Source organism: Canis lupus, chromosome 12, assembly GCF_003254725.2.
Source record: "Canis lupus dingo isolate Sandy chromosome 12, ASM325472v2, whole genome shotgun sequence".
Classification (NCBI taxonomy): domain Eukaryota; kingdom Metazoa; phylum Chordata; class Mammalia; order Carnivora; family Canidae; genus Canis; species Canis lupus.
This window is the reverse complement of record NC_064254.1, coordinates 38,932,269-39,220,626: the sequence shown is the minus strand read 5'-3', so window position 1 is coordinate 39,220,626 and position 288,358 is coordinate 38,932,269. Positions and strand designations below refer to the sequence as shown.

Genomic DNA, 288,358 nt, shown 5'->3' with positions numbered 1-288,358 from the left:
CCCAGACCCCACATTAAATAGAATTCTCTTCCAGTTCATCTATCTCTCATGACCCAACCAAGATAAATCTAAAATTAGTTTAATTTGGGAAGGGATTCAGGATATTCCAAGTGGAAGTTTCTTGAATGCTCAGACATCTCTGAATGTGTACTTTAAGCCTATGTCTGAGTGTGGGTATGTTTTTAACCCCAACTTCTGAGAGACAGAATAGCCATTGCAAATTACTTATCATGATGTTCTTATCACATTTCTAGGTAAGGTGAATCACATGCTTTAATTTTTTTTTTTTTTTGTATTTTACAGTGTAGTCAAATGACTCCGACACTGTGACACTTGCCCATTTTTCCTGATTGTTCTATTTTTTTTAAAGATTTTATTATTTATTCATGAGAGAGAGAGAGAGAGAGAGAGAGGCAGAGGGAGAAGCAGGTAGCCCAACATGGGACTCCAGGATCACCCCTGGAGGGAGGGGAGCCCGACATGGGACTCCAGGATCACCCCTGGGCCGAAGGCAGGCGCCAAACTGCTGAGCCACCCAGGGATCCCTCCTGATTGTCCTATTGAAGAGATAGATTTATGAGTGAAACTGATCCAAAGTTAAATTTCTTGTAGCAGGGCCTGACTTGGGGTTGTAAAATGAAGTACCAAACACCATCTTGCTTAAAATGCTTTGGGGATGATTAATAATTGCATTTGAAATTGAAGTTTATTCTTCATTGTGATTTTGCCAAATACAGTGGAAAAGCATTTAACTAATGTTTTAACAGTTAACAGAAAACATAAGGGATCAGAGAAATTGATTTAAATTCAACATGTTCTCATTTTTATGCCAACTTCAAGTACATGTGTGAAAGTGAAAATTTTCTTCCCAAATTAAACTAATTTCAGATGAGAGATTTATCTTGTTTCAGTCTACCCCAATAATGGACCATCTGCTCCATGACCTTGACTTTCTGAAAGCCCAAGAGAGCACAGTGCCACCCACTAAGGGAGAAGATGGGGATAATTATTTCTCTCCTATTAAAGATATTACCCATCTGCAATAAATAGAAGCCATTTTTCCTTCCTGTTTCCTATAAGAAATTGATTCCTTAAAACCAATTGATCAGTCTTTGCAGAATAAATCCTTCTTCATGATTGCATATTTATTTAGTGTTAGGATGTGAGTAGGATCTAACACTTTTAATTTTTTTGATATAAAAAATTCTTTTTCTTTCTTTCTTTCTTCTTTCTTTCTTTCTTTCTTTCTTTCTTTCTTTCTTTCTTTCTTTCTTCTTTCTCTCTTTCTTTTTTTAAGATTTTATTTATCTATTCATTTTATTTATCTATTCTACACAGAGAGAGAGAGAGGCAGAGACATAGGCAGAGGGAGAAGCAGGCTCCATGCAGGGAGCCCGATGTGGGACTCAATCCCAGGTCTCCAGGAGCAGGCCCTGGGCTGAGGGCAGCACCAAACTGCTGAGCCACCCGGGCTGCCCAGGCTTTTTCTTTCTGTGTTGCTATTTGGAAAGAGGATGCTTTCTCATCTGAGTGTCTTTTAAACTGGAGTTGAAAATCCTAAAACCCATTATCTGCTCATTATTTACCATCCCTTCCTTTCTTCCTCACTTTCTTCTGTAAGTACCTTTTGAACACCTTGTATACACCAAGCATTGCTAGATACTGACAATTTAAAAAAAATGAATAAATCAAGGTCTACCTTTAAGCAGTTTACAGTAAAAAACAAACAAACAACTTAATATAAAATAAATGCCACCATCCGCAGTAATCTCCTTTCAACTCATTTTGCTGTTTCCACTCCTGACCCCTATTTCTATTCTGTACAGAATGGCCAGATTAATCTTGCAGGATTATCCTGTGTCATTCTTGTGTCTAAACCTTTCTGTGGCCTCTTATTGCTTAAAATAAATTCCTAAGTCCTTAACTTAGTAAGGTTATAACCTGGAAGACCCTTACATGGATTTGGCTCAATTCTCTTCACTACTCTCCCCACTATCACATTGTCCAGGACACATTGACCTACTTGCTCTTAGAGCTCCCAAACATGTTCTTGCCTCAGGGCCTTTGCGAGTGTTTCTGCCTGAAGTAATTTTCCACTAGATTTTTTTATGACATACTCCCTTCAAGTCTGCTCAAATGCCATTTCCTTAGAGTCCTTTCTGACTACTCCATCCTTCTATAGTAATGAGGAAGTCAGGGAAAGAGTCTGTGATATTGTACCATTTTATTTTTCATAGCATTTATCACTACTTGACAATGTACTTATTTCTTTATGGTACAATCTACTTTCCAGATTTTAAATTTCAGGCAAGAAGGGATTTTTCTCTCTGTTTTCTTACATTTGCATTCCCAGCTTCTAACAATGGGCTCAGTACAGAAGAAGTACTCAACTAATACTAGTTAAATGATTTTGCAAATTATGAAAGCACAGATGGGCAAGTGGAGCGAGCAACAAGCTGAGGAATTCAGAGAATAATTCACTGAGGTAACATGTGACTAGGGTATAAAAGATGAGCAGGGATTTGATAAGGAAGGGAAGAAAAGAAATTTCATGAAAAGTAGGTTCCCAATAATGTGATAAATTAAATTAAATTAACTCAGGGCTTGGTGTGGTTGGGGGAAATTAAATTCAGTGTACCTAGAAGGTATAGGTAAGGTAGTCATTGATGTTAGAAGACTGAATTAGAGCAGTGGAATTTCTTTGAGGCTAAGCATTGGAAAACAACAACAACAACAAGAGTGATTTGAATGCCAGATAATGCCTCACTTTTCTGTGCTCTCTCCTAAACTTCTTATTGGTGACAAGTGTTCCATAAAGAATTTGCATGCTGTTTTAATGAGTTTGGTGATTAAGTAGTTTTAAGGAATGAGATCTTTTGTCATTCTATTAAAATTATTCATGAGCAGACTGGTGTGCTCTCTACTTGCACAGGCTTGCAATTCAGTCCTCTCCATCCTTTTGTCTCAACTAGCTCCAAGTACAGTGCCCGACACATGGTTAGGAACTCAGGAAAAGAAGACTAGATCAAAGAGTTTTAAATTATTTATTTCAAATATAAATATTAAAAAAATAAATCAGGAGTACTATTTAGAGCACTTTTATGAAAAGAATCTTTATCCATCTGAATTTTGAATTGCTGTATTTAAAATGGGGCTATATCTGGCTGATCTGAATGCGCATTTGTCATATTTGCAATGGTTCCTTGTCACTGTCATCCTTCAGTGGCCAGGAGAAGTGCTATCTCCTCCAAAATATAGTAACATTTTGTTTTCAGTCCTTGGAGCTCTAAATGTCATCAGCACCATGACTTTGGTGCAACTTACCTTTCCTTCTCCTAACAACTTAGATTTACAGGTGTATGTTGAAGATAAAGGATTAATTTAACATCTGTTCTGTCACCCACCTGTATTTTGGAGTTCTTTAAGAATAGCAATAGTTACTCACACCTTAATATATTTCAAGCATCTAGCACAATATCTTTCACTTATTCAATTATTATTATTTATTTCTGAAGCCTATATAAGTCAGGCACTGTTTAGCATGCTTTATATGGGACATAAGACAAGGAGCAAAAAAACAGTATCTTTTACCTCTAGTGTTGTATATTCTAGTGGGAGTAGATAGGAAATAAATAAAATAAAATAAAATAAAATAAAATAAAATAAAATAAATGAGATATGTGGTTGTAAGAAGTTGATAAATGTTAAGAATAATAAAGCAGAGAAGAAAGTTGGTGGTGTTTGCTAAGGGGAAGTTTGCAAATTAACATAAGGTGTCCTAAGCAGCCCTCATATAAAAGGCAGCATTTGTGAAAAGACCTCAAGAATGTGAAGCTGTGTGCTTGTGTCTAACCATTTTCAACTTCCTGGGTACAAATGGATATTTAAGAAAAGATTGCTCAAATATAGAAAGGAACAGTGGAGAAGACCTGAGGCGAGGGCATACCCAGAATTCTCTAAAATAGTAAGGAGGACAGAGTGGCTATAGCAGAGGAAGTAAGGAGGACAGTGAAAAAGAATAGGGTCAGACAAAGCATGAGTATCAAGAGAGTAGAGTACCTTGTAGGTGATGTAAGGATATTGTCTTTTATCCTAGTATATATGGGACACTGGAGAATTCTGAGCAGAGGAGTGATATGACTTGATTTATAGGATCACTTTGGTTTCTTTGTTGAGAATAAAGTATATGTGGGTCAGGTAGGATATATTTTATGAAGTGTTCATGAGAAGTTGACCAAACCAGGAGATCTTCACTGAAGATTGGTGAAATGAGTGTGAGAGCCTTTGTTATTGGTTTCTAAGTTCAAAAGTCTAAATTTAAGAGGTTTCTGGAACACTGAGTTGCCTACTTCTTTCAAATCACCAGAGCCTTGAACCTATCCTTAGAGCTGAGTTCTAATGCAAGTTTTACCTCATATGGATAAGACATTTTTACTTTAACTTTTTTTTTCCATTTGAGTGAGGGTAAGGCACAGTAGATCAGCAAATCAAAATGTACCAATTGTAAAATATCTCTTTTAATCAAAACAGATAGTTGTGAGAGTGCCTAGGGAGCTCAGTCAGTTAAGTGTCTGACTTTGACTCAGGTCATGATCTTAGGGTCCTGGGATTGAGCCCCAAGTCTGGCTCCCGGTTTGTGGGAAGTCTGATTGTCCCTCTTCCTCTCCTTCTGCCTCCCCCCATCCCCCGGCTTCTGCTCTCTCTGTTGTCCTCTCAAATAAATAAATAAATAAAATCTTGAAAAACAAAACAAAACAAAAAAACGAAAACCCAGATGGTTGTGCTATGAAAAAAAAAATGATTTTAGGAAAATATCAAATTGTGAAAGAGGAAAAGCCTGGAGATAACATACTGCCAAGATTGAGCTTCATTTAAAACTGTGAAACTGTCAGAAGGGTTTTACCCTCTTTTTTCATCTCCTTCCTCTGCTAGTTAGCCCCCTGGCTGCTGAGGGCTCACACTTCAGGATATTTACTTCTTCCTCATTCATAAATAGACCCACATGTTACAGCCCATTCTTCTCTACACCTCTGTTCTGCTAGACCCCTAAGAGTTGAGATGATTTTCTTATGAGACACGGCTAAGGGAAGATAACTCTCTTACCTCTTTCAAATAATATCATTCCTTTTTCTAGTTAAAATGACTGGTATAAATTTGAGGAGGTTGGGCACAGTTTGATTTCGAAAACTTGTTGGCACCTTTCAAACCACTCAGAATGGAAATGCTCACTCAGACCAAAATGAATGACCATTAGTATCTCTGGGAATATTGTACAACCTGGGATAGTGTTTTTAAACATAGGATTTATTATTATTCAAGTTGGTGAGGCCAACACACTAAAGAAAAATAGCACTTGAAAAAATCATTAAATTGACAGAACCCAAGAGGAAAGGGCACTTAATTATCCCGCCATGGAGGGCTGCGTAGGAGAAGCACCAGGGTCAGGTAGGAGGCAGAGGGACTAGGGGAAAACATGGGTAATAATCTTTATTGTGATTTCCATAATAAGAAATGGGTGAGACAGAGTAAGTAGATTTAGGATTGGCTAGTTTGAATAATTTCCGCAGGCCTTAGGGTATAGAGTATCTAGCTTTGGGATGATTGGGGCAGGTGGATAGTGACCTGGAGTGAGAAAGCCTTGTGAAAGACACATAAAGGAGGCTGTGGGGGATATGCGTTAGTTGGTTTGCATATGAAAAGATGTGTTCTCAGGCAAGTAGTTTATGATCTTTAAGAATTGGCTAGCCATGGGAGGAACAGTCTCTCCAGGGTCAGCAAGGCCCCAGAAATCAAAGAATCAGAGATATATGGTTAATATAGATATCGAGACTTATGTCCTGTCTCTAGAAGAGTTCACATCGCTGGATAGTGACACATATCCCAACAGAAGAAGCACAAAATGAATCTTCCCTGAGTGTGAACTACAATAAGCAAAGCAGATACACTGGAGAGATTTTAAATTTCTTTCAATAGATGAGAGATTTTAAGAGGTTTCAGATTATAACTATGATACTATGGAATCTGCCAGGCTGTAAACCTCTTTACTTGGAATAAAATACTTGAAAAGATCTTTGACCTGGGTGTGATGCTAGACAAATTGTATTGTCCACAATAAAGGATCCAAGTGATGTCCAACTCATATATTTGCCCCTAAAAGTTATGTCTTCTAAAATTCTCTTCATATAGAAAAATAAATCATTGCAGATCATTATTTAATTACAACAAAGTGTTATTTTAAAACATGTCAGAACACCATACTGCAATTACTTTTTAAGTCCTCTTCCTTCTGTCTGCCACAATACATGTTATTGCTTTATTTCTCTGAACAATATCCAGGTAGCTTCAAGAGAAAATCCATTAATGCCCTTAAACTTGCATTTTATAGCAGTTTTCTCAGTTCTTCAACAACATATGGGAGAACACATTATGACAACTCCAATGCACCTTTCAAAGAAACACCGTGATGGAAGGTAAGGGATCTGTGGAGAATTTGGATTCACTTTAAAAAATCACCTGTGGAAAAAAAAATCATCTGTGGACCTGCCAAATTGCTACTATCTTTCCCAAGCATGGTAGTCATTAAGAAACCCGAATGGCTCATGATTTATTGGTTGGAGACCAAATATCCTGGAAAACTCATAAATTACACTTTGAACAGGCTTTTAAATATCCTCTCCTACACTGCATCAATGGATTATGCTTCAGACACATATGTACCCAACTTAATCTATATGAAAATTTATCTATTCTACTTTCTGTCTCATTACTTAGATTTTTAATAAAAAGATTAGTAGCTGGAATTTATTTAAATGATGGAGTTTTTATTAATGAGATATTATCAGTCATTAAATACTAAAAGTGATTTTCAAATAGATGTTATTTCAAATCTAGGCTTTAATATTTGAATGATTTGCTGAAATACTTTCTGAATGTAAGGGTTAGAACATTCACATGGATTAAACTGCAAATATTTTTATTACAAAATAGGCTTCCTTCTAGTTTGAGGGGAAAAAAAAAAAAACCAAGTATCAGAATTTCTGGTTTTCTTCTCTATCTCCCCAGATATAAAGGACATTTAATAGTTTTTGAAATACCTGCAGACAAAAAAATGTCAGCATTTTGTGCCAGCATGAGGTATGAAAAATAAACAGACTAATCCCTGGTTTCCAAACAATTAAGAAGATTGAAACCAAAATGATTCTCAACGTAAGCAGTAAACTGAATATAAGTAGAACAAATGCAAAAAATAAAGAACAGATGGGCAGATAATGTGATGTAAACAACAAACAACAGGACATTTTAAAAAAATCTTCCAAGTTAAAAAAGCTAAAAAAAAGAAAGAAAAAGAAAAGAAACTGGAAGTATGGTAAGGCCTGCGAAAGCATCTTCTAGAAGTCACTCATTCATTTACTCAACTTTGAACCCTCATTCAAAAAATGACCTCATTCAAAAAAATACCAATGACCTACCTGTACTGTGTTAGGCATTGAAGAAACAATGACAAACAAGCCAAGGTTTTCTTTATTGTGGAACTCTTTCCTTATTGTGGAACTTTATTGTGGAAAACAAACCCTGAATGAATTATAACAACAGGAGGTCAAGAGTGAATATTAAGTATGGACTTCTTCAGAGGAGTATAACTGGAGGATCAAAGAATAAAGGCATGTTTCCTAAGACAATAGTGTTCAGCAAAGATTTAATAAATGCATGGGCATTAGCAAGGAGAGTGGGTGGACGTAGCAAGATAATGGTCACAGTAGTTTTGGATGTAATGAAGTAGTTGGGGGGAAAAGTCTTCAGATAGAGGAAATAATAGGAACATAAGCTATGAGGTGGGAAAGAGGATGACACATCTTAAGAACTGAATGCCAGTCAGTAATTCTGGAGAAGAGAGTGAAACCATGATGAGCAAAAGTCTAGACCATCCAGAACCTTAAAGATCCCAGTCAGAAATCTCAACGTTATACTAAAAGACATAAGAAGTCATTGATGGGTTTTAGTGAGGAAATTTTAAATATTGAACAATATATTGAAAAATAAACAAAAGAATATGTTAGCTATAGTGTGAAGGCTTGGTTGTAAAGCAGTGATAAATATCCACAAATTGATCTGAGCCTATTTCATTAAATCATAGAAGAGATGATGGTTTTTTGGACTGGGCTTTTGGAAGTGGGGTCCAAGACTATAGAAATAGAGGAAATCATAATACTTGGAAATTGATAGCATATAAGTAATAGAAAATGGGAAGAATCAGGAAAGATTTTTACATTTTTAGATTGAGCAAACACATGGTTGTTGGATTTATTGAGGCAGTACATGCTGGAGGAAGAATAATTGATAGAGAAGTTCATGAGTTCAGTTTTGGACGTGTTGAATTAAGAGCTTTTGTGACAGCCCCATGCCATGACTTCCAATCTGTTAGGAATGTATAATATAAAAAGTATAATTGAAGAGAGGTTTGAGCTTCTTATCAGTCGGCATGGGCATATTACAGCAAAATTTCAGCAAATTAGAACGTTTTATTTTTGCTTTTGCTACATGTCCATTGCAGGTTGAGAAGGGAACTTTCTCAGATTATTCCCTCAGATACCCAAGCTGATCAAAGCCTTATTTTGTTATGATATCATATGGTATTATAGATACCATATCTATTGGGGTCTTTTGTGTTCACTGTGGCAGGGCAAGAGAGTATGTAGAAACATATCAGCTCAAAAAGATTCTGTCTTGAAGTGACACTTGTCACTTCCATTTACACTTCATCAGCCAGGATAAGTTATTTGACCTCTGCTGAATTCTAGAGGGAGGTAAGTGTAGTTTCAAATTGTTATCAAAGAAGAGAAAGAGATCCAGAAATACTCTGAGTGAAGTCTTGACTACCACTGGCTTAATGCTATCATTTTAGGTGATTTTAACATATGGCCCATCTAGTAGATAATTGTCAATTAATGTGGTTCAATACATTCTCCATATTTTGGTAATTCTTCATATTATTAACCTTTCTTTCCAAGGCAGAGAACAGAATAATTATATTCCAGACTTTCTTGCAGTTTTGGATGCAGGCATGTGACTTCAGTTTCTCCAGTTATTTGAACCCATTTGAAATGCACATTAGAAAGCTATCTTTGTGAAAAGTTGGCCATGAAAGGAGGAATACACACTCTGGCACATGTAGTGACAGAGACCTTGGTTCTTTCTCATGGCTGGAGGAAGGAAGGGAGTGGTATATCAGGCATCTAATTCTAAGGGCAGTCAGTTTGAAGTGGCATGGCCATGATACCTCTTTCAGAGAAGGTGTCATTGTTCCTGTATCTTCAGAATCTTGTCCTCTGGCCCTTCTCTAATTTATATGAGCTCTGTAATATCCCGTTAAACATTAATTTTCTGCTTAAGTTAGAATATTTTCTAATGTTTGCAATTAAGACTCCTGACCAATATGGTATTTGGTGACAGGAAACAATAAGCCATCAAGGAAATAAAAATTTGTGAATGGATTGTTTATGCTGATTGGGTTTGAAGGCACTGAAGATATAGTTAGTTCAGAACCGGGAACTATGGTAGTTAATGGCACAACACGTGAATGAGTTACTTAAATTATCCTGTAAAATAAAATGGCTATTAAAGACAAGATTTTGAAAAAAACAGATAGCTGTTGATATAGAAAGAGTAGGAAAGACAGGATTACAAGGAAGAAAAGGAAGGCTGGTCCTTCTAGTTATATTGCAGAGCTTAGCAAAAGGAAATGATAAGATCCAAGTTTTAAGTTCTTTGCTCTAGGCAGAGTAGGAGAATTGGAGACTTTCTGTGTCTGTGTCAGAAATTTTTGTTGCAAAAGCAGGACTGACATACCCAAGAATAAAATATCCTATCTGATACTCTGGGTTGCTGAATTTCAGATTAGGTTGAATTTATGTCTTTGTCAGATTTCTTAGTAACAGCATGTTGAATGGAAAAGAATAGAACACCAGAATTTAAAAGGAGGCATTTTGGAGAACCCTGAAACATCCTAACATCCTGGAGTGTCTTTGCAGCAAAACAAAATCTCTGTCCCAATTCAGGCCTTGCCTCAGGACCCCTTTGATAAGTACCTTGCAAGGGGAGCCAATTTTTCCTATGCCCCTTCCTGTTGCTCCTTATTGCCTATAATCAACAGCTAGGGTCAGTCAGAAATTGTAATTGGTTTCTTGGTTTCTTGACTGAAACATACATAAGGTTGGCTTATGCTGAAGGAGGTAAAGATGTTATTCCTTGAGTTAATAAAGTAGAATAAATCCAAAAAATTATGAAAAAAATTTTAGTGAATTTATCATAGGTTATTCTAACTCCTAAATTGATTTTCTGATATAACCCACAAGACTGCAAAAAGCTATTGATTGAAATATTTGGGAAGGAGAGACTCAGTGTTATTTAAAAGCACAATGATTGTTCTTGGTAGACCTTTGAGACATTGCATTTAAAATGCAATTTTATGATTCCAATGGAGTTTATATGATCATTGGATAAGAGGATTAAACAACGTAATATGTGTAAAACACTTAGAAAAGTACCTTGAATATATTAAGCTGTCAATAATTCTTGACTGTTGCTACTCTTCTCTGAGAGACTTGCACCATTTATGAGGCCAACTGTATATTAAAGGGAAAGAGAAATACCTAAACATTTCATTAAGTATTGGATCCTAATTCCAGTTTGACAGTACTGTCTGAACCTAAACCATTTCTGTAATTTACTAACAATGCTGGGGTTATTGGATGCCAAGTGATTGATAGTTATCTTAGATCAGCTCTAGCTGCTATAAGAATATATCATACATATGGGCAGCCCGGGTGGCTCAAGCGGTTTAGCGCCGCCTTCAGCCCAGGGCATGATCCTGGAGACCCGGGATCGAGTCGTATGTCTAGCTCCCTGCATGGAGCCTTCTCCCCCTGCCTGTGTCTCTGCCTCTCTCTCTCTCTGTCTCTGTGTGTGTGTGTGTGTGTGTGTGTCTCATGAATAAATAAAAAAATCTTTAAAAAAAATAAAAAGTTATAAAAAAAGAATATATCATACATAGAATGGATAGCTTAAAGAAGAGATTTACTTCTCATAATTCTGGAGGCCAAGATGTCTAAGATCATCAAGGTGCCAGCAGATTCAGCCCAGCCTCATGACCTCATCTAGATCTAATTATCTCCCAAAGATCCCATCTCCAAACACCACGACATTGGGTGGGGCATGGGGTTAGCTCCTCAACATATGAATTTGGGGAAGGATACATTCAGTCCGTAACAATGGAGGTTCATTGTGAGTGTACTCAAAGTACACCCAGGGAGTTTATACACACATCCTGTTGATATTTCCTTAGTTCCTACTGAGAGTTGAAATGATTAAAATCAGTAACTAGAATGATTCATGGATTGGAGTCATAACCCATGAACCAATTCTATTATGGATGGCTAAGTGGATGTTCCTGGGCCTTTTCTTTGCCTTTAAAATTAAAAATGAAGAAAAATTAAAAATGAAAGTTGTCTTCATACCTTCCTTGGAATAATAGGGATTCATATTCCCACCAAAGGGATGATTATACCTTTCCCTTCCTTATTCAGTTAGCTTGTATCACCTACACAGTAAGAAATAGGCCTTGGAAAGTAACACTAGATTTTCCTTCATTTAAGTAGGTGTTACCTCTAATTTCAACTACTGTCTAGATTCAGTTTTATTTTAAGAGGAAATCTAAACAGTTTTGGAATAGCATGTGGAATGCAGCTATTGACAGGTTTCTTCTATTCTAATAACCAGACAAAAACAAAAGTGATTTGCTTTCCTCTAGTATAAACAATAGTAGACCCTTACTAACTTACCTCAAAACTATATTATGTCTATGATTCTATGCCATGTTTATTCTAGAAGGGCCTTGATCTCACAATGTCAGAGAGCATCATCCAGTTTTACTATGTTAATAACATCATGAGGAAAGAAATTGGAGAGCAAGTACATTAGATTTCTTTGGTAAGACATGTATGCATGCTGAAGTTTGGGTAATAAAACCCATGAAAATACAAGAGTCTGCCACCTTATGGAGTTTCTGAATATTCTATGGTATAGTACATGGTAAAATATACTATTCAAAATGAAAGGCTAGTTGCTATGTTTTGCCCCATAAATTTCTAAGAGCTACAATGGGTTTCTTTGGATATTGGAGAAAGTTAGCACTACTTTTGGGTTGATTACTCTGATTATTTGCAATGTGACTCAAAATGATGATATTTTTAAGGGAGACTGAGCAAAAAAAAAGCTTTTCAACTGGACCAGAACCCATGAAAGCAACCCTCCTAGTGGGCCTTATGACAGTTGATGCAGTTGTGCCCAAAGTATCTGTGGCAGGAGATGGTATAAAGCTTGTGTCAAGCCTTACTAGGAGAATCATAGTACAGGTATCTAAGGTTTTGGATCAAATATGTGACCACTTTGCAAGTAACTGTTCTCCTTTTGATTGATAGTTTCTGTTTTTCTAGTAGAAGCAAGATCATTATAGGCACTGGACACCTGACAGTAGAGCAACAAATTACCTGATCTTACATTCATTAACTTGGTTTAGTTAATTAACTAATTAACTTGGTATTAGTTTAAACTATATAACTGGTTATACCCAGCAATAATCCATCAATTAGGAATCATGTAAATAGGTTTGACCTCAAGCAGATCCTGAAGCACAAATAAGTTGCATGAGCAGATATTTTCATTAAAGATAAAGCTGGACAGTGGTTTAAGTGGCAAGAAGAGTTTTTAATTAGGAATATGCTATTGCAATAGGGGAAAAGGTGGTACAAGGTAAATCAAGCTCAACTTCATTTTTTACAAAGGTGACTGGGCATTTTAAAGGAAGAATGACAGCTCTGATTCTCCCTATTTGATAGCCACATCTTCTGGTACAGTGCCAGCTACACCCCTGAGACACAATGGTGAAGGTCAGACTAAACAGATTTGCCCATATTGAGTGTATGATCACCAGGGCTGCTTTTAATTCTAGCAAAGTAAATATTGTCACCACCAATGACACCTTCACTGACCTCAACTACATAGTCCACATGTTCCAGTATGATTCCATGCATACCAAATTCCATGGCACAGTCAAGGTTGAGAATGGGAAACTTGTCATCAATGGAAATGTCATCTCCATCTTCCAGGAGCAAGATCCCACCAATATGGGGTGATGCTGGTGCTGAGTATGTTGTGGAGTCCACTGGGATCTTCACTACCATGGAGAAGGCTGGGGCTCACTTGAGAGATGGGGCCAAGAGGGTCGTTGTCTCTGCCCCTTCTGCTGATGCCCTCATGTTTGTGATGGATATGAACCATGAGAGGATAGCAACTCCCTCAAGATTGTCAGCAATGCTTTTTGCACCATCAACTATTTGGCCCATTTGGCCAAGGTCATCCATGACAACTTTGATATCATGGAGGGACTCATGACCATAGTCTGTGCCATCACTGTCACCCAGAAAACCATGGACGGCCCCTCTGGGAAGCTGTGATATAATGGCCAAAGGGCTTCTTAGAACATAATCTCTGATTTTAGTGGTATTGCCAAGGCTGCAGGCAAGGTCATCTCTGAGTGGAATAGGAAGCTCACTGGCCATGGCCTTCTGTATCCCCAAGCCCAATGTGTCAGTTGTAAATCTGACTTGCCACCTAAAGAAAGCTGCCAAATATGATGACATCAAGAAGGTGGTGAAGCAGGCATCAAAGGGCCTCCTCAAGGGCATCTTGGGCTATACTGAGGACTTTAACAGTGACACTCTTCCACTTTTGATGCTTATGCTAGCATTGCTCTCAAAAACCACTCTGTGAAACTCATTTCCTGATGTGACAATGAATTTGGCTACAGCAACTAGGTGGTAGGCTTTATGGTCTCCAAGGAGCAAGAACCCCCTGGACCACCAGTTCCTGTGAGAGCAAGAGGAAGAGAGAGGCCTTCAGCTGCTGAGGAGTCCTTGCCCCAAGTCATCCCCCAAAACACAGAATCTCTGTGAATAGTGACCTCTATCAGTTTCCATCCCAGATCCCCTGAACAATGGGAGGAGCTTGGGGAGCCCTACTTTGTCGTGTACCATCAGTAAAATAGACTATACCCAGCCAAGGAAGGAAGGAAGGAAGGAAGGAAGGAAGGAAGGAAGGAAGAAGAAAGAGAGAGAGAGAGAGAGAAAAGAAAAGAAAAAAAAGAAAAGAAAAGAAAAGAAAAGAAAAGAAAAGAAAAGAAAAGAAAAGAAGAAAAGAAAGAGTAAGGTGGGAGAAGGAAGGGGGCTTGAGCAGAACCAGAGAAGTGAAAAATTATAAAATGTTGGCCAATGTAAATACAATTAGGCCAGCTGTCTGTTAGTCGTCAATTGTTGAAATTAGGATTTTTTTCCTATCAGAGTCTAGGAGTATCCCTCCTGATGATACTATTTCAAAGGAATGATTTTTAGACCCTCGAGAAGACAATCCTGAGTTGTAGGAGACATGTGGACAGAGGAAGAATTCATGATGGTAAGCCTTTGTTAGCAAATGCTCTAAGAAAGGAAGGTCAGAGGCCTACCTGATGATGTACTGACTAGAAAGAAAATGGAAAAAATTCTTTTGGCAGCCTTGAGGTTTATTGCAAGCAGCTACTTTAACGGGGTTAGGGTCATCCTAAGGATACTGCCTTGAGCTGTTATAAATTATGCTAGAAATTATGCTAGTGCTTGTTCAAGTCTTTTAATGTGGGACGTGTATCTGTGTGTGTATGTGTGTGTAATGGGTGGACAAAATAATTTGTGCTGAGAGTCTGTAATCTTTGTTGCCAAAGTTGAGACCTCAGCAAGAAGAGGGCTCAGAGGACCTGACTAGAGTTTGGTCAAGGAGAGACTCTTTGTCAATTCATATTCCCAGTGTCCTACTGTTTTACTTCTGCCACTCCTCTGTCAACTCACATGTGTGGCTCTTGAGGGGGTCCTATAATAAATGGACCGAGAAGGAGATAATTTGAGTGTAACTTAAGTTTACTCAGCATGATATGCTAACAGTAATCAGAACTGGACTGCTGTTACATTAAACCCATGCAGGGTGGCCATAAATGTTGCTAGAAAAGGAAAATCCTCTCAAAATATAGAAGTTGAAGGGACATCTTCTGATTTCTGTTTAGTCTACAGAGAGAGAGAGATGACTGAAGGTTAGTTAGCTTTATACTGATTCATGAGAGATAGTTTGATCAGGTGGTCTGCATTCAGATGAAACAAACTTAAAGATTTGGGATTAGATTTATGGACTCATTCAAAATGGGCTGAGAGATTGACAATATTTGCATCCCAAGTGAATACTCCGTCAAAGATTCTCACTGTGGAACAAGCTCTCAATAATCAGTTGAACAAAATGACCTGATATGTGGTTGTAGGTCTGATTCCTTCCCAGCCACTGCAATATTTGCCCAGTACACTCAGTAACAAAGTGACCATGGTGACAAGGACAGCAGATTTACATAGATTTCCCACAACAAGGCTTTCTTGGACATATGACTGCTGATTACCCAATTTACCCACAGCAGGAAACAATCCTAAACCTTCCATATGGTTCTACTCCAGGAAAGGTATCTTTCTTGGCAGTAAATTAATTACATGGGGGTTACTTACATTATGGACTAGAAATAGTTTGTCCTTAGTAGGATAAATGCCTCATTTGGATTTACATTTGCCTTCATGTTCATCTTACTTCCTACAGCAACACCATTCACAGACTTTATGGGATTTCATATTCACTGTTAAGATATTTCATACATTTTTGCCTTTTTGAGAACTCTTTTTTTTTCAGTAAAAGAAATTAATCAGTTGGCCAACTGTCATGAAATGCACTGATCTACCATGAATACTATGATTGATGAAATATTATCTTTCTTCTTGAGAAGGTGATGATATATTTGTTTATAGGTAGTTGCAATAAGATAGGTGGGAGCAAATGTTATCTGAAAGATTATGTTGGGAAGAAAGATATATATTAATGTCAGATAGATAAGAGCAACTGAAGTGGGCTTTTGCCATTTCTGATCATCTAATATCTTAGAATACTCACCCTATTTTCTATGATCTGCATTCTATAAATCCTATCTTCTTCAGCTAGGAATCAGAAAATTCAACATTTGTTAACTCTTTATACTTCTGAGTGAGGATAGCCATACAATTCTTTTTTTTTAGATTTTATTTATTTCTTCATGAGAGACACAGACAGAGGGGCAGAGACATAGGCAGAGAGATAAGCAGGTTCATTGCAGGGAACTCGATATGGGACTCAATCCCAGATCCCGGGATCACACCCTGAGCCGAAGGCAGATGCTCAACCACTGAGCCACCCAGGCATCCCAATAGCCACATAACTTAAGTTTCTCTAATCAGACACAACTTTAAGACACTTGGATATATACATGAGAAATGTGAGGAACTTGTGTGTAGTAGGGGAAGCATAGTTGTAAAAGCCTCCCATTCTCCAGAATTAACCACAGTATTTTCACTAACACATCTCTCTAGTATAGGTACTGTTTTCAAGATTAGCTTTACAACCTGTCTAATCTTCCTTAAGATTTTTTGAGCATCCTAGTATGGATAAATTTCTTTTCTACGTAAGCTAGTTTGTATATAGCTGTTTGCAACTAGGTACTCTGACCTATACAGCAAAATTGTGGTCAGTGAAACCATGGGAAATGAATATTTCTCATAGAAAGTGTAGCATGAAAAAAAGACCTGAGAACTGACTCATGAGAAACTTCACATGGCACAACATGGCCATAAGAAAATGGCATAAGAAAAACAAGAGATCAGGATTAAGAGGTATCAGAAATGTAAGGAAACAATACAGAGAATATGGATCATTGCATCCAAAGTATGTATCTCAAGAGGAGAATGGTCATCCTGTTGAATGCTCCTGAAAGAGCAGTGGGTGAATAATAATGATCTTTTACTATGTTTTTTACTTGATTACTTCATCTCATTATTATAAGAACCCTATCAGAGAGGCATTGCCATGAATTGAAAAAATGAGGATGGTAGGGAAATAATGGAGGCACTATAGACAAACTATTTAATTTTGATGAGAAGTGGAATATTGGCTGGAGGAAGATGTGGGGCTCAGTGAGGCTTTTTGTTTGTGTATGGAAAATTGGGAAAGCATAAAGATAAAGGACATGATATATGGGTCAAGTTTCTTGTGGACATAGAATGTGGTGCAAAATTTAGGTAACCTCATCACCTTTGAGAGGAGGAGACAAATGCATGTTTTTTATTATAAAGTTAGTAAAAAGAATATGGTTGTATGTGATAGGTTTGTGTTTGGTAGCAGGAATTTAAAGGAATTCCTGTATTTTCTAATTTCTATGTAAGGTACAGGACAAGGCGATCTGCTGAGAATGAGAGGAAATGAGGAGACCTCAGAGATCAGAGGAAAGAAGAGGTGTTTTGGAAGAGTTCTTGCAGAGGTGAGAATAAAGTAATGAGAAAAACAGAAGAGACTCAGTGTTATGGTATGCTGAAATTGATAACAATGAATATATAATGGCACAATTAGGTCTTCCTTTGTTATTTTCTCCAGGAATGCTCAACAAGTGGTTGTAGGATGCAGAAGATGGCTCAATGCTCTCATCCTGAGTTAGAAACCAGGAGATATAAGATATCTGCCACTGTCTTTGTCAGTGGGACATACATATGCACATGCTATGATAAAACTCAGTACTGGTCATGAGAAGGCAAGAGCAGGAAGTGACCAGCCCTAACAGGGGACTGTTTCTTAGGGAAGGGGCCTTTCTGTTGAATGCTTGGAAGACTTTGGAATTAGGATATATGTGAGGTGGAGGAGTACTCAGGACAAAGGCAAAGCTGTGTAAAAATATCAATAATCTACTCCAGCATTCTGAATAATGTAGGAAAATGGTTCATAAATATTTCTTGCAAAATAATTATTAAAGTAGGGTTGCAAATTCACTTCACATTGTTTAGTAATCTTGTATTGCCATCTTGTCATTGATACTATAACTAAATAGGGAGTCTAGGCCAATTTATTCAAGACATTACAGTCTAGAATCAAGCAATAACTAGTATCTTGATATGATTAACAAATAAGGTTTTACTGTGTTCACAGAGCCCCAGGCCATCAAGGTTACAAATCAAACAAATAAAAAAAACTATATTTCTCTGCATATGCAGGGATTTTACTTCCTAGTGTTAGGTTAGTGCTGAGCATATCAGTATTGTACTTTTATATGATGATTCCTATTACCAAAAGCCATTATGATAAAGGGTATCAGTTATGTTGTCTGGAAAATGGTCATACTTTAAAGTGATAAAGGTAACAGAGGGAAAGTAAAATAATTTTCAATGGATATTAAGTTATATTTGCAAACACTTAGAGAAGTTGTGAGATCATATCTGAAATATTTTCATCTATGTAGTTTCTAATGTATCCTGCATTTTCACACTTATGTTTTCTTCTTTTATGAACAGTGAGACTAGATCACATTTATTGTTAGTATTTAGAGAATACTTTTAAGTGTTTTATCAGAAAGTTAATGGCCTTTAAATGTAAATGACACAGAGTTTCTTTTACTTTATACTTTTTAAATTTTTTGTTCTATTTATTTAAACAAAGACAGTTCACCCATTTTTCCCCTGCCACCTCTGGCAGCCACTAGTCACTAATCAGTTCTCTGTAACTATGAGTATATATACAGATATCTATCTATCTCTCTAGATTGCATACATGAGATATTGCATGGTATTTGTCTTTGTCTGACATATTTCACTTAGCATAATGCCTTCAGGATCTATCCTTGTTTTCACATGTGACTGAATATTCCTCTGTGTGACTGTGTGTGTGTGTGCGTCTGTGTATGATGGGAACTTACATTGTTTCCATATCTTGGCCATTATAGATAATGCTGCATTGAATATGGGGGTTGGATTTTGAAATAGTGTTCTTGTTTTCTTTGGATAAATATCCAGAAGTAGAATTGCTGGGTAATAGGATAACTTTTTTTTTTTTTTAGAAATTTATTCCTTACTGTTTTTAATAGTGGCCGCTTCAATTAACATTCCCATCAACAGTGCTCTAGGGTTCCTTTTTCCTTTTTATCCCCACATCCTTGCCAAAAGTTATTTCTAGTCTTTTTGATAATAGCCTTTCTAAAAGATACGAAGCAATATCTTACTGTGCATTCTTTTTAAGTTTTTATTTAAATTCCAATTAGTTAACATACAGTGTAATATTAGTTTCAGGTGTACAATATAATGATTCAACACTTGCATAAACAATACCTGGTGCTCATGACAACAAGTGCACCCCTTAGTCCCCATCACCTATTTTCCCCATCTCCCACCACCTCCCATCTGTTAGCCTCCAGTTTGTTTTCTATAGTTAAGAGTCTGTTTCTTGGTTTACATCTCTCTCTCTTTTTCATTTTGTACTTTTTAATGTTTCTTAAATTCCACATATGAGTGAAATCATATGGTATTTGTCTTTCCCTGACTGACTTATTTCTCTTAGCATTATACTCCCTAGCTCTATCCATGTCTTTACAAATGGCAAGATTTCATTCTTGTTTATGGCTGACTAATATTCCATTGTATATATGGAATATATACATATATACGTATGCATACTACATCTTCTTGATCCATCATCAGTCGATGGACACTGGGGCTGTTTCCATAATGTGGCTATTATGGAATAAATAAAGCTGCTATAAACTATTAACATTGGGGAGCATATATCCTGTTGAATTTGTATTTTTGTATTCTTTAGGTAAATACCTCAGAGTGCAATGGCTGGATCATAAGGTAGTTCTATTTTTAACTTTTTGAGGAACCTCCATACTGTTTTCCACAGTGGCTGCACCAGTTTGCATTCCCACCAACAGTGCAAGTGGCTCTCCTTTTCCCACCTCCTTGCCAAAATCTGTTGTTTCCTATGTTGTTAATTTTAGCCATTCTGACTAATGTGAGGTGATATCTCATTGTAGTTTTCATTTGTATTTCCCTGATAATGTGTGATGTTGAGCATCTTTTCTTGTGGCTAGTGGCCATCTGGATGTCTTCTTTGGCAAAATGTCTAATCATGACTTCTGCCCATTTTTTAACTATATTATTTGTCTTTTGAGTGTTGAGTTTTATAAGTTCTTTATATATCTTGGATACTAACCCTTTACTGGATATGTCATTTACAAATATCTTCTCCCATTCTGTAGATTGTCTTTTAGTTTTGTTGATTGTTTCCTTTGGGTACAGAGCTTTTTATTTTCATGAAGTCCCAATAGTTTATTTTTGCTTTGGTTTCCCTTATCTTGGGAGACATACCTAGAAATAAATTGCTACATTTGATATCAAAGAGGTTGCTACCTGTATTCTTTGCTAGGATTTTGAGGATTTTCTGTATCACCTCTTTAATCCACTTTGAATTTATTTTTGTATATGGCCTAAGAAAGTGGTCCAGTTTCATTCTTTTGCATGTTGCTGTCAAGTTTTCCCAGCACCATTTGTTTTTTTCCTCATTGGATATTCTTTCCTGCTTTGTTGAAGATTAATTTGTTGAATTAAGTAAAGTTGCAAGATACAAAATAAATGCACAGAAGTCTGTTGCATTTCTATACACCAATAATGAAGCAGCAGAAAGAGAAATTAATGAATCAGTCCCATTTACAATTGCACCCAAAATAATAAGATACCTGAAAATGAACCTAATCATAGAGGTAAAAGACCTATACTCTGGACTAGAGTCTTTTCCTCATTGGATATTCTTTCCTGCTTTGTTGAAGATTAATTGACCATACAGTTGTGTGCCCATTTCTGGGTTTTCTATTCTGTTCTATTGATCTATGTGTCTGTTTTTGAGCCAGTACCATTGGGTTTCAATAACTACAGCTTTGTAATATAATTTGAAGCTAAGAATTGTGATGCTTCCAGCTTTGCTTTTCTTTCTCAAGGTTATTTTGGCTGTTCAGGGTTTTTTGTGGTTCTATACAAATATAGAATTGTTTTGTTCAAACTCTGTGAAAAATGCTGATAGTATTTTGATAGGATTTGCATTAAGTATGTAGATTGCTTTGGATACTAGACAATTTAACAATATTTGCTCTTCCAGCCCATGAATATGGAATATCTTTCCATCTCTTTGTGTCATCCTCAATTTCTTTAACTAGCATTTTATTTATTTATTTTTTTAATAAAATAATTTTTTATAAGTGTTCAATTTACCAACATACAGAATAACACCCAGTGCTCATCCTGTCTAGTGTCCCCCTCAGTGCCCGTCACCCACTCACCCCCAACCCCCACCCTCCTTCCCTTCCACCACCCCTAGTTCGTTTCCCAGAGTTAGGAGTCTTTATGTTCTGTCTCCCTTTCTGATATTTCCCACACATTTCTTCTCCGTTCCCTTATATTCCCTTTCACTATTATTTATATTCCCCAAATGAATGAGAACATACACTGTTTGTCCTTCTCCGAATGACTTACTTCACTCAGCATAATACCCTCCAGTTCCATCCACGTTGAAGCAAATGGTGGGTATTTGTCGTTTCTAATGGCTGAGTAATATTCCATTGTATACATAAACCACATCTTCTTTATCCATTCATCTTTCGATGGACACCAAGGCTCCTTCCACAGTTTGGCTATTGTGGACATTGCTGCTAGAAACATCGGGGTGCAGGTGTCCCAGCATTTCATTGCATCTGAATCTTTGGGGTAAATCCCCAACAGTGCAATTGCTGGGTCGTAGGGCAGGTATATTTTTAACTGTTTGAGGAACCTCCACACAGTTTTCCAGAGTGGCTGCACCAGTTCACATTCCCACCAACAGTGTAAGAGGGTTCCCTTTTCTCCGCATCCTCTCCAACATTTGTTGTTTCCTGCCTTGTTAATTTTCCCCATTCTCACTGGTGTGAGGTGGTATCTCATTGTGGTTTTGATTTGTATTTCCCTGATGGCAAGTGATGCAGAGCATTTTCTCATGTGCATGTTGGCCATGTCTATGTCTTCCTCTGTGAGATTTCTCTTTATGTCTTTTCCCCATTTCATGATTGGATTGTTTGTTTCTTTGCTGTTGAGTTTAATAAGTTCTTTATAGATCTTGGAAACTAGCCCTTTATCTGATACGTCATTTGCAAATATCTTCTCCCATTCTGTAGGTTGTCTTTGAGTTTTGTTGACTGTATCATTTGCTGTGCAAAAGCTTCTTATCTTGTTGAAGTCCCAATAGTTCATTTTTGCTTTTGTTTCTTTTGCCTTCATGGATGTATCTTGCAAGAAGTTACTGTGGCCGAGTTCAAAAAGGGTGTTGCCTGTGTTCTCCTCTATGATTTTGATGGAATCTTGTCTCACATTTAGATCTTTCATCCATTTTGAGTTTATCTTTGTGTATGGTGAAAGAGAGAGGTCTAGTTTAATTCTTCTGCATGTGGATGTCCAATTTTCCCAGCACCATTTATTGAAGAGACTGTCTTTCTTCCAATAGATAGTCTTTCCTCCTTTATCGAATATTAGTTGACCATAAAGATCAGGGTCCACTTCTGGGTTCTCTATTCTGTTCCATTGATCTATGTGTCTGTTTTTGTGCCAGTGCCACACTGTCTTGATGACCACAGCTTTGTAGTACAACCTGAAATCTGGCATTGTGATGCCCCCAGCTATGGTTTTCTTTTTGAAAATTCCCCTGCCTATTTGGGGTCTTTTCTGATTTCACACAAATTTTAAAATAATTTGTTCTAACTCTCTGAAGACAGTCCATGGTATTTTGATAGGGATTGCATTAAACGTGTAAATTGCATTAAACATTGACATTTTCACAATATTAATTCTTCCAATCCATGAGCATGGAATATTTTTCCATGTCTTTGTGTCTTCCTCAATTTCTTTCAGAAGCGTTCTATAGTTTTTAGGGTATAGATCCTTTACCTCTTTGGTTAGGTTTATTCCTAGGTATCTTATGCTTTTGGGTGCAATTGTAAATGGGATTGACTCCTTAATTTCTCTTTCTTCAGTCTCATTGTTAGTGTACAGAAATGTCATTGATTTCTGGGCACTGATTTTGTATCCTGCCACACTGCCGAATTGCTGTATGAGTTCTAGCAATCTTGGGGTGGAGTCTTTTGGGTTTTCTATGTAGAGTATCATGTCATCAGTGAAGAGGGAGAGTTTGACTTCTTCTCTGCCAATTTGAATGCCTTTAATGTCTTTTTGTTGTCTGATTGCTGAGGCTAGGACTTCCAGTACTATGTTGAATAGCAGTGGTGAGAGTGGACATCCCTGTCTTGTTCCTGATCTTAGGGGAAAGGCTCCCAGTGCTTCCCCATTGAGAATGAGATTTGCTGTGGGCTTTTCGTAGATGGCTTTTAGGATGCTGAGGAATGTTCCCTCTATCCCTACACTCTGAAGAGTTTTGATCAGGAATGGATGCTGTATTTTGTCAAATGCTTTCTCTGCATCTAATGAGAGGATCATATGGTTCTTGGTTTTTCTCTTGCTGATATGATGGATCACATTTATTGTTTTACAAGTGTTGAACCAGCCTTGTGTCCCGGGGAAAATTCCTACTTGGTCATGGTGAATAATTTTCTTAATGTACTGTTGGATCCTATTGGCCAGTATCTTGTTGAGAATTTTTGCATCCATGTTCATCAGGGATATTGGTCTATAATTCTCCTTTTTGGTGGGGTCTTTGTCTGGTTTTGGAATTAAGGTGATGCTGGCCTCATAGAACGAATTTGGAAGTACTCCATCTCTTTGTATCTTTCCAAACAGCTTTAGTAGAATAGGTATGATTTCTTCTTTAAAGGTTTGATAGAATTCTCCTGGGAAGCCATCTGGCCCTGGACTCTTGTGTCTTGGGAGGTTTTTGATGACTGCTTCAATTTCCTCCCTGGTTATTGGCCTGTTCAGGTTTTCTATTTCTTCCTGTTCCAGTTTTGGTAGTTTGTGGCTTTCCAGGAATGCGTCCAATTCTTCTAGATTGCCTAATTTATTGACGTATAGTTGTTCATAATATGTTTTTAAAATCGTTTGTATTTCCTTGGTGTTGGTAGTGATCTCTCCTTTCTGATTCATGATTTTATTAATTTGAGTCTTCTCTCTCTTCTTTTTAATAAGGCTGGCTAATGGTTTATCTATCTTATTAATTCTTTCAAAGAACCAACTCCTGGTTCTGTTGATCTGTTCCACAGTTCTTCTGGTCTCGATTTAATTGAGTTCTGCTCGAATTTTAATTAACTCTCTTCTTCTGCTGGGTGTAGGGTCCATCTGCTGTTTTTTCTCTAGCATCTTTATGTGTAAGGTTAGCTTTTGTATTTGAGTTCTTTCCAGTTTTTGAATGGATGCTTGTATTGTGATGTATTTCCCCCTTAGGACTGCTTTTGCTGCATCCCAAAGATTTTGAACGGTTGTATCTTCATTCTCATTAGTTTCCATGAATGTTTTTAATTCTTCCTTAATTTCCTGGTTGACCCTTTCATCTTTTAGCAGGATGGTCCTTAATCTCCACGTGTTTGAGGTCCTTCCAAACTTCTTGTTGTGATTTAGTTCTAATTTCAAGGCATTATGGTCTGAGAATATGCAGGGGACGGTCCCAATCTTTTGGTATTGGTTCAGACCCGATTTGTGACCCAGTATGTGGTCTATTCTGGAGAAAGTTCCATGTGCACTTGAGAAGAATGTGTATTCAGTTGAGTTTGGATGTAAAGTTCTGTAGATATCTGTGAAATCTATCTGGTCCAGTGTATCATTTAAAGCTCTCGTTTCTTTGGAGATGTTGTGCTTAGAAGACCTGTCGAGGGTAGAAAGTGCTAGATTGAAGTCACCAAGTATAAGTGTATTATTATCTAAGTATTTCTTCACTTTGGTGTTAATTGGTTTAAATATTTGGCAGCTCCCACATTCGGGGCATATATATTGAGGATTGTTAAGTCCTCTTGTTGGATAGATCCTTTAAATATGATATAGTGTCCTCTTCATCTCTCACTACAGGCTTCGGGGTAAATTTTAGTTTATCTGATATAAGGATGGCTACCCCTATTCAGTCCTTGTTTTTGTGGATTGTTGCACTGAACTTCTTCTTAAAGGGGAATTTTAAGAGTCCCCCTTAAAATTTCTTGCAGAGCTGGTTTGGAGGTCACATATTCTTTCAGTTCATGCCTGTCTTGGAAGCTCTTTATGTCTCCTTCCATTTTGAATGAGAGCCTTGCTGGATAAAGTATTCTTGGTTGCATGTTCTTCTCATTTAGGACCCTGAATATATCCTGCCAGCCCTTTCTGGCCTGCCAGGTGTCTGTGGAGAGGTCTGCTGTTACCCTAATACTCCTCCCCATAAAAGTCAGGGATTTCTTGTCTCTTGCTGCTTTAAGGATCTTCTCTTTATATTTGGAATTTGCATGCTTCACTATTAAATGTCGAGCTGTTGAACGGTTTTTATTGATTTTAGGGGGGGGGAATGTCTCTATTTCCTGGATCTGAATGCCTGTTTCCTTTCCCAGATTAGGAAAGTTTTCAGCTAGGATTTGTTCAAATACATATTCTGGCCCTCTGTCCCTTTCGGCGCCCTCGGGAACCCCAATTAAACGTAGGTTTTTCTACCTCAGGCTGCCGTTTATTTCCCTTAATCTGTCTTCATGGTCTTTTAATTGTCTGTCTCTTTTTCCTCAGTTTCCCTCTTTGCCATCAACTTGTCTTCTATGTCACTCACCCGTTCTTCCACCTCGTTAACCCTTGTCGTTAGGACTTCTAGTTTGGATTGCATCTCATTCAATTGATTTTTAATTTCTGCCTGATTGGATCTAAATTCTGCAGTCATGAAGTCTCTTGAGTCCTTTATGCTTTTTTCTAGAGCCACCAGTAGCTGTATAATAGTGCTTTAATTGGCTTTCTGACATTGAATTGTAATCCAGATTTTGTAACTCTGTGGGAGAGAGGACTGTTTCTGATTCTTTCTTTTGAGGTGAAGTTTTCCTTCTAGTCATTTTGCTCAGTGCAGAGTGGCCAAAAACAAGTTGTATTGGGAAAAGGAGAAAGAGAAAGAGAGAGAGAAGGAAAGAAAAGAGAAAAAGAAAAAAGAAAAAGGAAGGAAAAAAGAGAAGAAAAAGAGAAAGAGAAAGAAAGGTGAAAAAAAGGGGCGTGGGGGAAGCAATCAGAAATCAAAAAGAAAAAAAAAAAACACGGGGGAGTATCTTCTGATTCTGTATACTTTAAGTCCCTTGACTTCCCCTGGAACTTGTCCGTCCAGCTGGTCTTCTGGGGAGGGGCCTGTTCTGCTGATTTTCAGGTGTTAGCACTTGGGGGAGCTGCTCTGCTCCCTGCCCGGTGCAGGGCTCAGTGGGTTGTTTACCACGTGAGGCCCCAGGAGGCACCACCATAGTGGCGGCGGCCAGCTCTGGAGCCCTGGAGTCAGCCCCCGCAGGAACTTGGAGCTCTCCGACTGCAGGGCCTGGAGGCTCTGGGGTGGGCCGCTGATCTGCTCAGCTCGGGGCAGGAGCGTCCTTGCTGTCCTGGGCGCTCCCGGCCTCTGCCTGTCCCAGGGTAGGCCGGATCCTGGGCTGTGTCCCAGAACCCTGTGCTCCCGGTCTACGCTGTTGGATTCTACGCTGTTGGATTCGGCTCCCGGCCGCGCAGCCCCCTCAGCGGAGCCACCCCCCGAGCCCCTCCGAGCTGCTCCCGCCCCGCAGCCCCCTCCACAGAGCTGCCACCTGAGCCCCTCCGAGCTGCTCTGGGTCCCGCCGTGCGCGCTGCAGCCCTTAGGGAGCTCGGCGCACTCTCCCAGGGCGCAGGTGTCTGATGGTGTCCCAGGGAGCCCAGGGGCATCCCCGCCCTCCTGGGGTCCTGCTCCAACTCCCTGCGAGCCCCTTTCCGGCCGGGAAGGTTGGTGCAGCTCCTGCTTCTCCGGGACGTGGCTCTCCTGTCCTGGGGACACTCGCCCCGGCCTCAGCCCGGCTCCTCGCGGGGCCCCTCCCCCTTGGAGGCCTTTTGTTTCTTTATTTCTTTTTTCCCGTCTTCCTACCTTGATAGAAGTGCGAACTCTTCTTACTGTAGTGTTCCAGCTGGTCTCTCTTTAAATCTCAGGCCGAATTTGTAGATTTTCAGGATGATTTGAAGGTTATCTAGGTAATTTGGTGGGGACAGGTGATTTGGGGACCCTACTCTTCTGCCTTCTTGCCCCTCCTCTCAAGAGACTCGTTTTAGATCTAAGGACACCTCCAGCCTGAAAATGAAAGGTTGGAGAACCATTTACCATTCAAATACTCCTCAAAAGAAAGCAGGGGTAGTAATCCTCATATCAGATAAATGAAAGTTTATTCCAAAGACTGTAGTAAGAGATGAAGAGGGATCTATCCAAGAAAAGGACTTAGGAATCATGAATATTTATGCCCCTATGTGGGAGCTGCCAAGTATATCAATCAATTAATAACCAAAGTAAGACATACTTAGATCATAATATATTAATACTGGGAGATTTTAACATGGTGCTCTCTGCAAATGACAGATATTCTAAGCACAACATCTCCAAAGAAGCAAGAGCTTTAAATGATACACTGGACCAGATGGATTTCACAGTTATTTACAGAACTTTACCTCCAAATGCAACTGAATACACATTCTTCTCAAGTGCACATGGAACTTTCTCCAGAATAGACCACATACTGGGTCACAAATTAGGTCTTAAGAGATACCAAAAGATTGGGATTGTTTCTGCATATTTTCAGGCCATAATGGTTTGAAACTTAAACTCAATCACAAAAAGAAATTTGGAAGAAGAAACTCAAACACGTGGAGGTTAAAGAGCATCCTGCTAAAAGATGAATGGGTAAACCAGGAAATTAGAGAAAAATTAAAAAGATTCATGGAAACTATGAAAATGAAGATACAACTGTTCAAAATATTTGGGATACACCAAAAGCATTCCTTAGAGGGAAATGAATCTCAATACAAGCATCCCTCAAAAAACTGGAAAGAACTCAAATACACAAGCTAACCTTGCACCTAAAGGAACTGGAGAAAGAACAGCTAATAAAACCTACACCAAGCAGAAGAAGAGACTTAAGAAAGATTCAAGCGGAACTCAATGAAATAGAGACCAGAGAACTGTAGAACAGATCAACAAAACCAGGAGTTGGTTCTTTGAAAGAATTAATAAGATAGGTAAACCATTAGCTAGCCTTATTAAAAACAAAAAAGACTCGAATAATAAAATCATGAATGAAAAAGGAGAGATCACCACCAATACCAAGGAGATACAAAACATTTTAAAAACTTATTATGAGCAGCTATCGGCCAATAAATTAGACAATCTAGAGGAAATGGACGCATTTCTGGAAAACCACAAACTACCAAAACTGGATACAAAGAAATAGAAAACCTGAACAGGCCAATAACCAGGGAGGAAATGGAAGCAGTCATCAAGAACCTCCCAGGACACAAAAGTCCAGGGCCAGATGGCTTCCCAGGGGAATTCTATCAAACGTTTAAAGAAGAAACCATATCTATTCTACTAAAGCTGTTCTGAAAGATAGAAAGAGATGGAATACTTCCAAACTAGTTCTATGAGGCCAGCATCACCTTAATTCCAAAACCAGACAAAGACCCCACCAAAAAGGAGAATTATAGACCAATATCCTTGATGAACACAGATGCAAAAATTCTCAACAAGATGCTAGCCAATAGGATCCAACAGTACATTAAGAAGATTATTCACCGACCAGGTGGGATGCAGGGATAGAGGTTGGTTCAACACTTGTAAAGCAACGAACAGTCATCAACAAGAGAAAAAACAAGAACCATATGATCTTCTTAATAGATGCAGAGAAAGCATTGGACAAAATACAGCATCAATTCTTGATCAAAACTCTTCAGAGTGTAGGGATAAAGGGAACATTCTTCAGCATCTTAAAAGCCATCTACGAAAAGCCCACAGCAAATATCATTCTCAATGGGGAAACACTGGGAGCCTTTCCCCTAAGATCAGGAACAGGACAAGGATGTCCACTCTCACCACTGCTATTTAACATAGTAATAGAAGTCCTAGCCTCAGCAATCAGGCAACAAAAGAAATAAAAGGCATTCAAATTGGCAAAGAAGAAGTCAAACTTTCCCTCTTGGCAGATGATATGATACTACACATAGAAAACCCAAAAGATTCCACCCTGAGATTGCTAGAACTCATACAGCATTTCGGCAGTGTTGAGAATACAAAAATCAATGCCCAGAAGTTAGTTACATTTCTATATACTAACAATGAGACTGAAGAAAGAGAAATTAAGGAGTGACTCCAATTTACAATTGCACCCAAATGCATAAGATACCTAGGAATAAACCTAACCAAAGAGGCAAAGGATCTATACCCTACAAACTACAGAACACTTCTGAAAGAAATTGAGGAAAACACAAAGAGATGGAAAAATATTCCATGCTCATGGATTGGAAGAATTAGTATTGTGAAAATGTCAATGCTACGCAGGGCAATTTACATGTTCAATGTAATTCCTATCAAAATACCATGGTTTTCTTCAGAGAGTTGGAACAAATCATCTTAAGATTTGTGTGGAATCAGAAAAAAAAACCAAATAGCCAGGGGAATATTGAAAAAGAAAACCAGAGCCGGGGGCATCACATTGCCACATTTCAGTTTGTACTACAAAGCTGTGGTCATCAAGACAGTGTGGTACTGGCACAAAAACAGGCACATAGATCAGTGGAACAGAATAGACAACCCAGAAATGGGCCCTCAAATCTATGGTTAATTAATATTCAACAAAGCAGGAAAGACTATTCACTGGAAAAAGGACAGTCTCTTCAATAAATGGTGCTGGAAAAATTGGAAATCCACATGCAGATGAATGAAACTAGACCATTCTCTTTCACCATACACAAAATAAACTCCAAATGGATGAAAGGTCTAAATGTGAGACAAGAATCTATCAAAATCCTAGAGGAGAACACAGGCAACACCCTCTTTGAACTTGGCCACAGTGAATTGATGCAAGATACATCCACAAAGGCAAGGGAAACAAAAGCAAAAATGAATTATTGGGACTTCATCAAGATAAGAAGCTTCTTCATAGCAAAAGAAACAGTCAATAAAACTAAAAGACAACCTACAGCATGGGGGAAGTTATTTGCAAATGACCTATCAGTTAAAGGGCTAGTATCCAAGATCTATAAAGAACTCTTGAAACTCAACAACAAAGAAACAAACAATCCAATCATGAAATGGACCAATTTCATGAACAGAAATTTCACCAAGGAAAACATAGACATGGCCAACAAGCACATGAGGAAATGCTCCACATCACTTGCCATCAGGGAAATACAAATCAAAACCACAATGAGATACTACCTCACACCAGTGAGAATGGGGAAAATTAACAAGACAGGAAACAACAAATGTTAGAGAGGATGCAGAGAAAGGGGAACCCTCTTGCACTGTTGGTGGGAATGTGAACTGGTGCAGCCACTCTGGAAAACTGTGTGGAGGTTCCTCAAAGAGTTAAAAATAGAACTGCCCTATGAGCAGCAGTTGCACTGCTGGGGATTTACCCCAAAGATACAGATGCAGTGAAACGCTGGGACACCTGCACCCCAATGTTTCTAGCAGCAATGTCCACACTATCCAAATGGTGGAAGGAGCCTCAGTGTCCATCAAAAGATGAATGGATAAAGAAGCTGTGGTCCATATATATAATGGAATATTACTCAGCCATTAGAAATGACAAATACCCACCATTTGCTTCGACGTGGATGGAACTGGAGGGTATTATCCTGAGTGAAGTAAGTCAATTGGAGAAAGACAAACATTATATGGTTTCATTCATATGGGGAACATAAAAAATAGTGAAAGGGATTAAAGGGGAAGGAGAGAAAATGAGTGGGAAATATCAGAGAGGGTGACAGAACATGAGAGACTCCTAACTCTGGGAAACAAACAGGGGTAGTGGAAGGGGAGGTGGGCAGGGGGATGAGGTGACTGGGTGATGGGCACTGAGCGGGGCACTTGACAGGCTGAGCACTGGGTGTTATGCTATATGTTGGCAAATCGAACTCCAATAAAAACACATACAAAAAAAAAAAAACCAAGAACCATATGTCTTCACTGGTAAATTCTATGAAACATTCAAAGAATAACAAATACTAGTGCATGTCAAACTCTTCCCCAAAAAAATAAAAGAAAGAAGAAAAAGCCAACTAGAAGAGGAGGGAACTCTTCGAAGCTCTTTTTACAAAGCCAATACTGCCCTGATACCCAAACCAAATATGCCACAAAGAAAGAAAATTATAGCTCAGTATCTCTGATGAACATAAATGCAAAAATCCTGAAAATATTATCAAATCAAATTCAACAGAACATTAAAAACATAAATTATGTTCAAGTGGGATTTACTTCAGGGACATGAATAATTGATTTCTAGTTTTTATACCATTGCTGGAAAGATGCTTGATGTAATTTCAGTCCTTTCAAATTTATTAAGACATGCGTTGTGGCCTAACATATGATCTATTGGGGGTATTCTATGTGTACTTAAGAAAAGTGTGTATTGTTTTTAGATGGAATGTTGTATAAATACTGTTAAGTCAATTTGATTTAAGGTGTTGTTTAAGGCCATTGTTTCCTAATTAGTTTTCTGTCTAGATGATCTATCCATTGATATTAATGTGTATTAAAGTCCTTTATTATTTTGTTGCTGTCATTTTCCCTCTTTAGGTGTATTAATATTTACTTTACATATTTATGTGATCCCATGTTGGGTACATAAACATTTACAATTGGTATATCTTTTCGTTGGGTTGACACTTTTATCATTATGTAATGCCCTTTTTCTTTTAGTACAGTATTTTGAAGTCTGTTTTTAACTTATGTAAGTATAATGTAGATACTACAGATTCTTTTGTTTGTTTCCATTTGCATGGAATATCTTTTTCCAATCCCTCACTTTCAGTCTGCATGTGTAGTAACACTTAAAGTGAGCATCTTATAGGCCTTCTATAGATAAGTCTTGCATTTTTATCCATTCAGCCACTCTGTCTTTTATGAAGAGTATGAATTTTGAAGTAAGGCAGTTAAGATACTAAATTGTAGCTCTACCACTGTTTAGTTTATGGCTCTAGTCTCCTTGAGCTTCCGTTTTATCTTCTGAAAATTCAATGAAATATCTATGTCATTGAATTTCTGTGAAGATAAAATGAAAATATTTGTAGGATACCTAGTATAGTATTGTAGCAAGCACTTAATATGTGCTAGTTTTTCTTCTTCTTTAAAGGCAGACGGTTCAAAGAGCAAATACAATTGGCTATCTTTGTGAGTAATATGTTGGGATATCAAATTATACCCATATCATCACCTGTTATAAAATAAATCTCCAAAAATTTGGAAGTATCACATTTTAGTTTCCCTATTTCCAAAAATTGATTTATAGTACATTTAAATATCCTTTAAAATCCTCTTCCTGATGTTATGGAAGAAGGAGGGTATAATTTAGTAGAAAACTATGAGTATTTCTACAACTTTGAAGTAAAGTGGCAAGGACAAATGAATGGAGAATCTTTTACATTGTGAATCTATAACAAATATGGCCACAGATAATCTCTAAAGTAGCTTTTGATGCCACAATTTCATGGGCTATGAGAGAGAGAGCAAGGGAGGGAGAATATATGTATGTTACAGAGCCCTCATTAATTTTGCAATAAAGCCAGATCATACCAGGCAGAAGCCATTTTCACTGATTACTTTGATATGATAATGGCTGTTTCAATTAATCTGTTGACTCAATTTAAGTAGAGAGTATTTGTCACCCAGAATTGTCATCTTTATATTCTAATGATATCATTTATTCACTCATTGAATGATGAATTAGTGATATCCAAACTATTTCACAATCAGAGATACATCCTTGAAAAAGAGATAGGTGCTATTATAATTGTGAGTTCCATCCCTCTATTTCAAAATATCAGGCTCTATAGAACTTTAAAGTTTTAATTGAAGTATAATTAGCATACAATATTATATTAGTTTCAGTTGGACAATATCATGATTCAATAATTCTATACATTACTCAGTGCTCATCACATTAAGTGCACTCTTAATCTCATCTATTTTACCCATCCCCTCACCCAACCTCCTCTGGCAATCACCAGCTTGTTCTCTGTACTTAAATTTTTTTTGTTTTTCTCTTTTTTCTTTCTTTCTTTGTTTCTGAAATTCTACCTATGAGTAAAATCATATGGTATTTGTCTTTCTCTGTCTGATTTAAATCACTTTACATTATACCCTTCTAGGCCAATCCATGTTGCTGCAAAGGGCAAAATCTCATTCTTTTTTATAGCTGGATAATATACCATCATGTGTGTGTTTGTATGTGTGTGTATACACACACCACTTGTTTATTCACCTGTGGATGGACACTGGGTTGCTTCCCTATCTTGGGTATTATAAATAATGCTGCAATAAACGTAGGAGTGAATATATCCTTTCAAATTAGTTTTTGTTTGCTTTGGGTAAATACCTAGTAGTAGAATTACTGCATCATATGGTAACTCTACTTTTAATTTTTTTAGGAACCTTCATACTGTTTTCCACAGTGGCTGTAATAGCTTGTATTCCACTAACAGTGCATGAGGGTTCCTTTCTCTCCACATCCTCACCAAAACTTGTTTTATCCTGTCTTTTTGATGGCAGCTGTTCAGACAGGTCTTTGTTAGCAGAAAGTGTGTCAAATTGCAACCAATATCTGTATACTAATTTTTTATCCTGTGACTTTACTGAATCTATTTATCGGTTATTGTAGTTTTGGTGGAAACTTTAGGGTATTCTATATATAGTATCCTATCATCTGCAAATAATGAAAGTTTTATTTCTTCCTTACCAATCTGAATACCTTTTATTCCTTTTACTTGTCTGATTGCTGTGGCTAGGACTTCCAGTATAATGCTGAATAAAAGCAATGAGAATAGACATCCTTGACTTGTTCCTGATCTTAGAGAGAATCTCAGTTTTTCATCATTGAGAATAATGTTAGCTGTGGGTTTTTCATACATGGCCTTTATTATGTTAAGGTATGTTCCCTCTAAGCTACTTTTTTGAGGGTTTTTATTATGAATGTATGTTGTGCTTTGTCAGGTACCTTTTTCTGCATCTATTGAGGTAATCATATAGTTTTCACGCTTTCACTTGTTAATGTGATATATCACATTGATTGATTTACAAATATTGAACAACTTGTGCATCCCTGCACTCCCACTTGATCATAGTGAATGATTTTTGAAAATGTATTGTTATACTCATTTTGTTAATATTTTTGTTAGAATTGTTGCACCTTTGTTCATCAGAGATTAAACCGTAGTTTGTTGTTGTTCTAGTGTTCTTATCTGTTTTTTGTATCATGTTATGGCCTCATAACATGATTTTGAAGCTTTTCTTCCTCTTCTATTTCTTGAGATAATTTGAGAAGATAGGTATTATCTCTTAAGTGTTTGATAGAATTTATCAGTAAGCCACCTGGTCCTGGACATTTGTTAGTTTTTTTTTTTTATTATTACTGATTTATTTCATTGCTGGTAATTAGTCTGTTCAATTTTTCTATTTCCTCCTGACTCATTTTTGGAAGATTGCATGTTTCTAGAAGTTTATTTCTTCTGGCTTGTCCAATTTGTTAGCATATCAGTTTTCATAGTATTCTCTTATAATCCTTTGTGGTATGTGATGTTAGTTGTTATTTCTTTTCTTTCATTTCTAATTTTATATATTTGACTCCTCACACTTTTTCAAAAATTTTATTTAATCACTTTTTTTTCTTGATGAGTCTTCCTAAAGGTTTGTCAGTTTTTGTCAATCTTTTCAAAGAACCAGCTTCTGGTCTCAGTGATCTAATTCTTCTGTTTTTTAGTCTTTAAATCATTTATCTCTACTCTGATTTATATTTTTTTCTTTCCTTTTATTAATAAGCTTGGGGCTTTTTTCTAGCCCCTTTAAGTGTAAAGTTAAGCTATTTGTTTGATTTTTCTTATTTATTGAGGTAGGCAGTATTGCTATAGTCTTCCCTCTTAGAACAGCTTTTGGTGCATCCTCAAAATTTTGTACTGTTGTGTTTTCATTTCCATTATCCTCCATGTATATTTTTATTTCCTTTTTGATATTTTGGTTGTCCCATTCATTGTTTAATAGCATTTTATTTAGCCTCAATGTATTTGTGATCTTTCCAGATTTTTCTTGTGACTGATTTCTAGTTTCATACTTTTGTGACTGAAAAAGATGCATGATGTGAATTCAACCTTTTTAATTTACTAAGACTTGTTTTGTGGCCTAATCTGGGATCTGTTCTGGAGAATGTTTCATATATACTTGAAAAGAATATGTAATTTGCTATTTTGGATGAAATGTTCTGAATATATTTGTTAGATCCATATGTTTTGAAGTGTCATTCAAAGCCACTGTTTTCTTGATGATTTTCTGTCTGGATGATCTACCCATTAATGTAAGTGGAGTATTAAAGTCCCTTACTATTATTGAATTACTTCAAATTTCTTCCTTTATATCATTAATATTTGCTTTGTGTATTTAGGTGCTCTCATGTTGGGTATATATATATATATATATATATATATATATATATTATATAATTGTTATAACCTATTATTGGAGTATTCCCTTTATCATTATGTAGTGCCATGTCCTTCTTTGTCTCTTGTTACAGTCTTTGTTTTTAAGGTAACTTATCTGTTAATAAGTATTGCTATCCCAGGTTTTTTTTTTACTTTCATTTGCATGTAAATATTTTCAATCCCTTCACTTTCAATCTCCAGGTGTCTTTAGATCTGAAGTATGTCTTTTAGTCTTCTTTTTTTTTTTAAGATTTTATTTATTTATTAATGACAGACACAGAGAGAGAGAGAGAGAGAGGTAGAGACACAGGCAGAGGGAGAAGCAGGCTCCATGCAGGGAGCCTGACCTGGGACTCGAACCTGGGTCTCCAGGATCACACCCTGGGCTGAAGATGGCACTAAACCACTGAGCCACCCAGGCTGCCCCTGTCTTTCGTCTTTATGTGTACTAACATCTAGAGTGAGTTTCTTGTAGGTAGATGGATCCTGTGGTGGTTTTTTGCTTGTCTGTTTGTTTAAAGATTTATTTATTCATGAGAGACACAGAGAGGGGCAGAGACATAGGCAGAGGGAGGAGAAGCAGGTTCCATGCAGGAACCCAATGCGGGACTCAATCCTGGAACTCTGGAATCACATCCTGAGCTGAAGGCAGACGCTCAACTGCTGAGCCACCCAGGTGTCCCAGTATCCTGTGTTTTTATCCATTCAGCCAGTCTGTGTCTTTTGACTGGAGAATTTATCCCATGTACATTTAAATTAATTAAGAGGCATGTATGTGCTTCTTAGAATTTTATTAATTGTTTTCTGGCTGTTTTGCAGTTCTTTCCATTCCTTTCTTTTTCTCTTTCTTTCTTCTTTGTGGTTTAATGACCTTCTTTAATGCTTGGCTTATTTTCCTTTCTCTTTCTCCTTTTTGTATTTATGTGTTTGTACTCTGTGGTTAACATAGTTTATATCTAACAACTTTTACCTATAATAATCTATTTTAAGTTAATGACAACTTAAGTTTGATCCCATTGTAAAGCTCAACATTATTACCCCTTTTTTTATGCTTTTGATATCACATTTTATATCTTGTTATCCTGTGTATCCCTTAACTGTTATAATGATATAATTTTACTACTTTTGCATTTTAATGCTCAGACAAGCTTTATAAGTTTTTAATCCACTGCTTTTACTAAATATTTACCTTTTTGCTGGGAAATTTGGACATCCACATGCAGAAGAATGAAACTAGACCACTCTCTTGCACCATACACAAAGATAAACTCAAAATGGATGAAAGATCTAAATGTGAGACAATATTCCATCAAAATCATAGAGGAGAACACAGGCAACACCCTTTTTGAACTTGGCCACAGTAACTTCTTGCAAGATACATCCACTAAGGCAAAAGAAACAAAAGCAAAAATGAACTATTGGGACTTCATCAAGATAAGAAGCTTTTGCACAGCAAAGGATACAGTCAACAAAACTAAAAGACAACCTACAGAATGGGAGAAGATATTTGCAAATGACCTATCAGATAAAGGGCTAGTATCCAAGATCTATAAAGAACTTCTTAAACTCAACAGCAAAGAAACAAACAATCCAATCATGAAATGGGCAAAAGACATGAACAGAAATCTCACAAAGGAAGACATAGACATGGCCAACATGCACATGAGAAAATGCTCTGCATCACTTGCCATCAGGGAAATACAAATCAAAACTACATTGAGATACCACCTCACACCAGTGAGAATGGGGAAAATTAACAAGGCAGGAAACCACAAATGTTGGAGAGGATGCGAAGAAAAGGGAACCCTCTTACACTGTTGGTGGGAATGTGAACTGGTGCAGCCACTTTGGAAAACTGTGTGGAGGTTCCTCAAAGAGTTAAAAATGGACCTGCCCTATGACCCAGCAATTGCACTGTTGGGGATTTACCCCAAAGATTCAGATGCAATGAAACGCTGGGACACCTGCACCCCGATGTTGATAGCAGCAATGTCCACAGTAGCCAAACTGTGGAAGGAGCCTCGGTGTCCATCGAAAGATGAATGGATAAAGAAGATGTGGTTTATGTATACAATGGAATATTACTCAGCCATTAGAAACAACAAATATCCACTATTTGCTTTGACGTGGATGGAACTGGAGGGTATCATGCTGAGTCAATCGGAGAAGTCAATCAGAGAAGGACAAACATTATATGTTCTCATTCATTTGGGGAATATAAAAAATAATGAAAGGGAATAGAGGGGAAAGGAGAAAAAATAAGTGGGAAATATCAGAAAGGGAGACAGAACATGAAAGACTCCTAACTCTGGGAAACGAACTAGGGGTGGTGGAAGGGGAGGTGGGGGGGGTGGGAGTGACTGGGTGGCAGGCACTGAGGGAGGCACTTGACGGGATGAGCACTGGGTGTTATTTTGTATGTTGACAAATTGAACACCAATAAAAATAAATTTATTAAAAAAATAAAGGACATTGCCTGAATAATCAAAAATAAATAAATAATAAATAAATATTTACCTTTTCAGTGAGCTATATTTTTTCATACATGTTATTGTTTCTAATTAGAAACCTTTTTTTCTGCTTAAAGATGTCCTTTTAACATTTCTTGTAAGGCCAGTTTAATGTTGATCAACTCTTCGTTTTTACTTCTGTCAAAAACTCTATTTCTCCTTCACTTCTGAATGACAACCTTGCCAAGTAGATTATTCCTGGGTGCAAGTTGTTTTCTTTCAGTATTTTGAATATATTGATCTACTCCCTTTTGACCTGCAATTTTTCCACTGAAAAATCTGCTTATAGTCTTTAGGGGGTTTCCTTATATGTTTTTTTCTTGTTGCTTTTGAGATGCTCTCCTTGTCTTTCACTTCTAACATTTCAATCATAGCATATCTTGGTGTTCCTCTTATTTGAAACTGTCTGGACTTCCTGGATCTTAATGTTTGTTTCCTTCCCCAAGTTTAGGAAGTTTTCAGCATTTAGCCATTATTTCTACAAATTTCTGCCCTTTTCTTTCTCCTCTCCCACTGGGACCCCTATTATGAAAATGTTAGTCTGTATGATGTTGTTTAGTAAGTACCTTGACCTATTTACTTTTTTTCATTCATTGTAAATTTTTGCTGCTCTGATTAGATGAGTTGCACTGCCCTGTCTTAAAGTTGACTGATCCTTCTGCTGTATCTATTCTATTAAACCCCTGTATAGTATTTTTCAGTTCAGTACTGTACTCTTCAGCTTTGTAACTTTGATTTGATACTTTTTTTTTTACTTTTATTTAAGTTCTTACTGTTTTTTTTAAAGTTCTTTCTTCTTTTTTTTAAAGATTTTATTTATTTATTCATGAGAGATACAGAGAGAGAGAGAGAGAGGCAGAGACACAGGCAGAGGGAGATGCAGGCTCCATGCAGGGAGCCCGCCGTGAGACTTGATCCTGGGTCTCCAGGATCACGCCCTGGACTGAAGGCAGCGCTAAAACGCTGAGCCACCCAGGTTGCCCCAAGTTCTTACTGTTTTTGTCTATTTTTCTCCCCAGTTTGTTGAGCACCTTCATTACCATTCCTTTTTATCAGGTATATTATTTACTCTGTTTTACTGAGGTTTTTATTCTAAGGTTTTATCTTGTTCTTTCATTTGTAACATATTCCTGTTTGTTTATTTTCCTTGACTCTCTGTGTTGGTTTCTATACAATAGATGAAACAACCTCCTTTTCTGGTCTTGAAGAAGTGGCTTCATATAGGAGATGAACCTTTTCATTCACCTCTGCCTCGGTTCTTTGTGGCGTCTCAAACCTGTGTGCTTGTTCAAGTAGCGCGTTAGTTTTTGATAGCTCCTATAGTTTAGGATGTGCCAGTACCTGTCAATGTCCTAACGGTAGAATTTCAGCACTTAGAGTCAGGCTGACTACTCTGGCTAAACCTTTATACCCCTCCTTTTAAATATATGCAAATATATACATTCCTGTGGACCATAACTCTAAGGCCTGCTCTTAACCAGATTCAGGTGATTTTAAGGTTGTCTCCTGGGTGGCAGTCAAAAAAATTGGACTCCAGGTGAGTGTATGAGATCTTTTCTGTGTGATACTGGCAAGCTGGAGCAAGGCGGAGGGAAAGCACCAAGATAAGTGTCCACAGCCTATGTTCCGGGGAGTAGCTCTGTATGTCACTAAAGGTGTACCAAATCTGAAGCCTGCTTTTCAGTCCAAAGCTCTAGAAAAAGCAAAGAGGTCTTTATAGAAAGACTGAGGAGTTTCTCAGCAAACTTTCTATTTATGTCATATTAACTTAAGGATGTATTTATTTATCCCCAATTAGTTCCCACTTGAGATTCTGATGCAACTTAATTTTACCTTCTTGCATGCCTACATAAATCCCTTCCTAACTAACTTAGGTTAATAAGTTAGAATAACTCTGACTACTTCATAGGTCAGCTAGTAGCCCTGAATTGTGGTCAAAGTATCTGAGCTGCTTATTACCTAATATGAATAATTAAATGAGACTTAATCAGCTTAATATAAAGCAGGCTTTACCTAACATACTTTATACAAAATTTGAAATTATTCCTTAACTTCCTTCTTTATCTGGTTAAATACACATGATAGTATACAATTAGATTTATTTATTGGTCTTTTCAATTTGCATAAGGTAAAGAATTAAGTGCACTGTCTTATACCAAAAACCAACTATATATATAATTTGTATCTTAGTTCTATTGTTGCTTTTGTATGTGGTTTCTGTTCTGCAGATGCACAGAATTAAATCAATCATGATTCTGGGGTTATGATACACTGTCCTTATTGGCCCTTTCATAGCTTGCCTGACTTCCTTTCTCCCTAACTCCTCCCCTTCCTTCCTCTCTTTATTTCATTAGTTGTCTTTTTTTATACTAGAATAACCATTTACAAATCTAAAACCAAAGAAGTCTTTGACAATAGTCTGTATGTAACTATTTGGTTTATTTTGCTTAATGCCTTTCTCTTAAGCATTGTTCTGAATCCTATTTAAGTATTTAAATTTTTTAAATAAATTAAATTTTTAAAAAAATTTTAAATTTTTTAAATTTAAATTTTTATATAGTTTATTGTATATATGCATTCATAAAAGTACTGTATTTTTATTTTAATTATTTTTAATTCTACAAAAAGGGTTTCATGTTATATGTAATCATGAGCCTTGAGTGATGAATCTGTTGACTTTACTTTCATGCACATTAGTGCATATTAATGTATTTCTCTTGTTTTAACTGCTGGATAATATTCCACTGAGTGAAGACAACACTACTTACCCACTTTTTAATATAGGAACATTCGAGGTTTTGCTATTTATTACAAACAGTGTAACTGAACATTCTTGAATTAATAAATGTTCCTTCTTGCCCAAATATAGTGGTTTCTTTTGGGTATATACTTAGAAATACAATTAGCACATCATGGGATACTTGTAAGATATTTGTTTATATTTATTTTGAATATTGTCAGGTTTTAGTTTTTATATTTTAAAGCTACTAAAATAAAAGAAATAGAAAGATGATTTATTCTTCAATGGTGTTTTATTTTTTTATTTTTTTTATTTTTTTTCAATGGTGTTTTAAAATAATATGATCTATATATGGATTGAAAGAGTTCAGATGTAGATGAATGTAGCAAAATTACTTATAAATGGGCCTTCTTGTACTTTGTGAATCTCATTGTCATGATATTTTTGGGTTGTTTTTTTTGTAGTCTCTAAGAAGTAGATCATCTTAATTCTAAATCAAGTGTTACACTGGCACAGTAATAACTCAACATTTGGCAGGTGTATGATGCTGTAAGGGGATAAACAAAAATCAGTTATATCTAGAAGTATTTAAAATGTTTACTCCATCATAAAGAACAATTTTCAGCAAAGACCTCTGTACTCATAACTGTACTGCTTCTTTCCTTATTAACATTTATTTTAGCATTTTAGATTTTCAATAGTTTATAAAATGTTATATATTAAATGCTTTTATATTATTTCTACCCATTTAATCACTTTCGTAATTACTAGGATGCCAGTAATTTTATGTTCAAAATGAAATTGTTGAAATTCAAATTATGTTGAATCTTCTGGCAACAGGGATCAAATCCAGTTTTCGTTATGTAATTGCCTATTCAGAAGTGTATCCTGCTTGTAAACACTGCCTCGACAATATATGCTTTTTGACATTCTAATGGATTTTCCACATTACCTCTAAGTAGCAGCTTGACTTGATGATAGTCCTTCAGACTATTAATAAATTCTGCCATCATTATGCCATAATTGATCACATTAACTGCTATGTTTTCCTTGCCCCATTTTGAGGAGAAAATATAGATAAAATATTTTTGTGTATAATCTTTTTGAATGCACATTAATATTTGCTATGAATTTTCCTTTACACTGTCAGCAGAATTGTCCATGAGCAAAAAAAGGGTTTACATGCTTTTTGAATGATTAAAGAGCTGAAGCAGCCAACAGTGAAGAGTGATTGTAGAAAGTGAAGCAAAAGCAGACTAAGCCCTACTTCACACTCTTGATTTTCATATACTGATGCTCTTGCCCATTTTGGTTAACCCCCTTCTTCATTTTCTTGAGCTGGTAAGGGCCCTAATGTACTTTCAAATGTAAAGAATAATGTAGCAATTAGTATTGTCTGAAAAAGTAAGTATTGGCTTACTGGTTCTTTTTTCTTACCACCAAAATTACCTCACATGAATTAATAAGTGATATGCCACTATTTTTGTTCATTCATTTATTCAGTAGTCAATCAAAATTATATAAGCCAAATATGTAAGTCCTATATCCTTTTTTCACTATGTCTGTGCAATATATATAACTTTCTTTAAAACATTCTTTTCTCTAAACAGTACTGTCTTTTGGAAAAAGAAATACATGATACTTTGTCACTGATAGTTGTACAATTCTTGTTGCAGAAATGTTCTTTAGTAACCTAGCTAAAAACTGTAATAACTGATGGTTGTCAAGGGTGGAAAATTTCAAAGTTTCTTTTGACAGTCTATACAATAGAAAGTAGTTGGGACACAAAATTTCACTTATAAGGTTAACAGAAAGTGGGATATATTTTGTACAAAAATTATGTTATACATGGAGATAAGATTTTTCATCAGGGAAAAAAAGTCATATTAATTCAAGGTGAATACAATGTACCACGTACTGTTATTGGAGTCATACCTACTTGCAATTGGTAACATTCTTTTTTCCCTAAGGAAACTTTCTAAATTTCAGTTCATTTTCTACTTAGGCAACAACATTTCAAAATAAGATAGCTACATGGGAGAGTACACCTAACCATATAATTAGACTGCACTTCTGTATTAGGCCATTGACTCTGAAATAAAGGAAAGGAGAGTTTCCTGGACTGAAGTGGTAATCGGTGCTTCAGACTTTTAGTCACTCATCTACATGAGTTACATCATTCACAATTTGGGACACTGATTGCCATTGCAGAATATTCTCCAAGGCTTCTAATGTTCATATGTGAGAGAGAATGAGGAAATCAATAGTTATTCATAAACAATACAGCAATGTAGTCAATAATTATTGATCACTTACTACTTGCCAGAAATATAGTATTTAACTGTGTTACACATCAGGTTCTATATTTTTTAAATTTTATTTTAAAAAAATATTTATTTATTAATTTATGAGAGACACACAGAGACAAGCAGAGACGAAGGTAGAGGGAGAAGCAGGCTCCAGGCAGGAAGCCTAATGTAGGATTTGATTCCGGATCCCAGGATCACACCCTGAGCCAAAGGCAGACGCTCAACTGCTGAGCCACCCAGGCATCCCAGGGTCTATATTTTGAAAGACTCTCCCAAAGTGTTCAAAGTGTAGTGTACCAAAGCAGTTCTAACTCAGCCAGTCAACTAAGTCAACTATGTGTGGCTTGGTCTTACTGTGTAATTTTTCTAATATCTGCTTTGTCATCTATAAAATGAGGGCAATAACTAGATAGTATCAAGATTCTTTTAAGTAAAAATTTCAAGAACATTTTTACATACACAAACTACAAAGTATGAATGATGGCTCAATGAAGTGAATGGTGCATTTCTGTAATAAGCTCTTTTATGCTCATAGATTGTAAGTTTCATAGGTAAATGAAGTCTGTTTGCAGAAGGAGAATGGACTGCCAGTGAAGTCATCAGCATTTGGAATCACAAGGTCAATGGGACATGCAGAACTAGAGTTCAGACCAGGCAAGTTAGATTGGAAGATGATGGGTGCATGGTAGCTTATGTTTCAAGGAGTAGTGGTCTTTAGTACGAAGTAACTTACCACAGTTATAGTTACAGGAACTGTTATGATTGATGTAGATATCAGCCAATAGCTGGAATGTCATTAGATGCTAGAGGAACTATAAGAGAAAAATACTGGAAGAATGGTCCAGCCATGTTATGGAGGACACCCATAGGAACAAACAGGGGTAACAGGACCACAGTTCAATGGGCATATTAATTAGGGATAGCAGTTCTAAGCTACAGAAATCATTTCTGGTTAACATAAACAGAAAAACAAAGAAAATCTGCTAGCTTAAAGATTCAACTGAAAAGCTAAAGGATCAGGTTTAGAGAGAGGCAGAAAGCAGGCAGTTTGGGGAGCCTAGCAGCAAAGATTGCTCAACAATCTCATTATTTATTGCTGCCATAATGAATAAGCTACAGCTGATTTCAGTGATTCTGCACAGGATTCAGACTTCAGAGAGGGAATTTCCAAATGGCTTAACTGGTGTCATGCAAATACCTTTTAGCTAGGAAAAAGGCATCTTGATTTTTTAGTATTAAAGACTGTGCACAATGGGGCAAGGACATAGGACACAAAAAGAAATTAAGATGTTATTTCCAGAAGGAGAACTATTATCCACTGTCCTGGTCCATTCAGGATGAGAATCCTCAATCAATGGGGAACCAGAATAACAACCAAGAGCCAGGGCGCAAAGTCTGGCATGAACAATGTACAAATAATTTGTTTGCCTCAGATATAGTCATATGAAATTCATTCCTGAGCTCTCTGGTTGGTAGGAAAGAGGTTTCTTAAATATACCACTATGTCTTACTGAATCAAGACCCCTGAAAGACTGATTTCTCTATGGCAGGTCATCAAATTAAATTATCTAATAAAGCATGTTGCACAGTTTCTAGAATGCAGAAATTATGGCTAATATTTATTGATTATCATAACCATCATAGTCACCCTTAAATTTAAGTTGAACGGGGAAAGACTTAGGCAGGAATTAATTTTCTGCATGACTCAGCTATGAATTCACTTATAATTAATGTAAAAGACTTGGAATAGAAGGAACTAGTAATGAATAAGTGTTATTTAACACTATCTCTATTCCTACCGCTATGGCTTTTGACAAGTCACTTAAACTCTCTAGGCCTATTTCCTCATCTGTAATAGGAGACTAATAGGAATGATAGTGCTACCTATTTTGTAGGTTGCTATGAAGATTAAATGAGAAAATAACCCAAAAACTCTGAGAAAATAATATAAAGAAGATACTTATATGGTGTTTATTATATAACACTATACTTTTTTACTTCAGAGTTCACAAAGTGCTTTTCACATTACTTCATTTCATTCACACAAATAATCATGTGATGAGGTTTTTTCCTTTTTAAAATTAGCAATGAAGTGGGGCACCTGGGTGGCTCAGTCAGTTGAACATCCAAATCTTGATTTAGGATCAGGTCAGGGTCTCAGGGTCATGAGATGGAACCCCATCTCCAGCTCCATGCTGGGTGGGGAGCCTGCTTAAGAGTCTCTTTAAAAAAAAAAAGATTCTCTTTCTCCCTCTCCTTCTGCCCCTCTCCTGCCTTCCATGTGCTCATGGATGTGTTCTCTCTCAAAAAGAAAAAAAAATAACAAGCGATGGAGGTTTTATTTGTATAACAAGGATAGAGTGATATCCTCATCTTTTAACTCTTAAGTATTGAACCTTGTAAGGTGTGTAAAGAAGTTTATCACCAAAAGATCTCCATGACAACAGGAAAGAGACAAAACTCCCAGTGCTTGGCAATAGCATTTAGTAATAATGCATAGTTACATTTAACAATTTTATTCTAATCATCTATGCATACATTCTGAAGGAACACATTTCAGAGAAGAAATACAAAGGAACTCTTTGTTCCTGACACTTTAAAACTGAAAAACAAATGCTCTATATTATAATGAGAAGATGAGAGTATGAAATTAGTTGTCCTAAGTCACAATATGGCTTGGCCACAATGGCCCTCTGTTCTCTGTTCTTCCATTACCCCCACAACCTACACCCTGCCTTTTTATCTGTGCCTTCTACAACTTGTTCTCTTCTGGGCTTCGCTGTTGTTTCAATATGGTAAAAACAGAAAGCCTCTCTAATGAAATTGGGATGTAGTGTTGATTGACAAGGCTGAGTGCAAGGAAAATCCTCACATCTCTTTTCCCCAGAACGAAGGAAAATGAGTAAATAAGAGCTGCCTAAAGTTCTTTTGAGGACATATCCCTGAGATGTTTTTATTTCATTATTTATTTATAGGTTTTTTCCCCCTGTGATGTAAAGAGTTATAAAGACATTTTCTTTCTACATCATAAGATGCTTCAGAAATGTCAAATATTGTCAGCAGGATTATACTGATCAATTCTAATCAGGAGATAGAGATATTTTTCTTTATACTCACAACAAAAAAGTATGATTTTGGAGCGTAAAGAGAAATCATGCTTCATGTGTATTATTTATTTCCATGTCTAAGACTTAGGAATTAATTCTAATCCATACATGGTTGTCTGATCTTGATCCTTGCACTTGGGAAGATTTAACTTCCATTGCCTTAGAAAGTGTTACACTGACTTGCAAAACAATCAGATACTAAAGCAGAATTTATATCTGTTGCATTTAAGTAAATGCCAATTTGGAAATCTCTAGGTCTTACTGCATTTTTTATTCTACCAAACTTAACAATATTTTCCATCATCCAATTTTAGTTAATAGAGTGTAAATTTCCCACTACTATAATTATCATAAGTACATGAAGCCTATGTCTAAGAACTCTTTAAAAAGGATGCAAACTGGAGTTTAACTATCAGGGTAACTATTCTCTGCACTCTGCAAAAGTTTCTACGTTTGCGCAGTTAGGGCACAGCAGCTGTGGGTACCTGAGTGCTGAGAGTGCAGACTATTGATTCAGGTGCTTGTTGCCTATTTTAATCATGGCTCTGATTTCTTTTTTTTTCCCAGTCCTGTGACCATGAGCAAATTACTTACATGTTCTGTGCTTACTTCCCCATCTAACTGGGGATAATAATATACTTAACCTCAAAGGTCATTAGAAGGATTATAAGCAAAATAATAACTTAAAGAACCTGATGGCATGCCTAGCACATGCCAATTTTAGTATGCTGGTTTTAATTACCAGCCTTAATAAAGTGATGGCACAAAGGCACATGGATTAAATGTATTATGTGGAAGAGGTTCTGTGTAAAAGAAAAGTACCGGGTGGCTCAGCAGTTTGGCGTATGCTTCTGGCCCAGGGCGTGATCCTGGAGTCCCGGGATCAGAGTCCCACCTCCGGCTCCCTGCATGGAGTCTGCTTCTCCCTCTGCCTGTGTCTCTGCCTCTCTCTGTGTCTCTCGTGAATAAATAAATAAAATATTTTTTAAAAAAGAAAAGTACCTCATGAACCAAGACCATACTGGCTTCAGAAATTATTAAGTTTACACATGGGAATTATATCAGTATTCATTTGGAGTTAGAGACATCCTCACATTTCTATAGAGTTATTTCCAGCTCAGTTTTTTTGTTTTGTTTCATAATTGGAGTAAATGTGCTCTTTCTTAGATGTTATCAAGTTGCAAGATAAGGTGCTTGATCAGCTGTGGTGAACTCTACTTCTTGCTCCTGGGCCACTGTGGAAGTGAAGGAGCCACCCATTTTAAAGACCTGAGGTTACTCTTCTCAGAACACCCTCACTGGAGCCCTCCAAGAGAGGATGGTCATGGGGCAGTTCTGGGGCCTGCTGATGCAAGTTAGGGCAAAAGGCACCAACGATGTAGCCAATGTTTGTGGTGGGATCCCTTAAAGATCACAAGGTAAAATATAAGAAAGGAGACTCCTCTGTCCCCCCCAAATTTTAGAATTAGTTGCAAAAGATTGGATCTCTTTTTACCAAATGAATGTTGAATTTCAGTGTGTATGTGAGAGGGAAATAACAAATACATGCTTCTCCCTGCTGGTTGAGTGTCTGGCATTTCTAATGCTCCTGAAATCCTTAATCATTCATGAAAATGTCTTAGTAGTTATGTCGTTAAAGTTAAAGCTGTGATAGCTCTATTCCTTCCGTATGTCAGGGGTGCTGTCCTTAAGCAACTTGGAGCTCACAGTAATGTAGTAAGGATGCCACATGGTGGAAGTAAATTAAACACAAGAGTTGAGAATAAGCAATCATTAATTAATTATTTATTTATTATCACACCATATTCCAGAAGCATTTAAAGAAGGTGGGATTTCATCTCTAGGTCTGAGAAATAGAATAATATATTTATAACTAAGCTATATTTACCTCATCTATAAAAACAGAACTCTGGGAAGAAGTTGAACATTCTGGTATTATTTGGGGGTATCTACTTAAGAGTAAAGTAACATCATGTCTGCATCTCTCTGCATGTTCATCATTCTATACCAGGACTAATGCAGAAAGTATAAATAAACTCATAAAGTTGATTGTAATAATTTAAAGAAAAATACCATCAAGTTTTTTGCTGAATAGGAGGGCTTAACACATATGAAATTATTCAGAAAGTAGAAATTAAATCATCCCAAATTACTTAACTGCAATTTTTTTTAGTTTTCTCTCAATGTGCCTTAAAATTTCAAAGTATTAGACTTTGAGAAATTCAGTTATTCCTGTTTCATTTAAAATGAGTAACAAATTTGGGGTGCCTGAGTGGCAGTTTTTTTTTTTTTTTTCTGAGTGGTAGTTCTTAAAAGAGCAGCTAGGGGATCCCTGGGTGGCGCAGCGGTTTGGCGCCTGCCTTTGGCCCAGGGCGCGATCCTGGAGACCCGGGATCGAATCCCACGTCGGGCTCCCGGTGCATGGAGCCTGCTTCTCCCTCTGCCTGTGTCTCTGCCTCTCTCTCTCTCTCTCTGTGACTATCATAAATAAAAAAAAAAAAAAAAAAAAAAAATTAAAAAAAAAAAAAAAAGAGCAGCTAGTTTATTGACCAGATGAATTTAGTGCTGTCCAATTCTATAAGTAATTTTTAAAATTGAATTGGCTTTCAATAACAAAAATTCTTTTTATTTTTTTTTTAAATTAGGTAAATGTTATCATTCTATCTCCTTCAGCAAATACAAGCTATTGATGTTGTTGGGTCATTATAGTGACCACTAAAACAAAATTCTGCTTTATAAATTTGATAAAAGCTAAAATTTATTATATTTATTTTATATGTGCTAATAACTGGTTTGTACACAAAGTTGGTGTTTAATATTTGATGAATAAACAAAACATAGTTATTATAAGCCAGAGCCATCAGTATTTTTTAAAAATCCTCAAATTCACATAAATATTTGGATATGTAAATGCCTTTTTTCCTTGCCTCTCTCAGATAACTGCTTTTATCTATAGGATGCCAACAAGTATAATGGAAAAGTAAAAGTTTGTAAAAGATTGCAATAGATAACACCAATATCTTTTTATAGATCCAAGGATAAAAAACTCAGATTTGTTTTCTCCCCCACTGGGTTGAGCACTGCAGCCTGATAGTTCACCTACCCCATCTTTATTTTTTTTTTTTTTTTTACTTTTTAAAACCAGAACGTTTATTTTGACTAATCGTTGAAATCCTTAAGATGAACTGGATGCTGCAACAGCTGCCCTCTTGGGCTTAGGTGTCGTTCCTTCACGGAATCCATGCCTGAATCTGCGGTATACAATTTTTAGGTGCCTCATTCGACCGGTCCCAGTGGTATTCCGTCTTTTAGCCTTGGCACTCCAGTTATACTTTCTCTTCCGCTTGGCAGGGTAGCCACACTTGCCGCAGGTGGACTTCTGAAGGTGGTAGGCCTTAGAGCCACAGCGGCGGCACAACGTGTGCGTCTTATTGCGACGCTTTCCGAACGATGACGTCCCCTTCGTCATCTTGTTTCCGCGGCAGACCCCAAAGAGCCCTACCCCATCTTTAAAGAGAGCTTTGTACTTTTTAGAACATAATTGATCAAAGAGGATCTGTAACTTACCTGAAGAGTCTTTACTATAATAAAATGCTACAATGTAGAAAAGAACAAGTCTGCTCTTGCTCGAGTTGGTGGTAGATAGGACAGCCGCTCTGCAGGGGCTAAGAAGCCAGCTTGCTCATAACTGCGATGATAAAAGATTTGTAGTTAAGGGCATATAAAGCTTCAATGACAACTGCCAAGAGATGGTATTTGTGAAATTTTTATAATTACCAGTATAATGAACAGGAAGTGTAGCAGATTAATTAGGTGTGGACTGGAAGATAAAATTCCTGGGGGTGAAATCTAGGTCTTCCAGGTCCTGGTGGTATGACCTTTGCACATTCCTTTGCCAGAATTCCTCTTCTCTAAAATGCACATAATAATGCTACCTATCACATAGGGCTGTTGGGCGAATTAAAAAGAGTAAATATACATAAACACTTACTGCACTGCCTGGCGCCTATTATAGCTATACTACATGAGTGTTATAGGTTTATTATATGAATGTCAGCACTTAGTATCATTTTTATCATTTCTTCCATTTTTAGGATTACCTTGTGGTCCTCTTTATTTTTAATTCTAGAGTTAGACATTAATCAAATCTTAATTGCTACAACATTCTTCAATCATTTTAATTCTAGTTTAAATCATTCATTCTCTATGGTACATCACTTGTTTGAAATTGATACAAACGTTTCATTTTATCTTCTTTTTCACTAGCAGATTGAGACTTCAATACTAAATGTGCTGCACAGTTAACAGTTAGAGAATGAAACACAGGAGAATTAAGGGTTAGGTGTCATATAATAGATTAAAAGTTAAGGGCAGCCCTAGTGGCTCCATGGTTTAGCGCCGCCTTCAGCCCAGAGCATGATCCTGGGGATCTGGGATCAAGTCCTGCGTCAGGCTCCCTGCCTGGAGCCTGCTTTTCCCTCTGCCTGTGTCTGTGCCTCTCTCTCTCTCTGTGTCTCTCATGAATAAATAAATAAAATCTTAAAAAAAAGTTAAGTGTTTAAAAAAATAGTATCAGATGGAAATAATATATATCTCCATTTTGTATGTGAACAATGATCCCAACATCTTGTCTGTCCCTCTAAAATAAATACATTTTCTAAGCTAATTTTCAGACCATGAAGCTGTGAAGATTATTAGAATTAAGAAATCTGTTCTAGTTACAAAAGACTTCTTAGGATCATTATGTTGGCTGGCTGCAGTGGGTCAAGGGCCACTGCTGTTGCTTATATATTTACCAACTTTGTCTAATCATTAAGAGTGAGGATGGGGAGATGTCATTTTGTGTGGTGTCATCAACTATACAAATCCCAAGAATCAAATACTATAAAAATTTCTCTGAACTCAGGATCTGGAATACCCTTCTCGTGTTTGACTAGTATGTATGCTACAGTAAATTATTTGCCCCAACTCTCCCTTCTCTCCTGTATCCATGGCCTTTGCCATTTAACTTTGCAAGTTCTCCCATTCTGGGAGGGTGCTTCCTTGCCTCTTTTCTCTGAGCTTGACCACTTGATGTACTTTGGCTAATACATGTGGACAATCACAGTGTAACATTTCTCAATCTGCCATTGCCACAGAAACTCCCCTGAGTAGCTGCTTCCCTCTCAACCTGGGCCCCTGAATGAGCACTAGTGGAAGAGATGAAAGCCCAATATATAATAAAGAGCCTACCCCTGTGGGATCTGCAACCTGAGCAGAGCTTTCCAGCAGAACTCAGGTCAGATGCCTCAATCCCCAAGTGACTGACCCATAGACACTTGAGACATATTTATTGCTGTGTGCCACTAGGATTTTACAGTCATTTGTTTCATCACAATAGGTGACTTACACATTAAGTTTTATTTTTAAAAAGGCTTTCTTTTCTAGAAAGCTAGAAATAGTTCCAAAAAAACCTGTGGCAGGTGATGATATGATTTTATATACATTTGTTTTTTTAAAATGGCATTTAGGAATGGTAATTAACTTATGAAACAATATCACACATAATTTACAAAGTAAATTATATTTGTTGTGCCCTAAATTGCACTATAGGAAAATACATAATGTGTACTCATTAAGCTAGTTTGTTATGAATTTGATAATTGAAATAAAGTCAATGAAACTGTGTAATTGGAATATTTAACTAATATTTTTAATAAGTATAAATATACTTTTGATGAGTATATTTCTGGGCAGATGCTAGATTTGTAAAAATATCCTTAATGATTTAATTATAAATGACTTAACTACATTTTAACAATAACAGAAGTATTACACATGATAAACAGAATGAAAACAAACACTTGAAAACCAAACATTTTAAACGATGAATTAGTACTTTCAAAGAACTTGACAAATATGATTTTATGAAATTAAGGGCTATTAGGTTTATAAATGTTAAAGAGTCATCCTCTAAGAAGATAGACAATGATCTTCTGTAAATGAAACTCCATTTATAACCACTTAAAGACTGTGTTGATGAACAACAAAACTTTTAAGATCTCTTCCATTGCCTTTTAGTATCTATTATGTATAAATCTTTTAAAATGTAAATATTGTTTATGAGATAGACAATTAATGGTCCATTATAGAGAATAGAACTAGACTATATTGAGTAACTATGGTAAAAAACAGTTACATGGAAATAAGGACATTCTCAACTGAAACTGGCTGATTTTAGTATAGAAATATGACTCATAATCTTTTATATACAATTTAAAACTACTGAATTAATGATTATATTAAGAAATCCATTTAAAACACTCATTTTTTAAAAAAGATTTTTTAATTTATTCATGAGAGACAGAGAGAGGCAGAGATATAGACAGAGGGAGAAGCAGGCTCCCTGCAGGGAGCCTGATGAGGGACTTAATCCCAAGGACTCTGGGATCACGCCCTGAGCCAAATGCAGATGCTCAACCACTGAGTCACCCAGGTGTCCCTAAACACTCATTTAAAAAATTTTGAAAATCTTTTAAGCAGAAGATCTTCATACTTCAGTATGCTTCTGACATTTAGTAAATTGCTAAGGAAGTGATTTACTTTCAACCGTTTCTAACGAGTTCAAGAGAATGCCCAGTCTCCATAAATAAAGAGTAAATAAAGGAAATGCATCAGAGAGTTGGGAAATATTTTCATCATGCTTTTGAAGAAATTTCTTGATTTCTTGGTCATCATGCACTACACTTGAAGTGTTGCCTTCTTTGGTTTCCTTTTGAAGAAGCTGCTCCAGAACCCAGAAGAGGGAGAAAATATTTTCATAGCGTGTCACATAACTGGCTTGCACCTGCAAATAAACAACAAACTTCTTTAAAAAAACATATTAGTTGTAGTTCAGCTCAGAAATAGCCAAATAAAGATTTTTGGACAAAATTAAATTACTGTTGATAAAATTAACACTGTCCATCTTCCTATTCCTTTGGGATGGAGGGAGAACAAAGGAGAACATTTCCTTTCTTTCAAAAACTTTGCCATCTTAGTGAATGACTTTTTTCTCTCAATGGTTTAGAGATCAAAATCCTTTCTCTGTTTCATTGCTATAATTCATTACTCAGATGAATCTGAGAATACCTGACGGTGTCTTGTGTGTTGAATTCAGGGTTGTGGCAAAGACTTCCAGTGGATGACATGCCTGCCAATAACATAAGGATCTTTGAGGTAGGGTTTTAAGAGTATGTTTCAATGTATATTACTCGGTTATGATCTCTAAGAGACCAGACATGATCTCATTCTAAGACTACACAAATCAATAAGGAATAGGATTAGATTGTGTGGAATCACATACTTGGTCTTGAGAAAAAATGTAGATGTGTCTTAAGAAGTTACTGTTTGGCCCTAGAAGGTTGAAAATCAATTGAATCAAAGTAAGGCCTGGACAGCCCGGGTGGTGCAGTGGTTTAGCACCGCCTTCAGCCCAGGCCGTGATCCTGGAGACCTAGGATCAAGTCCCACATCAGGTTCCCTGCATGGAGCCTGCTTCTCCCTCTGCCTGTGTCTCTGCCTCTCTCTCTCTCTCTCTCTCTCTCTGTGTGTTCTCTATGAATAAATAAATAAATAAAATCTTAAAAAAAAGAAGGCCTAAAAAGTGGAAATGGAAAGCATAACATGAGGGAATACAGGAATTAAATATGTAAACTGGCTTTATCATTTGCTTATTAAGACATGTATTGGAAACATTCCCCAAATCTATCCACTCTAATAGTACATAAATAAAAAGAAACATTCTTACAGAGCTCAGAGGAATGTGTTCCATAACAAGGAGATTCTATAAACAGTTAAATATATACTTTCTTTTTACTGAAGTATAGTTGACCTAACATGTTAGCTTCAGTTATAACATAATGATTTGATATTTATATATATTGCAAAATGATCACCACAGTACGACTAGTTCACATCTATCACTATACATAGTTACCAAATCCTTTTTCTTGTGATGAGGACTTTCAAGATCCACTCTCCTGGCTCCTTTCAAATATGCAATACAATGCTATTAACTATAGTTACCATACCTACATTATATACCCATGATGTTTTTTTTAAGATTTTATTTATTTATTCATGAGACACACACACACACACACACACAGAGGCAGAGACACAGGCAGAGGGAGAAGCAGGCTCCATGCAGGGAGCCCGACATGGGACTTGATCCCAGGATTCCAGTATCACATCCTGGGCTGAAGGCAGGCGCCAAACCGCTGAGCCACCCAGGGATCCCCATATATCCCCATGACTTAAATTCATTTTATAACTGGAAATTTGTACCTTTCCATTCTCTTCACCCATTTTATCCACCCCCTAGCCCTCACCTCAGGCAACTAAAAATCCATTCTGTAGATCTATGAGCTTGGTTTTGTTTTTTTTAAACATCCCACATATAACTGCATTATATGGCATTTATTTATTTTTTTCTGTCTGGCTTATATCATTTACCATATTGCCCTCCAGGTCCATACATGTCACCAATGGCAAGATTTCATTCTTTCATTATGGCTGAATAATAATCCATTGTAATGTGTGTGTATGTGCACAATACATATATATATTTATATATATTTAAATACACACACACACACCATATCTTCTATATCCATTCATCCATCAGTGAACATTTAGGTTCTTTCCTTATCTTGGCTATTGTAAATAATGCTGCAATGAACATGGGCATACATATAAACTTTTGAATTAGTGTTTTCTTTGTCTTTGGATAAATACCCTGAACTGGAATTGCTGGATCACACGGTAATTCTATTTTTAATTTTTTGATGAATCTCCACAATATTTTCCATATTTTCCCCAATTTACATTCCCACTGATAGTGGGAACACAAGGGTTTCCTCTTCTCTACATTCTCGCCAACACTTATTATTTCTCTCTTTTATAATAGCATTTTGAAAGGTGTGAGGAGATATCTCATTGTGGTTTTGATTTGCATTTCCCTGATGATTAGTTATGTTGAGCATCTTTCCATGTACCTGTTAGCCATACACATGTCTTGCTTGGAAAAATGTCTATTCAGATCCTCTGTCCATTTTGTAATTGGATTGTTTTTGCTATTAACTTGTGTAAGTCCTTTATATATTTTGGATATTAAGCCCTTATTTGGTATTTGATTTGCAAATATTTTCTCCCATTCAGTAGGCTGCCTTTTATTTTGTTCATGGTTTCCTTTGTTGTGCAGAAGCGTTTTAGTTTGATGTAATGCCAATTGTTTCTTTTTACTTTTACTTTTTCTTTTTTTTTTTCCTTTGCTTTAGGTGTCAAATCCAAAAACTAATTTCCAAGACCAATGTCAAGGAGCTTACCACCTATGTTTTCTTCTAGGAGTTTTATGGTTTCAGATCTTAAATTCAAGTCTTTTTAAATTTTAATTCAAGTTCATTTTTAGTTATTTTTGTATGATTTTAAGTAGTGTTTCAGTTTCCTTCTTTTGTATGTGGCTGTCCAGTTTTCCCAACACCATTTATTGAAGAGGCTACTTTCCCCATTGTACTTTCTTGGCTCTTTTGTAATAAATTAATTGACCATATATATGTGGGTTTATTTCTGAGCTATTATGCTCCACTGATCTATGTACATGTTTTTATGCCTATTCCATACTGGAATAGGCATACTGGCATACTGTTTTGATTACTACAGCTTTGTAATATAGTTTGAAATCAGGAAGCATGATGACTCCAGCTTTGTTCTTCTTTCTCAAGATTGCTATGGCTATTCAGGTTCTTTTCTGTTTTCATACATATTTTAGGATTGCTTTTTCTATTTGACACTTTCTTTTAAAGTGCTTGTAATAAGAACTACATCCTAACTGCCTGTATGTCCACTTAAGAATGTGGACTCCACATTCTTAAGTGAATATACCTAATATCTATGTGCTGATTCTCTTGATCTAGAATGGCCTTGCTCATCAATCTCTAATTACTAGGATGCTGATTGGCCTTCAGTGCCTATCACAGATGCCACATATCCACTGAGCCCTTCCCGAGCCCCTCAATTTTATAGATTTGAACTATTTGTCTTACATTCTGGTTGGTTATATTTAGTTGGTTATATTTATTTCATCACCCGTTTAGATTCTAAACATGCTTAAGAGAAGCAAGTATATGTGTTCCCATCACTATAGTTTCTATGATTCCTAAAACAATGTCTTTCTTGCCAATAGTAGATCTCAATATACATTTGTTGTTTTGAATTGAACAGTGATTAAGGTAATGTAAAATGAACCACTATAGATACATACTGGTTACTATCTGAAGGAGAATCACAGTGACATTTTTCATTATTAAAGTACTTTTCAAATACTTTCCTTTTCCAAACTAAAAAAAAAAAACCCACTAAAACACTAAAAAAATGTGTTTAACCCGGTCATGTCAGCAATACTTAAATACTTGTCAACCTGCTCACTAATGACCATAGATGGTCCAAATCCTGTGTGAGTTAACAGATAATTCTTCCTTGGAACTATTGTTATATCTGCTTAACCTATTTAGACATTAACATTATTATTAGGTGGCAGTAAAATACAAACTCTATTCTAAAAAGGCACATTTATTTCATTCACTTTGAAGCTTTAAATACAACAGGGTACTGTCTGTATAATGATAATCTAGGCAGGAGTGTTGCAATGGTTTTAGGTTTCTATTAATAATATTAGCTATAAAAAATAATAATAATAATATTAGCTATATATTCCAGCATTTATCCTACTGGGCTCTTAAAATACATTAGCATTTTGTGAACTGAATGGCTATTCTTTTTTGAAATGATTTAGATTAACTTTTAGTTAACACTGGTATTCAAGTATAACATAATTTTATGAACAATACAAAGTTGTCAAATTGTGCTTATCACAGAATAAGGGAATTTCTCCTTTCTGATAAATGCCATTGCATTCCAAGCAATTTCAGGGCAAGAGTGTGAAGCAGGCAGAGTGTGTCCTGGTATCTTTCCATTGGCTTTGAGATTCTTACTTTGGGTATGTTTAGCTCTACTTCCAGGTGGGCTGGGAGCCCCCCTGTAGTGCCCTATCTCTATGCTGTTTTGAACTTCGCTTTTACTCTTACCAGAATTTATCTGTCTTGGGATCTGCCACTATCCTAAATGACTATACTAAATCATTTGATACATTCTTTTACTCTAAGATCTTACCAGTTATAGAATAGTAATTTGAAACTAACTCTCTCTCTTTAGGGACAGTATGCACTTAACCAACATGTGCCTTAGCACCCTTTCCTTTCAACATGCTAAAATGGCATGTCTGTGGGGGAGCTCTTTCCCGTAGTTCCCAGACTTCATCACACTGGCAGCTGCCTGCTCTGATTAATCATATGGTCAGGCACTTTCTGAATTAGTGCATAAACTGAATAAAAACAAAAATAAATGTTAGTAAGGTAATAGTCTACTGTATGCTGGTGTTATTTTTATACTCAGCATCAAACTTGATTGAATCACATCAGTATTGGAAAATACCCAACACAGGTGGAACATGCTTACCAGGAAAATAATCAAATGTTTTGCCTGAACATCCTGCCAGGAAGACTGAATGACCCCTAAATCTGAGCAAGATGGCTGTATATATCTGAAAAAAAAATGCTATCACCTTATCTTTCAGTCCAGGCCTTTAAGAATTGAAGGAACCTTGAGATGAAGCTGCTAGAGTCCCATGACTACTTATTATTACCTAATCCCATTTTATATAATAGGGGACCTTCAAAAGAGAAAATGCTTTCTGGGTAGAAGAATCGCCAGATATTTTTGTAGAGTATTTTCAGAATCAAAACATTTATTTTTCTATTCTTAAAGCTGGGCTTCAGAAAGGTAAAATCTCCAAATATTTTTTTTTTCAGTGGTGAAAAATATTAATTTTCTTTACATGCTGCTAAATTTCACTTTAAAACTTATATTCTGAAATTAGGCTATTGACTCATAATGCCAATTTCCTAATTATTGTTTTAGTTGGGATTCAGTCAAGGTTAACTGGACATTTTTGTAGAGACTTATTATCCTTGAAGCAGCCACTGCTACTTGCTTATTCCAAATCTAATTCTTCCTCCCTTTTCATCAAAAGAAACCCAGTTTTGCTCAGGGTGGCAATAGATCAACTAAAAATATCTATTTCAGTCTCTTTTGAGGCTAATTCTGTTCAAAGAGATGGAAATAAAAGTAACCACGTGGGGCTTCGGGGGAAGCTCTTTAATAGTAGGCAAAGGCTGGTAGATGGCAGCTTTGCCTTCCCTCTTCACCATTGTTTCTGCTTGGAAAAACCAATGCATTGCTTGGAGGCAGAGTAGCCATCTTGTGAGCTTGTGAGGTTTGTGAGGGCCACCCATGGGTCAGTAAGAAGGGCCAGATTCTGGAGGTATAAGGCAGCTCAATATACCTATGCAGCATGGTTGTACCTTCCTGCACTATGCCCAGATCCCCTTCTTCCATTTTGGTCTTTTAAAATTGGAACCCTGAGACTTTAGCTAGGCAGGAAGGGGGCTCTAAGGGTTTCTTTGCTTTGAGAGAGTGCTGCCTTCTGCTGTCTCTACCATAGGAGGGACAGAGATGCATAAAGTGCAATAACAAAGTCACATTTCTTGACAGTAGATAATGTAAGAAGTGTACTGTACATTTGAGATGTAGCTCGCAGTTTAGATGTTCATATTTAATACCAAAAAATGTGATAGTTCATTAAATTCTACAGTTTGATAATTTATGTGTGCTAGCCAAAGGCATACAAAGGTGAAGTCTGACACTTTCAGAAATATGCATGCTGTTATGGAAGGGGTGAAAACACAACACAATGTTTTTCTTATTGCTACAAGAGCAAGAGGAGAAGGAAAAAATTGGATCATTACAGGGCAGAAAATCAAGTCAAAGAGTATAGGCGAATAACCCAAATGTTAAATTAAATGTTCACTGAATATAAATATACCATTGGCTTAGTATCCTCCATGCCAGAATTTATTGGACAGAAGCAATAAGTAAGATACAACTTAAATTAGTAGTCTCTAAAAGAATGAATTAAACATAATACTTTACAGGAAAAAGGTCAGTTGTCATCATGATAATTAAGTGGGAAACTTATCCCTGAGTTTTAATAACTTAGCCTTTTTAATCTACTAGAAAGCAAAGAAGGCAGTAGATTTCAGTGAAGGAGATGAGGAGGATGAAGTTAACCCTCTATCACCAGTTTACTAAGCAGCTTGCAGCCTCCCAAGCACAGGAGAAAGCCCTGAAAGAACTACCAAATAAGCAGGGGCTTAGCTTGGGACCCATCACAATCTTGAGCATGACCATGCTACCAACAGCGCTTGAGAACAGAGTAGGAAAACCATATGCACATCATAAATAATGCGTATTTATTTATTTATTTATTTAATTTCTAAAAGGCTTTATTTATTTGAGAGAGCAAAACAAGAGCAAAGGGGGAGGGACAGATGGAGAGGGAAGGGGAGAAGCAGACTCTCCACTGAATGCCAAGCTCCATGTGATCCCAGGACGCCGAGATCCTGACCTGAGCCAAAGTCAGATACTTAACTGACTGAATCACCCAGGTGCCCATGCATGTATATTTAAAATCAGTGCACTTATGATTGCAATAGAAGCATACGTCTTTTTAAAACTATGTCTCTGCAAAAATGGTGTTATATCCTTTTCTGTCCCCCATAACCTGGATGCCAAACCATACCAAAGGTTTATAAAACAAAAGGCTGATCAGAGCAGAGTATAGATAATTAGGAAAGATTTCTTAAGATGAATTGTGAGCCAGGGCTCAAAAGGAGTAAGGGGTACAGACTGGTGAATCATCGTTTGATCAGACTGACAGGTAAAGAAGAATAAAAAAGGATCCAATGGGTATTAATCCATTTTGCCTTATATAGACAATGGTATGATTATCTGCCTAAGAAATTAAATCCTAGAGACTGGTTCTAAAGGCTTATGTTTAATTTGGGGGGTTGCTTAGATGAAAAGTTCTAAACTACTGAAACTACTAACATTTGTAATTTTGATATTTTGCCATGTTTCATATGGGAAATAATTCAAGGATGCAAGCTACTCATGAAAGAAATATACATAACAAAAGTTTAAATGTTTTTTATGAGCCTTGTCTAAAAATAATGACTTTCTCATTAGCCAATTTTACCTATTTTTCACAAATGTTTCTTAAGGCTGAAATTATATAATAAAGTAACAAAATGAATAGACTGAAAAAGAAAATGGCCTATAGTGGGCAAGGAGTTTGGACAAGGATCACGGAAAGGGAAAGGGTGATTTGTATTTGTTTGACAAAAATATCTAGGCTGAGACTACAGATGAGAAAGGTGTGGGGGATCCCTGGGTGGCTCGGCAGTTTAGCCCCTGCCTTTAGCCCAGGGCGTGATCCTGGAGTCCCGGGATCGAGTCCCACCATCAGGGTCCCTGCATGGAGCCTGCTTCTCCCTCTGCCTGTGTCTTTGCCTCTCTCTCTCTCTCTCTCTCTTTCTCTCTCTCTCTCTGTCTTTCAGGAATTAATAAATAAAATCTTAAAAAAAAAAAGGACAGGTGTGGCAGAGGCCCCTGTTGGTTGAAATCTTTGAGAAAATAGAATCTTATTAAGCAAGGTTGTTTTTCCTGTTTGTTTATTTGTTTGTTTTGTAAAGGAAGGCCATCAACTGAACACACATTCATTGTTTATTAAACCCCAGCTGTGCCATTTACTAGCTATGTGAGCTGAGCAAGTTATTTAACCTCACTAAACCTACCTTTCCTTATTTAAATTTGGAAATAACATAGGTTAACTCCTCCCTGGGGTTGCTGAGAGAAAAAAGACTAAATTACATGTTCAAAACCCAGCACAGGACACAGACATATTTACATATTAAAACATGCACATTTTCAAATAAACATTATATATTATCTGTTATTATCACAATCATTGTTATATTTCTTAAAGAATTATTTATTTATTAGAGAGAGAGAGAGAGAGAGAATGAGCAGGAGGGTTAGAGGGGGAAGGAATCTCAAGCAGAGCCTGACATGGAGCTCGATTTCAGGACCCTGAGATCATGACCTGCGCTGAAACCAAGAATCGGTTGTGTAACTGACTATGCCACCCAGGTACCTCATTATCGTTATATTTTTACCCAATGTGAAAAAGATAGTCTCTATCTAAAAGGTACCCTGCACCTGGAGGAAGGCTACTGCTATACTCAAGTATTATACTGTGGTCAATTTTTGAAAGCATTTCAAGCTTGCTGGAAATTGTTCACCTAGAGTTGTGTGAAGAACCTAAAGATGTGTCTTCATCTACTTTCCTGTACCAAGGAAGTCCTTAAGAGACAACAATAGCAGAGCATTCTTTTTTTGTATAGAAAGGTGATGCTGAGAAACTAAAATGTGAGATAATTATTTTAGAGCCTTTCTGAAATTAGAAGGCTATGCAGATAGTGTCCATATACATTAAATGCAGTCTTAAGTGATACGTACAACTGTAAAATGGTCCATCAGCTCAGTCCTTGCCTCTAATTCCCTAACAAGACATGATATCTATACAACCAGCTTGATTGTCTTTTGTTGTTGTTGTTGATGTTATATCCTCTAATTATCTGACTAGTGTGAAATAGATCAACTTGTTCAAGTCTATCCTAGAGGCAAGTTGGTAAAAATGAGTTTGATTCCTAATAGTTTGTCCTTCTGGTAACAAACCTGATAATGTCATAGACTAAATCCCAAGTACGTACAAATTTTATATCTGTACTTTTCTCCATGGAAATATCCTGTGCTTTGACTCCTATTTATCATTTTCTTGGTCATCAGAATAAGCAGACTGGTGGATATGGTAAGATAAATTCCACACAGACTCTAATTCTCAGATTTCTTCACATAAAGAATAGGGACTTCCTAATACGTGGACATGGCATTTTTCTGTTCTTTTTTTAAAACTTTATTTATTTATTAATGAGAGATATGAAGAGAGAGGCAGAGACACAGGCAGAGGGAGAGCAGAGAGAGAGGCAGAGAGAGAGAAGCAGGTTCCATGAAGGGAACCCGACGTGGGACTCGATCCCAGGATTCCAGGATTGCCCTGGGCCTAACCACTGAGCCACCCAGGCTGCCCCAGCATTTTTCTGTTCTAACAGATTTCCTGAGCCAACTGTAAACAGCTTTACACTGAAACTTCACTGCTTTCTCAGGATCTGTACCCTTCATTATGGAGTTGTCAATCCCACTCATAGGACAATTTTCACCATTTTATACCAAAATATGAAACTTCATCTAAGGCTGGAAATCCATTTCCAGTACATTTGAGAAGCAAACAGATCATTTACTAGTTTGGACTTCCATCACAGTAGTTCTTGACAAAGCAGTACAAACCAGATAATTTGGTTATCATATAAGAGTCTATTAAGTGAAAGGACAGTTGAGAGACTGGAATAAAAGCAGCTAAATTCCTTTAGCACTAATTCAGCTAGGAGTACTTAGCACTTTAAAATTTTGATTCTGCATGCTTTGCACTCCTCACTCTCTCCTATTGCATTTATTTGGTACTCTCATGTGCCGTACCCTGTGGTAAGTTCTGGCAATGCAGAGCTGAATAGGACAAGATCCCTACCTATATAAGAATTCCTAGTATACTCCTCAGAAGACAAAGAAGTACATAAATAATGGCAATGCAGAGTGCATGCTACCTGTAAGGGTGATAAAACAATTCTAAAGAGAACTGAGTCTAGGGTGTGAGAAGATGCTAAATTTCAGGAAATTAGTTTAGTCATGAGTGGGGCTATTTCAGGCTCACTTAGTCCTAGGGGAATGGTGGGATAGTTTTGGAGAGAAGACTTGAAAGTTTTTATCAGCATTGGTAAAACACCTGTTTGGCTACTATCACAGGGGCCTCTGTCTCTGGCTGGTGAAATGCACTGAAGCAAAGGAGAGGCAGAGAGCATAGAGAGGTGTGGGGAAAGATGTCACCAAGCTCTACAATATCCCACACCTCAGGATTCTCTAAGGCAGTGGAACCAGACTAAATGGACTCATGTGTTTGGTTCCTTGAGGTCTGTGCCACTTAAATGTTTAATACTCATTTTCCTGAAGGAAGACACAGATCATGACACACAAAAGTAGTATTCTTGAGAGAAAATGTACTATTTCACCAAGTTAAACTATTTCCATCATGTCATTAAGACAGAGCTTGAGAAAAGAAATCAAAAGTGGTGAAATATCTGATACATATTAAAAACAGATCCAGATGGCCATTACTGATGGAAAACAAATGTCCAAATAGCCAATGGGAGTAAAATCGACATGAAGCATTCTTATTCAGGACTCTAAATAAAGATTATCCAAGACAGCATCAAAAGCTGCCCAATGAGGCAGAAGGCAGGAGCCAGATTTGTTGGAGTAGCATCAATGACTGCCCAGCTAGGCAAAAGCCAGAGGCTAAAATAATTTCCTAGAGGCTATGTATCTAACCTTTGATAAAGTTGACAAATTAAGTGAGAAATGTGTGTTTGTGTTAAGGTTTATGTATTTAAGAGCACTGGATCCAAAGCCCAAAATCAAAGATGACATAGTGACTAGATCCTTTGTAATAATTTTGTTTGGAAACTGAAAACCAAATCAGAATGGTCTCAGATAATCTACCAAGTATCCCCCAAAGGCCAACTAAATAGGGTTGGAATCACAGAAATTAAAAGTCAATATGCTTGTCCCTTTTGTCTTCCTATTTTCAATATGTATCACCAGTAATTCAATAATGAAACCACTTTATCAGAGCTTGATAAACTGCACAACAAATGGAAAAGTTTGGAAACACAATGGACTAAAACTCTGTGTTCTTAAAAACATTTTACGTTCTTAAAAACATTTTACGTTGTTGTTGTTGTAGAGACCAGGCAGAGAGCAAGGTACTTGATACATTCTTGTTCTTTTAAAAATGAACCAACCACTATCTCTCCTTTTTAAAAAATAAGTCTATTTGAGATATAATTGACCTATAGTATGATGGACCCATTTTAAGTGTTTAGTTTTATGAATTTGATAAATTATTTGTAAGAACAAGGAAATGTCATAATACAATAATATCTGGTTAAAGAAAGAGCAATCATACTATAACCATGTGATATTGTTTAAAAATATTTTAAATGTTACCTTTTCTCTAGGTAATTTTTTTATTAAAATATATATACATTTAATTGTTTTCACTACTATCTGAAATACTTCTTCAAACTGAACTTTAATTTTCTTATCTGAGAGTACTCTAGAGAAATTTTTGAAAAGACAAGATCTGTAGGTAATGCCAAAAGGTTAGGAGAAGCAAGTAGACTTCAAACTATGAGATAACTTTTCTGGTTTTAACTATTTTCATTATCTTAACGCTGAGATGCTGCTAGGGAAATGAATCTGTCACAAAAATGCTAAGTAACTCCCAGAAAAAGCGTTCTTATGTTAGGAGCTGGTAAAAGTCACTACCTGACAAAAAAAAAATGGGAAAAAAAAGGGGGGAGGGAATATAGAACCAGAGAGAACTGAGGCTTCCATTAGCTCTCTCATTCAAATAACATTTCCTTCCTAGCTACTGCCAACCATGAGGTTGAGATGGAAATTACACAAAATTACAGAAGTATGGCTTCATATCCTTAGGCATCACAATTTAAGGTGAGGTTAAAAATGCAAACAATCACAATATATTGTGATATATATCGTAATAGTCATGTCTACAGTGTTATAGTGGCATTGCTAAATGGATAACAGTAAAAAAAAGCATGATGAATGCACTCAGCAAATAATCTCAATGGAAAATTCTAAATGTTACTGTTTTGGAAAATTAAACTAGCAATGGCTTACAGGGAAATGAAATACATGATAGGAAATTCATATAGTAACTTAAATGCAGCAAAAACAAAACAAGTAGGAGAACAATTTAGTATCCGTATAAAACACCGATGTCAAATATATTTTTCAGATACCTATAAAAAATAAAATCAAGTATTCTGGGGAGATACTTACATTTAAAAGACATATCAATTAGTTTAATTAACCAACAGTATATAGACCTGGATATATACTTTATAAGCAGTTATTTTCAGAAAAAAAAATGTGCCCAATAAGTTGACTATCATTGGTTAATTTCAAAGATGTTTAAAATAAACATTAACTACATTTTAAAAGTAATGATATTTGTTTCTTAATTTGAGTCTGAAATTCCAAAAAAATTTTACCTTTTTAAGAAACTATGATGCTAACTTTAGAAGAGTGACATATTCCTTATTAAATTCAATCCTAAATAAAAACTCTGGATCTGATATAACAACGATATTAAAGTTTTATATAAGATGATATATTTACTAATACAACAAAAACCCTCCAAATATTTAAGGAAAGTGGCTTCAGTAAGAAAAAAATGAATGTTCAGTTGAAAAGCTTTTTAGTATTCTAATTCATAATGTTATATATATAAAGGAATACAGTAGTCCTTGTAAAATAACTTTTTGGGAATAAAGTCTCACTTATCTGGATGTCTAATTTCCAAACATCAAACATCTTAGAATTTGTAGTCTCTGAGCCAGTGAAAGAGCTACCAGGAAACTATTCCTGGTAGACTGCATGCTACTCTACAGGGAGGGTCACTGGGTCCTCACTTATTTCCTCAGCTCACACTATGAGCTAATTCTTAAGATAACAAGGGCAGAGCAGGAAATGCTACCAGAGGAAATTAAAAAGAGCAAGAATTGATAGCAAAGGAGAAGTTAGAAAAAACTAAAATTCAGACATGATCATTTCTGGATCTTTTAGAATGGGAAAAGAGTTCAATATGCTTGAGTTGAATGTGTTGCCAAGTATGTAACAGCCAGCACAATTCAAAAACAGATGATGAATCTGGAAAATGCATAAGTGATGCTTGATTTGCTCTATTTAGTAAGTAGTCAAAACATACCACAGAGTTCCATTAAAATGTTAAAATAAAATTTAAGAAGTATCTTATTTGTGTGGTAAATTTTCTCATGCAGAAAACTTAATTTTTCTACTGATGTTAGATGATGTGACATACTATCAAATAACATTACCTACTTGAGCCTAACGAATATGTTTCTGGGGATTATCCATAGAAAATTACTACAAAACAGTTACTCTTAGCAGGTATACTAGAAAGTTTACTAGTATTATCTTTTCAAAGATATAGTTTTTAGAAAACTCATTTAGAGAAAAAGAGAACCCAAACTATTTTAGGAAAATGTGTGTGTGTGTGTGTGTGTGTATACACATGTACACATGAATAAATGTATTTATGTGCGTATATAAGCACATATAATTAATATGGACATAATTATCTATTTCATTTATTTATTTATTTATTTTTTAAAGATTTATTTATTTATTTATTCATGAGAATACACAGAGAGGAGAGAGAGAGAGAGGCAGAGTCACAGGCAGAGGGAGAAGCAGGCTCCATGCAGAGAGCCTGACGTGGGACTTGATCCCAGGTCTCCAGGATCACACCCTGGGCTGAAGGTGGCGCTAAACTGCTGAGCCACCCGGGCTGCCCATAATTATTTATTTTAATGATCCATGAGAGTGTATATTTTGGCAATAATAACATTTTATATATGTAGTTTTGAAACAATTATGGGAAAACCTATATAGGCTCTCAAAAAAAAAAGAACTTTGGCTTAAAGGTATATTATTTTTCATAAAAGTGTAGTAAAACTATTTAGTAAGCATGCATTCTATAGTGAAGAATTTGGTCTTTGTACCTCAATCCTGGGAGACAACCTCTAAATCCTTTGAATTTCCTTAGTGACAGGACTGTCTTTGTCATTCATAGTCAGTCCATCGCTCCCACCTGAGATTATGCTAACAAGAAGAGTAAGGACAGGAGCTATCATCTCAGACACCAACCATGTATTTAGAGAATTGGGGCATTGAGCCAGGCTGACCTCTAGGGAGGGGAGAGGACAGAGACAGTTCTGTCATGTGTCCAGCAATTCAATCATTTCTACAGAAAGACTCTTTGGTAAAAACTCTTGAAAGTGATACCAGGTGGATCTTCCTTGTTGGTAACCAAATTGATAAATGAAAAGGGTGCTGTATTCACATTCCATGAAAAAAGCACAACCTGGAGGCCCATGGTCTTGGGGTTGGCATCTGAAGTAGGGCAGTCTTGATGGGGACTATACCTTCAGCTCTTGGGGGTTTGTACTAATTCATGTAATTAGCACCAGAAAATTAAACTGGATTGTAATATACACATATGTCTTGAAATTAAGGCAAATTATGTGAAGGTATGCAGATAATCTAAGGAAGTCACAAAAATATAGTCTTTTAAAAAATTATTTATTTATTTATTTATTCATGAGAGACACACACACACAGAGGCAGAGACACAGGCAGAGGGAGAAGCAGGCTCCATGCAGGGAGCATGATGTGGGACTCTATCCCGGGACTCCAGGATCACATCCTGGGCCGAAGGCAGGTGCTCAACCACTGAGCCAGCCAGGGATCCCCAGAAGTCACAAAAATATAAACTTCATAAGATTTTCCCCTCATAGGGGATCCCTGAGTGGCTCAGCGGTTGAGCGCCTGCCTTCTGCCCAAGGCATGATCCTGAAGTCCCAGGATAGAGTCCCATACTGGGCTCCCTGCATGGAGCTTGCTTCTCCCTCTGCCTATGTCTCTGCCTCTCTCTCTCTCTCTCTCTCTCTTTTCTCTCATGAATAAATAAATAAAATCTTAAAAAGAAAATATTTTCCCCTCATATTTCATAAGTTTATAAATTGAGGTATAATTGACATATAATATTGTATTTGTTTCAAATGTGCAACATAATGATCCAATTTATATATATATATGTGAAAAATCACAGTAAGTCTAGTTAACATCCATCATCACAGAGTTACAAAATTTTTTTTTGTGATGACAGCTTCTACGATTTGCTCTATTAGCAACTTTCAAATATGCAATATAGTATTATTAACTACAGACAACATGCTGTACATTACATTCCTATGACTTATTTATAACTGGAAGTTTGTACCTTTAGACCCCTTCTCCCATTTTACCAACTCACTACCTCATGCCTTTGTCAAGCACTAATTTGCTCTCTGTATCTATGAGCTTATTTTTTGTTTTGTTTTTTAAATTCTGTATATAAGTGAGATCATATGGTATTTGTCTTTGTCTGAAATACTTACCATAATGCCCTCAAGATCTACCCATGTTATTGCAAATGGTAAGATTTATTTTATTGTCCAAATAGTATTTCACTTGGTATATTTATATATATATATATATATATATATATATATATAATATATATATATATAAATCTCACATCTTTTTTTATCCATTTATCCATTGTTTTTGTTTCCATATCTTAGTTACTGTAAATAATTCTGCAATGAACATGAAGCTGCTTATATCTTTTCAAATTAATGTTTTCATTTCATTTTCTCTATACCTAGAAGTGGAATTGCTGGGTCATATGGTAGTTCTATAGGTTACATTTACTTCAGTAGTGCACTATGATTCCCTTTTCTCCACATTCTTGCTAACACTTGTTATTTTTGTCTTTTTGGGAATGGGCATTCTGAAGGTTGTAAAGAGATACCTCACTGAGATTTTATTTTGCACTTCCCTGATGATTAGTGATGTTGAGCATCTTTTCATGTACCTGTAGGCCATCTGTCTATTTTCTTGGGAAAACATCTATTCAGATATTCTGCTATTTTTAATTGGACTATTTGGAGTGGTTTGCTATGGAGTTGTATGGGTTTTTATATATTTTTGTACATTAACCCCTTATCAGGTATATGTTTTCCAGATATTTTATCCCATTCACTAGGTAGCCTTTTCATTTTGTTGATGGCTTCCTTTACTGTGCAGAGACGTTTTAGTATCATGCAGTCCCACTTATTTATTTTTGCTTTTGTTACTTCTGTCTTAGGTGTCAGATTCAAAAAATTATTTCTAAGACCTCTGTCAGGGAGCTTACTGAATATTTTTTCTTCTAGGAGTTCTATAGTTCATATCTGATGTTCAAGTTTTTTATCCATATTTTTTTGTGTATGGTGTAAATATAGTAGCCCAGTTTCATTCTTCTGCAAGTATCTGGCCCAGTTTTCCCAAAGTGCTTCAAGAGACAGTCCTCTTGATTCCTTTGTCATAAATTATATAGCAAATAAATCCATCCACATTCATGGATTTATCTCGGGGCTGCTTATTCTGTTCCATTCATTTGGTGTGTTTTTATGCCAATACCATACTGTTTTAATTACTATAACTTTGTAATATGGTTTGAAGTGTCATACAGGGAGTGTAACACTTCCAGCTTTGTTCTTTTTTTTTTTTTAAGATTTATTTATTTGAGAGACAGCGAGCATGTGTGCATGTAGTGGGAGGGACAGATGGAAAGGGAAAGAGAATCTCAAATAGACTCCACTCTGAGTGCAGAGTCCAATGCATGGCTCGATCTCACAAACCTGAGATCACAACCTGAGTCAAAACCAAGAGTCAGATGCTTAATCAACTGTGCTACCCAGGCACCACTGTTCTTATTTCTAAAGATTGCTTTGGTTATTTGGGATTTTTTTGTTCCATACAAAATTTAGATTTGTTCTAGTTCTGTGAAAAATGGCATTGGAATTTTGATAGGGATTTCACTGAATCTGTAGATTGCTTGAAAATAGTAATTCCACAAAAAAAAAAAAGAAAAAAAGAAGATAGTAATTCTTCTAATTTGTGATAGAATATCTTTCTTTTTATTTGTGCCATCTTCAATTTCTTTCATCAGTGTCTTACAGTTTTCAATGTACAGGTCTTTCACTTCATTTAAATTTATCCTAGGTTAGTATATTCTTTTTGATGCAATGTAAAGGGGATTTTTTCTTAATTTCTGTAATAATAGTTCATATTCGTGTATAGAAATGCAATAGATTTTTTTACATTAATTTTGCATCTTACAACTTTACTGAATTCATTTATTATTCTAACAGTTTTTTTTGGTGGAGTCTTTAAGGTTTTCTATATATAGTATGTGACATGTAAATAGAACAGTTTTACTTCTTTTCTTTCCAATCTAAATATCTTTTCTTTTTTCTTGTCTAATTGCTCTGGCTAGGACTTCTAGTACTATGTTGAATAAAAATGGTAAGAATGGGCATCACTGTCTTACTCTGATCTTACAGGAAAAGTTTTCAGCTTTTCACTGATGAGTACAATGTTAGCTGTGGCTTTGTCATATATGCCCCTTTTTATGTTGAAGTGTGTTTTCTATATATCCACCATACTGAGAAGTTTTTTTTTTTTATAAATGGTGAATTTTGTCATTTATTGAACTGATCTTATGGTTTTTACCTTTCATTGTGTTAATATGGTATATCATATTAATTTATAGATGTTGAATCCTCTTTGCATGCCTAGAATAAATCCCACTTGATCACAGTGTACAATTGGGCTAATATATTGAATTCAGTTCACTAATATTTTGTTGAGAATTTTTGCATTTAATTTCCTCAGGGCAATAGGCCTGTAGTTTGTGGTGCAGTATCCTTGCCTGGTTTTGGAATAATGGTAATGGGAGCCTTATGAGTCTGGAAGGGCAACAACATGAGTGGAGCTAGGGAGTATAATGCTAAGCAAAATAAGTCAGAGAAAGACAAATACCATATGGTTTCACTCATGTGTGGACTTTAAGAAACAAAACAAATGGGCAAAGGCGGGAAAAAAGAAAGAGAAACAAACCAAGAAACAGACTCTTAACTATAGAGAACAAACTGATGGTTACCACAAGGAGGTGGGAGGGAGGATGGGTAAAACAGAGGATGGGGATTAAAGAGTACACTTATCATTATGAGCACTGTATAATTTATAGAATTGTTGAATCACTATATTATTAAAAAAAGAAAAGTAAGAAAAGAAAAAGAAAAAATGAGTCTGAAAGAGTTCTCTCCTCTTCTATTTCTTGGAAGAGTTTGAGAACTGGTATTCAATTATTACTTGAAAATTTTGTAGAATTCACCAGTGAAACTGTCGAGTCCTGAACTTTTGTTTGTTGGGAGGTTTTGATTACTGACTCAATACTCTTACCAGCAACTGGTCTTTTCAGATTTTTCTATTTCTTCGTGATTCAGTCTTAGAGGATTGTATGTTTTTAAATATTTATTCATTTCTTCTAGATTGTCCAATTTGTTCCTGTATAACTGTTCACAGTTCTTATTATCCTCTATGTCTGTAGTAGCAGGTGTGCAGCTTCTCTTTCGTTTCCAATATTATTTATTTGAACCCTCTCTCTTTTTTCTTGGTGAGTCTAGATAAAGATTTGTCAACTTGTTTATCTTTTCAAAGAGCCAGCTCTTAGTTTCACTGATGTTTTCTATTGTTTATTTTGTCTGCATTTCATTTATTTTCCCCTTGATCTTTATTATTTCCTTCATTTTACTAACTTTGGGCTTCATTTGTTCTTCTTTTTCTAGTTCTTCTAGTTATAGAGTGTTAATTTGAGATTTTTCTTGTTTTATGAGGTAGACCTCTATTGCTATGAACTTCCCTCTGAAAACTGCTTTTGCCACATTTCATGAATTTGGAATTGTATTTCAATTTTCATTTATCTTACGGTATTTTTAGATTTCTTTGATTTCTTCATTGACCCATTTGTTGTTCAGCAGCATGATTAATCTCCACATATTTGTGCTTTTTCCTGTTTTCTTCTCATAATTGATGTCTAGTTTCATACCACTGTAGTCAGAAAAGATGCTTGCAATGATTTCAATCTTCTTAAACTTATCGAGACTTGTTTTGTGGCCGAATATGTGCCCTATTCCAAATAATATTGCATGTGTACACAAGAAAAACGTGTATTCCACTTATTTTGGATGGGATATTCTATATACATCTTTAAGTCCACCTGGTCTAATGTGTTCTTTAAAGCCAAGGTTTCCTTATTGATTTTCTTCTGGATGACTTATCTATGAAGGTAAATGGAACGTTAATATTTCTTCTTATTTTAGTTGCATCACTGTCAATTCTTTTAGGTCTATTTATATCTGCTTTATGTTAAGATATTCCCGATTTGAGTGCATAAATTTTTACAAATATTATGATCTCTTCTTGGATTGTACCCTTTATATAATATTCTTCTTTGTTTTTTGTTATAATCTTTGCTTTCAAGTCTATTTTGTCTGATATAAGTGTAGCTATATCAGCTTTCTTTTAGTTTCCATTTATATGAAATATCTTTTTCCATCCTTTACTTTCAGTCTGTATGTGTCCTTAGAACTGAAGTGAGTCTCTTATAAGCAATTATATAAATGAATCATGCTTTTTAATCTATTCACCCACTTTGATTGAAGAATTTAGTCCATTTACATTCAAAGTGATTATTGAATTATTGATAAGTATGTACTTACTGCCATTTTGTAAAATTTTTTTTGTCTGTTTTGTAGTTACTCTCTGTCTTGTTCTTGTTCTCTTGCTCTCTTCCCTGTGGTTGGATGACTTTCTTTAGTATTATGTTTATATTTTTCTCATTATCCTTAGTGTATCTACTATTTTGCTTTGTGTTTACCGTAAGGTTCATATATGACAGCCTATATATACATATGTCTATTTTTAGTTGGTAGCAACTTAAAATTGAATACATTTAAAAAGTTATGGTTTTACTATCCCCTTTCATTTTTAATGTCATATTTTGTATCTTCTTATTTTGTGTATTGCCTGGCCAATAATTATAGTCACTTTTACTATTTGTTTTTTAACCTTTGTAATAGCTTTATATGGGTTTAATCCACCATCTTTACTTTATATTCACCTTTATCAGCGAGATTTTTACTTTCATGTTTTTTTGTTATTAGTAACTTTTTCTTTTCAGCTTAACAAAGTCTTTTTAACTTTTTTTTTTTTTTTGTAAGACTGGTTTAGTGGTGATAAGCTCTTAGCTTTTGTTTGTCTGGAAATCTCTTTATTTCTCCTTCAATTCTGACTGATAACTTTGCCAGGTATATTTTTGGTTGGAAGATTTTTCCTTTCACACTTTGATATATCATGCCACTCCCTTCTGGTCTGCAATACTTCTGCTGAAAACTCAGCAATAATCTTATGGGGTTTCCCTTGTACATACAAGTTGTTTTTTCTTGATGCTTTTAAGATTCTCCTTTTATCTTTAATTTTCGACATTTAATTATAATGTGTCTTGGTGTGGATCTCATTAGGTTCATCTTATTTGGAACTCTATATGCTCCTGGATATGGTATCTGTTTCATTCCTCAGGTTAGGAAGTTTTCAGCCATTATTTCTTCAAATAAGTTTTCTGCCCCTTTCCCTTTCTTTTCTCCTTTTGGACCACTAAAATATTAAGTGTTATTCCACTTAATGTATTCATTTTTTTAAATTCTTTTTTCCCTCTTACTGCTCTGCTTGGGTGAGTTCCAGGTCACTGGAAACTTCTGTTTCAGTCTGCCATTGACTCATTTTAGTCAATTTTTCAGTTCAGTTATTTATTCTTTAGGTCTGTGACTTCTGTTTGGTACTTTCTTATATTTTCTATCTCTTTGTTGAAGTTATCACTCTTCCCCCATGTTCAGTGAGCGTCTTTATGACAATTACTTGGAACTCTTCATCAGATCAATTGCTTATCCACTTTACTAAGATCTTTTTCTGAATTTTTGTTTTGTGCTTTTGTTGGAACATGTTCCTGTTTTCTCATTTTACTTGACTCCCTGTATTTTTTATGTGTTAGGTATAATAGCTACCTCTCCTAGTCTTGAAGAGGTGGTCTTGTATGGAAATAAACCTTGCTATTGAACCTTGCCCTACCTCTTGGTTGTTTCTCAAACCTATGTGACTGAGTAGCCTGATTTATTCTTGATAGCTCTCAGTTATTTAGGGTGTGCCAACACCTGTCCTTGTTCCCAAAGGTGGGATCTCATTTACCACCTAGTTTCAGGCTGACTGGAAGCCAGATCCTCAAGCAGCAGCTTTTAAAGTACGGAAATATAGGGCACTTGGGTGGCTCAGTCAGTTAAGTGTCTGCCTTCAGCTCAGGTCACGATCCCAGGATCCTAGGTTTGAGCCCTACATTGGGCTCTCTGCTCAGCCAGGAGCCTGCTTCTCCCTCTCCCTCTCCCTCTCCCTCTGCCGACTGCTCCCCCTGCTTGTTTTCTCTCTCTGTCAAATAAACAAAATTTTTTTTTAAATATGCAAATGTACAAAGTCCTGTGGAATAGCAATCATAAACCCTTTGTACTCCAGATCATGAGATCTGGAGGCATCACCTGGATGACAGTTGCAAGAATCAGGGCTTCAGTTGAGTGTATATGCTCCTTTCTGGAAGACTGTGGTAGCATATAAGCTTGCTGGAGGACTTGGGCAGTGAACTGTGGCAGGGACAATGGAAGGTACAATAATGGTGTCTCTCTGCCTATATTCCCTCAGAGTACCTCTGTAGCCTCCAAATATGTGGCAAAGCTAAAGCCCATCTCTCAGGTTGAAGCCTTTTTCAAAGACAAATGGGCCTTTTTCAAAGACAGACTGGAGATGTTTCTATTGCTGTCTGTGCACCATCTTGGGTATGATATCTTGACCAGAATGGGCTTTCCAATTGTTAATTCCATGGGGGCCAGGAACACAAGCCCCTCTGGCCACAAGAGCCAGGTCATTGAGGGGAATCTCATGTATGGACTGTGCTTTCCCACCACCTTTAGCAATGCTGCAGAACAATGTTGAGGGCAGGGCATGTCTGCAGCTTTTGTGATGCAGGGGAAGAACACTGGGGTGTAGCACACTTGGTGTTTTAAAAGGCTAGGGAAGAGTTCTGGGATTGGGAACCCATAGCTTTAGTGATCCCAAGAAAAAGGACTGGGGGCTACCATGTTTGTAGCTTTTGCAATGTAGGGAAAGGATGTTGGGGCAGGACCACACCCTTGGCTTTAGCAAAGCTGTGTCCAGGCATACCTGCCAGCACTAGCATGGTAGAAGGAAAGCGCAAAAATGGTGCTCACCAGCACCTATTTACCCAAAGTCAGTCCCACCTGGTCCATGCCCCCTGGAAGATGCTTTACTATCAGCAAATGAATCTCACATATATTCCAGTCACTGCTCAAATTGCTGCCTTTGTGCTGGGTCTCAGGAAATTGAGTCTAGGCATGAGCCCTGAGACTATCTGAGATCCTCATGGCCCCCGGAGTCTCCTGGATATAAACTCTGTTTATTTATTTCCAAAGGCAGACATTTTTTGATCCTCCTCTTTATGGTCACAGGTCTCAAGGGTTGTGGCATTCAATGTGGGGCACAAACTGGTCACTCTTCAGGAGTGAGCTCTGACCCCCTGAGATCCCTTCCTATTGTGGTCTGAATGTCTAAAGTGGGATTTTTGGTGAGACTGTGCCTCTGCCTCTCCCACTCATCTCAGTGTGGTCCTTTAATCCCTTGTGGAAAGAGATGTTCAGCTAGTTTTCAGTTCTTTTTCTGTGGGAATTATTTCATATGTAGCTGTAGTTCTGGTTTGTCATTGGGAGCTGGTGAGTTCAGGTTCTTCCTGGGCCACCATCTTGGACTACCTCCACAATGCAGTTTTCAGAAAAGTTGTCCCATGGATTATCTTTTCCAACGAGTCTTTTTGTTCTTACTTAAAATCATTTAGTGTGTGTGTGTGTGTGTGTGTGTGTGTGTGCCAAGAATGCAAGATTTTTGAGAGAAAGAAAGAATCATTCTCACAACTTCTAGTGCCTTTTCCAGTGCTCTATACTCAAGAGAGTTTTCCAAAAAAAGATGGTTGACTATTTGGTTCCTAGAGCACAGCATTTTTTACCCTCTCTAAAATAAAACCATTAGGAAAACAGATTTAATCAATGCTTCTTTCAGTCACAGCACCCAATATTTTAAAAACACTCATTTTTCAAATAGCCAGAGTTGACATTTCTGGTTAATTAATATTTAAGATAGTTATTCAAGTCTGAACTATGAGCCATTATTTGGTATGGATGTGAACTAAAAAGGCTGGCAAATCTAAGTGGGTGAGGAAATCTTCCCTTGTCAGTCACCATCAACTGGATAACATGGAAAATGGTAGACCCTTTCTTTCTTCTAAATACTGGCATTTCAACTATCAATATTTGGCCATGGAAATCTGAGCAAAGCCATGTATTAAGGGGCTGTTATCAATACAACTTGGAAGGATCATAAGAGACTTAGAAGGAGATATATATTGCTGACCCTTGAACAATGCTGGGGTTAGGGATGCTGATCCCCTGCACACTCTAAAATCCAAGTATAACTTTGACTCCCTCCAAATTTAACTACTAATAGTCTACTATTTATGGGAAGCCTTACTGATAACATAAATGTCTGATTAACACATATTTTATGTGTTTTATGCATTATACACTGTGTTCTTTCAATAAAGTAAGCTAAAGAAAAGAAAATGTTAAGATCACAAGGAAGAGAAAATACATTTACAGTACTGTATTTATTGAAAACGTCATATAAGTGGACCCACCCAGTTCAAACCTGTGTTGTCCAAGGGTCAACTGTATATTATATATATATAATATATATATATACACACACACACACACACACACACACACACACAAGCTCTTGTTTGTAGCTAGTAACATTAAAAATTAGGTGTGATTATATTTTATGCTAACATTTGAAATTTTCATACTGCATTCCCCTTTTTCTTTCCTTCTTTCCCTCCCTCTCCTCCCTTTATTTCACATTTTTTCTATTTCTCTTTTTAATTGGAGAAGCATTCCCTGAGACATTTTGTCACTTGAGTTGTTATAGTATTTTCTTACATTTTTCTAAGTCATGATAATTGACATTTTAATAGGTTTAATTGATCAATAAACAGATTGTCTTGCAGCAACACTGTGGATTTCCTATTATATTAGACATTATATCAAAGAAGTGACATTTAAGAAAAGGTAGAAGAGACTAATTTTTTTAAAAAAGATTTTATTTATTTACTCATGAGAGACATAGAGAGGCAGAGACATAGGCAGAGGGAGAAGCAGGCTCCATGCAGGGAGTCTGATGTGGGACTCAATCCCAGGACTCCGGGATCACGCCCTGAGCCAAAGGCAGACGCTCAACCGCTGAGCCCCCCCGGAGTCCCAGGACACTGATATTTATTGAATACCAATTGTAGTTCGGACACTATGCTCGGTACTTGACATAGGAATTTTTAGTTAAACAGTAATGGATTAGATGGCAATACTATCACTATTTTATAAAGAAACCATCAAGCTAATCTGGATCATGATGAAGCTGTGATTTCCTCCAGGTCTCTATGGCTCTGAAGCCTGTGTTCTGTTATCATAAATTCCAGTATCTAGGTGGTATAAGAAAAGTTAGTTATGTATTAATTTATATCATCACATTCCAGAAAAAGGATGTGAAATAGGTAAATCAGCTAATCTCTTTGGATTACAGTTTGTCAAAAATGAGGATCTCAATTCAATTATCCCTGTAATATCAAATTTATCATTTGATAAATTCCATATGGCCTAGAGCTCCCCCAAATGCAGATTGTTATATGCATCTCTCTTGCTGTATCATGTGCATTTTACCACAAAATATGTATTTTAATGCATTCTCAATTATCTACACATTCTTAAAGTGTTAAATTCTGTTGCCATAAGACATTGATTTAATATAAAACAATATGAAGCAGTATTGATTCAGTGATTAAAGAAAATTCCTGCTCAAGATTCAGAATTTCTGATCTTTTGAAGCACTACAAATCACTGACTGGCTAAAACTACTCTTCGTCCAATTGACAGACATTTTCAAAGTTTGTTCTACAATTTCAGAGAATTACAATATGCCATGGAGGGTTCTACATCTTTTATAGTCATGTCAAGTATGGCAGAAAACTAAAGCCACTGTTTAACTACTTTGATCACAACTCCTTCACACTTAATCACGAAGTCATTTATTCATGCAGTCATTCATTCATTTAACATTTCCTAGGTGCTTCCTGTATGTTACCTAAAGCACAGACCCTCTATCTAGCAGTGAACCAAATAGAAATAGAACATGCCTTGTTGGAGTTTACAGTCTAGTAAGTAGTCTAGTAAATAAGAAAGAAAATAAACAACTAAACACACACATATGTATACATAGAGCAGTGAATACTATAAAATAATAAATGCAATAAAATCAGGAGATGGGAGTTACCCATGGCTTTGTCATCAGGGGAATAGAGAACCTATGGAGGAGCCACCTTTGAGAAGGGAAGTGGGCAAAGCACTCTGGGCAGAGAGGATAACAAATTGGACTGGATGACTGGGTCCATGTGTACACATGAATAATTTGAACCCCCATCCGTTAGGTATGGCCCTTCAGCCTTTAAAGTAGGCAAACTGAAAATAAGCAAGATATCTACCTTCCGGCCTTCTTCAGGGCTCACAAAGCAATTTTGCTTTCCTACATAAACATTTCTATGATAGTAACTGTTTCTAGTGTGTTGGGGTATCTGTATTTAAATCTACCAAATTACATAAATTCAAAATGAACATATTCTAGAGGGTGATTATAATTTCTCAAGTACCTTTTTTTTAAAAAGGACTTATGGCTCTTTCTTTCTTTCTGTTATTTTTTAAAATAGGACAAAAGAACACCAAAGGTCAAAAGCTTCCAGTCCTAGTACTGACTTTGTCACTTGCTGTATGATCCTGAACAAATCCTTGCTCTCCCTTGAGTTCTGTCTCTGTGTTTGTAAGAAGAAAAACTGGTTGAGGGGCATGTAAATCCTGTAAACCATCTCCACCTATGAAATTGTGATTATCAAGAAACAAGGTAGGGCTCTATTTGAATGTTAAGGAATCAGGACTCATGGTAATAAGCATATAATATATAAATACACATAGGAGATGTGTTACGATTACTATAGAAGTTCTCTTTAAACATAATTCATAAATTTTTGCCAAAAAATGCTAATTAACCTCAAACCAAACCCATAGTTCAAAACTTAATCTAAAACAACTGTATTGTAGTCTTTATTTTAAAAGGAATAGTTCAATAATTATTATTAGAATGCAATATGATAAGCACATATTCATTACAAATTCAAGATACAAGCTTCCTTTAGAAACTATACTTCTTTGCTGTAAAAAAAACTTTTAAAATGTACCTACTTGATGAAAAATGGCTTCACTCTGTGTAATTACAGTTTTACTAGCTCTGTAACGTTCATGTTTGTACACAGTTTGAATGACATGTAATTACCTATTTTCTCCTAATACTCTTCTTAAGCCTCTCTGTTATGTGCCTAAAAAAGTTATTCCAGAACTAAAGAAAGTAAAAGCTACATCCATTTAACTTTATAGTTTGGAATATTGCTCTATGAAATAAAGTGACATTTAGCAGTATTGTGTAACTATTCAAAACTTAATTGATGGTTCTTTTGTTCATTCTCCTTGGCATTCAAAATGTGGATTTTAAATCACTAAAATGTTTATATTTGAAGGGGACCAGTTTAAAGCAGTACCACATTTATACCAGCCTGGCCTCCAGGGACTTGAAAAGACAGAATGTCCAAGAGTGGTGGAGGATTGGTGGGAAGTCTATTCACCTCTATATCTCCCAATTCAACAGATACTTCCTATGTACCCACTTGCACTCTTCTAATCAGTCATTCATGCATTTATCAAATATTTATTCCAAGCACTCTGCAGCCTCAAGACCTCTGTGTTTGCAGCCTCTTTTTCCTGATATCTTCTTCATCAACTATTCAGTCCATTTCCTTACTTCATCCAGGCTAGTATTCAAATGTCACTTCTGACCACCCTACCTAATGACATGGCTCCATAATGTTCCATCTCCTCATTGCAACTTATTTTTCTTCATAGCACTTATTATTTGACAGTATTTATAGGTATCTTTTTTTCTGGCTCCCTCCAATGGAATGTAAAGTCTAGAAAGTACTTTGTTTTTGCTCATTGCAATATTTCCACCACGTAAACCAGTCTCTGACATAGGGTTGCCATTCAGTATGTAAATGGTGGATGAATGTGTAACTTTTCTGAGGACCTCCTCTGCATAAGGTACTGGGTTAGGCCAAGAGGCAGATGCATCCAACAGCAAGACACGTTCCAAGAATAAGGAAGCAGATCTCAAAGAGCAGGGGCTACATGAAGCACAGGTGCTATTCTTCCAATTGCCAATCCTTTTTTTTCCCACTGCAGTGGCCATGCTGTGCTTCATTTGAGCACTGCTGGTTGGACTCTTAAGGATGATTACAGGATCAGGTGCACACAGCTACTCCATAGCAGACTAGATTACTTATCCAGTCTTAGATTCTTTCTCTAGATCGCTTTGCTCAAAAGCTTTGTCTGCTTTTGACTTTATGATAGAGAACAACAACTCCACAGGTGTGCTCTTATCTTCCTTTCTCATCATCCGCGGCATGTACAGAAGTTAGAAGCATGAGGTTACAATCAGACAGACCTGGGTTTTAATTCCTATCTGATACTTACAACTGCATTAGTCCTCAGCTTTAATATCCATAAAATGGGGAGGATGATAGGATAAATGAGATAATGCTTCAGAATCACTTAGTCTAATGCCTGATACAGAGTGAAAACTCATTAAATATTCATGGAAAAAGCCTTACAACTTACATGCACTTCCTAGAAGTTAGGGATTTCTCCCATTTCTGCCTATATGTGTCCATCAGCAAACCACAACTAGAAAGAGAAGCTTCACTTATAAAACACAGTTGCTAACATATCATAGGTTCAGTCTTCCTTAAAGTAAACATTTGGGCAGCCCGGTGGCTCAGCATGTTTAGTGCCACCTTCAGCCCAGGGTGTGATCCTGGAGACCAGGGATCGAGTCCCACGTGGGGCTCCCTTCAAGGAGCCTGCTTCTCCCTATGCCTGTGTCTCTGACGCTCTCTCTCTCTCTGTGTCTCTCATAAGTAAATAAATAAAATTTTTAACAAAAAAAAAGCTAAGAAAAAAATAAGTAAATATTTTTGGGATGCCAATATGGCAAAAAAAATCACATACATAGCTCATTAATTCTTCCAAACTTCATTTCTAGGTAAATAGAAATGAGGAATATCCTCTTCTAACTAGCATGATGAAGAGGGGTGTGGAAGGCTTGGAGAGTCCCAACTGGTAGATGATGATGCAAGCTATAGGACAGGGTACTGAGGATTCAAACAAAAGAGAGCTATATATAATGTGAATATTATAACATTTTATGGCTTTTTAAAATAATTATAAAATAACCTTATAAAAATATAGTTTTTATTCAACTGTCTATCAAATACTTATAAAAGCTGATCCTACATATTATGTATAACTTGATATATTAAGTAAACATGTAGGCCCTATGATCTCACCAGAATTCAATAAACATAGTAATTAATAATAAAAATATAAATAACCAAAATATAATAGTTAAGATTAAAATACTACAAATACAGCTTTATGCATTTTACTTATATTTGTTAATTTAATGCTGCCAACCACCCCTTGAAGTACTAATTATTATTGTCTGTATATTAAAGATGAAGAGTACAAATGAAAGCCCAGTTAGAGGTGATTCTAGCATTGAAAATCAGGAAGTCGTATGTCAAAACTTTAAGCTTAACCACTATCCTATACTGTGTCTCCTAAACTCTTGAAAATGGAATTTTCTTTCTTTGAAAGGAACTTTAAGTTAAAATACAAGTCTTTTTTTTTTTTTAAAGATTTTTATTTATTCATTCATGAGAGTCAGAGAGAGAGAGAGAGAGAGAGAGAAGCAGAGGGAGAAGCAGGCTCCATAGTAGGGAGCCCGATGTGGGAATCTCGATCACGGGTCTCCAGAATCAAGCCCTGGGCTGAAGGCAGCACTAAACTGCTGAGCCACCCGGGCTGCCCAATACAAGTCTTTAAAAAAAAAAAAAAAATGTAATTCAGGCAAGAAGAAAAATGAAGTCAAAAGTAAAAATCAATGAATTAAAGAATTAAAAACGATTTAACATACTTTTTTTGAAGTGTGCACAATAATAACTGTGTAATTTTAAAATACTGATAATTATTTTAATAAATACTCTAGTTAAAATCAAAACAACGCAAGAGCTAACTTAGGTAAAATTTACTGTGTGTTAGCTGCTGGACTAAATAGTTTGTATGTATATCACCAATTAATCCTCACAATAAACTTTTATGATAAGAAATCTAATAATTTTCACAGATGAAAAAAACAAATCTTAGAGAATATAATTAACTTGCTTATGTTTACTCATTTACTAATAAGTGCCTCCATTAGGTTTTGAATTCCTGTCTGCCTGACTCTAGAACCCAAATTTGTATGATTATATATGCAGATGCTCAGAGAAAACAAATAACTAAAACTAAGAAGGAAAAGCACATGTAACAAAATAAATGAAGAGTATTAAAATTTCAAGAGAACATTAAGAAAATTTTTGTGGCACAAAAGTTAAAATTTCTATTAAATGACTGATTTTTACAGGAAGACGTAATTGACACAAATTGACATAACAAGTAGTTAAAAAACCCAACAGCCATGAAAAAAGTAAGAGCTGCTGTTGAAGAACAAAATGAAAAAAAAAAAAAAAAAGAATTTAAGAAAGGCCTGAAAGAACCAGGCCTAGACAGTTTTATAGGCAAATTTTATTGAGCTTATTTAAGAGGCAGATAATTCTGTTACCATGTAAACATTTGCAACCAATCAAAAGGGCACTATGGAGCAAGACAGACAAATGGAGATAGAATTATGAAAGAGCAAGGCCATTCCTACAGATAAAGTGACAATTACTATATATAAAGATGACTTCACATACGTTCTGGAGGGGTAATGGAATTGAGAAGAATTCTATATCAGATGCTGCTTCCAGGACAGCCCTCTCTCTAAGCTGGTGATACTGTCATTGGAGTAAAAATGTGAAAGACAAGGAGCAGTGGACATGATGAGATATAAAGAAACAGCATTCAAAGCACAGGGAATAACAAGGAAAAATGCTGAGGTAGGAATGCATACAACATGAACAAGAAATAGAAGAACAGGAAAAGAAAATCCTCAGTGAAGAATAAAGAACATGTACAAGAAAAGAGAAGGAACAGAAAAAATATTTATAGTGAAAAGAGAGACAATATGAGAGCATTCTGGAGAGGCAATTTCAGTAATCCATGTGACGCAGGGTGGCATGTGCTATGGTGGTGGTAACAGAGGAGATAGTAAGATGTGAAAAGTTTTGAACTATTTTGGAGATACTGATATTCAATATAGATGTATATAATATGTACACTGTATATGTGTGTCTATGTACATCCATTTTAACAGGGTCACGGAGGCATCATTAAATGCAAAATAAAAATTCTCATTCTATAAGTGGTTTGATATAATGCTATGAAATATAATAAAGGCATTGTTAGAAACTGCCTGGGATGAGAGATAGTTTATTATAATGAAAAGATGATTCTTTATTAAGTAAAATAATTTTATAGCATTAAAATCCATCTTGATGATCCCCATTAGCACTCAGATCTAAGTGTGAACAGAAGGGTTTTGTTTGTTTAAGTAGGCTCCAAACCCAGCATAGAGCTCCATGCAGGGCTTAAACTCACAACCCTAAGATCAAGACCTACGCTGAGATTCAGGGCTTTAATGACAGAGTCACCCAGGCACCCCTTCAGAAGGTTTTTAAATAAGGAAGACTGACAAAAATGCTTGCTGAATCTTTCTAAACAACATTATGGCTCTATTTTTCACTGGAATCATAAGTCAGCTAAATAACAGATTTAGGTACACAGAGCAGCTGCTATCAACTATCATCTTCCAACTCTATTCAAATTTCATTTCACAGACTTTTCATAATCACTTTTAGGGAAGCATATATTATAATAGAACAGTGGAGTGAATAGGGTCAGAAAATCTAGAAACACGTAATTTCTGCTGCTAACTAATAAGGGATGTAGTCTCAGTTTATTTGTCTGCCAAGTGAAAATCACATTGCCTGTTCTACACATGGTTGTATTATTGTGAGAATCCAATTAGTTAAGTGATGTAAAAGGAATTTTGGAAATTTTAAGATGGTTATTCTGTATTAAGTTATTCTTCTTGGAAGTATATGAGTTTAATAATGCACTGATATTAAATGGAATAATAGTTGGTAGAGTCAATTCGTGTTTATAGGATCAGCACTGGCTTCTGAGCAAGTGCACGTATGAGATGTAATGATCAGCCTGGATCACAAGTAAACTAATACCAAAGATGGGCCCAAAGGCTTCATCTCTAAAATGTGGGTATGGGATCTCTAAGTCTTGTATTTGAAATTGATCTTGAAATGGATCAGCTGAAATCAAGAGACTGCTTTCTCCATGATTCATTCTTTTGTGTGGGTAGCCTCAATAAAAATTCTTCCTTCACCAAAGTCTATTAAAATTCTACTTATTTCCCATTAGAGTTAAGAATTCAGAATACTAGGTTACGAGGGATTACCAAAAACTTAAAATTCATCCTGCTTATACTGAATCCAAGGCTTTCCCTTCCAGTAGGCAGAAGAAAGAGATGCTGTTAGAAATTCAAAAATAACTTGCCTTGGAAATACAGAGAAAGGAATTAAAAAGAAAGAAACATGCTATAGACCAAATTTTACCAGCTAGTCAAAGATGTTACTTGTTTCTTAGATCTAAATTAGACTTTTAAAAAGATTCTTATATTGAGTAAACATTTCTTCCTAAGTGCAGTCCCTTAAAGCCTTTCTTAATTTCTTTGGAAAGGTAATTGGTATTTTCAAACACTATGGTCAGTCAATAAATGTTCATGGGAATCTGATCTAGTAGGATCATTAAGTATTATAATTCAATGAATAAGAAAACATTTCCAATTACTATATGCATATATAAATTTATTGCTTTAAAATAGGTTTATAGGATGCCTGGGTAGCTCAGTCAGTTAAGCATCTGACTCCTGATTTTAGCTTAGGTCATGATCTCAGGGTGGTGCGATTGAGCCCCATGGAAGGCTCCATGCAGGACATAAAGTCTGTTTAGGGTTCTTTCTCTCTCTCCCCTTCTTCCCTTCCCCACCTCCCTGCGTATGCATGCACAAGTGTGAGTACACTCTCAAAAATAAAATAATAAAAATAAATTAAAAATAAAATATATAGGTTTAAACTCCTATACCAAATAAGTTAAATTGACTATTAATACATGATCATTTTTGGCCTTATAGTTATTCCTCTAACAATATTACTAAAATGCTGACTAATTTTAAATGTTCTGAAGAATTGAATATGCCTCCGATCATTAGTAAGTATATTCATCTGTGGGGAAGTTTTGTGTATTATCTAGCACCAGGTACATTTATCAGGTGACCTATTTATTTATTTTTATTATCTTTTGATGGTAAAGAAAAGAAGTTAGGTCTGATTCTTTTGTTAAAAAACAACATATCAATGGAAACCAAAGTCATATTATTTCTCATCCAGTGACAGTTCTTTCCAGTTGATATGATAAAGATTCCTAAACAAAGTGCTTTCTGTTAGATAACTGAAGTAACTTTATAATTTTAGGTAAGATCATTCATGCAGTATATATATTACAACTAAAAATATGCTTGAATTGAAGGTGATTCCTCTTATAATTTTAGTCACTATTTACACACATAAAATTATGGCAAAATTTTCATGACATTAAACTAAAGAATCACTGTAATCCTAGTGAAAATCTTGAGAAAACTTTAATAATTTCACCAGGTTGGTTGTAAACTGCACCAGGAAGAGAAAATTAAACTTATTAATACATGGATAGAACATGATTCACGTAACTGCAGAGTCCTAGAAATCTTTATGATGCCCATCAGATGTATGACAAATCAGCAGGACTGAAAAAGACAGCACAGCACTTAGAATTCGGTTTGAGACACTCGTTATTTTCTCTGTAATGTAAAAGCAACAATAGTAATCTACTAATCTATTATACAAAATAATTTTTAGATATTCTAAAAACATCAAGACTAGTAGTTTCTTTGAATTCTTTATACTGTGAATAAGTAATACATCTATTAATTTACTGAATTTTCATTATTTGCCATATATTTTCCTCTTTAATGACCTTTATTTGCATCATACTGTAGAGTTTCCAATGTTCTTTTTCATACCTGATTTTAATATCCATATGTGATAGGTACATTAATATCATCATCCTTATAAATAGCCTCAAAGTTTGGTTTGCCCAAATCTATCTGACTGTGAGTGACAGTGCCAGGCTTTAACCATGCTCATGTACTCTACATTCTGTAGCCATGAAGGAGTCAACACTAGGGGATTATTACCTTGATTCACAGCTGGAAGTCAAAGGGCATTCCTCAATGTGACATGCTTATGGGCTCATGACCCTAAATGGATTCTCAGTAGTCTGTTTCCCTTACTCATTTCTCCATTTATCAAGAAGGTAACAATGCTAATTTCACATAACCTGTCTTTCCTAATAAATTTTGGTAACTTTTCATGTGTACAATGGCATATATAGATGAGATTTTTTTTTGGAACATAGCACGGGTACGCAACAAAGTATGAAGAGGGCCAGGAAGGCACCTGAGTTGAATTTGAAGGATGAGGAGAAGTCAACAAAGGCAATCAAGGCTGAAGTTAAGTAAGGCCCTCGAGGTGTGTGTGTGGCGGGGGTTAAGGATCAACCAAAGCTCACATTTAAGAAAGAGAATACTGTTTTTCAGTGCACACTGTGAGACACAAGGCTGGAAAGGCAGATGGGGCCAGTGCATAGACTTTTATTTATCATGAAAGGAAGTTTGCATTTTACCCCATAACTAATGAGGTGCCAGGGAATGGAAATAATTGGAAGAGAAACATTTTTTATAAAGTCCTGTGGGAGGTGGGTGAAGAACTGATTGATATCTAGGGTAAAATCATTAGAAGAATGAAAACCTACTGAAAGAAGAAGACAGCAAATTCTACTCATAAGAATGCACAGTACATATTTTGAATTTTAATTCTTTGTTAAAGAACTTTGTTAAAATTTTAGTTAAGCCAACTGTCTCAATTACCATTACCTGTTCTACTGAGATGAATAAACCAACCCAGTTGTGTTTCCTTAATAATACAATTTATTTTCATAGTGGAAATGGGGAGACTCTTTTGGAACTACCTTTTCATTAATAGAAGGGTTTTCCTCCATTTAATCTTTACTCTGTAAATCCAATCACTGTCACAAAGCATAAAAAACTTTTAAAATTTATCTGCTTTGTTCCTCTTCCAAGAATAGAGTATACCAGGTAAGGAACTAGAATTTGGAGTCAGATAGATCTGAGCCTTACTAACGATGTGACTTGGAGTCATTTATCTATCCCCACTGAACCTCAGCTCCTGAGCTATGATAAATAATATATCTCTTTCAGAGAGTTTTGTAATGTTTAAATGCAGTAATTTTCTTAAGTATCTAATGCAGGTCCCACACATAGGAAGGGTTCAAAAAACAATAGATGCTATTATTATTTTCTTAATATTATTTTTATTATTATTGAGGTAGCACAGGTTGATACTTAAAATCATGAGGCATTGAAACCACTAAGGTTTGAATTCCAGCTTGGATACTAGTTCCTAATCTCAGAAGTTATTTATCATCTCACCTATAAAATGGCAAAAAGTGATACCTACACCAGAGGGTTGTTTTGAGGATTAAATGGTACAACATAAGTTAAGTGTGTAGCTTAGGGCTGGCACACAGCAGGCAGTCAGGGCATATTTATACTACCATGGCCATCAATGCTACCACTTTCCCCTGTTATGATTAGTACCCTCCTCTGTGCTTGGTCATGAGTATAACAAGCCAGACAAAAATGTCAGTCTAAATAAACCTCTTCACATAAGCTACTGGAAAATGGCTATTACTAGTGCAAACATATTTTGGACAAAATTATTTCCTTTCTTTCCTCATTATCTTTGTTTCCAACAATTTTTTTCATCTTTAAAGAAAAAACACTTTTTTCTCATTGAAAAAGACACACAGCATGATCCATGAAAGAAAGAATTAATACTCTAGACTGCATTAAAATTAAAAACTTCTGCAGAAGACAATGTCAAGAAAAGAAGAAGATAAGCTACAGACTGGGAGAAAATATTTGCAAACGACACATCTGATAAAGGACTGCTATTGAAAATATAGAAAGAGCTCTTCAAAACGTATGTCCACACAAAAACCTGTATATTGATATTTATAGAAGTTTTATTCATAATTGTCCACACTTGAAAGCAACCAAGATTTTCGTCAGAAGGTCAATGCATAAATACACAATGGAACATCCAAACCATGGAATATTATTCAGTGCTAAAAAGAAATGAGCTATCAAGTCATGAAAAGACATGGAAGAAACTTAAATGCATATAACTAAGTGAAAGAAGCCAATCTGCAAAGGCTGTATATTGTATGATTCCAACTCTATGACATTCTAGAAGAGGTACAACTATAGAGTGTAAAAAAGATCAATGGTTGCCAGAGTTAGGGGAAAGGAGAAGGATGAAGTGAAGCACAGAAGATTTTTAGGGCATGAAACTATACTGTATGATACTACAATGGTGGATAAATATTATTATACATTTGTTGTCTAAACCAACAGAATGTACTATAACAAGAGTGAATCCTAATGTAAACTATGGACTCGGGGTGCTAATGGTGTGTTAGTGCAGTTTATCAACTGTAATAAATTTACTACAGTGGTGAGGGAATGTTGATAATGGGGTAGGCTACATGTAAGTGGAAACAAGGGGGTTTGTGAGAAATCTCTCTGTACCTTCCTCTCAATCTTGCAGGGAACCTACAACTGCCCTAAAACATAGAGTCTATTTTAAAAAAGACTTAGTATAATGGAAAATTTAGAGAATTTAGACTAACAACGTGTAAAAAAATCATCCATAGTCCACCACTCTACAACTACTGCTGATACTAACTTTGCATTGCACATTAGTCATTTTTATATTAATATCTGTTTATTTGATTTTAAAAGAAGAATATTTCCAGACCAAAGTCTTATACTAAGTACACTGGCCAACTTTTTAACCTGAAAAATTGAAGCAAAGAGTTTTTGAGTGATACCATCTCTTGTTTAGATTTAAAGGGTAAATTTAATATTATGTTTTTAATAGAGCAAATTCTCAAATAAAAACCTTAACCAGAATCCAAATGATTTACAACCTTCTATTAACTTATTCTTCCCACCCCCGATATTGTGCTTTGGGGAAAAAATGTGAAAATAAGAATTGGAAGAAAGTAGGCTTTAGTTTTTAGAAAGGAGTTTGTGATCACACAGAATCACTCAATGCAGTCTTTTTAATTCAGCTGAAGTTCAGTGAGAACTGACATTCACAAGTACTGCATTCTCAAAGACTGTCCAGAAAATACTTAATTATGTTATTAGTTAAATAGAAAATCCAACTAACAAAAAAACAGGATAGCCCTTTATTTGGATATTCCAACAAAATTTTGCCTAGTCTTTGAAGAATGGAAGTCATCAAAAGCAAATCTTCTTATAGTTTTTCAGATTATACTCATTATTTCATACTGTCATCTTCTAAAAGAACTTTATTGTCCTGATACAGAAAATACACATGACACATGCAAGGTCATGTTTTGGACTTAACTCTTCTGAAAGACACTGAACATTAGTATTTTTCCAGAGAATAAGAATTCCCCTGACCTTGATCTGCCATAGAGTTTCAGTATAGTTTTCAAAGCCTCCTGATACTCACTGTTTCATACGCTTTTCATAGCCTTCTAAGGTCTGTAGTGTAGATATTTGCTATCTTTGACTTAAAATGAAGAATCTGAGATTCAGAGATATCAGATGGCTTTTTTTCCCAAGGCCACAAAACTTTGACATTGCAGAGCTAGCACAGTACTTTAATTTTTGCTATTGGTAAAATGAGTAACCTTGGGCTAGTCACAGAACCTCCTTGGAGTTGTCATTCACAAGTAAAAATGCAGGGATGAGTCAAGATGGTCTTTCCCTTCCTTTTCAGCTCTATGATTTAGGAGCTATATACCCTCTAGAGCACAATGCTCTAGGTCCCTAATACTTAAGTATTAGGGAACCTTGCTTTTGTTAGCATTAACCTTTCTTATTGGCTTTACCTATCTCTATTCTCCATGAGCAGTTCTCAAAGTGTGCTTCACAAACTGCTGGGGGCCCATATACCTCTTGAGAGGGGGCATGAGGTTAAAACTGTAAGAATAAAATTTTAAAATTATTTGTCTTTCACTATTTGTGAAAAAGACAAATAATTTTTACTGATTGTATGAAAGCAATAATGGATCAATCATGGGCATGTTAGCACCAAATCAAGGCAGTGGTACCAAACTATACAAATAGGTATTGTTTTATCACCTAGTGTGAATGTAAAACAAAAGTGTACAAATTAAAAAAAAAAAAATCCAAAATAACAAAATGCCAGTTTCAAGAATGTCTTAGATAGGACAGTGAAAAATATTAATTTTATTAAAAAGCAATTCTTGAATGAACAATTTTTTATGTTTGTGATAAAACTGTTAGTACGTATAAAGCACTCTGCTGCATGCTTAAGTATGATGGTTTTCACAAGAAACATGACTTGGGTGACTAAACTGTGAGCCAAATTAATTTCTTTTTATATGGAATGCCATTTCATTTTTTAATTTTTTTTAAAGATTTTTATTTATTTATTCATAGAGACACACAGAGAGGCAGAGACACAGGCAGAGGGAGAAGCAGGCTCCATGCAGGGAGCCTGACGTGGGACTCTATCCCGGGCCTCCAGGATCACACCCCAGGCTGCAGGTGGCGCTAAACCGCTGCGCCACAGGGGCTGCCCTGGACCGCCATTTCTACTTGGAAAAACAGCTAACAGAAAACTATGAAGTGAAACAGTCATTTCAAAGAAAACAAATTATACTATTTGTTACCAATGATAAATTGAAGCTTTCAAGTAAAAATCGGAAGTTTGAAAAACTTGTATCCATCACAAAGGGCTGGAAGCTTTCCTAATATTTAAAGACTTTTCTGATGAGATCAGTGGTAATATTAAGAGTTGTGATTCTTTTTAGATATTGTGCAATAGAATGTGTCAACATTTAGAATATTTACATCACTCAATGAACCATTATTTTCCAAGTGACTAATGGATGGATAAAAGGTCCATTCAAAGTACAAGCTAAACCAATGGGTTTTAAGATAACAGAATATGAAAAGTTCATTGTTATGATTTCAAATAAGTTGACACCCAGAATAATTTCGCATCTGCTTTGCTCATGTTCTTCTCTATTTCTACAATTCTCTCCCATTTTTTGTCTCTATATTATTTTCATTCTTTAAAGTCCATCAAATCTTAGATATAAGATATATACTAAGAAATATGTATTCATTTGTGTTATAAGCCAAATCTTTCAAATCTTAAGAACAACAAGTATTTGTTGCCTACTTCTTACAAGGTATTGAGAATTCAAAGGTGCATGGAATATTTCTCTCTGGAGGACACAAATGCCACTTGCACACTCTCTACTTGGAGAGGCTCCATGACAGCCCAATCCCTTGTGTTCTCTTACTTCACACTGCAGGCAGCATTAACTTGATGTCTATATCAGTTCTATACTATCAGTATATGTACTTCATTGCTCAGGAAGACTTTAAAGGCCTTTGAACACCTGCTAGATAGGTTCTAGCATAATGAAGAATCATTTGCTTCCCTGTCTGTAGTTCAAACATGAATATTTAAAAATTCTATTTTAAAAAAGTTTTTTTTAATAATTTTTTTGGTATTTATTTATATCCCATCTTGATTCAAAATGGAATCAAAACCTACACAATTGTTAGGACAATATATATGCTTTACATCTAATACTTCTTATAAGTGAATTATTTGACTTCTGAATAAGGATGGCTTGCTCCTCTAGATCTTTTCTAGATCAACATAAAAAAAATGACAGCAACTTGGATACTTCAGAAGCATCTTTTAGATGCACTCATGATGCCTGTTAGAAATACAAATAGCAATGAACTTTTTGATTCCTTGACCACAGTCAGTGGGTGTTTTTCTGTTTCGTGAGTCACAGACATCTGATGTAGATCATTGCATGTAGGATGCACTAAAAACATACTTTCTGATTCAGGTTAAATTCTAAGACACATATATTGTAAGCCAAATCTAAACTGGTCTCTACCTGGAGCTATTCATACTCATTTATTTTCAAAAAAGGAAAGCACTGTGCCAGCTTTTTCTGAATAAAAATATATCTTAAAAGCTTTCTTTCTGTTTTATAGCATGAATATTTTAAGTAATAAGGTTGTCCTTAGGATGATTATAGCACCATCTGAAGAAAGATGTAATAATAAAGATTTAATTTATGCATTTCTATTTTCAAAGCCTTTTTTTTTTAAACACTTGCTATATCCCATGAATCTCTGAGGTTTTCTGATATAGAAGGCAGCCAAGGTTCAGCTTCCTAACAGAAGGCTATTGCCATAAAGCCACCAACCTGAGAAGGCATTTTTATTTCTATAGAAAAGAAACAAAACAGTATAAGACTCATGTCAAGGGAGAGAACTTGATTAAACCTCTGAAGATGGAACTTCATTACATATTTGAATACCTAATCTAGTCCACTTACGAATAGAACTTAGATGTTCAATTCTTTTTTAAAAAATATCCTAGGCCAGAGCAGCCTGGGTGGCTCAGCGGTTTTACGCCTGCCTTTGGCCCAGGGCGTAATCCTGGAGACCCGGGATCGAGTCCCGTGTTGGGCTCCCTGCATGGAGCCTGCTCACTCTGTCTGCGTCTCTGCCTTTCTCTCTCTCTCTCTCTCTGTGTCTCTCATGAATAAATAAATAAAATCTTTAAAAAAATATCCTAGGCTGTTTTGCAAATAAGCAAGTTAAGAAATATTTGAATTGGATTGTATGTTTAGGCCATTAAAGGATTAACCAACTCTTATTTAATACTACTACTACTACTACTACTACTAATAATAATAATAATAATAAAAGCTCAGAGTTTTACAAGCTATCAGTATTTCCTCCTTTCCCAAATCCCTGCTTTCAACTTCTGTAGGTGCTTTTCAGTATACAAGTCTTGTAAAGGGTAAATAAAATAGAATATATAATACAGTTATCTCCTTAGCTGCTTAATCATTTTGTGTATGTTTAAGATGAAAATGGAAATAAAATTGCTATTACTTTTTACTAAATTCTATCACTGCTTTCACATTTGAACATTAGATGTGCTCATCGGCGAAGGATTTAAAATCAATCTGCCACATAGGATGAATGTTTATGGAAATACAGCCTCAAATGTTAATGTAATATTGTGTAAAAGAGCAATTCCACAAAAAACATCAGATTCTTAGGAATAAACACACACTGAGAGTCAAAGAGGTTTTCATGTACCACTGCAGAGAGTCACATGAAATTATCACTTTGGCATGCCGAGCACCACCGGATCCCTAGTCTATTCTGTGTTATGCACTATGGATCTGTAATCACCAAGACTGTAAAGGACATGCCTTTCTTCGTAAATGTCTTTGGAGGCCTCATTTTTCCTTATTTGCATTCTTTGAACATCTGAGCACTTTCAGGAAAATATTTATAAAAGCCTATAAACTATGGATTATAGTTAAAATTATAACCTCCAAGGAAAGCATCAGCAAAAACATCAAATATGATTCTTCCCCAGAGTGAACAGGAATGCAGTTCTCATTCTGCCAATCCATCCTTCTGACATAGCCAGGCCTCGTGCTGTGCCATCAGTACCCTCAGCTGACTTGAAATGTTCTTCAATCCCATCCTCACTTCAGGGCCTTAAATCCTTTCTCTCCATGAGCCTATCAGGGGAGTGTCCAGCCACCGTATTTTTTTTTTCTTAAATCTTTTTGGACTTGCTTTCTATATTAAAATATTAACATTATCTCTCCATATAAATATATTAAATAAGATGCAGACCTGTTCCTTCAACAATTATTTTATTTATGTGCTCATTCAAAATGCTTATTCATGGCCTACTTTGGTATGGATGCTGAAACAGGCATTTCTCTTCACAATTAAACTGTGAGTGTCCTACATGCCTTACCACCCGGGGCTTTCAGTACCAAGACCTGCCTCATGGTAACAGCTCAATAAATATGAGATTAATAATAATGACAAGAATATAGTTTTGAAAGAAGCTATGGTTCATATTCAAAATAATGTGCTTAATAAATGAGAGCAGAAATACTCTAATTAGTATCGCAAATCATGATTACAGGTGAGACTAACTTCGGACACTTTGGCCTCACAGAAACCTGGCTCTGCACTTAACTGTGGCAATTCCAGAGTTTCCTTGTGAGAGGAGCTTAGAAGGTGGCAATCTAGTTGGGAAGGGCACTGGACAATACGGCAGAAGATCTGAGTGTGCTGTATTACAACCAACCAAGCTCAGCTTCCCAGAAATTATTGCAGAATTTGAACCCATTGCCCACAGCAGGTATAAATCTTTCTACCAATGTTTCTTTTCCACCTCCCGTACAAAGAATTTTCATTCTTTCACTATTTGTTAATATAATATATGCCCAGAACTCTTGTAGGTAGTGATCATGTCTCTCAGGCCCATTCCTTCTGTTTTACATGCTGCTGTCATCTTGATTCCTATACCTGTTGATTGAACCATCTAGGGCCCCCTGACAAACAATGTCTTGGCCTAGTCACCTTACAGTGAACTTGACACCTACTATATAACCAACAAATGGAAGTGCCTCAATTCTAAAACCTTAAGTTCTAAACTTCTACAGGCAAAATATAGCTGTCCTTTTCTGTATTCTTTTATTCACTCGACTTGTTTGACACCTGTAGGCCATCCAGAACACCTCTATCACTATACCTTTAAAAAGCTTTCATTTTCCCCATGTTATTGCAATACAATTGACATGTATCTTACATGTATCTACAGATACTATCTGTATCATGTTTAGCATAATGATTTGATATATGTACATATCATGAAATGATTACCACAATAAGTTTAGTTAACATCTATTACCTCACAGATACAAAGTTCTTTTTCTTTTCTTTTTTTTTTTTAATTTTTATTTATTTATGATAGTCACAGAGAGAGAAAGAGAGAGAGGCAGAGACATAGGCAGAGGGAGAAGCAGGCTCCATGCACCGGAAGCCCGATGTGGGATTCGATCCCGGGTCTCCAGGATCGCGCCCTGGGCCAAAGGCAGGCGCCAAACCGCTGCGCCACCCAGGGATCCCAGTTCTTTTTCTTATAATAACTTTTAGCATTTACTCTCTCAGCAACTTTCAAATATACAGTATTGTTAACTACAGTCATGTTGCTATAAATTATATCCCCAGAATTTATCTTATTTATAACTGGAAGTTTGTACCTTTAGACTGCTTCCCCCATTCGCCCACTCCGATCTCTGGCAAGCTGTTCAGTTTTCTCAGATTTAACATATAATAGGACTTATTTCATATAGAACAATGCCTCAAGGTCCAATCATGTTGTTGGAAATAGCAAGATTCAATCCTTTTTATGGCTGAATAATATTCCACTGTGTGTGTTGGTGTGAATGTATGTGTGTGTATGTATGTATATATCATGTTTTCTTTATTTATCCACTGATTGACACTTAGGTTGTTTCCGTGTCTTGGCTGTTATGAATAATGTTGCAATAAACATGAGAGTATAGATATTTCTTCAAGATCCTGATATCATTTCCTTTGGACATATACACAGAAGCAGAATTGCTGAATCATATGGTGGTTTATTTATTTATTATTTTTGAGGAACCTCCATACTGTTTTCCATAGTAGTTATACTAATTTATATTCTTACTAACAGTGCACAAGAATTCTTTTTTCTCTACATCTTTTATCAACACATGTTATCTCTAGTCTTTTTTATGGTAAGTCATTCTAACAGGTGATCTCTCCTTGTGGTGTGGATCATTTCCCTGATGATTAGTGATGTTGAGTACTTTTTCATGTACCCACTACATATCTATAGATTTTTTTGGAAAAATGTCTATTCAGTTTCTCTGCCCATTTTTTAATTTGATTGTTTGGATTTTTGATGTTAAGTTATATGAGTTCCCTATATATTTTGGATACGAACCCGTAATTAGATATGATTTGCAAATATTTTCCCACATTCTATAGGTCACCATTTCATTTTGTTGATGGTTTCCTCTGCTGGGCAGAAGCTTTCTAATTTAATGTAGTCCCACTTATTTGTTTTTGCTTTTGTTGTCAAATTGTTGCTTTCCATTCCTCTAGTAAGTACTTTTTAATGTACTAAATATGTGCCATGCATAGCCTACCTTCTCAGAAAAATACTGATAGCCACACATTAGTCTTCTTCCTGAAATAATTCTTTTGAGGCAAAGGATTTCTGCATAAAGTGGACATGGTGAGGAGATCCAAATTCCAATGTTCTTTTCTTTCCTTTTTCCTTTTCAATTCTGAGTGAACTACAGTTACAAAACAAGTGATGTGAGTTTCAGGGTCAGTGACAATTGCTGATTGCAGGCTGCTTCCTTTCTACTTAAAGTGAAAAATTCTCATTCAGTCAACACATTTCTTTTCATTAAGTGAGTTATAGAAATAAAACTATGGATAAGACATTTGCACCAACCTCAGTCCAAAGCGAAAGACGTGAAAACAATACAGCACCATAATTATTTCCAATAAAACGTGTGAATCTCTACCAAAGTTAGGAGGAAGGAGATAGGTGCTCCTGCTGTGATGATTAGGTTACAGAAGGAATTAGGTTTTAATTGTGTCAGAAAATTGTTCAGAACAAATATAATTTTACTTGCCACAGGGAGCAAAAGAAAAACAATCAGGAAAAGATATTTTATTGAAATACATTTGGAATTTTCTCATGACACTACTGTGACTCTGATGATTTCTTTTAGTTCCAATAGACCTCATCATGACAGCCATTAAAACTGCAGCAACACATTCTCATGCTTATTGAAAAAAAGTAAAAATTAATCATACTTAATTGACATTTTGTTGTTACTACAGCCAAATGCAGAGGAAATAATTGGCTTTATTTTCTGCTCAAAACTTCTCTTGAATTAATTATAATCTAAGGCACAGAACTGTGACAGGAACTGTGCACCTGGTTTTTCCACCACTGTTTGATCCTGTATATAATGATTCTATGCACCATTTCAGAACTCAGAGAATACCACCAATTTTTTTAAATTTAAGCACATTTTTCTTTTTTTAGTAACTCACCAAAATAAATAAATAAGGAAGGAAATGTTCCCTAACTCCTTTCAACTTCTGGTAAGAGCACAGAAACCTTAAAGGTGATAGGAATTCTTGTTAAAAATGGTTTCTCTAAGAGTCCTCCAGTTTTCACTAAAGAAACTCTATGCCAGAGGCTGACTGAGTTGGACAGAGAAGCCTAGTTCATAGCCTTCCAAAAATTTTCCTGTACTTGCCAGACAACAGGCTGGGGATACTGGATACTGGATAGACAGCAAGGTGGAACAAAAGCTTTGGAAATTGTCAATGTTTAGCACTCTGGTCTTATTGGATCTCAGAAGCTCACCAAATCTCTATGGCCAAGGACACAGGATTCCATGTCAGGGTAAGAGAAAAGAACTGAACGGGTGCCACAGTCTCTCCAGCAGAAGAGTGGAATGGGAGGTTTTCTGTTACCTGAATGCACAGCGACCAGGGACAGGGGCAACCACCATGGGCATTTCTCAGACCCAATAATACTTTTCTCATCAGAAGATAAAGGCAGAGGAAAAAGGCAATTAAACAAACAAAAACACAGATAACATGAGAAATGATATGAGAAAAATGCGTTTATTCCCTTAGTACGAGGAAGAAAAGGCTGAAAATGACTTACTTAGAAACCAGAATAAACAGAGGGAAGCTGGCTCACCATTATGAAAAGGTGAAAGCCAATAAAAGATAAAAAGATACACATATTGAATTATAAAAAAAAGTGGAATGTGAAATGGGGAAAAATCATAAGCTAACTAAAATTCTAAAGGAAAGATGAGAGTTTGGAACTGAGGCATCCACATAAGGCTGAAGCCCTCAAAAGTCTCTGTGAATAGGTAAACTGCAAGAAAAACCCCACACAAAGAGCAGAAGTGTGAATTCCCACCTGCTTCACCTGGTTCCCAGTGGATAGGAAAAAAGGGCAAGGACTTTCGAAACATTTTGAGTCATAAACCTACCCTTACAGAGGTTGGAGATGCAGCTCATACCTATTTTAAATTGTGAGATGTTTGGTCTTATGTCTTGTATGCTAAGTAGTCATAGGTAATAAAACCATTTGTATGTAATGCTTTTTCTAAGAAGCTAGGGATAGGGCTTGGAGACCTTGGACTCCCTTTCATTTTCAATATTCATAAAATATAAATTGGAATAAATTAATATCATATATATGATATATATCATATATATATACAAAAATATACATATATATATACACACACACACACACACATATATATATATATATATACATACACACAAAACCATTGCCTTTAATGCCTTTCCTCAAATGTGGCAAGGATTAGGGGATGCATTCAGGCATGGTTACTCATACAAATATAATAATAAATAATATACTCTGGTATATTCACTACATAATTTAAATTTTGGAATAAAAAAATTTGCCAAATTACTGATTTGTGTATTTATTTAGTGTTTTATATTCACCCCATCATCCTTTAACATAAAGATTTCAATTTGCAATACAAACTTTTGAATTAATAAGCAGAAATTTAGAGAACTGAGAAAGTTTAATCAATTCACAGAGAAATGACTACTCTAGATCTTCAAGATAAAGAAAATTAACCCCATTGCATTCACTCATTGCTAGAAGGCTTCTGGTATGTTTTTAAGGCTTTGGAAGATGTTTCACCGTGACCTTTCAATGTAGCAGGGAGCCTTTGTTTGCACGTGTAAAATTAATCAGGAATTCCAAATCTACATTTTAGGCTATGCTTTGTGATCACAAACTTTACTCTTAAGGAGTTATTAGTATCATGATTCAAAAAGCTATGGATAATGATTGCGTCAGGAGAAAGACAGCTTCATGAGCCATTCAAGCAAGCATTAGTAATGTCGCTATGCTTTGTGTGGGCAACTGCTCTATGTAACCCTGGAGACATTCCTCAAACTAAAATGGTAAGATGGCCAGAATAGTGGGTTGATCATGATGCAATATGTTTAAAGAGTACCCATGAACCATATGTTGGGTTGGCTGCTACCCTAAGTTTTTGATTCAACTGCCTGGGATAAATATACATACCTACCACCAAATAGCAACACCATTTGATTTTAGAATTAGGCTCAGAGCAGTGAATTTTCCAAAGCTGCTAAACTAGTTAATATCAGAGCTAGAATAGAACCCAAGGTTTCCAACTGCCACTCCATTCTCTTTCCACCCATGTTGCCAATTCTTTTATATCTCTGTCTTCACCCACGATCAAATCATGAATAAATTAATAATTACTTTAAAATGTCAGCTTGTCATTTTTAAGAAATCAAAATAATTCATTTTCATATTTTGAGTTGCACTGTCATAGCCCCTTCAGATATGGCTTCTGAAATTAGGGCACAGAGGCCATTATAATATCCACAAGTATACAGTAATGTATGACCTTGAATGATAAATCATCCTTGTCTTTATCTTTGATTGATTATGCTCTCTAGCATGAACTAGATAGAAATTTGAATGGTTAGTCTGAAAAACTTGTTCTTTAATAGGCTTTAAAAGGAAATGTCTCCCTACATCTTTACAGCTTTCTCTTTGGTTGTTTTTTTTTAACAGGCCTGTAGCTTTGAATTGAAACAGAAAGAAGGGTAATTAAAATTATCAAACATTTAATGAGAATATTATGGTAATAGAGAAGATTGTGCAAAATAAGGCATCTTTAATTGATCGAAGGAAATTTTACTTTTAGACAAAAACAAAACTTCCAGTGTTAACTTTTCAGCAAAATCATTTAAGTGAAAATCGTACTCCACAGAAATACTGTGATGGTGTCTCACTTTCTTTTTTTAAAAGTTTTTGCTTAAATTCCAGATACTTAACCTACAGAGCAATATTAGTTTCAGGTGTAGAAATTAGTGATTCCATACTTCCATACAATATCAGTGTTCATCACAAGGGCCCTCCTTAATCCGCATCTCCTATTTCATCCATCTCCCCACCAACCTCCCCTCTTTTCACCATCAGTTTGTTCTGTCTACAGTTGGTCTGCCTCTCTCTATCTCTTTCTTCCCCCTTTGCTCATTTGTTTTGTTTCTTAAATTCCACGTACAAGTGAAATCATATGGTATATGTCTTTCTCTGACTGACTTATTTTGATTAGCATAATACTCTCTCTGTCCACATTGTTGCAAGTGGCAAGATTTCATTCTTTTTTTCTGGGCTGAGTAATATTCCATTATATATATGTATATATCACATCTTCTTTATCTTTACATCACTTGGGCTCTTTCCATAATTTGACTGTTGTCAGTAATGCTGCTATAAACATCAGGGTGCATGTATTCCTTTCCATTGGTATTCTTTTATTCTTTGGGTAAATACCTAGTAATGCAATTGCTGGATTACTTTAAATAGACACCATTTACATGCCATTCAACCTTAAAGCATTTATCTGAAGTAAGCACATTGTCCAAAACATCAAAAATTTTTTCTAAAAGGCAATATTTTAAATAAACATCCTACCACCCCCACAAACTTGTGATAGCCAATTCTGTGAAAATCAGCCTCAAAACAGGAAAAAAAAAAAAAGTGATGCCTAATGTTATAGAAGATAATCAGAATTTATATCCCCACTGCATCATTTCCTTCTCTTTTTTATTACTTGTTGCCAGAAAGGTTTTGGTTTCTTTCAGGGTTTTAACCATTCCTGCCACTTACGCGCAGTTAAATGACCATGAACACTACTGATGAGACTAGAGAGAAAACAAAAGCAAAACTGAGCATCTCAAGGATTCCTGCTGTAGTCTCCAACTCATAAAGGCTCTGTTCCCAGTCTGCCTGCCAGAAAGCTATGTTTCTGTCCAAGCTCTTGATACTCTCAAGAACTGTTTACTTTTTTGAGTGAGGCTACACTTGGATCATATCTGGGAGATAAAAGAGGAAAAAAAAGGAAACAGATTGCATTTTTTTTTCTTCCTTAACAATTATCCTCTTTAACAATTCACATACTATTGTTTTTTACATTTTAGAGTCCTCAGGTAGGTAGTTGTTTTTAAGTTTTAATCAGGAGGAAATAGACTGTAATGACATATCCCATCTTATCCAGTCACATTTTGGAAGGTAGCTATGCTCACACTATACCACCAATGAAAAGTAAGTCACACACACACACAAAAAGTCACATTTTAGATTTTGAACTTTAAGAATTTAAAGTATTATTCGTTATGCAAAAGCAAAATCATAAAGCAAGAAAAATGTGTTTTCTGGCCTCCTGTGACAAATCTTTCAGGCCTCTTCAGTCCTCAGTGCCATAGTCAACACAAGGAAATTCAAACATTACCACCAGACTAATTTGGCACCTCTTCAAAGTATTTCTTAAATATTTGTCCAATGTTTATGTTCAGGAGAAAGAGTAAAACAACAATCTTTGTAGTTACCCGTGCCTGTCTTCCACAGAAAATGGTTTAGAGACCATCAGTTGTCAAACATAATACCTGAAAAACTGCTCTTGAAGATGGTTCTGATATCATGCATTTTATAAAGGCATATTAATGTCAGAGGAGTTTTGTATTTTAAGCTTTATATCTTGTTGAATAGTAATAATAACAGCAGGTAACAGCACTGGACACACAGTGTTATATGCTAAATGCAAAGATGGATTATTAATGAAATCCACAAAAATGTATGTGATAGATACTATTGCAGTCAATATTTTAAGAAAAAATATTCAGGCCTAAAAGTATTATTATTTTATTTTATTTGATTCTTAAATATTTATTTCTAAAAGATAAGGATCTTCTAAAAACATTACCACAATATTATCACATCTAAAAAAATTTAACAATTCCCTAATATAATTATATACAGTGTTCAACTTTCCCCAAATATTTTCTAATTTATTATATTTTTTTAGTTTGTTCAAATCAGTATATAATTAAGATTTATATATAGCAGGTATTGGCATCCATTTTGTACAGAGCCAGATAGTAAATATTTGATATTTTATTGGCCATATGGTCTTTGCTGCAACTACTCAACTCTGCTGTTTTGGTGCAAAAGCAGCCATAGACTAGGCATAAATGAATAAGAATGGCTGTGTTCCAATAAAACTTTACTTACAAAAGCAGGCAGCAGGCCCTATTTGGCCCACAGACCACAGTTCATCAATCTCTGATATACAGCAATAGGTTACTCTCTTAAAATATAGGCTCTTTCTTCCTCTTTTTCTCCCCATCTCACTGTCCACTTTCTCATTATAACGCAGTCTATCTATTGAAGATGATGAGTTATTTTTCCTACATAGTCTGGATTTTATCAACTGCATCTTCAGGGTTAATTTAACATATTCCTCTCTTCTGTATTGCCTTTAAGTTTATAATTCATTCTAGAGCCTTCAGGTTTGATTTGGTGACAAAAGAGACTACCTTAGAGATCACATGCCATTTTAGCCAGGCATCTGATTCCAAAGCTCATGCTCCTAGCCACAATGATTTAGCTTACCCTTGGTGACCTCTTTTAAAAAGCTCTAGCCTGTGTGTGGCAAATGTTCTAGTTAACTTTCAAATTTGTTGCCAGTTGAGCTCACAGATAGAAGTTTTTCTTCATAAACAGCAGCTTCAAAAAGTCATTCAGCATGTATAAATATTTAGGCCAACAGTGTATTTTGGAGAATTTTTTTAAAAAGATTTTATTCATGACACACAGAGAGAGAGAGAGGCAGAGAAAAGGCAGAGGGAGAAGCAGGCTCCATGCCAGGAGCCCGAGGCGGGACTTGATCCCGGATCAAGCCCTGGGCTGAAGGTGGCGCTAAACTGCTAAGCCACCTAGGCTGCCCATATTTTGGAGAATTTTAGGCCTTGCTCCATCCTTACCTAGTATTTAAATATTTGCATCAAAAACACTGGTAAAGGAGAAACAGCACTAATCTAAAATAGAGTTCATTATCAGGAATTTCTTGTAAGTTTTTGTTAAACAATCCAAAATGAAAAGGAAAATCCTGTGCTGAGAACCCCTAATCTCTATATTGTCCACTTAAACACAGTTTGATGCAAATTCTTCTCCCTAATGGACTGACTACTTACAGAGCCAGGCTTCCTAGATCTTAGATATGATCAAAATATGCAAAATTTCAGAAAATAATATGGTTCAACCGAAATAGGTCAGCTGTTTGTTGCTCAGAGCTATGATTACTTTTCTCTTTATCTTATTAAACAATGCTTATTTTGTTGCTACATTTTGCCCTGATAAAGAAAATGAGTTTACTTTGGAGAAAGTATGTACAAACTCATTACAGATTCAGAATTTTTAATTTGCATGTTCCATTTTTATAAATGAATTGCTTAGCTTTTATTTTATTTAACAAGTTAGTTAAACAGACATCTGAATAGTAAAAATGCTCCCTGATGTAGGCAGCAAAGTTTTTGAGTTTTCTTCTGCTAATATACTTTCCTTCCAATTAAAAAAAAATATTTTCCTGTAGAAATTTCTACTTTGTAAACATTAGGTTTCTGAAGTATTTAATATGTATAGAATACTTTAAATTCAGATTTCACCCCATCTTTATCAATATTCCAAAAGCATATTAATTTTTAATAGCTTGGCTACTATACCCAACAACATGCTGATTAGAATTATGAACTGTATCTAAGGAGAAAAACATTTCAGTAAAAAAGCCATTAAAAACTGAGGTTTCGGGATCCCTGGGTGGCGCAGCGGATTGGTGCCTGCCTTTGGCCCCAGGGCACGATCCTGGAGACCCGGGATCGAATCCCACATCAGGCTCCCGGTGCATGGAGCCTGCTTCTCCCTCTGCCTATGTCTCTGCTTCTCTCTCTCTCTCTCTCTCTCTCTCTGTGACTATCATAAATAAATAAAAAATTAAAAAAAATAAACAAACAAAAAAAAACTGAGGTTTCATTTTCAATCAATACAGTTCTGATACCCAGGGAGACTTTTATTTTAGAATCTGTGTGTGTGTGTGTGTGTGTGTGTGTGTGTGTATATACATTTTAAGATTTTATTCATGAGAGACACACAGAGAAAGGCAGAGACATAGGTAGAGAGAAAAGCAGCCTCCTTGCAGGGAGCCCAATGTGGGACTTGATCCAGGACCCCGGGATCACAAACAGCTGAAGGCAGTCAACCACTGAGCCACCCAGGTGCTGCCCCTGTTTTATATTTTTAATTCTGAAACATTTTCAACATAAAAGTATTTCACAAGTACAAAAAGCATAGCTCTTGAGTCCACTATATATTTTCAATTCTTGTTAATAGTTTCTCATATTTGTCTTTTGGGTGTTGAGTTTGGTAAGTTCTTTATAGACTCTGGATATTAATCTTTTACCTGATATGTCATTTGCAAATATCTTCTCCCATTCCATAGGCTGCCTTTTAGTTTTGTTGTTTCCTTGCTGTACAGAAGTTATTTATCTTGATGAAGTCCCAATAGTTCATTATTGCTTTTGTTTCCCTGGCCTCTAGAGACATGTCTAGTAGGAAGTTGGTATAACCGATGTCAAAGAGATTACTGCCTGTGTTCTCCTCTAGGATTTTTGTGGTTTCAGGTCTCACATTTAGGTCTTTCATCCATTTTGAACTTATTTTGTGTATGGTGTAAAAAAAGTGGTTCAGTTTCACTCTTTTGCATGTTGCGGTCCAGTTTTCCCACTCCTGCTTATTGAAGAGATTTTTTTTTCCCATTGAGTATTTTTTTCCTGCTTTGTTAAAGATCAATTGACCATATACTTGTGGGTTCATTTTTGAGTTTTCTACTCTGTTCCACTAAGCTATGTGTATATTTTTGTGGAAAGAGTCTAAATATCCATTGACTGATGAATGAAGATAATGTGGTGTGAATATATATACAATGAAATATTACCCATAAAAAGAATGAAATATCGCCATTTGCAATGACATGAATGGGGCTAGAGAGTATTATGCTAATAAAAATAAGTCAGTCAGAGAAAGACAAATACCATGATTTGACTCATATGTGGAATTTAAGAAAGAAAACAAATGAACATGGGGAAGAGAGAAGAAAACCAAGAAACAGACTCTTAACAAACTGATGATTATCAGAGGGGAGATGGGTGGGAGGATGGGTTAAATAGGTGATGGGGATAAGGAGCACACTTATTATGATGAGCACCAAGTGTTGTATGTAAGTGCTGAGTAACTAAACTCTACACCTGAAACTAGTATACTGTACACTATGAAACACTGAAACACTGTATACTATGAAACACTGAAACACTGTACACTATATTAACTAACTGGAATTTAAATAAAACTAAAAATGGGGGGCACCCAGGTAGCTCAGTTTGTCAAGTGCCCCACTCTTGATTTTGGCTTAGGTCATGATCTCAGGGTCATGAGACTGAGCCCTGAACTGGGCTCCATGCTCAGCAGGGAGTCTGCTTAAGATTCTCTCATTCTTTTCCCTCTGCCCCAAATCCCTGCACTCTGTCTCTCAATTTCTCTCCAAATAAATAGATCTTTTTAAAATTTTTAAAAAGAAAGAAAATAAAGAGGTATAAATGCTTAGTTTATACTTTATATGAATGTTAAAGAATCCTAACTCCAATCTAGCTCCAATCTGGGCCCTATTAACCGACTGCTAACCTTGATATAAGGATAAGCAGGAAGGTGGCAAAGAGAGCATTTTGTAAAGCTGAAATCAATCAAAAGACAGTTTCTATGAAGTGCCAAGTAAAATCAGATGGGCACAGAGAGAATGCCAAAACAAGACAGAGAGTAGACGATGTAGAGGTCCAGTGGAGGGGGGGGGGGGGGGGGGCGGGGGTCAGTGTTAGCCCTGGCAAAACATTTGCTGACATTTGTGAACAAACTCATGATTGAACTGCCAAACTGAATTCTATGAATCAGAGAGATATATTTATTCAACACAAGCATTACAAATAATTTTGAACAGATAGACAATCAGAGGGCACAGATGAAGTAGAAAGGGATATAGAATATCCTGTGTGGTTCACAGGGTCCTTGTTTGAGACATGTTTTTCTGTCTTTGAATGATAGATAAAGTCCTCCAGTGAGATTTTACAAGGTTTTTCACACAGTAGGAGTTTTAAGTTGGTAAACATTTCCATTTCATAATCCAGAGAATTTTATAGGTAATATGATGATCTTCAAGAAGCCATGTCTCCTAGATTCAGTCTTTTTAGTATAAGTAATTCTTTAGCTAGAAATTTTCTACTAAGGAGATTAAATAGAATAAAATATCCCCCTAACAGCAAATGCCAGGAGGCCTACTAGAGGAGACAAATCTAGTCATCAGCCTTCTTTTCTTTCCCCTTTGGCATATTCCCAGTAAGTACCAGCAGCTTTATTTTCCTCCTCCTAACTCACTGTCAAGTTCCTGAGGCCTCAGTATGCTAAGAGAATTGTTTATGAAGTTGAGTCAGCTAAGAAAGAAAATTTCATTATGAAGGTGTATTTCAGCTGATGACATGGTAAACAGGTTTATGATATTCCCCCAATAAATCTGTATAATTTATAATAAATTAAAGATGAATACTAGGATTATATAATAAGAAAAATTTTAAGAAATAATAAGAAAAGGAGATAATAAGAAAAGGAGATAAACAATCCAATAGAAAATTGGGCTAATAACATGAAAGTCAGTTTAATATAAGAGGAAACATGAAAGGAAAATTGACATGAATGATGTTCAACTTCAGCAATAACAGGGAAATGAAAATTTTAAAAGCAATAGGATGCTTCACACTGAATATATTGACACAAACTAAAAAACAATTAACAGCATCAGGTGTTAGTGATTAGGTGGAGAAATGAAATTTGTCACTGAGTAAAGCTAAAGATGTGTATTTTCTAAGATATAGCAGGCTACTGGACAAAGGAGTTCTGTGCTCATTTTAACATTTTTGTAATAACTAAAAATTGGAAATAACAGCACCCATTTGTAAAAGATGGCTGGATAGTCTAGATCAAAAATGAATATAGCTATTAAAATGAATAAATTAGGTCTTCATGTATTAACAGTGATATATTTTGAAAACTGTAATGTCAAATTATTCAAGTTATTTTTTTTTGTAATGTCAAGTTATAAGGAAGAACAAAGTATTGAAGGAACAGAGTTACCTAAATATACAGGTTTTGAAAATTATATACAAAAAATTTTGCACACAAAGCCCACACAAGATCGTCTTTTCGTATATCCATACTCTTAGTCTTTTAAAAATACAGAATCTGAAGTAAATGTGAGAAACTTTTGTTTTTTTAATTCAAGTTAGTTAACATACAGTGCAGCACTGGTTTCAGGAGCAGAATGCAGTGATTCATCACCCACATACAACACCCAGTGTTCATCTCAACAAGTGTTCCCTTTAATACCTATTTAACACCTATTTATCCCATCTCCCACCAACCTCCCCTCCAGGCAACCCTCAGTTTGTTCTCTATAAGAGTCTGTTTTGCCTCCCTCTCTCTTTTTATCTTTTTTTTCCTTCCCTTCCCCTATCTTCATCTGTTTTGTTTCTTAAATTGCACATATGAGTGAAATCATATGATATTTGCTTTTCTCTGGCTGACTTATTTCGCTTAGCATAACACATTCTAGTTCCATCCACATTGTTGCAAATGGCAATATTTCATTCTTTTTGATCACTGAATATTCCATGTGTGTATGTGTATACATACCACATCTTTGTCACCCATTCATCAGTCCATGGACATATGGACTTTTTCCATAATTTGCCTATGTTTATTGTGCTGCTATAAACACTGGGGTGCATGTGCCCCATTGAGTCAGCATTTTTGTGTCCTTTGCATAAATACCTACTTGTGCAATTGTTGGGTCATAGGGTAGTTCTATTTTTAACTTTTTGAGGAACTTCCATACTGTTCTCCAGAGTGGCTGTGCCAGTTTGCATTCCCTCCAACAGTGCAAACAGGTTCCCTTTTTTCCCCATCCATGTCAACATCTGTTGTTTCCTGAGTTGTTAATTTTAGCCATTCTCATAGGTGTGACATGGTATCTCATTGTGGTTTTGATTTGTATTTCCCTGATGATGATGATGACGTTGAACAACTTTTCTTGTGTCTGTTAGGCATCTGGATGTCTTCTTTAGAAAAGTGTTTATTCATGTCTTTTATCCATTTCTTAACTGGATTGTCTTTTGGTTCACCACATTAATAAAAGAAAGGATAGGAATCATATGATCCTCTCAATAGATGCAGATAAAGCATATGACAAAATGCAGCATCCTTTCTTGATAAAAACCCTTAAGAAAGTAGGGATAGAAGGAATGTACCTCAACATAATGGGGCCACATACAAAAGACTCACAGGTAATATCATCCTCAGTGGGGAAAAACTGACAACTTTTCTCCTAAGGTTAGGACCATGACAGGGATGTCCACTCTCACCACTGCCATTCAACATAGCACTGGAAGTCCTAATCTCACCAATCAGACAACAAAAATAAATAAATAAAAGGCATCCAAATTGGCAAGGACATGCACCCCAGTGTTTTGAAAATTACTGAACTCAGAAAGTCTGACTCCAGAGTCTGGAAGATCAACTGTGCCATATTTTCTGTTACTACCCGACCATTTGAGTTCTTTGCATTTCACTGACATTGTTTTATATCAACTTGTCCTCTGCAACTCATATGCACATTGTCCCACTTATTTTTTACTTAAGTAAAATTAGAGTAGATAATATATTTGTATTAATTTTAATATCTTCTTCTATAATCTGTGAACCAGATTTTTGAGAATGTTGATTTGCATCCTTATCTTGCCATCCTTTTCTATAGCTATGCTTACTTAAATACAGTTCTCTTTGGTCTTAAAAAATTGTTATATGATGCTAAGGACAACACTTTCATAAAATCTTGACAAGTATATATTTTGTGTATACCTATTTGGAGTCTTTATCAACTGATTAAAATTAAGAGTTTTTATTTGGAGTGACATATTTTTCTTATCATGATGACTGTATATTTACCATCTTGTGACATAATCACCTTGGTTTTCTATTTATTTTGAAAAAGACTTTGAAAAAGTAGCTTCTGTAAGATTCCATAAACTGCTGACTTATTTTCTAAGGGCATGCATTGTTTGGCTGTTCAAAACTGAGAACAAAATCAAAATATTGATTTTAATTTCTCAATCATTATGCCATTGGGACCTTGTGTTGTAAAGCTTTGTGAGTAATTCCTTTGAGTGGTTTTCCTCCTCTTCAACCAGCTATCATCTAGGAAAAGCCAGTCAGTAAACTAAAATAGTTACAAAGCATCCATGGGGTGAATATCTCTATCAAAAGCAACAGACATGGTTCTAGTAAGTTTTCTGTTTATAAGAATTTTGTTAATAAGTTTACAGATTTCTCTAGATAACTAGATGGTATGTGATTTTTATAGAATCAGCCTACTGATCAGGAATTACTAAAATTTTATACTACTGAAAGCTAGTTTATCAATATATTTTATTTTTAACTTTAACAAAAGTAGAGTGTCCTGTTTATGTGGAAAGGTGACATGGAAAAAGGCATGACTACTGTTGATAATGCTGTTATAAACACCAGGGTGCATGTATTCCTTTGAATTAGCATTCTTATATTCTTTGGGCAAATACCTAGTAGTGCAATTGCTGGGTCATACAGTTGTTCTATTTTTGACTTTTGGAGGAACCTCCATACTGTTCTCCAGAGTGGCTGCACCAGTTTGCATTCCCTTCAACAATGCAGACAGAGGGGTTTCCCTTTCTCTGTGTCCTCACCAACACCTGTTTTTTGTGTTGTGAATTTAGATATTCTGACAGGTGTTAGGTGATATCTCATTGTAGTTTTGATTTGTATTTCCCTGATGATGAGTGATGCTGAGCAACTTTTCATGTGACTGGTGGCTACCTGATGTACAGCTTCTTTGGAAAAATGTCTATTCATGTCTTCTGTCCATTTCTTAACTGGAGTACTTGTTTTTTGGGTGTTGAGTTTTATAAGTTCTTTATGTATTTTGGATACTAACCCTTTATCTGCTATGTCATTTGCAAATATGTAATACCGTAGGTTGCCTTTTAGTTGTTAAAGCATGTTAACACACTATTACCTGCCAAAAAATAGTTATTGTTGTGTTCTTCTTATTCTCAAGCAATTTTACAGTCAAAATACCTATGTTTGAATTACAGATTTAAAATATGTTCTTTCTGAAATCTTAGTCAAGTTGCTTAAACACTCTAAAGTTTGATTTATCTATATACTAGGTAAAAAGTACAACTACTTCATGGAGACTTGTAAAGATTAAATGAGAATGTAAATAAAATTTCTTGTCTGTACTTAGTTGCTTTCCACACAAATAATCTGACTTCATCAAAGTCATTTCCCACACTCCTTCCTGTTTTTAAATTCTATGACCTTACCTTGCTTTTTTAGAATGCTGGGCACACCTTTTATTTATTTTTTAAAAAGATTTATTTCTTTTAGAGAGAAAGAGCAGTCAAGCACGCATAAGTTGGGGGAAGGGCAGAGGGAAAGAGCCTTCAAACCAACTCCCCACTGAGCACAGAGCTCCATTCAGGACTCAGTCTCACAACCCATGAGATCATGATCTGAACTAAAACCAAGAGTTGGATGCTTAACCGACTGAGCCACCCACACGCACGCATCCCTGGCCACACATTTTAGAAATTCCACCCAATGCCTCTATAGTCGGTTATCTTCTGCTTTTCTTTTTCTTTTTTTTTTTTTTTTCTTCTGCTTTTCATATAGATGCTTCAAGTTGTTTCTTTTCCATCAAGTCCTCTTAGGGAATTGCAAACTACCTTGATCACTTCCTTGATGGCAGAGCCTACAAACACCGTCAAGTATTTTAGCACCTCACTATTTCTCAAATGGATTTTTAGCTCCTTAAATTCAGTAACAATTACTTAAAAATATCTCACGGGGTACTAAAGAGAGTTCACCATTTGTAGTCCCTTGAAAAATTACTGCCAAAAAAAAAAAAAAAGGGATCCCTGGGTGGCACAGCGGTTTAGTGCCTGCCTTTGGCCCAGGGCATGATCCTGGAGACCCAGGATCGAATCCCACATCGGGCTCCCGGTGCATGGAGGCTGCTTCTCCCTCTGCTTATGTCTCTGCCTCTCTCTCTCTCTCTCTGTGTGTGACTATCATAAATAAATAAAAATTAAAAAAAAGAAAAATTGCTGCCTAGATGATTTATCATGTCATTTACTGAATTCAATTAGATTATACAATATTTTTGGAATATATTGTTAAATGTAGGGAACTTAGAGGTAGGTGATTGGTTAAACACTATTTAAAATTAGTTACATAATATCTTTTCTAATTAAGTTTTTCTTCTTTACCAAAACATTTTTTCTGTCTCTGATTTCTTTTAACTGTGCTTAATTCTATCACAGAGATGGTAATGCCATTACAACAGTTGACAAAGTGAACACATAATATACCAGGGTCAACATTAAAATATGAGAATGACGTCTATTCCTTAAACACGATATCAGCATTGATATGAGAGGCCTAGAGCATGAGTTTTCAACCTTAGCTGCACAAGGAATACCTGAAGAGCTTTAAGAATCCCAGTATTTTGCATCTTAAACCCAGAGATCTCCATTTAACTGAACTAGCATATGGCTTCACAATGGGATATTTAGAAGTTAACTAGATGATTCTCATGAGCAATTAAAAATAAAAACCACTGGTGAGAGGCTTTTTTTCTACTTAGCATCTTCTCCCATTCACTTTTTTCTCACTGTTTTGCTTTAGGAACATGCTGCCCAATTAGATTTCAGGCCATTCATCTAACCATTCCTTGTCATCAGTGGCACCTCTGGCATACGTATCCATGTAAGGATGATAAGATGGTATTTTTCTGAAAATATCTTTATAATTTTAGTAGACAGTAATAGTATTCACATACTCTAGGGAAAAAAAGGTAATAACTAAAATATCAACCTGGCAAGAAGCACAGAGAGGAGAAAAAGAAAGAAAAGTCTATAGCTGCATTAACCATAAATAAGAGTTACAGTTTCAGGCTACATGTACCTGATTGATGGTAGCCAGAACATCAGTGAAGCTGTTTACTTCTGATAAAAGCAGAGATATTATAGATTTTCTCAACAAGCTGCAACTTCCCAGGGTTACCAGACTCTGAGACACAAAATGCTGCACCTGAAACTAAAGATACAAATGAATAGATTTCTACTATCAAGTCAAGTCAAAATATATTTAGTGGTCAATTTCTAAGACTTTATTACTAAATCTATAGTGTCAGGAGTACAAAAGGTGTCAGCATAATTCTGGATCATTCTTAAGCAAATTATGAAATAGATAAATTATAACTTATATAAGTTATAAAATTTTCTATAGCAGTTAATATTTTGAAATATATCACTAAGTGCTGAAATGGAAGTTTTAGTTGAAGTATCAAAATAAATAATTATATTTAGAAGATAGACCATATAGAGAATGAATTAAGAAGATAAGACCCTTAAGCCCTTACCCACTAGATATAAGTATAGGTATAGATATATATAAAAGGTGAAAGAATGGAGTTTGAGGATATCTTTTGGGATAGATATTGGCACACTATGAATTCCACCTCCAGACTGGAGACAGGTGGGAAGGACTTCTTTGTTCTCCAGTAAGTCAAAGGAGAGGCACTTTAGATAGAGGAGAAAACAATGCAGAACTCTAAATTTTCACCTAGAGAGGCAGCAAAAAGTACTCACCACTAAATAAATGTAAAAGGACAATGGAGACAATAAACTATATCCCATATAATTATTAGGAGAAAGGCCATTTGATTATTATTTTTTTTAAATATTTTATTTATTTATTGAGACAGAGAGAGAGAGGGGCAGAGACACAGGCACAGGGAGAAGCAGGCATCATACAGAGAGCCTGACGTGGGACTTGATCCAGGGTCTCCAGGATCACGCCCCGGGCTGCAAGTGGCGCTAAACTGCTGCACCACCGGGGCTGCCCAAGGCCATTTGATTATTAATCACATTAAGGTGTGTATAACTCATAGCTGGAACTTCATTAAATATATCCCTTAAAATATCTTAGAGATAGGCTTCAAAAGTATCTTGAAACAAAGAAACAGCACCTATCTTGCCATTGTTCTATATGAGATTAAAATAAAATTGAGGAGACACTGCTTTTGTATATAAAATTTAAATGACATTGCTAAATAATGCCACATGAAAAAAGGAAATGCCACCTGTGTCCTTTAAGATAAACATTTAGTGTAGATATTTCTCAAATTGATACTTCACTAATATAATGTAAAAGTTAATCAATGACAACAAAACAGTGAACAGATTATAAAGTTCAAAAGAAATTTCTCTTATAAATCTGGATGTGCATAACTAGTTCTTAATAATAGTTTTCTAAGTCAATTTGTCAACTTAATCCTAAATAACCTCATCAATCTATTACCATAAGAAATCACAGTTATTTTCATTGTTGCTTTTTAATAACATAACTGGCTAAGACTCATACCCTCTGTAATTCTCCAGTGCCACTTTTTTGCAGATTTTTTACATTTTTCTTTGAACCTGAAAAAAGAATACCCTTATTTAAGCTCTAAAAAAAAAAAAAAAAAAAAAAAAAAAACTCTGTTGAGTAGTTCTCTGATGCTCTAGTTGTTTACGTACCTCGTTTCTTAATATTTAAGTCTTTGGGAGATAAAGTCAAGAAAAAAATGCACAGTAAAATAAAAGGTACTTTAGAGAGTGAGAATAAAATTATGAGGGTAGTCGCGGGGTTAGTTTGTGGAGTCTGGAATCTAACACTGCCTGAGTCAAATCTTAGCTCCACTGCTTATTAACTTATACTAGCAAGCTATTTAACTTTGTATGTCTGAGCTGCCACATTCTGCAAAATAGTGATTGTGATGGCACCCACTTCAGTTGTTATACATGTTAGATAGTAAAAATGGCTAGCATAGTACCAGGCACCTAGTAAGTATTCAATAAGTGTTACATGTTAATACAATGTGCATTGGTAATAGAAAGCACTGACGGTTACAGGAGTTTAATTTGTTGAACCCTGGAAAGTTAAATACTAGAAATAAAATCTGTTTTCCTAGGGTTAATATAATCCTATTAGAGAACACTGCTCAAAAGAAAAGTTCATCATGAAGACCGTTTCCATAATCTAGATAGGAATTGTTATGGTCTCCCCAGTATGACTGAAGTTCATAATAGAACAAAGACTAAGTATATAACTGTTAAGGCAACTTAAAATTATATGAACATTTTTATAAAAATGGCTTCTGTTCTTCCTTACATTTTAATTGACACTTGCCCTTTTGTAAAAACAGTGGAACTTTTGAAAGAGGGTAGCATGGAAGCTAGGGCTTACAATGTTATAGGAGAGGCTACTGTGGTAGAAACATGGAAGGTCTCACTCAACACACGTGCCATCTTTTTTTGTTCTAGCTCATATTCCTATGATTGCAGGGACTGGAAGCTAAAAATAATTTTCCCCAGATTCCTGTGCAGTTTGAATTTTGTATATTATTTGAGTTCTGCCAATCAGAAGTACTCATTTGAGACCTTGATTTAGAAGTGCATTATTGAAGAAGAGAAGCAGTACACATGGTATGCATTCTGTTGATGCAGACTGTGGCAGAGATAACATGGTTCTGGCTTATCTTGCAGCTGGTTTAGAGGCTCCCTGCTTTTGCAAGTTCTTAATCCTGATAGAAGCAGTAGCATGCTACCTTGATGGCCTAGTGGTTTAGGGAGTCATTCCTATAAACTCAGCCTCCTCAAATACCTGTAAACTCAGCCAAACCAAATGTGCTTTGATCTACATTTACATACTCCCCCGGAGGATTCACAGAGTCCAGTGCTGATGTTCCAGTCTTGAAATATGCAGAGACGGAAATTCCTACCACATGCCCAATACATATGCCTATTTGACCTGTGTAGAAGATAGAAAGATCTTGGAGGATGGCAGTGAATAAGCACAAACTTCATCAAGGGTGTTTCTAATTCATAGTGATATTCTAGTTGTAGTTCCTTTCCTGGCATAATCAACACTGCTTCTGATATTTGTTAGGTCTTAATCTGGGATTTTTTTTTTTTTTTTTTTACTATCTCAATAAGGATAAAATGAAGCAGTGTGCATTCACTTAGGAGTATCAGTATACTTTTCTGTCCTATTTAAGGCCATGTCAATTTGCTGGCTCTGTGTCATTATTTAGTTCATAGGATTCTGATCAATCAAAATGTTCCACAGGACACTATGGTAGTATACTGTATATATATATCATATTGATATGGCAATTGTTTTAAAGGCACTGGTAAAATACATATATTAAGAGAAAGTAAACCCCAGGATTCAAGTACCTGATACACTTGGGACATTTCTGGGTCTGATATATGTTGGAATACCACTTCCAAAGTGAAACACAAGTTGCTGTAATGTATATTTTCTATCAGTAATTAAAATATATAATAAGTGATGAGCATTTGTGGATATGTGAGGCAACATATATTCATTTGGGTTTACCACTTGGATGCACATATTGAGTAAATCATGTCTATAAACTCTGAGAAGAGCCCACAGTAGTATAAAGAGCTCTAGCTTGTCTAAGCTGAAGAGAAGCTCTGCCACTTGGACCTTATGACTGATAATATCCAATGTTCTTGGAGCTGATCAGTAACTACATGAAACCTGCAGTTGACCCTAATGAGAAAATCACAGAGGGGAACCCTTGCTTTGGGGAGAAAGTCAAATCTTTTTTGACAAGTAAATATAACATAATATATATATATTTACATATATATAAATATATTCATTAAAAATCTATTTGTATATATAACTTTCTTGACAAGTAAATAGTTATATCATAGTAAATATAGTATATATTAATATATAAGTATATTCATTGCATCTATTTGTATATACAACTACATAAATATATTTACATATATTTATTATATATATTATATATTTATAAAATATATTTACTATATATTTATATATAACAGTTATAACTATGCTATAAATATATATGTATGACATATATTAAACATATAAATATATAGTTATAAAGAGATATAATACAGTTATGCATATTTTATATATATAATATAGTTATACATGTTTATATATATATATAAAATTTGGCACTACTGGAGATTAAATGACTGCCTCATCATGTGACATCAAATGATTATATGCCCAAAGCTGCTCATTTGAACAGTGTCAGGTATACACAGCAATACTCCATCATCAAGTAGATGTACTGTATATAAAATTGTGATCAAGCAGGAAATAAAACCAGAAACTGCTCACTGCTTGAGCAGTTAGCTTCAACTAGAATACTACTCTTTATAAGGTTGACTTGAGCAGTTAGCTCCAACTAGAATACTACTCTTTATAAGGTTGAATTATAGGAAATTTATGTTCTATACCAATGACCAATATATGATGTGCTTTCCCTGATAGCCAGAATATATGAATTCAGGAACCAAGGTATAAAAGAGCCTGGGAACTCAATATTATATCTAATGATTCATTGGTAAAGTATTCTTCATACCCTGTGACACTGGATTATGTTTTAGAGGTCTAAATAAAAAAGTAAAAATGGTTCCTACAAAAGGACCCAACAATTGTTTCATGAACCAGAGGTTGAGATTTCCACCTGGCTATATGGAGTTCTTTTACAACTCTGCCAATGGCAAAAAAAAAAGGGGGCTCCTGTGTAGGCTGGAGCAACTGGTCTCTAGTTGAGGAAAACAGAATTTAAAACACAATGGCAGCAGAGAAGATTTTATACGGAAGCCTGGGGTTGCCTGGTATTACTGAGCAACTAGTATAAATAAATAGCATACTACAGACAACTCAGGAAACAAGACTATCAAAAGGCCAAATCCTTCAGGGGTGATGAAACCCTGGGTAAATCCAACTAATTGAGGTTCTGGCTAAGGACAAAGGGAGAATGTAATTGGCAACGGAGGAAGACAGTCAATACAAATTGTGAACTTATAACCACTTATATCTGAAGGCCACTAAAGGTTATTTTTTTCTTCATGTGTGTGTGTGTGTGTGTGTGTGTGTGTGTGAGCATGTGTGTATGGGTAGGATATTTTGGCAGTGGCTTACTTTACAATTTAGTTCATGAACTGCAACATATCAAACTAGAATTGTGATGGAACTAGCAAAGGCATGGTTATCACATCATCACATAAAGTCATATCATATTACATGAAATGATTGAGACTTTGACTCCTTCCTTTTGAGAAGAGATCTATAGAATTTTGTTTTTATAGAGCTTTGGTACATTATGTCTTCAAAGTACATTGTTTTTGCTATTGATATTTTGGGGAGGTTTGAATAAGGGAAAAAGGGAATACACAATGTTGAATAATAAAAGAGTAGTCTATAGCAGACATATTGGAGTAACCATTTGAGTATTCTTCAAGCAAGCTTCTTATGCTAAAGCAGCTAAAACTATTTCAAAAAGTCTCTTTCAGAGAGGGTTCTGGATATAATTTAAATTTTCCTAATCAGTCAATCTTATATAAGACATAAAATTATTTGGAGTCAAAGGCAGTGATACAGTTTGTAGGAGATGCAGCAGGATTCTGGAACAACTATAGTGGAAGAGTCTTCCTGATTCAGGAAATGCCTGATGATGATATGATGATGAAATGCTATAATTCTGGGGACTGACAGCTTTGGAAATTTCTATTTCCTTGCTGCCTCAATTATGGCAGAAGCAGCAGCAACCATGATTCTGTGGTATGGTTTACAAAAAGAGATTTTAAGATAGATACTAGAACTGTGCTTAATGCTAATAGTGACTGAAAAGATAAAATTACCAGTAGAGAAAAACCACTGAAAAGAACCAGAGAGTCAAGAGTTTGTGAAATAAAAAATTCAAGGCAAATGAGCTTAAGAGCAGAATGAAGATGAATACTTGAATATATAGTTTAACAGAATTTATGCAATCCAAGGAATGAACAGAATCTTGGAAACATGTGACAATATAAAAAAGGTCTATCATAAGCATAATAGGAATCCAGAAGAAATGGGACAGAATAGGCAGAAAATATTGAAGAAATGAAATATTTAAAAACTTCCAGAATTCAGTGAAAGACATAAATGTTGGGGATCCCTGCGTGGCTCAGCGGTTTGGCGACTGCCTTCAGCCCAGGGTGTAATCCTGGGGACCCGGGATCAAGTCCCACACCAGGCTCCCTGCATGGAGCCTACTCCTCCTCTGCCCGTGTCTCTGCCTTTCTTTCTGTCTCTCTCTTCCCCCATGTCTCTCATAAATAAATAAAATCTTAAAAAAAGACATAAATGTACACAATGCAAAATCTCAATGAACTCCACACAATAAGTATGAAAAAAAAAATGCCTAGGCATATCAGAGCCAAATTCCTGAAAATCTAAGATAAAGAGACAAACTTAATAGTATCTAGAGAAAAATTATACCTTCTATTTAGGAAACATAATTCAAATAACTGTGGAATTCTCATAAGAAATTATGATAGGTAGAAGAGACTGGATTGATACCTTTACAGTGCTGAAAGGAAAAGAAATGTCACCCAGCGTTCTACAACTAGTAAAAATCCTTCAAGAAAGAACCTAAAATATTTTCAGATAAAAGTAAAATTAAGAAAATGTAACCAGTCAAACCATAGTATTAAGAAATACTGAAATTAATTTTTTCATGCTTAGTCTAAGTGATACTAGTGGGAAATTTGAATATTCAGGAAGAAATGAAGGTTATCAAAAATAGTAACTGAGTAAATATAAAGGATTATTTTCTCCTTAATTTCTTTAAAGCACATATGACAGCTTAAAGTTAAAAATATATATAATATGTCTTGTATATGGATATGATACATATGACAATGAGAGTATAAGAAATAGAGGCATAATCCAGTTATCAATTTATTACCTCTCAGCTACCAGTTCACCTGTCAAAATATGATCTTCCATAATACACAGCATTCTTTAAAGCATCTCTCCTCTATATGAGCAACATATTAGGTTTCTCAGTGGAGGATGCTGAAGGGGCATTATAAGTAAAAGAGGTTTTCCTCTGTTTTTTGGATGTTGCACAATGGGTGAATGGTATGGGCATGAAGACATCTGTCAGAGTTCAGCCCTCTGCTGCCCATCCAGAACTTTAGGTCTCTTGGAGACCTTGTAAACTTAGCCTGGCCTGGCATACCCTCCCATGATCCTCTCTATATAGAAACTGGCAATCTGAAGTCTTCCTGCCCACTCCTACAGGTATCAGGGTGGCTCACCTGCAGCCCAAAGTGTTCCCACCAAGATGCCACCTCCCTTATGGCTTTCCTGTGACCTGGAGGGTCAATCTCTTTGCAGCCCCCACTGCACTGGACACTGTGCACTCTGGACATTCACTCCACTGATTGTTGATTACCTGAACCCCAGTACATAAAAATACAACGTATTGACATTTGTGGTGTAGCTAAAGAAGTTCTTAGAAGCAAATTTATAGCTTTTAAATACTTATGAAGGACAAAAAGAAAAGTCTAAAATCAAAAGTAATTGATCATTCACCATGTCTTGTCTTAATTTATCTGGAAAGCAGAGGTTAAGTTTCCTTTGGGATTCTTAGAGATTGCATGCTTGGGGGATCAACCAGCAAGGACTTTTGCAACTTGATCATGTTTAAATAATACCTTTTTTGATTTTATATATGAATATATAAATAAATCTAAATCTTTCTCTTGCTCACACATGCTCTATCTATAGAAAGATATACATATTATATAGTTAATAGAATTGCATAGTCAACACAATACTACTATGTAATTCTGGAACCCCAAGAAGAAATTCCATTAGCAACATCTCTCTATTCTCCATTCCCTCAGTTCCTCATTCACTGGAAGCCACTACATTCTGTCTCTATGGATTTGCCTATATGGACACTTCATATAATGGAATGATATTACACTGTATGTGGTATTTGTGTCTGACTTCTTTCATTTGGAATAATTATTTCTTCAAAGTTCATATATTTTTGTAACATATATCAATGCTCCATTCCTTCTAAATGCTAAATAATAGTCCATTGTATGGATATATCACTTTTGTTTATCCACTCAACAAGTGATGGAGATTTGAGTTGTTTCCATGTATTAGCTAATAGGAATAATACTTCCACGTACAAGTTTTTGGGTAGATATAGATTTCTAATTCTCTTGGATACACATTTTTGGAGTAGCATTACCTAATAACATAACTCTGAATTTAACTTCTTGAGGAACTGACAGTTTTCTAAAGTGACTGTACCATTTGATATCCCTAATGATTGCAATTTTTCCGTATTTTCATTCTGCATGAACACTTGCTCACCCTACCTACCTTCCTACCTACCCTCCCTCCCTCCCTCCCTCCCTCCCTCCCTCCCTCCCTCCTTCCTTCCTTCCTTCCTTCCTTCCTTCCTTCCTTCCTTCCTTCCTTCCTTCCTTCCTTCCTTTTCAGCCATCCTACTGGGTGTGGATTTTCACTGTGGTTTTGATTTGTACTTCCCTAATTACTTGTAATTTTGAGTATCCTTTCATGAGTTTATTGGCTATTTGGATATCTTCTTTACAGAAATATCCATTCAAATTCTTTAGCTATTTTTAGTAGGTTTACTTCTTTATTGTTGAGTTGTAAAAGTTTTTTTTTTTACGTAGTCTAGATATAGGCCCCATATCAGATATATAATTTGCAGGTATCTTCTCCCATTCTGTGGAATGTCTTTTCTCTTGATGGTATCATTAATAGCACAAAAGTCTGTCTACTTTTTTTTTCTTTTGACACTTGGGTTTTGGTGGCATATCTAAGAAACAGATGCCTAACTCCAGATCACAAATATTTACTCATCTGTTTCCTTCTCAGAGTCTATAGTTTTATCTCTTTAGGTCTATGATCCATTTTGAGTTAATTTTGGTAGATGGGCCATTTGCATGTGGATGTCCAGTTGTTCAGCATCATTTGTTGAGAAAAGGAATTTATTCCATTAAATTGCCTTGGCAACCTTGTTGAAATCAACAACTTACTATAAATGTGAGGATTTACTGATAGAGTCTTAGTTCTACTGCATTAATATATATGACTCTCCTTAGACTAGAACCACAATGTCTTGATTGCCATAGATTGCAGGGAGTTTTGAAATTAGGACATGTGAATCTTTTTTCTCAATTTTTTCTCTTTTTTAAAGATTGTTTTGGTTATCTGGGTCCCTTTCATTTCCATGTGATTTTTAGCATGAACTTGTTGATTTCTGGAAAAAGAAAAAAAGTGGCTGGGATTTTGATAGGGATTATGTTGAATCTCTAGATCAATTTGAGAAATATTTTCATCTTAATAATATTAAATCTTAGACTCCATAAACATGGAATATTTTTTTCTAATTATTTTCAACAATGTTTTGTAGTTTTCTGCAAAGATATACTACTTCAGATAATTATTCCAAAGATTTTGTTATTTTGCATGCTATTATAAATAGAATTATCTTAATTTTAAGATCAATCACTTTTTAACATTCCTGAGTACATACATAGTCTCTTAAACATGTGCAAAACCCTAGACTGGAAACAATGGAATTAACTATACTTTCCTCCTACAATGAATAAGATAAAACAATAAACCTAAGTTACAGATGAGAAGTAAAAACATAACATGGCATCCCCTTCAATTCCATTTTGCTTAAAAAAAATTTACCATTAGCCACTAAACACTGGAAATGAAATTTGTAACAGAATTATCATTATCAAAATAGTATTGTTGTACAGCATTTTCATGAATATTTGGAATACACCAATTCTGTAATCATCCATATGTTCTCCAAGAATTCTATCTCAATACTTATCAGGAGGCTTCCAAAACTTGATGCACCTTGCCTATCTATCTCTCTGCTGCTGGTATTAATACTACTACTACTACTACTACTACTAGTACTATTCTTACAACTATTACTACTACTATCCCTATCTCTGATAAGTGGGATAATGTAGTTATTAAGAGCTGAGACTCTGAAATCAGACTGCCTGTTCAAGCCTGCCTCTGCAATGTACTACCTATGGGACCACAGGTAAGTTACTATATTTCTCTGTAGCTTAGTTTTCTCACCTGTAAAAGGAGGATAAAAATAGCTACACAGGCTTGTTTTGAAAGATAAATGAGTGAATGCATGGAAATACTTCTCAAAGGCAACAAATAGAAAAAAATTTCATTTCCTTATTATTGGCAACTGTGTGACATTTGAGTGGAAGTCAAAAGTAAATAATAAAAATGTGACATTTTATGTGGTCAAAAGGATGTGGGGGGCTCTAGAAACCATATGCTTTCTCATTTAATCAAAATGGTTTCTATTGTTGAGTCACTGACATTTGGTTAAAGATGTACATGCATCACTAATATTAGATAAATCAAATCGTATTTAACAAAAGAATAGAAGAAAAGAGGTTGAGTGCTCACAAGTTCACAAATGAATTCTATGAAATAAATGTTAAGAAAACAACTTCAGGTCAAAGGTATATAATCATCACTGAACAAGTGACAAATATTGGTATGTGGAAGGACTGCCTATGGATATGCATTAGAAGACTGAGCCATTAGAAGACTGAGCCATTCCTTCTATTTCCATTTTATCTATTCATATAACTACTAATGAATGAAACTAAGTAAAATCAACTAAAAACTAATGGAATAATCAGAATTGTGCTGGTTTCTTCTGCCTAAAAATTTAGACAAAAGAGTTGAGATACTCCATCTAGTATCCCAACAACACTGATCATGACATTTCCATTTTTAAAATTGAAGCAAGTGACACTCAGAAATGTTAAGTTCACATTGTGAGAGCCAGAGTCTAGCATTAGATTTAAATCTTTTTTTTTTTTTTAACTTTTTATTGTCTCTGCTGCCAGTGAAGTAAAACCTACATGAAAGTGTGACACTGGAGTAGCAGAAAACAATATCAATATAAATATACTATAATGTTTAAGCTTTTATTTTGCATTGTGTACAGTGCTCAGTGTTTACATACTATATGAATTAATCCTTAAAAATCACCCTATGAGGAGGTATAATCTCAATTTAAATAACAGGGACCTAAATAACTTGTTCAAAGTTAGATCAAATACACATAAGAATTAGAATCCACTTGTGCTGTTAACTATTGCATTCCCAAAGCCATCATATCCCAATCTCTCATGAAGGCATAAAAATTTGGACAGCCCCCCGGAACATTTATGGAAAATTTGCAACCACTTTCCAGATTCTGAAAACAATGTTTATCAATTACCACAGTGAATTAAGGAAACACAATTGCTAGACTGTGCACCATCAATTTCTGTTAACAGACCAGCACTGGACGCGAGCTGAACAGTGGGGAAAAGAGACTCAGATATACAAGGACAGATGGTATCAGCCCTAAATCTGGGTAGACGATGCACTAAGTGTTCCCTACTTTCTAAAGTATCTAACATTATATTTCACCTGGCATGAATAAAGGGCCCTGCCACTCCCCTAGCTCTTCTGGATCAGAGCAGGAGCTCTCCAGGATCAGAGAGCTGTTCTGTGCTATAGAACAGAGCCTGCTATACAAAGATCTTAAAACTTCAGTGCATTAAGAGTAAAGGTTAACAACCCAGACTCCATTGGAAGTAAATCATAAAAAAAAACTTTCAAAAGCTCTCATTTATATGAAAAAGTATAGATATAAAAGTAAATACATTACATAGTTTAGAGTAAAAGTTACTGCTGCAATTAATTATATGAAATGATTTTTAAAAATAACTAGGTGTATTAAGATTCTCATGAAGTAGCAAATTATTCATGAAAAGCCATGCTTCTAAATAAGACATGACAAAATTAAAGCTATCATAGTCTAAAGTAAATAGTTATACATTCATTCATTTCTTTATAGCAAATACTGACTGAGTGTAGTCCATGTGCCAGTGACTGAGCTGGTCCCCATTGTCATTCAGATTCAATGAAGAATAAAATAAGATTACTTTAGCTTTAGTAGTTACTTCTGCTTATGATTGGCAAGATACTTTAAAAAGCTATCAAAATGCAATCCAGCTTGATCCTGGTGTGAAAGTATACTTTCCAAAAGTTAAAAATGCGATTCTCATGCTAATTTAGAGTGAATACAAGTCAAAAGTGTATTTACATCATTAATGACAGTAAAGAACATTTGGGAACTGAGTGGATTTAAAGAAAAAATATGAGAATAATACTGTTATGTTAGATAAAAATCTGGTTAATATACTACAGGATAAACCCTAAAACAACCTCTACTTGTGTGTGTGTGCATGTGTGTGTACAAAATTTCTGTGTACAGAAATCATTTACATCTATGCCAGCAGGAATTATGGGTTAATATGGAAATTCACAAAATCAGGGATATGACAAAATACATCTTCAGACATCTAAAAAATCCTTGGGTTAGCCTGTTAGATAATGCCCTAAATTGTCAAGATAAGCAACCAACATTTTGCCTTATTTATAGGATCTTGCTAATGTCTCTTAACATTAGGTAAGGTAAATATATTAATTACTGAATTCTTCAGAGAGAAAAGGGGATTCTCAGAGGCCAAAAGAAAAAGGGGAAATAAAAATAAGATAAAATCAGACAATTAACTTTCAGAAATGGATATGCAGAAGTTGTCTTGTTGGTAAATAATATTAGCTGCACAGGACTCTCAACTAATGCCTGGATCCTTCCAAAGTGGGAAACAGTCTAATATTCCTTAGGTTAAACTTAGAGAGCTAAAGTACTAATGAAAGATGGGCTGATAAACATCTATGTCCCAGCAAAAGAAACTTCCAGATTAGTAATAAGGATACCAATAGTAGGACTAGTAATAGTCGCCTCTAAGAATGTGCAAAGCCAGGTAGGTCTCTGCTGAGTCTGCAGTTCAAACTTACACTACTGAGTACTCCAGGACCCTAAGCTGAGAAAGTAAGCTAACTTTCTCTTTGCAACTGGAAGATGCAAATACAAAACCACTTTTTTTCAGCTTTATTGAAATATAATTGGCATATGATATTAAGATGTACAATGATGATTAGAGAACTTATATGTTGTAAAATGATTACACAACAGTGTTAACACAGCCATCGTTTCACATAATTTCTTTTTAAGATGTACCCTCTTAGTATCTTTTAAGTATATACATAATACAGTATGATTAACTGTAACTGCCGAGCTGTATATTAGATCCCCAGAATTTATTTATCTTATAACTGGAAGTGTGTACCCTTTGACTAGTATCTTCCCATTTCCTATGCCCCGCAGAGTTGGTAAAACACCATTCTACTGTGAGTTCAGCTTTTTTAGACTCCACATAGAAGTAATATCAACAGTATTTGTCTTTCTCTGACTTATTTTTTACATGATGCTCTCAAAGGTACATTTGTGTTTGGTAAATGTCAGGATTTCCTTCTTTCTTAAGTTTGAATAAAATTCCACAGTATGTATATATATACCGTATCATCTTTATCCATTGACCTACAGATAGACACTTAAATTGTTTCAATATCTTGGCTATTGTAAATATGCTGCAATGAACATGGGAGTGCAGCTATCTCTACAAGAGCCTGACTTCCTTTGGATATATATACCTAGAAGTGGAACTGCTGAATCTTATGATACTTCTAACTTTATTAATTTTCTGAGGAACCTCCATTCCATTTCCCATTGTAGCTGCACCAATTTACATTCCCAGTGCACAAGAGTTTCTTTTTCTCCACATCTTCACCAACATTTGTTATATCTTGTTTTTTTGATGACAGCTGTCTTGACAGATGTGAAGTGGCATCTCAATGTGGTTTTGATTTGCATTTCCCTGAGAATGGGTGTATTTTTAATGGACTTGTTGGCCATTTGTATATCTTCTCTGGAAAATGTTTATTCAGTTCCCTTGCCCATTTTTAAAATTGGACTATATTTTTGATAGAGCTGTTAGAGTTATTTATCTTCTCCCATTCTGTAGGCTGCCTTTTCTTTTGCTGATAGTTTCTTTTGTGTGCAGCGTTTTTGTACAATGAAGCCCCATTTGTTGAATTTTGCTTTTATTGCTTGTGCTTTGGTTTTTGTTTGTATGCTTTGCAGGTGCTCAGTCCCAGTTCCATCTCTACCTGTCTTTTTTTTAATCAAACTATAGTTGATATACAATATTATGTTAGTTTCAATTATTATATTAGTTATATGATTATATAACTATATATATATTTATATTCACTCTATAGAACATAGTAATTTCATATTTATGTACATTGTGAAATTATCACAAGTCTAGTTACCATTTATCACCAGTTTTTACAGTATTATTGGCTATAATCCCTATGCTGTACATTATATCCCTGTAACTTATTTATTTTATAAATTAAGATTGTACCTCCTAATCACTTTCACCAATTTCCTCCAGCCTCCAGCCCTTATCCCTTCTGATAACCATCAGTTTGTTCTCAGTATCCATGAATCTTTATATTGCTTCATTTGTTCATTTGATTTGCTTTTTAGATTCCATATTTAAGTGAAAGCATGTAATATTTGTATTTCTCTGTCTGATTTATTTCACGTAGCATAGTGCCCTCTACATCTATCCATGTAGCTGCAAAATGGCAAGATTTCATTCTTTAACAGCCAACCAATATTCCATTCTACACAAAGGTTGTTCTGTATCTTGACTGTTGTAAGTAATGCTGTGATGAACAGAGTGAATATATTTTTTCCAATTAGTGTTTTCATCTTTTTCAGATGCATATTCACAAATGGTACTGCTGAACAATACAGTAGTTTTATTTTTAATTTTTTAGGAACCTCCTCCATTCCATTTTCCATAGTTTCTGCACCAACTTAACACTCCCATCAACAGTGCCTAAAATTTGCCTTTTCTCCACATGCATGCCAACATTTTTTTTTTGTCTTTTTGATGATTGCCATTCTGAGAGGTGTAGTAATATCTACTGTGGTTTTGATTTGAATCTCCTGAATGATTAGGGATTTGATCATTTTTTCCATGTGCCTGTTGACCATCTGTATTTTTTTTTTTTTTTGGAAAAATGTCTAAGTCCTCTACCAATGTCATAGCACATTTTTAAAAATATTCAGTTGTAGGAGTTCTTTGTATATTCTGCATGTCACCTCCTTACTGAATGTATCATTTGCAAATATCTTCTCCTATTCATTCAGTTACCTTTTTATATTGTTGATGGTTTCCTTTGATGCGAAAAAGCTTTTTAGTCTGATGTAGTCACATTTAAAAAATTTTGCTTTTGTTGTCCTTGACTGAAGAGACAGATCTAAAACAGTATTGTTAAGATTAATGTTGAAAAACTTTCTGCCTGTATTTTTTGGGGGTTTTACAGTTTTAGGTCTTATATTTAAGTCCTTAAGATAACTTGAGTTTATTTTTGTGGTATAAGAAAGGATCCAGTTCCTTCTTTTGCATGTAGCTGTCAAGTTTTCCCAGCACCATTAACTGAAGAGACTACCTATTCTCCAATATATATTCTTGCCTCCTTCATCATAGATGGACTATATAAGCATGGGCATATTTTTGGGCTCTCTATTCCACTCCATTGATCTATGTGTTGGTTTTTATACCAGGATACTATTATTGAATATTATGTCTCTGTGGTACAATATGAAATCTGGGAGTGTGATACCTCTAGCTTTGTTCTTTCTCTAGGATTTTCTATGAATAGTACCATGTCTTCAACAAAGACTGACAGTTTTAGTTCTTCCTTTCCAATTTCAATGTTTTATATATATTTTTCTTGCCTAATTTGCTATGACTACAAATGCCAATGCTATGTTGAATACAAGTAGAGAGAATGGACACCCTTGTCTTGCTCCTATCTTAGAAAAAAATAAAAAGTCTTCCATTTTTCACCATGAAGTATGATCTTAGCTGTAGAATTGTCATATATACCCTTTATTATGATGAGGTATGTTCTGCTATAAAAACTTTGTTGAGAGTTTTTATCATAACTGGAATGTTAAATGTTGTTATTTTTTTCTGCACCTATTGAAATGATCTTATGATTGTAAACTTTGGTTTTGTTAATGTGCTGTATCACTTTGAATGATATGTAGATGTTAAGCTATCCTTGCATCCCTGAAATAAATTTCATAATATCATGTAGTGTGATCCTTTCAATATATTGTTAAATGCAGTTTGCTAATATTTTGTTGAGTTTTACATCTATGTTCATCAGGAATATTAGCCTATCCTGCACTTTACTGAACTTGTTTACCAGTTCTAGCAGTTTTTTGGTGGAGTAGCTAATATTTTCTATACGGAGTATCATATTATCTGCAAATAGTGAAAGTCTGACTTCTTCCTGGCTGATCTGGATGCCTTTTTCTTTATGTTGTCTGATTGCTGTGGCGAGGACTTCTAGTACCATGTTAACAGTGGTGAACATAGACATCTCTGTCTTGTTCCTAACCATAGAGGAAAAGCTCTCAGTTTTTCTTGATTGAGGATGGTAATACCTGTGAGTTTTTCATATTATAGCCTTTATGATGTTGAGGTATGTTTTCTCTAAACCTACTTTGTTGAAGGGTTTTATCATGAATGGATATTATACTTTGTCAAATGCTTTTTTTTTTACATCTATTGAAATGATCATACCTTTTTTATCCTTTCTTTTATTAATGTGGTATATCATATTGATTGACTTGTGAATATTGAACTACCCTTGTATCTCAGGAATAAATCCCAATGACTTTGTAAATATTGTTGGATTCGGTTTGCTAGTGTTTTATCAATATTGTTTGCATCCATGTTCATCAGGGATATTGGCTGTAGTTCTCTTTCTTAGTGGAGTCTTTATCTGGTTTTGGTATCACGGTAATGCTGGCCTCACAGAGTGAATTTTTACATTTTCCTTCCTTTTCTATTTTTTGGACTAGTTTGAGAATAGGTATTAAGTCTTTTTTTTTTTTAAAGATTTTATTTGTTTATTTATGAGATATATATATATATATATATATATATATATATATATATATAGAGAGAGAGAGAGAGAGAGAGAGAGAGAGAGAGGCAGAGACATAGGCAGAGGGAGAAGCAGACTCCATGCAGGGAGCCCAATGTGGGACTCAATCCCAGGATCATGCTGAGCCAAAGGCAGACATTCAATCGCTGAGCCACCCAGGCATCCCAATTATTAAGTCTTCTTTAAATGTCTGGTAGAATTTTCCTGTGAAGCCATCTGGCCCTGGATTTTGTTTGTTGGGAATTTTTTGATTACTGATTCAATTTCTTTGCTAGTTGTCAGTCTGTTCAAGTTTTCTATTTCTTCTTGTTTCTGTTTTCGTAGTTCATATGTTTGTAGGAATTTAACCATTTCTTCAAGGTTGTCCAATTTGTTAGCATATTTGTTGTTGTTAGTTCTTCATAATAGTCTCCTATAATTTGTTAGCATATTTGTTGTTGTTAGTTCTTCATAATATTCTCTTATCATTGTATTTCTAATGGTGTTCATTGTTATTTCTCCTCCCTTTTGTAATTTTACTTCTTTGGGTCTTCTCTCTTTTCTTGAAGAGAAAAGGTCTGGTTAGAGGTTTATCAATTTTATTAAAATTTTCAAAGAATCAGCTCCTGGCTTCATTGATCTATTCTGTTGTTGTTGTTGTTGTTTAATTTCTATATCACTTATTTCTGTCCTAATCTTTATTATTTCCTTCCTTTTTCTGGCTTTAGACTTCGTTCTTTTTCTGGCTCCTTTAGGTGTCAGGTGAGTTTATTTGAGATTTTTCTTGCTTCTTGAGGTAGGCCTGTATTGCTAAATACTTCCCTATTAGGACCACATTTGCTGCATCCCAGAGGGTCTGTTATTATTTGCTTTAAATATTTATGTGCTCCCTATGTTTGGTACATGAACATTTACTAGTATTCTCTTGTTGCATTGACTTTATCATATATTGCCCTTCTTTATCTTTGGTTGTAGTCTATTTTGAAGTCCATTTTGTGTGATACAAGTACTGCTACCCCAGCTTTCTTTTGGTTTCCATTTGCATTGAATATTTGTTTATGTATCTTCACTTTCAGTCTGTATCTTTAGATGTGAAGCAAGTCTCTTGTAGGCAGCATATAGAAAACATATTTTTTTTATCCATTCAGTCACCCTATGTCTTTTAATTGGAGAATTTAAGTTAATCCATTTATATTCAAAGTAATTACTAATAAGATTGTAATTATCCCCCTTTATTCATTATATTCTGGTTGTTTTATAGTTTTCTGTTCTTTCTTTTGCTCTCTTCCATTGTGGTTTTGTGCCTTTCCTTAGTGGTATATTTGGATTCCCTTTTGCTTTATTTTTTGTGTATCTATTATAGGTTTATGGTTGTGATTACCAAGAGTTTCATGTATAACAGCCTATGTGTGTATGTGTGTGTGTGTGTGTGTGTGTGTATCAGTGTATTTTAAGTTCATGGTTCCTTATTTTTACACACATTAAAAGCACCTTTTAGCACTTTAAATATATATACAATGCCATTCCTTCAGGCCTGTACTTTCTGCTGAGAAATCAGCTAATAGCCTTACAGAGGTTCCCTTGCATATAGCTAGTTGTTTCTCTCTTGTTCTTTGTAAGATTTTCTCTTTAACTTTTAACATATAAATATAATGTGTCTTGATATTCTCTTTGAAACTCCCTGTACTTCCTGGACCTGTATATGTTGCCTTCCCCAGGTAAGGGCAATTTTTAGCTACTACTTATTTCTTGAAATAAATTTTCTGCCCGTTTTCTCTTTCTTTTTCTCCTTCTGGACACATGCAATGCAAATGTTCACATACCCGATGCTATCCCAGAGATTATGGAAGAGCCAAGGCTGTGGAGTGGCTGAGGGTGGGGGTCTATTTCTGAGAAAAATGCCATTCCAGTTTTATATGGATTGCACTGAATCTGCAGGTAGCTTTTAACAATTCTTCCAATCCACCCAAATAGCCAGAACAAGCTTCAGGAAGCACAAAGCTGGAGATAGCTATAATCCCAGATTTCAAGCTATATTGCAAAGATATAGTAATCAAAAAAGTATAGCAGCAGCACAAAAACAGACACATAAGCAAGTTGAAAACCCAGAAATAAAGTCATGCATATCCAGTCAATTTACAACAACAAATACACAATGGGGGAAAAGACAGTCTCTTCGATAAATGGCACTGGGAAAACTGGACAGCTAGCTATATGCAACAAAATGAAACTGGACCACTTTCTTATATAATACACAAAAATACACTCAAAATGTATTGAAGATCTACAAGTGAGACACAAAACCACAGAAGTCCTCAACAAAAACATATGCAATAATCTCTGGAACATTGGCCTTTGCAATGTGTTTCTAAATATGTCTCCTTAGTCAAGGGAACCAAAAACAAAAACTATTGGAACTATACCAAAATAAAAAGCCTTTGCACAGCAAAGGAAACAATCAACAATACAAAAATGTAACCTCCTGAATGGGAAAAGATATTTGCAAATGATATATGTGATAAGGGGTTAATAACCCAAATATTATAGGACTTATATAATCCAACACACACACACACACACACACACAACCACAAATAATCTGATTAAAAATGGGCAGAGGACCTGATTAGACATTTTCCAAAGAAGACACACAGATGCCAACAGACACATGGAAAGATGTGAAACATCACTAATAAGCAGTGAAATGCAGTCAAAACCACAGTAAGACATCACCTTACACCTGTCAGAATAGCTAATATCAGTGAACATTTAAGTTGATTCCATATCTTGGCTGTTATAAATAATTCTGCAATAAACATATTTCTATATACCATGAAATATTATTCAGGTATAAAAAAGAATGAGATCTTTCCATTTGCCATAACATGGATGGACCTAGACTATATTATCCTAAGTGAAATAAGTCATACAGAGAAAAATACCACATGATTCCACTTACATGTGTAAACTCAAAAAACAAAATAACAAATAGAAATAGACCAATAAATATAACGAACAAACTGATGGTTGCAGGGGAGCAGGGAAGGACAGATTGAGTAGAATAAAAAAAATCTTCCTATCAATGAATATGGGATATTTTCCCATTTATTTTTTTCTTCAATCTTTTTCATCAAGGTTTTGTACTTTTCAATGTGCAGACCTTTCAGTTCCTTGGTTAAATTTTTCCTAATTATTTTATTGTTTTTTTTTTTTTAAAGAATTTATTTATTTGAGAAAAAAGAGTGTGAAAGAGATAGCATGAGCAGGGGGGGCGGGGTGTGGTGGGGGAAGCAGACTCCCTGCTGAGCTGGGAGCCCAACTCAGGACTTTATCCCAGAAACATGAAATCATGACCTGAGCCAAAGGCAGACACCTGACTTGAGTCACCTAAGTGTCCTGATTGTTTTTGATGCTATTGTGAATGGGATTGTTTTATTTCTTTTTGAAGACATTTTGTTGTTAGTGTATAGGAATGCATCTGATTTCTGTATATTGATAATGTAGTACTAACTGTTTTGGATTTTCTAAATATAAGATCATTTCATATCCAAAGAGTTAATATTTACTTCTTCTTTTCCCATTTGGATGCCTTTTATTTCTGTTTATCTACTTGCTCTGCCTAGGACTTCTAGGACTTTTGAATAGCAAAGATGAGAGTTAGCACCCTTATCTTATTCCTGATTTTAGAAAACCTTTCAAACTTTTACCATTAAGTGTGGGCCTGTCATACATGGCTTTTATTATATTTGAGTTATGTTCCCTCTATATCCAATTTGTGAAAGTTTTTAAGATGAAATGATATCAAATGTTTTTTCTGCATCTGTTGAGATGATCATATTGTATTTTACATTCTATGAATGTGCTGTATCACATTTACTGATTTGTGTCTGTTGAGCCATTCTAGCATCCTAGGAATAAATCCCACTTGATCATGGTGTATGATCCTTTTAACGTGCTATTGAATTCAATTTGGTAATATATGTTGAGAATTTTGCACATTTAATTATCAGTGATATTGATTTGTAGTTTTCTTTTATTGTAGCATCTTTGGCATCAGGGTGTGGTAGCCTTGTATAATGAGTTTGAAAATGTTCCTTTTTCTTTGACGTACTCCAAAACATATTGGCATTAATTTTTTTTTTTATTTTACTCAGTTAACATTCAGTATAATATTGGTTTCTGGAGTAGATTCAGAATTCAGTGATTCATCACTTATATACAACAACACTCAGTGCTCATCACAAGTGCCCTCTTTAATACACATCCCCCATCTGGCCCATTTCCCACCCACCTCCCTCCACCAACCCTCAGTTAGTTCTCTATCCTTAAGAGCTCTTATGGTTTCTTTCCCAATTCTTCCATAAATATTTGGTAAAATTCACCAGGAAAGCCCTGGCAAAACCATCCAATTTTTCAGAATATCCACAGATAAAATTCAGAGAAACATGGGGTAATATTAAACTTGTAAATAAGCCATCATCTGTTAAACAGCATAATAAATTATTATAATAATTATAATTAAAATAAATAATAATACAAATCTTTTTAAAAACCAAAGAGTGTAATAAAGAACAAGCTTGGATCTCCAGATACATCAGGTATTACTTAGGCTCATCAAATAGCTATGAATGAAATGACGAGGGAATTTGAAAAGATGAAAGCAACTAGAACTAAGAAATAAAAAATTTAAAGTTAAAAATTCAGTGAATGAGAGAATATCAGATTTGTGACAGGTAGTGGGAAAAGTCATAAGCTGGAGATGGATATAAAGAAATTCTAATGTAGGAAAGAAAAAAGAGGTTAAGAGATTTAGACAATAGAATGAGAAGGTATAATATGTGTTTATACAGAGTTTTTTTAGAGAGACACATCTGGAGAAGAAACAATATAGAAAAATATAAAGGAAGAAAGTATTCTGGGCTTAAGGAACAATAAGAACTTCTCTTTCACAGATAAGAGAAGCATATGTATACTAACAGGAAAGAAAAATTAGACTGACAACATAATTCCTCAATAGCAACAATAAAAGTTACAGTCTTTGGTATATTATCTTTGAAATATTTAGAGAAAATATGCATTAATCTATAATTGTATACCTAGCAGAACTGCTCTTCAAGAACAAAAGAAAATAAGCCATTTTTGTAATGAATAAAACATGAGCTAATTCAATGCTTCTAAAGCCATACTGAAGAGGCTTCTAAAGGTTAAAACAAGAGGAAAATGGTCCCAGGAATCTTTTATTATTTGGTATTGTGAAAAGGCCTGTTTCCTTTGCTAATGTCTGTTTTGAGGTTTTTTTAGACATACTTTTATATTTCATTTTAATCTACATCAAAAGATATATTCCAAAACTGACGTTTGTTGCATGTGTTAGTAAAACTAGAATGTGCAGTGAGAGGGAAAAAAAATAGGAAAAAAATAAGGTTTCAGTCTCCAAAAGTGCATAATAAAAAGCTAACTCAAAAGTAATCAGAGGGACCCCTCGGTGGTGCAGTCAGTTAAGCATCCAATTCTTGGTGCCAGCTCAGGTCATGATCTTAGGGTTGTGAGACAAAGTCCAGCATCAGGCTCAGCACTTAGCACAGAGTCTTCTTAAGACTCTCTCCCCCTCTGCTCCTCCCATTCATGCTCTCCCTAATATATATATATATATATTATAAATGTAATCAGTGCATGAAATAAATAAATGAAGGAAAGAAAGAAAAGCAGATTCACATAAAAGTTATATACTGTGACAATCATAAGTTCTTTTTTTTAAAGATTTTATTTATTTATGCATGAGAGACACAGAGAGAGGCAGAGACACAGGCATTGGGAGAAGCAGGCTCCCTGTGAGGAGCCCGATGCAGTACTCAATCCCAGAACCCTGGGATTACGACCTGAACCAAAGGCAGACACTCAACCACTGAGCCACCCAGGTGCCCCCGAAAATCAGAAGTTCTTGAAGAAGAAAATATAACAAATGAAGCAGAATAAATCCTCAAAGCTCAAAGTAATCTTCCTAGAACCAAAAAAGATCGGATATAGAAAACAGATTCTTCAGGTTTTAAACAAAACTGATACACTGAAACCAACACACACACAAAAAACATATCTAGGAAATACTAATCCCAAGTTTTATTTTTTATTTTTATTTTTTTAAAGATTTTATTTATTTATTCATGATAGTCACACAGAGAGAGAGAGACAGAGAGGCAGAGACACATGCAGAGGGAGAAGCAGGCTCCATGCAGGGAACCCGACGTGGGATTCGATCCGGGTCTCCAGGATCGTGCCCTGGGCCAAAGGCAGGCGCCAAACCGCTGCGCCACCCAGGGATCCCTAATCCCAAGTTTTAAAAAGAAGACTCTTATTATTCCCTAAGGCACTAACTGATAGACCTCTTTCAGGAAAATTATGAACCAAATTTTAGTTCTACATGATCACTTATAAGCATTTCCCACATCATAGGTTACTGTACTCACTGGGGGAAGAAAAGGGCAAAGTGAAGAAAACTTTGGATAGAAAGAATCTGGAGTGTTCACTGGTTAATCATAATATTCACATCAAGCTGAATTAAGTAGATTAAGGGATTAAGTTTTTTTTAAACCCCAGAAATAATAACAGAAAATAATACTAATATCCATTAGGGTTCTGGGCAGGTCATAATTTTTCTAAGTTTTGAGAATTAAAATGAATATGACAACGAATATGAAAAGTTTAAGCTATAGTGCCAAAACATTAAAAAAAAAAAAAAGTGTGGATAAAACCTACTAATCTGACAAAAAGAAAACCCCACCAACAATGGTGCTAATAAAAAAAAAAAAATTTTAAACCAGTTAAAACATTACTGAACACCTAGATTAACAGCAAAAAAAAACATTAATGGGCATTTCACAGACAAGTAAACATAAATAGTAAATACATGAAAAAAATCTTCTATACCCCAAAATAAGGAAATAAACAATTTTAAAAAGATTGCATAATTTCAAAAAGATTGTATTATATTTATTCAATTGGAACACAATATTTAAATAATATGAGAGAATAAAAATACTGTATATTTACATTGAAATTTTATTTTATTTTTAAAGATTTTATTTATTTATTCATGAGAGACACACAGAGAGAGGCAGAGACATAGGTAGAGGGAGAAGCAGGCTCCATGCAGGGAGGCCAAAGTAGGACTCAATCCTGGGACTCCAGGATCACGCCCTGAGCCAAAGGCAGATGCTCAACCGCTGAGCCACCCCGGCATCCTTGAAATTTTATTTTTTAAACTGCTAAATATCCAACAATGTGGGAATAGGTAAAATTAGGTTGCATCCACTAAATATCACAAACACAATTATGTAATAACATAAAACACTGACATTATAATATACAGTAGAAAGTATAAAAAAATAAAGGTATAAAAAATATCAAGTGATGGTTTCACAAATAAGTAGAAAAATATATGTATATTTACTAAGAGCAGGGAGGAAATTTTAAGTTTCTGGAGAAGAAGGATTGTGAAAATTAATTCAATTTTAGAGTTGTATTGATGTTGGTATTTGTTTAAAGAAAACATGAATTAAGAAACCAATTATGGGATCCCTGGGTGGCGCAGCGGTTTGGCGCCTGCCTTTGGCCCAGGGTGCGATCCTGGAGACCCGGGATCGAATCCCACGTCGGGCTCCCGGTGCATGGAGCCTGCTTCTCCCTCTGCCTGTGTCTCTGCCTCATTCTCTCTCTCTCTCTGTGACTATCACAAATAAATAAAAATTAAAAAAAAAAGAAACCAATTATACTGATATAAATTTAACTCATATATTATTATACTTTAATGAGACACATCACTTTTTTACCTTGTGAAAAGATTTGCAAAGTAAAGCTCCTATGTTAAAAGATCCTCTACTGCTTTTCAGATATGATCTAAAAGAAAATTAGTGACTCTGGAAAAGTTTACTGTATATCTAATTTTAAGCATTAATATCAAATAAAAAGGCAGTAAACATAAAAGTACCAAAATATAATGAATATCCTGAAACAGAGGCTATGGAGCAATATAAATTGTCCAGACGTAAGAGTGTAGATGGCAATATTTTTTTTAAAAAGGCCCCAATAACACTTTGAAAAGTCTTGATCTGTTAGCATCAATGACTCTGTTGACAGATACTAAGGAGTAGGTTCTTACACTCTGTAAGAAAGGTTAAGATATCTGCAATCCATGTGCAATGCAGTTCAAGTCAGTATCAGTACAGTAAGGACAGTGAGCCAAACAGACCTGCTTGAGAAAGAAAGAGAAGCACTACAGAATGATGCACTAAAAGACATGGTAAGCCACGGCACATAGGATCTCTCTCTCACCTGATACCTGGGCACTAAGAGCTAGTCTGTCTGCATCATGCTGGACTATAAAAAAAGAGAGAGAAAGAACGAAATAATTTTTGAAGAAGAATCAAAAAAAATTAAGAGTAATAGGAGGAAGATTAGAGAAATAAGATTTTATGGTATATAAAGGCTAATAATTGCTTTCTCTATGTGGCAAACTTCCTTCAGATTTATGGGGGATGAAAGGAGCACAGGCAAAGTCCAGAGACAATGTGACTTGCCATCAGTGACAAGCAGAACTTTGGTCAACAAAGGTATAAACAGAAAGACAACTCTGATGAAGATTCGGTATCAGGCAGCTCAGGCCACCCAGAATGTAAAAAGTGAAATCCAAGGATCCTAAACTCAAGGATGGTCCTTGCCACTCATGGAACTTTCCTATTTCTATCCTCACAGAGAGTTTCATCTTTCAAAAGGGTACAGCAGAGAAAGACAGGTTCTGTCAAGTTTCTTTCTGGGGACTTCTCTGAACCTAATCTGGAGTTTGTTTTGTTTTTTTTTTTCCAGTACTTCACTTATACCAAGGATAACATATGTACACCTAAGGACAGAATTAAGCTATAGGTAAACTGTTGGTAAGCAAGAATATTTAAGAAAGTAGGAAAAAAACAAAACATACACACAGACCCAGTGTCTTTCAGTAGTGAATACAAGATGAATCACAGCTTCACTGAATCTGAGTGAATCTTACAGATAAAACATTGAGCAAAGCAAAGCAAGACACTAAAGAATAAAAGTTCAAAAACAGACAAAGCTAAACTATGATCTTGAGAAACACATACATAAGTGATAGAACTATTTCAAAAAAAGGAAGTTATTAGCATAAAAGTCAGAAAAGCATTTAGAGAGAGGGTTGCACTGGTGTTCATTTTTTAAATATTTGTTTAAAATATTTAATATATTGACAATAGATGAAAATATACTTAATAATATATTAGCAATATATGTATGAATGTGTGTGTAACAAAGCACTTTTCTCTGTACAAGTTATATTTTGCAATAAAGAGGTTTAATAATTAATAATGCAGTCATCCTACTTTTGTAAACACATAAGGAAATGACAGATATTGAGCTCAGGAAGTTATGGGTCTTTATAAAAAGAGTAATCAATAAGAAATTTGGTAGAAGATTCAGGCCTTCACCACATTCAGCAATGGGTTTTCTGGCGAGGTGATACTGAGTACTGTTCTAATGAGGAGAATAAAAGCAGGAATCCTGTCTATGAGCAGAATCCTAAGAAGCTACATGGAAAAATAAACATGTATAAACATGTTCAAATATAATTTGAAGCTCAGGGACATGTTCTTTTGGTTTCTCAAACACATTTTCCTCATGGTGTGAGTGTTACTTCACCTAGATACTCCATTGTCCCCTTCCCATCCTACAGAGAAAGGCAGCAACTGAGGACTTGTTTACAGCTGGGTTGGGGCCCAGCTGTTTCTAAGAGCCCACCTATCTTTTCATCAGGACTCTCTGTATATAGTCCCTTGTACTTTCACAGCTGGGAAAACACAAGAAAAACAAATGATGGTGATTATAGAAACAGGAAGTAATGGTGGCTTCTCTAAAGTATCAATAAAGTATCTTTTATGCATTGAAGATGCAGCCAAGTCAGAGTCTGGGGTCAGGGTCTTCCGCAGTGTGTACAGGTACCCAGCAGAGAATGCCTGAGAGGCCATGTCGGGAGAGTGGCTTGGAAATGCCTCAGGATGATTTCCTCTGACTCCCAGGGCTTGATTTGATTTTGTTTCTCATCCTCTGGGTCTTCGTTTTTCTTTGGTCTATGGGCTGATTTCAATGGAGCTGAGGCAGATTTATTGTCCACCAGAGGCCAAAACTAATTTCCAAATGTGCCCTCACTATATACAGCACTGGCTCAGAGCCCTTGAGGGCATCTCCTTAATACCTTTTATGTCACTTCTGTTGAATACTTGAAGTATGGAGCTAATATTTTATGACCAAGACATTTTTATTAACAAAAAAGGGTTACTGATTCTTTTTTTATTGACATTTTAGACTAGGAAGTTCTCTTTTTCTTATTTATAAAAGTTTGCTTTGTTTTGCCCTTGATATCTACTTATTCTAGAGTAACAACTGATCACTTATTCCTTTTCATTCTTAAAATCTCTAATATCAATCTTGCTGTCTTCATCTAGGTAGTGTCAATTTTATTTTCTCCTCCTGACTAGTATGTAGCAATGTATGTTGTTTTTCTCCCTTGGAGTGGCATTTAACTGAAAGTACAATGTAACTTCCTAAACAATGAAAGTAGCTATATTAAACTGAAACACTACCCTGCCTACATGTTTTAATTCTCTACCTGGCTTTTTATTCAATATCTTATAAGTAGATATTTTAAATTATTATTAATAGTATTAAACAATTAAACTGTCACTGGCAATTTTTGAGCTTAACATTTTTAATTTCGAAACTGATTCATACTTAATCCAATCCAGTTTGATTCTGTTATAAAAAATACTAAGTTAAAGCTTCAGATCCAATAAGAGCCAAAGATGGATTATTAATGTAAGTACTCTAACTTGACTTCAAGTACACATTTGAACAGTTTAATTCTTAAATGATGTTCTGAGTTGCAAACGGACTGTAATTGTGAACACCACTGTTTGGAATATTCTGTTGTTTAATGTTCAATTCCAACTTGTCCTGATGAAATTCTCGCCATCACCTGAATGCCACCATCATCATATTTATCTTTTAAAGACTACATTTGCTTACCCCTTCAGGCTATAAGTCAGCCTAATTCTTTTTCATACAAAATCAAGGACACTACAAGGCTAGAGACTACAGAGAGTAAAAAATAAATATTAACTTTGTTCTTTAGGCACCATTATACTTCTGGGCATTATTATATGAATATAATGGTTATTATGTCTTTAGAATATTCATTAGAACTTAAACTCCTTTGAAATAGATAAATGAAGAATTCTGTGGCAGAAACTGCTTACCTGATCACCAAATCACTTCTCTTTTCCTCCAAACAGAGTTAGACAACATTTGCCAACTTCCTTTGCAGTGGGGATGTTATGCTCACCACTTCCAGCCCATTAAACACGCCACAATATCACCTCTCCGCTTCCCTCTGGCTGCATGGAGAGAATCTGGCAGAGAACTCCAAGAACTGAGGGGATGTGAAGCCACAACAACAAAGAAGGTCAGGTTCCTAAAGAACCATCCGTAAAGTTGCTCAAAAACACCTGCCTAGAATCTAGACCCAAAGAAAAATCTTACGTCACACTAAACTATGGAGATTTGGGGATTATCACACCCAATCAACCTATTCTTATAGGAATCATATCACATTTTTTCTACTTTGTTATGAAGAACTCTAACCAAATTCCTATGGGGTTTTTTAAGTATTTTTTTTTAAGATTTTTATTTATTTATTCATGGGACACACACAGAGAGAGAGAGAGAGAGAGAGAGAGAGAGAGAGAGGAGAGGCAGAGACACAGGCAGAGGGAGAAGCAGCCTCCATGCAGGGAGCCTGATGTGGGACTCGATCCCAGGTCTCCAGGATCACACCCTGGGCTGAAGGTGGCGCTAAACTGCCGAGCCACCCGGGCTGCCCTAAAGTATTTTAAGTTACTGAAGATTGCTTTAAAATTTTAATTACATGACTATGAATTGATGGACCTGCACAATAACAGGTTTTTTGCAGCCTTCCACTCGAACTACAGATATAACACAAACAAAGACTGAGAATCCTGCAAGTACTCAAATATCTAATTGCTGACAAGAATCTGCCCCACCTGGAAGGTTGAGGTACCCTAAGTGACCTTATCTTTTAAAACTGATGAATGTTTTCACTGGTACTAGCCTTTGCCATTATAGGAGTAACTGATCAAAGGTAACCAAAAACAGACACTAATCCATCAAATGCTTTTAGACTGATATACATCTGCTAGAACAATGTATAATATTTGTATGCAACTACATTGCTCAAAATTAAATGTTCAGCAAAACTATACCGGGGTTTTGGGTATCAAATCTGTCTTTTAAGAATGAATATAAAGGGACATAGTAACATATTCTACTATCCTAAATAAGAGTTAAACCAAGGGAATAAGAGAATAAGGTTGACAATAGAAAAAATAAAAAAGGTTCTGCCAATGACTGCTGTTGAATTCTCTTCATTCTTTCTCACATATCCATAGTTGAAAAGGTTATAAGGGTGAGCCTCTCCCTATTCTTAAGGAATTAACCCATTTTAAACATTATACTATAATCCACTCCACCAATTTGCCTTAACAACCATTGTGCATAATTGTGGTGGTTTAAAAAGATGGCCCCAAATTTTCTGAAATTCTTCCCATTGAGAGGCCAACTCCTATGTTCCTTCCTCTTGAAACCGGGTAGGCTGCATCTAGCCAATCAGTTGAAGTAGTATTGCTATGTGAATCCTAAGGATAGATTATAAAATGCCATATAGCTTCTGCTTTGGTCACTGGATATTCACTCTTGAAAACTTTGGCTACCATGTAACCAATTCAGCTGCCATTAGGTCACAATACCTGGGAAAGTCTAAACTAGACCACATGCAGAATTCATATAGAAAGACTCAAGACAACATGAAAAGAGAGACCACAAGTTTACATGAAGAGCTAGTAACCATCTGTTCCATCTCCACACCATGTCTGATTGCAATTTTATGGAAGACTCCTCTAAGACCTTCCCAAATTATTTACCCACAGAAACTCTGCGAGATAATAAAATGATGATTATTATTTTAAGCCAGAAAGTTATGGGGTGATTTGCTAAACAGAAATCATAACAGAAATAATAATATCTAAGCATTGAAGAGAAAATCTGTACTGAATGCCAGATACCAGTCACTAGGAAATCTCTTTAAATTTGAAGCTGTCTTTTAAAACACATCAGTTTTTGGTATCTCAATCTAATATATTTTAAACAAAATGAGCTAGTTTTAAACATAATCACTAATGATAACTAAACAGAGCTTATTTTCACCATGAAAAAGCTAAAGACAACAAAAGCATGGGGTTTTGGTTCAAGACACAGGAAGATCCTGAAAGTCCCTCTTCCAATGGACACAGTGAATCCACATCTATCTAAGGAACAACTTCCTCTAAAAATAACTAAAAAATAGGCAGAGTGACCTCTTCACCTCAAGCAAAAAAGAGGGAAATCATATTGAAGCAGCAGGAATGATGGAGACACAATCTTACCATAAACCCCCACACCCTGTGCTGTGAACCAAAATCAGAAGAGAACTCAAAACGTGAAGCTTCTCCCAGAAGAACAAAGGGTTCCTACCTTACATTGGATACCTCAACTTTTAAGTCTGTCACCTGAGAAACAAGTCCCTAAAACATCCAGCTTTGAGGACCAGTGGGGCTCCTGCTCACAAGACCCACAAGGCTATGGGGAGCTAAGACATGTTTTGTAGAGAGCCTAGAGACTCACCTGCCCCAGAGCTCAGTGCAGAAGCAACCCTTTGAAAAGTGCTCAGATTTTATGTAAAAGAGACTCATTTTCTAATTTTGAAGCACGGCTATAGGAACAGAAGTTTGTTGAGATATTCTCTGTGGACGGAGGCTAGTGGATACCATCTGCCTGCTCTCTCTCTGCCTTGCTAACAAGGCCAGTGAATGTCTTTCCCTTCCCTTTCCTTTTCTCCCCCATTTTTTTAGTCAGTGTAATTTTTGCAAACCCTGTCTGCCACACATCAGAGCACCAGTATCTCCCAGGGGGGAGCTGCTATACACATGTTGCTTGGGTATTTACACACGATGAACTGGTCTTTGTGCTGCCACCCAAACTTGCCCCTTTACCGCCTCTGGCTCTGGAGATTGAGGAGCCTATGTGTCTGGGTACACAGGACTGTAACAATTGGAAATTCAATTCTTAGCAGACTGCTACTCACTGGGCACTACAGATAACAGACTGAAATACACCCCTAACCCTTTCCAGAAAGAGGTCTATTTGCTTGTTCAGGACCTTTGGACTGAGAGCAGGCTTCTAGTTTGGTGTACTTGTAGGGGCCTACAGACTTGCTCTCAGAGAATGGAGGCCAATGAACATAATTTTTATGCTCTCTCTCGGCCTCACTCCAGCTTGCTAGTATCTTCCTTGCTAGAAAGGATCTTATACCCCTTTCTAGTGCCCTGATTTTAGTAGCTGTTATCCAGGGAAACCTCTGAGTCATCTGGCTCTGGTGGATTGTAGGGCTTATGCTCATAGGTCCCACAGGACGGAAACCAACAGAGAAAGAGTTTGTAAGTGATTACCACATCTTGAGCACAGCAAGAGGCAACAGAGTCAGGAGCTCAATCTTTTTGTGAATGAGGCCTATTAGGTTAAATTCACAGTTGCAGCCAGAGGAGCAGGCTTCTAATTAAACATACATCTAAGGGATGACTGACTGTAAACCTTTCCTGAGACATTAGAAGGCAGGCACTGTTTTCACACTATCCCTCTGCTGTGTGTCACCAGAGTAACAGCATCCTTCAGAGGGGAGCTCTTACACATGTCTAGAACCCAGTTTTTATGTCTGCTGCCAAGGGATAACCCTTGACTGCCTTGCTTTGGTGGCCAGGGGCACTGGCATTCCTGGGTCTCATAGGACTAGAAGAGAAAGGACTACGATCACAAAGACAGTTCTTAGCGGGCTACCAGCCCTAGGATACTGATAACAAACAAACACCATCAGTCTTTCTGTGAAAGAGACCTACTTGCTAGTCCTGAAGCTTTGGCCTTAGGGGAAGACTTCAGGTTTGGCCAACATCGAGGGGCCATGGTCACGTTCTCAGAAATGTAGGGCCAAGGAATGCCATCTTTGGACTCTTGTTGTGCTTTGTTACAGCTCAGCAGTACCTCTCAGAAAAAAAGCATATATGCTCATGTGGAGCCCAGATTTTTGTGACTGCCATCCAAGGGACATGTTCAGATAATATGGCTCTGGGGACCAGTGGGCTTTATGCTTTAGTTCCCACAGGACTACATATATTTTCATTGTTTAAAAACTTCTACCTGAGGGTCTGGGTTTCACTCAATGAAACCTGAATCAAGGTGCTAACTGAGATCCTTCCTTGGGACACCAGTCTTGGCATACTTAAAACTACTGGGAGCTATTAAAAATAATATAGTCTTCTTGGATAATCACAGTGTTTGAGAGTCAACCAAAAGCTAGGACAGAGTTGAACAATAAGGTTCATCTCCTACACGAGGCCAACCCTTCAAGAGTGGAAGAGGTGGGGGGGTCCCTGGGTGGTTCAGCGGTTTGGCACCTGCCTTTGGCCCAAGGCACGATCCTGGAGTCCCAGGATCAAGTCCTGCGTCAGGTTCCTGGCATGGACCCTGCTTCTCCCTCTGCCTGTGTCTCTGCCTCTCTCTCTCTCTTTCTCTGTGTCTATCATGAATAAATAAATAATAAATAAATAAATAATATTTAAAAAAAAAAAAGACTGGAAGAGGTGGTTATTTCATCTAATTCAAAGAAACCAACTCAGAAGAGTTAAGCAAAATAAAGAAAAAGGAGAGTATTTTTCAAACAAAAGAACAAGATAAAACCTCAGGAAAAAACCTTAATGAAACAGAAATAAGGAATCAATCTGATAAAGAGTTAAAAGGAATGGCCATAAAGATGCTCACTGAACTTAGGAGAGGAATGGGTGAACAGAGTGAGAATTTCAACAAAAAGACAGAAAACATAAGAAGGTTCCGAATGGAAGTCATAGAGCTGAGGAGTAAAATAACTGTACTGAAATAAACACTAGATGCTTCGACAGAGGACAAGATAAGGAAGAAATAAGGATTCATGAACTTGAAGACAGGGCAGAGGAACTTGTCCAATTAGAGCAGAAAACAGAATTTTAAAGGGGGGAAGAGTTAAGATAGCCTAAGCAACTTATAAAACAACATTAAAAGGAATAACATTTGCATAAAGTCCCAGAGGTAGGAATGAGAAGGGGGCAGAAAACTTACTTGAAGAAATAATGGCTGCAGAAATAATGTCTACAAATTCCTCTAATCTAGGGAAAGAAACAAACATCCAGACCCAGGAATTCCAGAGAGTTCTAAAAAAGATGAACACAAAGAGACCCACACCAGATATATTATCATTAAAATGTCAACAGTTAAACTCAAGGAGAGAGTCTTAAAAGCAGTCTTTTAAAGCAGAAACTTTGCAGGCCAGATGAAAGTGGCACAGTATATTCAAAGGACTGAAAGAAAAAAAAATTTAAACCAAGCATACTCTACCCAGCAGTTATAATTCAGAATTGAAGGAGAGACAGAGTATTCCAGACAGATAAAAGCTAATGGAGTTCATCACAACTGCACCAACCTTACAACAAATGTTAAAAGAATTTATTCTAAACTGAGGCTCTAATTAATAAGAAAATATACAAAAGTAATAATATCACTGGAAAAGGTAAATAGGAAAGGTAGTAGATCAATCACTTCTAAAGCTATTGTGAAGGTTGAAAGATAAAAGTAGTAAACATAACTATACTTCTATCAATTAAGGAATGCACAAGATGTAATATATAGCATCAAAAAATAAATAAAACATGGTGGGGGAGGGGAGAAATAATGTTGAACTTTACAATGGGACCAAACTTAAGTTGTCAACGTAAAACAGACTATTATAAATATAAATTTTGATATGGAAGTCTTGGGATAACCACAAAGCAAAAACATACAAAAGGACACAAAAGGTAATGAAAAATGAATCTAAACCAGCAATATAAAAAGTCATCAAACTACAAAGAAGAAAGAAAGAGAAGAAAGGGACAGAGTAACTACAAAACAGCCAGAAAATAATTAACGAAATAGCAGTAAGCATATAGTTATCAATAATTACTTTAAATGTAAATAGACTAAATTCTCCATGAAAAGGCACACAGTAGCTGAATGAAAAATCACATAAGACCCATAATATGGTGCCTAGAAGAGACTCACTTCAGACGTTAGGACACACACAGACTCAAAGTAATGGGATGGAAAAAGATATTCTATGCAAGTGGAAATCAAAAGAAAGCTGGGGTTGCTACACTTATATCAGATGAAATAGTCTTAAAAGACATAAAAGATAAGAGCATTACATAAATGATAAAGTGGTCAATCCAAAAGAAGACACAATATTTGTAAATATTTATGCATCCAACATAAGAGTATCTAAATATATATACAGCAAATATTAACAGTCCTAAAGGAAGAAAGAGCAATACAATAGTAGAAGAACTTAATATACCACTTATATCAATGGATAGATAATCCAGACAGAAAATTGGCTTAAATGACAGTTATCAGATGGACTTAAGAGATACATATAGAACATTCCATCCAAAAGCAACAAAAGAAACCAACTTCTCAATTGCATATGGAACATTCTCCAGAACAGATCATATGTTAGGTCACAAAACAAGTCTTAACAAATTTAAGATTGAAATAATATCAAGCATCTTTTTCTTTTTACTATAATGGTATAAAATTAGAAATAAATTATAGAAGATAACTGGAAAATTCACAAGTATTTGGAAATCAAACAGCATGCTACTGAACAACCAATGGTCAACAAAGAAATCAAAGTGAAATAAAAATACCATGAGACAAATGAAAATGAAAATACAACATACTAAACTTCTGAGAAATGGCAAAAGCAATTTTAAGAAGGAATTTAATAGCAATAAATGACTACCTCAAGAAACAAAAGAAATTTCAAACAACCTAACTTTACACATCAACAAACAAACAAAAGAACAAAGCCAAAGCTAGTAGAAAATAATAAAGATCAGAACTGAAATAAAGAAAATAGAGACTAAAAAGATCAATGAAAATAAGGTAGTTCTTTGAAAAGATAAACAAAATTAATAAGCCTTTAACTAGACTCACTAAGAAAAAAGAGGACTCAAATAAAAAATGAAGTGGAGACATTACAACTGACACCACAGAAATGCAATATGAGACTACTATGAACAATCATATGTCAACAAATTGGACAGTCTAAAAGAAGTAAATTCCTATTAACATAACCATTCCTAGACTGAATCATGAAGAAACAGAATATCTGATCATATGATTACTAGTATGGAGGTTGAATTAATAACTAAAAACCTTCCAATAAACAAAAGTCCAGGACCAGACAGCTTCACTGGTGAATTTTAACATTTACAGAATTAATATAAACCCTTCTAAAATTCTTCCAAAATACAGAATGGGAGGGAACACTTCCAAACTCCTTTTTGGAGGCCAGCATCACTCTACTATGAAAACCAGACAGGCAGCCTGAGTGGCTCGGCGGTTTAGCGCCACCTTCAGCCCAGGGCATGATCCTGGAGACCCAGGGTCGAGTCCCCATCGGGCTTCCTGCATGGAGCCTGCTTCTCCCTCTGCCTTTGTCTCTGCCTCTCTCTCTCTCTCTCTGTCTCTCAGGAATAAATAAATAGAATCTTAAAAAAAAAAGACATCACAAGAAAGGAAAATCAAAGTAATGGGATGGAAAAAGATATTTATTCCTGAGAGACAGAGAATAAATAAATAGAATCTTAAAAAAAAAAAAAAAAGAAAGAAAGACAGACAAGAACATCACAAGAAAGGAAAATCACAGGTCAATATCCCTGAATACAGATGTAAAAATTCTCAACAAAATACTAGTTTTTATATGGAACCACAAAAGACCTCAAATGACTAAAGCAATCTTGAGAAAGAGAAACAAAACTGGAGACATTACACTTTTTTATTTCAAGCTATGATATAAAACTATAGTAATCAAAAGAATATGATATTGACAAATAAATCAACAAAGTAGGATAAAGAGCTCAGAAATAAATCCATGTATATATAGTTCAACTAATTTATGACAACGGAGCCAAGAATATACAATGGGGAAAGGATAGTCTCTTCTATAAATGGTGTTTGGAAAACTGGGCAGCACTTGGAAAAGAATGAAACTGGACCATTTATACCATATATAAAAATTAACTCAAAATGGATTAAAAACATGAATATAAGACCAAAGCTATTAAACTCCTACAAGAAAACATAGATGGTAAGCTCCTTGATATCAGTCTTGGTGAGGATTTTTTGGATTTGACACCAAAATCAAAGGCAATAAAAGCAGACACCAACATGTGGGACTACATCAAACTACAAAAGCTGCATAGCAAAGGGAACCATCAACAAAATAAAAGAAAACCTATTTAATAGGAGAAAATATTTGCAAGTCCTATATTGCTTAAAGGGTTAATATTTAAAATCTATAAAGACTCCCAACACCTTCACAGCAATAAAACAAACAATCTGATTAGTAGGCGGAGACTCTGAATAGACATTTTTCCAAAGACAGACAGAAGGCCAACAGGTACTTGAAAAAAAATGTTAAACATCACTAATGATTAGGGAAATGCAAATCAAAATTACTATCAAGTATCACCTCACACTTGTTAAAATGGTTATGATTTAAAAAGACAAGAAATAACAAATGTTAACATAGATCTGGAGAAAAGGGAACCCTTTTATACTGTCAGTGTAAATATAAATTGGTGCAGTCACTAGGGGAAACACTATGGAGATTTTTCAAAAATTTAAAAATAGAACTGCCATATGGTCCAGCAATTCCTCTTCTGGATATTTATCTGAAGAAACAGAAACACTCACTCGAAAAGATATATGTACCCCCATGTTCATTGCAGCATTATTTACAATAGCAAAGATACGGAGAAAACCCAAGTGTCCATCAATGCATGAGCAGAGAAAGAAAATGCGTTATATATATGTACAATAGAATATTATTCTGCCATAAAAAGGAAACCTTGCCATTTGCAACAACATGGATGGACCTTGAAGAATTATGCTAGGTGAAATAAATCAGACAAAGAAAGACAAATTTTGCATGATCTCATAAATGGAACCTTAAATAACAAAAACAAGCTCATTGAGAATAGATTGATGGTTTTTAGAGATGGGGGTGGGGAATGGGCAAAATGAGTAAAGGGAGTCTATAGGTAAAAATTTCCAGCTAAATAAGTCATGGGTATGTAATATACAACATGGCCACTATAGTTAATAAGACAACATGTATCCATGTATCACATATTACATATTGGAAAGATTAAATTTTAAAAGACCCAATCATAAGGACAAAAACATTGTTTTTTTGTTTTTTAAAAGATTTTATTTATTTATTCATAAGAGACACACAGAGAGAGAGAGAGAGAGGGCGGCAGAGACACAGGTAGAGGGAGAAGCAAGTTCCATGCAGAGAGCCCGATGTGGGACTCAATTCCGGGTCTCCAGGATCATGCCCTGGGCCCAAGGTGGCGTTGAGCCACCAGGCTGCCCCAGAACAAAACATTTTGGAATGGTGTCTGATGACAGATATTAACTAGACTTATTACAGGTATCGCTTCACAATATATACAATATTGAATTCAGTTGTACAACTGAAACTAATGTAATGTTGTATATCAATTATGCCTCAATTGAAATAAATCATCTTCCAAAAATGATAAAAAATGCTCAATGACTTATTTTTTCTTGACTCTATATGCAGGAGTTATATAGAGATCAAGATGATGATGTTTTATGTATATTAAATTATTAAATTATATAACAGTTACTCAAATTGACTACTATAACATTAAAATAAATGTTCAAAATTTATTTTAAAAATAAAGCTTTTATTTAAAAAGTTTTAAATAAGGACTAAATCTTAGTCTCTTAACTTACACTGATTTACTTGATTGAACAGATCAACAATTGAAGACCACCAGTGTTTACAAACCACAGTTGAAAGTACTCTCCTTTTTTAAGGGATGGACCTAGAATATTGGCGCTTATTTGCCTAAATTTGTTTATCTTGTTAACTTCTGGTTAATCACGATAATTAGCAATATAACCCTCAGAATGAAGAGCATTCCACTATGCAGCCCGTTTGGAGGGAGTCAAAGGATAGTGGATATAAAGTGAGAGGAGGAAAATGAGAGGGAAAGTTTGTTAAAGAGTAGAAAAAGTAAAAAAAAAAAAAAGAGTAGAAAAAGTAACACCATTGGAGACAATTAGGCCAAAACAGGGGGCATAGGGGTTTAAGAGGAGGAAGAAGTGAACTCCTCTTTTGTACAATCCTCACAATATACATATAAATATCTTATACATGTTATCTATCTATCATCTAACAGCATGATTACACTTTGAGGAATCAGAAATAAACCCAGCTGCCATTCAGACATAACAGTGTTTCCAACAGAACAAAAACAATTTTCTAACAGGATGTAGCCAGGTCATAGCATAGTTGTAAAATGACTTACAGTTCCTACTTTTGCATAATTTCTGCTTTCTGAACTATGAATCTTGGGCCCTGCTCTGTTTCTCCCTAAACAAAGAATTGTTCCTCCCCAAAGATTCCTGAGGTTCTCATTTGCTGAACTGTGCTGGGCTGTTTGATAGTATTTCAAATCTGGAGCTGGTTTTCACTTCCTAATTTTTCTATAGAGTCATATAGCCAAACCCAAACCCTATATAAAAATTTCTCCCCCCCTCAAAAAAAAAATTTTCTCCCAACTCCCCTTTCTTGCAATATACCCAATGGTTCCTCTTGGGTAAACTACAGCAAGCAGAGTACCCCTAACTTTGGTTGTAGGTGTAATCTGGCGGTCTTTGGCTAATGGGTTTCTATAATTTAAAGTGAAAATCTCATGGAAAATTCTCATATTGAAATATCTCAAAGATAGGAGATTCTCTAGTCTCACTTTTGAGTCCATTCAATAAATGTTATTAAAATTTATCACTCTGATGCACACTTAAATAAAATACACAAGTAAATCCAATGGTGTTTTAAAAACAAACACATAAAGAGGAACAGGCCTCTGCTGGAACTATGAATACAAAAGTTTAACGCCAACTGTGGTTAAAAAGGACAGCAAAAAGAGAAAATCATTCCTAGAACTCAGAATTAACCACTATGAGGTCTAGTTCAAAGGAAGAGGTTCCGGGGGCAGGGAACAAAGAAGGTTACTCTGATAATCAAGGCTCTTTCATATTCTGATGATGTGACTATGGAAAGAATCAGGATTCAAGGGCCCTGTAAGGTTTCAGAGTGGGTGGCCCCATAAGAATGTCCAAAAGAAGGTACTGGGCCTGCATCTGGAAAGAGCAGAAAATAAAAAAAAGGAAGGGTAGGGGGAAGAGTATAATTCTTTTGTTTGTCTTGGGGGTAGGTTTGTATATACATCTGAATTTAAGCAGGCAAATGCAAGGGAACTTATCTCTAGATTGATGTGGAAAACTAAAACCAAGAGTTAACAATTCCTGGCACAATTTCCTGCCCCTATGTTAAACAACCGGTATAAAGATTTCCTTTCTGTCCCTATAATAAAAAAATACCAAGTCCAGGCATTTGAAAACTGCTCATTCCAGAGAATAATTGGTTCTGGGAGATAAGATTGTGATCAATCAAAATAATTTGCCTGAGAAGACTTGTTTTGGGATCCTCACCTATCTATACCCATCAATCTAAAACTACTACATCACAAATTCTTTCCAGTCCCAATCAGTTCCGCATTTGGCCAAGACCCACCTGAAAATGATGACTCAGACTCTAAAGTTTTGTAAATAACAAATAACCTCCTTTAATTTTCTCATTTGGAAATACTACATGACTCTGCAAGAGGATGTTCAGAAAATTTGGCTTTATCAACAGTTTTATTCTGATAATCTTTTAGGAGATTGAGAATTAACAGCCATGTGACTTAATCTGCTCTCCTAATGAGTAGGCACCACTGCATGGAAAGATCCAGAGACTAGGCAACACAAAGTCTCTCTTTTGCAGTGCTCTGAGGATACTGACCAGAGATCTGCCCCGTCTAAGGCATCCTCATGTTTACACCTTGCTTCCAAACTCACCCACCACCTACCTCCAAGGAGTCAAAATTTGTGTCATCAGTAGATGCCTAACCTCAAGAACAGGTCATTTCTGCCTTTTCTGACTACAGGAGAAATCAAGGATAACAGCTTGACACAATTCCCGACAGAATAATCTATGCAGACAGTTTAGTGTATCTGTTTATTTTCTCCTTCACAAATTCTACCTGCTTAATCTTTTTCTTACCAAAATGAATACATTAATAATCACTGAGCAGTATGAACTGTATACTCAAATATTTAGTATTTTGCATAAACTTGTAATAATTAAGGAATATGGAATATGTTTGTGAATTCCCCAATGAATAATTATTGATATGAGTTCACAACCCCAAAGAATACTGATATGAATTTATAACAATTTTTGTATATTTCAGTATTGAGCTTTTCAAGAATTATTCATGAATATTATTAACCTCAAATTAAAAAGCAACTAGTCAGAAAATAAATGAAAGAGAACCTATAACCAGTATGTTTTAGCTGTAATAGAAAAAGATTGTTCGGGGATCCCTGGGTGGCGCAGCGGTTAGCGCCTGCCTTTGGCCCAGGGCGCAATCCTGGAGACCCGGGATCGAATCCCACATCAGGCTCCCGGTGCATGGAGCCTGCTTCTCCCTCTGCCTGTGTCTCTGCCTCTCTCTCTCTCTGTGACTATCATAAAAAAAAAAAAAAAAAAGATTGTTCATTACCATTATGTAAGTACCTTCTTTTCAAGAAGATGCATTTCTCAGGATCCTAAAATACATGACTTAATATACTGTAAGAGTTTATTAATTGCCAGAAAGAAAGATCTTGAAATCAAGTACACATGTCAAATAGCTACTGTGAATGTCCAAAATTAGCAAAAAAAAAAAAAAAAAAAAAATTATATATATATATATATAGCTAACTGTTGTATATTTTTACATGTATACAAGTACCTTCCTATTATCTATCAAAATGTTAAAATGTATTAAGATTTACTTCTAAGGTGACCTATTTCAAATGCTCTTTTATGAACTATTTCAAAATTACCTCATCACCCACAGAAGCTGTAAACCTTATCATAAAGAGTTTTATGAACATATGATAACATTAAAACATACTTTTTCGAGTTTATCAAGCTAGACAGCATTCTAAATATTCTCTCTAGACTAACTCTGAATTTTCAAAACCACCTTATAAAATAGACACATTTATTTTATTTTTAAAAATATTTTATTTATTTATTCCTGAGAGACACTCAGAGAGAGGCAGAAACATAGGCAGAGGAAGAAGCAGGCTCCCTGCAGGGAGCCCCATGAGGAATGGATCCCAGACCAGGATCACGCCCTGAGACAAAGGCAGATGCTCAACTGCTAAGCCACCCAGGCATCCCAATAGACACACTTATTCATCCTCTTTTACAAGATTAGGGAACTGCAGTTCAGAAGGGTGAAGTGACTTTCCCAAGGTCACACAGCAAATAAATGGGAAAGCTAGGACTCAAATCCAGACCATTTCACAATCTGATACAAATTTGTATTTTTAACTATATGCCAAACTACCAAATACACATGCATGCTTAAACAAATTTGTTTTCCAACACTGGAATACATCTGTAAACAATGGAATGATGTCTCTGATATCTATTTACACAGTTTTAATCAATTGTTAAAATAAAATTAGAGTACAACAGCGCTTTAATTAAATATTCTTGAATATCCAATCATGCAATCAATTTCAATATAAGCAGTTCTGATTTTAAGCAGATTTTTTTCCTTTCTCTTTCTATTCCCAGCAAGTGATCTAATCAAGAAGATATATTCAAATGCATTAATCTAGAGACAGATCATGGATTCATACAATATAAAAAGAAACCATTTATATATCCAAAATAAAAAATACAAATAAGGACAGATACTGCTGTTTATATAACAGTAAAAAATTTCACTTGTGCACACATCCTTCTATATTTTGTGATCTATTTATGTGTTAAACTTTGATTAAGAATTCAGGGTGTCTATGACATGTATTTTCCCTTTAATAATAGTAAGATTCTGTTTATAGGACTGAATACTAAAAAAGTCCCCAAAGCCTCAGTTTTAATTATGTTTTACATTATTAAAATAATAGTCTGGGGGCTTAATATAAGGTTTACATGAATACTGCTGTTACAACAAATGTTTGTGAAATGTATTGAATAACTTACCTTTACCTTTTATTCTCTGACACCAGGCAGATATTTTCTTTACCACTTGTCCAAGCTCATGAATACTTTTACTTCCATGATCAAACTCTTAAAAAGATTTTTTCTCTGGACAGCAGCTGGCCTACAGATCAGTATCTAACCATGGTGAACTGGGATAAATTGCTCCTATTCCCTTTTTTCCAGAACATTTACCACTCTGAGGCCTAAGCAGGCTTTTAGAGTCCCCAACAGGTGGCCAAGAGGAAGATTTGAAGATCCACTCAAGTGTTAACCACAGATTTTTGCTGCTTGTCACTACAAAATGCTACACCATCTGCCAGGTACACCTCCACACTCATTAAAGCCATCTTGTCATGTCTCTTCTCTACCTAGAAGATTGGGTGGACATTAACAAAATTCCATATCTGATAGTGGGTAACATATACAACATACACCAAACCTGCTCAGCATGTACTGACTTAGCTCACTTTATTACATTCATTTATTCATGCCCATCAATATAGATCTTATATTTAGCAGATCAGGTCTTATAGTGTTGTCAATTGCACACTGCTATCAGGAGATTATTTCTTTTTATTAGCACAAACTACAAAGGCAGCTGAAACTCACTGTGTCATACAACTAGATCTGCCAGACTTAGCAAATTAAAATACAGGAAATACAGACTATCTGAATTTCAGAAAAAAACAAGGAATAAGTTTTTAGTATAAGCATGTCTGAGATATTTCATCTGGCAACTCTATGTTGCATAATGCAACATTATGATTATTTGAATTTGATCAGATATTTAAGGCCTCCCTACTATCAACCAATTAGTAGGTCAGTTTGATTTGATGGAAAGACAAGGGCAAAATATATCAAAAGGTGTGGTTCTTAGCCTTATTTTACTCTCAGTTTATCCCCTAGCCTCTCTGAACTCCAGGATTTTTTCTTATAAAATGAATATCCTTCAATTGCCAGCTCCTTCAGACATTTCCTCAGCTGTAGAGAGCCACCTCACTCAAAGTCATACCCCTCCTTAGGGTGACTCACATTCTCATGGGAATATAATGAGCTGCCCATTTGGTCCAACTCAGGACAGCTCTTAAGGACCATTCTAGCTCCAGAGCTCCCTGAGGCGGGAGTGGGGGGAGGGGGTGTCGGCCACCATTACTATTGGGCTTATAATGCAGATCCATTTCTCCTGCTAATTCTACTTCCAACCCTCTCTTCCACAGATATTGATCCCAGAGGTCTTCTAGATAAACATCCTGCATATTACACTTTTTGTAATAAGAAACTACTTCCTAAGGAATTCAACCTGTGACATCCTCACAACAGTATTTAACAGAGATGAAACTCCTTCCTTAAAACAATCTCCTTTCAAAGTTTTCATCCTTTGCCAGTCCTCTGTTTTCTTATTACAAACATTAAGATGCTAGCCTGACCCAGAGCCAGTTCTGATCTTTTTATATACTCTCTTAGTTGATCTCAGGCATGTCAGTATTTCTGGAAGCTAAAGATTCCCACACTGATTGCTGATCCATACTACTCTCTCAACTTCACACTTGGATAGCCAACAGTTCATTTGAATGGCATTCCCATTTGGTGCCATCCTCTGAAAGCCAGAACACCCTTGCAGCCCTTCAATCAATTCTTCACATTCTGGCCACTAATCTTTTAAAAATATAAACTGAACCACATTATTCTTCTCTTTCAGTGGCTTTCCACTATATTTTTAGACAAAAATTCATATATTTCCCATGATTTAAAAGTCCACTGGATACTTTTTCATATTACTGAATGATCACTTTTTGTATTTAATCAGTTACCCCAATTGGGATCCTTTTGAGAGTTAAACCAAGTGCTATTAACAATTACTCCAGGACAACAGGCAATCATCAGAACTAAGCAGACAATTGGAGACATATATGTTCATACTGTGTATAGGAAGACTTACACGGAACGCCTGGGTGGCTCAATGGTTGAGTGTCTACTTTCGGCTCAGGGCATGATCTTGGAGTCCCGGGATCAAGTCCCGCATCGGGCTTCCTGTACAGAGCCTGCTTCTCCCTCTGCCTATGTCTCTGCCTCTCTCTCTCTGTGTCTCTCATGAATGAATAAATAAAATCTTAAAAAAAAAAAGAAGACTTATACGTAGTCTAATGTTCACAGCCTTAGTATTGACAGGTACCAAATGATGTAATAGTCAAAAAGTTAGCACCTACATTCTGTTAAATCCATAAAGGTAGCTCATGGAACCATGGTTTTTGACTGACTTGGTGCTTCATAACCTTTGGTGCTCATCAGCATGTCAGAACCACAAAATCAGAATGTCTGGGGATAAGCCCAGGAATGTATAATTTGGAAAACCTTCCCAGGGTGAGAATCATTGTGCTACTCTATGACAAGAACTGCTGCAGCCACTTTTTAAGATAAATGGGCAAACAAACAAAAAACAAAACAAAAAAAATGGGCAAACAACTAACATTGACTATGTACTCTTACCTGCAGCAAAAGTATCAAAAGGCTTATTACCATTATGGATTACCCTAAGATTAATGCTTAATTTTGATTTAGAATACTCCAGCCACACCAGTATTTTCTTAGGAGTGAGGATACAAAAAAAAAAAAAAAAATGATTGGCAAATGTTGCTTATTGCTGAGATTTGGAAGTCACTACATGGTTCTTCTCCCTATTTTGCATACATTTTAAAATTTTGACAAACAAAAGCTTAAAAAATAAGAGCCATTGGTAAAACAAATAAGCAACTGGTTTACTAAAATTTTGATCAAGACAAGTATAGCTAATTCTATTTTTCAAATAATTTTAGTGTAGACTCTCTTTCCTATCTTTCTTGCCACTCTCCTTATTTCAGAATTTTATTGTTTTCCACCTGAAATATGAATTTAATTCTGATACTGTAATATGTCCTAATGAATATATTCCTTTATTCACTCATTCATTCTTCAAAATATCTTTATGAAGTACACCTACTTGCAAAGAACTCGGATAATAAGAAACCAGTATCTTCTCTGTGCTGCCAAGCCAGTTACGTAAATCATAAATCTGATCAGATCATTCCCCAGGGAGAACAAGGCAAAATTATCATCTGTAACAGAAGTGGGCAAACTTTTTCTGTAAAGAGTCAGATAATACATATTTTAGGCTTTGTAGCCCATAAGGTCTCTGTTGCAACTATCCAATTCTGCCACTGTAGTGCAAAAGCAGCCATAGATAATACATAAACACATGTGTATAGATGTATTCCAATAGAATGGTATTTACAAAAACAGGTGACAGGCTGGATATTACCCATTAGCACAATTCTCCAGCCACTGAATTATATTAACAATCAAATTCCTTAAAACAGCAATCCAGGGTTCTCAATCACAAAATTCCTTTAAAATAGTAATCCAAAGCACTTAATGTGACCCTAAACCACTATTATATTGGTATTTCCTACTAAAATCCCATGCTCTTGAAGCTCTTCCATACTTTTTTTTTTTTTTTTTGCATTGTCACAGACTTGGTAAACCTTTGGTTGAGGACATATTAATACTCCAATACCCAGAACAAATATAACTCTGTAGGTGAAGCCTTCTCTATATGCTATGCTTACCCTGAATTTTAGCAGTGTTAACACCACCCCATAGATATATGTATAAAATAGTATGAAGATAATTATCACGTATTACAGATTCTCTAAGTTCTATATCCCTATCATTACTGACCCTGCTGACCTATAATCAAATGGTCTATTGAGGGGATTTCTGGATGCTACAAAACACCGAAAAGCATAGTTACCATGAATACTGTCATTTCAGCCTCTCAGAGTAAATATTATACTTCTAGGGAAAAAAACAACTAAATAGTACTAATAAAATAAAAACTTATATCTTAAAGTCCAAAGCAATAAATAGTCAGAAACAGGACTTCATAGAAATTAACAGCACGAGTTATATGCATGTTATGTACATGCCTTGTTCTAAAGTTATTCCTTAGTCTTTCTTTTTCCTCAAGACCCCAGTGAGGTTTTTGACCATATTTTCTACTCACACACAGCAAGTTGACATAGGCCAGATAAAAGGGATAGTTAGAGGTCAAGCTATTCATCCTTCTTCTCTTAGGAAGAAGCATTCTTAACATACCAAGAAAAAAGGAGAAATGATTCTATTTTTAGGGACCTCAAGAGAAAGAGATTTTACAACCTCCCCTGGTAATCTATTCTAATGCCTAACAAATTTTGCTGTCAGAAAATAATTTTTATAAGTCCCTTATGCTATAGAATAAAATGATTTTTTCTTGTCCTGTTCTCAGGAGAGATGGAAAACAGCATATATTATCTATGTAAGAGACCTGAATATGTTTAAAAACTTCATGAAACCTATCTGCTTTCATTCTTTTAGAATTTTCATTTTCTGAAGCAGTAATCCTGGTTTCAAACCTGCAAGGTATTTAATTCCAAATATTTATTTTTCTGCTCTAATCTACCAGTGCTAAATAACTGCTTATACAGACTTACTTTCCCTTTGTTTTGTAAAAATAAGAAGTATTCATCAGAATGTAAAGTTCTAATTATTAAATAGAATTTAAAAATTAGAATTAAAAATTCAACTATCTTTTATTTAGCCTTTGAACAGTAATGTTCCTCCAACAAAGTTTTTTAACTCAATCATACATAGAAGATTCTTCAAATACCCATTTTTATATAATAATACCTACTTGAAAATAAATAAACATAGTGTTATCTAAAGTAGGAGGTTTGAAATCTCATAAAATTGTAATGATTCACCTTGCATAAGAAGAACATATACCAGGGAATGTTGATAGTCTGCAGAATACCATTTCATTCATATTCAAAGCACTACAGATCAATTTAATCAGAAGGTTGAGGAGATGGCATGGATAGAAGGAATTATTATTTGAGTCTAGGTCTTCTCATTCTTTACTTATTCTTTACCTTTCCAACTTAAGAAAATTTCTCTTTAATAGAACAATCTTATCTTTCTCATCCAGGATCAAAATATCTTCTCTTGTTTTGTTGTACTTCATTGTATATTTAAAAAAAAAAAAAAGTTACAAATAACACACTGTCAGGATGCCTGGGTGGCTCAGTGGTTGAGCATCTGCCTTTGGCTCGGGGCGTGATCCCAGAGTCTCAGGATCAAGTCCCACATCGGGCTCCCTGCATAGAGCTTGCTTCTCCCTCTGCCTGTGTCTCTGCTTCTCTGTGTCTCTCATGAATAAATAAAATCTTAAAAAAAAAAAAAAAACACACACTGCCAAATAGGATTTCAAATTGTTTTACAGTTAAAGTGTCATATGCCTAATAGAGATGCTGAAAGTACAGATAAAACCTTTGCTGACCAAAATGACCCATAAAATATATCTGATTGGCATATCGTGCTAAAATTAAGACATCTAAAGCATGCATGTGAATAAAATTCTATTAAATAAATTAACAGATGACTCATCTCAGAAGATTAGAAAACTATCATGTACAGAGCAATGATTATCAAAGCTGTATATACTTGAGAATCACCTGGGAAGCTTTTAAAATTATACAGTACCTCAATCTCATCACCTATATATTTTGAGCTGTCTGGGGGTGGGTCCTGGACATCAGTATGTTCAGAAGTTGACCAAAAAAAAAAAAATTGACCAAATAATTCTAACACACAGCAAGTGATGTGAACCACTAATGGGGCTAGATAACAGAGAGAGAATTATATTAGAAATGCAAAAAAGGGAGGTTAGGTTCAAGATGGTGGCATAGCAAGATCCAGAACCACCTCCTCCCATGGATGCAATAAATCTACAACTACATATGGAATGAGTCCCTCTGAAAAGGACCTGAAAATTGAATAAACAAAGCCTCCACAACAAGAACAGCATGGAGACAGAAAAAGAGGCAAAAATACAGATACTCCAAGGGAAAAAAAGATCCCAGCTGCAGTGAGTCACACTTGGGAAGAATATCAATGGCATGAAACTATTCCTTGAGGAGCAAGGGATTCAAGCTCAGTTCAAAACACCTCAAACCTCACATCCTACACAGGTAAGACTAACCCTCAAAACAGCTAAGTTTGAAAATCAATGGAGATTACATTCAGGAAAATTGTAAAACTGTACAGATTGGAAAATCACTCTTAAAGGCTCATGCACAGATTCCCTCAATGCAAAAACCAACACACACACAAACACACACACACATACACACATACACACAAAAGCTCACAGACCATAGGTAAAGGAGACCCATTTACTAACCTTAAGGCATCTGTTAGAGAGGCAGGAAACAGCAGAAATCATCTCCAGGGATGGAGACACTAGGAGGAGCCATTTTCATGATCTTAGTCTACTTTACAAATACTGGGCTGATAGGGAGATTTAAAAATTCTCCTCTAACCTGCTAGCACCAGCAGGGAAGCTCCAAAGGGAGCCCCACCCACCAAATCATCAGAGCAGATGGATCCCAGCTGGGGTAGGGACCAGCCCTGGTTCCTAATATGCCCCAATAGTTGTGGCTACACACAGGAGCCAGGCCAGGGCCTAGGCCCACTCATTACCCAGCCCCACTTGCCAACACACTATAGTAGTGGTCTTGCCACAACAGGGAGGCACACATAATCCACATAAGGGATATTTCTTGAGCACCAGACTCTGATGACCAGGGAAATTCACTTCTGGACACCTCAGGACATCAACAGAAGGTCATTCCTTTAAGGCTGAGAGAAGTAGCTGACTTAACTAATGCATAAAACAAACATGAAGAGTTAAGCAAAGTGAGTAGATAGAGAAATATGCTCCAAATGACAGAATAAGGCAAAACCACTGAAAAATAAATAAACAAACCAAAGGTAAGGAATTCAGAGTAATAGTCATAAAGATGCTCACTGAACTCAGGAAAAGAATGGATGAACACAGTGACAGCTTTAACAAAGAGATAACAAATATAAGACAGTACCAAACAGAAGTCATAAATGAACTGAAAAATAAACTAGAGGGGTTCAACAGCAGACTGGATGAAGTAGAAGACTGGATCATCAAGCTGGATGATGAAGCAATGGAACTCAGAGCAGCAAAATGAATATAGAATTAAGAAAAGTGAAGATACCTTAAAAAACCTTTGAGACAACATCAAGTGGAACAACATTCACATGATAGAGGCCTCACAAAAAGAAGAGAGAAAGAGGGGCACCTGGGTGGCTCAGTTGGTTAGGCATCTGACTTTGGATCAGGTCATGATCTCAGGGTCCTGGGATTGAATCCCGTGTGGGGCTCCTTGCGCAGTGGAGAGCCTGCTTCTCCCTCTGCCCCTCCCCCCATTTGTGCATGCTCTCTCTCTCTTTCAAATAAATAAATAAAAAATATTTTTTAAAAAAGAGAGAGGGAGGCCTGGGTGGCTCAGTGGTTGAGCATCTGCCTTCAGCTCAGGGTGTGATCCCGGGGTCCTGGGATTGAGTCCCGCATTGGGCTCATGGAGCCTGCTTCTCCTCCCTCTGCCTGTGTCTCCACCTCTCTCTCTGTGTTTCTCATGAATAAATAAATAAAATCTTAAAAAAAAAAAAGGAGAAAGAAAGGATAAGAACAATTATTTAAAGAAATAGTAAATGAAAACTTCCCATTACCTGGGGAAGGAATCAGACATTCAGGTCCAAGAAGACCAATAAGTTCCAAATAAGATGAACTCAAAGAAATCCACACCAAGAGACATTCTAATTAAAATGGTAGAAGTTAAGGATAAAGAGAGAACTCTGAAGGTAGCAAGGAGAATAAGGAATTATTATGAACAAGGGAAACCCTTGACTTATCAGCAGAAACTTTGCTGGCCAGAAGCGAGTAGCAGGATATATTCCAAGTGCTTAAAGGAAAAAACAAAACAAAACAAAACAAAACAAAAAACTTACTACCTACACTATACTACCTAACAAGGTTATCATTTGGAATTGAAGGAGAGATAAAGAATTTTCCAGATAAGCAAAAGCTAAAGGAGCTCATCACCCTAAATAGGCCCTAGAAGAAATGTTAAAGGGACTTCTTTAAGCCAAAAAGAAATGGCACTAATAAAATATATGAAAGTAAAAATTAATAAAAGCCACTATTTGCAGATAACATGATACTATATATAGAAAATCCTTAATAATCCACCAAAAAACTGTTAGAAGTAATAAAGTGTCAGGATACAAAATCAATACAAAGATCTGTTACATTCCTATACAATAACTATCAGAAAAAGAAAGTAGGAAAACAATCCCATTTATAATGACATTGAAAAAATCAAATACTTAGGAATAAATTTAACTAAGGAGGTGAAAGACTTGTATACTGAAAACCATAAGACACTGATTAAAGAAACTGAAGAAACAAATAAATATAAAGATAGTCTGTACTCATGGATTGGAAGAATTATTTTGTTAAAGTGTCTAAGCTACCCAAAGCAATCTACAGATTCAATAAAATCCCTATCAAAATGCCACTGGCATACTTCACAGAACTAGAACAAATAATTCAAAAATTTTAAGAATTACTTAAAACCACAAATGATCCTGATCCTGAAAAGCCAAAGCAATTTTGAGAAACAACAGAGCTGGAGGTTTTCATGCTCCCTATTTTCTAACTCCATTACAAAGCTATAGTAGTCAAAACAGTATGGTACTGGTACAAAAACAGACACACTGATCAGTGTAACAGAACTGAGAGCTCAGAAATAACGCCAACCATATGAACAATTAATCTATGGCAAAGAAGTCAAGAACATACAATGGAGACAGTGTCTTCAATAAATGGTGTTGAGAAAACTGGACAGTCATATATACACAAAAGAATGAAATTAGACCACTGTCTTACAGTATGTACAAAAATTAACTCAAAATGCATTAAGGACTTGACTGTAAGATCTGAAACCATAAAACCCTCTGAAAAAATATAGGTGGTAAGCTCCCTAATATCAGTGTTAGTAACATTTTTGTAGTTCTGACTCCAGAAGCAAGGAAAACAAAAGCAAAAATAAACAAATGGGATTATATCAAGCTAAAATGCTTCCAAACAGCAATGAAACCAATATCAAAATGAAAAGGCAACCTACTGAATGGGAGAAGATATTTACAAACCAAACAACTGATAAGAGCTTAATATTTAACATATATAAAGAACTATTACAACAAAATAATAACAAAAATCAATTAAAAAATGGGCAGTGGATCTGACTAGAAAGTTCTTCGAAGAAGACATATATACTGACAATAGGGACATGAAAAGATATTTATTAGGGAAATGAAAATCAAAACCACAATGAGATATCACCTAACACCGGTTGGAATGGCTTTTATCAAAAAGACAAGAAAAAGCATGGGGATAGATGTGGAGAAAAGGGAACAACTATACATTCTTGGGAATATAAACTGGTGGAAAACAGTCTGGAAATTCCTAAAAAAATTAACAACAATACCCCATATTACCTAATTATTCCACTTTTGGATATTTACCTGAAGGATACAAAAACGCAAATTTGAAAGAATATATGCACCCTCCATGTTCATTACATTAATTATAAAACAGTATATGGATGCTGAATTACAAAGGTATAACCTGAAACTTATTTAATAAAAAAGATCTTGCTTTCTAGAAAAAAATGTAGAAAAAAATGAAAGAACAGAGACAAAGAAAAAAAAGGAAGAGGAAATGGTTTGGCAGGAAAGGAATAAATGAATGGCTAGGGCAAATGTGCTGAAAAAATAGGGAGGCCCATGGGAAATAGTCATCAATGGTGAGTTTCTCTGCCTCACTTAGGAACCACTTATTTTAATTTTCTACCTTTCTATTCACTCCATTCTAGTCTCAAAAATCTGGATTCCATCATTTTTTTTCCCCACAACTTAACATTTTTTTCAATCCCTGGATTGTATGAACTCTGAAGCTGTAGTGTTTGCCATCAGTGGACTCAGGGTCTTTTTCAACTCTAAATCCCTAGGAGAGCATATTTATCTCTGCCTGAATTAAGCACCCTTCTCTGATAAACTTATTAGTTGTAACCAAGAAGAAAGCAGATTCAAATACAGCCACCTAAATCCACCCTCGGGCATGATCTGTGGATAGGGGAACATTTTAAGTGATGTTAAAAAGATTAACTGGAATCTGAGGATTATTTCCAATTCTGAATATATTGGTTTAGCCAGAGTGAGTTTGTCTACTTTACCAAATTTTGCTATTTGTGTCTGACTCTAAAACTCATAGAGTACACACTATGTATAAGTACTTGGACTGTGCAAGCTCAAAAGGCAAAATTCCATTTTGGTCCATCCGTAGTTAAGCTATACCAAGTGTCAACTGCCTCTAGCTTAATTATTTTGCTTGTATTTCTTCTGCTTATGTTCTGTTAATACAATTCCTCCTAACTCAAGTCCAATAGGGCTAGCATGAAGTCAGAATGGCTGTAATTTTGGTATACTAGTTGCACTAATGCTCATGTAGTCCCCGTGACAGCTCAAGTACAGAACATTTCCATCACTGCAGAAAGTTACATCAAAAAGTGCTGGAATGCTGTTCTATTGACCAGATAGTAGTATTCCAGGTTTTCCACCAAATGCTTAGGTATCCACACTTATTTCCTTCATTTTTAGTTTCGGTTACCATACCAGAACATAGTAAAATACAAAATTAGTGAAATGCCTGGTCCAGATATGACTAACTCCTGGTATTTTAAGAGGATATCCTGAGAGCTATGCCCAAACAATTGTCCAGTCCATAAGCAGTATTCCTGATAGAATATGTAACTAACCTGATGATCTCATATTATCGCTTAAACAGCTAGGAAATAAGCACTCATGTTATTTAGCAGTATTTTTAATACTCCTATTCTTTTCAGAGTAGCATAGGCACTGCTATATTTCTGCAACTAGAACCTAAATGGCCATTTGTCCTTTCAAGTTTGCACTAAAAATCAGAATTTCTTTTTACATTTGTCAAATAAGTAATATATGACAGAGGCTGATGTCTTATTTTCAGGTTGAATTGTAGCTAAATGCACAGCCATAATCCCTGGAAAATATGGCATGAAATTTTTACCACCTCCATATTTCTTATATCCAAAACAGAAATAGTAAATTCCAAGCAATTTTCAGCAATTTGTTTTCAGTATTAATATGCCAATTTGATTTCATTAAAAAGTAAATAGAATTACCCTGAATAAAAGTCAGTGTTAAAATCTAAACATCCCTAGGGAATAATCTTAAATTATGGAAAAAGACAACTCTTAAGCTATACACTTAAAAGTAGTAAAAAGAAACAAAGCTGGGAGATAAGTGAATTTGATTATTCTGTTAAAGAAATTTCTTCCAAAATACTTAAGAAATGTTTTGAACCAGATTTTTTTCAATCTGACTCATCTCTTATTTTAAATTTAGAACAGATTTTTAACTAAGATAAAAATAAAAACAAAATAATCTATTAAAAAATAAACATTTGTAAAAACCTGATCCAAAATGAAAATTAAAAGGCATGCATATGATGAAATAACCAGAGTCAATTTTTAAAAAGTGATCTAAAAAAAAAAAAATGTGATCTAAAGTTGGGGAAGAGGACTGGAGTAAATCAGTAAGACTAGGCTCCACTGATTTGAACTTTTAAATAATGACTATCAAAGACTATTTATAAAATTCATCACTGTCTAGTATCAAAATGATCATTTATAACTCCAAATTTCTACTCCAAATAATTCTGTTAAAGATATGAAGCATTCAATCCACACACCCCTACCAACAGTGCCACTGGTCAGACACTACAGTTTTGCCTTTTTCTAAAAATTTCATGTATGTGAAATCATACAGTACATAGTCCTTTTTGTCTGGTTATCTTCCACTTAGCATAATGTCTTTAAAACTCAGCTATGAAAAAAAATTAAAAAAATAAAACTCAGCTATGTTATAATATATAGAGGTAGCTTGTACTTTTTTATTGTTTAATAGTATTTCATTGTCTGGACATACCATATTTCGTCTATTCACACACAGGCAGCAAATGTTCATTTGGGCTGTTTCTAATTTGAGGCTATAATAAAGGAAGCTGTTATAAAAATTCTTCACAAGCAAATACTTTTAGGGACTAGTGTATACCTTATATTCATGAATGTTTCATGTATTCTTTTTTTTTAAGGTTTTATTTAATCATGAGAGACATAGAATGAGAGAGGGAGAGAGAGAGGCAGAGAGAGAGGTAGAGGCAGAGGGAGAAGCAGGCTCCTAACAGGGAGCCCGATGTGGGACTCGATCCTGGAACTGTGGGATGATGACCTGAGCCAAAGGCAGACACTCAACCGCTGAGCCACGTAGGCATTCCTGTTTCATGTATTCTTAAAAAAGAATGTGCATCCTGCTGTTGGCTGAAGTTTTCTGACACTTTTACACTTTTATCAATATGAAATGCCCCTCTTTCTAGTATTATTATTAAAACCTATTTTGTCTAATATTAATGTACACACTTTAGCTCTTTTATGCTTATTATTAATAGTGTGTATCTTTTTTTAATCTGTTACTTTCAACACATTTTTGTCTTTGCATGTAAAGTGCCGCACTTCTAGATAGCATATGATTGTATCTTACATTTTTGTTCAATCTAACCATCTCTGTATTTTATTAGAATGTTTAGTCCTCCACATGTAATGCATTTCAACTATTAACTAATATTTAATTATTTTACTGATTAGATAAATAATATGCAACATATAAAAATAACTATTAACCTGATTATATGTATGTTGGGATTAAGGCTTGCCATCTTGCCTTTTTGGTTGTATTTGTCTCACTTTTTGGTCTAGTATTCCTCTTTCATGGCCTCATTCATGTCAAATGCGTATTTTTTTATCTGTGATTTGTTTGGTGATATTTATTTGAGTAAGTTCATAGCATTGTTGTGGGCATTACAATATGCATCTTTAATTTCTCATAATTTGCAAGTTAGTGCTGACTTATTTCCAGTAAAATACTGTAAGCTTACTCCAGTTTAGCATATTTACCTTTCTTCCACTATTATACTAGGTATATTTATTTATTTTATAAACCCACAACATAGTATTTTGTACATACGTGTGTGTCTATAATTTTTACTTTATAGAATAATTTTTTAAAGAACTGAATAGAAGAAAAAATAAAAATGTATTTCCTTACATACTTGCCACTTCCAGTATTCTTCATTCTTCCCTGGATTCATGTTACTATCTGCACCCATCTCCTTTCAGCCTGAAGAACTTCTCTCATTATTTCTTGAAATGCAAGTGAGCTACCAACAAATTCTTACCACTTGGAGTTAGCTGGAAATGTCTTTATTTTGCCCTCATTTTTAAAACATAAATCTGCAGGATATAGAATTTTTGGTTATCAGCTGTTTTTCTTTTTTTTCAACACTTTGACTATGTCACTCCAGTGCCTTTCTTGCTTCAGTTGTTTTTAATGAAAAGCTAGATGTTCATCTTATCATAGTGTCTTTCTTCTCTTGATGCTTTAAATATTTTTCTCTTTGATTTTGATCTCAGTAGTTTTAGTCTCAGTCTCTAGGTATGTCTCTGCTTGAATTTATCCTATTTATAGTTCACTTATCTTCCTCCATGTGTAAGTTAATTTTCTGGGTTCTTTTAATCAAATTTAGATATTTTATGCAGAGGATATAAAAGCTCCATTATCAGAAGTAGGAAGCTTCCCCTAACTTTATGACTGAAATCTTTTATAAATTAATTAACTCATTTAGTTCACAGAACATAAATTTTCACTATACATACACACACATATTATATACACACCATAAATAAATATATATTTGTACATCCTCATCCTATTGTTTTTCCTTTTCATAAACATGGCACAGCTGTCTGTTTACTCACTTTATGTCCTTTGTTAATATTCTTAATTTTTTCCCCATAGAGATCTTACATACCTTTTCTCTGTATGTTTCTCATTGCTACTCTAAGTGAACTTTTTTCCTATCCAATTTTCTAATTGGTCATTACTGATATAAAAAGCCTTGAATCTGAATAATGACTTTTCATGTAAGAATTTTGTTAAATTCTGTTATTTTTAAATTTATAGATTTGAATTTAAGTATATAATTATATTAACTACAAATATGGACACAAATAGTTTTACCTATTTCTTTTAATCCTTAACACTTATTTTTCTTGTTTTATTGTATCATATTACTAAGTGCCCATCATGATAAGTGTACTCTTAATCCTTTTCTCCTATTCCACCCACCTCTGCTGTGGTAACCATCAGGTCTCTATGGTTAATAATCTGTTTTATGCCTGTCTCTTTTTCAATTTGTTTATTTTATTTCTTAAATTCCATATATGAGTAAAATAATATGGTACTATCTTTCTCTGACTTATTTCACTTAGCATTATATCCTCTAGATCTATCCATGTTGTTGCAAATGGTAAGATTTCCTTCTTTGTTTATGGCTGAATAATATTCCATTACATGTATATATGTATACATATACCACATTTTCTTTATCCATTCATCTATTGTAGAGACTTGGGCTACTTCCATAATTTCACTATTATTTGGCTAAGTAATGTGCAATAAACATAGAGATGCATATATCTTATGAATTAGTATTTTCATATTCTTCGAGTAAATACCCAGTAGTGGAATTATTGGATCATATGGTACTTCTATTTTTTCTTTTCTTTTTTTTTTTTAAATCTATTTTTTTTTTAATTTTTATTTATTTATGATAGTCACAGAGAGAGAGAGAGAGAGGCAGAGACACAGGCAGAGAGAGAAGCAGGCTCCATGCACTGGGAGCCTGATGTGGGATTCGATCCCGGGTCTCCAGGATCGCGCCCTGGGCCAAAGGCAGGCGCCAAACCGCTGCGCCACCCAGGGATCCCTCTTTTTTTTTTTTTTTTTTTTTGAGGAACCTTATTATACTGTTTTCCAGAGTGTCTGCACCAATTTGCATTTCCATCAACAGTGCACATGAGTTCCCTTTTCTCCACATCCTCACCAACGCTTATTGTTTCTTGTGTTGATTTTACCACTCTGACAGGTATGAGGTGATATCTCATTGTAGTTTTGATTTGCATTTCTCTCACGAGTGATATTGAGCATTTTTTCACATGTCTCTTAGCCATCTGTATGTCTTCTTTGGAAAAATGATGTCTTACTCTAAAATAGGAATGGTTGAAAGTAATTATCTAACATGTCTACTTGTAGCAATGCTGGGGTGCTTATTAACATAGTTGGTCCCTACTCAGATTCCTCAAAGAAAGGCACTGATAATTTATTCTGCATACGTTATTCTGCATATTATACAACCAAGTTTACTATGCTTACAATTTTCTCTTAATGAGACTTTGTTAATAATTAAATAACCATTCATGAACTGTCAGCTGTCACTGTGACAATCACACAAAATTTGGTTAATTCATACATTGCTAACAAAAACTTTTTCATCCCACTCTTCTTTTTCCCCCTCTTAGTGAATTCCTTTCCTGGGAAGGGAATTGCCAGAGCTCCCTGTCACAGCTCTAAGTTAAAAAAAAATAAGAAAACCGTTTAACCAAATAATTTTCATGTGATTCCCTTTTTTTTTTTTTAATTCTTTTTACTTTGAAACAGAAATAGTGGATACTTGAAAGGACAGAGATTTATCAAAGGCAAAAAAAAAAGAAAAAAGAAAAAACAAGATTAAACACTGGCTGTGCCTAAGATGTTTTGATGCTACTCATTATACTGAAATATGCCACAGGTGCCATCTAAGATTCTAACACTATAAATCTAATGGGATCTATTATGGTACTTCCGGTATTTAGTGAGAACTGAGGATCTCTGGACAAACCAACAAAGCTGATGACTACTTACTATATGCAACTATAGTAGAGAGAATGGCAGCTCCTTGCTTAAGTTCCCCATTTCTATCTAGCTGCTTCTTTCTCCATTTTTTTCCTTATCCATTTTCTTCAAGCTCTGTTTGCTAGGTTCTTCTAACCCTGGGACAAAGGCTTTCCTTATAAAGAAAAGTGAATTGAAAGCTCTACTCACCTCCCCCACCCCCAAAATATAGTGCTAGCAATTTCTCCCACATTCTCATATAAATAAACCAGCAAATGTCCAATGGCACATGCGTATACAATCCCCTCCATAATGTTTTGGTTTTGTTTGTTCATTCTATCTAACTCCTTTACAGAATAATTCAGCAGAATCGGATAAGAATGAAGAAATAGTGAAATGTGAGATATTTCTAGTCTGTGTCCTACTATTTTCCTTCTCAGTGGCCTATTACTCTTTTACTATGCCTTCTCTCATTCCCTAGTGGTTACTGCAAATATGTAAAATATGATACCTCTGGATACCAATTTGGGCCTATTATCTCTAAGCTATGATCTGTAGTTGGGATTTTAATGAAGAATGTGGCCTTTATATATCATTTCTCACTTTAGAGAGCACAGAGTTTAATAATAAATAAATAGTATTTGCATACAACTTCAAAAATTTACAGTGCTTCCAAAAACATCATTTTGTCTTCCCTAATTCACTTGGCAAAATGCAAAAGCACAGAGATTATGTGACTTACTAGTAAGTGAAACACTCTCACTTCCCACTCCAAATCCCTAGTGATTTCTTATATTCTATATTATCTTAACTCAAATGTTTATTTGAGGAACTTTAGTGCCAGTGTGTTATTCATAAGAGTACCTGGGATGTGAGAAAGAAATATGGACAGCTTCTAATAAGCCTTAATCGCCATGTAAACAATGTGCCTTGCAGCTGATTTCTTGGAAACTCTGTACAAGTAGCTCATTAGGAAGAAGGAGAAATAGGACTAATAAGGGTTGCCTAGAATGGCAACTAAACAGAACCCAGTTGGCTGATTCTATTTTCTTCTTTCTTTATCATGGTGTATAAAAGGAGAAATTATACAAGTAAGTATGACAGTCTGAGAAACCAACCTAGGGCAAGTCAATTTAATTTGACGTTTACATTTAACAATGATCAGCATCTAGTCATATGCTGTTACTTTCCAGACTGCAAATTTTAAAAGAGCTTCTTAATAATCCCTGTGATTGAACTGTTGTTCTGACAGCTTTAATTGACACTCTTATACCTAAGAATATACAGTATTCTTCAGTATTAATTCCCCCAGTATTTAATTAATTCCTGAAGAATAAAACTTCATGTTCATAGATTAGAAATGCATTGAGATACATTAATCTATTTTTAAATAGCATTTGTCCATAAACAGAAAATCTTTCCTGGTTGCTGAGTCAGGTTATGTCAACCCAAGTTGCCAAAACAACCAGCATGAGCATAAGATGGCTGCTCAGCTAACAGCTTTTCCTCAATAACAGCTTAAGCCAGATGACACATAAACATCACACTAAAAGATCAGTGCCCATTCCAGCATTTGAAAACCTCAGGACCCACATTAAGTCATCTAAATAATAGACATTTTGTTGTTTCAGTTGTGTGTGTTGCTTTTTAAATATATTGCCCCCGTACCTCAGTGGTTCTCCATCATAGTATTAGAATCACCTGTGAAACTTTTAAAACTATGAGACACCTGAAGATTCCATTTCAATAGATCTGGTAGAGGATTCAGACACCAGTATTTTTTTTTAAAAAGGCTAAGGAATACTGCTAATTTCATGTCAATTACTAGATATTATTTGAAGACAAATTCTACACTCAAGTTCTCTATAACTCTGTCAAACTTGATTTCTCTTCATTTAATTATTTACGATTAGTTTGCTATAAAAAAAGAAGTTTCAGTACTGTTTTCTAGGGAATTCATCTCCTGGAAGAAGACTGAAACCAAGTAAACATTAGTAAACATGGATTTGCAACTAACCACATACAAATCTTGGTTTAAATATAGTATGTGTTAGTGTTTAAGTATTATAATTTTATTATTTGAATTTACTCAGAAGCAATAAAAAAGACCAGATTGGCAACATTTACTTCCTAGTATTTTGTTCAATCTCATGAATTTCAAGAACAAGTGCTTATCATAAAATAACAGAAATTTTCATGAAAATGACTAAAAAGAAAACTTTTACTTTAGAAAAAAAATTGATCTCATATTTCAGAACAACTTACTTCCAGAGTACAAGGTAAAACTCCCAGTGAAGGAAATTAGAGACCTTTCTAGGGCTATTCTGGTTTTAATTATTTACAAGGCCAAAAATGGAATATATATTATTAGGTTTTTTTTCCCTATATTCCTTAGCATCTGAAACTATTATAGTCATGTAGAGAAATCAGCTTCATCAGATTCTTCATGGTTTTTATTAAGATTCGTGGAAAGAAAAAGAACATATCTGAAAAATAAAACAAGCTATCTATAATGAAGGAAGGTATATTTTTAAAAATTATTTTGCCATTTGTCCCTTTTATGCCCTTAGGTATAGACTTGTCACAGACTAAGCATATATTATATATGCTCACCTGCAACCCAATTCACACAACTGAATTCCTTCTCTTAGATAAACCTAAATTCACTGAGTTTTGTGATTGCTAGTAAATCAGGAAAAGAAAAAAGCCCCCATTTTTCAGACAGTGACCATAATGGAATCTATGGAAAAACTCATTTTTTTCTGTTTCCCAGACAAATGCATACCAGAAGGCTAATCAAAGCTGCAACTGCCTATAACACAAGTGGTGGGGGGACAGATTTACAAAGAAATTTAATGACTCCTTCTGAATTTCAGGTAAATCCTCTAAGGAGTAGTAACTCAGCTTAAATGGGAGCTTACTATAGCAATAGATGTATTCAGCCACAGACTACTCTAAATATGAAGTTTCTAGGCTTTTGATTAAAAAAAGTAAGCAATTTTACATGTCTTCACTAAGTTATTTATTCAAAGCTCATATTCAATTTGTTACTTTTCTGGGAAGAGCATATATAAGCAATTATCACACATCCTGTTCAACCACAGCTTTATACAACAACTATTTTGTTTAAAGATGATAATAAAGAGGCTAAAACAGGGAAATTAGGGAAGTTGCCCCAATCTTTCTTTATCCAAATCTCAGTGGCATGCTTCCCTTTCCCCTTGGAGGCAGCCTGTCATATTATGCTTCTGGTGACCAGGGGCTATTATCCTCCATGGCTACATCTTTAAGACAGGGAGAGGTAATCTATTTGCCTAATACTTAGACCAAAAAAACAAACAAACAAACAAAAAAAACCAAAACCACAGTGTCAGGCAAAGTGAGGACACGACATGGAGGAATATATTCCAAACAAAGGAGCAAGACAAAGCCTCTATAAAAGACCTTAAAGAAATGGAAATAAGCAATCTAACTGATAAAGAGCTCAGAGTAATGGTCATAAAGATGCTTACAAAACTTGGGAGAAGAATAAATGAAGACAGAGAAAATTTCAACAAAGATAGAAAATATAAGAAATTATCATTCAGAGCTGAAGAATACAATAAATGAAATGAAAAATAACCAGAGTGAATCAACAGTAGATTAGAAGATGCCAAAGAATGGATTGGTAACTGGGAAGACAACGTAGTAGAAATAAATCATCACAATAACAAAAAGAAAAAAAGAATTTTAAATAATGAAGATAGTTTAAAGGATCTCTAGACATATCAAGCATACTAATATTCACAATAGGGATCTCAGAAAGAGAAGAGAGAGAGTATGGGACAAAAAATTTACTTGAGGGATCCCTGGGTGGCGCAGCGGTTTAGCTCCTGCCTTTGGCCCAGGGTGCAATCCTGGAGACCCCGGATCGAGTCCCACGACGGGCTCCTGGTGCATGGAGCCTGCTTCTCCCTCTGCCTGTGTCTCTGCCTCTCTCTCTCTCTCTCTCTCTCTCTCTCTGTGTGACTATCATAAATAAATAAAAATTAAAAAAAAAATTTACTTGAACAAATGGTGGCTGAAAACTTCCCTAACCTGGAAAAGAAAATATATATCTATGTCCAGGAAGGCCAGAGAATTTCAAACAAGATAAGCCCAAAAAGATCCACACTAAGAAATACTATGATTAAATGTTCAAAGTTAAAGATAAAAAGAGAACCTTAAGCAAGAGACAGAAAAACAACTAGTTAGGTACAAGGGAATCCCTCTAAGGCTATTAGCTGATTTTTCAGCAGAAACATTTCAGGCCAAAAGGGAGTGGCATAATATATTCAAAATACTAAAGGAAAAAAAAATGTATAGCCAAGAATACTCTACCTATCAAGGTTATAATTCAGAATTTAAGGAGAGTGAGTTTCTTAGGCAAGCAAAAGGTAAAGAAGTTCATCACCAATAAACTAGCTTTATGGTACAGGTTAAAAGAACTTTTTTAAGTGTAAAAGAAAAGGACATAACTAGAAATAAGAGGATATATCAAAGAAAAAAATCTCACTGGTAAAGGCAATCATACAATAAAGGTAATGGATCAACCACTTATAAAACTAATATGAAGGCTACAAGACAACAGTAGTAAAATCAACTACAATTACAATAATCGGCTAAGGGAAACACAAAATAAAATGTGAAATAGGATATTAAAAACATAAAACTAAAGGGGATGTATGGAGAAAATGCTTTTAGAATGCATCCATGCTTAAGCGACCATCAATTTAAAAGACTGCTATATAGATTATTATATACGAAGTTCATAGTAACAACAAACAAAAACTTATAATAGATACACAAAAATAAGGCAGAAGGAACCAAATATAACACCAAAGAAAGGCATCAAACCTCAAGGGAACAGAGCAAGAGAAGAAGAAAGGAAAGGAATAGAGAAAAACAAAACAAACAGAAAACAACTAACAAAATGGCAAAGAACATACCTATCAATAATTATTTTAATGTACATTGACTAAATTCTCTAATCAAAGTATAAGCTGGTTGAATGAATCAAAAGACAAGGCCCATCTCTGTGCTGCCTATATGGGACTCACTTCAGATCTAAAGACACATACAGACTGAAAGTGAAGAGATGGAAACAGATATTCCATGCCAAAAGAAAGTTGGAGTAGCAATACTCATATAAAACAAAATGGACTTAAAAAAAAAAACTGTAACAAAAGACAAAAGCAGGCTATATTATTGATAAAAGGGTCAATTTAACAAGATGGCATGTAGGTGGCCAACAGGCATATAAAATAGATGCTCTACATCACTAAGCTTTGGCAAAATGTAAATCAAAACCACAATAAGACATCATGTCAAAATTGTCCAAATAGCTAGTATCAAAAGACAAGAATTAACAAATGTTGGCAACGATGTGGAGAAAAGGGAACCCTCCTGCACTGTTGGTGGGAATATAAATTGATGCAGCCACTATGGAAAACATTATGAGGTTTCCTTAAAAAATTAGAATTAGAGCTACTGTATAACCTAGGAATACTATTTCTGGGTATTTATTCAAAGAAAACAAAAATAGCAATGTTAAAAGACAGATGCATCACTATGTTTATTACAGCATTATTTACAACAGCTATGATAAAAAGCAACCTAAGCATTCATCGTTAGATAAATAAAAATGTAGTATATATATATGGAATATCACCCAGCCTTAAAAAAGAATGAAATCTTGCCATTTGCAACACAGTAGACCTAAGGGTATCATGAAGTAAGTCAGACAGAGAAAGACAAATGCAGTATGTTTTCCCTTGCACTGATGTGGAATCTAAAAAGCAAAACAGATAAAATAAAACATACACAGATTCATAGATACAGAGAATAAACTAATGGTCGCCAGAAGGGAGAGGGATGGAGGGGACGGATGAAACAGGTAAAGGGATTAAGAAGTACAATCTTCTGGTTTTAAAATTAAATAAGATATGGTGATATAATGTGCAGCACAGGGAATATACTGAGTGATATTATTATAACTATATATGGTAACAGATGGTTACAAGACTTATCGTGGTGATTATTTTGTAATATATATAAATAACTGTAGGAATGCTGACAAAGCCAACTCCATAGTTGGCCTCCATCTTGTTCATGACCACTCAGTGACCCTTCGTGGGGCTACATGTTCTGGGCCCCTTGGGAAATTAATATACATACCTTAGAAATGCCTGCCAAGACCAGAATACAGGGTGAGGCTTGCTTTGCACCACCATCCCCCGCCCTATCTATCTGTTAGTTACATAGTCTTTTCCCCTCCTGATGTACAGATAGCACCACCAGGTCCGCTAAATGCTAGCTGTCAGTTAGGTGCATGCAGACCCTCTGAAGTGCATGTGAATGCTATGATCTCACTACAGTATCCCCCTGCACATCCCCTCACTCTATCAAGTCTGTAGAATAAGGTCTGGACTTTGGGAAGAATAGCTGCACAGCTGGCCAGATCATGCTCTGTCCAATCTTTCCTGTCAGTAAAACTACCATGAATTAAAGTCTGTGTACACTCTATGCAATTGCTCTTTTCCGGCCTTAAAGTGCCTTCTTAGTTTGAGGGAAATCCCCACTTTCCAACAATATCAAATACTATATTGTATACCTGAAACTAGTATGATATCGTATGCCAATTACATTTTAATTTTAAAAAGATCAGTATCATTTAGCCCAAATCTCAATCACTGGTGTTATAAACTCCCCCACATAGTTTCATCTTTGCATTCTGTAGTATAAGAGAAAAAAACTTCCTTCCATGAAAAAACTTCAAACAAAATTGAGATGAAAACTGACCAACGTGTTTAAGTATGTGCAATGAGTATATTTTATCACTCAATAAGGCTGCTTTAAAAACCTGAGTAAATAAAAAAATATATAAAAAATAAAACCTGAGTAAATGAAGAAAATATTTTTTTTCTGAGATGAAGATCCTTTCCTTATGTTTAAACTCACAAGAGGTCCTAAGCTGATACTGAAGATTTACCTATTTTCATTGTTTAGGGTGTCTAGAACAAAAGAGCTCAGGGTCTCTCTTCTTCTCTCATCTTTCCCTTAATCCTAACTGGCCAGTTTGACTTTTATTTCCTAAAGGAATTCCAAATCTCAGAATCCAGGTTGCATTCATCATATCCTTCTCTCTCCCAAACCCCATTCTGAGTCCTCCCCAGTGGCCTGTGCCTCTGCAGGGCTGACATGCAACAAATATACAATCCACACATATAGCTTTAAACAATCCAGTAACCAGGGCAGGCAGGTGGGGAATGTTGTTCTCAAAGATTCTGCAGTTAGGGTTTGAGGAAGAAAGAGATTCTCTGAGTTTAAAGGACAGATTACCCACACCAGTGGAAGGCAAAGTGCTGGGCTCCTAGGAGCTGGCAGTAAGGACACCATAGCTTTGGAAAGGCAGCCACTATCTTGTTTGAGAAGAGAGCCTCTTGAAAAGGACTGGCTGAGTTAGATCGAGGGTCTGCCTAGCTGTGCTCATGGAAAAATGATGTCACCTCTTTATGTGTCAATTTCTCCGTAAAAGAAGGATGATAAAAAATACTTTTTTGAGGTTGTTATAAGGATTAAGTGAACTGATCTATGCAAAGCACTCAGCAAGAACTCAATAAATGTAGGCTGTAATTAGTGGGGAGCCAGAATCAAAATTTGTCTTTCAATGCAGTGTTCTTCAATTTTAATATGTATCTGAATTACCTGGGGATCTTGTTAAAATGCAAAATCAGACTCTGTAGATCTGGGATAGGGGTCTGATATTTTGCATTTCTAACAAGCTCCCATATGATACCAACATGGCTGATTTCTGGACCACATTTCAAGTAGTAAGGTTTGAATGTATATAGGAGTAAGCATTCATGTGCTATAGGAGAGACAAGAGCACACAATATTTAGGAAAACTACACTGATATGGACAGATCATAGGCATTTGAAAAAAAGCAAAGTAAAGGGAAAGAAATGTCTGTTTAGTTTTATAAAAGCATTCTAGGAATTATCATATGATATCACACATGTGTGTATCACATTTCTATTTTACTCTAATGAAGAAACACCTATGACTATTTTGAGATGATATGAAAGCTATTTGATATTATTTGGGAGTGACTGGGAATCAGAATTTTCAGGAGCATTTTAGGCAAGGAATGCCTATTCTTTTCTAGGCAACATTCCTATTGGTTGGCTGCTGCCTAAACATCCCTATTGGTTGACTTCCCCTGTATGAACATGAACTGTAGCCATCTCAATGCCATATTCTTTTGTTGTCTGTTTCTAAAAGTTTCTGAAGTGCAAAACTAAGGAATTAAAGTGTAGAACTAAGGGAGAATGAAAATAGCATTTTGACAGAGAACTGAAAGACAGAAACCCAAGAAAGGGGAAAATTATGAACAACAAAAAGACAGCTATAGTAAAAACAGAGTAACATCCTTCCCTACTCACTAAGGAAAGAACCACCAAAAGGTTCATCTGTCTTAAGGCCACCCAAAATTATATCTAAATATGTTAACAAAATATTTTAAAAGAAGACACAATTTAAAAAAATTTTTTAGGTTATCTATACTAAAAAAATTGAGCTGTTCAAAAATTGAGCTGTAAGCAATACTATGACCCCAGCACATTAAGATTTGAAAGTATCTTCAGCAAATTTATGACAACAGTACCAAATGATCTTGTACCACCATTACATACTGACAATATGAAATGCTTTTGACTTGGAACACTTTTCAGTTCTCCCCTTATTAGATATCTGAGTAATACACAGCAAGACTAACAGTTCCCTTCTTTTTGAAAAACCCTCTTCACTCTCATGACAGTACTTTCTACTTTTTATCCTACCTTCCAGTCTTCTAATTCTTTTTGTCCTCTGCTCCACTCCAATTTGGATGCTCCGCAGACCTCAGTCCTGGGTCCTCTTCTCTTTCTACCTGTAGCTTATTTTCTCATAGGTTTTTATAAATCTCTATCTGCTGATATGGGCTAAATTTATTTGTAGGCATGTTCTCTCCTCTGAGATCCTAGACTGATCAACTACCTTGCTTTGTATTTCCATGTCATAGTCATCTGGCAATCATCATAAAACTCCATACTCCTGAAAGGGCACTTACTCTTCCCTGCCTTCCCTCAGCCTGCACCCATCCAGTCCTCCCCAAATCTGTAAATTACACTACTACTCACCTGGTTGGGTTGTTAATGACCAGAAACCTAGAATATGTTAGATGTCTACTTTTCCTTCATACTGAATCCAAATCTAAATCCTATGGATGCTCCAACATATTTTTTTCATTTTTATTTTTATTAAAGTTTTTCAGGCATATATACTGTCAGATAGGTTTACAGCATTTATCCTAAAGTTGGTGGTACTTTACCCCCTTCCACCATTATTTCCATTTGAAAGTTCTAGCAGACTTTTTGGGTATTTACCTGCATTATTCTAAATAACGTACTTTTCAAAAAGTATTTATTTTCCATGATAGAAGTTGTGATTTGACTATCTTTCTTTGCCCTGAACTCATCTACTCGCTTACATGCTTTCATGATTACAAAAACGCTCCTATCTTTCTGAGAATATTTATATATGTATATAGTGTATATTCATTTATATTCACATACATACATTCTCTCTCTCTTACACACACACACACACACACACACACTTCCATCCACAATTTTGGGTGGATCATTGCTCAGTGTTTATATTATTATAACTACATAATTATGTGCAGCCAAACCATGTAGATTACTATATATTTTTTCCTTTTCTACAAATTTTTCCTGAAACTAGTAATTGTCTTGTTTTATTCACTGGCTTAATTTTTTATGCACTTAATAAAAATTTACCCTCAAACTCTTCATTAGTTGTCTTAGTCTGCTCTGAAGATGTCCATACATACTCCGTATTCTATTAATTTCATGTTCCTGAAGCATCTCTCTTGGAATCTTCTGACTTACTTCCAAATTAGAATGGTTGTTCTCCAGGTTTAGCTGGCATCCTGAAATTCCCTTTCAGCACCATCTCTCATGTGTTGTTCTTCTGTTCACAATATCTCATGTCTTCTTTCTTGGTTTGCTAGCTCATTTGGTTGGAGAAGATCATCTAGTAGTGTCCTGAGAGAGGGTACAGGGGTGGTGCATTCTGAGACTTGATATGCCTAAAAGTATCTTCACTTGCCTTTCTTTATACTTGATTGATAGTTTAATTAGATAACAAATCCTGAGTTGGAAATAAATTTCCTGAAAATTATTTGGGAAGGTTCCATTGTCTTCAATTCTTCCACTGTTTTGCTTTTTAAAAATCTGAAATATTTGCGTTCCTGATATTTTGCTTGTGAACTGTATTTTCTTTTCTTCTCTCTGGAAGCATATAGGATCTTTTCCTTATCCCAGTATTCTGAACTTTCACAGCGATAGTCTTAATATAAGTCTATTTTCATCCAAGGACAGGGCACTTGGTAGACTTTGATTATAAAAACACTTTTGGGAAATTCCTTAAATTGTATCTTCAAAGATTTCCTCCTCTTTTCTCTTAGTTCTCTCTTTTGGTAACTCATATATTATTCAAATGTTGGGTTCCCCAAGTTGGCCATCTAGTTTAATTTCTTTGCTTTCATATTTTCTACTTTCTGGAAGATTTTCCTACCTAGACTTCCAAACTTTTATTTACTATCAGATTTTAAGTTTTAAAACAGTATTTTTATCCCCTAAAAATTTTATTTTAAAGCACCATTTTCTTTTTTCATGATTACAAAAATGCTCCTATCTTTCTGAGAATATTTATATATGTATATAGTGTATATTCATTTATATTCACATACATTGCATCTCTGATTGCTCTCTGGTTCCACTAAGTTGTTTTCAAGATCTAACCTTCATGTTAGATGCTTTCCTCAGAAATCTGCTATTCCTGCATCTTAAGGCCACTGGGTTTTGTGTAGGGGTTAATGCATGTTAGGTGGCTATATATGATTTGGATGCTTTGTTAACTTTAGAGAACTTCTGACATCAGTATGTTTATGTTTTTCCTCTTGGGATATTCAATTTTCCCAGAAAAGACTCCCTGTTGGCTGTCTGAGAGTTAAAGATTGTTGCTAGTGTCTGGAGTCCAAAAGGGGAAAAAAGTTGGGAAAGTATCAGCAACTGTACATGTGTTCACTTAATCTCCACTTTTAGTGATGATTATTTTTTTAAGATATTATTTATTTATTCATGAGACACAGAGCGAGAGAGGCAGAGACACAGGCAGAGGGAGAAACAGGCTCCATGCAGGGAGCCCGACGTGGGACTCAATCCTGGGTCTCCAGGGTCAGGCCCTGGGCTGACGGCGGCGCTAAACCGCTGAGCCACCTGGGCTGCCCAATCTCCACTTTTAAAATATAGTACCTTCACCCTTTATTCTGTGTAATCTCTCCAATTAAATACCTTAAAAAAACTATTTACAAAAACCAAATCTTTAGTCTTTTTTCAGTTGTGTCAGGGGCATACCCCTGCTATATGAAGTAGGAGAGGGGATCCAGGGTTCTAAGTACTTCTGAAGCACAGTTCTGACCAATCCTCCTTATCCTCCATACCTGACCTCCTTTCTGGAAGTAACAAGTAGAGTTAATTTCTGAGTTTTTGATAGATTCTACTGTGTAAACTGGGTTGGTTAATAGCTTTCTTAACTCTTCCTTTTGATTCTGTTCTCTTGGATCTGATAAGGCATTTACCTATTTTGTCCCAGTCCTTTCTAGTTTGTAATATTTTGTTGCTGTAGTTTGGTCTCTCATTTTCCATGGTTATGCCTTTTAAAGACAAGTCCTTTATTATTGTTTTAATTCTGGTAGCAGTCAAATCAGACGTCTGTCTCAATCTATCAACTTTAATGAGAAATCTTCCAGGATATATATTTTTTTCTCTAGTATAGATTTCAAATCTGTACATCCATTTCATTTCTACTTCTATCATCATAGATTAAACCACCATCCACACTCTGTGAACTACTACATGACTTAAATGGTTTCTCTAATTCCATCTCTTATCTAATCAATTATCCCAATGGTATCCAAAGTGAGGTTCTGAAACCTACATCAATTACTTCCCATTATATATCAAACAAAATCCATACCCTTACCATGGGCCTATCCAAAAGAGGTTTTGAGCTACAAGTTGCAAAAACTCCAACTCAAACCATCTTAAATGCTAACAAAATACACTGACTCCTCTGATTGAAAATGCAGAGATTGAGTAGGCTGCACAACTGACTTAACCTGGGTCTGGTTCAGATTTATTGTGATTCTCTAGGCTTTATTTTCCTTTTATATTTGCCCTTCAGAGGGGGCAAGATGACTGTAAGAGTTCTAGCTTTATGCCCTCACAAGACACTAGGCAGAGGAAAAGATGGAGAATTGCTTTTGGGAATCTCTCAGAAAATGAGGAGTAACTTTTCCAGAAGCCTAAAGGAAGACTCTTGTGGTGCCTCATTGGTCTGAAATGCCTAGAAGCCTATTCCTGGCTTGGGAGATGAAATTAGAATTAGCCTTAAACCAAGGGCTTATGGGGGTAAATGCACTTCTCTCCTGTATGGAGAAAGGGATAGGTATTTTATATTTTTCTGAAAGGGATAGCTATTTTAATAAAATCGTAGGGTAAGAAAAATAAACGCTGTGTAGCTGTGGTAGGGTAAAAACTGGTCCCCAAAAGATATCCACATCAAGTCCTGGGGAACCTGTGAATATCACCATCTTATTTAGAAAAAGGGTCTTTGCAGAGGCCATTAGGATAAGGATCTTGAAAGGAAGACATAATCTTGGGTTGTTTACATAGTCCCTAAATGCCCTTACTTAGATCCTTAGAAGATAGCGACAGAAGAAGATTAGACACACAGTAGGAAAGGGAGTGTGAGGAAGAAACAGAGATGTAGCCACAAGGCAAGAAATACCAGCAGCCACAGGGAAGCTGTAAAAGCCAAGGAACTACTTCTCCCCTAGCATCTCTGGGGGCGTGTGGCCAAGTCAATATCTTTACCTCAGAGGTGGCCACCAGGACTGTGAGGGTAAAAATTAAAATTTCTGTTGTTTTAAAAGCAATCAAGTCTGTGGTAATTTGTTTCAGCACCCCTAAGAAATTAATATAGCAGGCAACCTATCAATACATTGCAGTCTGTATTTTTCTATGCATTATGCAGCTCTCTGCCTTTCACTCTCATAACTTGAGCACACTGCCCCCCTTCAAGAAATTACTCAGATACATCCTGTCTGAGCAACAAGTTATGACTACTGTCTTGAAAGTCCTGCTTTCTCCTGCTCCTTCTATTTTAAAGCTACTTCCTCCATGAAACCTTCCAAGTCTCACTAATTTCAATTAGGTCTTCTGTTTTATTCTCCCATTGTACCCTCTCCTCTTCTCTTTCTTTCTTTCTTTCTTTCTTTCTTTCTTTCTTTCTTTCCTTCCTTCCTTCCTTCTTTTTCTTCTTTCTTTCTTTTTTAATACCTGTTGTATCAGTTTACATTACCTGTTCATTTATTCAGTGGCTATCTAGATCATTAGTTCCCTTTGGCAGGGACTAATCTCATTCGTCTACCAGACTATATCTAGCATCTATGATAGCACCCAGCACATGAGAGGAATCCCTTTACTTTAGAGACCTAGCCCTAGAAAAGTACCATGGAAAAAAAACAAGTAAGTGGGTTAATGGTTAATCTTTGTATGCTCAAAATGTTCTGCTGTAAAACCATTACATCTATAAATAAATGAGAGGCAATTTCATGTTCTCAGAAATGTTTGATTTTTCCAGGCCTCACATCTGATAGCTATGATTTAAGTTTTCCCAACTCATAACTATTGATAAATACAGGCACAGTGGGAGGGGGTTACTCTAAGCAGATTTTGAACTCAATGGAAAAACTGAACTAAAAAATGATAGCTTCAAAATCCCATTTATAAAGCTTCTAGAACATTTATAGTGTATTTCACAATATTGTTAAAGCAGAGATGAAAACATTTGTATTTTTATGTAGACACAAGCAAAAGCACATAGTTTATATTCAATTAGAAACTAGATTCTACATGCGATTATAAAGTTTCAACAGATTTGTTATTTATAGCCAATAAAGAAAATGAGGAACAGCTGATCCTATAATGTAATACACAGTACTTTATTTTCTTTTACACTTTCTGTAAACATAAATTTCTGCACAAAATAAAATGCAGTAACTTATCCAAGCAAACTATAAATATTCTCATAAAATCGTGATAAATATTGGTAAGGTCTTTGATTTCTAATATTTTTTAACTCATAAATAGAAGTCAATTCATTTCTTTTGGATTTGGGACAAGAGTATACAAAAATTATTCTTTCAGTTAAGATGGAAATGAGATATAGTAGAATGAGGGAAGAATTTGTGGCCGGACACACAGGTTTGAGACCCAGGTCTTCCATGACTGGTTAATTAAGTGCTTTCAGTGAGTCTTTTAACCCGCCTGCCCTCAAATTTTTCACCTATGAGATGAAGGTAATAATAACAACCAGGACACAGAGTTGTTGTCAGAACCAGTAATAAACCCCAGGTGAAAGTGTATTACAAACTATAAAGTATAATATGAAGGTAGACTGCTGTTAATGATCTCAGGAAGAGATATTGGAATGTCAAGTATACCTTAACTGAACAGAGATCAGCTCTGTCTATTCTTCCTTCCTCTGTGTGTGCACTGAAAGTCAAACACTTCTGAAAATCCAAAGAATGTTTGATTTATACACTGATGCAGTGGTCAAAATAAGTATTAAGATCTGAGTTTATGATACAACTTGTTTCAGTAAATGCTTATTAAATTAAAGTACAACTGCAGGAACATTAGCCCAGATTTTTCTTTCCTTTTTTTTTTTTATTTTTTTATTTAAATACAGCTCTGCATGAAGATGAAATGGAGCATGGAGCCTTAACCTTTAATTCCACTTTTATTTCCCCAGGAATATCTGAGAACAAAACACACTGTGAGTAGCCTTTAAAATCCTTAAGGCAAACAGCAAGAAACTGATGAACACCTATGACAAAAACAAAAGCAGCAGAACATAAGGCTCTTTGGAAAAGTCAGCTCAGGAGCAAAAGCCTAAGTCATTACTAAAATGATGTCCTAACTCACAGCAGAGAAATAGATAACAAATGTTGCTACCTGAACAGAATTAAATTAAAAGTTAGTATGTTCTACTGGTTGATATAATCATGGCATGAATGAGCTTTAAGATACAACTTAAAGAGGTTCACACTGGTGAAACAAGATACTTGATTTCATGAAATGTATCTTCTGATTTACCCCATGCTTTCTGAAGGCCACATCATTGGTGAGCTAAGCAAAAATGGTTGTCTAAGAGGGACTTGTCAATATAAAATCAATGACAACATGAGAGATGCAACCCAATATAGCTCTACAGGAAGGGACTGATGCAAAGGGTAGGTGAAACCATGACACTCAAATAATTAATGTACAATGGATTTTCTATAGTTAATATAGAAAGAAAAAAAGCCCACGATGTCTACTCAGCTCATCTAGTCAGTGGGAAGCTGCAACCGTGGATGGATAATTAGTGACATCACCAGATGATATCAGCTACCTGGTACACAGAAGCACTTCAGGAATGGTATTATAGTGCCAGTAAGACAGAGGTGCTGCTAAGGAAGGTACTACACAAAAATTTGACCAAAAGTCAGAAGGTGGTATTTAAGTTATAGGCACATATGAACCATAACTTGTCATTTACTTTCAGTGTCTTATTTTCAATACAAAAAAATGCCTCATTTTGCTTCCAACATGAGCTCAGCATTGTACTAGCAATAATGAAGAGAATAAGATTCGACCCTCCCTCAAGGAGACAAGTAACAACAAGAAATATATATTAGGTGCTTATATGATACCAAACATTAGGCCAAGCACTTCATTTGCATTTGCCCATCAAAAATCTCCAACAGCCCTAGGAAATAATGATATTTATTATCTTCATCTTTAGATGTGGAACTTGAGTTAATTTGTCTCAGGTCACTGCTAGTAAATAAAAGTTGGGGATTCTAACTTAAGCTGTTAATTTCTCTGATGAAAACATATGAAAAGTTAAATATCCAAGCCATACTAGATAAGCTTAAATAAGACAGCGTGTGGCAAATTGAAAAGTGAATAATGTAGACCATAGTCACCACAGAAGTTTAGAAGAGAAGCCCATTTCAGGATCAGTTTGATAAGAAATAATTTAAGAGTAAAGTGAAATTTGAGCCATATCTTGGAATTTGGGTAGAACTTAGATGAGAAAAAAAGATTTATTTGAGCAGGATGTGCCAACCAGTTCTAATGATTTCCCAGACATTGTTACTTTTGAGGATCACAATATCCTTCTAAAATCCTATAAAAACTATAAGCACTTTTTAGGAAAAAGAGCATAGGCTGCTACATACAAAATCATACATGCAATTTTAAACTGTATACCTTAAGATATTCAAGTGCTTAACAAAACATACAAGAACCTTCACGACCTGGCCCTTCTCCATCAGTTAGGCTCATTCACTGCTAAGTTCTACTCCTTCCCAAAGCAAACTGTTCCAGGGCTCTCCAGGCTTCCTCCTACCTCACTGCCTCTTCTGGAAGAGCTTGAATACCACTCAGCATGCTTCTACAACTTATTTGTCACGTGACTCTCTTACATATTACCCATCTTCCCAGGTTCACTCAAGGCACCAAAAAGCCTTAAAAATGAAAAAAATGGTGATCAACCAGATGGGGAAATCAAGACCAGAAGAAAACAGAGGCAAAGCAGGGAACAAAGAAGACATAAACATTTTATATCTTATTCTCCCTCTGCCTGTGTCTCTGTCTCTCTCTCTCGCTCTCTGTCTCTCTCTCTCTCTCTGTATCTCTCATGAATAAATAAAATCTTTAAAAAAAAAAAGATTATTCACCATGACCAAGTGGGATGTATCCTGGGATGCAAGGCTGGTTCAACACTCGTAAAGCAATCAATGTGATAGATCCTATCAACAAGAAAAAAAACAAGAACCATATGATCCTCTCAACAGATGCAGAGAAAGCATTTGATAAAATATTGCATCCATTCCTGATCGAAACTCTTCAGAGTGTAGGGATAGAGGGAACATTCCTCGACATCTTAAAAACCATCTATGAAAAGCCCACAGCAAATATCATTCTCAATGGGGAAACACTGGGAGCCTTTCCCCTAAGATCAGGAACACGACAAGGATGTCCACTCTCACCACTGCTATTCATCATAGTACTAGAAGTCCTAGCCTCAGCAATCAGGCAGCAAAAAGAAAAAAAAGGCATTCAAATTGGCAAAGAAGAAGTCAAACTCTCCCTGTTCGCTGATGACATAATACTCTACGTAGAAAACCCAAAAGACTCCACCCCAAGATTGCTGGAACTCATACAGCAATTTGGCAATGTGGCAGGATACAAAATCAATGCCCAGAAATCAGTGGTATTTCTATACACTAACAATGAAACTTAAGAAAGAGAAATTAAGGAGTCAATCCCATTACAATTGCACCCAAAAGCATAAGATACCTAGAGATAAACCTAACCAAAGAGGTAAAGGATCTATACCCTAAAAACTAAAGAAAACTTCTGAAAGAAACTGAGGAAGACACAAAGAGATGGAAAAATATTCCATGCTCATGGATTGGAAGAATTAATATTGTGAAAATGCCAATGCTACCCAGAGCAATTTACACATTTAATGCAATCCCTATCAAAATACCATGGAACTTTCTTCACAGAGTTGGAACAAATCATCTTAAGATTTGTCTGGAATCAGAAAAGACCCGAATAGCCAGGGGAATATTGAAAAAGAAAACCAGAGCTGAGGGCATCACAATGCCAGATTTCAGGTTGTACTACAAAGCTGTGGTCATCAAGACAGTGTGGTACTGGCATAAAAACAGACACATAGATTAGTGGAACCTACTAGAGAACCCAGAAATGGGCCCTCAACTCTATGGTCAACTAATATTTGACAAAGCAGGAAAGTGGGATCCCTGGGTGGCGCAGCGGTTTAGCGCCTGCCTTTGGCCCAGGGCGCGATCCTGGAGACCCGGGATCGAATCGCACGTCGGGCTCCCGGTGCATGGAGCCTGCATCTCCCTCTGCCTGTGTCTCTGCCTCTCTCTCTCTCTGTGTGACTATCATAAATAAATAAAAATTAAAAAAAAAAGCAGGAAAGACTATCCACTGGAAAAAGGACGGTCTCTTCAATAAATGGTGCTAGGAAAATTGGACAGCCACATGCAGAAGAATGAAACTAGACCATTTTCTTACACCATATACAAAGATAAAACTCCAAATGGATTAAAGATCTAAATCTGAGACAAGAATCCATCAGAATCCAAGAGGAGAACACAGGCAACACCCTTTTTGAACGTGGCCACAGCAACTCCTTGCAAGATACATCTATAAAGGAAAGGAAAACAAAAGCAAAAATGAATTATTGGGACTTAATCAAGATAAAAACCTCTGCACAGCAAAAGAAACAGTCAACAAAACTAAAAGACAACCTACAGAATGGGAGAAGGTATTTGCAAATGACATAGCAGATAAAGGACTAGTATCCAAGATCTATAAAGAACTTATGAAACTCAACACCCAAGAAACAAATAATCCAATCATGAAATGGGCCAAAGACGAACAGAAATTTCACAGAGGAAGACATAGACATGGCCAATAAGCACACAAGAAAATGCTCCACATCACTTGCCATCAGGGAAATACAAATCAAAACCACAATGCGATACCACCTCACCTGTTAGCGGTGGAAATTAACAAGACAGGAAACAACAAATGTTGGAGAGGATGTGGAGAAAGGGGAACACTCTTGCACTGTTGATGGGAATGTGAACTGATACAGCCACTCTGGAAAACTGTATGGAAGTTCCTCAAAGAGTTAAAAATAGAACTGCCCTATGACCCAGCAATTGCACTACTGGGGATTTACCCCAAAGATACAGATGCAGTGAAACGCCAGGACACCTGCACCCCGATGTTTATAGCAGCAATGTCCACAATAGCCAAACTGTGGAAGGAGCCTTGGTGTCCATCTAAAGATGAGTGGATAAAGAAGATGTGGTCTATGTATACAATGGAATATTACTCAGCCATTAGAAATGACAAATACCCACCATTTGCTTCAACGTGGATGGAACTGAAAGGTATTATGCTGGGTGAAATAAGTCAATCAGAGAAGGACAAACATTATATGGTTTCTCTCATTCGGGGAACACAAAAAATAGTGAAAGGGATTAAAGAGGAAAGGAGAGAAAATGAGTGGGAAATATCAGTGAGGGTGACGGCACATGGGAGACTCCTAACTCTGGGAAACAAACAAAGGGTGGTTTGGGAAGGGAAATGGAAAGGGAGATGGGCGTGGCGTTGGGGTGACTGGGTGATGGGTACTGAGGGGCACTTGACAGGATGAGCACTGGATGTCATGCTATATGTTGGCAAATTGAACTCCAATAAAATATATATACAAACAAAAAATAAAAAAGAAATACACAAGAAAATTTTTTGAAAATCAGAGCCAAAGCATGAAATATCAGACTCGAACCCACCAAGGACTCAAGAAAAGGAGTTTTAAAAGACCCATATTGAGGTACACCATCCCATAGTTACAAAACAATGGAAATAAGAGAGATGCTAAATGCTTCTGGGAATACAGGAAGGTGGGGGACTAAATCACATTCAAGGAATTAAAGTCACAGTTACGGTGGAATTCTCATTAGCAACACCCGAACATAGAAGTTAGCAGAAAAATGTCTTAAAATGGAAAATTGATATCTAACCGGGAAATCAATTCTAATCCATCAATAAAGTTTAAAGTTAGAATAAAATATTTTAAATAAACAAATATTTTAAAAGTTTATAACCCATAAACCCATATTAAGTTAGCTCAAAAAGAATATACATCACCAAATGAAGTTATAAACCAAGAAACAGAATATATGAAATCCAGGACTATGAGATCCAACACAAGTAAGCAGCAGAGAATTCCAAGGTGGCAATTAAAGGATAAGAAGCCCCTGGAGTAATGCTGAGCAGAAAACATAGGGAACATCAGCCCAGATTAGAACTGGAAGATGGAGGGCTGCTGGACATGTTTCTTTAAACAGAGATGGACCTGATAAATGGTTTAATTTGTTTGGGCACACTGAGAAGATGTTCATAACCCTATCACAGTGATTGAAAGAAGAATCAATTATGGGTACATAGAAAACTAAGCAAATGGGGGAAAAAAGTAATTCTGAGCAATTATCTTTAGAAAAAGTTGTACAAATAGGAAATGAAATCACTGTGTAGTATCTATCTCCATGCTAATAAAATTATGTAATATTGATTTAGCTAAAACTTATGATAAAACCTATGTCTGGAGAGTAGGTAGAGGAGGGCAGCTACATTAGACATAAATTTTTCTCTTCCATGATACAAAGTGAACAGATAAAAAGGAGAGTAACTGGAGTGCCTGGCTGGCTCAGTTGGTAGAGTATCCAACACTTGATCTCAGGGTCATGAGTCTAAGCCTCACATTGGAGGTAGAGCCTAACCAAAATAAAAATTTAAATACATACGTACATACATACATACATAGAAAGAAAGAAAGAAAGAAAGAAAGAAAGAAAGAAAGAAAAGAAAGAAAGAAAGAAAGAAAGAAAGAAAGAAAGAAAGAAAGAAGAAAAAGAAAATCTGAGAAACAGCAGTGTACCCCTTTTATTTAAAAACACAGGTGTAATAGTGGCAGAATGGGAGTCAAGATCTGGTAGTGCTGGTCTCTGAGGGGTGATACTAAGGAGGGGGTGTGCCACAGGACTAGCTCTTTGTTGTTGTAAGTATAGAATATTGTCTGACTTTTAAAAATATATTCATAGGGCAGCCCAGGTGGCTCAGCAGTTTAGCGCCACCTTTAGCCCAGGGCCTGATGCTGGAGACCCAGGATTGAGTCCCACATCGGGCTCCCTGCATGGAGCCTGCTTCTCCCTCTGCCTGTGTCTCTGCCTCTCTCTCTCTGTCTCTAGTGAATAAATAAAAAATAATAAATAAATAAATAAATAAATAAATAAATAAATAAATAAATAAAATATATATATTCATAGGTTTCCACTCCTGGGAAGTAGATTTACTTATCTCCACTCCTCTCACTAAGTACAACTGAAAACTCTGGACATTATCTATAAGTCAAACCTGAGAAGATTAACAGACCAGCTTAAGACAAAAGGACAAAATGGTAAGTTCCATGGTTTTCCTTTTGCCTCATATGTCCCAGATTTCGAGTGAAAAAAGCCAATGACCTAGAAATGTTAATGGGCATGGACAAAACAAAAATAACAACAACAAAAGCCAAAGGGCAGAGAAGAGGCTGCCTAGCAGGATGGAAGGCTTTCAGAAATAATCTCCAAACAAACAGCCAAACGCCACAGAAAAAACACTGTGGCCCACCCCACTCACATGAGCAAAGGCCAACTGGGAAGCCTAGTACTTCCACCCTCTCCAGGCTATAATGAGATGCCCTCAGCCCACTGCTAGGCACCAAGGTGAGCCCTGAGGATCTAAACAGAGGAAGGCCCGGCATATAGCCACAAATACAGATTCTAGTGGAGGAGAATAACAAGTCAGTAGCTATTGGACAGTGTTATGTGCACTGTGGTGATTTTACATGAGAGATATTTAACCTGCAAAAGGAAAAGAAGTTGGAAGCTGGGTGGGAGGGAAGGCTTCTTTGAGGAGCTAACCCTAGAGCTCAATTTGTAAGGATAGGTAGAACTAACCAGAGAGAAGAAGGCTGTCCCAGGCCAAGAGACTGACAGGTACTAGGAAGAGAATAGAAAGTACTTGAAACTACAAATAATTCCATCTGACTGGAATGAAGAGTGGTTAGGAGGGAACACAGAAAGACAATGTCAAACGGGCTGGATAGGGGCCAGGCAGAGAAGGGCCTTGCGGGCTGCGGTGAAGAATGTGTGCTTGCCTGCTTCCGTCTTCTCTCTCTCTCTCTCTCTCTTTTTTTAATTCTAGTGTAGCTTACAGTGTCACATTAGTTTCGGGTGTACAACACAGTGATTTAACAGTTCCATACATTACTCAATGCCCATCAAGAGAATGCGTGCTTTCTTGTAAGTCCAAGAGGAGTCCCTAAAGGATCTTTGGCATTTTTTAATGATCACTCTGACAGTGCTGAGGAGGATGGGTTAGAGGAGGATCAGGTGAGTCAGGAATCTGAAAGGAAATTAATTTCCTTTCAGGAATCCAGACAGGAAGGGATGAACATACAGACCATACCAGTGGGGATTATATAAGCAATATCTGCATATATCCTATAATCTGGTTCAGTTTTACCAAATCTGAGGTTTTTGAGAAGAAAGAATGAAAAGGGAAAGCAGTGCCACATTCAACTCTAATAGTAGGTGCTTAGTGTTCACAGGGCTAACTAGTTTGGAGGCCTTGGGCAAATCTCTCTGAGCCTCATTTTTCTTATCTAACAAATGGCAACCATACCTATCTCACAGAGTCGTTTATAAATATATAATGACATAATGGATGTAAAAATATTAAGCACCGTGTATTATTTCCTGTTGCTGCCATTTCAAACTACCACAACTGCACTGGCATAATGCAACACAAATCTATTTAGTCACAGTTCTAGAAGTTAGAAGTCTGAAGTGGGTCTCACTGGGCCAAAAGAAGTCTGAAGGTGTTGCCAGGCCTGCATTCTTTGTGGAGGCTCTCAAGAAAAATCCAGTTCCTTGCCTTTTCCAATCTGCAGTTCTTGGTTCATGGCTCCTTCCTTCATCTTTAAAGCCAACATCTTTAAGTTTCTGTCCAATTTGGACACGGACTCTCCTGCCTCCCTCTTTCACTTACAAAAACCCTGTGAGTACTAGGTCCACATGGATACACAGGCTAATCTCCTCATCCCATGATCAGCAACCTTAATTTTCCACCCTCATCCCATCATGTAACTTAAAATATTTATAGATTCCAGGGATTAGGATGTGAACATATTTGGCAGATCATTATTCTGACTACCATATATACAAAAGATTCTAATTTAATATCTGCTTGGGAGTCAATTTTTTTTCAATTTCACAACTAATATGTCCAAGAGTTGTTTTATGGTTTAAAAAATAAGAAATTGAAGAGAACATTTTCTAAGTAACTCACTAGTGTATCTGTAAGATTTAGTGACATATGCTAAGTACCTAAAAGCTCAAAGATAACTATAGATTTTCATATTTAACTTAATATAATCTTTCCTGTCTCTTCAAAACAAATTAAAATTTAAGCAGAGACCCTGCAAAATCTAAATAGAATCATAAGCAGCATTCTGGTGCTTAACTTCTATGACAGTATCCGGGCTTATGAAAAAATAAATGGAAGAAATAACTGATCGTAGAAATAAGCATTTTCTGAGGTCTGAAAATACAGGAAAGGTCAGGCTATCAGTCAAACAAAGGGCATTAAATATCTCAAAGGCAAACATTCCTGACCCCAAGGCAAGGAGGCAGGTAAAAGAAGAACATACCATACCAGGGCCTATAAGCAGAAGGCAAGTGAAGTCAAGACTGCTTCCCAGGACCCCCAGAGCAAGCCTAGTGCAGACCTCTGTAAGCCATATGGTTCCAAGACACCTGTCAAATATGTCATTGTGGATTTTACCTTCTAGTTCCACACTCACAGTTATCCTAAAAATATGATATAGACATAATACTAAGATAACAACTCCTAAAAATTCGTTATTAAGTAAAGATAGCATATACTATAGCACAAAAATAAATAGGATTTATCCAAATCTGAAAAAATCACAAATCATACATGTATTTTCCCAAAACTTATTTTCCCCAAGAACTTAATAATTTCAAACAAACTATAATTAGGGAATTTTTCAAAACAATTTCCATGGTGTCTCATTTCAATCCTCTATCTCCTTAATATATATAGCCCTGACATAACTGACATTCCCACTAATAACCTTAAGATTCTGAAAGACGCCAACTTCTTATTGATCGTTAAAGAAAAACTAAGCTATGGCCATAATAATTTTACTACTAAATGTATTGAGAATATGTAAAAAATATATCTTTTATTTAAAACCTGGTTATAGATGATTTATAAATACATGAAATCCCTGTCAGACTATTAAATATTCATACCACAACTTTTCCTAGCACATTGCACAGACATAACTTTAACAAAATGAATAGCAGGGTTGGCGTTTCTAAGCAATACAATTTAAACATTTCCAATCATGGAAACAAGGTTTTCCCAAAGAAGCAGATTTTTTTTCTTTTTTTTTTTTTTTTTCTTTTTTTTCAGATTTTTTTTCTAAACCATGGCATTTTGTATTAATCAAAAATAGTAACAATAAAAAATGCAATAGGAGCTATCCTATATTTCACATCAGAATATATTCTTTCTTGAAACTAAAAAAAAAAAAGACAGAAAAAAGCATTTACAAAGAGCAATCATTAGTCTTTTTTTTTTTAAATAAGCTTTGTGAACATATCTGGAAGATGATGATGGTAATAAAGACAACAAAAGTTTGTATGATTTAATCTAAGAAGCTTTTACTGGCAAGAAAAAAAAATTCCCAGAGAGAATATCATTAAAACTTATTTATGAATCACCATCTTAATTTTAAATGCAGTGAGCAATTTTATGATTCTACTTTCACTACATGCAACAATTACTTCTCCAGAAAAAGACCAAAGCCCTTCATTCACTCATTCCCCCACTGCTGACCAACTATTCAACAACAGCTTGCACCAAGGCAAATTGGGTACAGCAAATACACTTCAGATCCACCCATACCATCACAAGCTTCTACATACTCCCTCCATCCAAGTCTCAAGGTTACTCATGGGTATTCTAATCCTTAAGTGAAAGACGACAGACTGAAAAATATATATGCATCATCTGTTAACTGATAAAAAATATAAATGCCAGTACCTGGAAGGCTCTAAGTCAACATAAAACCTTTTTAAAGTAATTTTAAAAGAAAGCAAAAATATGCAAAAAGATTAAACATTAAATATGAGATTTTTAAAAATATTTTATTTATTTATTCATGAGAGACACAACAGAGAGAGAGGCAGAGAAACAGGCAGAGGGAGAAGCAGGCTCCATGCTTGAAGCCTGATGAGGGACTCAATCCCAGAACTACTGGATCACGCCCTGAGCCAAAAGCAGACGCTCAACCACTGAGCCACCCAGGTGTCCCTAAATATGAGATATTTATTAATGGTGAGGAAAACAGATTATATACCTCAGATACTACTATGAAAAATCTGATATATAATTCCTGATTGATCATATCTGGTAGAAAAAAATTTCAGGTTGCCAGACAGAAAATTCATCTTTCACAAATGTCAAAAGCTTAATCATAATGTTTTCTATAATACTGGTCAAACCATACATTAACAGAGAAGAACAAACGTATATGCAACAAATTAGGTTATTAGATCAAATTTTGTTAGTTTTAAAAATTCAGGTAAAGCCTATACCATACAAAATTCAGATAATGGCAGTAAGGACAAACACTTGACAATGATGTATCAAAAGAAACAAGGTCTAACAATTTTTTTCCTGCAGTGAAACATCCGTTAATAAGTTAAGATAGACCTTTTAGTCTCCTCGTGATATTTTTAGTAGTCAATTAGAAGAATTAAAATGTGAATAAATTTGGAGTTTCCCAAACAAAGGATCAGATAGGAAGGAAGATAGGAAGTAATACAACAAAGAAACTATCCATTATGTCTCAAGTCAAACAGCAAAACAACAGCAGGTTACCTCAATGTCATTTGTTAAAAAAGAATCCCTGAGTCAACCTTACTAAGTTACCTTAAATAAATAAGAAAAAAAAATAATAAAGCCATATGTTAGTGTTCTTCAGCCGATTTACTCATTTAATCCACAACTGCAGAGGGTCCGTGGGGCATTATGCCACTTACAATGGAAATTCTTTTTAAAAAAAGAGAAAAATATTCTTTGACCTCCAGGCATCTGGTAGTTAATGCCAGAAAAAGAACAAATTCAATACAGTACAGGTAATCCATCATGAGGAATTTAACACTCATAGAAGTTATAGATTGGGAAACCATTAAATGCTAGTGGTTTTTTGAAAAATATTGAGACTTTATGAGCAATAGGAAGTAAATATAGGCAAGGGGGAAAAAAGAAGATAAGAATTCAAGGACAGCAATAAAAAACAGGGAAGATAACTCAAGTAGAGAAGCACAAGCTGGAAGCAGAGCTATCTATGGAGAGAACGATGCTGCAGCAGAGGCCAGAGAAGGGGACATGACATATGAGTGAGAGCTGGAGATGGCTGCAAAAGGTCTACCTGGAGCCTCTGAACCACAAGTCTTAAGGGACAGCAATCAACATCCAATGGGAATGTTTACCAAAATTATTGGCATATTATTTCATGAAAATAAGAGATTTAATACTTACCCGATTTAAATGGTTGCTCCTTAAAATAACCTGTAGTAGGGTTTTCTCAAATTCTTCTAACTTCTTGGAACACTTTTTAAGAATATGATTAGATAAGTGACAATCACTGATCAATCCAGCTAAAGTATCAACAGCATCTGCCCAAAAGCTTGAAAAAGGAAATTTGGGTTTACGGTAAAAAGTGATCAGGCCATCCAGCAACTGAAAAACAGAATCAGATACTGTGGAAAAGTCATTTTCAAAGTGGCTTAAGTCTGTTTTCAGACTCCCTGATTCTGTCAAGTTCTTCAGTTCAAGTAGACGTTGCAAGAATTGCATGTGGGAAAACAGAGGATTTTCCACAGTGGCACCATGTCTTTTCACAATGGGCAGGGGCAGAAAGGGTGTGGGGGTGCAGCTCTCCACAAAATGCTGGGGCATCTCTGAAGGTTCACTTCTCTCCTCATTTGATAAATCACACCCAGAATCTTCCAGCTGACTTAATGTATTTTCAGAACTTCCAGGTTCCTGAGCCTGCAACTGGGAAGTTGGGTCTCCTGAAACAGAAAGGAATAAGTGTTATCTTTCTGTCAATTTCTTCATATAAAAACTAGAGAAGGGCACCTGGGTGGCTCAGTTGGTTAAGTGTCCAACTCTTGAATTTGGCTCAGGTCACGATCTCAGGATTGTGAGATCAAGCCCCATGTCGGGCTCCTTGCTGAATGTAGAGCCTACTTAGGAGTCTCTCCCTCTCCCCCCACCACCCTGCTTGTGCTTGTTCTTTCTCAGCAACAACAACAACAATAAAACTAGACAGATTTTCTAACTTAAAATACTTAAAATACTAAATGAAGCATGGAAAAACCTACTAAACATTTAAAAACTAGTAGCATAAAAATCAAAGAGAGGAAAAACTGTGAAAGAAATTGCTTAAGCTGACTACAGAATGAGCTCCGGTAGAAAGTAAAGGTGATTCCCCCATATTTTTTCAGGTCACTATCTCTCATCCAACTATGTGCCATTCTTGAAAGACACAGAGAAGAAACCACAAGACCTGAAGGAGGTAACTGGTAGAGATTCCAACAGGTAACTAACTACAGGGCAATAAGGTGTATCCAGAGATAGAGATGTGCTCAGGGCACTAGGAAAACAGGAGGACCACCGAACAGCGTGCCCTGGTTGGATTAGTGCATCTTAGAAGAGGTGATGGTGGAACTAGTTTATAAAGCAAATGTAGGCATTCCAAGTTAAAAGTTAGGGGAATGCAGGAAGAGAATTCCATATACCAAAAGGTAAGAGCTAAAGTATAGACTTAAGAAGGAAAATAAAAGCATTTGTGTGTATAAGGAGCCATAAGTAGTTTGATGTTCATTTACAGAAAATATGAAGCAAGATACTAAAAGAAAGAAATATGTAGAGGTCAGCTCATCAAATATCTTAGAAGGCATATAAAGGGCTTAGAATATAGGAAGAGTGAATGTAATTCAAACTTAAATAATGTAAGACCCCTTTGGAAAAATTACACATCCACATGTATACCTGATATATAAAAATAAGTACCTGTAAACAACTTATACATATGTGTGTGTGTACTTATAATTATTCAAGCAAACCTACATCTGTATCAAGAGAGATAAATAGATGGATAGGTAGAGTGAGATCTCATAGATCCTTGGAAGGATCAGAATCTTCTGATACTGACTGAGAGATACTGCAATTAAAGCTAACCTAGTAATTTTAGGTCATTCTTTGACAGAGATGCCATCATAAACACAAATAAGGTTACTGTCTGTAAAATGATTATCAGTAAAATATACACACAAAATTGAGAAATTCTCATTGAATGTTCTAAAGTACATGCATATATTTATGAAACCAAGGCTGGGAAATATTGCTGCCAGCAATGAAAGACACTAAATAGTATAATGCAGGAAAGAGAAATGGCTTTATTTTTCATTTCACAGATCACTCCCTCTATTGGCTGCATGAAAGGCAGATTTGAGGAGGACACAATGAGACATTGAAGGATGTCCTAATATCAGATGATGAAAGAAATGAACCATGCAGTTGCTGTGGAAAAGAAAGGAAGGGGCTGACCAAGGAAACAAATATAAAACATCAAAATATAATCTAGAAGGCAGCGAACTGATTAGGTATGGGCAATGAAGTTGAGGTAGGAATAAATTTCTCCTTTGTTTCTGACTCAGGTGACCAGGTAAATGACAGCACTACTAATTGAAATGGTAAAAACACAGACAAAAAAAACTGGCTTAGGAGAAATGATGGGAGTTCAGGTTTGGTCTTATAAACTGCGAAGCAACTGGAGAAACTCTAGGCAAAGAGACTGACCTAGAAATTGGTCCCATAAGCCTAAGGGTGTGGAAAAAGTCCAGACTGAAAATACATTTTTAGGAGTCATCAGTATGTAGGTGGTACATGAAATCATGAAAATGGTTATGATCACTTGGAAAGAGCATGAGAAGTGACTAGAATGGATCAAAGAGGGACCTTGAGGAGTATCAATATTTGAGGGCTGACTAGAGAATAAAAATAATTAAGGAGACAGAGAAGGAACAATTAAAGAGGTACAAAAAGAATAAAAATGACTGTGTTATGAAAATCAAGGACAAAGTTTCAAGGAGAATTGCATGCAGTAGAGAAGTCCATAAAATACAAAGCTGAAAAAAAAATATGTTGGAATTACTCATTAGAAAATCACCAGTGATTGGATCCACAGAAGCCTTGCTCAGGCAGGGTGGTGGACAGAGGCCAGAAGGCAATAGGAGTGACTGGGCAGAAAGTCAGAGAAGATTGGCCGAGGTTTCTGAGGAGTTGGATCAGGAAAGTATAAAATGGGAGAGTAATTGCAGGCAAATGTGGCATGTCAGATTAGGAGAAGCTTGAGCAATTATAGACTAAGAAGAAAAAAACAACACAGAAGCAAAATTTGGAGTTATAAGAAAAATTTAAAAAGCCAGGTGAGGCATGGCCTTGGAAAAGGCAGGGGGAGACTGAGTCAAAGACCCCAGTGGATAGGTTGTACTTGATACAGGATGCAGAAGTAATTTTTTTTTTCCTTTGAGGCTAAAAGAAAGAGAATGAAAATGTATAGGAGATGTAAAAAAAGAATACAAAAAAAAATACCCTTAGCATACAGGAAGTTAAAGGAGATTTCACCAGAGTCATTTTTTAAAATTAGAGATGAGGGGATACTGGTTGATCAGGGCATGGAAAGAATGATGAGAGGAACCCTCCTCAACTTACATTGGAAATCTATCTGATTTGTTGCTCTTTTGTCCTTCAATACAAATAGAAGGTGATGATGAAGCAAAATGAGAAGATCAGGCTTTGATTTAGAGTTCATTCAATTAACAAATGTCTGCCATAACCACCAGAAATGTGCAACTATGTGCTTGCTAATTATCACGACAGTATCTGTACTCTGTGGTAAGAGGATAACGCAGTAAGTTCATAAATGTGGTGGTAACCCAAACGGTGAACTATTGGTGAAGCATTTAACTACATGTGACTATTTCTATACTAAAACAGGCACACAGCCTGCTCATTTTAAGCCACCAGACAATTTCTTTTTCTTATGAGTAAGAATAAGTATTTGAAATGAGTTCTCACCCTTCACAAAAGGGTGAGGGATTACAGTAATTATTTAGATAGATTATATTTTTCTTTCATGGAATTCAAAATGGTTCTTCACTAAGAAAGTGAACATAAGTTTAAATATTTCATGAACCTACTCAACTTTCCATCAAGGTAAGCTGAACTTCATGGATGATGATTTTACAGAAGACATAAAATGAATTCTACCAACAACTAGACTGGGAAGCAAAAAGCTGTTTTCTTGTTTCTGCTTTTTACTCCTCATTGGCGTTATCTCCTGGCAAGTCATAACCATTCCATCCCATCTCCTTCAAGTGCTGATAGGTACATATTTGCCAGGAATAGTTCTACAAGTGCATGTATTCTGGGCATAGGAATATACACTGACCATCACACTCCCTGGCTGCTTCATTTCTACACCTGCAGAAAAGACTGATGAGGGCATATGTTGAAGATGCCAATGTGGGAAACCACACATAGAGCAATGTCCTCTCAGTGCCCTAAAGTAATGCACAAACTCCACCAGCAAGGACCACAGTGAGCCTTCATGCAATATGGCTTACAGTATTAAAGTCACTCTGTCAAAATTAATAGAAGAATCTCATATTCACATTTCACTTTACAAAGCACTTTCACATCAAATAATTCAATTGTTCCCAACAACCCTTGAACATGTGTTATTATTATCCCTAATTTACCAATAAGGAAATGCATGCTCAACTTGATTAAGAGGTCTAAGAAAAGCCACAGAGGGAGAAGTGAAACCAATTACTCGGTTCCAAGTCCAATCATCTTCTAACCACAGCAAAAGGCTTGTGTGCTCCCATGCCAGCTTCTGTACATACCCCTGGCTCTTTAAAGGGGTCTTACAGAACTCATTCTACTCAGATTCTACTCATTTGCTTGGATGACTTTTCTCAAAATAAATCTTGAAGCTTGACTAACAAAGCATCATACCCAAAGGAGAGAAGAGAAAATGAAGCCATGCTACTGCAACTTTCTGTAATTTCTGTTTTTTCCAGAAGGGACTAAGGTGAAGCAGGAGTCAAATGATGTTTCTCTCTTAATTTGTTATTGGGCTGAAGGGATTGAGGACTGTAATTTCTCTCCAAGTTATTGGAGATGATCTAATCAACATATTTGTCATTAGATTTAAAGAGACAGTAAAGTACATATACACAGATGCTGATCAGAGTCCAGCACATATTAAATGCTCAGAAATATTATCTATTATTTTTAAATGATAATAGATACCAAGAATCTAAATTATGCTAAAGCATGACATCATATATAAAAGTGCATAAAATATCAATTAAAATTACAGATCCTGTCTAAAATACCCTATAGTCCCTCTCTTATACCCCAGACCTCAGGCTTACAATTCCATTTCACTGGACCTTTGTTTCTTCATCTTCTTCCAATTGTTAAATTCCATCCTAATCCCACTTACCATTTATGAGTAGATCTCAAGCTTGCTCAACAAAACAGAGCTGTGCTCACCAGCTACACATCCTACCCCTGAATCAAATGTATTTTCTGCTGCACCCCAAATTGTCACATCCACATCAATTCTTGATGCCTTTTGTCACCCATTTCTACAATCCCTACATTACTTATAAATTTAGACCCATAGAACCAGCTGTCTAAAAGACATCCATACACCTTTAAAATTCCATCAACTTTTTGTTTATAAAACTGTACAAATCATCTTCGTGCACTGCACACATAAACATACAATTCTTGTTTGTACAGCATACAGCCAATTTCAGCCAAGAGCAAAACTATTCCTCTAATCACCAGACCCGAGTGAGGGATCACCCTGGGCAACTTTCTTCCACCATCCACATAGAGTGAAATGCCATGTCCTGCTGATTCTACCTTCTGTACCTGTATTAGTCAGGACCCTCCAGAGAAATGAAAACAATAAGATATATACACAAGAGAGGGAGAAAAGAGATTTATTATGAGGCATTGGCTCACGTAATTATGAAGGTTGAAAAATCCCAAGATTCGCAGTCAGCCAGCCAGAGACCTAGGAGAGCAATGGTATTATATTCCAGTGAGACTACAAAGGCCTACAAAGAGGAGCTGGCAGTGTAAGTTCCAGTCTGAAAGCCAGCAGGCTCGAGCCCCAAGGAGAGCCAATGTTTCAGGTCAAGTTCAAGGCAGGAAGAGACCAATGCCCCAACTCAAAAGGCAGTCAGGAAGAAGGAATTCACTCTTACTCAGCCTTTTTGTTCTCTTCATGAGTTCAACAGATTGGATCAAGTCCATCCACACTAGGGTAGGTGGTCTGCTTTACTCAGTCTATTCAAATGTTCATCATGTCTAAAAATACTCTTACAGACATATCTACAATAACACTTGACCAAATACTGGGCACTAGGTGACCCCAGCCATGTTAACACATAAAATTAACCATCATTACATATGTGAACCTATTCTTCCCTTCTCCCCTCCCCTGCTCTAGTTCACACCATCATATCTCTTGAATTGATCACTGCAACACCCTTGCCTAACTGATCGACCTGCCTTTGATTCTGTCTTCTTCCAGGCCATATTCTGAACTGACCTAAGAGTCATCCTGCTGAAATACTAATTTGATCACAGGATTATCATCCTTAAAACCTTCCAAAGGCTTCCTTTACCAGATAGAGTCCTCTAAGATCCTCAGCTTGGCCCACAGATTCTTTCACTGTGTGGACCCTGTTTACTTTTCCAGCCTTGTCTCCATTCTCACTCTTACTTATGTGTAAGTAGTATGAAACCCTTACAGTTTACCAAAAAACACCAAACTAATTCATCTAATTCTGCATTTGCACAAGGTGTTCCCACTAAGTGATATGTTCTGATACAATAACCCAGAGATGGACTGATTCTTCAAATCCTGATTCAAATGCTCTGTGAAACTTCCCCTGCTCTGCCCTACGCAGAGGAAATCATTCCCCATCTGGGCTATCATGGATCTTACACATACTTCCATTACTGCACTCATCAACCTGTTCTTGGAAGGGAGAGATTCTTGAGGACAGACACAGAGTTTGTTAATCTGGGAATTTCTATTGCCTGATGCCTGCCCTCCTACATAGTTGGTGGTGTGAATATGTAGAATATATATATTAACAAAAAGTGAGATCAAATTACATCTCTTCAAATGAACTGAAATGTTATCTCAGGCATATATAACTTGTCAACACCAACTATGATTTTTTGGTATTAATAACAGTCACTCATACGTATTGACGAACCGAACAATTTAAAAGTAGTGTTCACGCCACCTGGTGGTCAAACAGAAACTGCTATTTTAAAGTACCACACAATTCTGAAATGACAATGTTTCACTTTGAAGGAATTGTTTGTCTTCTGCCTCTGAAAGGATGTATTTTACCATATCGCAAAGCATATTTGATAAATGCTGACAAAGAAAAGCCTGCAGTTTTATTTAATCCCACTCCAGCAGCTGGCATCATAATTCTAGTTTTGAATACCAAGAGAGACAGCAATGTCAAATGCATGAAATTATAAGCCAATGGAATGATTCATCTTAACAGAATTGTCTTCACTGCATTATGTTCACAAGACAAAACACTGCATTTGTGTGTCAGCTTGGTCCAGGACTACTTGACAGTGCAATTCCTCCCATGCTGAGTGCCCAGACTCTGAGCTTTCCTGGTTGTCCCCATCTCTCTCTCCCAAGCCACTGACTTGGCCAATTTAAACCTTCCTCATTGTTGTCTTTGACTTTCTCTTCCTATTCCAACTTCATGGGTGTCCCTACCATTCCTAGAGCCAAAAGAACTCTGTCAGGCAGATGATTTTCAAATTTCTACCTCTAAATCCTACCTCCTCTCCCAAGCTCAAGTCCCTAGGTCTCAGCGCTTTAAAACACATAAGTCCAAAAGAAACTGCATCCTTCACTTCCACTTGGCCGAATTCCCTGAAAACACCGCTACCATTTCCTGTCTCCATCATGTGTAACCTAAGGGTCAACACTGACTCCTTCCTAAATCCCCATGTACATTCCAATGACAAGTAATATTGATCCTGCCTCACTCTTCTGTTTCTTAGATTCACTAAGTTTGTTCCCATTTAGGGCCATTCCTTCTGCCTGTGATGCTCTCCCCCACTCTGAACCCCAATTTTCTCAAGGCTGGTTCCTCATTACCATTTCAGTATCTGTTAAAATGTTACTTCTTTAGAGACCTTATGTGACCACCCAATCTAAAGAAGCCACCACACCAGTCTCTGTCACATCTCCCTGTTTTAATTCTCTAAATCTCACTTATCACTACCTGATCATTTCCTGCCAGTATAACCTGTCCCACCCACAAAATCTACACTCCACAACAGTCTTGGACTGACTGTTTTACTGCCATATCTCAGAACCTGGAATACTGAGTGAGAGATCTCGAAAGAAATTTATTATATCAATAAACACCTTTTTTATTTTATCTCCTTTTTCCCCATGCCAAAATGATTACATGTAAGATATGGGCAATGACTGGGCTGTTCCTGTCTCCAGATCCTCCCTCCTCCAAGCAACCCTAAACCCAATGCCCAATTACTGTGCCCAAATAACCTATGTGTCAGATCACCTAAAGGAATCACTTTTAGAAAGCATACTGGTTGGCACATACATAGCACACACCCAATAAATGCTAGTTTTCCTTCTATTTTCCTACTGGAAAATCTCCAAAGGCTCCTCGCTGCCTACAGAATAAAGCATGTTTTCCACTGTCACACCTCTTAATAGGCTCCAACCTAGTTTTTCATCTTATTTTCCAGAACACCTCTTCATGCTCTGTATGCCACAGTCAAATTAGATCATTTGCCAGCAGATTCCTATGTCTGTGCTTTACACTGTTCCCTCTTGCCTGAAATACCCTAGTATTCATAGCTTTCTAAATCCTACCCATCCTTCAAATCAGCAACATCCTCCAAAAAGACTTTCAAAAGTCCTATTCTTTAAGTCAAAATAATCACTCTCTCTCCTCTAAACGTCAGTATCTTTCTCTGGACCATAGTCTCATTGGGTGTAATTAGTGATGTGATCTTGCTCCCAATAGAGTGTCTGATTCTATGGGCACCTATCGCTCTACATTCTCCACATTGTTTATACCGAAGAGCTACTAGAGAAAAAGGGGCTGAATAAATGAGCAACAGAAACACTCTAATGAGAAAGAGTTTTTAGGACAAAATTAGAAGCTGATAAGAAAAAGCAATTTCTCTTTGGATTCAGTAATTTGGGGGCAAAGATATGCAGTATAAGTAAAAAGCAAAAATGAAAGTCCTAATTTCATTTCCTAACAAACAGGAAATGTCATGTTGAGAAACCATGAACATATATTATAGACCTACAGAATAACATCAAACCCATGAAAATACAACCTTTTTACCACATGAACCAATGAATCCACCTGCATAACTTCCACTCATCAGTGTGGATGTTATGAATGCCAAGTAGAGCTGGTAAAAACAATACAATCATGGACATCAGCAATACACCCCATTCACTGGCTTCCCAATGTTGTGAATGCCCAACGATACAGCAGTTTACAATCTGGTCCCTATTAGCTTTCCTGTTGAGATCATACACATCTCCAAGCTCCCCTTGACCAAGTCTCTTTCCGAAAGAACTTGCCTGAATTTGTTTACACTGAGCCCTTGATGCCATTGCTTTGACTTCAGCTCTTGACCAGAGTTCCAACAGCTCACATGGGTACTGTTGACAAGTTACCTTCAAGCCAGCATGGTCCCCCAAGCCCACCCTGCTAGACAACTGAGGTTGGCATTCATTTTCACTGATGTGTCTATCTACTTTATCAAAAATCAGAATCACTGGGATCTTTTATCCAGTGCAATTTTTCCCAACCTATAGCACCATAAGGGAAACATACTGAAATTAAGTATTCCTAGGTACAATTAATCAGTGTTTCCAGGAGATGGCTCCAGGAACTTGTATTTTAAATAAACATCTCAGGGGAGTCTCATAATTGAGTAATCTCAAGAATACTGCTTTGCACTACTCCCAAACTTACGCACTCAGCCTGTTTCACATGTTTCTTGCTGAGCTACAGGTCTCCTACTTATGAGATCTTACAGTGGTGGTTTTCAACCTTACCTGCACATTTAAGTGACTTTGGAACATTTCAAAATTCCAATACCAGACCACATTCCATGCTGAGTATCATGCCAGAATCTCGGGTAGAACCCAGATATCAATAATTTTTAAAGCTCCCCAGGTGACTGCAGTGTGAGAACCACTATCTTAGATTAATATATATATTTGTTCTGCTTTCTTTGGATAGCAGAGGAGTGTGGCTCATTCATGCCATCTTCAAATCTTCCAGAAATGTCTATTTCCCTCTTTATCTATTCATGTTTAATTCACATTTAATCTTTCAGGGTTCAGCTGGTATTCTATTCCCTTTTCAAGGTCATCCCTGCCACTGTATTTTCTACTTTGTAAAAGTAGAGCCTTATACATTCTAGCTGTCTCCTTCCAACCATATCTAAGCCAGTGTCACATCCCTTATGGACCACAGCCTTGGACTCCTACACAGCAGTCTGCTTCTCCTCCCACTTACATTCTCCACACAGCAACCACAGCAAAAAGTTCAAAGCTCCTGCTTCATGCTCACCAAAGGATTCCCACTGTGCTTCAAGTCCTACCTACTGGAACAAGCCCTGCATAGCCTGTACTCCTGGCCTCTGTCTGGTCTCATCTCACTCCCTCTGCTCTTTGCTCACTAAATATACAAGCTAGTTCCTGCCTCAGGGGCCACTCAGATGACCCTGCTCAAAAACTTCCTTCTCAATGAAATCTCTCTGACCACCCAGTTTATTAGCAGCCCTGCCCCATCCACAGGCATTCAACCTGGTTTATTTTTTTCACAGCTTCTAACACTTTCAGAACTTTTCCTGCTTGTCAGTTTGTTTGTTTTTGTCTAACTTTTCCACAGAAATATCTATTCTGTTTCTTCTCTTTTTCACCACAACCCCCAGAGATCAGTTTTTGTTGAAGAAATGAATCAACTAATGAATGAATAACCATGAATAAATATAACCCCAAATGAAACTATATACATCATATGTAGTGTCCTTCTATCTGTCTACCTCAGGAGATCTTGCCTCTCTAACCAGATAGTAAACTCACAAGAGGTAGCAAGTAAACTACTTCTTTTCCAACCTTGAAAGTCAAGCACTGTACTGAGTAGACATCATATATTTAAGTACTTACTTGTTGACTATTTGCGCTATTTTAGAAGATCCTCAATATTGTATTGAAAAAGATAAGTTGGTTTTTTAAACTAACTTTCAGTTACCTGTAATCTTCTGACCCATAAGCATCCACATCTAAATTATAATGTTTACTATATCACACCTGAATAAGCATAACGAGAAGTCTCTCATTTTAATTCACCTCTCCAATTTTTTCATGTTTCAATTCCATTCTCTAAATGACACCCATCTTAAAAAGTACCATGCAACTTGTAAATCTATGATTGCAGGCACTGCCTGTATGTGGCCATTGAACTACCTGATATGGAGTCAAACATATTTTTGTATAACTGATGTACATCTGTTCAGATTAAGCAGAAAGAGATCTCAACCAGGTAAGTGCTACAGGGATGGTCTAAGCCTAAGCCTTAACTGCATCTCTGGAAATAAGGCTTTCCTCTGACTAGAATGTTTTTTAAAGCCTGTCTTGTATAGGCTCATGGTTATGGGTTTTGGTTTCAAGATTTTATTATTATTAATTTTTACATGTGATATATTGAAACCAGTCCATGAAGTCTAGGCTTTGTTAAATAGTGGGGCACTTGGATAGTTCAGTCAGTTGAGCGTCCAACTCTTGGTTTTAGTTCAGGTCACAATCTCATGGGTCATTAGATCAAGCCCCATGTTAGGCTCCATGTTCAGTGGGGAATCTGCTTGAAGATTCTTTTTGCCCCTACCCCTGCTCATGCATGGCCCTGTGTGCATGCTCTCTTTCCCAAATAATCTTTTTTTTAAATTTTTATTTATTTATTTATGATAGTCACAGAGAGAGAGAGAGAGAGAGACAGAGGCAGAGACACAGGCAGAGGGAGAAGCAGGCTCCATGCACCGGGAGCCTGATGTGGGATTCGATCCCGGGTCTCCAGGATCATGCCCTGGGCCAAAGGCAGGCGCTAAACCGCTGCGCAGGGATCCCCCAAATAATCTTTTAAAAAAAACTATCAAATAGATACTGTGCATGACTAGAACCAGTGTTTTACTCTAAAACATTACTGATGATCATAGATCCGAAGGAAATTGCTTTCTATGATAAAGAGGTAAATAAAACACAAAATTGAGGCAACCACAGTTATTTTGCTAGTTTCATTTAAAATACTATTTATACCCATGGGAGGGCAATACTACGTTATAATACCCCCTTCTTATTTATTTCAGAATCATTAACAGGTCAGTCTGTTCCCAGGTAAATGCTAAACATATAGCTTTACACAATTAGGCTTCCCAAAAACATTTATCCAATCCCCTTTAATTTTCAGCTTTGGTGACTAAAGATAATGTTTCTCTCAAGTGCTGGAGATTCTAAGCCATAACACACACCTATCATCCTTTCAAAGGATGCCTTTCAAAGCCTTGATGTCTATTTCCTCAGAGTGCTAGCAGTCTCCATCACGTCTGTCGACCCAGGTGAGAGAACCCAGGTGAGAGGAACCTGCTTCAGGACCCTCACTGACCTTTGAAGGCTCAGAAATCAGCACTCCTTTTCATACAGAGATGTCACTCCAAAAGAAATCTGACAATGAATCTTGCAGGTAGCAAAAAGAAATTATAAAATGTTGGTTCATGACATACATATTCCCTTTCCCTCCCAAGTTGCAAAATACTTTTTGACCTCATAATCAGCCATTTCTGCTAAATGAATTTTAAAAAACCATTACAAAAAAAGCATCATGAAAGCTCAGAGGCAAAAGATTATTTCACTGTAGAATCACATAAATGACCCCTTTCTTTAAAAACTCACAAGACTTGAAAATATTGATAATGCTCTTAGACTGACAGTCCTAAAATAGAAAAATACTGTAATTGGCCAATTTTGAGTCTAGGAATTAGGTGCCTTTCATTTCACAGGGAATACAATGTTTGACAGATAACATAATAGCTCATCATATAAAAAAATAGCTCATCATATGCCTTAAGTATATGAATTAATTACAGGCTTGTTATGAAGACCAAGAATCACTCACATGCAACAGTCTGGAGACATATGCATTCCCAGAGCTAACATTTTATTTTTAAGTATAGTCTGTCAGTAGAGCCACAAATGACAACTTTGTAAGAACATATGGATGTGGCCAAAAGTCATACACTTAATTCCATACAGTGTGTTCTCTAGCATAAGGAGACAAAGTAAAAATATTCTTAATTCTGAAAAAGAGGCATAGTCAGAGACAGCTCAGTAGTCAATTATTATACTGTCAATTACGATTGAAATATAGTCTTATGAGTAGAAAAAAAGGAGAGCTCAGAGTCAATTTTCTGCAGACACCTTATTGCCAACCAAGCAGAACTCATTTCCACTGATTTTTACTATTGCGATAATCCTGAAAATAAAGTCCATTCTCAGGGGTTCTGGTTTTCATAACTTGTGAGGCCAAGTTATAAAGCAGTACAGCACAGCTTTAGTATTATGGTTCATTCACCCATCACTTATTGTAAAAATCAGTGGCCTAGGAAATTAAATAAACTTGACCAAAGGACAACATAATCTCAACATTAAAAATGAAATTAAGACACACCTTTCAGGGAGAAAGCAAACCAAACAAAATAAATTCTGCCTTGTCAGAATAGATGATTTCACAGAACACATACTACATTACTATATTCAATGCTCCAATGTAAAAGCATTGGAATAAGGGCTAGGGGGACCTAAATGGTAAATAAGAACATATAGATAAGGCCAAAAGTCATATACCTAATTGGTATGCCTCCTAACATCCAAGAACTAACAAAAAGGCAGCCCAACAAATAATTCTACTAAATGGCAAAAGGCATTAGTGTCAAGAAGAGGTACCCAGGGCAGCCCGGGTGGCTCAGCGGTTTAGCGCCCCCTTCAGCCCAGGGCGTGATCCTGGAGACCCGGGATTGAGTCCCATGTCAGGCTCCCTGCATGGAGCCTGCTTCTCCCTCTGCCTGTGTCGCTGCCTCTCTCTCCTCTCTGTGTTTCTCATGAATAAATAAATAAATAAATAAAATCTTTAAAAAGAAGAAGAGGTATCGAGGTACAAGTCATTTGGAATAAAAACACAAAGGAATTAGTTCAAACTGGGGAAAAGCCAGAAAGATTTCCTACAGGACAGGTATCATGGGATCACAGTGCTTTCACTGGAGCAGCCTTTCATACCAGGAAGCTGCATGAACAAGGGCACAGAAGGAGAGGCCTGAGCAATGGCTCAGAAAAGTATAGCTAGAACAGAGGGAAACCAGGGGTGTAGGAGAGTAGGGTACAGGGCTGACAAAAGATTCTGGGTTCACAATGGAAAAGAATCTGAATGTAACCTGTTCCCAGACAACAGAAAACTATGCACTGTTTAAAATATAACTTTAACTGATCTTAGGAAAAATCACAGAGGCAAAAAATAAAGTGACAACCTATAGACCTATAGAAAGCTCTGGAAACAGTCAAGGAGCAATGATGTTTTCCTCACAAGAGAGAAATCATAGGGTCCATTGTGGAAGGAGAACACTGAAAATTTTATGATTGAGAAGTCAAAACAGGACAGACAGGAGATTAGAATTTCCTGTAACAATACAGACACAGAAAATGAAAATCAAGTTCTATTAATGTATCTCTCAAAATAATTAAACAGGATATCAGCTGAATTCCTACAAAATTTTCTGAGCAGTTTATTCCCAAAAGAAATCAGACTGCCAGGCCTGAGGATCTTCCACTTCTGCTACTGGACTGGAACTAAGAACAATTTTACTACTGGGAAGAAAAAGCCCTCACACACCCTTAAACCTTTGTTCTCTTCTTTCCCACTGGTATAATTTGCTAAACCAGACAGATCCAGGTCTTTGAAAGACAGAATTAAACAACAAAATCCTCACGTCCGGAAAAAAAAAAAAAAAAAGGTTCTGCTGCTAGGCAATCAAAGCCAATTCCCATCAGACTATCAGGGCTGGATAGCCCAGGTGGCTCAACGGTTTAGTGCTGCCTTCAACCCAGGGCCTGATCCTGGAGACCCAGGATCGAGTCCCACATCAGGCTCCCTGCATGGAGCCTGCTTCTCCCTCTGCCTCCCTCTCTCTCTCTCTCTCTCTCTCTCTCTCTCATGAATAAATAAAATATTAAAAAAAAAAAGACTAAGACTATCAGGACCAATGAGGAAGGAAACTGGTATTTATTTTTTGTACATGTGTCAGGAAGCTTGGTGCCAAGCATTCCCCATTAACCTCATCTGCTTGTCATTATCCTTCTCATCATCATCTTCATTTTACTTCTGCCTAAAACAACTTAGCTAATGTTGATAGAGCTGAGATTCAACCCAGATTCACCTAATTCCAATCTTCTTGCTCTTCCCAATGAGCAATCTACCTCCAGAATTTGTCTTCAAAACCTTTCCCATCAACACTACTTCCTTTCCCTTTGTTGGATCTTTCTTCCTTCATTTATGAATGTGCATTCTTAAATTAAACATTGAGCCTTTCCTGCATGCTTGACCTTGGTAAGGATTATTCAGTCGTGCATTAAATTGTTTTATATTAAGCAGGGTGCTCTAGGCATTGCCCTTTCCTTATTCAAATGTGTATGTGTCAAAATGGTGGTTACAATCACATCATTTCTATTTACTTCCAAGATGTCTTTTGGTAAGTCCGTAATTCCATGATAATCATGCCATAAAAACTGAGTGTCTGCTACTTTCCAATAAATATAGAAAATTTCAAGTAGTTGAAGGAAAAATAGTATTTACTACAGATGTAAAAGTTATTTTCTTAATTATTTAAGTAATTTTTAATAGCTTCTTTTTAAAAAATTTTATTTATTTATTCATGAGAGACACAGAGAGAGAGAGACAGAGACATAGGCAGAAGGAGAAGCAGACTCCCTGCAGGGGAGCCCCTGATCCAGGACTTGATCCCAGGACCCCAGGATCTCAGACCTGAGCCAAAGGCAGATGCTAAACCACTGAGCCAACCAGATGCCCCAATAGCTGAGAATCTTGGTAAAATTGTTAACAGTATTAAAATCAGAATCATGAATTACAACCATGTTACCACAAGGTTTATAGCATAACAACTAAGTTCCAAACCCATCCATGCCACTAGCACATCCAAACATGTCCAAAGACAACTAAAGAAAGACCCTTCCCCCAGGTGTCCACAGACCCCCATCCCCTCTCACCAGCACCAGCCATCTATGCTCTCAAATCTCACGTTAAAGGACACTATAGGAAATTAGTCAGATGTTTCCCCTCAAAGGGCCAAAACCAAGGTCTTCTACTCTTTCTAATAAAGGATTGCAGCATACTACAGAGAAAACCCTAGTAAAATAAGGGAATTAAAACTAGGTGGGATTAACAATGAAAACTGGTAATAAGGGCATGTGAATTAAATACAGAATATAAATGTTTGCCTTAAACCAGTGGTTCTCAATCCTGGCTATACTTTAGAATAACCTAGAGACAGTCTAAGAATACTGATGCTTTAGTCCAGCCCCCAGAGATTCTGATATAATTGGCCTAGGGGGAAACCCGGGCATTGGGATTTTTAAGAGCCCCCCAGGTGATTCTAGTGTATGGTTAGGGTTCAGGGCCACTGCCTAGAACTCTAGCCTATGTCTACCAACACTAAGGAGGCAAAGCCTTTCAGAAAGACATTTTAAGGGTTCCAAGATGGCGGCAGGAGTGGCCGGGTGGGGTGTTGAGGCAGAGGAGTTCGAGGATGCACCTGATGTGGAGCCGCTGGAGCCCATGCTTAGCAACATCATCGAGCAGCGCAGCCTTAAGTGGATCTTCGTCGGGGGCAAGGGTGGCATCGGCAAGACCACCTGCAGCTGCAGCCTAGTCGTCCAGCTATCCAAGGGGTGGGAGAGTGTTCTGATCATCTCCACTGACCCAGCCCACAACATCTCTGATGCATTTGACCAGAAGTTCTCCAAGGTGCCTACCAAGGTCAAAGGCTATGACAACCTCTTCGCCATGGAGATTGACCCCAGCCTTGGTGTGGCTGAACTGCCCGACGAGTTCTTTGAAGAGGACAACATGCTAAGCATGGGCAAGAAGATGATGCAGGAGGCCATGAGCACCTTCCCCGGCATTGATGAGGCCATGAGCTATGCAGAGGTCATGAGGCTGGTGAAGGGCATAAACTTCTCGGTAGTGGTGTTTGACACGGCGCCCACAGGCCACACGCTGAGGCTGCTCAACTTCCCCACCATCATGGAGCGGGGCCTAGACCACCTCATGCAGATCAAGAACCAGATCAGCCCCTTCATCTCCCAGATGTGCAACATGCTGGGCCTGGGGGACATGAACACAGACCAACTAGCTTCCAAGCTGGAGGAGATACTGCCTGTCATCCGCTCCGTCAGTGAACAGTTCAAGGACCCTGAGAAGACCATTTTCATCTGCATGTGCATTGCTGAGTTCCTGTCCCTGTACGAGACAGAGCGGCTGATCCAGGAGCTAACCAAATATTAGATCGATGCCCACAACATCATCATCAACCATCTTGTCTTCCCTGACCCCAAGAAGCCCTGCAAGATGTGTGAGGCCCACCACAAGATTCAGGCCAAGTACCTGGACCAGATGGAGGACCTGTACGAAGACTTCCACATTATGAAGCTGCCCCTGCTGCCCCACGAGGTGCGGGGGGGCGGACAAGGTCAACACCTTCTCTGCCCTCCTCTTGGAGCCCTACAAGCCGCCCAGTGCCCAGTAGCACTGCTGCCAGCCCCAGTCGCTGCCATTTCACACCCACCCTCCGCCCTCCCCCACCCCCGGGGCAGAGTTTGCACAAAGTCCCCCCATAGTATAGGGGGAGACACGTGCAGGGCAGGGGGTGGGGAGGAGGTCTGTTCCCCCTGTTGGGGCTGGGGGGGCTGTAGCTGCCCCCCACCTCTCCCTGCCTCTCGCCCCCCAATAAAATGATCTTAAACCACACACACACACACAAAAGACATTTTAAAAACAAAAATAAAGTTTTAAATTAAAAGTTCAACTCTGGTTAATACTTTTCTTTATCACATGGACCTACAGGTACAAAAGGCCTAGATTTATATGGGATTTGCTGTTAAAAAGGTAATTGAGCGGCTAAGTTTATTATCAGTGTGTTCATAATCATAGATGCCTGTGCATAGTCAAGGCACTTCTTTAAAGAAAAATTTCAGAGGAACTGGAAAAGTACAGATCACTGAGGCATACAGTTCTCTGGGTCCAGCTCCTGCTGTATCACTCGCCCCATCAGACATCAGAGAGCTGCACCGCCACACAAAGCAGCCCACCAGCATGGACTTGGCCTACTTTGGACTAACTCCTGCTTGGAAATTACAGATATGATGAGATACCTTGCGGTTCATAGGCTAAAAAATAATCAGATGAGGATAAACACTTCATAAAATACACAGGTGGAAATAACTTTGGAGTTATTAAAGGCACAATTATTAGCAAAATTAAGTATTAAAATATAAGAAATGCCATCTAATTTGTATGACCTGGGTTGAAAAATAAGGTTATTTTCTTCAAAATACCATTTTACAGAAAGAATGGATAAATGACACTAAATTCCATGGGAAAAGGAATCTGTTATTAGAATAATGATGAGAGGGAGGAAAGATGCCCAAATTCTACATGATCTGCTTTACTGATGAATTTGAAAAACTTTAAATACAGTAAAAAATATTTAGAAGGATCAGAAGCATTGTTCAATTTTTATCAGTTACTTCCTTACCATGTGATTATTTGTCAAACTGATATAAAATGTTGACATTTCACATGTCTTACATTGCATTTTACATAGAAAAGCCTGCCTTAGCTCATGAAAATTGTTTCTGCTACAAATATTTATAAGCCTCATCAGAAACAAGCCCAGAAACAACTTAGCCTTATCAAGCCCAGAAACAACTTTGAAAAACTGTGTAAAAGATCTCACTGAATCAAGCACCAAGGGAGGGCACAAAAGCAACACAGCCTTTGTTTTTCACGTGACTTACTAATCAAAAGAGTAATGAGGAATTTTTATAGCGAGGCTTATACAAGCATTAAGAACCATCTTTCTCTGGACACAATCTTTGCCTTGTTTATTTCAAGCATAAAACTTGGCAAACATGGTCTGGATGTATTAAAGATACACAGGCAACATTTCTGACTTTGAGAGAAATGAGAGAGATGGAAAACAAGAAAAATCATCACACACTGACTATAAAATAATTGATGTGAAACAATGGACTCGCTGAAGGCTGAGAACAGCTCACAACCTGTGTCTCCCTCACAGCACACATACCCTAAGCTGAGCACTCTCTGATGCATTTTCTCACATTCAAAGAAATGCTAACAAGCAATTTAAACTTTAATATTCACATAAATGAGGTTTCCAAAACAGGAAACTTGAATGAAAAGACCACCATTTCCCTGAAGTATGAGATAAGAGTAATGTTGCCCCTCCTTGTAATGAGTGCTACTACAGAAATCACAGAAGAGCCAAGGGGGTCCCAAGTGCATGGCACCTCCCCTACACATACTCCCAGGCACTGCACTTTGCTGCTGGTTTTCTGCCACTTTCACTGAGACATTTGCTTCATGTTCACAGTCAATTTAGGAATTCATTCAAATTCATTTTGTACCGAAGTTAGCTATTTAGTTCTCGGTAGGACCCAGAATATAATGCAAGTACGTGTGTTTATAGTTCCATGGGCATGATACAAAACTTTATGAGTAAATGTGTTTTGTCTTATTGCCTACAGCATGCTACCATTCATTTACAGCAATATATTTCTTTTTAGCTATGTTACTTTATGTACTTTTTAAGGATTGGTAAAATAATATAGTTTAATCAGAATTTAAGGTTTTCTACTGATTTTTAGGATACAACCTCTTGCATTTCTAATTCCCAAAATTTCCCCTACAAGATGTCTTTAAAAGTACTTGAAATAGATATTCAAAAGGATGTTTCTTCTGCAGAAAGGGGAGGGGCTGTCTTATATCACTGCACATCTTATATACTAGGAAATATATATCCAGGCTCCTCTGTAACAGAGCATATCAGTGTGTATTAGGAAGGGATGTGGGAAGTAAGGATGGAGGGAGAGAGGGGAAGGGGGACAAAGAGGGAAGAGAAGTTTTCCTAGAACAAAAATCAACCGTACACATTCCTTGGAATCCTATTATATTTATATACACCCTTCATTGAATGGTATGAAACATAGTTGTTAGGATGATGTTAATGTTACTATTTTTTGTTTACACCTTTTCTCTAATTTCTACTCTCTGCCTCAGCTCTATTAGGCTCTAAATGAACACTTTCTCAATTTTTTGGCAACCAGGGTCAAATATTATCCATTGGTATTATGAAATCTTGCAGAGGCTGGCCTACAGATCCCTCTTGATTTGTCACTCAAATAGTTTGGATAGGGGATAGGTCTTTATCAACTCATTTTCTGGAGAAGTCTTTCTATGTTCTCTAAATATATAGTTCACTTTAATTTGTTTCAACCAGTGATTCTCAGGAGACACAATCTCTCAGGAGATTCTCGGCAGAGGGAGAAGCAGGCTCCATGCAGGGAGCCTGATGTGGGACTCCATCCTGGGACTCCAGGATCACGGCCCGAAGGCAGGCACTCAACTGCTGAGCCACCCGGGGATCCTCACCCCACCCCCCACCCCCCAGAGTTTCTGATTGTGTGCTCTGAGAATCTGTATTTTTAACAAGGTCTCACCTGATGATGATGATGCTGGTCTGGGGATCACACTTTGAGAACCACTGGTTTAAGAAAGCACCTTAAAGTACTAGAGAGTTCTAGGATTTTACAAGAATTCCACTCCACGTCCTCCTCTTTTAACCTCTGGCAAGTTACTTAACTCTGCTTTCCTCATTTCTTTTTCTACAACCTAGGCAGGGGGTGGGGATGGCTCAGATAAGAGTTGAAGCAGCACGCAAAGAAATGCCAGAATGAAAATCAAAAAGCAGCTAAAAACAACAACAAAACAATAGATTTAAGAATAAGGGACACTGGAGGAGGAGAAGGGAACAAAAGTGAACTCTGAAGGACAGCTGCCAGGGATGAACTCAGCAGGAGCACGAATAAAGAGGCACCTACTCCTACCTTCAAAAGAGTCTCAAAACAAGACATATCAGCCCCGGCTTGAGGTCCAGGGCCAGGCCCACCACTTGTGCTCTGTATTTCTTTTGGGTTTCAGGTCCCAAGCCCCTCTGGTCTGTTAGTATCCTCTCCCATTCAATTCTTTCACTTTCCTCTCTCTGCTGATTCCTTCCTACCAAAGTACCAGTGTGCGGACATCTCTTCCATCTTAACAACAAAAACACTTTCTCTCCACCTTGCCTCCTCCTCAACTACCACCCTATCTCTTTCCCTCACAAACAAACTCCACCCCAAGAGAGTTCACAGTCTTTGCTACTCAAACTATGGTCCTCAGACCAACAGTATCAACATCACCTGGGAGCTTATCAGTATTGCAGGATCTCAAGCCTACTCCTGTTTATTTATCTGATTTCCTTCTTGCTTTGATAATGGAATTGATATTACTCCATTAATTTTCCCTGTCTAAACTAAAGACCACAGCTATCTGACTGGATTCTACTCCATACTGTATTCTTAAAAAAAAAAAAAAAAAAAAAAAAAAAAAATTTTAAGATGTTTAGGATTCAAATATCAAATTCAAAATCCTCAATGGGACCTTTAGATTTCTAACAGAATCTAAAAAATCAAATACATACAAACAGCAGGGCATTTAAAAATGTAGACAAAACCTGCAAAAAATAAATATAATCCTAAGTACATTGAACAGATTAAACTTTACTACATGTTAAACTATTAAAAAAATTACATTGAGAAAAGATCCTGGAATGCAAAGGAACTTAGAATAGTTTTAGCTTTTGTTCCATAGGTGGGAACCCAAAATTGTCACTCTTCATTTCTTCATTTATTCGATTCCGACTAAACTACAGTATGAATACATGGCTCTCAAAGGTAGGAGCCTTGATACTCATCCCACCTTAGTGAGTATCTCCTTCCCTAGTATGCTTTGGTCTTGCCCTCCTGATCCTCCTCCCAGCACTGTAGAGGTTTTGTAGATCCCCAGAAATGACAGATCAGCCAGGCCCCTTTGTTCCAGGTATTAACACTCAGATAAACCATGTCTAAACTTATTCATTCAACAAATAACCCCAAGCACCCTGCCACCCCATGCCAGGCACTGTGCTAACATAGAAAGAGAGCAGTGATGAGGAAAAGCACACTCCTGCAAGCATGGAGTTTAGATCCTACAGGGAAGACAGACTGCTTAAACAATTATAATTTGGCTCACAAATGCTGTGAAAAATACAGAATAGTATGGTTCCCGCAGCAGGAGAATCTAATCTTGTCTAAGAAGGCAGTCAGCAAAGGCAGAAAGGGTATTAAAACTGTCAGAAAAAAAAGAATAGTGCACAACCAGACAAAGGGGGTTGGGAGACTATCTCCTACAGAGAGAAGCAACAGGTGTAAAAGCCTAGAGCTGGAAGAGAACAAGGTAGATTCAATAAGTGAAAGACATTTCATGTGTTGCAGTGCAAAATGTGGAGGACATAGTGATGACAGGGTGGGCTCGAGAAGGGAGCAAGCATCAAATCGTGGAGAAGTTCGTAGCTTATTTTAAGAGTTTTTTATTTATCCTAAAAGAAATGAGAAGACTTGAGTCTGGGCTGCAACAGAGATTTGAAAGTGTCTAGGCTGCAACTGTAAATACGGAGTCTAATTGAGATAAATCAGGAAGGACCAAGGGAGTTGTGGTGGAATGGACAGAAGTTTGAAGAATCCACAGATACATAAGAAGTAGAGGCACCCTAATTAGATTACCTGGACATTCAAGATACCTTCTGGGAAGCCAGCTTAGGAGAAAAAGATGGTTGTATCACACAGTGGGACTCAGAGTGGGGTGCCAGGAAGAGATGTGGCAGGGCTGACAAAGTCCATCTGGAACACTGCACACTGTGGGAACTCTGCCCTCACCTGAGTCCAACCTCTGAAGCTTGCCTCTTTCAGGCCTAGGACCTAGCTGGTACATGTGTGGCCCTTCCCACTCCCTATCTTACCCACCCTTCCTACCAGAGCCAGCTCATCTTATGATAACTGAGATGTCTACATTTCTAAACAGTTGCCTTGTCACTATCAAAGCCATTTAAGATTCTGAGCTTTTTTAACTACTTAACTTTCATTTATTTGTATGTTAATGGTCTCTCATATCAAAAGATTAATTCAATTTTATATATAACAAGTAAAGCATACCTTATATGTAATTATATTTTAAAATTTATTTTATTATTTTTTTAAGATTTTATTTATTTATTCATGAGAGACACACACAGAAGGGGGGGGGGGTGCAGAGGGAGAAGCAGACTCCGTGCACAGAGCCTGACATGGGACTCGATCCCAGGTCTCCAGGATCAGGCCCTTGGCTGAAGACAGTGCTAAACCACTGAGCCACCCGGGCTGCCCTTTAAATTTGAAACCTTTCATTAGAATCCATATTAATTTAACAGTATATTTCCTGATGTTTATGTACATTATGCATGTATGTTTTAAATCAACTGCAATTTTAAGGAAATCCTCATCTTATTTGACAATTTATGTTATAAAAGCTTATGTAAAAACTAAGACAGGAAATGCTTGTGCATTCATTTCCCATGTTCTTTCAGCACCTGTAGAACAATGAAGGCCCCAACATATAAACGCTGAGCTCCAAAACTATGACTAGAGGTCAGTTATTTGTGATGTCTCCTCAGTATGTGGTTTGGGACAGGGTGGGGTGGGACAGAGGCTGAGTGGGCCTGGACCAGAAAAGTACTAGTCGGGAGACAAAGATGAGCTCCATGCTGGATCTGGCAGGGTGTACACGGGCAACCAGGATTGCCAGCCCCTTCTGACCCCTGTTAACACTGATCTGGCTAAAAGCATTTCCCTGAATCCAGATTCACACATGAGAAGTAGGGACTAGGGCAGGCAAATGCTAAGGATTTGATCCTGAGAGTATAAGGCAGTAAAAGGGACAACAGGCAAGGAGGTGGATAAACTTAAGCACTGTCAGCTAGAGGGGAGGGAAGCTCCTAAAGCCATGTGGTCAGTCAGTTGTTTCCCAGGACCTAAAACGTAGAAGAGCTAAGTCCAGCTGAAAATAATTGTGCTGCTGTGCACACCACCACCACCCATCCCCAAGCACTGCACAATTAGCCCTGTATTCGATGAACATTTACTAAATAAACATGGAAATCATTAAACTATTTTGGTTTCATTTTCTCTTTCTTTTCACTCTAGCCAGTTGCTTACCTAGTAGTCTATCATTTATGAAGACACTGAATACATAAAATTGTAGGAGAAAAAGCACAGACCTGACACTTCATCTATATACCTCCTTCCTGTGAATGCCAAATTACTGTTATAATTGTAACTGTCCAGATTCCCCCTGCCTGCCCTACTTTCTCACACACATACACACACTCAAGTTTTAATCCTAAATCTGCTCACTGAAGTTCTGTACCATTATACCCACTAACAAGGCCCTGCTCTCAACACCATGTCTCGTTCAACCCCTAGTCAACATTTAAGAACGGCCAATAACCTCTTCCTGGCCAATCTCGATGCTCTGGATCTCCCTTGCTTACCTTCTCAGACACAGATGAAACTCTTGCCAATATTATGAGGCTGCCTTTAACAGGAAGCTGTTCTAGATTGAAGAACATAGTTTTTCTCACTCATTTTCTCCCCTATAGATCAAGAAGACTCTTGGCAAAAGAAAAAGTATAGTGCGGTTCTAAACGATTCATGACCCCTACCCCTTCCCCCACCTCCACAAATTAGGATGTGCTCAGATACAAGGAAGGGAACACATGGATTACAGTGGCTTACACCCTCATCTTTTTAAACTTTCCTAATAAAATAATCCCAGCATTGCTCTGATTGCTCAGCAATATCGAGAAGGACCCACGTTCTTTTCATCCAGCTATTTCACTATCCTTAGCATGCTGGCATTAATTTGTCAATATTGTCTCACAGTTGCAAACTGACTACCCCAGATCCAGGCATTCTATTTTCAATTGGCAGTGCTGCATGCAGGAAACAAGTAGCTGAGGTTAAAAAAAAAAATTTAATTGCTCCCTTTCATGAGCCCAAATCTCTTTATACAAAGAGGCAAATCTTTATCAAAGGCTCAGAAGATTGCTTTTTACCTTTCATTGGCCCCTGCCCAACCTTAGAACAATATTGGCAAAACAAAACTGAGCCTTTCATGGATTAACCCACTGGGAATAAGCACATCTCTGCCAAAATAAAATTGCAGTGCTTTAGAAAGGAAGTAGGAAGCTAGATATTGAGTAGACAACTAACCGTGCCTGCCATGCATCACCCAAAACGATTTTGAGAAATGTGTCACTGGATTGTCTGGGCTTCCTTGATCCTTTCTCCCATTACTAAGGAGCACGTAAGTAAAATTACAATGTGGCATAATTCTAAGAGCACGTTATATTTATCCTTTCCGTGTATAGTCTAGTCCTTAAATAAATGCAATAAAGAAATATATTTCTAAGAAGATGTAGAATAAATCAGAATAGAGAAATAGCTGAGTTCCTGAAATGCTATATATACACTACATCATAATTTTTTATTTGTTTACTTTGCCATTTCAGCTCTGCTTTATTGAATTCTGGGTTGCTCAGTTACTTCAATGGATAGTTGATGCTGTAAATTAAGTTCTCCACCCTCTCAATCTGTGAAGAAGCATTCCATTCAACATTTACTGAGGGTCTAAACACTTGAGAAAGGTTGCATATGCAAAGCAACTCTGAAAATTCCAGACAAAAATAATCAATCATATAAATATATCTATAATATAGTTTTGATTCTCAGGTATGGAGTTTTCTTAGAGTAAGCCACATCAGTCTTTCAAATTACGTATCTTTGAATAATGACTGTGTTCCTTCTTTATTTCTTTCTCAATCTAATATCTTCCGCTTTGTCAGGTTTTGTTCCTTCCCCGTTAATAGTGACTCTATTTATTTTAATCTATTTATTCCTCATTTTTCAAGTTTAAGTTAACAGATGGAGAGACAAGAAACTTACAAACATCTGCACAGAAACTCTTTACCTATAGCTCCTGCTGCAAGTAAAACTGATTTCAATTGTAGGGTATTTGAAAATTTCTCTCACAGGCACTGTAAGTGCAAGTTTTCAGTGTGAGAACGAGTTCTCACCTAGGCTCTCACTGTCAGGCATGTTCATGTTCCTAACCAATCATCCATACCACTAGAGCAGGGGTATAAACAGACCCTTGACAGTAAACAACAGTTCTGATATCACAAAGATGTTTATAAAAGTCTGTTTAAAATCACTGGAAAGTATTACGTGTATGGGCATTATATTAATCATATAACTGCACATAAAATAATTAAAAATTACTGATTGCATTTGCATTCACTGAATAAAAAGAGCCCATTACCTAGAAAAACTCTAGAGAGACCAAAATGTGGCTACGAATTGTGTAACACCATTTTTGTTCACATAATAATGAGATTTTAGTAATATCTGGGTATTAGATTAGCTGATTTTTCCCAATAATACCCAAAATTAAAGTTAGTGAGTACCCTATTACCACAGCAATCATCTGTGTACCACACCTGCATACTCCTAATGTGATAATAATATTCCTTCTGTGGCTCCTTTTCCTCTGCCACCTCTGGGATGTTGGGATCCCCAATGCTCCTACCCCTGGCTCCATTCTCCCCGTGAGTCTCATCTATAGCTAGAACTTCAACTATGAATTAAATGTCAGTGGATCCTAAGTCTATATATCTACTTACAGCCTACACATACCTTTTGACTTTAAGGACCATCCCTCTACCTTCTTTCTATGTAATCCTTGTATATTGAGGGAATGGCCTACACTTAGACTAACCTGAACTTTTCATCCTATAAATTTATTTCAGTGTTCACTATCCAGATTCAAAGCATTGCAATAAATTCAGTAAACTGAGATTGGAGACCTCATTATCCCAAATGCCTCTATGTCCCTTAATCATTCTCTGAAACCATTCACAAATATCTGAAGGCCTATTCTAAAAATCATGTATATATGTCTGACCTCCTTTTAGTTCTCTCTATCATAGATCGATTTCAATCCATCATTCTTCATATGGGATTTGGTAAGTATATTTAAAACTGGTCTCCTTGTCTCCAATCACTGCTATGGTCAGAAACATCCTCTCTGCCCCACTTCCATGTGACAAATATTTATTGAGCACCTGCTGTGTGTGAGGCTTTGGGGTGGGCACTGAGTAGAGAGTGCTAAGCAAATCAAAACCCACTCCTCAGTGAACTTAAACTCTAGCTCAGGAGATAAGGTAGCAATTATATAAACAAACAAATAATCTACAGGGGATGTTTGGGTAAAGAAAAACTAGTGGAGAGTGCTATGTATATACAGTGGTCATTGAGGGGTATCATTTAGAATAAGATCTCTAGGTAGGAAAGAAGCCAGCCACAAAGACATTCAAAGAGAAGAACATAACAAAGGTCTAAGGCTAGAATGAAGCCCATGGTGGCTGGGGCAGAGTAAATAATGGGGAAGTCATATGAGACAAAGTGGGAGAGGTAAATTTAGGTGAAATCATCCACAGCATCACAGGCCATGAGCACAAGCCTGAATCTAATGTGAAACATAACTGGAAACCAGGGAAGGGTTTTCAGCAAAGGAGTCACATGATCTGGTTTACATTCTTGAAAAATCACCAGAATTATTCCCCAATCCCAATATGAGGGTCAATCCTCTGCATCAAAAAAGTTAGGGATCCCTGGGTGGCGCAGCGGTTTAGCGCCTGCCTTTGGCCCAGGGCGCGATCCTGGAGACCCGGGATCGAATCCCACGTCGGGCTCGCGGTGCATGGAGCCTGCTTCTCCCTCTGCCTATGTCTCTACCTCTCTCTCTCTCTCTGTGACTATCATAAATTAAAAAAAAAAAAAAAGTTATCTGATTGCTGATGAATGGAGTGACCACATGTTCCAGCATGCTCAAGTGAGTCCTGGTTTCCGCCTGTTGTCCTAGTATAATCACTTATAGTTCCCTATTTTCACTCTCACAAAGGTCCTAGGGAGACAATAAAATGTGTACCATCAACTTACTGATACGAAATAAACTAAAATGGTCCTTAGGTTGACATTCAAGGCCCTTCTGAATCTGGTCCCAATTCACTTCTCTTTGTTCTCCCTCATGGTGTTCTGGCCACTTATGCAAAGTAATGCTAGCAGTATCCTAAATGGAACATGTATTCTTTACTGCTCTGCCTTTGGTCATGTTCCTGCCTCTTGCTGCATGCTCTGTGACCACTAACTAGTAGATAGATCCTTGAGGACCAGACCTGAGAAGTCTTTTCAAAAACCAGGCAGAATGAATGCCTTCTTGCTCTTTGTTTTGTCAATATCTTTATTAAAGCATTTATCTTGCTGGGTTAATTATTTATAGATCTATCTTCCCTGCTAAATGGTAGGTACTTAAGGGCAAGGACAGCACATCCTCTTATGTGTTTTTTGGGGTCCCATCACCCACTGCATATCTGGTCCATAGCTGGTACTTGATATATGACTGCTAGATGAATTATTTAATATAAACTCAACATAACATACATAGTAAAATAATAAGGTTCAGTAATGAGATTTTAAATTGTATCCAGTAAGCTTAAAACATTATTGTCTTCACATCTAGATATTTTCATTCTTCAACTTCATCTCAGCATCCAATGTAGCCTCATTCATTGGGTAGTAACAATAAACTTTTAATGAATGACTATAGGTAAAAAAATCTTTATAGGGCAAAAAGAAGAAGTCTAGGTTTAAGAAACTAAACAATTTCTAAATAATTGTGAAGATGAAATAAAAACAGAATTGGTAGGCAGCCCTGGTGGCCCAGCAGTTTAGTGCCGTCTTCAGCCCGGGGTGTGATCCTGGAGACCCGGGATCGAGTCCCACGTCAGGCTCCCTACATGGAGCCTGCTTCTCCCACTGCCTGTGTCTCTGCCTCTCTCTCTGTGTGTCTGTCATGAATAAATAAATAAGTAAATAAATAAATCTTAAAAATCAAAAACAGAATTGGTATAACCACTGTGAAAAACAGTATGGAGGTTCCTCAAAAAATTAAAAGTAGAAATATCATATGATTTAGTAACTCCACTATTGTATATTTACCCAGAGAAAACTAAAATCCAAACAAGAAAAGATACATGCGCCCATATGTTAGTGCAGCTTTACTTAAAATAGTCAAGACATGGGAGTAACCTTAGTGTCCATCAATAGATGAATGGATAAGGAAAATGTTACATGCACATACACACACACACACATACACACACTCTGGACTATTACACGGCCATATAAAAGGATAAGATCATGCCATTTTAGGCAACATGAAAGGACCTAGAGGGTATTACACTAAGTGAAATAAATCAGACTGAGAAAGATAAATACCTTATGACTCCAATCACAAACAGAATCTAAAGAAAAAGAATAAACCAACAAAAAGCAGAATCAGACTCATAAATATAGACAACAAACTGATGGTTCCCAGGGGGAGGAAGTTGTGAGGAGGGGAAAGAGGCTGGGGGACTAGGCGAAATGGGTGTAGGGAAGAGGGAGATACAGTCCTCCAGTTATAGAAAGATTAAGCCCTGGGAATAAAAAGGCACAGCATAAGGAATACAGTCAATGATATTGTAATAGCAACATAATGGGACAAATGGTCGCCATGCTTTTGGTTAATACAGCATAACATATAAATCACTAAACTGTATACCTAATACTAATGTAACACGGTGTGTCATCTATATTCAATCTTTTAAAAATTAAATTTAAGAAGTAAACAATAAAAGGGCACCTGAGTGGTCAGTCAGTTGGGCTACCAATTCTTAATTTCAGCCCAGCTCATGATCTCAGCGTCATGAGATCCAGCCCCCCACTGGGCTCCACATTCAGTGTGGAGTCGGCTTGAGATGTTTTCCCTCTCCCTCTGTCCCTCCCTCAAATGGATAAATAAATCTTAAAAAAAAAAAAGTCAACAAAAAACCCAGAATAATATATTGCCAAAGACATTTTCATATACTCACCACTCTTGTTTTATTTTATATATACATATATATACTCACCACTCTTAAACACTTCTGCACACATTCTGCTTAGAAGAAGTTTGTGGCGTAATTGCAGAACTTCAGCTTCCAAGACCTGGACTTTTGATCTCCACGTTGACTCCTGCTCAGACACCACCTTCGCAAGGTGCTCTGTGTATTCTCTGCTGCTTGTGTCTGCTGGTGTTGAGCGGATAATTGCCAAGGCCAGAGCCAGCTTTGATGTTCTCAAATACCATGTTTGATCATCCATCCTGGCTTTTGTCCCTATCAGTTAGTAAGAAAAAAGGCTGTAGAAATTTCTTTTAATTTTTGCAGTGCATTTCACTTGCTCAAAATTGATTTTGCAGAGTAACACTAATTAATAAGTTTGTAATACAACTTGACACCAAATAACGGAAAAAAAATTTCTCAGGAACTAGAGAGTATGAAAAAATATGCAAAACAAAAATGCATGCACATGCATATTAAGTGTACTAAATTGAAAATAGTCGGTTCAGACAATTTGACAAATTCTTGGGGTGGAAAAAAACACACATTAATTCATTTAGTGTTTTCTAACCAGAGGCACATATCAGAGTCTCTAAGGAAGCTTTTAAAATAAATACATATGTATATATCTGGTCCCATCTCCCCAAAATTCAGATCCAGCAAATCTGGGAAGGGCACTGAGGCTTTTACATTTTGAAGGGAGTCAACTCTGTATTCAGAACCACTAGACTCAATCATTTAAATGTAAACCCTTCTCCTCCAACCCATTTTGCTAAAGTCTTATACTCCCTGCTTCTCAGTCCTGCATTCCTTCATGAACCATGACCTATTTGCTACTATTCCTGCCTTTAACCAGGCCCCTCCAAGCTATACTGAGAACAATCTTTAAAATATTTGCATCATTTAAATTGTGGCTGTGCCTTGATTCTGCACCTCCAAAGATTTCCAATTGCCACCACGAGCAGACTTTCCAAACCAGCACTGCATCCCAGTCTTGCTCTAGAAATGTATTTGTGAACACATGACAGACCACTGCATTCACTGAATGAATACTATGGCTCATACTGAAGTATAAACCCCATGTGGGCCTCCACAAGGGGGAGCTTTGCACATAAAATGTGCTACATAAAAATTGGTAATGAATAGTACAATGGTCCCAGAAAATTTAGGACCTTTGGTTGCCACATCTATTCTAACAAATTCAAATCTTTACTCCACATTTCAAACTTTATTTTCTTTAATTACTCAAACCTTTCCTTCCACTGTGGTTAAATCATGCTCATACAAGCAGATGCACACTGCCTAAGCACATTCCCATCCACATCTCTGCTCCTGAATTTTTCCCCATTGTAATACCATGGTTCTCATAGCTGACAAAACCCTGGCTGCGCATTCTTCAAAGAACAGTTCATATACCACCATATTAAATATTTTCAGATTTATTACCACCTATAGAACTGTGTACCTATCTGATATTCTATAGTTTAGCACTGAAAATACACAACCTAAGAAGAAGCATAATACTGTCTTATTATAATCAGAGGTCAACTCAAAAACATGTATGAAATGTTCATCACAAAATAATTTATAATTGAAAACTAGGACCAACAACCAAACAGTTAAGTAAATAATGGTATGACCACTCAAATGAATATTATCTATTAAAATAGGGTTTTTCAGAGATATTTTTTATTAGTATGAGAAAGTACTAATGATATGCTGAGTGGAAAAACAGTGAGGACAAAAAATTATATGTATAGTAGGATCCCAATTATGTAAAAATTGGGATATACAAAAATGTAAATAGGATCTATCTCTACTACATAATTATTGGTGATTTTTATTTTCTTACAGATACTTCTCTAAATTTTCCTAATTTTTGGCAATGAATATATACCAAATTATAATTAGAAAAATATTCATCAAGAATAGATTTCCAAAGACACCTGGGTGGCTCAGTGGTTGAATGTCTGCCTTTGGGTCAAGTTGTGATGCCCAGGTCCTGGGATCAAGTCCCGCAACAAGCCCTCCTTAAGGAGCCTGCTTCTCCCTCTGCCTATGTCTCTGCCTCTCTCTGTATGTCTCTCATGAATAAATAAAAAAGTCTTAAAAAAAAAAAAAAAAAGAGAAGAGATTTCCAAAAGCAAAGTATGGCTGCTACACTTTTAGGCTTTTACAGCTGTATAGGATACCCAGGACTAGATGATGTTAAGAGGAACAAACTAATTAAAATTATAGCTGCACTTATTTTGGCTTTCACAGCAACCGTGTCACTTGTCTGGTTCATCCCTCATCTGCTTGTCAGTGATGGAGCCAAGACTCTCTGCCTCTCAATACTTTAGGAAAGCACCTATGTGCAGAGAGCACAGAGCACAGATGACCCTCTTGATAGAGAAGTAAGCCTACCATTAAATGGATCAGCACTAAAAATAACAATAATAACAATAATGAAAATAATAAGTAGTGAATTTAAAGTGGTTTGGTTAGAAAAGGATCTGACTTTCAATTGTCAATGGTAGAAATCTAGGCTAAAAACTAAAAAGAAAAAAACTCTAGTTATTAGCATAAGAGGACAAAATTCTCTGGATAACAGAAACAGAGCAAACTCCCTGTCATCTTGCAAAGATATTTAATTAATTGATTTAAGCAAGCTGATTAATTAAATGTTCTGATTTTTAAGTCATCGCATATGATTTGTTTAGGGTCTTAAAATCATTCTGAATGTCAGTCAACAAAAAAGAGATCAAATTATATATAAAGTCTTTCTGGATTATAACTATCCCAAGGTCCCTTGTCTGAACAATAATTAGAACTGTATCACAAGTGAACAGAAATGATTGCTAATACATATGTTGGTACAGCCTTCGACCACATAAATTACACTCAAAACAGATATAGAACTATAACCTTAACCAAGCAGAAGCAGGCATTTTAAACTGCTTCCTTGTATTTTAGAGTGTGTATGTGTGTGTGTATATCTGTGTGTTTATAAACACGTGCCATTTTTATCTAAGAATAGCATTCCTATCCTCAAAGTACCATTTGCAAGGTAAAGATAATTCTATTTCCCCTGAAATTTCATGGAAAAAAAATAAGAGCTTCCTAAACATATTCTCTACTTAATTGAGGAAAGATCGGTAGTAACTTTCAGATAGTCTTTTTAAAATTCAATTTATGCTCAAATAATTAACATAAATAATTAAAATGAACATTAAATGTTCCCCAAGAAGGTATTTAGTGTCTTTGAATTCTTAACAGTAGAAAACACAAAATTTTAACAGTCTTTTTAGAATACAGCATTAGCTCAAATGAGCTTTCTTTTTCTTTACATTTGGGAACAAGCCAATGTCCCCATTGGGCTACAGAGAAATCTAGTCACATTCCTTATGACCCCTGTATTCTCCTTCAGGCAGTGCATGAAGAAATAGATACTCTACAAACAGTATTTGGGCAATTTTTATCTACCTTATTTTTCTTAACCTAATTTTCCCCTATTGAATTTCAATTTGTATCAACTAACCAATTCTCTAAACTATCAAAACTGTTTTGAATTATAATCCTGAATTCTAAATTCTTTCCTCTCCAAGATCACTGATTAAAATTCCATGAACTTAAAAACTCCAGATCATTCCTATATAAGAAATTTAAATTAGGTAACCATTCAGAAGAGTATTTCCCTAATGTGTATCCAACACCTTCAAAATACTTATCCCCCGTTAGACCACCAATACAAGTTCTAAGATATTAAAAACATGACCAGGGCTAGATACAAAATGCTATGCCCATAGATGATCTTACAGGATTATTTGTAATTACCAAAACAAAACAAAATCTGTCACCAGCTTGAATATCTCACAATAGAGATGCATTAAATTGTAACGTAATATACAATTAAATTGAAAAAAAAATTTTAATATTTAAAACTATGGGAAAATACTTCCCTCATGATGTCATAAAACAGTATATAGAGTAAACTAGGAAATTTGGGGGAATGGAGGATCCATAAACAGAGATTGATATATTGATAGATTTAGAGATACAAAGCGGGGAGGAAAAGAAAGGGGGAAAGAAAAGAAAGAGGGAAGGAGGAGGGAAGGAGAAAGACCAGGGTTATTCACCAAAATACAAACAAAACACTGACTATGAGTTGAAGAAGTCTGATTTCATTTTCTTGTTTATGCTTTTCTAGAATTTCAAGTTTTCCATGATAAACATTATAAAACATGCTATATACAATAGGAAAAACTGTCTTACTACTAATCCTACAGAAATTTTCCCTATTCTATATTTTTCAAATTACAAATTATAGGGAAAATGAAGATGAGTTTTGAATGAAGCCTCAAGTCATTTCATGGTTGTGATGAGAAGCTCCAGCCTGTAGCACTCACGTCCTCAATTCTAGAAGGTCTTCAACTGTAAAACACACCATCAGTTCAACTCCAGGTTGGAAGAAGTGTGGGGTAAGAATGAAATAATAGCACATTCAACATACTCAGAAATTTGAAACTGTCAAGAGTGTCTACAGAATTGAGGAAACACAGTTAATGGAATGAGAATTCTTTTTTTCCTAATTTTTATTTATTCATGGGAGACACACAGAGAAAGGCAGACATAGGCAGAGGGAGAAGCAGGCTTCCTATGGGGAGCCCAATGCAGGACTCAATCCCAGGACTCCAGGATCATGACCTGAACCAAAGGCAGACGCTCAACCACTGAGCCACCCAGATGGCCCAATGGCATGAGAATTTTGTCCCCTAAATTCTCTAATCTCCATCCTCGATCAGCTTTCCCCAAATTCCACAAAGCCTATGGACTTCAGGCCTTTTCATGTCATCAAATAGAGGCATGCTCCTTTATTCAGATATGTTTGGTGTGTTCCTTCCACTAACGCAAAGGACACAGTGGATTTTGAAGGTGTGGCTGAAAAACTTTAAAAACTGTCCAATATGAGCAACCAGGAAGCTATGAGCCACTGTATTCCCAATGCCATGACTGGCAACTAAATACGTCAACGAGCGCGTGAGTGAGTGAGTGAGTGAGTGAGTGAGTGAATGAATATATTGATATAGGTCAGGCAGTCACAGAAGGTTGCTACCCAGGTTCTCATTAGTAAGTTTTTATCAATTACATACTAGGGAGCATGGCACTAGAGGGAGAATGGATTAGGAGGGGAATTTAAATAGTTAACTTGAAGGTTACATCAGTCTCTCTTAACTCTGTGACACATCCTTTCTTGTCTACTTCCAGTGAATCTACTCCCTCTAAACTTACACCTTTCTATGGTATACCCTTAAAATTTCACCAAAATAATTCTTAAGAAAATTAAAGAAACATAAAATCTAGTTCATATACAGGTTTATAGGAGAGGGTAAGCTATAAGGGAAAAAGCCAGATTTGATCTCATGTGAACCCTACAAGAAATACTTGTCTTGCTCATTAAGCAAGAAACTGAAGAACATTTTCTAAATCATTAAGATGATATGATAAGACAAAATGAGTATAGGATGAAGTCCCTACATACTATGATGATAGAATATGCATTTATCAAATACCACTCTGGGGTACAGCAGAGTTCTGGCAATGCCTGAACAGTGAGATACTTACAAGACTTTTTGGATAATTAGTTTCAGTAAAGTTTGGACAAGGTCTGACATCTGATTTTTGGATTAGATCCAGCCAAAAAATTCTCTAATTATTGTTACAGTTTCAGCACACACTGTACTGTGAAGTGCTCAGCAGATTAACATCATGTGAAATTTTACATAAAAGAATCAGGAGTTACTCAAGATTTCAAATCTTTCCACTTAATTATTAAGGGGCCTTTAAAAGCCTTCCCAGCGAAGAGAATCTTTTCATGACAAGAGGCTAGTAAAGATAAAAGGATGCTTGCTTTTTTTTTTTTTTTCATTTCTATCAAAACAGGCTAACTACCTATCATTTTCCTCATGCTAAAAAGTTAATTAATCATAGATTTTAATTGTTTACAGAATCTCTTAACAACTGTTTTCTTTTTATGTAAATCCCCACCTTCCCTTTCGACACCTCAGTGCTTCTTTTTTTTGTCACAGGAAAGGTTTTCTCTGGATTCTAGCAAGGAATGCTGCAGAATTTCACGTGGAAAGGGTGCATCACATTTTAGAAGTCAGCAAAAAAGTACACTGATTAAGAAATGCAAAGTCGTGTACATATAGCACAATCCTCAATCATCTTCCTCCACTGTGTAAATCCAGAGAAAGGAAAAGAACCTGGTATCTCCTACTAACACATACTTTAAAATATAATTCAGAAGAATTTTAGGTGTTTCCTAGTTACACTGGTATTTCACACACTGACATGGACATAATCCTTATCACAAAAACAAACATCTTGTTCTCACAGGATATTTGAAAACATCTGATGATCTACAGAACTCAAATCCAGAAATTCCACAAATTTGGAATTTTTATGAGGCTTCACCCTGGAAATGGAAAAATTATGTGTCATAAAATGAGGAAGCCTATAGGATGAAACTGGAAGCCAAAGAAACAACTAGAAGAGGAAACTGAGAGAGGTTCAGTGGATCCAGGGGAGAAGAACAGCTGGCTCCTGGAGACTAGCTGAGCCAGGGCCCCAGGTGCAAGGAGCACAGAAGACCAAGGAGGAGATGTGGTGAGGTGGAGTCCCCTGGAAAAAGTAAATGGCCCTATTCAAAGAAGTCCTATTTTGTAAATGACACATTAGGATAGAAGATTTGCTTTCTAACTACTATTACATAATACCTTATTCTATTTCCCTTCTATGTACCCCTAAGACATGAACTCCAGAAAGTAGGAGCAGCCCCACAGAAACATTTTCTTTAAGGCAGAAAAAGTGCCCTAAATCTTCTCATCTATTTCTCATTTAAATCTCACCAAGGTGACCACCATGAATTTCAGAGAGCAAATGACAAGGCTTCATGGCTTCTAATACGGCTTCATTTTACATATAAATCTAATACATTTTTTACATTCCACTTAGATTTACATTTAATAAAACAGAATTATACTTTTTACTAGCCTAAAATAGCTTACTAAAAGAGAAAGACTACTTCACAAATATTGAGCACTTTGATTCTTGACATCTTCTAGCACATGATGTCCTCTGAATTTTTATCCCTTTAATCTCAGCCCCTCACCTTGTTCCAGACAACGAATACACAGAGGCAATATAGTCTTTGTTGTAGGTAAGCCATCACTCAGAACTGGTCCTCAAGCTTTCACTACAACAGTCTGCTCCCACCTGCTTCTGCCCAGACTCCAAACCTAGTACTATGGCATTGTATCCTCCAGAATCAGACAGAGGCACCACAGAATGTGCATCCTGTACCAATACAATGCTCTTCTCCACAAAGAACCTGTCAATTCGACCGTATGCATGTTACCTACCTCCCGTCCCACTGAGTACCACTATGACAACCCCTAACCAATTAAGGAATATCAGAAGAAGCTGCAGGCCATTCCAGAAAGACCTATAAAAATCCACAGGAAACATTACCCTTAATGATGAAACAGTGTATGCTTTACCTCTAAGACTGAAAACACAGCAGAGATAGCCACTCTTCTCATTTCTACTAAATACTTTAATAGAGATAACAGTGAAATACAGAAAGAACGAAAAATATAGGGATATTGGAAGGAAAAATGTAAAATTCTATTATTAACATACAACATGAATGTCTACAGAAAACCCTCAGGAATCCTAAAAGAAATAACTACTAGAATTGCGTGATTTTAGTTAGGTCTCAGGACACAAGATCAATATGCAGAAATCTATTATATGTTAACATAAAATCAACTTAAGTTAGAATTTTAAAAATAATAATTAGGATTAAATTTTACGGTAGATGCAAAAGACTTCTACCTTGAAATCTATTAAACACTGTCCAAGAAAACTAAAGCTCTAAGTAAATTAGACATATATATATATACTGTGTTCATGGACTGGAAGAGATGATATTACTAAGATCTTAATTCTCCACAAGTTGACCTCTATACACAATCCTAACCAAAATTCCAATCAACTTCCTTGTAGAACTTTATAAATTATTTCTAAATTTTATTGTAGAATAGCTTGAAAAAGAACAAAGCTGAAAAAGTTACAACTGCTTTGTTGTAACACTTAACATACAGGCAAAGGAATCAAGACCAGGTAGCATTAGAATAAAGACAGACAAATAGATCAATGAAATAAAATAAATATGGTAAAAAGTAAAATAATATGGACCTAGTACTTACACTAGATCCATACTTACACAGTCAATTCATTTTCAATAAGGGCACCTTGGCAATTGGTAAAGTTTAAAGTATGGTTAACATATAATGCCAGAACAATTAAATACATGGAAAAAATTACATTGCCATCTGTTCAGATCTTACACACACACACACACACACACACACACACACAATTAGTTGAATCATAGCCTTAAATGTAAACACTAAAACCAGAAGAAAACGGTAAATTAGGGCAGAAAAGACAATTTAGAAAAGTCATAAAAAGCACTAATCAGTATAGAAACATTGACAGACTTCATCAAAATTAAATCTGCTAGTCATCAAAAAACATCATTAAGAAAACAAAAAGCAAAACCACAAACTAGGAGGGAATATTCGCTATTTATACCTGACAAAGAACTTGGATACAACTATACATAGAACTTCTATAGATTATTAAGAAAAGAGGCAATCCAACTAAAAAATGGTCAAAAGACGTAAATATGTCATAAAAGAAACTAAATAGTTTGATAAACAGTTGATAACCATAAAGAAAAGTATTCAACACTATTATTATTCTTATCCAATAAGAAAAACAGAAATCAAAATCATAGCAAGACACCACTTTACATCCACAAGAAGAGCTAAAAGTAAAAAGTGTGTGAAGCAATTGGGACTTTCATTATAGCTGGTAGAAATGCAAAATGGCATAACCATCTCTGGAAAAGGTTTCACCTTTCACTCTAAGGTTTCTTAGAAGGTTGAACATACATCTCCCTATAGCCCATGAATACCACTCTTACCCAAGAGAAATAAGAATATATGTCACAAAGACTTACACAAGAATGTTCATAGCAGCTTTATTCACAATAGGTAAAAACTGGAACTAGCCCATATGTTCATCAATAACAGGATGAATAAACAAATTTGGTATATCCATACAATGAAATACTATTTAACAATAGAATGGAATGAACTACTGATACATTTAACACTATAAATAAATCTTAAAGCATTATCCTGAGTAAATAATGATTTACACAAATTGTACATACTCGAAGTTTCCATCTACATGAAGTTCTAGGACGAACTAATCGATGGCAGACAAAATATGAATAATGTTTCATTATGGGAAGACTGGGGAAGGGCAAGGGGATTAGCTGGAAAGAAGGCTGACGGGATTTTCCAGGGTTCTGGTAAAGCTTTATATCTTGATATGAGGCTGAGTGTGATACACAGGTGTGCTAATTTGTCAGGGCCATCAATGGTACACATAATACTCTCCATTCCATTGTATGTTAATTTTACCTTGATGAAACAAGGAATTTCTAGCAGGGATGGAGTTTAAAAGGACCAGATTTAAACTCTACCATAAAACAACTAGAACACAAAATAAAAAATACACCATCAACAGTTTTCAAATATTGGACAGAAAGCAGTGCAGGATAATAATCAGAAGGCATACGAACAAGGTGAGTCCCACACTGCACCAGCTGAGAGCCTGAAGGCAGTTTGCACGCCACAATACAAGGAGGTGGAACCCAGGCAGATCCTGCCTATCTCAGTGAACTAAGTCTGAGATGGGAATTCAGAGGTCAGACATATAAGAATTGGTCAGGGTGGAGTATTATTATATCATATAGAGTAAGAGTTCTGGAAATCTGAAGAGGGGTTCCCTCAAAATTTTGGCTACTGATTTGTGTATATATGAAAGAAAACAATCCAAAGTGCAGTGGCCCCAATGTTTTTCTACCACCTAATGGTAAATGACAAGAAAAATCCTTTAAAGGAAGAACATGACAAAAGGTTAAGTAAAAAAACTAACCACTTTGACCACATGTAGCTATTGCTACATTTCAGAGACTGGACGGCCAACAAAAAGCAATAGGTAGAAAGATGATCCACACAGAAACGTGGCTCTTCATGAATGCATAAAAAGCAGTCCAAAAAAAAAAAAAAAAAAAAAACCAGAATGAGTGTTTCCTCCTCCTCTATCCTATATCCTATTTCAGTGGGTCTCACACTTGAACCTGCCTTGAAATCACCTGGAGGGCTCATTAAACGCAGATTCCCAGGTTCCACCACTAGAATTTCTAAATTAGCAGGTCTAGAGTTAGCTCTAATTTGCACTTCTTACATATTCCTAGGTAATACTGATGCTGCTGGTCTGAGGACTACACTTGAAGATCCACTGCCATATCTTATCCCTGAAAATAACAGCACATTCAAAAGGTTCTAATTACCTTCTCTAAGGAATGGTCCATTCCCAACTGCTATGACTGTCAGCCCTAAACAAGAATAAAACAAACAATGGAAAGTGCTCATATTTTAGGCAGTTTCATTGTTTATTACACCATAAAATTGTGAAGTATTTCTACCTTCCACTCTTCTATACCATGTATTTTTTTCAATTTTAGCATACTAGGAAACTGAAATTCAAAAAGTTATTTTTATACTCATCCTTAATCCTACAGCCCAAGTCTAATATCAGGGCACATACTCTTTGCTATATATCATGCAGCCACCCCTGAAATTCCCATGTGCCTTGGCTGTTGATGCCCACCCATACTGGAACTGCACCCTAATACTCTGTTAAATGAAAAGGTCTAAACTCTACTTTGAATATGAACAATACATATCTGACTAGACTGCTGACAAGGAGAGATGCTTCATATCCTGTAAAGCGCAACTTTGTAAAAACCTACTTTAACCAGAGCTTCATTCCTCCCAACCCCAAAACTGATAATACCCAACATTTAATAAGTGTTTCCTACGTGTCTCTCAGCAACTTTCAAATATATGATACAGAGATTTTAACTATAGTCACCATGCTATACATTATATCCCCAGAATCATCTTAAGATAAGCCTCCTAATATTTCTCATAGAATTTTCTTGGGTAAGCAAATTGAAGGGACCCAAAGGTCTTGACCATAAGCCTAAGTAATTGCCATTCTATAGACCCCTAACCTTATATTTTTACACATAAAGATTAAACATGTGGTCAGACTTTTAACCACCATTCTGTTTGTTGTATGGCAACTGCAACTCAGTGATAGCAATTCAGTTCCACAAACAAATTAAGTATATATAAGAATGGAAGCCAAAACTGTGTTAGAATCTGGTTAGACAAAAATGAATTAGATGTATTCCTTGCTTTCTTTAACGTCCATAATAATGGAAGAGGGGATAAGGGGCAGAGGATAGTTAAAAATTAACCATACTTCAATGTGATAAGAGATTTAACCAAATTCGGAGTATAGGGGTGCCTGGGTGGCTCTGTAGGTTAAGCGTTCAACTCCTGATTTCGGCTCAGTTCATGAGCAGGGTCATGAGATCAAGACTGGTGTCAGGCTCCACAGTCAGCACAGTCTGCTTGTCCCTCTCCCTCTCCTTGTCCCTCTGTTCACGCTCTGACACACACACACACACACACACACACACACACACACAAACACACACACACACACACTCTCTCTCTCTAATAAATAAACTCTTTTTAAAAAATCATAAAATCAGAGTATAAGGGACGACACCCATGGGGTCATCCTAAGTCTAGGCTCTCTACTCAAAAAATTCTTAAATCAAACTCAACAGTTTCTAAGAAAGAGAATGCCTGGAATAGCCCAAGCCAACATCCAACCACATCACTGTTTTACTACAAAGCATGTAAATATCACTCTTCACTGGAGTTTTTTTACCCTCTTTTGAAATCAGCAGTAATTTTATTATTAACAGTAAATCATTACAATAGTTACAACCATTTCATAGTGAAGCAAAGCTACAATTTATGACCAGTGATGATAAAAATGAAGATAAATCATTGCTATCCTGATGAAAGGTAAATTAAGAGATATCAAGAGATATAAAAATGGTTTGTATGAGGATCTCCCCATTAAAAGTCCTTGTATTTGCGAGTGGTTTCAGGAAAGACAAAAAGATTTCAGGAATTCTGGATATTGACAACCCAAGTTGTCAAGGTAGTTTAGCTTCTAAATTGCATGGTTGATAGCTCTATTTGGCCTGGCTAGACCATGACTGTGTAACTAAGGTCATTAAATCACTATGCAAGATCAAACATCAAAAAGATGATGATGAGTAAGTAGAGAAGCTTGGAAAGGCCATGAAAACAGCCATAAGAATGAAAACCTCAGGATTACTTTACTGACATTGTATCCAAAGCCTCTGCCTCCTCTTCCATCATGGTTAGCAAAAGCCCATCTGAATTATTCATGGTTACCATGAGCTTTCATACTACGTGCTTTCAAAGGAACATGCACATATATGAGTGATCTCTTTACTGTAGGTGAAATGTTTTTATTCATATATCCACTGATAATCAGAATTCTGTGAATACTGATATTTTATCCATGGCTTCTTCTCCCTCCTTAACTCTCATTTTATAAAACAAAACACTAACTGTGAACAGAAAATTTATACCTAGTAGATATGGTAAAACAGTGGGATGTGTTTTGGGTAAACTGATATTGAGATAAAAGATATGTTAACTTCATGTGGCCCAATTTTGACTCTCATTTTTTTAAAAAGGTCATTCTTGATATTTTCATCTTTAGCTTTAAAGAGCACCTTTAAATTAAATTTTATTTCCCCAATATAGATTTCTTAAACTAGAGACACATAGTAAATGATAATGAGGGAAAAAATGACAAATTTTACCACATGAAAATTTTAAAAGTCTGTTCATGAAAAAAACAGCAAAAAAAGTAAAAAGACAAACCACAGCCTAGGAAAAGAAATTTCAACACATACAGTCAATAAAGGGTGAATAATCATAACATCTAAAGACTATCTGTGAGTCAGCAAAGAAAAAATGAGCAAAAGAGATAAATGAGCAAGTCACAGAAAAGTTAAGAAAATGGTGCAAATATATGAAAGATTGTCACATACATTCACAAAAAGACATGTTCAAAACTCTTCCAAATTATTATAATAAAAATTATAAAGAATCTAAATATCTCTTGCTAGAAAAATAGCTAAATAAGTTGTGGTATATTTATGCAATCAAATACTACTGAGCAGGATCCCTGGGTGGCGCAGCGGTTTGGCGCCTGCCTTTGGCCCAGGGCGCGATCCTGGAGACCCGGGATCGAATCCCACATCGGGCTCCCGGTGCATGGAGCCTGCTTCTCCCTCTGACTGTGTCTCTGCCTCTCTCTCTCTCTCTCTCTCTCTGTGTGACTATCATAAATAAATAAAAATTAAAAAAAAATCAAATACTACTGAGCAATAAAAAATGAATGAAGGAGAACTACACACATCAAAATGAATGAATCTCCTAAGTAAAAGAAAAAAGCAAGAATTAAAAATGCATATAATTTGATATAATTAATATAAATAATGCTATATATAGAAATATAACTATGTATAAAAAGTACAAAGAAATTTGGGAGATACATTTTACATTTAACATTATAATTATTTCTGCCAGGGAGGAGCAGCTAAAATCAGAAAGAGGAAGGGTTTCTTCTACCTTGTAAAAATCTAGCTTTTTAAGCTGGAAGTTGAGTATACTGATGTTTGCTGTATTATTATTTATTCTTTTTTGTATATCTTAAGATGTTATAGCATATATGTATTTTAGATTTTATTTTCTGTTGGGATTATTGATCTTATAGTGATTTTGAAGTAAGTGCCCAAAGATATGATTTGAATAAAGAATTCATGTAGTTAATACAGTCAGCCCAACACAATTGCTGAAGAAAGCATTTATTGCGGTGTGACCCTGAAATATCCAAAGTTGTCTTTATACAGCATTGCTCTATCTTATAGAACACTTCCAGTTCTTCCTAAACAACTCGCTGAACTGTTTCTTCCACATCTATACAGAAGACAACATGAATGAGCTGGTACTAAGACGCTAATACTAAGATTAGCTTATTATCTGCTTGCACATTTTAGAAGGGATAGGCAATAAATTGTACCCATTTTCAGAAGTGAACGGCAACATTGAAAGCACAGCTGACCACTGAGCAACATGGGTTTGAGATGCATGGATCCATTTACACATGGGTTTTTTATAGCACTGTACTCTAAGTGCATTTTCTCTTCCTTATGATTTTCTTAATAACATTTTCTTTTCTCTAGCTTACTTTAAGAATACAGCATGTAATATGTATATAACATACATAATGTGTGTTAATCGACTGTTACCAGTGAGGCTTCTAGTCAACAGTAGGCTATTTAGAGTTAAGTTCTGGGGGAGTTGGAAGTTCTATGCAAATTTTCAACTGTATGGCAAGATCAGTGCCTCCAACTCCCATGTTGTTCAAGGGTCAACCATACACACATATTAGAACTAACTTCTTAAAGGGTCCCAAAAGCCCTTTAAAGATAAACAAAGCTAAAAATCGATTAGGGAGCCATTCACACAATTCTTAGCAGAACTTTAACACCAAAGGATACAATGTGTTGTGGCAAAAAGCTGCTACCTCACTTAAGGCATAAGCCAAAGGCCACTACTTCCAGAGAGCCTACCCTATTTTTGCCCATGATTCTCCCTTTTCTCAACAACTGGAGTACCTGTCACCTGAAATACTGATGCTGGCTCTTAATCAGTACCCATCTGCTTTTGTCTTTCCTTTCCAGTAGGATTAAGTTCCTTGGGACTCATGGACTATATTGCCTTCCCCTTTTTCACTCCTCCACCAATAACTCCCCCATCCCAAACAAGAAGGTCTGAATAGGTAGGTTTATTCTCAGTTGGATTGGGTAGCAGAGGACCTTAGGCCCAGACTTCAGAATGCAGGGACTGCAAGCTGAATCCAGCTCTGTCCTTTGCCAGCTGAATGACAAAGTAATTTCCACATCTCACTTTACCCATAAAACTAAAAATACATTAATAACATTTTCATAAGACTGTTTAAAGACTAAAGTAAAACATGGTTTTAAAGCTTATAAGAGAGTACCTGGCATATGGTAAGCACTCAAGCATTGTTATTTTTGTCACTAGTGATAGTGGTACTACTATTGTAGTTATGTTATCACATTACTACTTATTTGGAGGGGAGAAATGAGTCTTGGAACCACACAATTCCTAACTTTGTGCTCTCCTAATTTTATTAGTTTAACCATTCCATTGATCAATGTGCTCCTTGACACTCAATTAGTAAGCTTGAATCCAAATGCAGTTCTGGTATAACCAGAAAAACAATTAGTCAATTCTGTGCCCAAAATGCTTACTTCCCTAGGCAAGGGTAATTGTTCACTTAACAAGAGCTTTTTTCATGATTGCTGTTATTAAGTTTACATTGGCCTTGAACCTGTGATGTCTCTAGTGGAATTATTTTGTTTAATTCTCATATATTTTGTAAAATCATAAAGGCATTTTCATAAATCTACCACAAATACAGATTTTTCTAAAACATATCCCCCTTCCCATTTAAAACATGGGACATAAATAAAAAAATCCATTCATTTGGACATTGTTCTCCCATGCCAAGTATACTTGCAACACTTTGGTATTTAGGAATGATAGATTTATAGCATTCTGTTGAAAGTTCCTTTGTGATTAAAATATACTTTAAAGCAAATTGAAAGTAAGTTTAAATAAGAAGCCATGGGATTTTTCAGGCATTTTTACCAAAAATGATTCTGCAGATTAAATTCAGAACAGTTTGACAAAGCACTCACTGCTGACAGTGTTATTTGATCTCAGTAGACGTGCAAATGTTCAACAACAAGAAAGCATGTCAGTAATTCATAGATCTTGAGTCAACTCTCTTGGGTAAAGAAAGAGTATCTTTTTTTCCCCCTATATCCCATGACACTATTCTGCTGTGAGGAAATTCTTCCCTCTTCAGCCTGCCAATAGACAAATCACCTGTTACAGACGTTTTGCTGACTTGAGGTGTTTCAGTCCATTAAGAGCAGGCAACCAAAGAGCATCATGGGCAAGTCACTAACCCACAAAAGACAGCAATCATTCTGGAAATTCGGCATTCCTTGCAACCCCAGTAATCTTAACCCCACAATCTACTTTAAATAGATGAATGAAGTTTTCCTAACTCAACCCTGAGAATTCTGTCTGGGTAGGTAACATGTTTCCTAGACTCTCTTCCAGGTGGGAGGCAAGCTGAAATCCCAGCATCCCTCTTGCCCTTCTACTCTCCCATTTGTAGGGCCTAAAAACATCTGCATTTCTGCCTACTTTGTCCTGTTAATTCCCCTTCACCCACTAACTCAAAAAACCCATATTAACACAGAAACAGCCAAAGATCTAGTTAGGGCTGTGATTACTTTGAGACAAAGGTCTTGTGGTTGTAAGTTACACTATCAGAAATCAGGATGGTGAATAGCTACAGTGAGCATAGAAACAGGAAATTCAGTGAGCTGTTGTTACTTTAAAATAAAAATGTATACCCACTAAACTGTGATCCTGCTTCATTAGAAATTGAAGACAATAATAAACTACATTTTTTTTTCATTTTCAATAACATTTCTTAATTTGAAAATTCTAATATTTCACCCCAGGAGTCCAGCTCAGATAACTATTTTGTCAGAAAATACCCTTGTAGCACAAGGAAATTAACTGACCAATTAACTTATGAAATTGAAACATTAAAAGAACAATTTATAAATATGCCAGTTACACTTTTCTTCTGTTAAAAAAAAACTGGGAAGCATCTCATTGTGCTTTTTTGAGGGTCAGACCACATCAGAAACAGAAACATGATGGTAATCTATTCATTTGTTCAGCAAGTATTTTTTGATCGCCTGCTATGTCCAGAGAATAGGCAGTGATGGAAACAGATAAGCTCCTGAGCTCACAATCCTTACACTCTAGTGGGAGGAATCAGGACTTAAGTAAATAAAATACATGTATGTGAAATTGCAAAACACACAGGTGAGCAAACTAATGCAGGTAAGATGGAGAGAGAAGGTAAGGGGTTAGTTACAATGTTAAATACAGTAGTCAAGAAGGGCCGCAATTAGCAGCTGACTTTTGAGCGAAGATGCAAAGGGAAGTGAGGGGAAGAAGTTATGCTAACATGGAAGAGCACAGAAGAGCAGGCCAAATAGAGGGCAGTTAACAGGCCTGAGGCAAGGGCTATGTACAGACCACCTTCTTGGCACCACTGGGAAGGTGGTGACCCTCAATTTAATGCTGTACAGTAGGGCGACTATTATTCCTGTGTTACAAATGAGGTGAAGCTCAGCTCTATTGCCACCTGCCCAATGTCACACAGTTAACAGTGCTGATACCTTAACCTAGGGTTACATCTCAGTCCAAAAGTCTTTCTAGCTTACCAATTGCCACACTGCTGTGTCCAATTCTGCGTACCACAACTTGTCGGCAACAATCGATTAGGACTGTCAGAAAGTGTGATTATAAGGGTAAGGGTTCTGGAGACTGACCACCAAACTGCCAGAGAAGACTCCAGGCACACAGCATCTGAAAGGATGCTAGACCAAGGAGGGAAGAGAGGAGCTCAATAATCCTCCAAAAGGCAGAACCTGGACTAATACATGGAAATTACAGGGAGACAAGTTTCCAATAAATAGATGAATAAGATATCCAATGCAGGAGCTATCCAACAATGGAACAGGCTGTCCTGCAAAGTTATAAAACTCCAATTACTGGAGTTACTCAAGCAGAGGCTGAATGCTATCTTTCTGAGATGAAGACAGATTTCAAAACCGATATGAAAGCTATGTGGACTGACTGGTCTTACTCAATTCTGAGTCCATGATTACACAAGCACCAGGCAGGGCAGTGTACAGTGAAAATTTCCAGCTGGGAAATCAGACAGCTTCTCTAAAATCCAGTCTTCTAAGCTCTGTGCACTTAACCCCTGGCAAGCCTCAATTTGCTTATCTGAAAAAGGAGGCAAATAACAGAAGCTGCTTCATACGGGTTATTGAGAGAATTCAACGAGATAAAATCCATGTAAAGTACTGAACACAGTGCCTGGCAGAGAGTAAAAGCTCAATGATATTTAGCTTATGCAGGTACATATACTGGAGAGCCTGTGTAGAAAATGTATATATATATATATATGTGTGTGTGTGTATGTATATATATTATATATATATTATATATATAATGTGTACAAATTTCTCCATCTCTATCTTTATTCTTTTTCATGAGCAAGAAGAGTTCAATGTCCAAAGCTGAATTGTAACAGCATACTAAATTACAACATGATGAAACTGACAATAATAGTAATAATGAATACTTAAACAGTCAGCTTCTTAGAGTAATAATTTCATATTATGTCTCTATTAACAGGAAATATACAGAAAAGTTCATCTTTTATACAGTTGATACACCAATTTAAAATTAATGAAAGAAAAATCAACATTTTTAATTGGAATAATAAAAAGTTTAGTCTTCAGCATAAGAAAGAATACCTAACAATATGCACCTTTAATGTGTGTGTATATGCATGTACTCAAGTGTACATGTGTACGTACACATGCACTCACATTTATGTATGCTTTCTATGTGAAAATTAAGGAGCTAAACTAGAAAACTCATCATTACTTTTAAATTACTTCTTAGTGAACACAAGTATTCCAGATATTTCTTATCTGGGCCAAGTATTTTATGAATAAATGTCTGTATTCATAGAAAATGAAGGAGAAATAACCACAGAACATAGTGTCCATCTGCTGGAATCTGGAGATGCTTCGCGATGGTAGAAAGTGAGTTATGATTTTAGATTAATTTGCCATTACTTTTTTGTCCTTCTGGATAAACTGACATTTATTATTCATTGAGAAAACTTTGAAGAATGGACCTCAATGATAAAAGGAAGCCTCCACTTTAGAAAATACTTGGGTGGGATGCCTGGGTGGTTCAGCGGTTGAACATCTGCTTTCAGCTCAGGGCATGATCCTGGAGTTCTGAGATCGAGTCCAACATTGGGCTCCCTGCGAGGAGCCTGCTTCTCCCTCTGCCTAGGTCTCTGCCTTCTCTGTCTCTCATAAATTAAAATATAAAATCTTTTTTTTTAAAGAAAATACTTGGATAATGTCACTATATTTTATTTCTGGGTGCTCAGTGCTGTTAGAAAGTCATAGTAAGACATATACTTTTAAAAATAGTATTTGCGTGAGGCAAATATATAGTATACAGTATATAGATTCATATCCATCATTGTATTTGATCCTTCTAATAAGCCTGTGACAAAACTGCTACTATCCCTGCTTCATCGACATGTAAATAGGCTCAGGGAGTAACTTGCTCAAAATTACATAATAAGAAACGAAGATACAATTTGACTCTAAAACTCTTTATCTTTCTATATTGTCTGCCATGTAGACACATTAAATTAGCATATTTTGACATAGATAATCTATTCTAATAGATTTTAAGTATAATAAAATTTATTTAATATCAAAGCTATGTTGAACATGTGTCACAGATTCCCAAGAACTTGGTGCTGGAAGAAATGATCCAGTCTGTCAACCAATGACAGAATCAGGAGTCCAATCCAGTCTCCATGGACATTAGAGTATTAAAAATTGGATTACCTAATAATCAGTTCTTAGAAATTCCTTCCAGACACTCTGTAACTTCTGCTTATGAATCCCAGGTCCACCTTTGGAAGCAAAACAGTATAAAGCCCACTTCTCTGAATCACTCTCCAAAGATCTGCAAGCAAAAGCCCGTAAAGCCTCCTATTCGTAACATAATATTGAGTCTCTTATCATTCTGATAGCTTCCTTTGGTTATTCTCTGACTGGTCAAAACCCCTCTTCAGTGACACCCAGCATTTAACTTCCAATTCGGCAATGAACATAATCATTCACAACATTTGAACCTTTCTCTTAATGTGCCCACAATAGTACATGTTATTGAACAGTCAGGCTCTATGATGGTTCAAATGGACATAATGAGGAAACAATTAAAAATCTATTCTTTTTCAAAATTACTTTTAAGCTAGATCTCTAGTCATGCAACTGATTTGTTAAGAACCAAAAATGCTGCTACTCTCTAGCTTTACTTCTCTCCACTGCCTGTGGGCAATCTAGCCACAGAGGACTCTATGGCTTCCAAAGTATATACTCTCAGGATGGTGCACCTTTGTCCATGATGTTTGCTTTCTAACAGAAACATCCTCTCCCCACCTCCTGCCTGCAGATTTTCTACTCATCCATTAAGGCCCAAACTGCCCTAGTCTGAAATCCTCTAGATTACCTGTTCCTTCCTTCCTCATCCTGGCTCTGCTAACTGTACGCTCATCTGCATTTCCATAGCATTCTGGAAATGTTCTCACCACAAGGTTGTATCAACAGTCATAGGGGTCTCTCTCCCCTACCTGATAGCAATTGAGCTCATCAGAGACATGGACTGTGCCTTCACCTTTTATCATTTCTAACAATGGGCTCAGTGTGGAAGATTAAACCATACTGTACAAGAATGACTATAATAAAGAGTTGGAAGTGAAATACTTCACAGAAAGGAGAAATTAATGACCGCTAAGGGATCACAGGAAGTTTCATGAAGAAGACAATACCTAAGGGAAGATAGCAGAAGTTAAGAAGATTTAGCAATGTGGAAATAAGGGCCTGTTTGGTTATACAGGTAAAGGGGAGAGCATCAGCAAGAATGAGGAAAACCATGAGCCTGGCTAGAGTATGAAGCCTCAAAGGAAAACATAAATATCTCTCAGAGACCTCTGGATACTGGACACCATGCATTCACTTTACATCCAGTACCTCATTTAATTTCTTCATTTTCTTATCTCATTTAATATTTCTCTGATGTACAATTTAGTATCACTGTTCAGAGTTAGGGAAATTAAAGTTCAGAGAGGGCAGCTTTCTCAAGGATATCTAGTTAACAAGTGGAAAAACTGTTTTTCTAATGTTCATCTTTCTGCATGCCTTCTTTCTACAATATAGTTTCTGGGCTTGGGAGTAGGAATTATGTGTAACCTGGATAGGAGTAGGCCTCCTGAATGGCCCTCTGGTCATCTTGTACCTACCTCAATGCCCATCCTAGCTTATCACCACCTCAGCAAAACACACACACACACACACACACACACACTGTATATATATATATATGTGTGTGTGTATATATATATATATGTGTGTATATATATGTATATGTACATATACAGTGTGTGTGTGTGTATATATATATATATATATATATACACACACACACACACACACACACACAGGTGCACTAACTCTGTTAGATAAGGTATTTTTTCCTCCAAAGACTGCCCAGTGAGACAAGAAAGACTAATATGAGTATCAGTCAACCCTAAAAATCCCCATCAAACTCATCTCAAATATATCTTGATGAGGCAAGAATAGCATAGAGGTAGGAGAGCAGGTTGAGGAGCCAAGCTTCCCAGTTCTGCCCCCTTAGTGGCTGAGTGACTTTAGATACCTTTAGGTACCTTTAGGTACCTCTATGTACCTCAGTTTGCTCATCTGTAAAATGGGAATCAAAATAGATTTAATGTATAAAGTTACTGAGATGAAACTAGTTAAGGCACATGACCCCTATGAACTCATAAGGTACACAAGTAACACTCAATGCAATGCTTGTTCTACTTGAGACTAGTATGTGGCCATGATTCAATCCCAGACCCACTGTTTCCCAAGTCTTTACTTCCATAGGTCTGATCACAAATCTATTAAAAGCTCAGAGAAGAGACACACGTGGGCTAACATGAACAGAAAGAGAAAGGACCTCTAGGGCAGGCCTGGGAGATCTGAAGGATGAATAGAATTCAGAGAGGGAAAGAGGGCACAAAAGCATTTCAGATGGAGTGGACAGTAAGAGCATACAGCAGATAATGGCATATGTATTTACAGGAAAAGACATGGATCTCCTCGGCTAAAGAATATGGTATTTCAAGGAATAAACAGAAATAATATAAGATAGGGAAACTGGGATCTTGAGAGTTAGTCAGGAAGGGCTGACTGGATAGATGGAAACAAGTGTAGTCTTCTGAGTGGGTAAGTGAAATGATCCCAGTGGGGTGTCAGGAAGAAGACTGTCCAGGGTAGGAAGGAGTTCAGGACTACTTTCATCACACACCAAAGGGCTGGAAGGAGAATGAGGCCAGGATGTTGAAAATAAGCACACAGAAGACAAGAGGCTCTGAAAGATGTTTGAGGAATGGTAGGGTTTGCTGTCAGACTGGAGACGGGGAGACAAAGTGAGGGAAGACTTCAATACAATTCCAGTATTAGTGGTGAATGGCTGGTGAAGAATGGACCCCAGTCAAAAATACGTACCGAAATTACTGGGAAGTAAAATATGTACAAAACAATGCTGACAACACAATTACTCAAACAATATGACCTATTCTCTGAAGTTGTTGCTTTAATTCTATACTGAATCTTAGCTTTTTATCAATGAGTGATGGAAATGAGATAAGCACATTAATAACTAAAGAAGCCAACTTCCTGCTATGTACTCTGAAGCAGTGCCTTTCTCAGCGATTTTGTGCAGGAGTCATATTTTTGGAGTTTACTAGGAAACTGGGAATTTGTCTATTATTTACCATCAGCAATTTAGTATGAAATGCACTAAGGGGTCTTTGAGCTGAAACGGTTCCTTCATTTGCAATGCACGGTTATACTACAGTTACTTGCATGGATGCAGCATTTAAAGTACATAATTTTGGTTTTGGGAAATTGATTTTGATGAAGAGAGCTTATTGGGAATATACATAATTTTAAAAATCTATTCATTATATACACAAAATAGTACTTAATAATTATCAAATAAATGGATGGTGAATGATTTTTTTAATTAAAAGACAAAATCATCTTTATAAAAATGAGATTCTTTAAGAGCCATACTTATAAGAGAAATAATTTTTTAGGAAGCAGCAACTTCTTGAGAACTACACAAGTGTTTTGTTCCCTCTTATAAAATGCTGGATTGCTCATGATCAATTTATATTCTGCCAACAAACGTTCAGCACCATTTATTGGTTGTGCCAGGCATTTGAGAGAAGTATGCCCCTTCCCTCAGGAGCTTTCTTCTACTGGAGGAGGCAGACAAATAAGAAAATAAATAAAATACAAGCTAATGCATGAATAATAGAACTTTAGATAAAGTACACAAACAGATCAGAAGAGAATGTAGTTTTCTCCTACCATTGTTCCAAAAGATAAAAAGAAATGGATCATAAACAACCAACTATTGTAAAACCCATTTGAAGAATCTGAAAAGAATCACAGTATGTTTTGTTTTTTAATATTGTAAGAAACAGATACTTGCGAAAACAGAAGAAAGGCATAGGAAAAGAAGCAATCAGTAAGCAGCCTCTGAAATATTATTTCCAGACAATTATATTAAAGATTAAGAAAGTCATATCTCTCTAACAATCAACATTACTTTCTAATGGGTTGTTTTCATTTTTCTCTTCATCCAGATTAAACCAAAGCACACATTAAATATAAGAGGATTTATTTTCCTGAGTTCTGTCACGGTGAAACCAATCTAATCAAAATTGAAACGGGGAATGAGCTCACTGAATAAGTCAGAGGGAAGAATTAAGCTGACCGATATTTTGGAAGCTTGTTAAAAAATAAATTGGACTTTCATTATAAAAATTGACGTACATGAATGATATACTTAAGAACCTACTTCAGAACATTTCCTTAAAGTCAGTTTGATTATTAACCAGAAAATACTGCATTTCAATATATTTTGTTATATTTCCCAAATGCAAGAGATACAGCAATGAGCATAAGTGAGAATGAATGCCTAGAAAAAAGGGACAAAATTCTAAAAGATCTTTGAGTCTCTGATATATGCTGTTCAGTTTTGAAACCTAAATAAAAAGTTTAGTGAAATACTTCAAATCATGCCCCCTAAAGTAATTAAAGGATGATCAGTGTGCTTTTGAGATTTAAAGAAAAGCAAAAGAAAACTGGATAGTAGACGTAGTCCTTTTAAAGACCTACAATTTGTAAATTACTCCCTTGATAGCTTTTAAATACAAACTCAGTAAAGGAAAAAAACTAAGCTGTTGTCAAAGACAGTTGTTTGTATGACATTCAACACTTAAATTGGCAGAGGTGGGGAGCGTGGAGTGCAGTGCAGTGGAGTCAGATCACATCCCCTCTTATATCTGCAAAGTAAGGAAAGAGGACATATTAATGCTTCTCCTATTCATTGGAGGCGGCAACCCTTCCAAGAAAGTTATCATCCTTAAGCTCAACTGAGCATTATCAGACAGCACGTAGTAAAAGAGATTCTGTTCTAGGCACCCTGTTTGTAAACAGAGATGGTAAAGGAACTCAAAAACCTGCTGTCTGAAGAACAGAGGAATGAAATTGGACATATTCCATGAAACCCCAAGGAACAAGACAAGGACAGTGGGTGGAAGTTATGTATGCAAATCCTACCAGTCAGATGTGTCTAAAGACATGTAAGAGAACATTAGGAGTAGTGAATTCCTTGTTGTGGAAGGTGCTCAGGTGCTACAAACTCTGATAAGAATGGAGCTTAATCTACCCAAACTCTGAACAGAGAAGTTAAACGGATCACCTTCCAGGACCACTTTCACCCTGAGATCCTATGATTATAAGAAATAAAAGCCATAGTCACTGACTATGGAGGGCTTAAAAGTCATTCAGCTGCATATAATAGGTACCTTTGAAAAAGTGGTAGGAACACCATAACCACAGGGTCCACACAGAAAGCTAAAAGTAACACAATTAGGGTAATATGAAGATAGTTTAATAAAGAGACTGTTTCTTAAAGTGTGGGCAACTTTTAAGGGGGTAACACAATAACCTGAGAGCCAGCAACAACAGAAAGGGGCAAAGTCATCCTTCATTTCCTCTAGGCCTTAAAGGGATGAGAGGAGGAAGCAGTTACCAGAACTTGGAAAGAGAGTATGGTGGAGAAAGGACAACCTTATAGGATCATCGTTAGGACTGTGCAGGGAGCAGGTCCTGGTATGAACCTGCAGGATGGAGGAGTGGAGAAATCTGGAGGACCAGAGGAGAATATCCAGCACAAATGCTAGCAAGGCACACAAAACAGGGCAAACAATGAAAGCCCTAGCCTGGGTAAGAAGTTGGAATATAGTCCCTCTCTCAGGTCCTTTCTAAAGGATGTAGTATTCATTTTTATTGGTGGACTCATAGACCTACTGTTCTTTACCATCACTTAGTATCACTGGCTCTTTTTGATTCTTCAAGCATCCTCCTGGATTTATTCTCTGAACTAAGCACTCAGCTGCAACATATTTGCTGTACCCAAAATTGTAGTACCATAGAATACATGTTACAGAACCTGAAAATATGAATATAGAACCATCTACCCAAACTTGATCAGGCAATTTTCCATCAGTAGCCTTGTTCCTCATTCCTTCATTCAACAGATATGTTTAATTATGTCCTACCTGTCAGGCACTGTGCTAGACACAGGGACACAACAGTTAGCAAGACAAGTCCATCTCTGTCTTCATAGAGATTTGAGATGATTATCAATCATTCCAATCTGTAACACCCTAGTCAGTAAAAGAATCTCAGAAGTGCTATAGATCTAAGGTTGGCAAACGATGGCCCACAGTCCAAATCTGGGTGGCCTTGTTTGTATAAACTATGTTTTATTGAAATAGCCACGGCCATTCTCTTATGTATTGTCTATTGCTTTAGTACTACAACTTCAGAGTTGTGCAGTTGCTGCAGAAACAGCATGGCCTTGAAAAGTCTGAAATATTTACTATCTGGCCCTGCACAGAAAGTTTGCCAACATTTGCTCTAAATAAAACCTAATGCTTTAAGAACATAGATGTAAGAACTCATAAAACATCTCTGAATACTGTAGTCACAAACCAAATCATGAGAGGGTTGGCTTCCTGCAGGATTTTATTTCTTTTTGTTTTTTATTTGTCTTCTTTCATTGTAAAAAAAAGGTATCATGTGGCTAATATCTTCTATTGAGAGCTGTCTTCAGATAATGTCCACATTGTCTTACATTATATCTAGTCTTTTGATTGATCAGAGTTTTTCCGTATCACAGAAGGCCCTTTTTTTTTTTTTTTTTTTACAAAAGATCCTTTTCTCTAAATAATACAAAACAAATTTGGACCAGGGTGACTTTAGGTTATCTTTTAAATTGAACAACAAAACTGATTGGAAAACCATTTAGCCGGATCCCTGGGTGGCTCAGCAGTTTGGCGCCTGCCCTTGGCCCAGGGCATGATCCTGGAGTCCCGGGACGGAGTCCCACGTCGGGCTTCTGGCATGAAGCCTGCTTCTCCCTCCTCCTGTGTCTCTGCCTCTCTCTCTCTCTCTCTATGTCTATCACAAATAAATAAATAAATCTTTTTTAAAAAAAAAAAAAGAAAGAAAAATCACTTAGCTAACACTCAAATGCTATATAAATGCAAAATCATAGCAACAATAGTGCCTTCACTTTCCTACAGACGGAAACATAAATGGATGCTTTTTTTCCAATCACTTGTCCCAGAGAACATTAACATTTTAAATGAAAGAAAACAAAACCTAGCTTTCATTGGCTGTTACCAAAAGCTTCTAATAAGTGACAGGATCCATGCTGGTTGTGGTTCCTCCAAAAGATGTTAAGAGGCTAAGTCAGTGGTGGCTGTGGCTGACCATTGATTTGCCATTCCAAAAACCCTCTTCTTTCCCTAATGGTAATCAATGTAGCATGAATAAAATTAAACGGACACTTAGTTCACATTTAGTCACTATAACGCAGCAAAAACTAGACTGAGAAAGATCCTTGCAAAGCCTTGGTTCCTGAAAGTTTTGTCACGCCACCAAGCCACTGATAAAATACACATCTCAAGATGCTCAAGAAAAGAGACTGAGCCCAACAGCAAACAGAGAACCAAGAATGAGATGACACCAGAAAGAGAATGGGGAAAGGAGGAGAGATCTCTTAGGTACCTTTCTATCCTTGAAAATGCCTTCCTTAGACCATGGCAACTCCCTCTTATACATACACTTTTAACTTCCTATACTCTTGTTTCACATCAGTTACCACAACTACAACTGGATAACTCCTTCTTTAATTAGTTCTAATGTCTACATCCCTCAGTGACAAGCAAGTTCCGTTGAACTCATTATCTGTCTGCTCATAGCAGAAATCCCTACACCTGATACATGAAAAGCACTGAAAAAATATCAGATGACTGACCTAATGAATGAATCAATAGGTAAGCAAGCTGGATCCTAGGTACTGTGCAAGCATATAAGAAAGCTCTGGTTATTCTTTGATATGTTCCTCAAAAAAAAAAAAAAAAGATCAACATCTTCCTGTACTTACACACTATACACAATATTCTAAGAAGGTACCCTAATTGCATCTCAATCCTTATCATCTCTACCAACCATCTCTCTGCTCTCACAATCTCTTTTTCTGTACTGACTTTTCTCTCTCAACATACAACCAAGATCAGATTGCTCCTAGCTTTAAAAAAGAAAAGAAGCCCTCTTTAACCCCCCTGCTGAACCTAGCTGTTCTTACCAAGGTCACAAATGACATCATAATTGCTAAACCTTATGTCTATTCACAAATCCTCATTCTATTCCTCAGCACCATCAGACCACTAATATGACCCTATTGGCCACTCCTCTATTCTTAAAACACTTTGCTCTCTAACTTTAGTGGCACTACTCCCCTAATTATCCTTCTATTCAATTCCCTGTCAATTCTATAACCGAATCTAAAGATGTGTCTATATTTTCCTCAAACCATTAATACCTCTTGTCTTCATTACCGCATCAACCTTCTGACTGATCTCTTCACTCCTTCCAATCTATTCTTCACAGTGCAGAGTCATACACTTCCCTCAATAAAGCTCCAAAGTGACCAGGCCTAATTTAACTGGCTCTATTAAATTGTGACTCTTGACCTTCAACTTCAAGTATCTTTTTCAAGTAGTTTAACATACACGTCACATGCAATTGCCCCACGAAAGAACTAAACTATTCTCTCTGATCTTTCCCACGATATTCTGGACTCCTAACATCTTTATATATGCAAAAAGAAAACATATTTAGGATAGCATTTTCTAAGCTTTCACAAAGCCTCCAAAATACTTGTTTTGGAAAGCCAGTTCCAAATACTGGTATTCCCTCCATCATTCATGAAAAAAGTCATCCAGATTATACATGTTCCAAATTAAACACGTTCTTTATCGCACTTGATCTAAAACCCTTTTAAAGCAGTAAGTCTTCCAAAATAAAAACAAGAAGAGTAGATAGCAGCTCACAAATCTTTGCCAAGTGACTGAATCTCATTGCAGCCACATGATACACTGTAAATTCTCAGGATTTTAAATAGGAAAAAAGGCAATACAAACAAGCCCAAGAAAGTGATCAGTGTGTGTGTAATTAATTTGACAAAAACATTGCTACTAGGACGCCTGGGTGGCTCAGCAGGTTGAGCATCTGCCTCCGCCTCAGGCCATGATCCTAGGTGGGGATCAAGTTCCCATACGGCTTCCTGCAGGGATCCTGCTTCTCCCTCTACCTGTGCCCTATGCCCACCCCCCCCCCCCCCCGCCTCCTCTCTGTCTCTCATGAATAATTAAATAAAATCGTTTTTTAAAAATTGCTACTGAAAAAATATATCCTGCTCATGAACAGAGTCCACGTCATTATGTGTTTTTACATTTTAAGTATTTTGTGAATATTAAACAATACATTTCTTTATATAATCTATAGGCCCTAACGAAATTCAAGTCCACATGTTTCTGTAATTCCAGACTAGGAAGCTACTTGAAGCCTTTCATAACTCAGTCCAAACTACTTCTCCGGGCTTCTTTCCTGCCACTTCTAACAGTCTAGACACACTGAGACGTTCTGTTTTTTCCATCCTGCCTTTACTCTTACTAACCCCTTCATCTGTAATGAATTCCTAACGTCTTCCTCTATTTCCCAAATATCTGGTCCTTCTGCCTCCTTCAAGTGCCGCCTTCTCCACGAAGCTTCTGTGTCCCACAGCATTTTGTCAGATCCTTCTAAGGCAATGTCACCTTTTCCTCTGACGGTTCCTTCAGCAATCACGTACGCCTCCCTAGCGCAAGCCTGTGAGGCCCTCGAGTGAGGAAGGCGTGCGTGTGCCATCTCCGACACCTACAGCACTTTGTACAGTTCCTCCAACAGAGAGTGGGTGACCAAAGATCTACTCACTGAATGGATTTGCCAACTCCACCAATGGCTTCTAAACACAGGCCCTGCCTTCTCCTCGAAGCCTCAGGAACTATTTTGATGGTCAAGCTAGACTTGAATACGCTGAGAGGCGTGGAACACACCACAGACACCCACGAATTCCTGTGCCCCGGAAGCTCCGGTGCAGGCGCGATCGACGTCATGAGGGGAAGAGAAACCCCAGCCGTGTGCGGAACTCCACGCGGCGGTGCGAGTGGCACGAACGCAGGTCTACAGCCCCGGGGCCACGGGAAAGGCACGGCCGGGCCACCTGGGCGGAGGGCGACGCCGACCAGGCTGGGCAGCGGCGGGGTGCGGGGCGCTTCCCCACCTACCTTCGGGGCTCCTGCAGAGGAGGGAGGGCGCCCTCCGCGGGGAGCCCGTGCAGGCGGGGAAGGAAGCGCTTGACCAGGGGCCGGGGGAGCCCGAGCGCCCGCCCTCGCGGCCAGGCGCAGACCCGGAGCCCGGGACGCTGCCCAGTTCGCGCTGCCTTCCAGCCTCGGGGCAGGCGAACGGGGGCGGGGCCCAGAGACCACAAGCCCCAGAAGGCCCCGCGGCCCGCGCGCCCCGTCGCGCGGTTGGCTGCTGGTTGGGAACCGCGGGCTTCGGCCCCGGCGGCGCGGACTTCTTTCCTGAGGGCTCGGCGAAGGGAAGAAGAGGAAACGCCCCGTCGCCTGGCGAAGGAGTGCGCCCCCTGGGGTTTGCTGGCCGGAAGGTGGAATCGGGACCTTGAGGAAGAAGAGAGCCTCACCGTGACTCGTGGTGGAAGGAGTCGCGTTGGTGGGGGAGGGGGGCCCTCCGGGACCTGAGGAAAAGAGAGAATTCCGCGACAGTGGTCCTTTCTTCCACAGGTGAAATTAAACTTCTGTTCCTCACAGAAAGCTATGATTAGTACAGAGTGAATTTTTCGCATTTTACCTTTCACGTTGTATTTTTCGTCTGTATTCTCAAGTCACTTTTTCCTTTACCTCGATCTAACATTCTTACCTATTTTAGAATCCCAACTGGATTTTAAGCATTCTGAGGACTGGTTTTTTGGTTTGTTTTTTGTTTTGTTTTGTTTTTGTTTTTTTTTTTTTTAGTCTTATTTAGTATTGCACACAGTGCGTGGTTGCTAGTGGGTAGAAGTTTCAACACACATTTATAGAATCAATTATCGATCATTTCTACGTGGAGGTCTGTTGAGCCTATTTTCCTAAGTGGATGAACCTTTTTTATTAAGACATACATTTGCCTGCGATCCGTTATTGTAATTTTTAAAAAGATTTTATTTATTCATTAATGAGATATACACAGAGAGAGAGAGAGGCAGAGACACAGGCAGAGGGAGAAGCAGGCTCCATGCTGGAGCCCGACGTGGGACTTGATCCTGGGACTCCAGGGTCACGCCCCGGGCCGAAGCTGAGCCACCAAGGCTGCCCTGTACGTTTCTTTAAAATGTTAAGCATCACTGTTCTAACCATCTGCCCACTAAAAAGAGTCCATGATTTTAAGTCCATTGTAATTAGTTTAATCTATCAGTCCTCATCAATCCTGCAGAGGTAAATTTCAGGTAAGCCCAGACTGAGTTATCTCGAACTCCAAATTAATGAACACTAGATTAATGATTTACTGTATTTACAGTTCTTATTTGAGAAATGTAAAATCCAATCCTAGTTCATCTATCACAGAGATAATCAAGAGTCAAAAGGGGAAATGTTGCAAAGTTGCCTTGTGTACTGCATGTGTGAGATGCGCTTCAATTCCACTCATTCATTCATTATGCAAATTGGATTGAACTACCTTCTGCCAGGCACTGAGTGAGGCATGATTATTGCCCTTTGCAAGTGTAGCGTGGTAATTAAAGCAAATGGGTAAACAAACTATCAAAATATAGCGCAATCACCGAAATCCTATTGGAAAACTACAGTCAGTTTTAATAAAGGTGTATCCTTTCTCATTAAGCCTTACATAGATATTTATTAACCTGAGTATATTTACAATTTTCTTTGAGCTTTGGAAGATGGAATGGTTATGAATCTTACAAAAGTGTATAATGGGAAATAAGTTTCATGAAAATTGTACAACGTTTCATACTAGTTTTTGTGTTACTCATCCCTAGTGGGAATATATAATAAATGATCAGTACATGTTTGTTGAATAAAGAAATAAATGGATTTCCAGTATCTTAAGATATTTAATCTGTGCCTTTTAGCAGCTACTTTTCCAGAAATGTTGCAATTCAGCTATGTGTGCCATGGCCCAAACAACTTTTCTAAAAGAGTTTATAAAGAAGGGTAAAGTGAAAATGTGTAAAGATGTACCTAAGCTCTCTTATCTCTTCCTGTTGTTCACTGCAGGTAAATGCAGAATATTTGAAGGGGGCTTCAGTAAAGAGACAGCAGAGAATCTTAGAAAATCATGTTTCTCTCATGTCACAGTTTTTTTTTTTTTTCAATAAAACAAGCTCATTAAATGCCAATCCATCCATAGCAGAGGAAAGATTAATGGTACCTATGTAGAAATGTTTAGGATCCATATAAAAACATAGAAAATGGTTTACCTCTATGCAAAATATAAAACCTTAAATGGAGAATACTAAGTTATTATTAGCCAGTTTAATGTCAATCTAAAATAAATAAAATGGATAAAGTGAATGCTAAAAGTGTAATCAAGAGGGGTGCCTGGGTGGTGTAGCTGGTTGAGCAACAGACTCTTGGTTTCAGCTCAGGTCAAGATCTTGGGTGGTCTTCTCAGGGTCATAAGATCCCAGCTCCACATCCCCCTTGCCCTCAGTGTGGTGTCTGCTCACTGTGTCTCTCCCTCCCCCTCTGCCACTCCTCACCCATGCTCACCTGCCCTTTCTCTCTCTAAAATAAATGAATAAATCTTTTAAAAAACATAATCAAGAAACAATATTAATTTTAAATGACTACTTTAACCATAAAGAGCAGAGTATCTGAAAATTTCAAGTAAGAATGTAAAGTATGTTTTTAAAAAACTATTGTTAGAAAATGTTGTTAGAAAAGTAATTTGCATTATCTTATACAATTATGGAAACAGTAGTAAGCCTTTCTATCAAGAAACAGAAACTTCAATAATCCCTAGGTCAACACCCATTTACACAGGAGAAAATTAGCTGTGTTCAATTCAGTAATTCCAGAAACATTTATCATATTACATACCAAGTATTAAAAAGTACTTGTCCTTAATGGTCTTGCTGTCTAGTAAGGAAGCCAAATTTTACCATTAAGATAAGATAGCTAGCAAACTGAACAATCCCAATATGCCAGGTAATCATGAGTTACCTCGTTTAATTAATCCTCACAAAATCCTTATGGGCCAAGTACTGGTTTTAATCCTTATTTTATAAAGAGGAAACTAAAATTTGGGTTGGTTCTGTTAAGTTTTTTAGTAACTAGATGGAAATGAGACCGCCAAGGCAAGCGAGGGTCCAAGAACAGATTTTATTGCAGGCACCCTCGGGCGAGGTTCCACGACTCACGGGGGAAAGAGAGTGAGTCGAGGAAGTCGCCCAAGACAAGGTGGTAGGGGGTTTACATAACGTTGTAAGGCAGAACGGTTTCCTATCGGTTGGCTCATATGCAAAGGAAGGATTGCAATCCAACCAGTCAGAGTGACCCTCACTATGCAAAGGAAGGATTGCAATTCGACCAGTCAAAGGTGACTTCCTCCTCTGGGGTTTGAAGGGCATTGGGTTCGGTTGGGGAAGTCCAAAGGAGAGGTGTAAGGGTCTGCTCAAGCTGTCGTCCCAAGTGAAGGTGGTGACAGGAACCTCAGCCATTTTGGCGTATCCGCCATCTTGAGGAGTTTCCCTTCCCGCCTGGCCCCAACAGGTTCATTCATCCAACAACATTCAGTTTGTACACAGGATAGCTAGAACTCCTACACAATCCTGTCATACTCCAAAGTGAATAAACTTAATCCTTTTATTCTAGCCCAACGAGGAAGCCAGCTAGGTCCCTCTTTAGCTGCTGCTTTTAATTCTAGTCCTTATTCAGTGTTCTATCCACTAATGTCTTAACATTCTCAGAGGTATCCGGGACAGCTAATTCTATATGAGTTTTTTGTGTCAGACTTTTTTAGAGCCAGGTCTTTTGGTTAGACTTCTACCTGGCAACTTTAAAGCCTACTTTAATTTCATATCCACATTTGTCACCACTCACTATTCTATGGCCAATATTTTTCTCAAATTGATCTAATACCCTAACATAATTTTCAGCAGATTATGATCTCATGGTCACTAGAATTAACATTATAGTACAGAATGAATCTTGCCTATCATTACCTTCAATAATTCAATTACTGTTAACACAAAATTAGTAATTTATACTGTTATTTATATAATTATTAGCATAGTCCAGATAACAGTTTATAGCATTTCCCAACCTTTGTCAAAATGGTTAGTATCTACTTTAAGAAGAACAAAATCCATAAAAGTTTCCAAGTGTTTAAGACCATTAAACCACATCAAATTCATGAAAAAAATAACCAGTATATGTTTTTAATGTATTTAATTTGGTATTTTAAAGTATAGAATTATAGAAAAGTGGAAAGATTAAGAATATGGCTCAGGAAAGGAAGCTTTAACAACTATGAATAACATCTCTTTAACATACCTAAAATCACATACTGTAAAAATAATTATTCCCCAAATTAAAGTATGTTACTTTACTTAAACATTTGTATTCAAGAAGAATTTTAAAAGTATTTTACAGAAAATTTATATTTTGAATTTACAGAGAATATTAGGTTTTTAGAAGAAATATGCCCCCCCCAAAAAAAAAAATCTATGTGTAAAGTGAATAATTCTTTTTCATATGAATATTGATTTCTAATTCATGTGATTCCAAACTCAGTTTTTGGTGGTTTTTTTCCTCAGAGGAGTACATTAGTGAATTTCAGTATTTTGTGGGTTTTTTTATTTGAAAGGGTTCACAGTTTTACCACCTGAACTGGTGAAAAGATATAAAAAAAAATTAGGCTAATCTACCAGAATTAAAAACACCATGGAAGGGATTTAGGTCTATTAGGGAAAAAATGATGCTCTATGAAAATATGAGGTGAAAAAAGGAGTTTGGGCTAATCTTAGAAATCATTTAGGCATGTTACCAATTTAGAAAAGGGTCTTTAGAGGCACGTAAAAGAAAGGCTTCTATGAAAATGAAAGAAAGCTTGCAAAAGCGTGGACTGCTCTGTTGCCATTGGATTTACTGTGACTTAATGAAAGACTAGATGACACACGCTAGCAATGAAAGTTAAGGCAAAATAGGTGCTATGAAATAGATGCATATTTAAAGTACTAATTTTAAATGAACAAAATATAAGAATTAGGCAGAAATATTTAAAATTGAATGCTGGTAAGTCAAACTTAAAAATGCAAACAAAAATGATTTAATAATGGGAAAATTTTAAAGTGACAATATTCTGATCTTATTTAATAATAGAAATATTAATCTGTGTAAAACAGTTCAGATGTAACATTAAAGAAAGGAACATTAAGATTATTTGAAAGAAGAAAAACGTATATTCTGGGAAGAAAGAAAGCAGAGTAGTGGCAAATCTCCTGGAGGAGGAGTGTAGAATGGACTACATAGACAACTACAGTAAGACATATAAGCTGCCTAAGGAGTCGGGAAGATAGGTATTAAACTCACTGAGGAAAAGCCCATCTCTTATATTTCTTTTATCTAGCAATACATCTGTTTTATCCTCAGTTGAGATGAATGTCTTTTTTTTTTTTTTTTTTTACATTGATAGAAATCATACACTGTAGTGATTATAGGGATGGGCTCTGAACGGAAACTGCCTGTTTGGCTCACTAGTTTGCCTCTGAGTAGCAAGTGACCCAGGGTAAATTTGCTTGGCTTTTAAGATCCCAATTTCTTGATCTATAAAATGGAGATGATGATAATTGTACTCATAATAAATGATATAATTCTTACATAGCATCTCAGTTTCCAACACCCTAGCACACACTGTTTTAAATAGTATTAGCTATTATTATCACTTCATTTTCTACCTTCCTTACATAGAGATTTTTTAGCAGCTCCAAATATAAAAGTAAATAGATTACTGTAATTCATATTGCAGTGTTTTCTCTGTGCATTAGCAAATGAGTACAGAAAACTGCTATCCAAAAGAAAATCTTCAATTCCTTTTATCCTCAGTAATAAGAATTCATAAGTAAATTTGGGTCTCCCAAAAGAACACAATTTTTCTAGTAAAGTTTTCCCAATTACTTGCCTATGCTTTGTGCCTCCAAAATCACATGGAAAACCATTACCTTTGAGCACATCTCTTCCAAATAAGGTTCGTTTTAGAAAGTGGAGTAGAAATTGAAAAAATATCACAACCACTACAAATAACCTTTCTTGTGTCCTCAAAGCATAAATTTTAAAAAGCTCTGCTATGATTATCTAAAATCCAGTTTTTTATTCAGAGAGAAGCTTGGATAACCAATAGTATCAAGTTTTTTATATGATATACAGCCCAAGAGAAGAGGAAGAAAGGAATCTACATAGTTATTATGTGTTCAAGACAAATTATACATATTATTTTTTGCTTCATTGTCTGGGTACAAACTTCAACCAAGACTGTTTAAGCTGCAAATCTGAAATATGAATACAATCACAAGTAACAACACTATCTATTGTTTATTGATGCCTTACTCTTTACTAAGGACCTTCTCAACAACCCTATGAAATAGATATTCTTATTTAATTTGCCTTCCATTAACAAATCACAGAAGTGAAGTGACATACCCAAAGCCACTCAGGCATTTTAAGTAGCAAAACTGAGGGTCCAACCCATTTCTGACCCCCCCTTTGCTTCTCTGAGTAGACACAATCTGGCTTCTTCCAGCGATAACAATTGCCCCTCCACCTCCTCCAACCCAAACACACACACACACACACACACACACACACACATGCACAAATCCTGAGATTACGTGACTTTTGAAACTAACTGTACCTTGAAACCATATCTTTATGTATTCTAGTAGTTGGCCCACATTCATTTATGTATCCTCTTCCAAATGATTTTATGTAAAGACTTATTCATTTGATTCCAGTGGTATTGCTTTATTATGGTGGAAGGAATTTGCATCACAAATGGCAACAGATGTTTTCTTCATTTACATTATACAAAGCAATAAACATATGTTGGTCTGGTTGCTGACTTAAAACCAGAAACACGCAGTTTCTATTTTCACTGCTGAAGGGTCTGTGATATCCTGGAAAAGACATTGGATTTAGAGTCAGAGCACCTGGAATTCCATCTATATTCTGCTATTTATTGCACTGTGACCCTGGGAAAATCACTTTACCTCTCTGTAAAATAAAGGATTTGGGTAAGATGACCTCAGAAACTTCTTTCTGCCCTGAAATTCTAATCGCACCTCAGACCATATTACTAATTTTCAATCTGCTTCAAATTTCTGAAGTTGTCTCTTTATCCTTCTGCATAGCCTCTACATTTCCCACTATTTTTCTAGGAAAAAAAGTTTCCACAGTCTTTGTTTAAAAAATAAGTTAGGGACACCTGAGTGGCTCAGCGGCTAAGTGCCTGCCTTTGGCTCGGAGGGTAATCCTGGAGTCCCTGGATTGAGTCCCACATCAGGCCTGCTTCTCCCTGTCTATGTCTCTGCCTCTCTGTCTCTCTGTGTCTCTCATAAATAAATAAATAAAATCTTTAAAAAAGAGTAAGTCACATATGACCTCATTACAAGAAAAATTGATAAATATACAATGCAGAATGTAAATAGAATTTAAGTAATTAATTTATTACTGCTCTTGAAGTGTTTTTGGCATATTGCTTCTAATAATCAGGCTGCCTTAGTTGTTCCTGGAATATATACAAAACTGCTGTGCCATGGGGCTTGGAGAGACTAGAAACACTGTATATTCAGTTCTTTGTGACCAGTACTGGAAAACTGAACACCTATAAGGGGCCATGCAAAGCACTAGGCAAACAATGAAGAAATTGCCAATAAGGAACTCACAGTCTCTCAGGGAACACAGTTATCAAGCACCACAGTGTAGCATGTGTTTTAGTGGGGCAGACACTAGGTGTTGTGGGCAGCACAGGAAGGGACTTCAGGCTGAGATTGAGGGAGGGAGTTACAAGTGGCTATTTTTAGAAAAAGACAATATCGTAAGTGAATTCTGATAAGACAAGCTAAGTTATGCCAAGGGAAGAGAAACAAGGGAGAAAGTGCTAGGCCTCATGGGGTCTGGTATACCTGGTTTTGTGTCAAAGTGTATCTACTGTAATTTTAAATTGCTATCTCTTTGAAACAAACAAAGAAACAAAATCCCCCAAAACTTTTCAATTCATATCCCTGATATATGCTATTAAAATAAACTGAGCAATGGTGGTAAATTAATAACATCTAAATGTTCATTTTCTTACTTAGTAGTCAGTTCCCTGCTACAAAAGTTGTCTCCAATTATTTATTATGCAAAGATCTTTGGGCACTTGTAGGCTCATCAGAAATTATAGTATTCTTATTTATTCTAATTCTAACCTGTCCTTTCAAGATGTTCTCGGTAGGCTGAAAAATCAGTAGCTTTTGTTCATGAATAATAATTCACTTTAAGAGTTAAAACTGAAGGTCTGATACTGTATCTTGAGATAACTAAAGCTCTTTGTCCTCAATGATTTCACTATTTGATTATCTTTTAGAAATGCTACCCTATTGAGGATTGCTTTTTATACTATCTAATGCCTCATCCAAATAAACAAATGTTAAAATCCCAGCTGGAGGTGAGTGTTTGCTTCCATGGTAAACTCATCAGAAGCTTTTTGTCTTCATCCATTTCTTGCTCTTGCTTTTAAATCCATCCTCAAGCAAATCCTCTCCTTTTGTTTGTTTTCAGTTTGATAGGGCATATTAATGGAACAGATGGAGCAACAATGTGAAAACGTATTTTTAAAGAGCTAAAACTTCATTTAAAATTGTTCCTATCCTAACACTTCATAGAGCTGCTAAGTCTCTGTGCATTATTAAAGAAGCCTCTGACATCTACAATGATCTTTTCCAGTTTTGAGGAGGCCAGCATATTGGCTTTGGCTGTAAGCCCTGTGCACAGCTTTACTTTAGCATCTCTGTAGAGGACAGGAAAAAAAAAAAAAAAACAGGAAAATGTTCATTGAAATATTTATGCATGTGTTTTAGACTTAAGGAGTAAGAATAATCTAGAAACCACTTTTAAAATCAAATCTGTGCAAGTATTAATATTTTAATGTGTTGCTCCAAATAGGTGTTCATGTCTTTTAAAACATCTAATTTCCATTTGAAATATTTTGATGAAGTAAATGTAGTGAGTCCTGATAAAAAGTAAAAAAGTCACTCAGGTTTTTATATACAATAGTAAGAGATAGCAGTGGAGGTTGAAGAGTCTGCTAAGCTGCAATATTAAGAACTAGTTTATTCTTCTGTCGATTATATGAACTCTTGTCCAGACATCTTTAGAATGTGAATAATAAGACAGACATGCCTTGTGAGAATGTTAAGGGATGTATGGAAAATCCTTTTTGAAATCCAATCCTGCTTTAAGATCAAGGCACATATCTTCTACCTAATTAATTACTCACCCTCCACCAACTGAGTTGAGAGTTTCAAAGGTACTGATGCCTTTCAACATTGTAGTAGATCTGCAAATTCTAGAGTCAGACAACTTCAATGTAAATGCCAGCTTTGCCTCTCACTGGCTGTGCCATCTTGGAAAACTTAACCTCTCCAAGTCTCTTTTCATATCTCCAAAATGAAGTGCTAATAGTGTTATTGTGAACATTGGATGAGAATAATTCACTTGAAGCACAACAAAGAGTCTAGCACACAGAAAATGTCCAATATGTTAACAGCCATTAAAGATAAATAAGACATATTAATACCCCTACTATATTCAAGACTCCTACAGAATGATTGTGGTGCTTGTCCATTAGAGCCATTGGTAATATGTGAATAATGTCAGGGTGAATGAATGTATGTGTATTAGTGGGGAAAGTAGGTACTATCATTCTAATTTTAGACCATCTATGATACTGTATTCAACTTTTTTTCTGGGCAATACATTGGATTGTGACTTTTGTGTACCATGTCCACAAGCTCAACTTATTTTAGAAGTTTGGATTTGAAATATTATTTTTAAATTTAGGACAGAACAACAGAAGAGAAAATTAGGTACAAGTGTTTTGTACTTTGAAAATTATTGCCAGAAGCATATAATAACTATGAACAGAAAAATTGCTATATTAAAATTTCATAACTCAACACATTAAGGTTTTATATCGCCTAAGTAGCTAATTAATTTACTGAATCAATCTAAAAGTACAGATTGTTAAATATGAAATATGATTAAATAGTCATGTTTTAATATCAAATTTGATAAGCTATAATTCTTTCATTTGCTTTGAACTGTAGATTTAGACAAAATACAAATAGTCAATGAAAAATGTTTCCATTATAGTGTAAACAAAATAAGGATGTATTAGGGTTGTATCTTGTACATTGCAGATGGCTACTAAATATTTGCTAAACTAAACTGAAGTACACAGAACGAAGTTCCAAATAAGTAGAGGTGATTAAAGAATAGTTAAGAATAAAGACAGTGTCTTATTTAAGGGTGAGAGGCTGTTTGGGGAAGTTTTAAAACTGGACCCAGGGATCCCTGGGTGGCGCAGCGGTTTGGCGCCTGCCTTTGGCCCAGGGAAGGATCCTGGAGACCTGGGATAGAATCCCACATCGGGCTTCCGGTGCATGGAGCCTGCTTCTCCCTCTGCCTATGTCTCTGCCTCTCTCTCTTTCTCTCTCTGTGACTATCATAAATAAAAAATAAAAAATAAAAATAAAACTGGACCCATATTAAACCCTGTCTGGTCAAGAGGAATGAACCTATATTTTAAGAAGTGCTCCTATCCCTTGTGGTTCTTATGCAGATTAACCTTTGAGAATGGCTAGTCCTTAGAGTCTCTATTAATGACTGATTGAGGAAAGGAGTTAGCGGTAGCATCAATGAGGGGAGCCAAGGCATCCTTTTCTTTTGGAACAGAATTCAGAGATATAATGTTTGCTAAAAATTAAAAGACAAATAATAAAAAAATACATATATATATATATGGAAGTAAAAATAAATAACATTATATGGTAAATTGTTATCAAAAGTAAATAAAAATAACATTTTTTTCGTGTGATTAGTATATCACAAATTTAGAAACTTATGGTTCTTTCCTAGAATTTAGGCCTTTCATTACCATACATCCATGACTCTGCTACTGTGTCTATATTGTTTGTTTTTCATAGAGAGCACATGCTCTGTGATCAGGCATTATTATAAGTATGTTACAAAGTCTAAAAAATTTAATAATTGAGCACAGATGAGCTGCTTTTTTTTAAATTTTTATTTATTTATGATAGTCACACAGAGAGAGAGAGAGAGAGAGAGAGAGAGAGAGAGGCAGAGACACAGGCAGAGCGAGAAGCAGGCTCCATGCACTGGGACCCCGATGTGGGATTCGATTCCCGGTCTCCAGGACCGCGCGCTGGGCCAAAGGCAGGCGCCAAACCGCTGCGCCACCCAGGGATCCCGGAGCTGCTTTTTTTGATATGAATTTCCACTACCAACATCCGTTCATACTGGCTTATCAAAAGAAAGCTTACAAAAAAAGAAAAAGAAAGAAAGAAAGGAAGGAAGAAAGGAAGAAAAAGAAAGAGAGAAAGAGAGAAAGAAAGAAGAAAGAAAGAAAAAGAAAGAAAGAAAGAAAGAAAGAAAGAAAGAAAGAAAGAAAGAAAGAAAGAAAAGAAAGAAGGAAGGAAGGAAGGAAGGAAAGAAAGAAAGAAAGAAAGAAAGAAAGAAAGAAAGAAAGAAAGAAAGAAGAAAGAAAGCAAGCTTAATAAAAAATGCACTTCCTTTATACAATATTTGCTTTTCAAAATAGGAATGTAAGCAAAAGAATGCATTTCTGTTTGAATCAATTCTATTTTGCTATTTGGCAGCTTTGTTACAGGTAAAGTGAAAAGACTCACACAAAGTTATTCATCACATTTAGAAAAGAAAGCCTGGGATACAAGGGAAAAATCATTCAGAAAGTATTAATCTTAGAAGGCATTTTTTAGGAAAAATAAAAAAATTGCTGAGATAACTTACTGTTCCTGAATTTTTAATAATAAATGGTTTGGATAATGATTTTATCCAAATTTTTTTGAAATTTTTTTTCTTTCCAGAGTAGACTATTGAGTAGAATATTACCACTGGCTTAGCTCCAGGGAAGATAAAGGAGAATCAAATTCGCTCAATGTAGCAAAGGCCTTGAATATAGTCACCAAAAATGCTGTATACTTTGTAGGGAGTCTGACTACTTTTGAGCAGTAGCAGAAAAGAGAAACTTGAAAGTAAAAAAGAAATACATTAAAATTTTGAATTAGGTCAAATGATTTTTCTGCTGGCAAGTGTTTCCTGTCTCTTTATAATAGAAATAGATTTGATTTTTCAGAACATCAGTGCATGTGTCCATTATCTTTTTTACCAAAGACACGTTTGAGTGTAAGTAGCTCATAGTGTTCTAATAGACACAACACTTAACTGCAGTCTGAATACAAGGTTTGCTTGCTTGTTCATTTTTTGTGTTTTGCCAGTTCTATGGCTTCACAAGTTTGGCTCTTTTGATCCTCACTTTTTAATCCTCTTTACTCATTGATTCAACAAATAGCTATAAGCTTAACATATCTATGTTAGATACAGTAAGCGAAAGAAAAAAATACGTCCTTTAAATGTCCTTTAAAGAGTTCATCCCTTGATAACCCAAACCTTCCAGATTCTGCTTTATTTTTTTTAAAGAATGTATTTATTTATTCATAAGAGACACAGAGAGAGGCAAAGACATAGGCAGAGGGAGAAGCTCCCCCATAGGGAGCCTGATGTGGGGCTTGATCCCAGGACCTTGGGATCACGACCTGAACCAAAGGCAGATGCTCCACCACTGAGCCACCCAGGTGCCCCTGTTCTTTGAAGTTAAAGTCCATTCTCCTTTCTTATTGATAAAGGTATAAATACAAAGCTTCATGAACTAAAATTATAACAATACTTTTCTTCTGTTATATGTGCCTCAATCCTCATTAGTAACTGCTAGCAATAAAAATTTCTCATTTATAAAAAAAAAAAAAAAAAAAAAAAATTTCTCATTTATAAGAACAAAACCAATCCCCACAGCATAGCTCTTAAGAACCAGAGAATAGGTTAGGCTTAGAATAATTTACTAAAATAAAAAAAAAAAAAAAAAAAGAATAATTTACTAAAATAATATAATCTTGTTACTGTATTACTGATTTTATTTTTTGAAGCACTTCAATATGCCTCCTGGGACTCATTGGGCTAGCTCCAAGAGTTGGGTTGCATTGGCCTCCAGTGGTCCACAGACTTGGGTAATACAGGTATCTGTAGGGCTCACTTTTGACTTGGATTCTCTCTGACCTATGCCCCCATAGCCTATGGCACTTCTGTTCCTCGTGAATTCTCTAACTCACCAAATTTGCTTAGTTAAAATGTCTTCATTTGAAAAAAAAACAGAAACCTCAACTCAAACTGTCTTAAAAAATAAGTACAAATAGCATGACAGGATGTTCATAACTAGAGTAGATTTCAGAATTATTTGATATAGCAGCTGAGCAATGTCTTGAGGGAACCAGACTCTTTCAAACTCTCCATTCACCTCTCCCTAGTGTCAGTTTCAGCCAGAGCCTGTGGTTATCAACCAGCTGTCATAAAGATTTGGGGCTACATAGTTTCTTGTTCAAGACTGGCTAGGAAGAAGTTGACTTCTTTTCATTTAAAATTAAGGAAGATCTCTCCCAGATGCCTTCCAAAACCTCTTCTGGCATCTATGCTTAGTCTCTCATTTAATTTTCACAACAATCTTATTAAATAGGTACTATTCCTTTTTTCTTTTTGTTTTAAATTGTAATTCCAGCACAGTTAAAATATAGTATTATGTTAGTTTTAAGTGTACAATACAGTGATTCAACAATTCTATACATTACTCAGTGCTCATCATAAGTGTACTCTTAATCCCCTTCTATTTCACTCATGCCCCACCAACCTCCGCTCTCCTCTGGTAACTATCAGTTTGTTCTCTCTAGTTAAAAGTCTGTTTTTTAGGTTTGTTTCTCCTTTTTCTTCTTTGTTTTGTTTCCTAAATTCCACATATGAGTGAAATAATCTAGTTTTTGTCTTTCTCTGACTGACTTATATCACTTAGCATTATATCCTCCCGGTCCATCCATGTTGTTGCAAATGGCAAGATTTCATTCTTCTTTATGGACTGAGTAATATTCCATTGTATACATATACCACATCTTTTTTATTCATTCATCTATTAATGGACACTTGGGCTGCTTCCACAATTTGGCTATTGTAAATAATGCTGCAATAAACACAGGGATGCATATATGTTTTGGATTAGTACTTTCATATCCTTTGGATAAAGACCCAATAGTGCAAAGACTGGATAATTCTCTTTTTAATTTTTTTGAGGAACTGCCATACTGTCTTCCACAGTGGTGGCACCATTTTGCATTCCCTACCATCAGTGCAGGAGGTTTTCTCCACATGCTTGCCAACACTTTTTTCTTGTGTTGTTTATTTTAGTCATATTAATAGGTATGATGTGATATCTCATTGTCGTTTTGATTTGCATTTCCATGATAATGAGTGATGTTAAGCATCTTTTCATTTGTCTGTTGGCCATCTTGTACCCTACTTTGTTTGGGATGAGAAGGAATGAGGAAATAAGTGTAGAACCCAGAGTTGGCTTGGGGTTTGGGGATTGGATGACTGAAAATGCTGCATTTATGATCAGGAGAAGCATTTACAGAAGTACAAAAGTTATCTAAGTGGCTAACATGGCTATCTGGGCAGCTCCATCTCAGGCCCCAAAATTTGTTTCAACACTAATGAGTAATGTTAAGCATCTTTACATTTGTCTGTTGGCCATCTATATGTCTTCTTTGAAGAAATGCCTGTTCACATCTTCTGCCATTTTTTAATTGGGTTATTTGTTTTTAGGGTGTTGTATAAGTTCTTTACATATTTTTAAAGGATACTAGCCCTTTACAGATGTGTCATTGCAAATATCTACTCCCATTCAGTAAGTTCTCTTTTAGTTTTGATTATTTCCTTCACTGTACAGAAGCTTTTTATTTTGATGAAGTAGTAGAAAGATAAATTAAGAAAATAATCCCATTCACAATTACACCAAAAAAAAAAAAAATACCTAGGAATAAACCTAACCAAGGAGATGAGAGATCTGTACTCTGAAAATTATAAAACATGATGAAAGAAATTGAAGATGACACAAACAAATGTAAAGACATTTCATGTTCATGAATTGGATGAACAAATATTGTTAAAGTGTCTATATTACCCAAAGCAATCTACAGATTCAATGCAAGGTTGACTCTGTCGCTCCAGTCAATCAGATATTTTCTATTTGCTTCTTCCTTGTTTGTTATTGTTCACCTTATGAAAGATTCTTGCCTTTGCCTCATCTGGCAGTTTTATGAAGGAAGACTGTCCTACTTCATACAATGTTAAATAAAGTTTGTTCCACCCAAACTGTCTTCATTGCTTTAACAGCAGAAATAAGTAGGTATGAAGAGAGAAATGAGATACACACCAAATGAAAAACAAAGCCAATAAAGAAATTGATTAGAAAAAAACAAATGGCAAGAGTACAATTAAAAACAACTTAAGAATGAAAAAAAATGCAATAGTTATGCAATCTGAAAGAATGAGAGAAAAAAAAATGAAAGAATGAGAGAATGCATTAAATGATTACTTTAATGGAAATAAATTACTTTTACATAGATATTTTATCCACCCTAGGGTTTGATAGGATATAGATCATGAAGGAGAAATTTGCAAGAACCAAAATCGTAACATTAAAATATATGTGAGGTTTTTCCCAGCAATAGCTTTACGGAGAAAGGATAAATTTTAGAAGTTTCCTGAAGGGAAAAGTAAATTTAGCCAAGTGAGATGAAAGAAAAATGATCAAAGGTTCTCACTGATTTGCTTGCTTGAAGGCAGTAACAATAATGGGTGGGAAAGATGAGAAGATGAACTGAGTAGAATCTTTTTTTTTTTTTTTTCATTTATGGACAGACACACCACATGTAACTTTGTTCATGTGATATAGCTGAAAGAAGTCAGACTCATAAGGGTAAAATTAATGTGGGCCATGTAGAGTTGTGATTAAAGCAATTCAAATGAGAAAATTACAAGCTTTGGTTTAAAAGATTTGCTTTAAAACTTCTAGTTTAGAAGATTAGCTGTCACAAAGTAAGCAACCAGATTACTGAATGGAAAAAAATAGTAGAGATGACAAAAACAATAGAAATTAAAGGAAAAAAAGACAAAGGTAGTAGGAAAGCTTTAAAACTTTCACATTTTAAATTCTAATATTCTAAATAATATTCTAGAATAATGTAAATCAGGATAGTTTGGGATTACTGTTCACTAAACTTGTTAATAAAGACCTGTTTATAACAGCACAACACCTAAGGAATGTAGCAGATTTAAAAGTTTCTATCAATAGAATAGTTGCCATTAAGACACAATAACTTTGTTTGGTAAAACTTTTCTTTGAAAAAAAAGACATTATAGCTGCTTGTTTGCCAATATAACAGATTCTATGTTTATGTCAATCAAATCACATAAGTTATTGGAGTTTTCTACAAAATATTTTTCTCAATTTATGGATTCTCGTTTAAGTTAAATCTTGTCATCTTGAATAAAATTTCCAAAGATCAGATAAATATTCTATCATTTGATTGGAAACAAACTACTAAATTGTTTTTAAAATATGTTTACAGGAGATTGGAAAGTTTATACTGTGATGTTTTATGAATTTAGCTTTTTTCTTGTCAACTTTATTAGACTGATGGGGGAAAAAACTACTCTGATAATCCCTCTGGGAATGATTATGGATTTGATATGCTATATTTGTTGAATATTCCAATATTCCACACAAGTTATTAACAGCAGCCCAGAATGTAATATCCCTGTAGTACTGCTTCAGTGATTTTTTTCACATAAAGATTTTATGAATTTCAAAGTATAACTGATATGTTATTGGCACTTTCTCTCTTCTTATGTAAGAATATGGGGAAAAAATTAAAAAACAATTTAGAAGTAGTGTTACAGTAGATAGAATTTAGAAGAACTGGCAATTCTAAATATTCAAATTATGATAATTAGTCATTTGTTTATAATGGAGTGAGAACTTTAAAAATGAGTCAATTCTTTCACATGTTTCCATTTGCCCCTCACAAATTATTATCTTACTTGTTTTACATGCAGGAAACTAAAGTGTCAAGTGATTTGTCTAAGGTCATTCATGCATTTTCAAATTAAATAATTTATGTGGTTTGCAAAGCAATCACCCAGAGATTATAATTAAAAACATTCTTCAATGGTTGTGGAAGTTCATAGTTTAATTATATACACATATCCACAGTTCCTTTTGCACAAATAATTTAGACATCCCAGCTGAGTGGCTTACTCTGGTAGCAAGAGAAATAAGAACCAGTTTCAATTGTAATTGTAATGGCATGTTATGGAGAAATTCCATGTGTAATGGCATTTCCTAAATTAATAGAAGATGACAATATTTCATCAGTTAGTGCCTGTGGATTCCGGAGTATTCTGTTTTGCCATTCTGAAATGGGGGTAGAGAAGTATCTTAGCTCTTTGTGCAGAAGTTCTTTACTGAGAGTTAATGATTGGCATTGATTCCTGGGAAACTTTAGGATGGATATATATATATATATATATATATATATATATATATATATAAAATAAAAGCCATTAGGAAATTTTTTTATTTTTATTTTTAATGTTAATATACTTGTCATTCAACATATTATTACTATCGAAGCCATAATTCCACATCTAAAGAAATAGCAAAATATGTGGGCACTGAAATATCTACGTGTACTCATCACAACATGTTTAATAATGTAAAAAACAAAACAAAATACCTAAATGTGTTACTATAGAGAGTGGTTAAATAAATTATGAGAGCCCTAAACCATAGAATACTATTCCACCATGAAAAATTGATGTAGGAACGAGTTAGGGGCAGATGGGGCTAGGCAGGGAAAGGTCACAATCAGGCTCCCAGGAATCTGTGGGCTGCCATAAACCCGACACCAAAAGGCCCAAAGTCAGGCTCCTACTCATCCCAAGAAAACAGAGAAAAGACAGTAAAAACAGAGAAAAATAATAAATCTGGCTTCCTAGCTCCAAAATGTTAGGGAGTATCTCCTTATAATGGCTACTAAGTAATCACAGAAACTCACCAGACCACAAATATGTCATTAAGGTGTTACCAATAGTCCCTGCGCAAACCAAGACTGCACAAGAATCTGAAGGCCATGGGCTCCCTGGCTAGGTTCTCAATAAAAGACTGCCACTAAAAGCCCTCAGTGGCAACCCTGTCGGGACCCCTCTCACTTCTGAGAGCTTTCTTTATCGCTCTGCTTAATAAACTTCTGTCACTTTGCTTACTCTCTGTTGTCTGCGAGATTCATTCTTTGACTCTGTGAGACAAGAACCTAGCTTTCCTGTATCAAAATGATTTAAAAATATTTTTGTGATATGGAAAAATTCTTAGAATTCAATATTATCAGTGAAAACCCAGGGCTCCAAAGTAAATATACAGTGTAAACTAAACCATGGTAAAAATTATGTGCATAAGTAAAGTACTAGAAACACTGCTAACACTCCACTGTTAATAGAGTTTGTTTAACATGGTAGGAATTGTGAATGATCATCATTTTTGTCTCTCTACTTATCTGGACTTCTAAGTTGCATCTAACAGTCATGCATTTCATTTATAATCAGAAACACATACTACTCTTTGGAAATGACTATTGCTCTTGATTTAAACTTGAAAAAAGTGAATCAGAGTTTTTTCTTTGCTAGTATTCATATTCAGGACCAGCCATTCCTGTAACTACACATTTGAGTTCCTCCTCAATGCAGAAAATGAGAGGCAAAAGCAAAGAAAGTCATAATTATTGTTATTTTCTATAAGATCATTTCATCCTTTAATGCTTCTTGAACACTTTCAAAAACTGTGGGTCTTCATGAAGTCTGTGAAACATGGCATGAATGATACACAAAAGGAAAATAAAATGTATTTAGTATCTAGAGAATAGAGTTCATGTTCTTCTTCCCCTGATTTACTTAATGTATTTTATTTTGCAATGAGTTTTGTTTCAAGGACATAAAGAAAGAATTTCTATTTTAACATTCACTAAAATGTAGGAAATTTTGAAGTTTTTGGAAGAAAACCAATGACTACAAAACACAATACATAATTATATACAGGAAATCAAATAAAAACTTGTATCCCTCCCTGCAAAGAGAGAGAAATTTCGTCAATGCTGTTGCATTGTAAACGTCAACTTGACATTCTTCCATTGCTGTATTAGTTTTGTTGCAAGGTTGCAGGGTTCTTGTTCACTAAGTCTAAGAATGAATCTCCTGGACAGTAGGTGAAGGAAAGTAAAAGTTTATTAAAGGAATGTGAGAACAGAAAGGGAAAAAAAGGAGCTCTTTAGAATTAGAGGGGCTCCAAATGGGTTGCGACTGAGGGCTTTTATGGTTAGTCTTATAGAACACTGACCAGAGAACTTAGTAAATACTTGTCTATAATATTTGACAAACAAGGTGGATTCGTAAATATTATGACTATATCTCATCTATATTTAGAACAAACAAGGTGGATTTATTACCTTCCCTTCTCTCTGGCTAATATCTTGTCTGTAACATTTCTCCACATCTGGGATTTCTGTGAACCTGGTTACAGAGCCCCCAGCATGAGCCTAGTCGAGTTGCCCCCTACCTGTCTCTCCCCTGCCTAGCCTCTCCTCTTCCTTACTCAAGTCTCTTCATGCTATCTAACAAATTAGCATATACTTAGTGACTAAAAACAACAGAAATGTATCCTCTCACAGTATCCTCTGGAGGCTGGAATTTTAATTTGTAGGCAGGGTCACACTCTTTCTTGAGGCACTTGAGGAATGTCCTACCTTGTGTCTCCCTAGTTTCTGGTAGTTGCCAGCAATCTTTGGAGCATCCTTGGAGATCTTTGGCTGGTGGCAACAGCGCTCCAATTTCTGCCTCTTCCTCACATGGCTGTCTTCCCTCTCTATTTGGGTCCAAAATTTCCCCTTCTAAGCTACCCATTCTAGCCCACTATGACTTCAGCTGAACTCCATACATCTACAAAGACTTTTCCAAGAAGGTCACGTTCATAAGTACCAGAGATTATAACTTCAACATATCAAATCAAACTATAACACCCCTCTCTCCCTTCTGCTTTTCTCTCTAGCTTTTCCTTCCTCTCCTTCCACCCTCTCCTTCCTCAAATGAAACACTTCCTTCTCTTTCCTTGAAGCTTCAATCTCCAAGATATACTTAAACCTCATTGGCTACTCTCATTCTGTTTCAGGAGTCTCCTTTTTTGTTCAGCCTTTAAATTTCGTTAGGTCCAGGACTTGATGCTCAGCATCTTGTCTTTAGAATCCTTATATTTTGCCTAGGTGGTCTTATCTATTTCCATTCTCTAAATACCATTTATGAAACTTTGTATTTTGGAATGTCCTGGGACTGGATATCAGGCCATCTTACTAGGCACTACTTTGTACTCATTCCCTAGATAATGTTAATTGCAGACTTTCAAACATTATCTACCAGCAGAAAATTTTTACACTTATCCATCTCCACTCTGTTTTCTGAATTCCAATCCCTTTTTTCACATGCTGACCAATGTGACCAAAATCCATTGTAAAGGGCTCCTCCTTCCATTTCTAAGAATTTTTTTTCCCTTTAGTATTTCCCATCTCAGGAATGGCCCTAACCTCCACTCAACTGCTGTTGTTAGGAATTAATCTCAATTAGCTCAGACTTCAAGTCCATCTTCTCTAGTTTGCTTCTAAATCTTGGTAGGGGAGAAAAAAAAAACAAGGAGCCTAAAAACAGGGCCAGAGGAGTAGCAGAGTGGAGAGGCACAGGAGTGAAGGGAATAATATCCCAAGAGGAGGTTTATTCATTGTCTTAAATAGTGTGGCATCCCTTGTTATGAAAAACATAACATTTCTCTAAATGGAACAACTTTGAAGTCAGTGTTAACTATACAAGGTGAGTGCTTAATGGGGATGTTATGATATAATGGGTCAAGGCATAAAAGGAAGGCAAGAAATGGAGAGGAATATAATCCAAGGTCATTATTTGGAGAAGCTTGGCTATGAAAGCAAGGAGAGAGACCATATAATGGTTTGGTGGGATGTATGGGGTGCAGAGATAAGCTTATCACTTAATTTATTCATTTATTTCTTTCAATTGTTTTTAATTAGAAAGAAAGCATATTTGAATGTTGATAGGGAGGGCCCAGTAGAGCCATCAGAGATTGATATAAAGGAGGCAGGATACTTGATGGAACAAAAATCCTAAGAATGCTGATTGGGATAAAATCCAAGAACATATAAATTTGACCCCTGGTAGAAAGACTTGCACCTCTGAGACTGAATAGAAGACCCCTTCCTCTGAAATAGCCACAGGTTAAGATAAATTTGTGGATTAAGCAATGAGAAGATGAGTAAATTGCCAGTGTCTTCTGTTTTTGTTGGAGAGTGTGAAGGAAGGTTATCCACAGAAAGTGATTGATAAGGGATGTTTGTTGGGGAGTGAAAAAGATGGGAAATATTTCCCTGAGAAATTGGAAGAATGAGCTGATATGAGAAGCATGGAAAAGTACCAAAGTAGTCTCAGGAGCTAAACTGCAATCAGTACTCATGAATACAGAGTAATATCAATATGCCTGTTTATTTAGTTGCTCTGAAGAAAACTGCTAATATACTGTGTAGATGTTTTCAGGAAGTTGGAAAGGTGGCTGTAACCTAGGGAAACCACCTGGAAGCTGTCAAGAAACATTACCAAGTGGCATTAATCTTAGTGAATCCACCACAGATAGGAGGCTAGATTGCTGCTATTCAGGATCAGAACTTTGATCTATCAGTCTCTGAAGGAGGGTCATACATCTTTTAGGAGCAAACCTATGTCTCTCAAGCTCACAAGTTGTAATGTGTAAGATAGAACCACAATTTATTCTTTGCAGTTCTCACGGGAATCCATGTATTCACACTGGCATGCTTATAATATCAGATTATAATTAAATAGTGGCTTGATGAACATGAAATTAGAGCAAAGGGGATTAGATAAGTGAATTACATACTGGATGACATAGAATATATAGTTGCTTCACAGTAGGTACATGTTAGCAGGGCAGAGATGCCAGAAGAATTGGGCCAAGACATCCCAACTTTGGGAAGCAATGACCTGTACACACAGCTAGTATAGGCTCTCCATCTCATCTCTTCTTCAGCTCTCCTAGTTTGTTCACCCTCTTTCCAAATGACACATGTTTTTTCTTTGGCCTGGGACCTACTATGCAACACTAAGTGACTTTACATACCTCTGTTTTACTCCATTTTGGACACTTCGTGATTAATTCTCTTGTGACAATCTTAGTTTTCTTCCTTTCCATGTTCTTGGAATAAGTTGTTAAGACATCAATTGTATCTACTTTAACAAAATTAGTTTATGATTCTGATAGCTCATTAGCATTAAATTCAGAAATGTCATAATTTCTTCATTTTCCCCTGATTTTATAGCAATTTGTTATTTTTAGTTTGTGACCAGTTGAGAAAGAAGGTGCTAAAGATAATCTTGAAATTTGCAAATGATACATGAAGATTAAGTTAAATCATTTTCCTTGATATTTATCAGCAACTTCTGGAGAAAACCTCACAAATCACTTACTGTTAATTAGCCCGGTTTACACAAAGTAAACACACAGTATTTTAAAGTATAAAACAAATCATGTCATGTTAATTAGCCGGTTTACACAAAGTAAACACATAGTACTTTTAACTATAGCTGTCATAGTTTAAAACGAAGTGTGACTATACAGCCTCTCATCCTTTGAGTTTCACAAACTGCAGAACTAAAATTCTGAGAAGAAATCTTGAATCATCTTCCTCCACTTTCTCAAAGTAATTCTACTCAAAATGTTGTTAAAAATCTGCTTTAAGAAATTTAGTGACCATAGGAACATATTGAAAGAGAAATCACTAAACTTATCAGAGTACACATGTTCCTGAACATTTTTTTAAAGACCTAAATGATACTTCTATTTCTTTTAGTTTTAAAATCTTGCTCTGTTCCTTAAATTATCCAGATTTTCTTACTCTCCAATTATTTCTTTGCTGGATACATGTTAAAAGGTTGTCAAGCAGAAATAATTAATTAAATATTTTCTTCTAGGGTACCTGAGTGGCTTAGTTGGTTATGCATCTGCCTTTGGCTTGGGTCATGGTCTTGGGGTTCTGGGATAGAGCCCCACATTGGGCTACCTGCTCAGTGGGCTACCTTCTCTCTCTCCCTTTGCTGCTCCCCCTGCTTGTGCACACATGCACTCTATCAAATAAATAGATAAAAATCTTAAAATAATAAATATTCTCTAGAATATTTCTGATCTTCTACAAGATTATTGCTAAGGACAGACTAATTTCTGATCTTCTACAAGATTATTGCTAAAGACAGTCCAGTAGTCAGTGCTGGGGACCCATTTCCACCAGTAATCTTGATGCCAAGTGTTTGCACTGTACTACTTTAAAGACAACAATAATATGATAACAGTAATTATGATAATAATTAAGCTACTTTTCATGAACTAGAAACTTCCCTTACACTGTTTCATTTAATTCTATTTAATTCTCAAAGCAAAACTCTCTGAGATTCAATTGTAGGTCAAAGATCTGTTAGCATGACTCTTAGAGACTTCTGGGTAAATTGCCTTGGTTCTAGTTCCATACCTAGGAATTCTTGAATCTACTTGGACCAGGCTCTGGCAGCTTGGGGAGCCTGGTAATAAATAAGTTAATTCAAGCCTGACTATATATCATGCATAAAATAATTCTAGGGTTGATGACAGGTATCCGGCTCAGGTAAAAAGTTTCCAGCATATTTTCTGGCAAGTCTATTTGTAGGATGACACCAACCGTACATATGTAAGGCTACATCTGTAAGAAAGAACTCAAGCTTTCTGGAGTTCTGATGTTACTTCATTCCTTTTTTGTATTATCAACCCCAGATATGCATCTTCCCACCAGTTCCATCACCACCAGATTGTCTCCCAACCTACCTCTAGGATGAAGTATCTCTCTGCCCTACATGATGTTAATCTTCCAGGTATCATCACCATATTAACTTCTTCTGTGTCCTTTAGTTTAGAATATCCTACTTAATTTGACTAGATGTTTTCTCTAAGTCTTTCCATTACACTTTCTCTAGATCTTTCTGTGTGTACTTTAGCATGTATATATAGAGTGGTTACACAGCATTACTATCCTTGTTTGTAGTAATTAAAGAAAAAAGCCTGGAAGGTAACATGGTTGAGTAAAGCTGTAGTGCCATCTATCATTCAAGCAAAGGTCTATATGGCTTAAATACCTTACATTACCCTATGACCGGAGTGTGATGTGATGTTGGCCAACGGGAACCCACTTTCTCTCTATTGAGAAATCACCTAAGTGTACTTCATACCCTAAAGTAACACAGCCCTAAAGCCGTGGTTCTTGACCAGGAAAAATTTACCCTCAGGTCACATTAGGCAACATCCTTAGCCATTTTTGTCATGTCTAGGAGGATAATGCTATAAATAAACTCTTGAGTAGAAACCAGGGATACTGATAAATATCCTGCAAGGCATTGGATGGACATTCTTATAATAAAGAATTATCTGGGGACGCCTGGGTGGCTCAGCAGTTGAGCATCTGCCTTTGGCTCAGGACATGGTCCTGGGGTCCCAGGACTGAGTTCCGCTTTGGGCTTCCAGTGTGGAGGAGCCTGCTTCTCCCTCTACCTAGGTCTCTGCTTCTCTGTGTGTGTGTGTCTTTCATGAATAAATAAGTATAATTTAAAAAAAAAAGAATTATTTAATCTAAAATATCAATAAGGTTGGGGTTGAGAAATCTTGCCCTAAAGCTTTTTGATTTTTGATAAAATAGAACAACACTTTGAGTATTTGTGGAGCCAGTGCGCTTTATCTCTTACACTCCCCGCTCCCCACTCCCCACCTTTCTATCTGGACATCTCTGCCAGATGTTCTGTTCTTTTCTTATATACTACTGATCTCTCTGGAATAATTAGATTATGTTCACTTAGAAGTATTCATATTCATGTATTGGATATTTATTTCCTTAGTATTTACTTATACAAATATTTTTAAAGTGACCATAATAAATATGTTTTTCAAATCCCTCAAAAACTATATGTGGAAAAAAATTCTAATTCAACTTTTTGCAGTTTATAATCTACAGTTCTTCCTCTGATTCAAATGTATAACAATAGTGGGTAACAAGTTTAAAAAAGAACATTAAAAATGCATTACTGTGTTTAAAATAAGATTAATACTTTCACAGATCAACAATGAAAGGAAACATACAAACATAAGTGGATTGCCTTTTTATGAGTACAGAAATAACAGAGGTGAAGAAAAAATATTCTATCCTTGCAGAAAGAGATCCAAAAAATAAAAATAAAAATAAGAAAAAAAGAAAGAAATCCAAAAGTCTTCAGTTCCAACAAGAAAAATAAGCAAAACCTTACCAAAAAAATGAGCAAAGGACTTGAATAGACACTTCTCCAGGGAAGATCAGTGAATGGCCAATAAGCACACGAAAAGATACTTATCATCACTAACCACTACGAAATGCAATTTGTTATTATTTTTTTAGGGAAATGCAAATTAAAACTATAATGAGGTACTATCTCATACTTAATAACATTAAGATAGTTATTATGAAAATAAAAACAGAAAATAACTGATGTTGGCGAGGTTGTGGAGAAATTAGAACGCTTGTGTATTACTGGTGAGAATGTAAAATCGTATGGCCACCATGGAAAATAGAATTTCCTGAAAAAAATAAATGAAATTACCATACGATTCAGCAATTTCTTTTCTAATCCCAAAAACTGAGAACAGAGACTTGACCAGACAATTGTATATCCATGTTCACTAGCATTTTTCACAATAATCTAAATGTGGAAGGAAACCAAGTGCCCATCAACAGAAGAATGGATAAATGACACATGGTAAATACATACAATGAAATATTAGTTAGCCTTACAAAGGAAGGAAATCCTAACATATCCTACAATCTGGATTAACTTCAAAGACATTATTCCAAGTCAAATAAAACAGTTGCGAAAGGGCAAATATTGTATGATTCTACTTATACGATGTATCTAGAGTAGTCATTAGTCATTAGAATGGAAGTTGCCAGGGATTGAGGGGACAGAGGAAAATGGAATAATTGTTGAATATGTGCAGAGTTTTAGTTTGGGAAGATTAAAAGTTTTTGTGACGGATGGTGGGGATGATTACACTATGATGTGGCTGTACTTACTGCCACCGAACTGTATACTTAAGTGGTTAAAATGATACATTTTATGTTATGTATATTTTGCCACAAAAAATGTTCCCAGTCCCAAACTGGAAACAACCAAAATGTCAATTAACATTTGAATGGACAAACAAATTGTGATATACTCATACAATGGCTTATAACTTTTGAAGTGGGGAGAGAAAGTATGGGAAAAGAATTAGAATTACCATGGAAGTTCACCATGAGAAAAAGATAACAACTTTCACAACTCAAAGTAGTTTTATCCCATAGAGTTCACATCTGAACTTGAAGAGATTTGGAAAAAATGGAGATGTGATGGCTCATGATATTTTTCTCGATATCTCATGTCAAATGTTATTTGGAATATATACCACTTTCCTTTTCAAATACAAGATACTACAATTGTAAAAGAAATATAAACTGTTTGCCCAATAGGATGCAGGTAAAAGATTGAGTATTCAGAGTCTGAAGTTGTGTAGAGAGTTCCAAGTGACCTCTGGCCAGTGCACACTGTATACTGTCTTCTTTAACCTCTAGCACTTGCTCCTATTTCCCTCCTTTTCTATGGCAGTTGCATCTCTGGGCTGCCTTTTGTGGAGTCAACAATATGAATAGCAATTCACAGTAAGGCATTCTGCTTCCTAGGGGAAATTAAAGAAGGTAGTCTGTAATACTTGTAGTAAGTCTATAATTTCAAATATGTCAAAAATCAGAAGGAAAAATATTGAAATATTCAAATCATTATCAGTTAACCTCTTTGTGGTTCACACCCCACATCAGGAGTTAATAGCTGGGATCTGTGGGCTCAAGTGATTAATTACCACATTTTATCAATTCTGGAATGCCTATTTGAAAAAGTTTTAGCATTTTTAAATTGGGATGCATCTTACAATTCTGATATGATCATGTTCAGCTAATTAGCAGTCATTACCTATTTGTGTAAAAAGCTTCAAGAAAACACCAACATCAAAGGATTTTAGCTTATGAAATATGGAAATTCAGAGTGGCAAATAGAGTTCCCACTATATACCAAGCACTGTGTGAAGTGGTAAGAGTAGAGTAAAGAAAAAGTCAGATATAATCTTTCTCTTGGAATTTCCAGTCTGTTGAAGGAGACAGATATTAAACAGATATTAAAATATAGTATAATGATTGAGATAATGGGGAAAACATGATAAACATTATTCTAGATGTTTCTGTGACTGTGTTTTGGGTAAGATTGATATTTAATTCAGTGGATGTGAGTAAAGCAGACTACCTTCCGTAATGTGGGTGGGCCTCCTTCAATCAGTTGAAAGCCTGAGTGGAACAAAAGACTGACTGCTGCTTTTCTAGAGAACTCTGACTAATATAGCAACTTATTTCCTAGGTTGAGTGTTTTTATCTCTATCAAATGCTATGTGTAACAAACAACTATTTGTAATGCCTCTATATTTCTATCTTAAAACTTAGCCCAAGGATAATATAACCTACCAAAACAAATGATTAATAAAAGTCAACATAATGCTGTAAGTGTAACACAAAATTAAAATAAAATATAATAAAATAAGATACACTAATAATAAAATATTATATATTTCATCATACAAATGGATAGGCCTTGTGACCCTAAAAGGTATATAATGAATTAAACAAGTGGTTGCAATGATTTGTGATAAATAAGTTGGATTGTAAGATGAATAAGAAGACCAGAAGCTATTCTGTAGCAGGAGGAGCAGTTAATGAGGAATCAAAGATTTTAGGTGGATGTTAAAGGAAAAACTACAGTTAGAAAAAGAAAAAAAGAAAAAGAAAAACCAAAAGAACTGAGATTTGCTTAATGATAAGAGGTAAATAACTTTAACTAAAGTAAGAAATACATTCCTAAGTCAAACTATAGACTATTAAAGAGACAGAAATGAGAAAAATATGATACTCTGATAGTCTCATAAATGAGCTGGGCCATATTTATTTAAGAATTGTGTCAAAGTATTCCATATGGCATATGAATGTTATCACATAAAATAGAGCGTTTTTGTCCACTCGTTGCTTCTAGTTCTTAATGAGATCATGAGACCGTGTTCTTTGATAGGAACCTGGAAATAGGAGATAAACTGGAAAAAGAAGCAGTCACTCAGGAAAACTTTCAATAAGTGATTTCACAGAACAGAGTTCTTATTATAGAGCTATAAAACATTTAATATGCAAAGAATACCAGTGAGATTAAATATTTTATATTTATTAATAATATTTTATAAGATCCTTCCATTTCATGTATCTTCATTAATTTAATAGTATTTGATTCTAAGTATGTTTTAAAAAGGGTCTCAAACTCTCCCACCATATATTTGAATACAACAGGCCAGTTATTATCTCAAATATTAGTAATGATGATTCTGTTGATCATATAATTTTCTTTTCTTTTTTTTTTTAAAGATTTTATTTATTTATTCATGAGAGACACACACAGAGAGAGGCAGAGACACAGGAAGAGAGAGAAGCAGGCTCCATGCAGGGAGCCCGACGTGGGACTTGATCCTGGGTCTCCAGGATCACGCCCGGAGCTGAAGGTGGCACTAAACTGTTGAGCCACCTGGGCTGCCCCGATCATATCATTTTCTGATATGAAAAACTCTTGAGAAGTTGAGTACAAAACAATGTGCAATATTCTATCGATTTGCATAGCAGTCAAATTCCTGAAAAAAAATCAGAAAATATCAGAAAATAAATTGTTAACCTCACCAGAATTGACTCCAGCAAGACAGTCAAGAATTATGAAAAATCCAGGGAAGTTCAGAAGCTGTAGGGATAGTGCTGTGTATTGTGAAAATCCTAGAATCTTTGGCCTCTCCTTTCTAAATGTCATTTTACTCTCCCTAATCACTATGACAACTGAAAAGCCTCAATATTTTCCCAAAATGCCCCCTGAGAGGTAGTAAAACCTAGGTTAATAACTAGGGTCTCAAAGCGAATGACTCACAACCTATTACTCTGAGCCCCACTTGCCACCAGCTGCCAGTTGGATGAATCAGCAACTCAAATCTAAGACTAAACAAAACTTTAATAGTGGATTTCTCCACCAAAACCTGCTTTCCTCCCTTCAATATCACCCATCTCCATCAATAGCAACTCCATTATTCTAATATTCTTATTTGCTCAGGTCAAAAACGTTGACTCCTCTTTTTCTCTCACATTCCACATCTGATCCAATATAGTCCGCTCTAGATACAGACTTTATCAAGAAAGTAATCCCTGTTACTAGCCAAGTAATATCATCCTAATCCAATCCACAATCATCAGTCATCCAGATTATTGCATGTTGTCCTTTTGATTCTGTTCTCATCACGGCACTCAGATTCACTCTTTGATCACAGGACTCAGAGCATATTTACTACTCTGCTGAAAAAACTCTCAAGAAGCTCACTATTTTCCTCAGAGCAAAATCAGTATTTTTAAGTTCCTCTGAACTCATCTTGGACCATTCTACTTCGTTCATTCTTCTTCAGCCACATGGGTATTATGCTGTTCCTTGAGTACTGGGCACCCTCCTACCTCAGGACCTCTGTACTTACCATTCTCACGTCTCAGACTCCTCCTTCAGATGACTTCATGGCTAGTTTCTTTATTTCCTTCAGGCCTTTAGTTGAATATCACCTCATCCAACCTTTCTTTGTTACCTTTTGTAGAATAGCAGCCATTTTCTCACCATGGCCCTTCCCATTTCTCTTGCAATATTTGGTTTGCATGTGTGTATACAGATTGAGAAAGAGAGAAAGATTAATTTTTAAAAACTGGCTCATGTGATGGTGGGGACAGGCCAGTCCAAAATCTATAGGCTATTGAGACTATATTCTTTGGCCATCAGGCTGGAGATCCAGAGCTGAGTCGTCACTATGTTGAGATCAAAGGCAGACCAGAGGCAGAATCTCTTTTTCTTCAAGAGACCTCAATCTTTTCTCTTAAGGCTTTCAACTGATTGGATGAGGACCATACACATTAAGGAGGGTACTCTGTTTTACTCAGACTAATGGTTTAAATGTTAATCACATCTTAAAAAATACCTTCACAGAAACGTCTAGACTGATGTTTGACCAATAATTAAGAATGCGGGGATCCCTGGGTGGCTCAGCGGTTTAGCGCCTGTCTTTGGCCCAGAGCATGATCCTGGAATCCCGGATTGAGTCCCCCATTGGGCTCCCTGAATGGAGCCTGCTTCTCCCCTCTACCTATGTCTCTGCTTCTCTCTCTCTCTCTCTCTGTATCTGTCATGAATAAATAAATAAAATCTTTAAAATAATAATCAAGAATGATGGCCTAGCCAACTTGACCCATAAAATTTAACTATCATACCTCTTATTCTGCTTTATGTTTCTCCATAGCACTTATCCTTATCTGATTTTACATAATTGTTATTTGCTTTTTGCTGTCTTTCTCTACTAACACGTAAGCCCCTTTAGGATAGGGACTTGGTCTGTTTACTGCTCTGAATGGATACAAGTCACTCTCTAAATACTTGTTACGTGAATAACTGAATGTATTACTTCATTGAAACTACTTAACTGTAGTTATCAATGACTATCACATGTATAACAGACAAAAAAAATCCACTTGAGGACAGTACAATTTCCTAATACATGAAGGATAAAGATTATATAAGGGCTATATCTTTTATAATTTGGTTTATATAAGTTTTCATATATACAAAGCATGGTTAACTTTCATCCCAGACTACAGATTCAACAAACAAATCCTTCTGTTGGCTTTACTGGGAAAAATCAAAAATCTCTTTTAAACTGATAGAGAATACTGAATTCTACAGCCTCTATTATAGACATCAAAAAAGCTGGTACCTAACATCTCATACAAAAAAAAAAAAAAGACTAATTTTTTTCTAGATGTACTATGTATCACATTACTCTTAAATATATCTTCTATAAAATTTCTTGTGTAAGGAAATCATAAGTAAATTGTTTCTGCTTTCAGAGAAAGATAACAAATTAATTAAAATTGTAATTTCTTTTTCATAAGTAAGATTTTTGGTTTTCACTTTCTTCAAATTAAACACAAAATAATGTGTTTAATTTGCACACTGGGTACATTTACATTCTCTGTGTCCTTTACTTTCTTAAACATAATAACTTTGAGTAGAAATTTTGCTTAGTTCTTTACAAATCACAAATCCTTCTCTTAGTACTAAATATGACAATTAATAAATAAATATAATATCTGTTTTGCATTGTTTAATTTGCACACTGGGTACATTTAGATTCTCTGTGTCCTTTACTTTCTTAAACATAATAACTTTGAGTAGAAATTTTGCTTAGTTCTTTACAAATCACAAATCCTTCTCTTAGTACTAAA

The 288,358-nt window shown here is 36.2% G+C and overlaps 2 protein-coding genes and 1 pseudogene across 4 annotated transcripts; 1 reads left to right on the top strand and 2 right to left on the bottom strand.

Moving 5' to 3' along the window:
• Positions 1-49,006: 49,006 nt before the first annotated feature.
• On the bottom strand, positions 49,007-49,783 carry LOC125752235 (60S ribosomal protein L37). Its single transcript, XM_049092267.1, has one exon. The coding sequence runs from the start codon at positions 49,733-49,735 to the stop codon at positions 49,442-49,444; it is 294 nt and encodes a 97-aa protein (XP_048948224.1). The 5' UTR covers positions 49,736-49,783; the 3' UTR covers positions 49,007-49,441.
• A 2,789-nt stretch (positions 49,784-52,572) lies between these two features.
• Positions 52,573-257,004, bottom strand: MEI4 (meiotic double-stranded break formation protein 4). Of its 3 annotated transcripts, none has more exons than XM_025444659.3 (5): positions 256,815-257,004; positions 227,139-227,384; positions 197,154-197,689; positions 112,484-112,615; positions 52,573-53,092 (listed from the first exon to the last, which is right to left on the bottom strand). In XM_025444659.3, the coding sequence occupies exons 2-5, from the start codon at positions 227,368-227,370 to the stop codon at positions 52,832-52,834; spliced, it is 1,161 nt and encodes a 386-aa protein (XP_025300444.3). In that variant the 5' UTR covers positions 227,371-227,384; positions 256,815-257,004; the 3' UTR covers positions 52,573-52,831. The 3 variants fall into 3 exon arrangements, with proteins under 3 accessions (XP_025300444.3, XP_048948222.1, XP_048948223.1); XM_049092265.1 differs by lacking the exon at positions 256,815-257,004 and adding an exon at positions 256,462-256,755; XM_049092266.1 differs by lacking the exons at positions 112,484-112,615; positions 256,815-257,004 and adding an exon at positions 256,462-256,756.
• On the top strand, positions 213,635-214,733 carry LOC112658459 (ATPase GET3-like; annotated as a pseudogene).
• Positions 257,005-288,358: the final 31,354 nt, after the last annotated feature.

Excerpts from the sequence above, each read along its gene's own strand:
- LOC125752235 (XM_049092267.1), bottom strand. The coding sequence starts at position 49,735 with ATGACGAAGGGGACGTCATCGTTCGGAAAGCGTCGCAATAAGACGCAC.
- MEI4 (XM_025444659.3), bottom strand. The coding sequence starts at position 227,370 with ATGGATGATCAAACATGGTATTTGAGAACATCAAAGCTGGCTCTGGCC. Across the intron at positions 197,690-227,138 it reads TGCAGAAGTGTTTAAGAGTG|GAGACCCAACTTCCCAGTTG; the intron begins GTGAGTATATAT and ends TTTCTGTTTCAG. Across the intron at positions 53,093-112,483 it reads TTCTGGCTACCATCAATCAG|GTGCAAGCCAGTTATGTGAC; the intron begins GTACATGTAGCC and ends GTTTATTTGCAG.